The sequence below is a fragment of the Drosophila tropicalis genome, unplaced genomic scaffold (genome assembly GCF_018151085.1).
Source record: "Drosophila tropicalis isolate 14030-0801.00 unplaced genomic scaffold, ASM1815108v1 contig_845, whole genome shotgun sequence".
Taxonomy (NCBI): Eukaryota; Metazoa; Arthropoda; class Insecta; order Diptera; family Drosophilidae; genus Drosophila; species Drosophila tropicalis.
In genome coordinates, this window is record NW_027173338.1 from 2436438 (window position 1) to 2719413 (window position 282976).

Consider the following 282976-nt stretch of genomic DNA (forward strand, 5'->3'; position numbering starts at 1 on the left):
AATCAAAAATCAATACATAATTCTTTTGACATGCCAATCGCACATTTGTGGCATGCAACCAGCCTAACCAGCAACAACAACAACAACAACGACGAAAACAACATGTTTGCCTCGACTCATTGAGATAAAAATGTTGGCAAGAAGCATAGGATGAGGCAACAAACAAAACGACGACAAGGCAACCGTTGCACAAGGCTGCACCTTTAAAAAATAAAACAGAAATGCTGGAGAAGCAAAAAAAAAACTTGACATGCCAACTTTGAGCTTGGGCAGCAAAAAGGAAAAAGTGAAATCGGCTAGAATTGATCTTATGGGGAGTCGAAGTCATCGTTGTCTGTCCTGGTCTTGGGGGCAACCCAAAACCGAAAACTGGTTTAAGCACATCTGGAGAGAGGAAGTAACCGCCACCACCACCAGCGGCATCACCACCACCACCAGCACCACCGCCACCACTACCAAAGCAAAACAGCAGCGCTATACCAAAAGGCACAGTGGCTATGCTTTGAGAAATATGGCTAAGACATCAGGAAATATACCGTTAAAAAGTGAATGAAACAAGTTTAGAATAAGGCTTGGATACGCTTTAAGTAAGACTTGAATATATGTTGAATGAGTCCTGAATAAAACTCAAATAAATCTTCAATATATCTCGAATGAGTCTTGAATAACTCTTGAACAGATCTCTGAGTATAACTTCTAATACAACAACAATACAGAGAATACTATTAATAACCTTCATTAAAAATAGTTTAGAAACTGCTTTCTAAATGCATTAATCCAATCAGAAAAAGGCTCAAGGGGAAACGGAGAAAAATACTTGATGCCTACATGATTATATAGCTTGAAGGCAAATCGGCTCATAAGTTCTATTACCAGCTTAACAGTAGTTAATCCACAGTGGTTTTAGACCAAAAAGAAACCACTCACTCTCACAGCCGAGAGTCATCGTGCAGCGGTTCCTGTGGAACTCAGGCTTCAGTGCTATGGCCATGTCTCAGCCAGAGCCTTTCATTCGCTGTCAGCATCAATTGAGGCAGCTTTCCTCCTACTTCTTTTGCCTTTTGGTCTTACCCTTTGTGGCAGGCAAAAATCCATTCAGAGAGACAAAAAGATATATGAGCCAGTGCTATGTTGTGACTGCTGCCCGCTGTGCACCTGTGAAGATGAGGATGAGCTGACTGCCGACTGCCCGTTTGCTTGGTGCTGGAGCTGACTTGCTGCCAGGCGAAATGGATTTTTAAATGTTGCCATTTGTTGCGTGAAAACGCAACCAGTAGCCAAAAAAAAGAAGAACAAGACGAACTCATTCAGTTGAAGATATTTTTGTTGTTTTTTGGGTAGAATGGCTATTAGGAAATGTTCGTTATCGCTTGCCTTTTGCATGCCCAGCGGTGATCATTAATGCCAACGGTTTCTGGCTCTCTCTCTGTCTCACTGTCTGTCTTATTTTTTGGTCTTTTTATTTTTCTTGTTTGCGGCGCTTTGAAACAACATTTTTACAACTTCTGCCGAAAAGTCGCAGCCAACACACACACACAAAAAGGTCAGCGCTACCGTCAGCATTTAAAAACAAACATATAAAAAAAAACACACACTCAGGAAAGAATCACATACATATAAAAGGAGAGGAGAAGGTTGGAGTACCTCACTAGCTGTCGTTGTCTCTGTCTCTGTCTGGGGCCATTCCAGGAAACCCAGCAACTTTTTTTTCTTTTTTTTTTTTTTTAGAACAACTACAACTACAACATGACAAAGTGACAAGGCACTTGTATGAGAAATCTTTCGGATCGGACTATGGTCAACCTAATAAAAATGGCAAAAAGTATGAGACAAGAACGGAAGAGATTCATTTAGGGGGTCTCGAGCAACAATTAAATTAACCTGAAATAATGATGTAAGACATTAGATATGTATGTATGTATGTTGCCATATATTCACACACACACATCCACCTGAATCCACCTTTCACACCTCACATAATTATATGGAATGGAATCCATGAATAGGAATTATGTTTAAAGATTGTAGAAATGGATGAACTTAGAAAAACTTCCATCAAAAAAGCATTACAAATTGTTACAACTCATTCCAAATATCCCAATGAACAATGAATTCCACATGGTATTGAAATAAAAAACCTGTTAAAAAGGCAAACAAACGATATTCATTTATAAAATGTGTGGAATAAAAATTGAAAAAAACGTTTCTATTCTAAATGACCATTGAAATGAATTGAAATTAGAGTCTTCTAAAATATAATTTACAATCGATAAGTCATTTGCTTTGTTGAACTAACTAACAAGAGATACTTAGAACACAATCTTTTATTCATTACTTAAAAATTCAAGTAAAATTTTAAAGATTTCAAAATAACAAAACAAATCCTTTGTGTGTGTGTGTGTGTGACCTCCCATCTATGCACATTTCTGAAGATTCTAGTAAAAATCATGGTTGCAAATTTAAGAGGCACTCTCGAAATGTTAACTTTTGACTTAGCCAAGTGGCTTTTTTTTGCGTATTTTGCTGGCTGCTAAGTTGACTTGACCCGTTGGCAATTATCACAACCTGTCAGGTGGCAGAGGGAAGCTGAGAGTCTCACTTGTTGCCAGTTCTGGCGTGTTGCAGTTGTTGTCTGTTATACGTAACTGACTGCAATTAGACATGCGCAACTGCCACCAACAGAGACGGAGACAGGGACTGAGAGACAGAGCCAGTGACTGGGAGTAAAGGGACTGCTGACAGGGGAAGGGGGAGACCAAGGAGAGCACTTAGAGGTCAACAGACCTGACTGCCCTGATGGATTGCCAAGAGACTTGAGAGACTCAAACTGAAGTCTCTCTCGTATTCTCTCTCCATCTCTACTCTGGTCTCATTCTCTATCTTCCTGTCACTCTCATCCTCTCGCTCTGTCTCTGCCTCTCTTTGGTAGCTTGGGCACATCACACAAATCACGCACTTTTTGTTTTTCCTTCTTGGAGTTTTTTTTTTTTTTTTTTTTTTTTTTTTTTGTAGTAGTTTTTGTTATTTGCCAGAGCGGATGAGGCGGCCTTTTAAGGCTGCATCATGAGTTTGCAAATTGTTGTGCTCGGGCCGACTTTACTCTGACTGGGACTCCAACGCCGCGCCGTTGCCGCTGATGCCGCTCAGAGGCCTGACTCTGACTCGGGCTCTGGCCAGGCTTGGTTTCCTGCTGCAACTTTATGGCCATGCCAGTTGGTTGTTGGTGGTGGCGATAGCTCTGGGTCATTTTCTGTGAGAGAGGAAGAAGTCAAGGCAAATGCAACATGAAACCTTGCGAGCAGAAAGGAGCCAAAGGTGTCCACAACATACGAGCTGAAAGAGCAATACTTGGCCAATAGTCGACCAGAAGATACTCTAAGCAAATTCTACAAGGAATTTTTTTATAAGACGACAAATAATATTTCCTGCTTCTGTACAAATGCAGAGGATTAAACAAAAACCTAAAAATAATGATGAACAAAGCAAATGGAAACAATTTGTAGGTTCTAGTTAAGTCAGATAGATATCTGCAAGATTTAGATGTATCAAGGATCACCCCAAATAAAACTAATCTACAAAAATTTATGAAATTTCCTTTATGAATTGAAATTATTTTAAAGTGCTATTAGTTAATCAACATAATCTACCCCATTAAGAGAAAAGGTTAAGGGAAAAACATATGTATATAGATTAGATCTTGTCAAATAAGACATCAAAGTGAACCAAAAACTCTATATACCCCAATTGGATACCTCAAATAAGTAACGATTATAAAATAAAACAAAAAAAAAAAAAAGGAAAAAAGGAAACCAGTTACTGTTGCTCACTGCTTACTTACTGCTCCTGTGGCATGCTGTAATTGATATTGCAACTGTATGTGTTGAGCCCAACTGAAAGACCTTTAGGAACTGTGGAACAAAGTCTCCTTCTGTCATCCGCTCCTCTTACTTACTTACTTACTACTCACACGTGTTACTAATGAGACATAACTCAAACATCAAGATCAGCCTCAGCCTCAGCCACAGTTTCAGCCACCAACCACAATCTTGGCCGGTTCAGTCAGTCACCATGAAACGCGGCTTTAACTGAATTTTGGTTCACAGCTTCTCTCTGATAACCTAATAAAGTCATAGCAATTATAAAGCTCTCACAGAGACTGACTGACTCTGTGGCACTCGGTGTGTGTGTACCACCAACTTGTTTAGCCAAAAAATGAACAACAAAATTCAAGTAAAATAAACAAAATAAAATAAAAACGAAATGATGTCACTCGATGCCTTCTCAACCAACTCGCAATTATGGCACTGAGCACTATAGACTTTTTTGCCTTTTATTATACCAATGATTTTTTTTTTTTTTTTTTTTTTTTTTGGGTTTCTTCATAAAGATTTGAGATTTCGAGAGTGCTTTTGTAATATTAAGGCTGTGTTACCTTTTGTGTGGGCATTCCATTTTTTCTCTTTTGAAAAATCATTATTTTAATCGTTTATTGACTTGTTTAAAGCGCCGCTAAATGTTTTCCATCGATCTCGAACAAATTATGAGAAATGATTGAGCAGAATAGTCGGGGAATAGGCGGGAATTTTGTTTCTATCTCTGACTTTTTGTTGTATTTTTTTGGTGGGAGGAGAAGTTTCAGACAGTTGACTTATGACTAAATATTAGTTTGCAGCCTAACTATAGGATGGATAGCAGTAAAGCAGCTTTCTATATCTATGTCTAGCCAACAAAAACCGATTTTTGTTTCAGATTAATAATCTGTTTTTCTTGTAAAATTAATGAGATAATTTTTAAGAAGCATTCATCAGATGGAAAAGGAGGTAGGGAGATTCAACTTTGTTAAACCCTTTTCTGATTGGGCTTAAAGTAAAAGTAAGACAAATATTTTTTGATATATCTGTAGACATAGATATTCTTACTAGAAAAATGTATTTCAACAACCATTTGCTATGACTCTTATTTGTTTCTTATTAGAAGTATTAGATCATTACAGAATTTGGTCAAAATTACTAAAAGAACATCAATCACAAATAAGAAAAGAACCAAACTAATAATATAATTTTTCCAACCACCTTCTCATTCATAGTAAAAGTTCGGTAATAATCGGAATCTTTTGGATTTCATCAGACAGAACTGACTTCTCTCTTTTATCTATATAATTTTATATTTTGCCTATGGATAGATTTATTGTGCAAAACTATGCTCTATGATAAGCAGATAGCAAGAATTCTAAATCAAACTATATATTTTGTATATATTTCCTCAATAATCACTTGAAGGAAGCAAAAAAAAGAATGATTATTTGTTGATAATTTCCATTGGATTGAAGTGTTCAACATTTTGTTTCTCCTACTCCCTTCTATTCTTATCAAATTTCGAAAATGTGATTTATTTTAGGCCTAGATAATAGCTTAAAGAGTCTATTTTTTGGTGATGTGAAATTCCAACGATGTACATACAAAATCGTGATGATGATGATGAATGATGATGATCTTTCCAGTCTGATGACCAGATCAATTAGTTTTCAATTAAAATTTTTGTTCTTCTTTCTCGGTGGGGCACCAAGACAAAAAAAATATATATATTTCCCCATAGATTTTCTTTGGGCTTTGGTCTTTAAAATGGAAATTATAAGAACTAATTGTTTTTTTCTTCTTTTTTTTTTTACATTTTTTTGTTGAAGCCAAATTGTGATTAATGATATATGATGATCGTAAAACTGAAACTTATTGTCTAAGAGGTTTTATGTCTATCTGTCTGTCCGTCTGTCTGTGTGTGTGTGTGTGTGTCTGTGTGAACTCACCTGCCCTTTTTTAGAGGCCAAGGACATGACAGCGTCATGGCAACGCATCAACGTTTTGTAGTTAAATAATTTAACGATCTTATATCTTTTAGGGTCGTCTCTGTCTGGGGATCGACATACTGCATCGATAGATATGACTATTTGCAATTTGCAATAAGTTAGCCACGCTAATTTCTATGGCTAGTCGTCGTCGTTGTTGTTGTTTTGTCTACGTTTTTGTTTTATTTGTTCGTTTTTGTAGATTTTCCATTTTTTTTATTTATTTATTTTTTTTTTTTTCAAAATTTGCAAGTGCTTACTAATAGAACGTTTTGAGTTGTGTTAATGAATACAAGAGTTTTATTGACACTTTGCCGTTGTTTTTTAGTTTGAGGTTTCTTTAACTTTTTTTTTTGTTTTTCCATTTGCGCCACGTTTGTGTGTGCTGAGAGAGTTAGAGAGAGTTAGAGAGAGAGAGACTCTGAGTGATATTTCTATTATCAGTTTATCTAACACTTTGGGTTTTTTTTAAATATTTTTTTTTGTCGTTGTTTTGCCGTGTAGTTATTTATGTTGGTCGTTGGTTTCAGCTAATAGCTGAGAGTAGGTCTAAACAGACCGCTGGCTGACAAAGCACTGATCGGATCGTCCCCAAACGTGGCCAACACGACAGGTAAAACGTATACAAAAAAAGCGCCTTCTGTAGAGTTAGTTCTCTTGGATTTTTTTCTATTTTTTCAATGAGTTCTTCTTTTTTTATATTTTCTTTAGGGTTTGCAATATCAACCGCACACCGTTCGTGTTTGACTTCCACTTTGCGACTTGCCAGCATTCAACGTTGACACGGGGTTTTTGTAACCTCGACTCTCCAAAGTTGTTGGCATCCGGTTGTCTCTTTCTGTCACTTGGCAACGCTCAGTGAAGCGTATTAGCACAGGTGTAATTACCTGTTCCCTGGCCACAACAGCTAGTCGACTCTTTCTATGCTGCTCTCTCTTTGATCGCCCTCTCACTTGCTCACTGTCTCACTGGCTCGCTCCCTCTCCCTGTCTCACCGTGTCTCTCTTTGGTGTGTTGTCTCTCACTCAAAGAGTTTTCTGCTCTTAGCCTTATTCGGTTGGTTAATGATCATTAAACCCTTTTTTCTGATCATATTGCTTAAACTTCTGCCGAAATTTTCTTGTATTTCTTTTTTTTATTTTTTGTTTTTCATATTTTCCGTCTTGTGATCACTTGCTGACACTTTGTACTTCCGGTTTCAGTCTGCTAATTTTCATTGGTAATTTTGTTTAATCAGTTATGTTATAGATTACGCAAAAGCATTTAAAGGCAATCTTCTTGAACGGGGCAACTTCTCATTAACCGGAACTTGCTTCCTTTTTCAGTAGTTAGTTGTAGAGTTGCCTATGAAATTCCAAGCAATTTGCCATCGGAAGCACGAGACACCATGATCACCCTTTAATTGATCGACATTATCGTTAGTATCGAAAGGTTCTGTCACATCTTATCATAATTTCATCCTTCCGTTTTTGCCATATGAATTACTATTTGATTTTGCATTTTCCACTACTGTTAGTGTCTATGTGTGTGTGTTTTTTTAGTGAGTGCTAGTAGGCACATTTTATTCTTAGTCAAGGTGATGCATTATGTGCCATGATATCTTTGGAAAGGAAAGAAAAGAAAGCAAACAAATAAATAAAAAAAAAAAAAGGCCATTGTATATGTATGTTTGTTGTATATTCATTCTGTCGCTTAACGGAAGCAACCGTTAGGCCAGCAAAGCAGCTCCAACTAAACGCAATTAGTTGCAGCAACAAACTGCAGCTGCCACTGCCACCAATGCAGTTAGATGAGGCATCCTCTCTGCTTTCCATTTGGTTAAGCAGCTCTAAGAAGAGCCTGAAGATGGACTGCAAACGATCTCTTGATCTCTTGGCAAAATACAATAAAGGAAGTCAAAAGAAATGCTTTAGTTTATTACAATAAATACAAGCCGAACCCAATCTCTAATGATGTAAACATAAACCAAACCACACACCAATTACATATCGATACAAATTCTTTAAAGTATAGGAACATAGGCAACAAAATATCTTCTCAATTCTCATTTAAGATTAAAGTCTTAAGGTTTAATAATTAGGTGTTAAAGTTCTTTAACCTTCAGAGAAATTTCACAGATCGTCCTGATTGTTGGTGTTTTAAATTTGTTAAGCTTCCTTAACTAATAGAAGTCAAGTTGATTTAAAGCCCAAAACTAGTTTTAATAAAGGTAAAGATATTGCAGATTAATATTTTTCATAAAATTTCAAAGCTTTACAGATTTTTTAAGTAATTTCTAGAGCAATAAAGAGAAAACAACAATTAAAAAATTGGAATAGACAATTTTTGAATTTCGATTAAAATCGACAGTTATAAAAATATATTCTCAATATAAATTTTTCGTGAAAAAAAGGTGGCTAAAAGCTGGTTGGAAAATTAAGTACAGATTCGTGTTTTTGGCTTCGCTTTCAAAAATACAAAACCTGACTTAATGATTTTATATGCAGCAGTCTTTCTTACCTTATTACAAAAATCAACATTAGATCAGTTCTAAAACAAATATTTTTTATAAGCGATTAAAATGATAAATAATATCACACACTTTAATCAATTGCATTTGATTAAATTCATATTTTTTATAAAGGGAATCTATTAAGTCCTTAAATCAAATTAAATTCGAAGACCTTTTCTAACTTGAAGTCTCGCTTTAATTACTGATTTTGGCTAAAAATCGGTCAGTTTCTGGTATATTGTTTGATGGGTTAATGGATTCCTTCATCCAACCCAGAAAATAATGAAAACTGGATCAGCGACTTACATGGATCTTGAAAAGGGTACAAACCTTTAAGATCCGCTAATGAAATAAGTACTAAATTCATTAAATTGAAATGTTAATACAGCTAAGCTATTAAATTAAAAAAAATATTAAATTAAATTAAATAGTTAACAAAACCATTAGAAACTCTTTGTTCTACCATTTCAAGTTCTCACCAAAGAAATGAAATTAAAATGAAGTCGGAAAAATAACAATTGAAAAATTAGACGCTTTAGAAAAAATGTAGTAAATTGTTAAATTTAAATCAAATTAATTAGAATAATTTTGTGTTTTTATTTATCGACCTAAAGTGGGCATTCAACAGGATAGATGAAAATCAAAAAGGTCTTAAAATTGTTTTACCCTTTAGTAAATTTTTAACAAGAACAAAAAGTTTTCGTCTATTAAAGGATCAATAGTCTTTAACTTTGTGTACTAGGTGATAAAAAATAATAATAATATTAATATTTCTTATGAGGATATTTAGTTTCTGATTTGTCCAAAAGATTGAAATAAATATTGTCTTACAATTAGCAGATTACGTTGTTAAAGTTCAAAGAATTTAATTATCTTTAAAAAAAACATGTAAAATTAACTTTGAATATTTTTTTTCTTTTAATACATACAATTATTTCTATTTTAATATATTCATTGTTCTGTTTAACTGGAATACTATAAGCAACGAATCTATCTAAATGTTCTGTTCAATTTTGCTTAAACAAGGCAATATAATAATGGCCAACTCATGTGTTTCATGCATTTACTATGTACAATATATACATATATATATATATCTAGTTTGAGTTTTTATTTTTTGTGTCTATGTGTTTTCCACATTGTCATCGAACCGTGACGGCGCGTTTGTTGTTGGGATGTACCTGTACCTGTACCTCTAGCTATATGTATACTATATGCTTTTAACCCCCGCTGGAGGCACACACGATGATCTAAGTGTAGAACATGCGATAATGTTTATGGCTTGGTTTTGTTTCTGTAAATTTTTTTTTTTATTTTACTCGTTTTGTACAATTTTTTATTTTATAGGGGTGCACGAAAATACTCCGCCTGCATGACAACTGTATGGACAGATAGAAATAGAGAGAAAGAGTGAGGGTGAGCACACGGTAGCCACCAGGAAGGGATAATTAATTATGCTGTTGGTGCCGTGGTGACATTTTCCACCTTTCTTCTCAAATTCTCTCGATATCATTCGATAAGGAAATGACGCAGCGCAATTCGTGAAAAAAAAAATAAAACTAAAGTTCATCTGCGGAAGTTCTTAGTTTTGAATGAAGTATACAAAATGTGATCAAATTCTAAAGATTCCCTATATCAACTAGGGGCGTATCACCTGTGCTACATAGGCGGGACTCTTTTTTCCAGGACTCTCTTGGCTAAGAGCTAACCTCTTAGTCTCTGTAAGAATTTATCAACTATCACTTTTCAGCTGTAATGTCCTCGCCTTGATCAACCTATATTCACCCTCACCCTCCCACATATAGGGTATTCTCACGAAACAAGAACAAAAGGTTATGCTTAGAGTAGCATTTGTTGCTTCATATGCTTCTTTTCTTTCATTCCAGTGACTCAGAATGGCTTTTGGGGCATCAGCACCACAAACAGCGATTTGTTTTGGCAAATTGTGCAATTTCGTGTTGCTGTTTCGTTATTTGGCGCATTAGTTGCAATTATTGGCCAAGACAATTGCGAATTACATTTTGAGAAAGCGTCGTTTTATTGTCGAATTTTATTTCTTTGTGAAAGTTTCGCCATATGGAGCAAATTTGAGTGTTGCAACTACATTGGGAACCTAAAACTGGGAGGTTCTAGTCAGATGCAATTAAACGTTTAACAAACTTTCACCAAGGAAAACCAAAAACAAAACAAAAAATACATTAAAAATAGACGAAGAAGCAAAAAAATCAAATTCAAGTAAAACCAACAGAACCAGGAAAAATCATTTCCAAATCTTTTCGGAAAAAGTAACTAACGGATGTGCAAAGTACACTCAAAGTGGGAAGTCTCTGCCATTCTCTTGCGGTCCCTCTTTCTCTCTTTCTCTCACTTAATGGTACATAGGTCAAAAGCAATTGACCGCCCAGCAAGCTGAAGCAACAGAAAACTGAAAACTGAAAAAAAGGGCCTAAAAGCCTAATGTTGCCCCAACATGACAACAACACCAGAAGCTTCACTTACGGGAACTGGGAACAACAGCAACAACCCAAAACACAAAATAAAATAAATAAAAATAAAATAAAATGAGAACACAGCAAATCCCAAATGTCTCAACATTTTGTTAATAGAGTATGAACCAATTTGATACCCTTTCGAAAGGAAAAAGTCAAAAATATACAAACAAATTTATAAAACTTCTTCAAAGTAAAAAGAGAATGTAATTGACCTTAAAAATATACATACATATATGTAATTTATATTTATATTACCTTAATTTTATCCACACTTCAATGTGAAAGTTTTTTATTTGATAATTTCTAGATATCTTCTATAGTTTTTAGGAAATTTCCATTATTAACATTAAGTGAATGTGTTCATTAAAAGTTTTATGATATTTGCTAAAACAAATATTAAATTGCCCACAAAAATTCTAATCGATTTTACTTATTTTTTTAGTTTTTAGATAAAGCATTAATACTAAACCTCAATATTTGTTACAAGGCTTTAGATTTTTTTAGAAAATAAGCTTTATTTTCGAATACAAAAATACCTTTAAAAAACTCAACCAAAAAATGAATCAGTCCTAAGATCTGAAAAAAAAAAAAAAAAAAGTCAAATATGTTTCAGAAATAACCGATAAATATAATCTTACACTTTAAACTGTAAATGTTTTATATTATTTTATACATTTTTGAATTAATACTAAAAGGACTTTATAGAGACATAAAAACATCTATTGTCCGAGAAATAACTTTTTATCATTTCAAATACAAATTTATTAAACTCAAAAAACATGTAAGCTTTTAAATATTTACAATTTACAAACAAAGTCAGATTTTGGCTATCACCTATCAAAACATTTTCCTAAATTGCTATAAGTTTGTTTATTTTAAAATCATTTGTGCTTCCTTTCCCCAAACATAACTTGACAATATCATGTATTACTGGTACAAAGTACAAAACCTTAAAGAGGGTCCTGGTCCTAGTAGACTATCCTATGAATATGACCATTTCATTATATATATTTTTAGGTAGGTATTTATATTCATTTTACAAGACTCTTGCTGTTTGTTTTACGAAAGGAAGTGAACATCAGAGTTGTCATTCATAGTTTTTATCGATAACAAGTTAAGCGTCAGTGATATCGATCAAGATGACATTCATTATTTGAGGGTTGTTATAAGAGTTATTATAAATCAATCATATTTTATAGTTAGATTTTCTTATATTAGGTCTACATTTAGTATGTATCTAACACATTTTTCAAAAAATTTAATTGAAACGTTTGAATTTTTCATGTATAAACTCTTTAGAAAATTATAAAAACAAATTACGTACAATTTTAGTGTAATAAAAAACTAAATTTAGCTTTTTTAAGTTATCTGTTTTATATTTAATGGTTAATAATTGTGTAAAACGCCATGTAAATAGAAATGATTATATGATGAATTGCTACTATTAATGTTAATAATAATTTTTTAAATTTATACTAGAAATCAGTTTGAAAATTATTCATGATATAAGTACTCGAAACACAAGGCATAATTCTTATATTTTATTTAGAGGTTTGAATTGTCTCAAACTTTTAAAAGTTCCCTCTATATGTATAAGCCTTTCCATACCCTTGGTTTTTTTTTTTTTTTTTTTTTATATTGTAGCGGGTATCAACATTTTGTACTGAAATACTAGAAATAATAATAATAATAACCCACATGTATGACCATTTGACTTTAAGTGAAGTCATCAAAAAAACACAAACCGGCATTCGAGCGACAAAAACAAATTCTGTGAAACTTTTGAAAAGAAAGAGATGGCAAGAGCGGGCAACGGATATAAAAATACAAAACCCAATTCTGGCGCACCGAAAGAGGATTTCTTAATTACTTCAGTACAAAATTGTAGTACTTTTTTTTTTAGGGTCGTTTCTTGTATTGGCCTCATCATAATTACAGGGCAAGTTCTTTGCTGCCGTCTTCCATAAGTCAAACGGGGCAATGGATACATGGTCTTTCTGTATGTGTCGCGCTCTATTGCCAGCTCCCAGACAATTATTTTACGACCTAACTGAAAATTCAACTAAACTAAAATAAAAGAGACAAAAAAAAAAACAACAACAACAAATGGAATATAAAACATTTTTGGGTTCTCTTGGTTAGGTTTTATGACAAATTCTGGTTACGGGCGGTTGCCTTTTGACAGATCTGTGATAGCAAAAATAAAAAAAAAAAAAATTTATATATGTATGTATATAAAACAACAATTGTATCTTTTTTTAAATGCTGCTCATGCTTAGTCAAATAAAGAAAACTAAGAAATTAACCTGTGGGGTGCCATGGCACTTTTCCTAAAACCAAAAGTCATTACAATTTTCCACTACTTTCCAGTCAACAGAGACAGAGACGGAGACAGCGAAAAGTGTAGCCCATATGTCTATGTACAGTTGCCTCCAATAAAGAGGAGGTTGCAAAAATAAAAACACAAAGTTTTCATGCAACATACATATAAAAACCAACGGAGCAGAAAATCAAAAATGTAACTACTAAGGCAGAAACGAGACAAACCATCCACAACATCAACAGGTTGCTCTGCCGCACAAGACCCTAAACACACACGCACACACATGCAACACCAAGGTATGATAATAATTTAGACTCTTATCTCGCTTTTGGCTTCAAGTGGCAGAAGAGATGGGGCCCGTGGTCTAAACATGCAATATTGGATGCCTGGTCTTTTGGACACGGGCTTTTGGCCGTGCTCTTTTGCATTACTTTCCACTCGTTGCAAATATTTTTCCGCTGCGGTAGAATAAATGGTAAATATAATGTGTATGTGTCTGTTTGGTGGTGGTATGGGCAAAGGGGGAGACTAAAAATGATGTGCTAAACACGCAGCCCGCAGCATTTGATGCCTGGCATCAACACTCGGCCTAAGCGGTACAGTTAAGTCAAAATGTAATGCACATTCCTGGCTAATACTTTCCATGCCACAAAAGCAAATTCATGACAGTTAACGAGGTGCACCAGCATTTGTAATTCTCTATAAACCAACCAGTACTTATATAAACGACTAAAAGCATTCCTTAACATTTCAAAATACATACTTATTAGTGTATTACAGAAAAATGTGTTTAAGCAACTGATAAATCTAGAATCTAAATCTGTAGAAATGGAAACAGGCAACAAAGGGAGGGAATCTGGTGGAGTAAACCCCGAAATATCAATATCTTTAATTCCTTTTTGGTGGTCTTAAGTCCTTATATCAAACTAAATTTTTCACTCACCCTAAAAAGAAGTTTTCTGGCTAATAGAGACATTCCTAGACATAATCGTAATTAAAGAAAGGTTCCTACTTTGAAAAGGAATTAAATGTCAAAAATTATTACCATGAATCAACTCCGTTCAAGAGAGTCACTAAAAGACTTAATCCCAACTAAATAAGAAATTCCCAACAGCTTACCTTTTTATCCTTTTGAGAAGATAGACCACACAAATTGATAAAAGACAAAGAAGTTTTGTCAGAGTTAAAACACTTTTAATTTAAATAGTACCTACTTATAATCAAAGTGATCTGATGGATGATTCTAAATTAAAATCAATTCTAAAGCCTTCGATGTTTCTTTCTTTTCTTTAGTTCAATACTTTGTTGTATAGTGTACGACCATCATCTAGTTTGGATTGTGGTCTGGCGCTTTTTCAGTCACTGTAGTTCAATTAAAAAGCAATAACAACTCTATTATTGGCCAATATGTAGTGGATGTTGTTGTTAGTGTGTGTGTGTATCAATAAACGTCATCCAACTCAGATGACGTGAGATATGAAGCGCGTTCTACAAAACAATAAAAACATCTGAAAATCAATTTCCAGCCGGCTGGGCCAGTTGTCCGATTGGCCGAATGGCCATAGAGTAGGCCAGAGTTTGCTGGCATCTGCTGCCGATCGTTACAATCTTTGCCGCTGTGATGCAGTGATGCGTAAACGTGTTGAAGATGCAGCTAGCTACTGGCCAGGTTGCAGGTTGCAGGTTTGGGTTCAGGTTCAGATTCCCGACAGAAAGGCTCACACCTTAAATGGTGGACAAGCTCGAGTAACTCGAGAGTCTGTGATTATTGAGAAAGAAATATTTATGAACTGATGGCCACAATCATTGATGAAGATGAAGATGATGATGGCTATGGGTATGGCCTGTGAATGGCTAAAAGTTTATATTTAAGGTTAAAGTAGAAATAGAGGTGGTTATTTTTTTGTTTCCTTTTTGGTTTTCTTGTTGTAGCCCTAGGCCACTAAATGTGGCAGCAGGAAGCACGCTTCAAAGAAATTTCTCTAGCTGGAAGGGGGGTTGAGGCCTGCTTCTTGCTCCATTTTATGCTCAACAGGTGTAATAATTGAAATCTGTTTTCATAACAAAAACTCTAATCACGGTGAGTGAACGCGCGGGCCAAAAGATGGACTCTAGATAGGGAGATTGTATCAATATTTTCTTTTGCTTCGGTTTTGTGGTTTACGTGCTTCCTGGCCACTCAGTTTAATGGCAGCTGTAAAAAATATAGTTCTGCCACAACCAACAAGATCCTTGCGGAAAATCCTTTCCCACGCTCTTCCCCGACCTGCCTTAATTAGCAGTCAGCCAACCATGGCCATTTGTCGCACCCAAATGGTGATCAAGTAGTTGTTTCCCGTTTTCGGGATGGCCTCGGATGACTTACGCATTTCAAATGCGAACCAAAATGAAAATTTACATATCAATCCTCCGCCACCCCTCAAAATGCATCTTCATTCCGCTCATGTGCTGATAATTATCTCACCCAACTACGAGGCAAATACTCTTTCTCACTCACTCTCTCTCACTATCTCTCCCTTTCTCTTGATGCAAGCTGAGTTTTGAGTTTGTATGTGTGTCGGCCAGTAATTGAATTGGAGTGCAGCCGCGAAAAGGTCACAGACACTGCACATTGCAAGTGCAAGTCAGCAAAAAAAAATATATATATGTATACAAAATAAAAATTATACTTAACACTAAGCAACACACCTTTAAATTACACAAATTCTTAACAATTTTGGATATTAAATTAAAATCGATACCCTTACTTTTCGTAAATAGATAAGAGTTAAAAAAATTGACTTCAAAACTTAATGCAAATATTTTGCCAATCAAAAAGTACAAACACAATAAATTTCTTGTGGTCTTAAGTCTTTTGACAATAATTCAATAGTTCAATCGAAAAACCCAGTCAGAACAAAAAGAAAATTGTAGATACTTAAGATTGTCGAAAGAAAATTAGAAATCAGAGAAACTTGCTCATAAAAGAATGCAGTTTAGGAACTCGCTTTTTGAAACATATAAAAAAAAATGTCTTTTAGACAACTTTTAAGTTCAAGGCATACGAAACGTTATAAATTTGGGGAAAATAATGAATTCTTTTCTAGCCTACTGCATACTTTAAGGGGCAACGTTCCCCACTTTCACATCTTATATTAGTCTGAGCACTACATTTTTCTGTAGTCAAAAACTTTACAACTTCTTTCCAAACTTAAAAACTTTGTTTTCTTTTTTCGGGATTTTCACAAATTTCCAAAAAGCTTATCCGAAAAATAAAGATGATCCTCGTCCTGCGACGATGTATTGAACATTAATAATAAAACATCCATTGCTCTATAGAGCAATAAATGACTGTGTTTCATTTTTTATGAATCGTAATCCTAATCAAACTTCTCCTATTTTACTTTTTTTAGAGTCCTTGGAAGTAAGCGTAATTGTTTTCGTTTTCAAACGTAAATCGGTTTCATTTCGAAATGGTTCGAATCTGTATTAAATGTTATGTAGGATCTCCCTTCGCCTTAGTGACAAATTTTGCTTTTGGAATAACAAATGATATTCGATATGATAACACTTCTAGCCCAAAGAATTTTCTTCTGTGTAGTGTAATTAAAGCGAGTGCTCAACGCGTGAGATCAGCAACCGAATGGGGCAGAACCCCATTGGTATAACCAAACTCATAGCCATAGCCATAGCCAAAGCCAGCGCCATGGTCTTTGCTTGGTCTAAGCCACCTGCGAGGAAAGAAATAATGCAAATTATCAGCTAGAAATTGCACGAATCGTCGTCAGGTGGTGCATGGTGGCAAAAGAAACGCCGCGCTTCTCATAATTGAGTTGCAAAATGCAAAAGAAGAAACCAAAAGCAACACCAAGTCTTCTGTCTACACTTTGGGTGCCCCTTCTTCTTCGATTCATTTCGTATGTGCCTTTTTCGTATGGTTCCCAGGCCACAAAGCTTGGTGGCGGCTTCTGAAACACTTTCAACGCAAATGTAATTGTGCGGACAAAATAATTTTTAATTTTTAAATACACCGTTTCATAGATAATCATCATAATTATTATCTAAGCAACGATAAATAAAATATCTAAGCAAATTACAACAATTAGGCAGACTTTTCAGCTCACAGTTGGACAACACCCAAAAAAAAAATATATGTATAACAAAAAGTCTAAAGGGAAAGCCCAATAATGGTCAAACTGACTGCCTCCATATCCATGTGTGTGTGTGTATGCCCATGAATTGTATTGTTTATATGTATGTATTTAAGTCTTTGTATTAACCCTATACAACATACAATACAATGGTTTTTGGGCGGCCGCATAATAAACATAATTTTCACACGCATTTCATTTTTTTTTTTTTTTTTTTTTTTTAAGGGGCGCTCACACAAATTAGGCAGAAAAATACTCACAATTCCGAGGTGGTGGAGGAGGAGGAAAAACCAAAAAATAAAACTGAAAGCAAGAGAGAAAAAATGCGAGTAAATGCTCAAGCCACAGCGGGTGGGTGATAGGGGACAAGTGATGGTTACTTTCAGATAATCGGATATACATATATTTAAATAGGAACTACAGGAATTAGATTCACAGCAGTTCGAAATGTGCTTCTGCATGAGCTTACAAACTTCAGTGGATAAAATGATGTGAATTGAAATTATTTTCAAATTTTCTAAAATCTATTTATTTTTTTGTGTCTCACTTGGGAGATTTTTACACAATGTTTCTCAAAATGGTTTTAGAACTCGATCTCAGATCACAGATTTCTCATGATTTAGAAATAATCTTGCATTAACCAATTCTAAACTATTTTTTAACAATTTCACTACTTACGAATTAGGTTTTTTTTTTTAAACCTTCGACATCTTCTTTGTAAAGCTTCCTGAGTTAGACTAGTCAGCCCTAAATCCAAATCATCGACTTGCACACACACATGCAAACCCTATTTGAAATTTAACTACGTAACTGCTAGACCTACCTACTTTGAAACAAAAATTTACTTGATATGCTTAAGTATATTTATTGTTTATAGTTATAAATTTGAGTTCTAATGGACACAGTGTCACACATGTATCCATAAAGTATCCAATTTGCAGTGAATACTTTCGGTATTGAATAAGTTTGTTAATATGCAAGTGTCACAAGGAAATTTACTAATCAGAGAGTAAAAGGTTGAAATTTTGGATAAACTATGTATATTTTACTATATACATCACAATATTTTGCAAAAATTGGAAAAAAAAAAAATTTGATTCTCTAGATTTGAATCCAGATTGAAAGACATTACTCTAAGTTGAAAATACAGACATGCACTTTTCAAATACTAATAAAATTGACTAAATTAAAGCTTCATGAAGTTAAGGAACAAATTGCTGTTCAATGACATTTTTGTCTCTTAATTCCATATTATCATTAAAATGCAATATCACCTTAAAAAATCGACAAATATTTGGAAAAGCTACAGATTCGCAAAATAGAGAGTTTTAAAAAGATTTCAAAAATTTTTAAATTTTTTGCCTAACATTGATAAAAAGACAGTTCTTATGATAAAAGCTTTAAGAGACAGAAAGAGAGATAAATTGAGACACAATGATAATTTACAGTCTAACAATATTTAAGATTTAGTATGTAAACTTTGCAGGTTTACAGATAAAAACTTTCAAAACTCACACATATCAAAGCGCTGACTTCATTAAATGACAAGATTTTATGTGTTGAACACATTTGTCCTTTTACTTAAACATAAGCCTTAACGAAAGTTATTTATTACTGAACTTATAGATTAAGCACCTGTTTAAGAAAAAATAAATAAAAATAACTTCGTGCCATATCATATTTTAAAAGTTAAGATATCAATAGATTATATAGATTTAATAATAGTGTAATTTACTAAAGCTAGTCGAATGACTTTTGACTGTGAAAGTCATAAGAAATATATTGGTAGATATATATTTACATACATATGTATGTATATGTATGTAAGTATGTATATAATCATATTTAATAGCTATTTACTTTCGAGCTAACTCAATTTGCTTATACGAGAATAATAAAAAAAGTGCTTCACATTAATCACTTGCTTCTTAGTTTGAGAGAAGTGATTGCTTTTAGCCAAAACTACTACATAAATAGTCATTGTCACTCGGTTGGTTAGTGTGAAATGCATAGATTGTTAGAGGAAGGAAACATTTACAGCCACATATGTATAAAAGCAAGCCATAAAATAAATTTTAGTAGAGCTTTCATTCGTACTGGCGAATAATTGGCATGAAGTAAGACAAATCAATTTGAAATCCAAATGATTCGACTGCAAATTAGGGATCACCTTTAAGATTTAAATTCCCCATTCCGCTCTATACTTAAACTAGTTGAGAATTACAACGGAATGAAGCGGAAAAGCTTAAGCGAAACTCAAACGGTTAAGCAGAGATTAAGATCCATGAGCATTATGTTTCAATTCTTTTGTGGTCCATCTGTGATGTAGACAAATATGTTTTGCCATATAAACATATGTATAAATAGGTATAAATGTATGTATGTATATAAATTGCTATTTGAGCAAACAATTGCTGGTGTTCATTTTGGGCCGACAACGACTAAGCCCATGTGCCTATGTACCACAAAAAGCGGAAACTCATTGGCAACGCTTCGTTGCGTAAATTTCTCGACGCGACTTTTCGACCAACAGGTTAGCAAAAACAAAAACAAAAAAGAAGTAGAAAGAAACCTAAACAAAAAAAAAAAAAAGGGAAAAAAAAACAAATCTGACGTTAAAACCACCAACAAAATGGCTGACTAACAACAGAAAACAAAATAGCAGCAACAAGAAAGACAAAAAAAAACAACAACAAAAAATGGTTTTAATATTTCAGTTACGCTTCGACGATCCAAAACATCGCGATAGAGCCCCAGCCCTCTCTGGACTTCTTGAAAACTAACGAGCTTATATACCATTAGGGGGGAAGCCACAACTCGAAAAGGGTAAATCACAGAGAGATGCCAGATCTCGTGCCAAGTAACCGCAAGTCAGAAGTTTTTTTTTTTTCCTTTCGAACACCTGAGCATTTCTTTATGGATCTTGAGCAGAAAACCTATCGCGGCGTAACGTCATTAAAAATTTTAAAGTTAAGATATATTATGCTATATGGGGGAGGAGGTTTTTATAAACAAAGATCGGCTGTACATATGTATGTATGTATGTACACACAACACATAATTTGGCACGCAAGAAGTCACGATGATCACGCCGTATCGGTTCTAGTCGGGTTAAAGTCGGGTTCTTTTATTCTGCATTTTTGTTTTTTCTATTTATTTATATTTTTTTCTTTTTTTATATGTACATATGTGGTTACGCTTCGTTGTTAGGTTCAAGATGGCGTTGATTTTTGGGGAGATATATGGCTATTATTATTTACAAAAACCACTGAGAAAAATAAATCAAAGCCCTTTCATCATGTTTTTGAAGAAGAATGTTTTATTTTTTCCATAAATCCAATGTGTCTTAAGCAGGCGAGTTCTGTTTATGGAACACAATTTAACTTACTTACTCTTAATAAAAGAATATCATTCGTCAAACATCATTAAATGACCATCGAATTATTATTGTTTAAATTACGAATGTGAAAAATGAGCATGGTAAGAATTTGAATCAAACTTGATCTGCGTACATAATGCATCAGGCTACAAACAAAATTTGGTGATTGTAGCTTTTATAGTCACCAAGATCTAAGAGTTGATACAGACGGACAATATTTACTTGACTTTTCACGATGATTAAGAGGCTTTTGCCTCTTAGAAACATTTTCGCAATATTAATCTTCCGTTTCACCTTAATAATAACGGTCAGATAGTACAATCATTAATGAAATCGCATAAAATATTAAACCTTCTAAGCTGTAACTAGCATGATAGTTTTGCAAACAACTTACTAAACATCATTCAGATCATACTTTGACCACTTTGATTATGTTCATAAATTTGATTGATCATTAGCCCATAACGCCCATTGTAGCTCAAGCAGTTTTATATAAACTTTTTTTTTGTTTGTTTTGGCAGATCTGTCGATTACTTTTGTCAAGTGTATACATATATTTAGGTATTTCTATGTGGGAATGGGCAATATAAAACTACGCCAGGTAAGGTAATTAGACTCAACAACAACAAAAGTCATAATTACCCTCAGCTGCTACTTACTTGTAACTAGAAATTATAAAAATATCATCATATAAAAAAAAATGAGAAAAAAAAAATGAGAAATCTAGACTATAGCCCACCCAAAGAACGCACACACAAAGATCATGCCGAGAGCCATCACCTGAGACCTTTAATGACTTTTTTGTCTTCTTCTGTGAATATCTCTCTCATGGCATTAGAAGATTTCCCATAATTGTCCCCATCTATCTCTTTGGGTCATTCCTAATCTTCACTTTGATTATCTCTGTGTAATAAAAACTAAGTCAATGGTTATGACTTGAGAAAATATTATTGACATCGCGAGAAAAGAATTCCGTGCCTAAAGGTGATAATGTTTGACTCTCACTTGTGCCCTCTATCAGCCCATTAGTACTGAAAAATGCGTTACTGATCAACATAAATTAAGGAAATCCATATATCTGCTGATATTAAGAGCTCTATTTAAGCTCTTAGAATATTTACAATATGAATCCATCGCAACTTTGATTAAACACATATTAAAATCAATTTCCAGTGATAACTGAAACACAAATAAAAAAAAAAAAAAATTATTAAACTAAGTGCAATTAAATAGATTAAGCAACAATTTGCCATACCGTGTTCTTCAAACTTTCAACAGATTATGAACTTATCACCATCGTTTCTTATCAATTGTCAAGTAACTGCAGCAATTGGCGAAAGCCACTTGAATCAGCGACTATAATCAATTGTTTGTTTCAGTATATTCTTGACATTTGAACGAAAAACATGTTGATTTTCATTTGGTTGGCAGTGGGACTAGTTCTGCTCGGAAATTTCTCAAGAGCTGAAACTCCGGAAGCGTATCTTCTACAAACCCATAGGCAAGTTAAGGTGAAAAACAAAATTATTTTAAATTCAAGTTTAAAAGAAGTGAAATCATTAAAATATTTGCACTATCCAATGGAATTGTCTAAATCCCTCAAAGGGGGATTCGGTAAACAGAAAGCGGTTGTATATACATACATAGGTCGTGGAAAGCTTTATATTTTTTGCAGATAAGAAAAATCTTATTTTATGTATTTGACTCATTTTCGAGAAAAAAACTTAACTGATTATCGATATTTCAAATCAAAAGATCCAAAAGATCCTTATACATTAATTTAAAAAATGTTTAACTTTAAACAATATTTTACAGCCTTCCATCTGACCTAAATTTTATGCCCACTTTGGGTAATGGTCATCTGGGTTATACGGTTTTCGGCGATGCCATTTTCATGAATGGAGTCTACAATGGAGCTGGGGGCAATAGCAAAAGAGGTCGAATACCCAATTGGCTCAATATAAGTGCAGAAGTCTGCGATAGATTCGGATGTGCAACGGATGATGATGACTTATCTACAACGAATGATACCATTTATGAGATGGATCTGCGAGATGGTTATTTTCGTTATCGCAAAGACTACAAGAACCTGGGAATTACTCTTGAACAGCGATCATATCCACATAAGTATTTTAATCGTGCTCTTGTCTATGAAGTGGTGGCCACTAGACATGCAACCACAGCTAGATCAAATTGTAAGTTGATGTGATGTAGAATTTTGTGAAAAATTGCAACATTTTCTCTTCGTTTCCGCAGCTCCTCAGTTTCTTAAGTTGAGTCAACATCCTGGCAATGCTAGTGATGCCTTTGAATTTGCCATCCTCAACAATGGCAGCAATTCCAAAGGAGATTATCGTCAAATTCGTGGTCGTACTCAGGTCTTAGAATTCGAAAGATTCCAACCACAACCACATGAAATTTATATTCTATTCAGTCAATCTTTAGAGGAACCGTTACAAATTGAATGGCCCACATGGCAGATGGAAATAACTCATCGTATCATAATCTGCATAGATCGAGAGAAAAGTGTTGCGTTGAAGGATCTGCAAGATGCACTTCAATTGAGCTTCCAGGACCTGCATCAAAAACATATCGAGAGATGGCATGACTTCTGGGACAATGATTTTTCCATTAGAATTGCTGGCAATGCTCTGGAATTGTGGCAAATAGCGAATGCAGGAATATTCTATTTGGCCAGCTCATTGCCATCTTTGACCACAAATCAAAAAAATGAACCCTTCGATGGTCTAAGTCCAACTGGCCTGGGACGTGGCAATCTTGAAGCAGACTATCAGGGTCATAGTTTTTGGGATACAGAGATCTGGATGCTGCCGGTAGTTACCCAATTCGGCTATGACTATGCTAAAGAGGTTTTGGAGTATCGAAGCCGTAAATTAGAGGCAGCCAAATATAATGCCTATGCTAAGGGTTACAAGGGAGCGAGGTGAGTTATAGATCGGGGTTATTTTGCAGCCTTTTATACTACTTAATTACTTGTATTAGATATCCCTGGGAAAGCGCCTATACAGGTACAGAGGTTACCAATCCCTGCTGTCCGGAAGTAGCCCAACAGGAAATCCATATATCTGCTGATATTTCATTTGCCCTGCAAAAATTCTTTGCACAATCGGCGGATTTTGATTGGACATGTGAAAAAGCCTGGCCAATAGCTGCCGAAGTAGCTGAATTTCTGGTTAGCCGTGCCGCCTGTGAGGAACTGAAACAAGTGTGCCATTTCCTCAATGTCATGGGTCCCGACGAGGATCATCCCAACGTCGATGACAATGTCTATACGAATGCCATGGCAAAGATTGCTTTAGAATTCGCCGCATGGGCTGGTGGAATGTGCGGTAACTCAAGCACTGAACTCTTTGAAAAATGGCAACAAGTTAGCAATCGGTTATTAATCCTACGTGATGTCGACCTGGATTATCATCCGCAGCATGAGGGCTATAAACTGAATACGGAGATAAAGCAAGCTGATACAATTCTATTAGGGTATCCATTGCGATTCGACAAAAGGTTAGACCGAAGATTCCATCAGACCTGACAATTATTCAAACTCAAATTTCCATTGCAGCTCTACACATCTGAACGATCTAAAGTATTATGCCAATGCCACACGTGAATCCGGACCAGCCATGACTTGGTCCATGTTTGCGGCCAACTATTTACGTACATCGGAGGATTGGCGTGCAGATGAATACTTTGAGCGTGGCTACAAGAGCTATGTACGTCCCGAGTTCAAGGTATGGAGTGAAACGCCCATTGGCTATGAGGGCTCAGCCAATTTCTTAACCGGCATCGGTGGATTTTTACAAGCTCTAATCTTTGGCTATGGTGGATTAGATTTCTATCGTAGTGGGAATAAAACAACAATGGAAAATTCAGGTGTATTAATGCCACCCAATGTTGAAGAAGTGGAGATTAATTATATACGTTATGGAACGAGCAAATGTCGTTGGATATATAAATCACATTCATCTTTTATGGATTGTGGTTATAAGAAATCTGGCAAAAGATTCGAATTACTCCAGGGTGACAAAAGAACTTTGTTGGCCACAAATTTCAATGGTAGGTACATCTAGGAAATTATTTTGTTTAGCTACAACACTTAATTGTATTTTCTTAATTTTTTTATAGTCACTCATCGCAAAGACGATCCTCCCATCTATATAAATTTGCTGAACTAGTTTTCACATTTGTATTTGAATTAAAAATAATCAGGATTACATATTTTCAATTAGTTTTTTTTTTCTTTTGCATTTGGTTTGAGATGGTGCATTGTATTTTGTGGGATTCTGGGAAGTTACTATTGCATTTGGTTATGGTATAAATTATCCTGTTATGGTTTGCTTTTCTTTCTTTTTTTTTTTTAATAGAAAGTCATACTACTTAAACTTGGCTATCGATGAGCCACTGACACCAGATGTAGTTTTATTGCTGCCACTGAGGACCACATAAGCGGTTTTAGTTTCCTTTTGCTTCTGCTGTAGCATAGTCAGAGTACCCAATGGAGTGTCTGTTGAACTCATGGTCTTCATTAACTGTGAGAGAATTATTTAATTTAGATATTAGGCAATTTATTTTTACGTACATCTCTTGCCAACTTACCCCATCTTGTTCCATTTTCTTGAGACGCTTCTCAATCTTATTTTTGCCTGGACCCTTGCCATGGAATTTGTGCGACAGATAGCGGAAGGCCTCTTTAAGATTCAATATACGGCCATTGTCATCAATGTAATCCAGTTTGACATTAGGTTTAAAGGTCTCCTTGTCTTTGAAGTCCATAATTGGACCAGAATGAAAACGATCTCGACGACCAACTTTTTCCTCTTCCCTAAAAACGAGAATATTTGGAATTAATAATTAAAAAATTTAGTATACTTTACTTGATTAACTTACCCAGCTGCCTTGTCTTCAATGGAATAATTCTTGGCCTGCAGATGAGCCATTTTAGTATTACTTGGCCTGTTTTTCTCCTCCTTTTCGAGGTAGCCCTTCGATAGGGCCAGCCTCAAAGCATTTGCCACACCAGCGCCCACATCTGGCTCTTCATCTAATATGGCACGATCTTCCAAATCGTCACCCAGATTATCAAAATCAGCTGGTTGCATTACTTCATCTGGATTAACAGAATTCCATGTTCCATGGCCATGCCCACTGACTGACGCCTCATCCCCATGACCATCCAAATGCTCATCCATCTGCTGTTCATTATTATCAAAGTCCATCATATCGTTGGAGTCTTCATTACGATTACCAGCCATACCATACGTGGGTATATCACCCAAAGTACGGCAAAATTCAGCCGTAGCGTTTAATACAATATTATTATCTGCACCACTTAAAATGATGCCCGATGTGGCCGTGTTACCTTCTTGTACGGGTTCTGGCTTAATATCTCTTTGGATAGAGGCCACATCAATGGGCAATGATTTCTTAATAATATTCTCTTTTTGTTTTAGCTTACGTGCTTTGGATAAAACACGCTCCAGATCATCATCGTCATCGAGTTCCAACTTAATTTGCGTGGATTTTGTTTCTTGTTTCTCTTCTATCATTTCTATATCGTCAGCATCACGATAACGTCCATGACGACTGCCAAAATCTGAAGAACCAGATGTAGATGGCTCTGCCAATTGTTCTAGATCTTCCGCTTTGAGCTTTTGGCGCAATTTCTTTACCTTTTTCTTGGGTTTCTTAAACCTAAACAAACAAATGATTTACAGAATTGTTTTGATTTTATTATTTTTCAATACTTACGTAGCCAACTCCGCCGTGCTGTATGTATCTGATGCCAGTTGTAAATTCGTGTCCTCTAACGTTTCCAAACGTTTGCCAGCCAATTTGGTTTTTATCTCCAGAAGTTTGCGTCGTTGATCTCGCTGCTCTTCTACATTTTCACCAATTACAAAATTCTTGCGCTTCTTAGGCTTTCCATCGATATCATCATCATATTTCTCCAATATGGAACGCTCTATGGGATTACCCAGTTCATCGTATTGCTCTTCATAGACATCATAGCCGTAACTCAGAGGATTTTGTTTCTTGTTGGCCACATTTTTCTTATAACGTTCATCGTCAAGCATATTAACATTAACCAGGGTGTCGCCATCCTCTTCGTTGAGTACATCCTGATCCTTAAGGGTTAATATAACAGTGCGTCCTTCACCGAAATCATCCATATCATGGTCAACGCGCAAACCTTTTAAACTACCATCACCATAGGCACGCTGGCGAGCTTTTTGCTTCTCCTCTTCAACCATTTCGGCTACACCAAATGCCTCGTCTAGCTCCTCTAGCTCTTTGGCCTTCGAAAATTATAAAATATTAAAGTTAATGAAATGAATATTTTTTTTCGCGCTATATGCTCTTACCTTTCGCTTTGCCTCTTCCCGTTCATTAACAACTCGCTTATTACGGTCGACCCATTTGGATGTGTTATCGGTTTCTTCGTCAGATTCACCCAACGTTTTAATCCGGGCTAATCTCTCTTCGAGAAAACGTTTTTCCTTACGCTGGTTTAGTTTTTCTCTAAGCTTTTCTGCCTGTTTCTTTTCCTTAATATTATCGGCAGGTTTATGCAAAAATTCACCCCATTCATCCTTGTAGGAGGAGAGATCTTTTTCGCCCGAAGATTTGGCATGTGATTCACCATGACTAGAAGCCGCAGAAGATGATTTAGTTGGTCCACTATCCACTTCAAGTGGTTTCAGACCTAGCTTGGCACGAAGTTTATTTGTCTCCTCAATGGACAGAACATCACCAGCTCCATTGTCGGGTATGGGCGAGTAGGATCGTGAAGATGATGATGATATGGTTGGTGGTGGAGGTGCCGCGTCACGCCTTCGTGAAGTTGACGGCGGTGGAGGGGATTGGCTGCGGGATCTTTCTCTAGGACGTTCCTTTTCACGTAGCATCCGCTTACGAGACTCTCGCTCACGATCCGACTCACGCTCACGACGACGCTCGTAGTCCAAATGTTTGGATATCTGCGGAGGTGGAGGAGCAGAGACTTCTGTGTCACGATCCCTCTCACGGTCTCTTACCCTATCTCTAATTGTAGGAGGTGGTGGTGGCTCCCTCTCTCTTACTCTAGTTTTCGCAAGCTCTATGGGCACTTCAACGCAATCTGAGCTATCGGAATCTGATTCCTCCAGAGATATGACTTCACTGGCACGGCCTGCACTGGCACTCTCACCTCCTTCCCTCTCCCTGTGCCTGTGATGCTTGTGACGATGCTCCTTGTGCTTCTTGTGTCTATGGTGCCTGTCTAGAATTTGCACGTCATCCTCCTCGACACCTGAACGGCGCTCCAGGGAACGCGAACGATGCCTGTGCTTCTTGTCCTTTTTGTGCTTTTTTCCTGCAGACGAGGACCCCATTTTCTAGTCTAATTATTTTTTCTCTGCCTTTTTAGAAAAAAATATTATAAACGTTGTGTTTGCTAGTGATGTCGATATTCTACACCGATAAATATCGAAACAAAATAATTGAAAATAGCTATTTTTAATCATTTTAAAATCTAGCCGTAGAAACTAGATTTTTATCGCTTGGTATTTCGCCAAATTGCCGCTAAATAAACAGAACTGTTGTGTCAGCATTTATTTATCTCAGCTAAAACTCATAGGCGCTAAATACAATTTTCGCCTAGCGACATAAAGGATATTAGATAGAAACGATATGAGTTTTGAAGAAATTGTTGCTCTTGTGAAAAGCCATCCCATTGCGACGTTACTTACTATCGGTGTAGCATCCGAAATTATTTGGAGAACATATATTTACGTACGCAAAAATGCATTGACATCGAAACGAAAAGTACACGAGGTTCTTTTTTTCAATGAAAAGGGAGGAAGTTGTTTAGCGAAGCATCTACAAAACACCCATAAGATGCCCAGGCCCACAATATTTCCAGATTCTCAATGCCGCAATGAATTCTGCACCTCAAAACACACTCACCGCATTGCTTATGAGATGGATCAAGCGCAGTATTCCTTAGATTTGGCCATTTACACTTTAACTTCAGTCACCCTAATAGACGCAATAAATCGGTCACTGGAACGAGGTGTCATCGTTAGACTTATCAGCGACCACGAAATGGTGGACTCGTCGGGTTCACAGATTCGCAGCATGGTCGGTGCCCGTGTCCCAGTGCGCTGTCCTGATAGCAACAGCATGATGCATCACAAGTTCTGTGTCATTGATGGAGAAGCACGTGTTAATGAAATTTTAGAACTAAAAAAGCGAAAATCTGTTCGTCCGTATAACAGCATTCTGATAAGTGGATCGGTTAACTGGACCAGACAGGGACTCGGAGGCAATTGGGAGAACTGCATCATTACCTCAGATAAAGTGTTGACCAAATCGTTTCAAGCGGAGTTTCGTCGCATGTGGAATGCATTTAAATCGACAGCTAATACGGTATCTGCACACAAAAAGAAATGAATAAACTAACTCAAACTGAACCACTTACTTATTTAATGTTCTATAATAAAATTGATGCAATTTATTTAGCTTGTTGTTTTAATTTCTCTACACGTCTTGTAAAGTGATCCTTGAGACCATTTAGTCGTTCAATTTCTGCTCTTAAATCCATATATTCCAAATAGGATAAACCTTTCATGATAATTTCATTTTTTAAATTTAAAACTCGTGCGACTTCCTTTTGTTTCTTTTGCAGTGCGGCCAGTTTTAGTGTTTGACTGGAATCTTTGGGTGTTTTTGACTTTTTGGATTTTTTGGGTTTCTGATGATTAAGAACGAGACTTATTTGAGTTTAACAAATTAAATTTTATTTGAAATTACCTTAACTACATCCATTGTTGTTTATTTTTGTTTTGCTATCCGCGTGTTGTTAATATTAGCAGTAAACGATGCTGACGACTTGGCGTTTTTTCTGCGGCTTAGCTAGGAAAGCTTTTAATTAATTTCTATATTTTATTATTGATCTACTATGTTAATATACGACAACTAGGACATTATAAACGGAATAAAAAATGCATTTTGTTTTTAATGATATTAAAGAACATTTAATATCGATTATATTTGAGTTATAGCTAGATAAGCGGCTTTTTTCAAATCAACAGCATTGAGTACAAAATGGAGATTAGAGATGAGACATCGTTCGACTGCACCCGATTGACAACAACAAGAAACATCAAATTGAAATCAGTGTTTGTTTTGTGTAAGTACAATTAAATTTTTTAAATGGACAGCCTTTCGGCCACGGTTTCATCTACGGAGATAAAAAATTTGATCGAGACTCGTAACCATGAACTAAAGCGTGTGCTGAAATTAAAACTTTTGCTGGAGTTAGTCCGCACTTTGGATTTGGGCCCAAACCCGAGTCCTGAGATTAAGCGAGCTCTAAAACTAGTTTCCATAGGCGAATATATACGCCCGGGCGAAGGTGAAGAAGTCAATCAAGAGAATTTGGCAGGTATAAACCAAATGTTTAACCAGTAAAGATATGTTTCACATAAATGTCTTATTTAGGAACAGATCTCAATTACGCTGATCGCAAGGCGTTGATGTCAAAATTTTCTGCTCATCTGCGCACAACACTTACACCAATAGCTGATGAAGGCCGTAAACTACGTTCCGAATTTCCCGACACATTTATCAATGACTGTGAGCTTAGTACAGGACAAAAAGAAATTATACGACTAGAAAAAGAACATCGCGCTTGCTTAGAAAAGTTGGTGGAAAAGCTGAGCCGTAAATGTAAACTACTTCAGACAGCAGCAGACCTCAAAATGGGTCCACATTTGGCTAACGAATTGAAGCTTCAACAGGCGCAGGCGCATCTGATGCAAACGAAAGCAGAATTATTGCGCAGCTTCCTTACAAACGAGATTGCGACCAAAACAGAGCACAGTGTTAAGGCTCACAGAGAGGTTGAACAATATTTAGATGAACTATTGAGCTTAAAAAGTAATCGCCGTTGAGCAGAAATCCAATAGTAATATCTTGATTTAACAGTTTAGAATAATAAATAAGTAATAAAAAGTAATTTTTAAGGTTTTCGAGCGAATCAACCTTAAGGTGATTTTTAGCCTTAAGGAAGCTAAACAGTCAGCTCCCACGACGGTCAGACGCAGTGGTGGCATCGATATATTATTGGTTTCGTCCACCTCTAGTGGCGGCGGTGTCGATTAAGTTTGGGTAAGAAAAAAGCGTTCAGCGCAATCTTTTAAGATGACTGAAACTTTTGACAGTCAACACGAGTCACAAATTGAAGAGCTTTCTCCTTTGGAAGATCAAATTTTGCATGATTTGGAAGAGCATGAGACCACAAGATCGAAATCTTCCTTAGAACTGGATCGCGATGAGACGGCAAGTGTGTTTAGCACAACAACAACAACTACTCGTAGTAAATCACCAAATACGCGAAAACTAAATCGGCTTTGTCGGCGGGCAAAAGCACCGAAAATCGTTCAACCGCTTTACAAATACAGGTAGGAGAAACTAGCAAAAGGGTCAGGGATGTACAGATGGTGATGTTCTCAAATGTCCTTTAAAGCTATCATGTCCGCGAGGATCACAACCATCAAATCTTTGGAGTGCAATTTAATCCATTTCTGGATAGAAACCAATTAGTCTTTGCCACGGTGGGCAAGGATCGAGTGTCCATTTATGAGTGTGTTAAGCAGAATGCGACACATAATTCTGATGATGAAGAGGATCAGCCAGACCATGGAATACGTCTGCTGCAGGTCTATGCGGATCCAGATGTAAGAAATCAAACAAGTCATTTGATCTCTGTTTTAAGATTGTGTTCTTTCCTTAGACAGACGAAAGTTTTTATACTTGCGCCTGGTCTTATGACACCGTTTCTGGGGATCCAGTGCTGGCCGCTGCCGGTTACCGTGGTGTGATCCGCATTTTTAATCCGCTAAAGCATCAGTGTAGCAAAAATTATGTTGGTCATGGTCATGCCATTAATGAGCTGAAATTTCATCCAATCTTACCCCAATTGCTGCTTTCTGGCAGCAAGGATCATTCGCTGCGTCTGTGGAACATTCAAACGGATGTTTGTGTTGCCGTATTTGGTGGCGTCGAAGGACATCGCGATGAGGTATTGTCCATTGATTTCGACTTACGTGGGGATCGAATTATGTCCAGCGGAATGGATCACTCTTTAAAGTTATGGCGCCTGGATAAACCAGAGATCAAAGAAGCCATCCAGCTTAGCTTCAATTTTAATCCAACTAAAATGACCGGCCCATTTCCAACCATCAAAGAACACTTTCCAGATTTTTCAACTCGCGATATACACCGGAATTATGTGGATTGTGTTCAATGGTTCGGTGACTTTATCTTTTCAAAATCCTGCGAGAACTCCATAGTCTGCTGGAAGCCTGGTAAACTAATGCATGAGATTAAACCGCAGGATTCCACCACAACAACAACTGTCTTGCATCATTTCGATTACAAGATGTGCGAAATTTGGTTTGTTCGCTTTGCCTTCAATGCCTGGCAAAAGGTTTTGGCTTTGGGCAATCAATTGGGCACTACATTTGTGTGGGACCTCGACTGTAACGATCCGAATCTAACTAAATGCAGTCATTTGATTCATCCAAAATGCAATTCGACCATACGGCAAACATCTTTCTCCAAGGATGGCTCAATTCTCATTTGTGTTTGTGATGACAGCACTGTGTGGCGTTGGGATCGTGTAAATTGAAAATTTTAAAAAGGAAACAAGATCTGAGATCATGGACAACTGCAGTATATATGTACATACATACATATGTACATGCATACATATAACAATAAGAATGTATTTAATATACATATGTATATTTATTTTTTTTTAAAAGGCTCAACCAACAGCTGATGATAGTCAGTGATGATAGAAAAAGTAATTTCTATCGCTTACACTGGCTACCAATCGAAATTTAGCTGTAGGGTTAAATAGGTCGAAATGCTGATTAAAAACGAAAGAAAATTATTCTAAGGCTTAAACTAATGACGTACTTCTAAAATATTTGAATTATAGTTACCCTATTTATATTTGTTAAATACAACAAATAAATTTATACTTTAACGTCTCTACCAAAACCGCTAAATGTATATAACTATAGCCTAAGTGTCAGCACTGGGACTTGCAAGTGATTGCATTTGAAAATTGTTGTGACAAATTTTTGCTAGCAAAACATGGGAGTTTGCAGATTTTTTCAAACTGGTAGCTGCCGCTATGGAACTAAATGTCATAATGAGCACTTTGACATTAAGTGAGTCAACTAATTACAATAAAATTTACGATCCAATATTTAAAACAATAATTTTCTTAGGGAATATCTGAAAGCTGATGTAGAATCTGCTTTTAATGGCAAAATGTGGCCATTTTCGGTTTACGGCCCGTTTAAGGATAAAACTAATTTTCCCAATTTTATTGAGGATCAATCCTTTGAAGAAGTTCGTCTGATGTGCTATGATGCCAAACGGAATAATCAATTCGATCAATTCCATATACAATTCAACAGAGAAGTAATGGAGGCCACAAATAAAATGAAGAATTTACTACAAACGACGCCGCAAATAATTGATGTAATGATCAAGATCTATAATGCACCTGACGGATCAGCACCACCAGTGGCAAGCAATAGTTTTGGCTCGACCGGATTAACCAATCAAACGACATCAATCTTCAGCAAACCGACACTTACTGCTGGTAATATTTTTGGTGGTAATACTGCCGCCGGTGTTGGTGGTGTTACTACAAATAGTATCTTTGGTGGAGCTACCCAGAATCAAAATGCCAATAGCATCTTTGGTGGAGCAGCTGCAGCAACGCAGAATATATTTGGCCAGCAGCCGCAACAACAACAACAGGCTTCTATATTTGGCAATCACCAAGCACCTACAACTAACATCTTTGGGCAGCAACCTCAAGCCCAGGCTCAGGCTCAACCATCGATATTTGCGCAAAACGTGCAACAACAGCAACCAAATCCATTTACTCAAGCAAATACTGGAGGTGAAAATATCTTTGTCAATGCACAGCAAGCGAATCCTTTTGCACAAGCAAATGCAGGTGGCCAAAATGCATTTGGTTTCGGCCAACAAAATCATTTTGCCAATCAAGCACAGCCAACATTTACCGGATTTCAACAACAACAACAACCGACGCAACAACAGCCACAGATGCCAGGATTTGCTGCTCCTCAAGCCCAGCAGCCACCAAGTGGCATTTTTAGTCAGGCATCAGCCGTGTATGCGCCTCAACAGCATGCCTTGCAGCAGCCTATACAAACACAATCCGGTCTTGGCGTATACAGTCAGCTAAAGGATTTAACGGCGGAACAATTAGAAGCTTACAAAGCTGAATTCTTTGCTCAAGGAATGGTGCCATTTGATCCGCCGCCACGTGAATTTTGTTAATACTCGTTTTAAATAGTCAATAGTGTAAATTAAAACAATTATCGATATATGTATGTATTGGTATACATATATTGGTATACAATTTTCCAAAAAGAAATGTTTGTTTTTTGTTCCTTATTTTGATAATTAAATATATATACATATATAATTAAAATCGTACTTAAATATTAATGCATCATCATATTGAGACGTTCCATATTGATGGAATAGACAGCATGGGAGCCTATAAGATTGCGGTCACGAAAAGCTTGTTGGCAATCCTTAAGAGTGATCACTGTGCGCTCACTGGGCTCACTGCGAAAAATATTGACAATTAAATGTATAAAAATACATGGTAAGCCATTTTATTCTTACACTTCCTCACAGGCAGATAGAAAAACTATATCATCATTTTGTCTTCTCATGAAATTCGCCGTATTTAGCTCCTTGTCCAACTCCAGAGGTGTATCATCCACCTTTTGCCTTGTGACAGTATTCCTTAGCGATGGATCCCGCAATGGAGCACCCACATCATAGTAGAAATTACCTTCACCGCTTGTCTTGTAATGTTTTCTTTTCCGTATAATCGATGCCAAGAGATCTTTAAGCAGCACCTGAACAGCCATGGCCACATATTCAGCGACATTATCATCGACAGCAACGAGACCAATCTCCCAGGCACCAATTAAAAAGCGGCCCATTATAAATCCCGCATCGGGCAGGAAGAGTTCATGTGCACAGTAACGTTGATTGGGCAATTGTTGTTGCATTCCATCTACTGTAGTTGCTGCTGATCCAATTGCAGCTGGTGGTCGTATCACCTGCATATTATCCTCGGGCACAAATTCCAAAACATCGGATAGTTCAAAATTCAAACGATCAGCAAATGTACGAGAATTTCTTTTACGTTTTCGACTGCTGCTACTGCCGCTGGTACTGGCGCTGCTTCTTTGGGTATTGCTTTGCACTTGGTAATTAGTGAAGGTCTGCTCCAGCGGAGCAAATGCATCGATTTTGTTGAGCAGCGCCAGAAGGAATTGATTGTGCAAATGCAATTGCGTGGGATTCATTACTTTGCGCGATTCGGCATCAAACTCTTCTTTTGTCCAACGATTTCGAAACCAATTCTTCATGTTGGCCCTGTAGCGCTCCCAATTCTCACCCAAAGCCGTGGCCAAGGCATCCTTGGTGACTAGCACTTTATCAGTTAACATGATTTTACAATTATTTGTATACTATCCCAAACCCAAGAGATGTTTATTTTTTGACTTATAGGAGAGAATTTCCTAATAAAATAAACAAGTATAAGATCTATTCAACGCCACAGCACATTAATGAAATGAAAATATAATATTAACAGATTTAATTGTTAAATATTGTAAAAAAGAATCACACGGTCCACACAGTAAATAAACAACATCGAATTCGCTCAAATTTTGCCAGTGTTCGCTGAGGATTACGAATAAATTCGCCGAATCTTAAGTTGCACTTCGATAACGATATATTTTGTGGTATATTTAGTATTTTTTAAGTCCAAGAAAATCGGTATAATTATTAACCGTTTCGCGTTCAAATTATTTACATTTAGTTATTTGAACAGATTTAATAGAAAGAAAAATGTAGATTTAAAAGAAAGAAAATACAAAATTTTGTAACCAAACAAAAAATTGTAACAAAGTTTAAAATAAGGGGAAACACACCCAAAACCTTACAAAGTGTTATGTTAAAATTGATCATTACGGATTTATTTATGCACAACTAAATAAATAAACTAAATTTACATAGAATATGTAATTTTTAGCAAAAACTAAAAACATTTTAAAAATCTCGTTTTTGGACTTAACGAAATTTAGTTATTAGCTAAAATCGATTAATTTATTGTAAGCATTTCATCTGAAATAGTTGTCGGTTTTTCTTTTATTTTTAATTTTCATAATTTGTTTTGCATTGTTTTCTTGCTTTGCATAGACACAAAGATCATGAGTAGGTTATTAATTAAAATTTGACTTTGTTATACTTAAAACTTTCTTTTTTTTACATTCAAACTTAAGTGATCTACAGAGAATTACAGATACAATATATATATATATATATATAATTAGCAGCTGAAAAAGATATTAATAAATGAAAGATGAGGGACGAGAATTGTAGGGAAAATCATTCATCCAACTGTTCGTTGAGTTGTGCCAGAAGAGCTGCCCGTTTTGATTCCAATTCGCCATCGCTTAATGTCAATTCCTCCTGCCGAGATACAGGCGATTCTGGTGGAGATTGGGCAGGACTGTGACGATGTCGTTTACTACTATCCTTGTCTTTTTTTGCTTTCTTTTCCTTTTTCTTTTTCTTGGCTGGTGAAGGGGAATTAGAATCGTTTTGATGTAGGCCTGTTGTAGGTGACAGATTATCACCAGCATTAATTGCACTCTCCGATTCACAAGAAGACTATGAATTGTAATATTTAATTATTTGTTAAAGTTTTCTTTTAATATTATTATTAATTACTTACACCTCGAAACTTGTTTTTACGCTTCTTTTTCTTCTTTAACAATTTTTCGCTTTCTCTGCTGTTTATTGAGCTAAGTGAGTGCTATAAAACCCGAAAGAAAAACTCAACGATTATAAAATATGAACTTAAAAACGTTAATCAACTACTAACCGATCTTGATTTGGAGCGTTTGGAACGTTTGGCTTTTTCCACCTCGGCCAATTCATTCTCAATATCTGATCGTGATGTGGAGCGCACACGCTTTTTATGTTTCTTATTCTTTTTCGATTTACGCGATCTAGAATGATGATGACTGCACGCATCTTCGCTTTCTTTAATGAAATCTTCCCAGATTTTCTCGACACCAATTTCCTTTTCATACAGAGCAAAGGCTTCGAGATGTTCGACCAGTTTTTTGGCACTATCGTAGGATTCGGCCACAGAAACATTGGCTTCCAGCCAAGCGTTCTTTACCTCATTCTCCATTTTCCGTAATCGACGAACTTCTTCTTTTAGGCGTTCCTTCTCAATGGCCTCGGCCTAAATTGTATAAGAGATTTTCAATCCTTTTAGACTAAATTTAAAGTATTTTATAATACAATTATTTACCTTTTCTAAGAGTGAATTGTAGGTAAGTTTTACATTGCCCGCATCAAGGCTAGCGGAACGCTTATCCTCACACACCACAGTGGCGAAATCTTCGAATGAAGTTTTCGCTTGGACGAGAAATGCCTTTTCCTTGAGTATTTCACGTATGATTTTCTTTTCATCATGAAATCTAGCTTTCAAATTTTCCACATAAAACTTAAATAGATCCAGCGGTGTGGATCCACTTTGGCCGAGCATGGCCGAGAAGCGTAAATCCGCTGATATAATCGGATAGAGCTCCACCCATAGTGACATGGAGGTAAGTTTACCTTCTTCGTGCAGGGAATCGAGTAAAGCAAGAAATGAATCGCGATTTTTACGTTGTTGCCGCTTTACTCGCTTCTTTTCCCTTTCACGTTCTTCATCCTCTTCCTTTTCCAGAGTGCGTATATGCTCTTCAAATACAATTAAGGCATCTTCTTTATCCATGCCAAGCAGGTTCACATCATTCTTAAAGTCGGTGTTGTCCAATAGCATTACCTGGGCCTCCGACCAGGTGGTGGCATAGTTAATAGATGTCATCGATTCTAGTAACTCACCCAAAACTTTCATATTTCGCTTTTTCAGGACACGCGCTTCTTCCTTTTCACGTTTGGCCAAATTAAACATACAATCTTCGTAGATATCTCGTCGATCTGGTTCCGGCACTGTCGTCCACAGACGATTACTGGCGAAGACCTCCTCACAGCGGAAATACTTCATTTGTGAATTCATTTTGTCGCTGGACATAAGGAATTGCTCCAAATCCTCTTTGGCCTTTTTGGCCCTAAGCCGAGACTCCTCTCGCTCGTCTTTCAGCTTTTGCGTTTTATAGGCATTGAAGGTTTGCTTGCGTTCATTGAGGGTTTTAAATGAGCTATAGCGCGGATCTTTCGATATAATTTTAACACATTGATCCCAATTGGCATTGGATGGAACATTTCTTTCACGTAAAAGCTCTTTGAAAGCCTCAATCGCTTCTCGCTTATCCTTAAAAGTGACTGGAGCAGAAGCCGGCGTTTTATCATTTTTCTTAGCTGTCCAGAGAAATAAAAATCAAATGAGGCAGAGAGTTCTTCGGAATATTCGGCATATTACCATTCGTTTGAGGCACCTCAATGGCAGCTAGTGTAGCTGCCATAGCTTGATCCAAAGCCGAGGATGAATTCTCATTACTACTGGGCGTTAAAGGCGAATGAATCTCTGGTGTGGGTATCCTTGGAGCTGGCGGCAGTGCTGTTGGCAATATACTAGCCAGAGCAGCATGTGGCACCATGCCCGCTAGGCTAGAAGACGTCATGGCTGCAACCGCCTTCGCAGCAGCGGCGGCTCTGTAAATGGAGAAACATTTTTGAATATATGACATATTCAAAAAGATACTCATTGATACTCACTCCTCTGCTTTAGCTTTGACTTTCATATCCACATACTCGGGGGGCGGTTCCCAACATGTTTCCTTAGTGGCCACATTGTGATAGTATACCTTGCCGGCATCTGAATGATACTCTTTCCATGGACATTGATTGTGCAACAATTCGGCCGGGGTCATCAATGCTTCTGGCTTCTCCCACGAACTTTGCTTGGTATTTTGATTGTAGTAGTACGCCCGACCATCGGGGGCCTTGTGCTCGGTCCATTCCGTATGTGGTCCCAAAACTCCGAAGGCAGCTGCTAACTCTGGCGGCGGATGGGGGGCAGCAAAACCGGGCGGTGGAAATTGTGGTACCATTCCGGGGGCAGCAGCCGGTGGCGGATGCGTGTATCCACCAATACCGACACCTCCTCCTCCACCACCAACGACAGTTCCATTGCCAGCGCTAGGAGGAACATTCATTTCACTATTTTGCTATATTTGTAAACAAAATTCAACGTTGCTACGTCTACCGGATGTTTGCGTCTACGTTGCAGCGCCAGCCAATTCGTTGCTTTCCCAATAGTGTCAATTTAATACAGAAATCATAAAATGAAAACTCTGCCAATGCCGCATTTGAGGGCACCACAACTTCGCTTCGATAACCAGGGTTGCCCATGAAAGGCATATCGACTGTTAACGGAACCTGCCAACTCTTGTATGAATATTTGATGGCAAGGGTATCTCCCTTGTAATCATTCTTCAAATACTTAAAAAATATACATACTAATAAAATGAAAGCCCATTTTAATAAAGACATAAATACATTTTAATGTAGGTACATAGTTAACAAATTCTACCGGCGAATTCAAAAGTTATAAACCAGTACCAAAAGCCGAACCGGAACCAGTAGCCCTTGGAGTAAATAGAGTGCAACAAACAAAAAAAACAAATACATAGTTGCTGAACACATTTGTTGTTATCATGAAAAAGATCATTTCGACTTAATGAGTAAGAATGCCAAAAGGTTGGCCATAATTGTCACGTCGAAATGTTTCTACGACTGCCCATGATTTTGGCGCGCTTCCTGAACAATGGACGTTTGCGAATATTACTCCTGTTTCTGATCGTTCTGCTGGTTCTGGGCATTTGCATCACTTACAACAATTGGCCAACAGATGCTGAACTTTGCTTTAGGGACGTGACACCAGCAATATCTAAGTTAGATGCAGATGAACATATTGCTTTGGAAGATGTACTCCTGGGCCAGCCCAAACCCACAGCCGGTCGAAGCATATTCTTCCATGAGACCAGTTGCCATCAGTTAACCAAGGAGGAGCGAAAGCAGGGCAAGAAGAAAGAGTACAAATTACTGCAACTAACACCTCGACAGGCCTGTGCCATTGAGTCCGCCGCTCTCCATAATCCGAATTTCGACATTTTTGTCTTATTTGCCGATCCCACCTATAGAGTGGCTAAATGGCGAAACGGCAGCCTAGAGCAGTCGCCATTAATCGAAGCCATATTGGGTTACAATAATGTACATTTAAGAAGCTTGAATCTCTGGACCTACTCAGAAGGCACACCTATCGAGGCGTGGTTTAAGGACGGCCAACTATTTCAATCCAGGTTAACTATCGACAAATGGTTCATTTATCTATTAACTAATTTATCTCTGTATACAGATATTTATTCTCTCATTTATCGGATTTTCTACGATATCTCACTTTGTATCGCTATGGTGGCCTTTATTTGGATATGGATGTAGTAGTGCTTCGCAGCATGGAAGACCTTCCACCCAATTACACAGGCGCCGAATCTCATAGCTCTTTAGCTGCTGGTGTCATGAATTTTGCAGCACAGGGCTTTGGTCACGAAATCGCCGAATCGTGTCTACGGGATTTTCAGCAAAATTTCGATGGCAGCGATTGGGGTCAAAACGGTCCTGGAGTGATAACTCGGGTAGCACAAAAGATTTGCGGAACTCAGGATATATCGTTGATGATTGAGGATAGCAAACGTTGCCTTGGTTTTAAAGTATATTCGCGTGGCGCCTTCTATGCCATCCCCTGGAAGCAATGGCGAGATTTCTTTGAACCTCTCAAACTGGAGATGACCCTGGCCCGTGCCAAAGACTCGTATGTGATTCATGTGTGGAATAAGCACTCGAGTCAATTGAAAATTCGTTATGGTACTAAGTCCGCCTATGCACAATACGCCGAATTGAATTGTCCACGTGCTCTGGCAGCAGCCGGGGAATATTTCTAGGTAACAAAAACTAGTTCAAATGCTTTTCTGTTGTTGTTTTAGGATTAGGCTAAAAACGCCCACATACCAAAAATATGTATAATCTTGTGAGAGCATCCAGCTTTCCTATGGTTGCTTAGTTATAATAATTTGTTTTTAATTTAAGTTAGCCAGATTTATTTCAACCAACATTACCAAAACATAACATAACGAACAAAATAATTTACTCCCAGCTTGAAAACAAAAATCAAAAAAAAAAAAAAAAAAAAAAAAATATTTTCACAATTTATGATTTCAGTTTAACATTTCCTTGAAGTGAATAAGCAATATCAAAAAATGTATACTATATAATAGTAACAATTAAGGCAGAGCAGAAATTAATGCATATGCAAAATCTATATTTTTCTATATGTTTATATAATTTAATTTTATTGTTTAAGTGGGGAAAAAATGAATTTTTGAAGGTAATCTCTGTAACAAATAATCGAACAAATATTACGTATATATAACTACTAACTCTAATTGTGAAATTTTTTAATCTCATTTGAGATAGATATTCTATTAAGTGTATACAATTTTAATACAGTATTTGAAATACAAAAATAAATGCATTAACTAACTTTATGAGGTTTGAGCGAATTCTTCGACTGGTTTTTGAAACCTGATTGTTCCCTAGAACTGGAAACAGAAAAACAGATATTTTTTATATATTTTAAAGCATTCTCAAGGCGTTCAGGTTCGTATACAGTCCGTCTTTCGTCTAAAGGGCAAGATTTCAAGGGAGTGGCATCTTTTCAAACGCCTGGTCTGAATGCTGGTGTCCAGCTGGCTTGTCATCAGTTTCCAGCCTAGAATGTACCAAACCCTCGGATCCCGCACTTGACTAAAATGATATTAAGATATTTGTAGATGACTGAGTTACGCGAAAAGGTGCTTTAACACTTCAGCTTGCTCTGGAATCGGTACTGAATTTCTATGTTTCTGTTTGACGGATGAAAAATGTATACACTAGCCTAGGACTCAAACCGCGATCCTCGTTGTTCAGTTTTCCAATTGACTGACTTAGACAACTGAGACCATTTGTGATCAAAAATTTCATAAAATGCTTGTTGGGTAGGCCAAGTCGAGTTAACTTCTAAATAAAGTAAGCATGTCAAGTTGTTTTTGTTTTTTAATAATTAAAATAAACCGTGTTGGATTAAAAATTAGTGGCATATATACCAGAATTGCTGAACACATTTGTTGCTATCTTGAAATTATGATTTCGACAATGTTTCTACGACTGTCCATGATTTTGGCGCGCTTCCTGAACAATAGACGTTTGCGAATATTATTCCTCTTTCTGATCGTTCTGCTGGTTCTGGGCATTTGCATCACTTGCAACAATTGGCCAACAGATGCTGAACTTTGCTTTAGGGACGTGACACCAGCAATATCTAAGTTAGATGCAGATGAACATATTGCTTTGGAAGATGTACTCCTGGGCCAGCCCAAACCCACAGCCGGTCGAAGCATATTCTTCCATGAGACCAGTTGCCATCAGTTAACCAAGGAGGAGCGAAAGCAGGGCAAGAAGAAAGAGTACAAATTACTGCAACTAACACCTCGACAGGCCTGTGCCATTGAGTCCGCCGCTCTCCATAATCCGAATTTCGACATTTTTGTCTTATTTGCCGATCCCACCTATAGAGTGGCTAAATGGCGAAACGGCAGCCTAGAGCAGTCGCCATTAATCGAAGCCATATTGGGTTACAATAATGTACATTTAAGAAGCTTGAATCTCTGGACCTACTCAGAAGGCACACCTATCGAGGCGTGGTTTAAGGGCGGCAAACTATTTCAATCCAGGTTAACTATCGACAAATGGTTCATTTATCTATTAACTAATTTATCTCTGTATACAGATATTTATTCTCTCATTTATCGGATTTTCTGCGATATCTCACTTTATATCGCTATGGTGGCCTTTATTTGGATATGGATGTAGTAGTACTTCGCAGCATGGAGGACCTTCCACCCAATTACACAGGCGCCGAATCTGATATCAGTTTAAATAGTGCCGTGTTAAATTTTGCTGCACACGGCGTTGGTCACGAAATCGCCGAATCCTGTCTACGGGATTTTCAGCAAAATTTCGATGGCAGCGATTGGGGTCAAAACGGTCCTGGAGTGATAACTCGGGTAGCACAAAAGATTTGCGGAACTCAGGATATATCGTTGATGATTGAGGATAGCAAACGTTGCCTTGGTTTTAAAGTATATTCGCATGGCCCCTTCTATGCCATCCCCTGGAAGCAATGGCGAGATTTCTTTGAACCTCTCAAACTGGAGATGACTCTGGCCCGTGCCAAAGACTCGTATCTGATTCATGTGTGGAATAAGCACTCGAGTCAATTGAAAATTCGTTATGGTACTAAGTCCGCCTATGCTTATTACGCCGAATTGAATTGTCCACGTGCTCTGGCAGCAGCCGGGGAATATTTCTAGGTAACATAAACTAGTTCAAATGCTTTAAGGAATAGGCTAACACCGCCCACATACCAACATTGATGGTTATGATGAGTTAACTTCTAAATTAACTAAGCATGTCAAGTTGTTTTTGTTTTTTAATAATTAAAATAAACCGTTTTGGATAAAAAATTAGTGGCATATATCCCTGATGATTGAGAATAGCAAAAGTTGCCTTGGCGTCATTAAACCAGAAGCCTTTTAAGCCATAGGTTGGTTAAAGTATAAAATATAAAAATCAAGTATGATTCATTTATGGAACTTGCATTGGTTGAATCTGAATTATATTTTCCATTAACTTTGGGGAAAATTTTTCAAAATCAAAATCAACTTCTTTGTTCTAGTTACTCAGCGGTGATTCTAAAATTTTAAAAAACGGATCAATCATAAAATGTTGAAATTCTTTATTAATTTGTATTTACATATTTCTAAAATAATTTATGTAATATTGTGGATACCTTTAACAATTGTGCTGAAGTGAGAATTATTAAGATTTTTGATTAAATTTTTTTTTAGTATTGAATTGTGTAAAGAAGCCTTTGTCACTATCAACGATAATATACCAACTAGATCTACAATAAATAATGTTATTAACTTAATGAAAGGATATTTTTAAGAAGATTCAAGTTTTTAAGTTTCGCTATTATTCTGAATGTTTTTATATTTAATATTAATTTTAGGTTATATCCGATTTGTGATCAAATTTTATTAATTTTGCGGATTTGTTTTCTAATGCAAATTATTTAGCCTGTTGCAATTCTTTTGTAAACTATACACTGACCCACAATTATTTTGGACATTCATCTTCACATGCACTGAACCTGAGAATAACGCAGACATGCTCCGATATTATCCTCTGGACTTCCTTTGCCCGTCGCAGTGCCATCACCAAAATGCACTCCTATATAAAATGGCGTCACGGTGCTCTCAATCCGGCATGGCCAGACACCGGTTGAACAAAATTGGGCGCCACAATGGACAGGCTCACAGCCAGGCAACGGTCCGAGACCAGTACCAATGAAATCCTCAATGATACACGGCATAGTTATACGATCCGTACAAGTGCTAAAGAATTGCCTGGCCTGGCGACTGGTTCGTCGACGACGACGTAAACGTAAATCAAAGGCATTACGCAGAAAACCAATAAGATCGAAGCCACCACTAGAAGAGCCGCCGCCGCCAACAGGCCTTGGACGTCGGGAGACACCGGGTTGGGCGGTTGTCGGTGGACTACGAAAGAAACTAAAGGTACCATCATCATCGTCATCTGTGTTGCCACCAGAACCCTCGACATCATCATTGGCTGGTGCCGGGGTGGATGAGGAGGGGGGCGAGGAAGTGGTGGCTGCCATTGTACTAGATCGCTGGGGCATTGGCGTTGTGCTGGACATGCTAGCTGCATTTGAAGATGATGACGAAGACGAGGCAACTAAAGGATCATCGGCAGCTGGGGCAGATGAACTGGCATTTAAGTTCATCATTTGCATTAACGATGTTACCGAGGAGGAGTTGGTCATATTATTTAAAGCTGTTGTCGCAGTATTGCTGCTAGACACGGCTGATGTTGCTGGTGCAACGGTTGAAGCAGTTACACCACCATTTCCCGTAGAGGCTGGAGCAGCATTATCTGCTGGATTTCCGACACCCATCATTCCAATTCCTGTTCCTCCTCCTGCTCCTCCGCCTCCACCTTCATTTCCATTAACATTACTGACTGTTCTAAGCCCTCCACCTCCAATTCTAAACGATTGCTCATCACAAGGCTGATACATTATCGAGCACATTTCAGTTTCCTGTCTCACGCATATACGATAATGTTGATTGGCCAAATGACGTCCATTTTCGGCATAGTTAAAGGTCTGCATAACGCCCTCAGTTCCTGTGTGATATTGCAGGCAACCAGCTGGAGCTCTTTGACTAAATGGTATCTGGGCCACACGTATTTCCCACAATCGAATGGGCAGGAAGCGATTCGAGAGATTTAGATTAATGTCAATTAGCTGATCTGCAGCCGGTACACTCGTTACATTATTGACATTATTGGGGGCTAAAGTAGGACGTAGACTGCCATATAAAGTCGCGGATTGTCGAGGCAAGGCTCGTGCTCCCACATCATAGTACACTGCATGAAAATTTCAGATGTATCTCAAGGCAAACTCTTGTTTCTCATACTTACAATGCTGACCACTGTTCTGACCACATATGGAAAATTCACCACTCGGTCCTCCATTTATGCTAAATGCATCGCCATCGCACACGCCAGTCCGACGGTTCGGTTGCCCTAGTGAAAAATGATAGAAATCGATCCTTAATTGACTGATTTCCTCGCCCATCATTTTCACCTTTAGATTACACCCACTGAAATTGCTGGGCATAAAACTGGGAAAATTCGGTGACACAATGTAAGTGATATTATTTGTTATGGTCGCATTGCAATTGGCCACAAATACACAGCAGACTCCAAATCCCATGGCGCATTCTCCTTTGGCCTGCCAAAACACAATAAATTATATATAAATTCAATCGATTTCAGTTATTATCAGTAATTATCTTTACCTGGCCACCCTTTTGCCGGCATTCATAGGCATTGAAACAATTACCCAATCGACGACCATCATCCGATAAGCATTCACCATCCACAGGAACTGGAAACAGATGAATGACTGGAAAACAAAAGGAAATCGCAAAATGAACAAGTAATCCCAATGAATGACTTATCCAACTAGTAGGAAAATATTTATCTGGATTTTATTTGATTTTCGTGTAAAACTTAGAGTGAAAGACAAAAAAAAAAATAATCCAGAATCTATTGGCAAAAATTTAAAAACCATTTTTCGAACTATTTGGAACCTAGAACTGAGAAAATCAAAACTTTAATAAAATACAAAAAGACGAGCAAATCACTAAAAAAAAATCCTGATGATCTTTTAAATTTAGAAAATAAACAACAAAAATTCATATTAAAAACTTTTGGCTACCAAAAAAGTTAATCCGATCATTGGTAGAAATTACTTAAGCTGATTAATAAAAAATTAGTTTTGTTATTTATTTACTATATGCACGTATCAAAATATTATTTTTTTCCCACACAATTCAATTCTTCACTCAAATTCAACTTTAAATCAGATCAAGTCTACATATTTAAAAATTCATTTATTTTACATGTACCTCGATTCATTTAGCTAAAAATAACGTATACGCGTGGTGTGCCGGTCAATCGATTAGTATTAAAAGTAACATACGGCTGATAAATATCATAATGTAAATGAATACAGAAAACTAGCAATGTGTTTTTTCTTCCTTTAAGGGAAAAGTGTCATAAACTTTCGAAAGAAAACTAAAAAATCAATGATTTCAGATTTTTCATTATTAATCTTTTCCATAAGCTCTTTAAAATAGAACTGAAAAATCTTATTTAATTTGTGGTGAAACCTTTAACTGAACTCTTTGTGTATGTTTTAGCTTACCCTTGCTGCGTCTGTTCTGGCCATTATTATGGGCCTCCATTAGAGTCTGATTGAGTGTCTCTTCCAGCTTGATGCTGTATGAATCGTTTAGTTGTTCTCCAAGCGATTGATCCTCTATGGTTGACTCTAGTTCAGAGTCCATATCCATAAACATTTGCATTTCCTCTTTAGACTGATCTTCCTTCTGTTCGCTGAGCTCGTTGAATTTGTCGCTCCAAATATCGTAATGACGCATGGGTGGCCAGGCTATTTCATTGGCCAATGATGCGGATTCTGATGCTGATGCTGATGATGGGGCTGCTTGAACTGGCCACAATGTCAATATGCAAAGAGTAGTAATAACAAGAACAACATATGGTTGGAGCAGGTTGCCATTACCACAGCAATGGTAATGGCAATGGCAACAACAACCGGCTCCAGTTCCAGTCATAACTTTCTTTTTTCTTCCTCCACAACAAGTTGGCCGCCGCCAACGGAATCGTAATCTCACATTTATATTGCATTTGAATTTGGACTTTGACTTGATGGCAGCATTTTGGTTTAGCGACAACATTTTTATGGCTTCCATGTGCCCAAGTGTTCCAAAAAACCCAAACTGTGACTTTCAGTCTCCTGACTCCTGCTTACACTCTTCTCTTTTACCGATTTTTGTTTGCTTTTTCTTGGCTTAACTTTGCTGGTTTTTATTTATATATTTTTTTTTATTTTGCGCGCGTGCGTTTCGCTGCGATGTTGAATGAAAAGTGCGCCAGATCTCCAGCTGTCCATTGGCTTTGCTTTGGATGCTGTGCCCGAGAATCGTGATTCCGAGGCGCAAGACTCTCATACTGCTGACTGACTGCTTTTCTCCCGCTTTTCTCGCTATTGCGGTCTCTAATCTCTGTGCTATTTTCGGCGGTGTAACTGAAGCCAAATGCTGCTCCACTTATGTACTTAAACATATTTCTTTTCCATTTCTTTTATTTATTTTTACAGCTCTTCTTCTTAACTAAAGTTTCTTGAACTGTGTCAACCACATTTCAGCTGATAGGAGGAGTAACTTTGAACGAATATTTTGTACTCTTTATTCAATTAGTTAGTGTATTACCCCCCTCCTAGTCATCATTTTGTTTTTTATTTTGACTTTCATTTGCATACGTATATTTCACACGCCTCTCAACTTATCCCTTTTGCATATTTAATGGCCGTAAATTTAAACTCACATGTTCACACTTTTGGCGCTTTGCCGGACTGGCAGGCCAACTGGAACAACTGGACAATGCTTGAATTAGCCAGAAATTGGGTTGGCTTGCACATTTTTCTTGCTGCATCATCCTTACCCCCCCTGCCCTCCCCTGACCACCATCAAGTGCCAAACATTTCTGAATGAATCTGATACCTGGGGTAAATTGGCCAAGTCAGTGTAGACAGAGAAAGAGAATATATAAGTATACAAAACAAAAAATCAGGTTAAACAGCTCTGTTGGTAATTTACGTTTGTCTCTCTACCATCTTGTTGTTGTTGAGCAGTGTCCAGCTAAGCATAGAAAGCAACCGCAACGAGGCGAGGAGCCTCCATTATCATCATCATCATCATCATCATCATCTAGATGCATGTATATACATACATATGTACATATGTAACTCGATTAGATTTATTGCAAGTGTTTTTCGAATACAATCTATTACCATGCAGACCCCAATGCAGATTTTTAAGTGAATTACAAGAGCAATTTGCATAATTCAGAAAATATTTTGTTGCATTGTATTTGTAAGTTTTGTAGAAAAATAATATATAATAGTTTTACATCTCTCAGCAAAATACAAAATACACAGAATAACAGTCAAAGACTAAAATAGTACACAAAAAAATTAAATGTATCTCATCAGCAAATAGTTAAAACAAAAATAGAAACAATAAACAAAGAGTTGACCTTCCAACATAATTGGATTCTTGCTGGAAATATTTAGGCTAATTGCAAAATCATAATAACAAAAAGAAGTAGTTCATAACTTAAAAAAGTCTTTCAATTGAATTTTTCATTTCGAATTCCATTTTTACATGAACCTCAAATGAAATGAACTTTTCGTTTAAAATTGATTCGGCTTCAAGCTGACTAATTTTAAGACCAGTTAAAATATAGTTTTGAGCCGTTTCATTTCGACAAGTGAACGGAGATAAAAAGTGAGATTTTAAAAGGAAGAAACTGGAAAAATATTTAATGACATATTTTTTAATTAATATAGCCATAAATATTAAAGAAAATGAATTTTGACTTCTAGGGGTTAAAAAGATGAAATGCTCGATGAGAATGCACTTAATATTTTGAGTTGAGTATTTTAAGTTTCTTATTTTTTTCTTAAACTTAGGTCATAGTTTTGTTGTTGTTGTTGAACTTTGTACAATGTGTTTGTGTCGGGTTAAATATTAGGGCATAAATTAGCATTAAACATTAGATTCTAGAGTGTTAGCCAAGTGTTAAGGAGAAGTAGGTTTTGTGTGTGTGTGTTGATGATGCCTATAGATGCTTAGAGCGGCTCTAGGGCTGCCGGACCATGCGGACTTCCTTCCAGTTTACGCCAGACTACATTACACATCTCACGGACCAATGCCTTTTCGCCATCATCCATCTGATCGATGGCACTGCCAGCTAAATTGCCCAAGCGATCGCGTTCCAATTGCTCGCGAACCTCCAATACTTGCAATGCCCGGACAACAGCCTCCGGACGTCCAGGCAATTGTACTGAAGCAGCGGCAGCTGCAGCTGCTGCCACAGCCGCTGCCGCTGCTGCTGCTGCTGCTGCTGATGCTTGGTTATTGGTTTCCTGCGGATGCGGATGTGGATGCGGTGATGGTGCTGTTTTGGGTGGTGCTGGTGTGGGAGTGGTCGATTGTGGTGTAGATTGCTGCTGTTGCTGCTGTTGTTGGCTAATTGTTGGGGTACTTCGTTCCTCTTCCAGCTGTTGTATGCGCCTCTCCAGTGAGCGAACATACTGAAGCGTCTGATCGTTTAAGGTATGAGCATGACGCAAATCCTGATTGAGAGAGTTTAAAATTAGTCTCATTGATTGGGTATTTCTTTAGGATTTTTGTTGCATTTACCTGCGGCAGTTGTCTCTGTTCCGCATAGTTACGCAAAGCTGTTATGGTCTCATCCGCATTTGTGCTCGAACTGGAGCCATCGCCATCGTCGCGTAAGGCATTTCTAGTGGCTGCACCGCAACCAGTACATAATGCATTGGCCGCCACATGGGCACGCTCTTCATCCAGATAAAGACAAAGTTCTTTCAATTCTAGATTATCGGTTATTAGCTCCTGTTGTTTGTCGTCCAATTGACGGAGTTTATTCTGTAAAAAGTATTAACATTATTATTAAAATTCTTAAGGAGAGGGTCATGGGTAATTTCTACCTGATAGGCTGCCACTTCCTGACGCATTACACTGGCCGTATAACGACCAAATCTTTGCCATTCTCTTGCCAATTTTCGACCCTTTTGTCGATCATCGTCCAAGAAGCAACATAAGTCCCTTAGCTCTTGATTATCATCCAAAAGACGTTGATTTTGTTCTTTCAATGCCCTCAGCTCGTTGACCAACGATTGCAATTGACGATTCTGTTCGATGGTCAAGCGTCCAGTGCCATTGGCAGTTGGTATTCCAGTGGCTGAGTGACCCACCACACTGGATGAGGTGACCGAGGCATTCGGGGATGGATGCTCTTGTTCTGGTTTGCGTACAAATTTCAGCATATCCTGTGCTGCCTTGGAGGATTGTTGATGTTGGTGTTGCTGTTGCTTGATGGAATCTGGTATATAAATGGCAGAAAGTTGTGGTATATCCGGTGGATATTTGATGGGTAAATGTGGTTTCAAGATGCCACTGCTACCACCGTTACCACTGCTTGGCTGTGGTGGTGGCTGATATCGCGGTGGTATAGAATGGGCGGGTGCTGGTGCCTTAAGATTGGTTGTACGTAAGCTTGGATGTTGCAATTGATAGAAACTGCGGCGGGTGGTTGATTGTTGTTGTTGCTGATGCTGTTGTTGTTGTTGCTGTGGCTGATGATGATGATGTTGCTGATGTATGGGTAGACGAGATGTGGCCGATGTTGTTGTTATAGATTGTTGTTGCTGCTGCTGCTGCTGTTGTTGCTGTTGTTGAAGGTGTTGGTGTTGCTGCGTTGAATGTTGCTGATGTATTGTGGCCACAGTCTGAAGTTGATGTACTGCTGCGGCTGCTGCTGTTGAGCACTGTGCTGCTGCTGGCGTCACGCTTTGTTGTTGCGTTGATATTGTTGTTGTTGCTGTTGGTGGCAACAAAGAGCGTCTTTGTAGTATTTGATGATGTTGTTGCTGGTGTTTATTGTTAATTGCCTGCGCTGCTGCTGTTGTTTTATTTGCAATTTTGTCACCGCTATTTATTTTGATCAAATTATTAACCAAACTTGTTCCACCGTTTGTTGTTGCTGTTGTTGCTGTTGTTGTTGCTGTTGTCGTTGTTGTAGCTAATGTCTTCTGTTGTAGTTGTCTCTGTTGCTGTTGTTGCTGCTGCTGCTGTTGATTGCCGGACATTTTTAAAAATATATTCCTTATTTTGCTTTTGCCTTGTGTTTTATGTATTTCGTCTATGTAATAATGTCTATGACCTCAAAGCCATAATGCCAAGTCACTGCAAAAACAAAAATAAAAAACAAACACATACATAAACATAAAATCAAAATGGGCGAGGCACAAATGAAAATAAAACGAAAATAAAAGGTAAAAATCGTCTAATGTAATTTATGCGACAGTTGAGGGTTTTGCACCATAATTAAACTGCCATTAGGCTCGGCAACGACTTGCAGACGTTGATAGAAAGTGAAATGAGCATTTATCGCACCACTGAAGCCATGACACACAACACACACACACACACACACACACACACACACTTAGAGACACACACATATACATATGTATATATCTTTGAGTCTAGTAAATGCATCGAAGCGTCGCATTAAGTCGCAAAAACTCACTGAAAAGCCCTTGTATCCCCATGCATATAACAAAATTCCTCTAAATGCTGGCTTCCGCTTCTGGTTTAAAAACTGAAAGCCAAAACATAATGCAGAAAATCGGTTAGAAAAAAAAACTTATCGCAACATTTGTATCTTAAAAGTGAAAATCGTTCATGGTTTCATGACTAACCACAGAAAGGCAGACAGACAGACATACAGCACATAAATGCACTCGCAGAGATGAGGGCAGACAAATTGAATTGTTAGGGTCGTCAGCCATGACATAATGATGACAACAATAGTGATGGAGACCAGAAATTGGGAAGTGATAGTTTTACTGCTTCAGGAAAGCGTAGATTTAGTACATCTTTTGAGGGAGGATTGTAAGGCCAAGATAGGATATCCTTTAATTCTGAAGAGTTCGACAAATGTGAACAATGATTTTCTATTCATTTGATTGATCGAATGAACCAGTTAGTCCACTTTATCAGTCATGGACAAATCTAGGGAGGAATCCTCGATGGGCTTGGTCAAAATACCCAACCTCGAAAATAGTTGAATTTCCTGAGCCAAAAATCTTCATTTTCTAGTTGCACAGTGTTTAGATCCCTTTATGACCTCAGCATTTCTATTCATTTATTTCAGTTCTCGGTCTCATAAGAAACTGAATGTCTCAAATATCTATTTGAAAATTGAACAAACTATAAAATACTTTTGAATATTAAGTTGATATCACAGAACTCTGGGTTTTGTTTAGATAGGAACACGAAGATTATAAGGAACTTTTGTTTTGTACCCAAAGGAAAATTTGAATTTCATGTATAAAGGAAATGTTCTTAATCATAAAATTTATGCGAAATGCTTATATTAATGTTAATGGTTGATGACATCAACATGATCTTGTTTTGTATTAAGATTAATTTGTCTTTTATTATCCCATTTAGGTAGTATATAATTTTTATGTCAAGCCATGAAAGATACATTGAATACATAAGTAAACTTTAGGATATATGTATTTGTGTTGCTTCTTTATAAAACCAATTTAATTAGATTGAATGTATATTTTCAAATTTTTCTGTATTGTTATATCATTCCAGCCAAAGTTTAACCATAAATATGTTTTAGTAATCACCTTTCAAATTGATACTGATTAGAGAAATAAATCATCAAAAATGATATTTTAAATAAAATATGTATATATAAGTATACATTAAACAAAGAAATCTAGCTTTTTGCAAACAGTTTTTGAAAGAGGCATTATGGAATTGCTTTTTATTAATAAAAACTGAGAAAATGCACCTACATTTTTAATATGAAAAGGAAAAACATTTTGTTGATCATAAAAACCTTTGTTTCCCTGTAATTTGACGAAGAGTACTTAATGCTTTTTTAAGGTGTCTTTTCAAAAGGGTTCTTGAATTCAAACCCTGGCACACGCTATGAGAAATCGCGCGAATTTGCAGCTGATGGGGTTACCATACGGTATATTTACATTTACACTCTTACGTATATGAATTACACTCGTAAGTTTTGAGCTATTTAAGCTGTCAACTTGCCAGTCTAGATATATCAGACCAAGTGGTCATCTTCCCTCTTGCAATTAGCTTACCACCCTAGCACAAAAAAAAAGAAGAAGAGCAAACAGCAGCTGCTCCTCTATGCATGAAATGCCAACAGGTGTGAATTGTAAGTTAGTCGCGATATTTGGCCAAGGGTTCAGAAGAAAAGAAAGGAAGAAAAAGAACCTACCCAAAGCCCTCGAGGAGCGTCATCGCCAATCGTCTGACTGGGCACAGACAAATATACAATAATAATAAAAAAAAGGAGTCCAAAAGAAAAAACCACTTCCTCCCTCTCCTATCCACTCAGTGAAAAACAAAAGAAGAGAATTACAGAAATAAGCAACAACAAAAAAAGAGAGAATTGCGAAAAATAACAAAAGAATGTGGTAAGGCAAGGGCCAGGCTTGGCCCTTTGTTTTTGGGTTTGTAATATTGTTGTTGCTGCTGCAGTTGTGACTCTTGCCACACAGAGTGTGGCATTCTGAAAAGAAAACTTACAAAACACAGCAACAGTTGTAAATCATCGAATTACCTCAAAATAATAGCAATCGCTCTCTGGCTTTGGGGGCTCTCGAGACTACGTTTTGCATTTTTTTCTTTCTGTTTTTTGGCCAGAAAATGAAATTGCCTAAAAGCACAGCAAAACAATGCAAGAAGTCAGCCAACTTCTCACTCGTAAAGTTGTAAGAGGCAAATAAAGGATGATGATGATGATGTTGGTGGAGGGAGAGTGCATAGAAGGCGGAACAGAAGAGGAATACCTTGACTCACAGAATCCAAACTCATTTTTTTCTTCCTCTGCTTTTTTGGCGACTTGCAAAATGAAGAAACCCTCCAAAAAAAACGACAAAAAAACAAAATACAACACAACAAAACTTCGTGTGTCAGTTACGCTTAATGAGCACAAATATTGCTCTCATTGTTGTTGTTGTTGTTGAAGATTTTTTGCTTTTGATTGCCCTGCCGTGCTTAAGTTGAAGGGGCAAGTCTTAGGGGGCAAGAGAATCAGCTCAAAAGTTGAAGACTGGAACCAAAAAAACAGACAAAAACTGAACTGAACTGAACCAAACTCAACTGACTCTCAACTGAGCTCGATTTCAATGAAAATGAAGATGAGTCGCCGTTGCCGTTGCCATTGGTCGATCCAGTCGGAAATGCCAATACTTAAGTCGCCTCCCCTTGAACCCTTGCCCACCTACAAACCTCACCCTACCTCAGCCTCAAGTCATGAGAAATCACACACAAGGGGGAAACGTAATGAAAAGCTTTTGGCAAAAGGAAAAAAAAAGCATCTCACTTAAACTTCATTATAAAGAAGTTCAAATACTCTAATGAAAGGAATCACGAATGACAAAAAGGCTTCAATTGCTATGATTATCATTGATTTGATTGGGGTTCTCATTAATAATTTACTTTCAAATCCTATAAATTAATTCTAATTTAAGTAAATGTCTTGTTTTAGTTTCTCTGTGACTCCTTTGAAGTGAAAAGCAAACCCTTAATGAGCCGTTTCGTTTACAAAATACTCTAAACTCTAATGCTTTCTATTTATTTTTGAAATTCATTAATAGCTTTGGGACTGCCCAAGCTAGAGTATTTAAATGAGAGGTCTGACATACATATGTAGGCATTCATATTGCGACTTAACCTTTCCCTGTTGTCTATACAAATTCTCCAGCAAATAGCAAATCATCACCTGGAGTTGGAGATCGAATTGGATTCGGGAAGAGAAGCTGGTAGAGGAGGAGAAGCGGAGGAAGGGTAAGAAAAAGTTCAAAAATTTATTTAAATATGCGTACATATGACTGACTACGAGTATGTATGGCCTTCGGCGCCGTCGTCGTCGTTGGACGCACTTAATGCTTATTTCACTTAATTTTGATTGGGATTTATTTTTGCTTTTTGAATACCCTGCCTAAAAGAAAGTATATAATGTCTAATAAAATCTCATTCAAAACGTATATTTTAAAGGTTGAATAAAAGTGAATCTTGTTACATTTATTTATACTAATCTCGAATACTTTTACTATATGGACTTAGTATTGCTTAGGCAGATTTAGTTAATTAAGTTGCTGAGATCTTTGGTAACGTAATGGCGTCAATTTAATGGCCAATAACTATGGAGTAGCCCTAACTAAATCATTCAAGCCCCTTGATTGTGTAGGGCATTTGAGAACTTAATATTCCGTATTCTTTTCTGCCTACTTATGCGTAAGGTAACGCCCTCCTCTCCCACTTCACCATCAACCGAACACTACTTGAACAGAGTCTTGTTTATGACTTGGCATGTGTCTTGACCAAAAAAAAAAAATAAACATAATTCTCTCTGGTTATATTTCCCTTTTTTTTATTGTTCGCACTCAACGAAAACACGACCAAAAAAAAAAAAAAGGAATGAAATCAAAAATAGGCAACTACGTGGCAAACTTTTTGAACTTGCTAATGGTTTTCATTGTCTTTTTCTCATATCTCGTTTTTTGGAGGGCGGAGGCGTTGGCTTCAGTTTTCTTTTACAAATAACAAATTGGTATAATTAGTGGCATTTAAATGCGAACTAACAAGAAGTTGAGTGAAGCCTTCGAGGCATTGTTCGGCATAGATGATATGGATGGAAGGTAACTAGTTGGCATCAGCAATTGGTACAGAAGGTGTTGGACTGCAAAATGATGAAAAACTACAAGTAAAATTCCCATGCTTTGTGGGTGGCTCCATGGGAATTCTATTTATGGCATTAACTTGACAATGAGACAATAAAACAATAGCAGAACTAGCCCTCCAGCAGAAGAGAGTGGCAAAAAAAAAAAAAAAAAATGATAGTAATAACTTTTTAATGTGCTGGACAAGGAAGAAGTTTTAATTTATTTGATGTGGGTTCTAGCAAGTAAGATTACTCGTCAAAGATAGAGAGATGTCAAAAATTATACATAATTTCTATGACTATTTTGAGAATCTCATTTAAAACAAGGCAAACAGATATTTTTAGCAATTACAACAATTAAAGATAATTTGTATTAAACTTTTCATAATATAAGTCATATAATTCATACAAAAACCTTTTTTTTTTTTTTTAGTTTTTTATATCCCGAAATTGGAAAAAGCTGAAAATAGTACTTAAAACTAAATGATTCAGTTGGGCACCAAAAAAAAAAAAAAGATTTAATTCTAGCTCCCACGGCAATAATTCATATTATATTTAGTTTTAAAATCACTTAATTATTCGCCAATTAAATGGAAATTAAGGTTTAAGAAACTTAAAAATGCATAGGTATTTAAAAACAAACTTATCTAATTTGCGATACACCAAAAATAAAGATTTTGAACTTAATAAGACTAATATATGCTTCTTATATGTGTAGAATCCCAACTGTATTAAGTAAAACAAATTAATTTCTTTAATTTAAATCCACTAAAAACCATTTTGCAGCAAGAAAAAATGGCATAGAAATTAAAAAATAAATAATTGATCTGACGATGATGAAGTTCCCTTAATTATAATCAATTTTCAATCAATCTCCTCTGCATAATACTTTTTGGCAATTTTTTCTTTTTATTATTTATGGACATTAATTAGCCAACTCACCAAATGTGCTTAATCAGCTTAAAATCAAACGTGTCTCTTTTTATGGCAAAATTTTCAGATACGTTTTTTTCAATTTGATTATTTTTTTTATTACCCTATATTTAAAGAGCAGTTAAAGCATATTATTATAGCTTATACATATATGGCCAAAGATGACATGAGTAAATCATGTAAACAGCATAAAATTTTAATCTACAACTGGAAATGAATTTTTTTAAAATTTTCTTTTGCAAATTTTTAGCTTAAGTCAATTTGAATGAATGCCACGCCTTGTTTCTTTAATATATAAATTACGTATTGTTTTTTAAATTAATGGTAAGCCAAATCGTTAAAGAGTATTAAAAAGTCTTTTCATCAAGCTGATCGTAGTTAATTTTATGTCATATTTTTTTTCTTATTATTTTTGGCAGTCGGCATATTTTTTTTATAATTTTTTATTTTGGTTTTATTTATTTTACATTTTAAGCATTGCCCAACAGACCATGAAACAAGTGTGTTTAATTAAGGAAATAGCCACGCACAGCTATCCAACAACAGCAATTTAATAAACCCACCGAAAATAATAGCAAAACGAAAAATGTGAAAAAATTGGTTAATAAATAAAGCAATGGATAAACAAGAAAAACAAAGAAAAGAAATAAAATGCTCAAAGTCACTCAAGGTTAAGAAATCTCTTTAGCAAGACAAGAGCACCAGCAGACAGACGGACAGACAGACAGACAGACACGCATGTCTTTTGGCCAACAGAGGAGATCTCTTCTCCTCCACTGGCAATGACAGCTTTTTGGTGGTAAGTGATGACAGCAGCAGCAGCTCCACCGCCACCACCAACAATGGCAGGCTACGAACGAGCACAAAAACCACAAGTCATGTGGGTTAAGTACACTTACTTAACAACAATTCACAAAAACACAAAAAAAAAAAAAGAAAAGAAAAACCAAAAAAAAACGAAAACAAAAAATAATAATAACAGGGAAGGGAAGAGAGAAATATACTGACCGTGCGTACAGACAATAAAATTCGTAATGAAAGGCAAAAAAAAAAAAAAAAAAGCTCAGCTCATAAAGGAAAATAGGATAAACCAGGGCTGAGAAATGCAATTGGTTAACGATTGTATGACTTTTTAATATTTCACATAAATTGCGATGATTAGGCAATCGATTTTCTAATATATATTGCTAATATTTAGCCGATTGGGCTAAATTCGAAACGAATTTCTAGTCTTAACTGTGTGAAAATGCAATGCAATTGGATATTGAGTTATAGATCTAAGTATGCTTACTATACTAAACACATATATATATTTCTATACTTAAAAATAGTTACTATTCCAGAAACTATTATTATATGTGTGACATAATGACTTTCAGTAAGAGTTGTGAGATTTATAAGAGCAATTTTTGGAAAATTTCATGGTTAAGATATGAGGGAAACAGTTGGCATTAATTTATTTGAAAATGGATTTTTAATTTTGTCATCTGTCAGACATCAAGTTCGGTACATATTAGAAAAATAGTTTCTTATAAAGTTTCTGGAAAACTTTTGACCTAATAGAATTTATTTTGATATTAGAAATATCGCTTAAGTAGCCTATCAAACCGAGGGGGATAGATACGTCTCCTGGGAATGTTCAAATATTATTAATTATTAAAAGATAAAAATTCTTTTCAAAAGACAAACACAATCACCAAAAGCTATCAAACTGAAAGCATACATAATTACATAAATTGCGAAATGTTGTCAATTAAAGTAAGATTTTCAACTTTCTAAAACTGAGAGTTTTGAATGCAAGCTTTTAAATTCTTTGGAGCAATAGATTGCATTTCCCATTCCCTTCTCTTACCAAATAGACGGCGAATTTCGTTTGATATCTAAGAATTATTTGTAGAGTTGGCTTTCAGTTTGAAAAGAAATCTATGAACTGGAACTGTATTGGTAATATCTTCCGTTCAGCCCTGATCTAAACTTACTTCACTTCATTTCACCCGTCAATGGCACCCAGACTATACAATTACATACATTTCCAGATTTGCGACGCTGCGGCGGTGGAAAATGTAACAAGAAAACCCCGCACAACACCCACACCCAAAGCGAGAGAGAGAGACCTCACTCCACGGTCCATTGGATTTGCATTGCACGCACCAAAAAACGCGTGGCTTATACATATGTGTATGTATACTTAATGTCCATGGATCACCATCTTCTGCCATCCTATATATCGTTTTTCAAACGTATTCACAACATACATATAACGCCTTCATTGCTTGTATCGAATGACAAACGACAAATGTCGCAAACAATCGCTAAAGCGCAAACAGACAGATGAACGTATCTGTCGACTCCAAAAGACTGCCATGTCTTTCTTTATTTTTTCATGAATGGAGCATACAAAAGGATACCAAAAAGAAACAACAACAACAAAAGCTTACGCCTCCATAAGTCCAAACAAAATGTGTGTGTGTGTGTATTTGTTGAGAGAGGGGAGAAGATCGTCATCGTTCCATTAATCAAATTGGAAACACGCTCTGAGGCATTCATAAGACGATTAAATTGCACGTGACTTTCCGAGTTCTTGGTTTTCTGGAGCTGAAGAAGAAGAAAAGAATATCAAGCGCCAAAAAGATTTATCAATCAACTGGAAAAGAATTCTACAAAATTCTCCTAGTAAACTTGATAGTCTTAAAAATGTTTTCAATATAAATTTTAATATGAAACCCAAATCTCTATTTAAAGACAGCCTGGACCACCCAAGTTTAACTACATTAAATATGTAAAACAAAAACAAAAACAAAAAAAACTATAAACATAACAAACCATAATAAAGGCATGTGTAGCACAGTAGTAGGTAAGACAGACTAATATACCGAAAGGCAAGACACGAAATACATACATACATATATTTTTGTTTTTCGTTTTTCTTTTCTTATTTACAACAATGCAAAAGCGAATAATAAGCAAAAAAAAAAAAAAAAACAACCCGGCTAAAGAATTATAAACTCAAAAGAGGTTAAGCGTTAAGTCAAGCTTTGCTTGCGGTGAGAATGTGAGAAATCGAGTCGAGAAGAGGAAGAAGAAGGAGGAGGTGGAGATTGAAAGCGGCTTTTGGCTAATGAAAAGCTTTGATGTATAGAAGGTCAAGATTTTTCATTAAGCCACAAAATTGCCGGGGTGGGAATAATTGCCATAAACTTATATGTATACACTTTCCAAAAAAGAAAAAGAAGAAAGCTCAATGACAATATAATTAGATACTTAAAATTACTGTATGCTAATTTCTGGTGCTCAATACTTAACGCTAACGACCAATCTACCAAGCGAAGATGGTAAAGTTAATATTGAGGTCCTAGGTGTCTGCAAAAAGTTGCCCATGGGCAGAACATTTTTCTAAAAGGCTTGATTGAGGTAACAACAACAAGATAAGCAGAGCTAGCAAAAGGTAAGGTAATGATTGCCAGTAACAGTTTAAGACTTGGTATTCTCAACCCCCAGTGAGAACAGCTTTTAGATCCATTTTTAAACTCTTCTTGACATTACTTAATTTGCAATTTTTTCTTTAAGTATAAGGCCCGAAATAAAATTCAAAGAAGCTTAAGGCGATTTCATCCGATCAACAAACCAAAGTGATTAAACTAAATTGACATATCTCTCTATGCATAATAAATTAGTTGATCATTCTTGGAGTGAAATAAGATTTCCAAAGACAAGCTTATTACCAATGCATGGAACAAAGTGGAAAGGGGATTGGTTTGAAATGCCATTAAAGAGACGGAAAATATATTTCGATTTGTATATAAATTCTGCACCAATCCCAAATTCTTCAATCTGCATTTCTTTGGCTTAAACCTATGTATGGCTTATGGTTTATGAGTAGTCATTTACGTCAAGTCTGGGTTTGAATGTGAGTTTGTTAGAATTGAAATTGGAGTCTCTGTTTGAATTTGAGTTGGAGGTTATACGATGGTAAGAAGGAGAGAGAGAGAGACAGAGAGAGGGGGCAAGGGAGATCAGACCAGACCAAACCAGACCGCCCGTCGATTGCCATAAACTTATTCATTTCATGCGCAAATTATTTATGCATGTAAATTAGCAAACAACAGCAACAACAAATGTACATAAAAAACAAATATAAGATACTAAAAACTAGCATCTTAAAAAAAAAAAAAAACATTTTAGTTTGTAACTTTCGAATTTATCGCCAGAACCCCATCATCATTATCATTACCACGCCCTCGAAAACAAAAAAAAAAACAACAACCACAACAAAATGGACAATATTATGGGTTTACTGTTACAACAAATAAATTGTTGAAATATGCAAATTGTCTGAACAAAAAACTAAAACATTAATCTTAATGCCAGCATCAAGAGATGTAAACAAATTCTTTGCCAAAAGCAAAAAAAAAAAAAAATAAAGAAGAAAACACAACTAAAACTCTGTTTAAAAGTTTTTAACAAATGTGTTAATGTGTGTGTATGTGTGTGTTGTACTGTGGCCTGCTAACCCACTAAAGTTCATTTGTACAAATATTTAATTATCTCTGTTCTTTTTTTTTTGTTACAACAACTGTTTATTTTTTGTATTTGTTAGGTGTTAAATTTTTGATATTTTTGTGTAATCATGCTCAAAGTTTATTTATGCTAATGTTCAGTTTCTTTCATTATGATATTTTTTTGTTGTTGGTTCTTTTTTTGTCTGGTCAGTGGGGCTTTTCATTTGACCATGTCTACTTTCGATTTTAGTTCTTTTGTTTGTTGCCTTATTAGAATACCACAATGAACCGCTTTTGGCCCTATTATGGTCCTCTATAAGACACTCGACTGACTCGACGTGGGCCGAGCACATTCGAGTTGAAATTCTTTAATAATATTTTCACAGTTGTGTGTGTTGTGGGTGGCATTGAGTGGACAACTTCAGATCTATGTACATAGACTAATCAAAAATTGTGGAGGTTTCTGTTTTTCCATACTTGTATGTCTAAGTTTTAGAATTCATTAATATTACCAAGTTTAATTTGTTAAATGAGTGGGTAATCCAAACAATTAAGCTAAACAAATAACTTTGATATCTATTGATACAAGAAGAGAGAAGGAATTTTTATAGAGCTTGAAATAAATTAAACTAAAATGGTTTGACATGAAAAGAGAGATTTTTTTTTGAATTTATTTTCCATATTTTCCCTTAAGCTCAAATTGCAAACATTTGTTTCACTAAAGTGGTAAAAGAAGTGTACATTTAATACTAGATAACAACTTTTCTTGAAATTATTACAAGCTATTACATAAACCTCAAAATCTTATTAACAGACTTTGATAAAGTCTACCCTTGAGATATACCTATAATATATAGCAAACTAGTCATCCATTTTCAAAATCATATTCATACCAAAGTCGGAAAAACAATAAGAACTCAGAAATGTTAGACAAACAAGGCTATATAAATATGTACATACATATGTGCATTTTAAAAAATTCTTTTAATTTATAAGGTTTTTTCCGAATATACTTAAATTATCGTATTACATATACATATGTAGTCATAAATAAGCTTGTTCTCTAATCATATGTGACTTCTTTGTCGTGAAAGAACTTGACTCGACTTTAACTTTTTCTTTGAATCAGTTTTGACTTCTTTTCGAACCGTGTCTTAAGTCATAATTGACTAGTTTTAACGTCAAATCTAACCCTTTTTTAAAAATCTTACTTGTTATCATCCGAGAATGATTCAATCTAGAGCAACATTTTGAATCATGCCCTCAGAGTGATTCTTTATCATGACGTATTTTAATCATGTAAGAAAAACAATCTATTCAACACTCTTCCAAATGCTTTATGCTAAAAGAAACTTATTTATAATTGGAATTCCTTTCAACGACTTCATAGTAATTAAGTATTTTGTATGTACATACAACTAATAAAATGTAAATACATTTTGTTTTCTTGTTTGCTTTTTTTTTAGTGATAAATAAATTATTGTTATTTTCAACTATTACTGACATTTATTTGTAAGGAGGTATGTTATGGTGGGTTATGAAATCTAGTTAAAGCTGCTTACAATTATATGGTTAAATATTTTTTAGTGTGAATAGTGATATTAAAAAAGCATATAGATAGATATTTAATATTCAAAGGCTTTAAGATGATTTATGATTGTCTTATGTGTTCATGGCCATTTCTAAGCTTTAACTTTGCCCATCTCACGTACTTGCGGGCCAAAGACGACGTGAAAGAATCACGACAAACAAAAAACACGCACACACACACACACCATAAAAAACAAACCTATAAAAATAGAAGAAAAAAAAAAAACAAACAACAAGAAAAAGCATTATGTAAGCATTAGCACGCTTTAACCTCCATTTCTCCCGCACTTCCCCTGTCAGTCACTTCCCTCTCGCTCTCTTTCTCTCTATTGACTAGAAGTCAAAGCGTGAACAAACCATAAAACAACACAACGGCAATAACAATTAGTGACAGTTGCCTCCCGATAGCCAACTTGCCACCTTGCCACCGCTGCGCATGCGCAATAAATGCCATCAATACCAAATGCAGATCCAATTAATTTTCTATTAACAATTTTTATATGATTTATTGTTGTTGTTGTTGTTGTTGCTGGTATTGCTGTTGATTATAAAAAGCGGAAACCATTAAAATGATTGAAAGAATCGAGAAACAAATTCTATTTCCTTTCTGGGACAAAAGCCGCTTAAAGAAAGAAAATACCTTTTGTGACGCTACAAAACTTCCGGATTGTAAAGAGATCTAATAAAGGAAAACACAGTGAGAGAGAGAGGGGACAAAAACGAAATTGAGTTTGGGGCAAAGTGAGAAGGAAATCAATGTAGGTATATACTTACTATATATATGTATATATATGTGTAGTAGTATATAAAACTCGGGCGCAAAGAAACTGCGCAAAAGGCGAAATAATTTATGAACTAATTAAAAGGCGCAGTTCGTTGTGATCGGTCGTTGTTATGGGGTAAAAAAAGTATGTAAGGGTAACCCAATACTAAAGGCATCAGATGATGTGATGCGATGCTCGAATGCCCAGATTCATATGCTGGGATGCTGGGTTGGCTGGCTGCTTGGTTGCTTGTTGCTCTTGTTTATAAATCAAGTCACATTAAGTGTAATAATAAACGCCAGATTGAAGCAGAGCGGTACTAACCTGTTTTTTTTTTTTCTTTCTTTTTTTCGTATGTGGCAAATTGAATAAGTCATAAAAAGAACGCGCAACCCAAGGCGAAGGGAAAAAAGTATGTAAAAAAATTAATAAAGTGGCCAAGTTCTTTAGGTGGATAATTATGGAGAGCAATAATAAACTGTACTTTATGCCAAAAGACAAGGACTTCAAGTTACCCTGCAACTAGGCTCAACTTTTATAAATTGACGCCAAGTGATCTAGTTTTATGCGAAGCCTATTTTTATATCGGAGACATATAGTTAGGTTAAACTAGAGTTGTAAGGAGAATATTCTGTTAGAATTTGGTTGAAAATTTGGAGACGGTTGCCTTCCAACAGAATCCAAACTAATTAAATAAAATACCTAAGGCGACTTTCCTAGTGCTGTGGCCAGGAGTGTGTTTACGGTGAAACACCTTTGGCGTGGAGTAGCGGATCTTGGTGCAGCTCTCCAGCAGTTTCAGGCAGGAATCTTTTAACTCTTCCTAGGATCCGCAACTTCAACGCAAAGAAGTTGCGATCTCTTCAGTTTAGCTGTCTCCAAAGAGCATATGTTCTATGTATTTAGGTTTAGCTGACACTAAAGAACAATTTGCCGGATTCACTGTTCAAATACACCTCCCTATGGCCTAATGGCTACAGGGTATTTGAAAAGAAACAAAAAAACAACAACAAACTCTGAAGAGTTGGAGAAATGTCAAAAACTTACGCTTCATTGCCAGTTCAAGTCTCAGTCACTGGCTAACGATAACGACAACAACAAAATGCTGATGGCACAAATTATAGTCAAGCTGAAGACCGGCAGTAGAAAGCTGCTGCGGCTGCGGCTGCTGCGTTGTCTCGAGCCCCACAATTTCCGCCATTTATGACAGTCACAAATCGAGTTATACTCACACACATACCAAAAACCATACCATACCATACCAAACCACACCGCACCAAACCATGCCACAAAACCATTTCATACCACATCAGTCGCAGCCTTTCCTCAACAAAGTCTCTCAGAGTCTCTTTGGCTGCTGCTGTAGCAGAGAGTCCGCGTACTTTCTAATTTCTAAGCGTACTTTGTTTTTTCGTAAACTCCCTCCTGCTGCCGTTTTTTTCTGTTTTTGATGGTTAAAATACTCTTCTCAGGCTTGTAGATGTTGGCTATGTTATCAAGTTTGCTATGAAGCCGAAGAATACTTAACTCCTTCCTCCTCCGCCCACTCATAACCATTTAGTTAATACATATATGTGAGGTCTGTTCATTTATGATCCTATAAAAGGAGTGGGCTCAATACAGAATCAGTTTTATATTTTGACTCCTGATTTGAGTTAAATTTTCACACAATATTCTTGAAATGCTGTAAACATTACTGCTTTAAGAATCCTCGTATTTCGCAACGAGAAAGGAGCAAATAGCGAATTTTTCAGAATAAAAGGATACTGAATCATTAAAATAACAAGAAATGTTTTTACTTTGAATGATTTGCAATTTTATATAATAATATTTCAGTTTATTGTGTTACAAGAAAATACATCTCCAATCGGTAACCAAAAGCCAGCCCTATATGTATAAACGACTCTCTCTCCAAAAAGCGTTTCTTGATTGTCATTCGATTTGTTTAACTAATTTTAGACTCATTTAAATGCTATTTAACAATCTTTTTAAGAGGAATGTTACTTTTACAACAAATCTATTTAATTATATGATTATAATCAGAGATCTTTTGAGAGTTAAACGTTAATTTAGAGTATTTTCATGTCGTGGTTTTAGAAGAAATAAAAATAAATATTTGTACAGTTTATTTTTATTTTTCATGTCATTATTGGTACAAACAAGTTTGAAGTTTTTTTTTTTTCTAACTCTCTCTCTCTCTCTCTCTCTATCTATCTGTCTATCTCTATCTCACTCGTGTATCCATTAGATTGTTTCATTTTTGTCGGCAACAAAGTGTTAATGTTAATTTGTGCATGCAATAGAAAATTTTGTTGCTGTTGTTGTTGTTGTTGCCGTCGAGGTCATATACGCGTTTAACCACTGAACAACCGAATAGGCGGTAACATTTTGCAGATTTCTTTGATGGTAGCCTAAGTGATGGGAGGAGGTCAAATCAGTTACAGTTAACGTGTTGTGCCGTTGTTCTCTTTTGGGTGGCATGGCAAGGAGAAACTAACACCACTCAGAATAGACAGAATTGAGGCGTCGTTTTCGTATTTTTACCAGAGCAAAAGGAAAGTGGATATGTACGGAACGGGATGAAATGGATATGTATGTATGTATGGACATACAGGCAGGTTTGTTTTTTTTGTGCCTCTTTTACTTAACTAGTTTGTTTGGCTAATGAACTTGAAATTGGGTTTCGCTGTAGGCTTGAGGTTAAATATGTTACCATGTACCAACATTTACACATATTCTACTCGTTTGTTGTTGTGTTACATGGCTAAAAGTTTTCTAGAACAGAACAAGAAGTTTTGTAATTGCCTTTCTACCATTTATTAAAGTTAACTTGTTGCCATTTATATTCAAGTTAGTGAGATCTCCACTTTATTCGAAATCCTTAACTTTCAGGGTAAGTCGCAGGTTATAAACTTAATTTCATATTTAAAACTAAAAATTCAGATTTCTTTTCTTTTATTGTGTATCCCTAATAGAGAAAAAACTGTAGAAAATTAAGGTATACGATTCATCTTTAAAGACCGTTTCCCAAAGAGTGTAAAGTCTCAAACTTCGGGAAGGAACATGCAGGATCATCACTTCGTATCCCCACTAGCCTGACGAAAATCTTGTAGTAGGTTGGTGGAATGAATTTCAGAATTTTGGAAACCCTTTTGTTAAAGTGGCTTTGTATTGTTCAATGACTTAACTAAAGGCTAATTTATTCTACTTGAATACAGTCTTTAGAAATATATTGGACTTGTGTCTCATTGCGAATTATATGCTATTGCTCTTTTACAACAATCTATTCAGAAGTTTGTTTCGGTTTTTGAAATAGTTATCAATTATTAAGAAATTTCTTTCAGTTATTTACGTTGAAACGCCTTCAAGCATCCTCTGGCACTTAAGCATCTCAACTTCGTGGTCTCTAGTTGTCATTTCCAAAGGCGCGCCACCAATTGCCATCCTCCCTTTCTCCTCCCTACTTCGGCTGGCAATTTGTGTGTGAGAAAATGTGGCAAAACGGTGCATGCAACGCTTAATGGTAAGGGGGAGCAGTTCATGCTGAGGATGGCATGGTGAACGGGAGGAGCCCCAACGGGAGGCCACATAACTGAGAGCCTAAAGGAAAAAAAAAGCATGTGCAATGCATTGCAATGCGGTGGCTTAACTCAAGTCAACTCTGGACAGGAAACTTAAACTAGTTCTAGTAGCAACTAGCCAACTTAACTGACTTCTAAGTTGCTGGCCATAAACTGGGACACTTGTTGCAGCAAAAACACCAGGGGCAAACAACAGGAACAACAACAACAACATTCGCTCAATTGGTAGGAAATCAAAGATCGTTTCAAAAATATCTGAAACTTCCCACGCAAAAAAAAAAAAAAAAATAAAGAAAAAAATTGAAAGAAACAGCCCAACCCAGGGAAAATATAAAAAAAGAGAAGCCAACCTAAATTGCCTTAATGGACCATGAAGACTTGAGATACCCACATACCCCATGCCCATAGCCGGCTTTGGCAGCAGGCGCGTAAAACTAAACACAACAATAAAAATACCGCCCAATTAAAAAAAAAAAAAAATTTATATAAAGCGACACAGAAAAAAACAGAGCAGAGCCCAGTCAAGATAAAAAGAGGGGTTTGATGTGTAGGGGAAACGAGATGTCGATGCTGCGTGGATAAGCCCAAAAGGAAAAGAAAGTTTTCTTCTTATCCCCCTTTCCCCCCACTATGGTCGCGGTCTCTTATTTCTTTCCAGCCAGCGATTTCATTGACAAAAATATTTTACTTTGCCGACGTCTTTTTTATTTTTCTTCTTTTGCCTCTTAGCCGCGTGCAACGAACTTTGCATGAGAAGGTCCAAACCAAAAATGGGCTTAACCCTGAAAAGCCCCCTAGGGTATTTAACAAAAAATTCCTATGAACTGTGCAAATTCATCAAGAACTTTCGTTGAGAATTTACGATTCATGTATAGTAAAGCCAAGATCCTCGAGATCTTGTTAATCAGTTGAACAAGATAACAAGACAAGACAAGAACATTAACGATTTGAAATCCATGAATCACAGAGCTATGAAAAAGCCCCTATAGGTATGCAATTTATATAAACAAACTTTAAACTAACGATTGTCATATGGATATTACCATTGAATAAAACAATTTGAACGTGGAATTTTGAATATTTTAAAAGTACCTACTAACTTTAAGTTACCTACCTATTTCACATATAATGCTGTTCCCAGTTTTCAAAAATATTTTGTAGCCACTGTGGCCCTAAAGACATTTTCGTCAACGTGGTATATAAATAAATTCGAATTTGTTACCTTTTAGTAATGTTTTTACCATCTTTAATCTCTAAATTAGAACCATTTCAGATAGGATTTCCTGCCGTAACGTAACGAAATGAAACGATATTGATGACCAAACCAGAACCCATTAACCATGGCTTCTTATGTTTTAAGGAACCGGTACTATAAACTTTGCAGTGATTGCATTTACTCACTTTAAAATCGTTCCTCTCCCTAGTATCGATATATGTATGTATGCATGTATGTACATAAATTTGTAAGACATTGTCTTCTTACTTTAAGTGTGACTTTTACATCACTTGGAAGTTCTTAATCTGTTCAAGTAGAAACTACAATAAATACTTTTAAATACAACACGTTAATCCCAACAGTTTAATAGTCTGAAATCGATACTAAATGGGTACTTAGACATTTATGTGTGGAAAGACTGCAGGATAAAAGTTCTTTAGTCTAGGACTTTAGAATATTTTTTTTTTAAATGTTGTATCAACATTTTTGTAAAGTTAATGAATATCATTTGCTTTAACATATATAAATTTTGAAATTTAATGAATGGATACTTAAGTTCGAGTTCTCAAAAATAATATGTAAACTCACCCCCCAAAATAAAATTTGTAAAAATTGAATTTAAAGTGGAGAAAATGCAGGTAGGTTTTTTTTTATTTTTGATTTGGCTTTTAATGGGTTAATGGGTTAAGGTGGCTATTGGCATTAGTTACAGTTTGATCTTCTTCTTTTTTTAATGTTGTTGTTGTAGTTAAGTTTTCGATACATGAAATTGACTTTACATATTTCAGGCAGCAGTCGCAGTCGATGTAACAGGTTGTTGTTGGCTCTCTCACTCACACTCTCTCTGCACACACACAGACACACACACACACACAACATATCAGATAGCTTGCTGCTTTTACCTGTTGCAGCAAACAAGAAGAAGAAATATCTTGGTCGGGAGGCTGCTGGTTTTTGTTTGATCTTGTGTCTTATTGTTGAGCGTTGTCATGCATCTTTCTGCTTGTTATTTGTTGGTTTTTCTTTAACTATCTTCCTCTCTCCCTCTCTGCATCTACCTTGCTGGTTTCTTTCTCTTGTTTCACTGTGATATTTATTGGCGCATATAAATGCCTCAAAATTGATGTTATTGTCATTGAACCCCCCCCAACTCTCCCCTTCCGATCACCTTGCCCGCTTGAAGACATTCTTTCTTGTCCTGTTTGTTTTGAAAATTGATTTTCCTCTCTTGAATTTTTGTTTTCTCTTTTTTTTATTGTTTAAATATAAGTTGGTCTGGTATGGGGGTGGGGGGAGGTTGAGGGAAATAAATGAAATCGGTAAAGAGTGGGCGTAACTGTTCACATAAAAAGTGGGCGTACAGGCAAGAATCAAAAAAGAAGGAGGAGATGAAAAGGGCAAGAGGAAGGGAATAGAGCAATTTCTTTTTCTATTTGGGATAAGGCAAATGAGTTAATTTTTTTTTTTTTTTTTTTTTGAGTGGGCTCTCCCGAGGGGTGTGTGGTGTGGGTTGTTGGCTGCCATAGAAGTGTGCGGCAAGAGGGGATTAAGGCATGTGGGCTTTTTCGTGGGTTGCTGCTGGAAAAGGAAAATTAGCTAGGCTAGTCAACTTACCTTATATGACGATAAATGTATGCATATGATTGCCGCATATGTATAAATGTATGAATGTATTCCAAATGGTAGAATGAAGTAGAATTTCCTTTGCGCAAAATCACAAATATTTGCGCATGCGCAACTGCCGCATTCCAGGGATACACACACACACACGCGCGCACGAAAAGGAGTGAGGGACACAAACACAAACACCGATATACAAATGCAAACGGTTAGCCGCCGTTTTGCGGCAAATTGTTTAAGCAGACAAAACACACACAACAAATAATTTATCAATCTTTTAACACTATAGTTTAATTTGTTTACTCACTCAACACACATACATACATACATATACGCATGTGTGTATCTGCGCACGCAATTTTCGCGTTTTTATTTTTGTATGTATCTTTTATTGGCTTGAATTTTCCTTTTGCCCTTTTCAAGTCAACAAACAACAAAAAGAAAAAACAGACGCCGTCTTTTTTTTCGCAATTGATCGACAAGACCAGCCCAGTTAGGCCGAATTTGTACTTTGTATCTTTACATTGCCCTTTTGTGTAGTGGGTTAGCTCGATTCAATCCGTTTATATTAGAAAATTCACAAAATTCCAAATCTCCAGTTTAAGTCAGAGGCGCGCAACAATATTGTATTCAAACATTATCGAATATGTGCTTTAGTTCAATGGAATTAAAAAAAAAACCGAATACAAGCGACCGCACAACCGCTCACTTGGAAAACAGAAACAGAAACTGAGCATAAAATAGTGAACAACTTCTTTTTTTCGTAAATTCGCATAGCAAATGGATAAATTCAAAAGAAACCAGTTTTGTTAAGTAACAGAGCTATGTTAATCTAACAGAGTTATGTTAATGGTGTTACACTGAAAGAAATCTTCTGGACTTTTGAATGCAACAATCTTTATGTGAGACGATGCATGGTTTAATGCTGGTATAAATAATAATTACTAGCAAACTATTCAAATTAAAAACAAGTGGGTTTTTAACTGAAACAATATAGCTTATATACCTTAGATATATTTACGGTAATAAAACGATGGCATATCCCAGCACACATTTTGTTTATTACAATTCCATATAAAACAACTTCTTTAAAAATATAAAATATCTTCTCCGATATTGTTTTAATTCTTTGTACAAATTTTTGCTAGCCTTTATGAACGTATTATTATTATCGCAACATTGAAAATTAATCACAAATTCTAAATGCATACAAGAAGTTATTGCTGTATAAAAAATTGAAATTGAATTGAAAATTGAAATTAAAGATCAATCACAAATTTGGAATGTTTTTATTCATATATGTATCTTTATTATATACATTATTTTACTAATTTTAGCTAGTGTAAATGAGCGTAATGACAATCGGGTGTATGTATGAAAAGTTGAGGTAACGATTCAGTTTCCCTACACAATGCAAAACAAATATGAAATAACTTAGAAATAAATAAAAAAAAAATTAATTAAATATTTAAATGAATTAAATATTTAAGTTCAAGCATTTTCATAGCGTTGTTTCATCATTTTCTTGATGTAAGTTTTGTAATCATTGCCAGGTGCGAATTGGCCAGCCTTATTGCCCAAGCCAACATTGGTAGAGCGTGCCTCGGCCTAGGGAGAGAATCAATGCTATTAAATTGTTTGTAAAATCGCTCCATTTGGTATTTGTCACCTCAATGATCTGAGTACGTCCTTGGTTCTTGCGTCCCAGACCTTGACCCTCAGACCAGCCCATCTTCTGCAAAAGACGACTGCCCACATTACTAGAACTGATGGGCATGGCAGGAGCTGGATTATTATCCTTCTGACGTGTCTGCATTTGCTTCATTTCGATTTCAAAGCGCTCACGACTTCGATTTGGTGGTGGAGGATCACTTTCACCATACTTTAGTCGACGTTCTTTGGCACGATCACGATAGCTGCAAACAATATAAAATAACAATAAATTAAGTCTAATACATATATAACCCTTTTATAAAACTTACGATAAGCCTCCTCCAGCTGCATCATCTCCACTGCCCGCTGAGTTCTGATTCAACTTGGCAAGGTTCTCTTTGTGCAAATTTGACATTTTTAAATGCTTCTGGAGTATGTCCAGAGATTGGAAAGCACGTTTGCATAATAGACAAGTAAGTTTTTTGAAGTCCACATAATCCATTTCATCAACTGGTCCATTTGCCCCTCCCCCCAACCGAAGTGGGCTGATTTGCTGACGAATTATCCTCCTCCGAGTCTGAACCCCCTCCATAGGCATTGACCAATTTATTTATTCCACCTGGAGCAGTTGGCGTCACAAAATCACTCAATTTAGCTCTTTCTTTCTTCTCCAAAATAGAGAAGCCTACATCGGCATAGCCACCAGTACTATGGGCGGCTGCACGTGAAGTACTAGGTCCATCAGTTGGTGTCGATGTACCCAAAATGGGTTGTGGTGTAGCCACCGCCGTATAGTCCTTTTTTTGATTTAATTGTTTTGCCCATTTTTCCATGTCTTTGACGATTTTCTTTGCTACCTTCACCTTATCATGCTTGAAATTCGTTTCCTTGTCCTTGGATTTTTCCTTCTTTGCATTGGTTTCATCCTCTCGAGCCTCGGGCTGTGGCTCTTGGGCTAGGACCTCTTTCAGAGCTGCCTGTGTGGAGGCAGGTGTGGCTAATATATAAGTACTTCGACGCTGATCCCAATATAAATAAGCTCCAGTCTCGTTATTGTAATAATATTGAGAATGTGCATCATAATACAGTCCAGTACTTGGATCATAATAATAGCCCGAAGTCTCATCATACTGATAACGTGAAACATCCGGAGTGGCTATAAAAAAATTTAAAAAATATAATAATAAATACAAATAAAAAGGGGATAGTTCTACTAACGATAAATCTTGCCATCGTTGCCTTTGGGTGTATTCAGATTTGCTGCGGTGGTGGTGGCACCAAATGAAACTTTTGCCGCCCCTGCCGCCTGGGCTGCAGCTGAAGCTGCTGATGTGGCCGTTGTCTCAATACTGTTAAGCTTCTTTTGTTGCCGTTGTATGGCCGACAAGGCCACAGCTGCTCCCGAATTAGCCTCTGTTAATTGGGAATCGCCCATATTGCCTTTGGCAATTTCAGATGTATAGTAATCTCTGTAGTACTGCACATAATGGGCTTGCTCTGCAGGATTAGAAGCATACAAAGAGGCACTGTACTCGGCCAGACGAGGCACATCAGCTAGAGTGTATGTGCCTCCAGCTCCTGACGGTGGAACCGCTGACAAATCTACGTTACCAGTAGTTGGCAAATTCCCCGAACTAGCAACAGTCGCCACATCCTTGGGTCCAATCTGACGATTCTCAAAGTCAATGCTATATGTAATGCCAACTACAAAGAAAAGAAAATCAGGAAACTAAGATTTGCAAGGATTTTAATTCATACCATTTCTCTCATCTATGGTTAATGGTGGATCCAGGGCAGTCAAACCATTGTACACATTCATTGAATCGATGAGTGTCTCAAAGTGAAGATAACAAATGCCACGCGATGCTTGAGTCAATGTATCCCGACTGATGAGCACTTTACTGACAGTTTTAGCCAACTGTGGCACGAATTTCTGCAGAGCAGTCAGCACGCCCTCCTCATTGGTCAAGGCATCCAGATTGCGTAACATAATCTCTGCATTTAGAAATTGCCAATTAAATAGTGAATACCTTTTTTGTGATTCAAGTATCAAGATTTTTGGTTTTTTGCTAAGTATTTGATTGTGGTTGGTTTACTTTTTGTTAATATATGGCTTATCTCATCAGCACCCTCGCCAACGCCTTCGCTTTCCGTACGTGACGAGCTGCACATGAAGCAGTAGAAGCGTCGCTTGAAATTGCAGGCACCACACTAATAATAAAGTACGAGAAGTTAAATTATTTCAATTCCGACTTAAATTCATTTTTCTCACCTTAACACAATTCCAATCGGTTCCCCGCTTGTGGCTATATTGTAAGGAGACTCGCTGATCGCCCAATTGTAGTGAGCCCTGTGCCAAGAAATGAAAAGAGAACAGAAATGGGTTTTGGCATTAATTAAACATGTTTCAAGTAAACCAAATATCACAGACTACACAGTCACCAGGTTGCTCCTGCTGTGTGTGTAGTTTTTTTTTTTTTTGTATTCGTAAATGCGCAGTTCTGGTTGCCGTTGAGATCGTTTTAATGTTGAATTTCTGATGATGATCTTGTTGATGCTGTTGACGACGTATGTATTCTTTGTATCCATTAACACAACTTGATTTACCGTAGCACTTGGAATACCAAATGGCTATGTAATGTACCTAAGTCGTTTTACTTTAAATTCAGTTCCGTTCCGGTATAAATATTTCGAAACTAGGGAATTGATTTAATTGATAGTGTAAAATTAACATTGTGATTTGAGAAATGAATCATTAGGGGAAATACATTTTTAAATAGAGAAGCTAAGAAAAGTGTAAAAAATAAGTTCGAATAATAAAACTACTAATAGTATTTTTCCAAGAATAATTTTTAGAATAGTTTTTACCAGATCAAAGCAGACGGACATTATTTTTAACTTAAGATTGTAGTTCAACTCAAATTTTTAATTGATATCCAAGATTAATAAACATGAGCCTGGCTTAGCATATCCTTTCACATGAGCATCTATTTATGTAAGGACTATTTGCTATAATTAAATCATTCATTGCGAAACTGAACTTAAGGCACAAAATTTCGTAACTATTAATTCCTTTTGTCTTATACAAATCACAATATATAATATACGTATTATATTTATAATCCGAGATGATTATGTTTTGATTTTTTTTTTTTAATTTGTTGTCTTATCATTTGGTTTTGGTTTGTAGTTGATGTTATTGTTGTGATACCTGAGTTATTTCCATCCAATGTCTGGCTTCCTCAACGGTATTAAACTCGACAAATGCGAAACCGCGTGATGCACCTAAATTTTAGATAGAAGCAGATACAAAATGGTTTTTGTCAAAAAATGTTGTTGTTTGTTTCAATAGTTTTTTTTTGGTATTTGTTTTTGGGAAATTATTTTGTTTATTTTTTTTTTTTGTTGTTCTTGTCGGTAAAGCCAGGTGTATCAAAAAATTTGTTTGGTTCCTTATCATTTAACATTTTTATTGGATGAACCCACAAATACTTACTGTCAAATTTGTGTTTCGTGAAACATAGACTAAATTTAAGAGTTAAAATTAACCGTTCATATATAACCCACCTGTTGGTTGTTTCCTAATAACACGTATACATGCCGGCTCCATATTCACTTGTATTAAAGCAGCCCAAAGCTGGTTGAGGATGAAAAGATAAATATAACAAATAAATATTTTTCGTCTTTTAATAATAGTACTTACATCCGCTTCCGTAACATGTTTCTTTAGTCCAAATATAATTATAATGTTGAGGGCCTCATTGCTGGTCCTGGTATGTTTACGACGATATTGACTATCGTCGCTCATATAGCTATCTTCATCCGAGGAATAGCGCCGGGAATCACGACGTTCTCGATTGTTGCCATTGCCATTGTTCTGATTGTTGTTATTCATGTTATTGCTACCACCGCTGCGACTGTGTAATAATAAATTAAAAGGATATGTATATATAAAAAATCTTATTGTAAATCCAAGAGCCTTACCTTCCACGATCGTTTCCTCTGTCATAGTCCATATTACGTTCTCTATGCTCACGGTCATAGTTTTTCCAACGTTGATCGCGTTCATTGTCATAATTATCATCACGTCGATCATAATTATCATGACGACGATCATAATTATCATCACGACGATCATAATTATCGTCCCGGCGATGTTGGCGATGATCATAATTGTTGCTCCGCGAATTATAATTGCCTTCCTTTTTATAGTCATCATCAATTAGATCTCTATATAAATCCTGTTCTGTGCTACCATCACGTCTATAGTGCGAGAATCTTTCACGACTGCGGGAACGAGATTGACGACGCCTGTAACCAGCATGTTCACGACTGCGTTCACTGTAAGCAAGTGGGGGAGGAGGGAAAAAACGTTTTAACCAAGTTTATTTTGCTAGACCTCTAATGGACTTACCGGGATCTTGAACGGGAACGACTGTAGCGTCTGTATTGATTGCTATTATTACTGCTACCCCCTGAAAAGCTCCGTCCATAGCGGGAGTCCATGTTACGCGGCGTATGCGTATCTAATGCAAATGCAAATTGAATTGACTTTTTCCACTTAGCTGGAATGTGTGCAACCAGCAACAATTTAAGAAAATTTACTCATGGGGGTGTTTATAGATCAAACTGAGACGTTTCTAGAGCGGTTTCCCTTGTTTTCAGCTTATTTAAATTCAATTGTCTACAAAATAAGAGCAAATGAAAAAATTTCTATGCCTCCACCTTTTGTTTCGGTCTGTGCAAGAGCTGGCACTTTGATCATATCGATGGTTTTTGTCTTTTTGCAACTATCGATTGTTTTTGATAAACATCGATAGTTTTGCCATTCCGTTTTAACAGCGAAAAATTTTAAGATATTTTTTTAAATTACCCTTTACTAGTTTCATCTGTAAACCCCCTGAATTAATTTTGTTTTTTTGTTTGTGGTAAGATTTTGCTTCTGTATTAAAAATTTTTTTTAGGCCATTTTTATGGAAAATATTTTATTGTTTATTTCTTTTCCTCGACTAAAACTTGAACTCCTTGTACTTCTTTGTGGATTTGGCCGGATCCGTTTGTTGCCGCTTGCGTTTGGATTTCTGACGTGCCACATGCTCGGCCAACATATCAGAAAGATCCTCTTTTTGCAAATGATTTTGCTGTTCGCGCATTTGTTGTTCATATCGTTGAGCCATTGCGTCATTATCCATGTCCAATTCGCTTGGATCCAAAGCCAACTCAACTATACCCTCACGATCTGTGGTCGTGTTGGCTGTGGAGCGAACCGGTGGTGGTTTAGTAGCACCAGCTCCAGCCCCGGTTCCGCTTATATCATAGACATGTGTTGATGCCATCATCGAAGCACCAATGCGATCTGTGCGCTTCTCCGGCAACACTTGATAAAGCACGGGGGTTTCATTACTAAAGGAAAAAATAAGTAAATTAGGAACCGTCTATAATAAGGCAAGCAATAAACATACTCTTCCATTTCGGCTTCGATCTTCTTTTTACGTAGCTCAATATTTTCGGGTGTTTCCATGCCGGCTGGTACACTGGTCAGACCCGATGGGGTAACCAAACCTTCAACAGGCGTCACCAGACCGGTTTCATCCTGTTGATCGCCTAGATCTTCGCCATCCTCTTCTTCCTCCTCGGAAGATTCTTCAGATTCGGATTCCAGTTCACCCCATTGATTACGTTCAATGTCGGCCTCATCGATGCCATTCTAAATTGGAAATAAATAATAATTGTAATTGATAAAAATATCGTTTCAACTCACGTCAAGATCCAACAAATTGGTTCCAAACACATCTCCGTACAAGGGTTTGCCATTCTCATCGACCGGCGGTTTACCCCAGCCTCCTGCATGATAACCAAACGCTGTGCCCTCTGGAATGGGAGCATTCAGACCTGGTATTTTTAGGTTTGGATACGAAGGTGGCGGCCCATAACGCTGCTGGGCTATCAGCCATGGAGGCGGAATCTTATGCGATTGTGGACCAACTGGCATACCAAGGGCGATTCGTAGCTCTTCGGATAAATCACCCGGTTTCTTCTCTTTTAGACGTGTCTCGAATTCTTTGCCCTCGTAATAGAGATCACCGTGAATGGTCATACGTGGCTTGGTCTGCCATTTAAAGAAGGCATCGTGCAGTTTCTGATAGTCGATGTCAATTTTACCCATCTTGGGGCGCACCCTCTCTCGCATTTTGGCCTTGAGGGTTTTGGCATCCTCTCGTTCTTGCAGCGATTCACGCATTTCCATGATGCCCGTTTTCTTAATGAATGCTGGCAAATCGAATGGCGGCTTCTCTATACCACGCTTGCCCTGCAAATACTTTCGCTTGAAACACCAATGTCTGGGCACTTGAACTGTATTCCTATAGGCCTTCAATTGAACTAATAATTTGGGATCTCGTGCAGTCACATCATGCATTTCAACCACATCTGGGCGGGAGACCAATTGCTTTAGCTCGGCCACACTGAGCCGTGTTAATTTCTTGAGTTTTCTTTTCGATAACTTTTCTTTATCTGCCTTCTGTGCATCCTCATCATCGTCGGCATCATCATCATCATCCTCACCATGCAGCTTATCAGTGGATTTTCTATCCTTAGCCAAAGCTTCGCCATCCAACGTACCCTTGTCCTTTTCGGCTGGCTTGGGTTTATTCTCTAATTTAAAGATTTCAAAGACACGATAAAATTGTCTGTACATGGGTGCCAGATCTGCTATAGTTATCTTTTCGGGCACATATCTGAAAGAGAAAAAGATTGAATATTAAGCATTTTTTAACTAGTATATTGACGGTGTGCTTACTCAATTGTCACTTCATCTTCACTTGTCTCAGCTGTTTTTTTTTTCTTTGGATTTTTCCTCAACGCGTTCTTTCTTTTTTCTGCTCGAACTTGAGCGATGTTCCTTGTGTCTTCCCTTTTTATCCTTCTCATAATGCTCATCGTCACTGCCTGTTGCCTTCTTCTCTTGCTCAGCTTTGGCTTCATTTTCATCGGAATTATCCTTTTCCTGGACCTGCCGGCTCTCAGTGGTGGCCAATTGATTTTGCCTCTCAACTTCCAATTTTTGTCGCAATTTCTTATTTAGCTTCTTACGTCGTTTTTTCTTTTTATTTTTCTCCGCCTTGCTCTGTTTGGCAGATTTGCTGATGCCACTACCATTCACTTGATTTTCGGCTTCATCATCGCTCTCCTCACCCACATCGGCAATGTCGCCGCCTTCTTGGGTGCCACTGCCACCTTGGGAGTCACCATCGATAGTAAACTCGGCCACACGTTGGTCCTTAAGAGCTAGAACATCTTCTAGAGCTTTCGGTAAAACTAAATCAGCAGCATCTGAAGGATCTTCTCTTTCGCCACCTTCCGTATAGTCCGATTCATCAATAGCAGCATTGCCGGCTGCGTTAGCGTTGCCATTTTCACTTCCATTGGTCGGGGCCAATGCCGTTGCCGCCGCGTTTTCCGACAATTGCTGTTGCGGATCGAAGCGTATGGACATCAATGACGCTGGCTGGACGCCCTATTTAATGAAGTAATTGATTATTGCGAAATTCTAATTGACAATAAATAAACTTACATCGTTGTTTAATTGGTCGTCCATAGAAATTTTTTGAGAAGTATAAAAAAACACAAATTTCCGCAAGGTCGCAATGAAAATAAAATCGATAAATGTAAAATCGATAGGTTTGGAAAACCAAAAAAAACTTTTCAGCACTGATAAGCGATAACGATAACATATTTCCAAAAAGTGTGCTTCAACACCTGTTAGGAATTCCCGAAGTAAACAATAAATAAATAACACTAAAACTATAAATTACCCGGTTATTTTGTACATATTCTATCTATTGCAATTTGTAATTCGTACTGGTTCCTAAACCGCTTCAACAGTTAAGAAATATAACAACAGGAAAAGGGTGCCCTAAAGATTTCAAAAATGTTTAAATTCAACTTCCATGTGGATGCTGAAACTTCAGATACGGCTTTTGATCTCCCAAAAGAGGATAAAACTCCCGAAAATGAACGAGAAACAAAAGAGGAAGTTATCTGGTATCAATCCGAGCAAGTTAAGCCCACTGAAGCTCTATTAACAAATATAGATTTATACGAACTTAATGCCAAAGACCTTAAAGTTGGTAATATAGAATTGCGTCATCTTATAGCCGGTTTCGTCCTTGAAGATATAAAAACGCATCAAGATGGAGACAGCACGGATATTAAGAAATCAGAAGATGAATTCTCAGATTTAATTACAGGAGTCTACGAAGGTGGAGCTAAAATGTGGGAGGGTACAGATGATATATTATTGTATTTAGCAGAAAACTTTAAGGACTCCTTTTGGAAAGACAAACATGTACTCGATCTGGGCTGTGGTTCTGGACTCTTGGGCATATACGCCGTAAAATGTGGAGCTCAAGTGGATTTTCAAGATTATGTAAATTATAGAATACCTTTAAATGATCCGTTTAATGTTATATTTCTTCTTAACAGAACAAAGATGTCCTAGAAAACATTACTCAACCAAATGTCGTACTAAATCTAAAAGATGCTTTTAAAGATGATGAAAAGCTGAAATTTTTGGAGGAGAATACAAAGTTCTTTGCTGGAGATTGGTCACATTTTTCCTTATTGACCAAGGATTTAAATAAATATGATATAATTCTTACCGCCGAGACCATTTATAATATAGAAAATCAACAGAAACTTATAGATACTTTTAGTAGTCGACTAAAATCCGATGGACTAGTGTTAGTTGCTGCCAAATCACACTATTTCGGTGTGGGTGGCGGTTTAGAACAATTTATAGAAGTAATAAGGAAGAACGAAATATTCGAGAGTAAAAATGTTTGGCATACAGACGAAAATTTAAAGCGAGGCATTTTAGAACTAAAATTTAAATAAAGTTTATGAATATAAATTAATATTTTGCATTCCTTTTTATGAATGAATGGCCAGCGATAACAGCTTAGTAATTTTTTATTTGCTGGTTAAAAATAATGAAAAATTATTTGTTATTTAAAGATATTGGGAATCAGATATTATAATTTATTTATTAATTATTTTTTGACCGAAAAAAAGCTAAAATGGCTAAGTTTTCGAATTTGCTCCACCCTTATTTATATTTGCTGATTAACAGCTGATCTGTGGTCGGCGATTGCAAAACGAACTGGGTTTTGTTTTATTTTTTTGTATTCTGTGTAGAGATTGTGAGGGTAAATTTCTAAACGAAAACCAAATACTTAAATAATTAAACATTTTCTTTGAGATTAGAAAAATCATATTTGTAATATGGCGATGAATTAACATTTCGTTTCGTGTGTTTATGCTGCTTGAACTCGGGACTACATTGGAATTGCCGGCATAATCGATATTAAATATTATTTTTTTGCCTATGGATTACTTTAAAGCAGCCTCAAAGACGGAAGAGATCCAGGGCCAGCTTTGTTGCTGTGAATATATTGGATCAGATAGAAAACCATTCCATATTCTAGGATGTTGTTGTAATTGCGAGGACTTTGATTTGGTATGCACGCGGTAGGGCAGTTAATTATTTCACCTAATCGAATGAATGTGAATACTAAAAATTAAATTGAAATAACGATTTTTATTTTAGATTGGTAACTTGTCAGAAGATTGAACGGAAGAATCTGAACGGCATGCTGATTGCTTTCCAGGATCGTCTACGTTTGCCATGGCGAGGCGGAGCGAAGCGTATTTCACCCGCTGCTCTGGCACCGGGTTTGATGATACCCCTAATGATGGGTTTGGCAGCTCTGAATGGCAAAACGGCATTGATTCTGATGCTTACCCTTATGGGATTCACTGTATGGGGTTTACAGCTGGCGGAACGAACAGCTACTCGGACGAATTTCTTTCTCAGTTGGATTGTCTTCTCGGTGTTCTACATGATATTGGTATTTGAATGTGAGGTACCACTTTTAGAACTGTTGCCCGAGGAAAACTACGCCCTCATCATTTTATCAGCAGCGGCAATTTATTGCTTATATCGCACAAAGAAATTATCTGCGCTCAATTTGGTCACAGCACAATATGGAAAAACGCCAAAGGATGAGCTGCCTGGCATAGCAGAAGCTTCTAGTGGCGAGGAGCAAGCCGAGGCCCAGACAACTTTGCAAATGGAAAATGTTTTGAATAGCGTTGACGATGACGACGATGACAATGATGTAGTCATGGATATTGACGGACCACCACCAGAGCGATCTGGTTTGTTGCATGGCCAACCGAATATTTGTGAGATTTGTCGTAAGGTCACACCAAGGCGTGCCTACCACTGCCCCATCTGTGGCTCTTGTGTCAAACGGCGTTCGCATCATAGTTTTTGGCTCAATTGCTGTATTGGCGAGCGAAACTATCGCTGGTATATATGGGGACTGCTTTTCTCCGAACTTGCCCTGCTCTTGGGCTCCAATCTTACATTGACGTCTATATGTCATCCCTTTTTGGTATTCCGTATGCTGGGAGTTCCAGTCCTTTTGCCAGACGATTGCAGTGAAGTTTTTGAAGACTTCGAGTGAGTCCCAAAAGTTATTTTGTTTGGGAATCTAATATTATTTAGTTGTCTCTTCGCAGATTGGGCATATCTTTTGTGGTAGCAGCCTATGCCATGCTTATATCCTGCTACATAGCCTTTCTTTTATTGCGTCAGATTTATGTGACCTGGCTGGGATCCACATTGCATGAGTATAAACGTGCACCGCCCTCCAGCAGAAATCGCATTTGGAGCAATTGGCGAGCCATTATTTCAAAATAGGTTACAGGGCAAGCACAAACTATATGATAACAGCAAAATGCTTAATCTAGTACTAGTAGTTCTTATTAAATATAAGCTTAAAGTTTATTATAATGCTAGCTATCTCGATATATGTATGTATGTGTAACTTAAACTGTAGTGTATTATCTTGAGTTTAATGCTTATGTCTAGTTTACAAAAATGCAATTTTCAAAACTCAAATTTATTCACAACTCTCAAATACAGTAATCTAAGTAATCAACTGAACTTGTTTGAATATGAAATACAAGAAAACAAATTAAACAAACCAAATTAACTAAAAAACAATAACTTAATAAGTATAAATAATTAAAAATTATAAATTTAACTACCAGAGACTATCTTCCCGAGGCTTGTAATCGGGTAAAAGTTCCCAAATTTTCATACGCCAACGTTGACGGCGTTCTTCTGTTTCCTTTTCAATTTTTAAGATTTGCGGCAAACGTCGCCAACAATCCAGGACCTTCCATTTTAAATGCCTGCAACATAAGATACAGTAATAATATATTTGTAATCAAATTTTTCCAAAAATTTTAAGCCATTCTGGTAAATGTTTTCGAAAATAGGCTTCACTTTGCAAGTTATTATCTTATTATCTTAAGAATTAATCTTGTTTCTTCTCGGTGTTGAAATCTAAGTTTTTGTTGTGAGAAATCTTACTCTACTAAAAAAATCCTTTTTGGAAACGCTTTCTACCAACTTGTAAGCTATAGATACTGGAACTTACCATTCATGATGTGAGATAGCCTGCTTCATTTTGGTATCTTCCAACAATCTGTTGTGAGTCGTATATTTCTGCCAACGATCGAACCAATGTTCCATGGCATGAAGAGCATGCCAATCGATAGCCACTAACATTTTGCCTCTCTCATCGTGCAAATAGGTGATCCATGCGAATAGGACACGCCTTTTGAGGGCGCGATTATGGCATTGGTCGGCGCGAACAATTTTCTGGCGTTGTCTGAAGGCGGCATAGCCCCGCCAGGCAAGAAAGGCATTCTTCTTGTATAAACGTCGCCGGAACTCTTCACATTTCACGAGATTTTCGCGCTTGCGTTGTAAGAGACGCTTGAAACCCTCCATGCCAATGCGACTGAGGATCAGGCGACGACCGAATTCTACAGCCTTCTTTTGGTTTTCCAAGAAACGTTGACGTTCACGTTCTTTGAGGATTTTGGCCATTTTCTCTTGGCGGCGTTTCTCTTTGAGAACCTCTATTCTCAGACGTTTGGCCTCTTCATCTTCTTGCCGCTTGGCTTCCTCCAGGGCCATTTTCGCTGCCTCACGCTCCGCCTCAGCCTGAGCTCGCCGCTGGCGTGCCTGTTCATGACGCACACTTCGCTCCATGGCTCTCTCTTGCATGTGCTGCAGGAATCGTGGTTGGAGCAAGGCTTTACCCTGCAATCTGGCCACTTCCTCGTCTTCGGCATCACGTAAACTGCCGATAAGTTGAAGGCACTTGGCTTTAGCCTTTGCCTTGGGATCACCGCAACGTATGACGGTTTTTAGCTCCTGCTTAAGATCTTCACGTGCCTCCTTGGCCTCGTCGCTGAGTTTACTAAGCTTCAGCTGCATTATCAAACGTTCCTGACGTTCCAGTTTTATGCGCTGCAAATCTATAATGTCCTGTTGGACTTTTAGCCTGTAAACCAGAGTATTACTTGGATGAAATTATGTGAAGAAATATTACTTACTTATTTTTAAACTGCTTAGCCAACTTGATGGACTCTTCTCGCTGTTCTAATGACTTTTGTGTCCCCTTTTCCACATCACTTGAAGTAATCTTGGTTTGCTTTATGGTCCTTTGTCTTTGCTTCTCCTGCCTCACTTTGTCCAGGAAGGCATTAATTTTCTGCACACGATTAGCAGCTGTCTTACCATATCGACATCCTTGCTGATCACTCTCAATCTTTTCTAGAGTTGTATAGTGTATCCATCTTAGGAAATATTTACGCAACAAAACCAAGTCGGTTTCGGCTCTGGCCTGGAAGAGTTGATCAATAATGCGATGCTTCTCATGGGCTGGCTCTAGCATAGCTTCTGCTTCATCATCATCATCACTGGAGGGTGGAGCCAATTCTGGTTCTTTTAGCTTTACCACCACTTTGGGTACATCTATGCGGCGTATAAGCAAAGGTTCCGGATCGTTTTCTACATGAGATTTCTCTTCCGGTTTGGTTATGGCTATGGGTGTGGGTGTCTTCTTTGCTGGCAACTGAAACTGGACATGTTTTGTGACTATATCCTTGTCTACTTGTTCTTTTTGCTCTTCAGCCGCCTCCATTTGGAGTTCATACAAGGCCTCTTCGGCTAGATCTGATATAACCGAATCTATGCCATCGCTGGTATTGGAGCATGTTGAAGACTCTCTTTGTAATTGTGGTGTAGATGAGTCCCTTTGTAGTTGCTGTTGCTCCTGCATCTCTTCCTCATGGCGTATGGTGCGCATGTGAAGCATTTGACGCTCGGCAGCGGCTCGCATAGGCCTAAAGAACTCCTCAGTGGGGGTCAATGGGCTTGGTGTGCGACATAGCTCCAATTTGGCCTTATTCTCATCCACTTGCAATTGCTTGCTAAACTTACGATACTCCAACAAATCCAAATCCAAATTTAAACATTGAATTTCCTCGTCCCTGAATTCATCAGCAATTTCCTTTACTTCAGCCACTTGGTCCTCGTGAACCATCCAACTATTTTCCATATCTGCCTCCTGTTCAGCTTGTTCCAAATGCCTCAGCAGACTTATCGTAGCCACCTGCTTGGATGTGGAACATATTTTTGATACTTGACCCAAAGCCACAACTGGAGTGCTATAGAAATCATCAATGTGCTGGGCTGCTGAAGCTAAACTCTGGACCAGAGGAGCATTATTTAAATTAAAGTCTGGTTTAGTTGGACGCACTTGTATTCCTTTTTTATCCTTGGGATGCTGTCGGGCCAGTTGTTGACGAAATTTTTCCAATTGATTGTCAATATAACGCTTCTCCACCTCCAAATTATGAGCCTTTGTCGTTTCCAGACTATTGCCATGTGCCATGGTGGCCAATGGCAACTTATGGGGTATTTGCTGAAACTATATACACAAAAAAATTCTCTAAAAGATTGCTTTATCTTCACCACTAAAAAACTCTCACCATTTTATGCCGCATATCCATTATAACACTAGGATTCAGATGCTTGGGCCTATCACCTTCAATAAGGCGACGTTCCTCATGTTTTCCCACACAGTCCAATTCAATAAAACGACGTACTGCATCCGTCTTGAGAGCCAAAGGATTGGCATTCAAATAACGTTTTCGTATGCGATCCCATCGTGTATCTTTATTGCATTTCTCACGACGTTTCTGATGCGACATTGTTGAAATTTATATAGTTTTTTTTTTTTTTAATTTTTTATTTTACTCTTCTATAATGACAGTTTCAAGAAAATTCGTTAGAAGGCTAGAAGGGATGATGGAAAGTAAATAAATGTTGAATGTGTTGCCCAGACAACCAGGTTGCCGGCTATTAAAACGTTAAAAGGAACTTCGCAACGAAGGACCCACTGATTAGAGACATTGAAATAAGAGTATATCTGACATAATATATTATAATTGTTTAACTGTGTATATTATAGCTGTAAATATAATTTTCGAAGTAAAACAACAATAGAAATCACAGATTAACAAATATTTTATTCTTGTAGCAAGTGATAAAAGAAATTATATAATTCACAAACATTAAGATCATAAATTGATCTAGAAAATGTTCTCAGCCATTTTGCTAGATTAAGAATTTATAAAATTCCACTAGTTTGGAATATAAAAGAGATAAAACAAGTTAAAAATTCATCATTCGGGGAGTCTTCCTCTTTAACTCTTTTATGATTGAGATACTTCAGATTTCTAAAAATAATTCTCTTATGTGAGGTCGAATCCTAAGAAACTTGAAGGGTCTTTCCCACTTTTTTGATCGATCGTTTCTATGACACCAGATGCAAAAATCTTTAAATTTAAGAAATAGCTTAACTCAGAATCTTCCAGATTGCCTTCAAGAAATGGGAGAATGAGGGTATTTTAATTATTTTTTTTCTTTCTAGTTTTCTACGAATAAGTTTTAAAACTTTCTGTGTGTATTTATGTGGAAGAGAAATATAAAGATTAAAGCTTTCTTCAAATATAATTTAGTGATTTGAAATTACTTTTTAATCCAATATTTCCTTATAGAAATTGTATAGTTTTTCCCAAATCGGTTTAATTTAAGAAAAATAAAGATTTCAAATTGTTTATACCAGTTAATTTATAGAAATTTTTGAAACCAATCTCTCTGGATCTCTGGATTTTAAATACATTTTCCAGTTTTATACTTTAAAATCCAATCTAGACTAAGGGCAAGTATTTGAAATCCAAACCTAATTTTGAGTGGAAACTCAGATTAAACGGGGAGATGCAAAAAATACGCCTCCTACCACAATCTCATAAATGACCTCGGTCATCTGTGATATCCTTGTCCTTTAAAAAAATAACATTTATAAATAAGAAATAAATTAAACGTATTTCCTTTAGTTGTTCTTGTTTGTTGAAGCGCAGCTTTTTTTAATTAAATTTTTAAAAAAGAATATGTGTTTTTATATAAATGCCATAGAAATATTTGTTTTTGAGTCATTTTGATAAGTTAACATTATTAAGAGAACATCGCAAGCTTAATTAAGCATTCATTCTAGACTATAAGGAATTTAAGCAGCTGCTGGATCCTTTTTGCCTTTGTCCTTTTTGCCCTTTTGTTTTTCAGCTGCTGCCGCCAGCTCGAGATCAATAGGAGCTGGCTTAACGAATGGAATCTCATCTTGATACTTGGCCGGCATGTATTTCTTTAGGGGTTCCGGGACTTTGATACCCGTTTCTGTTTGATGTGTCTCCAGGATGGCACAAATCACACGAGTGGCTGCACATAAAGTAGCATTCAACATGTGAACATAGTCGACGGATGCATTCATCTTTTTGGTTTGGCCATAGCGCACAAGGAGACGACGTGCTTGGTAGTCTAGACAATTGGAGCAGGAGACAAGTTCACGATAGGCAGCGCTGCCACCGAACCAGGCTTCCAAATCAAGTTTCTTGGATGCAGCATGATTGAGGGCACCAGAGACAATGTTCACCACACGATATGGAATGCCCAGAGATTGACAAAATTGCTCGGCATTGCCAATCATCTCATCCATCATTTCCCAGGATTTGTTGTCATGCGGTGATGTCAACACAAACTGTTCCACTTTTTCAAACTGATGGACACGGAAAATGCCGCGTGTATCGCGTCCATGAGAACCAACCTCTTGCCGGAAGCATGTGGACAAACCGGCATATTTAATGGGTAGCGAAGCCTCTGGCAGCCATTCATCCCTATGATAGGCGGCAATCGGTTGCTCTGAGGTGGCAATCAAATATTTCTCATCAGTGCCAGCCTCCTCAGCTTTTTCGCTACCCTTGCCCACCACTTTGTAGAGTTCTTCATCGAATTGCGACAGTTGAGCTACCTCTTGCATCACTTCTTTGCGCATAAAGAACGGCGTGTACAGGGGTACATAGTCCTTGGCATAGAGCAAATGGAGGGAATGCTGTATTAACGCCTGTTCAAGAAACACAGCTGGTCCTGTCAAGAAATATCCACGTCCCCCAGATACCACAGCTCCCTTCTCACTGTTCATGCCATCGATCATAACAATCAGATCTACATGAGAGTATTTGCCTCGTTTCTCGCAATCTCCATAGGTGCGTTCCACTTTATTTTCATCTTCATCATTCGAAACAGGGACCGATTCATGCAGGTGATTTCCCACCTCCCGTAGAGCTGTATTCCTGGTCTGCTCTGCCACTTCCAAGGATTTTTGATTATCCACCATGGCATTATCGATGACGATGCGCAGCTGTTTAATCTGACTCACGGTCAGAGGTTGCAATGTTTCGGCAACAATTTCCGTAAGATTTTCGCATAGAGCAGCTGGCAACTCTTCGCTCATGGCTCCCACTGGTTCCTTTTTCTTCATCTTTTCCCCAATAACCTTGCTGCAGACATTTTTCACCTTATTAAGATTGTCGGCACGATGGCGACATTGTCGCCATTCCGAATCTTTCGAGATGACCGTCTCCACGAGAGCGACATCTTTGAAACGTTTCTTTTGATTATCACGTACAGCATCGGGATTAAATCCCTTGTCGCTGCGAAATAGATCCAAATCCAATACCATTTTTAGCTAGTTAATTGGGTGGTCCTTCAATTTAGTCGGCGTTTTACACAACGTGGCGAAGGTTTTGCGTCAGTCGAGTGTTTTCTAGTGTTGCCAAGGTACTGAAAATAACAATAGCAATGAAAGTCATTTTTGGCATTTTTTTAGCCATTAAATTATTGAAAAAGTCACATTTCTGATAGCAAACATGTATAAAACAAGCAAAGGGAAAATATTATGCCACTTTATTTTCCACTTGAAGAATGTTGGTTGTTGCTGGGTTTTATTGGAGTTAAGATAGTTTAAATTAAGCCAGCAAGCTAGCTTTATTAAGTTAATTATTTAATAATGGTGACAACTCTGTTAACTCCACAGCTGTTTAAAAATATTTCCAATTGGCATTAAATTTAAAAAACTTGCAAAAATTGCCAAACACCGGTTTTCTATTATTTCGCCTGTCATGGGCTTTATAGAGCAAGAAATCACCGATTTTCGGGACAAGTGCGAACAACAAATCCCGCACACAAAAATTATTGCCTGTTCCCCCTCCCTTTTAAGAGTCGACATCTATCCAGAGAGGCAAAATCGGTCCATGACCGTTTGCCTACGTTTTCCGGAAAACTATCCGGAAACTTCTACAATTCTTGTGGAGCTGAAGAGCCGTGTGTACTCCGATAAATTATTGACAGAGCTAACACGACTAATTGATGAATATTTGAAGGAGCATATGGGCAAGCAACAATCTTTTTTGGTTCTTGCCTTCACCCAACAATATCTAACAGACAATCCTTTGTGTGTGTGCCTGGATGAGATAAAACAATTACGTATGGATATTAAGGCACAAGAAACCCTTTCGAAGTCACCGCAGCAGCACACTGAGAGCAGTCAACTAAAATTAAGGCAAAAGAATAGCAGTGTCGAACTTACGGCACGAGGTGGCGCCTATATATACCGGATCATAGCCACTGTGCGCGATGATTATCCCATGCAAAGTGTGGAATTAAAATGTCAAGACTCCAATTTACCGGTCACACTAGTGCGCTATTTAAACGGGCAATCACGGGAGATAGCACGCAAATGTGTAGAGCCACCGCTGCGTCTCACCAAAGATGAGTTGGCCAATTTTCGTCCCATTAGATCATTGCATCGCTCATTGAAATTTTGCCTAGAAGCCACTCATGATTTTCATTTAGAACTATGCCCCATTTGTGATAATCCTGTTTTACCTAAAGATCCCAAAGATATGGTTACGGATGATAACTCCGATGCATATATAGAGCGCGTGTATTGTGGCCATTTGTTTCATCAGGCCTGCCTGAAGCTATATCTATCGGAGCCGCCATTTCCCAAAGGTGGCAAATTGTGTCCGGCCAAACGACGACATCCACGCTCCGATGCTCAGTCTTATATGGGCAAGAAGAAGGAAACAACAGCAGGAGCAGCAGGCACATCTGCCAAATTGTTGGATAATCAAAATGTTTGTGGCATTAAATTGACCCACGATCGTTGGGTAATCAGTGTCAAGACAGCCGAAGCACGCTGGGCACAGAAACAGGCTCGTCAACGTGAACTGGAAGAAGTTATCGACTTTTTACAATAGACAAAAAAATGTAATTCGTCATATAAATATATTTTTATACTTTTGTGATGTTTATGCGAATAAGTAAGAAATAAATCAATTGTTTAAATGCCTAAAGGAAAAACTATATATGTAAATGAAATAAATAAATAATGAATTAAAAAAATTAATGATTTCATTGCCAACCACTTAAAGTTGCGCAACATTCAATTTGTTTCTTAAATGAATAAATATGAGTATAAATTTTGGTAGGACTAGGTTAGACTTTTCGATTTGTTCAAAAATGCAATAAATTAAACTCGGCAGAGTCTTTGTTGCAGTGCAAGAGTATTGAACCTTAATCTTACTTGTATGGAACAAGGATAGAACTACATCCTTTGAAATTCATTAGTTCGACATTCTTAATTTGGTCTTGGGATAGCTGACTTAAAGCTACTAACTAATTAAATCTCTATTTGTATATACTAATCTGACATTCTCACTCTCAATGGAAGCCAAGGTTATGCCAACCTTCAAAAATCTGTGACTATTTCATCATCCTCATACCGTTTAATAGGATCCCCTTTAATCAGCGATGTAATGAGACTGAAAAGCAAAGGATTTTCTTTAAATGAAGCAAAAGCAAACCAAGGGTAATTTCTCTAACTTACCAATACAATCCTACAAAGAACATAATGAAATAGTAACCCAAATAAATCATACAATTTCTTAAATGAACTTTCAATAGACCACGGCTATGTATATCCACGGGATCATAGACACCAAGGCTATCTCTACGCTGACGATGTAGCTCATAGTAGAGCCACAAAACCATGGGCAAATTGAGCAGGAACATTATCCAATGGCCCCCTAAAAGTAGAAGCACACATAGCAAAGCATGTGAGCCAAATTTAGGTATAACCCAAAAATTCAAGCGACGACAGCATTCCTGAGCATTTAAATAGTCACACTCTAGATCGGCGAGGGTTAAAACCTATGAAAACAACAACTCAAGTTAATTAAATGTCTCAGCTACTACCAAATAGAACTTACATAGTAAATTAATAATAGCAAAATAGCTCCATATATCAGCAATGTGATACAGAAGGTGGCAGTTTCGGGTAAAAACATTATTGCACTTCAGCGTGTTAAATTCAAAAGCTTTACTAATACTTTAAAATTGGACTGTTATTTACAACATTTTGCAAATTGTTTTTAATTGAATACAAAGTGTTGCCACCTTTTATCATATAATGATGCTTCGTTTAGCTAGTGTTAAAACTATTTTGGCTATCTATCTAGCTTGTATATTAAAATCCCACTGAAAATTATCTTATTTATTTAAATAATAAAAAAAACATCAGTTTTGAACTATTTTTTTTTATCAAACAAAGCATAAAAAATATTTAAAGCATTAAAGTATAAAATAGTTAGCTAACTATTTAAAAAAGCTAAATGCAACCCGTTACAAGTAACGATTACCATCAAAACTTGCACATCTCTAATCCCAACGTTGTTTATATTTGTTATTTTTTAGCTTCATAAAGAATGGGTGGCAAAAGCTATTTTTGTGATTATTGTTGTTGTTTTATGAAAAATGATATTAATGTGCGTAAATTGCACAACGCTGGCATGCTGCATACAGCAGCCAAGGTGACCTACATGCGAAGATTTGAAAGTAAGGGACTTCCCACAAATCAAATGCATATATGTACATATGTATGTATGTACATACATTAAACATTTCTTAATCTTCCAGATCCCGCACAAATTTTAAAAAAGGAACACCTTAAGAAGCCCTGCAGACGATTTTTTAGTGGCTATTGCCAATTTCAGTTATTCTGTAATTATGGACATTATAGTCCTGAAGACATAAAGCGACTGGAAAAAATAGGCAAGTTGGAAAATGATTATAAGAACAATTTCCAAATTTATTGTTTATATCGTTACAGTGGGTCAGCAAAAAAAAGGTCGTCGTGAAAAGAAAGGTAACAAACGATCTAAAAAAGGTCAAAATAGGAAAACACCTCCCTCAATGCAGCCCATCGATATAAACAAGTTAAAAGGATTCAATAAAAATTTGGATTGGGGTTAAATCAACAATCAAAAAAAGTATATTTTATTTACAAATTAAATATTATTAAAAATTCCTAGACAATTACGATTCCCACCAAATATTCAATTGTTTAACAAAACAAAACTTTTGCAATCTAACATATGGAGGAATACCCTAACTACTTGATGGATGAGCATTATTTAAAATGTTTGTAACTTTATCCATAATGCGCCCAATTTTCAGACTGATACGCAAACTCCGTGTGTATTCATAGTGAAATGATTTTGGTGAATTACCGCTTAAATTCTCCTCTTCGGGATCAGCCAAATGCGCGAGCAGGAAATAGCAAAGATGCTCTATAAAAGAAAAATCGTTTATTAAAAGCGTTATTATGATAATATATATTCAAAAACCTACCAAATTCCCCTTCGATTGCATAGAAAAGTGGAGGATTACCCGCCCGAGATTCGCTGGCATTGACTACCTCTCTTTTTAAGCGACTACGTTTTAGTTTCTCCTGATACAATTCCAAACGATCGCAGGCATTTTCATAGTATTTTGAAAACATTTTCAACTCATTCTGACTTTCATTTATTTCCTCAGTCGGCCTATCATACACAACATTCGATTCTCTTCTGTCGATGCTATCCAAGATGACTTCAGCAACTTTATATTGATTATGCCGTACAGCAATATGAAATGCCGTGTAGCCATCATCATTTACTTGCAGCAATAGATTCAAGTCAATTTTCTCCATTAACGCTTTCAGTGATTTCAATTGTATATTATTAATTACGGCCAAATGAAGAGCCGTATTTGAATTTTCATATATGTGATTGGCCAAAATACCAGCATTTAAAATAATTTCCATTATTTTTGGATCACTATCGCTTTGTATGGCCAATTGCAGGCAATCTTCATCGTCGTCAGTAAGTAATTGATTTAAATCTGTGTTCTTAAATTTTAACCAGACATATGCCTGACGTCTAACGATCTGAATATCATTCAATATAATGGCATCGTGTATGGGTCTGAAAAAAAATAAAAAACAAAAACAATTAGCAAAACAACCTTGATTATGTTTACCAAAGAGTTTTATCTTTAAAATCAGCAAATAATGTTTATCGCAGATAAAATTTATTACGCTCTACACTAAAAAGGTTTCATGATCGGGTAAATCCGAAATGTTCTTTTTTGTCGAAATAATGAAAATGAAAGCTACTGAAAGTGATAAAGGGGAAAAACAGAAAATGTGAAAATTGTGTAACTTACAACAATCCTTCTTCGGATTTAGTTGCAGCTTTTAAATATTCCTTGGCCATAGTTTGTAGTATATTCATAGTTGTGTCTGTTTGAATATAATTATCAACAACATTTGACAAACTATTTAAATTAATATTCTCAAACGACAAGTCCGGACTAGACGAGCAGCTGCTAGTCACAGGTTTTCTTAAAATCTGTGAAAATAATTAAAAATAAATATCATTGCCTATGGAATACAAGAAATATTAATATTTACAGGGGAAGGTGTGGTATTTAATTTCTTCCTTTTTGTCACGGGCGTCAATTGCTTATCTTCACGCTCCTGTAATGCCATTTCAGCAGAGGATCTTTTGACTACTTTGGGAACGCATGTATTGCGTTTTCTTCCACGTTTTTTTGGAATCTTTCCTGTTGCCGTTGTGGCGGAAACTTTGTTAGGAGACGTCTGTGCTTGCGCCATCCCGCTGTCACTCGATATGGATGATTTTCTCAAGGTTGTTTCAGTTTTAAGTTCAATATTAACTGGAAACTCAGTTTTATTGGATACTGGTGGTAAATTGCTGGTAACGGGTTCTGTTTTGGGAAATTCTGTGTAATCCGTTTGTGTTGACACATTTACTTTCACTGCAGCTGTTGTTGTTGATGACGACGGCGAACCACAGGAACACGACTTATTTTGATTAGAGATAACGTTTGTCTTATCAGCACCATTACTCGCACTACTAGACACTCCCACACTGTTGATCGCGTCAATTACTCGCTGATGTAGTTGCTTGTCAGGTATTAGCATTAAACTTTTAAAAATGTCCTCGAAAACAGCTTGATAGCATTTACGTTGCGTATACGTATTTGTCACGACCGATGTACTATTGGTCTTTGATATCACTCGAACAACAGGCACGGTCACAACCTTTTTGACATTATTACGCTTGTATTTCTTGTATCACCTCCCCCACCACAAACATTGTTGGCAGTACTGCTATTCACAACAACACTTCCCCTAATAGACGTTGGTAAACGTTCTATTTGCTGGGTTTTATTTAATAATACTTTTTTCATGGTTGTCAAGCACTTTAATAACGATCCCAAAATTTAAGGGGAAGTTCTCTTTTTATTTTGTCTACACATTGGCAAAAAATGGTTATTCCCCAACACGCTGATGTATAGTGGGCAAATATCAGAGGTGTGTGCCTAATCTATCGTTATCAACAGCGCTGCCAGATGTCAAATCGACTTTTTCGATATTCTGAAGGTGACCAAAAAAAAAAAAAGCTAAAAATATACCAACAGCTAAAAATCTAAGAATTCAAATAATTTAAAACATAAACAATAAAATTTAAAATAAAGAATTTCACATTTTGAAGTCTGAAGTTTTAATTCACTTTGTGATTTACAAAACTAAAACTTACATGAATATTAAGGTAACATTAATAATGATTATAATATAAATAGAAGTTGTTTGCAAATGCCAGACATTTCTTTGGTGGATAATAGAATTTCTGTGCATAGCGATTGCAGTTACATGACATTATTTATTTTTAATTAATTTAATAAGCAAATACATATCTGTAGATGTTTTCATATTCAAATTTATAAATTTTTGTATTTGATTAATTAGGGAAAGTTAAATTCAATTTGATGCTGCTCATGTTGTAATGTCATCTAAGGGTAATCGAATAAGTGTTTCTGAGAATGATGCCACTACCAGCTGTTTTTTTATCTGGCCACTTCGTTTACTTAGCAGGCCAGGATTTGGTATTGTTTATGTCAACTTCTTCACAAAGTTAGTAGTAAGAGAAAAAAAAACGAATATTTTTAAATTTGTAAATATCAGAAGGGTTTTGAAATTCTTTGCTTTTCCACAGAACGTCTAAGATGGACTTCCGGTATGGACGTAGCTATTCAGGCAGCAGCAGCAACAACAGTCAATATCGACGCTATAGTCGCTCCCGTTCACGTTCCCGGTAAGTAACCGGTATGACTAGAATTAATTAGTAACTTAATGGCCAATTCTTTATTTGTGCGTAGTGAACGCAATCGGCGTCGTCATTCGCGTTCCCCATTGCATTTTCGACACGATGTCGGCTCAGATCAGGACTTGTATCGAGATCTGAATGATGATGATTACAAGAGGGAAGGTAGCTATAATTCGCGCAATCACTATGAGCATCGGCAACATCGTCGGGACGATAATTATAATCGTCGGGACGATAATTCAAATCGCCGTGAAGATAATTCAAATCGCCGTGAAGATATTCATGAGAATGAGCGCGATTCACGTTTCAAAAACTATGACCGGCAGGCACGTGAACGAAATATGGATAATGACAGATGCAATGATCGCAGCAGGTAATGTAAAGGTGTCATGCTACGGTATATTCCATACTTAGTTCTTATCCTTTTTAGTCGCAGCGGGGAAAACACAATGAATAACAACAAATTCGATCGACGTGAGGATCGCAATGATCGAAAGGTTCAAAATCATAATGCGGATCGGGAAAATGAACGAGGATACCAACAGAATAGAAAACGTCGTTTTTCTGAAGAGGCCACCAGTAACACAATTGTAATATTTGATTTGTCTCCAGACTGTACAAAGGAATTGGCAAGTAACAAACACTCCCAGCATAACAAGATTAATTTCCTAAAGTAATATATATTTATTGTTTCTTTTTTAGCTTTCGGATAGGATACGGCAAGTGAATTTGGAGCCAATTCATATAAGTAGAAAAAAAATTGCAGGTGTGTTTTAATGAATGTTATTTGATATTAGCAAACACAAAAAACCTTATTTCTATTTATGATTCACCAAGGTTCATCACGGGAAATCGCATTCATTGACTTTAGTCTTCTTGAGGAAGCCAAACAATGGATGGATATAAACCAGGTATCTTAAGTTGAACCAAATTTGAAGTAAAAATTTAAGCTTAAGACTTTTTATTGACCTTATTTCTATGTCATTAGGGGAGATTTCAAGTTGGTGAACATCGTTATATCATGGATTATGGACACAAAAGAAATACAGATTGGCGTTGTATAAAGGTTGGTAAATGACAACGCCGTGGCAAGAAATTGTAATCGAAATGTAACGAAATTATGTTGCCTAAAATGCTAAGGAACTATTTTCCTATTGTCTATACCATGAATAGTTAAATTTAATATTAATTAAGTTGATGGTTCAATGGTATCATCGGCTAACAAACGAGTCAATTTCGGTGCATTTTTCTGCCATAAAACTATATTTAATTGCTTTATTAACAAATTAAAATTTTTCAGTGTGGTGGAAATAATTTCAAAAGTCGTATCAATTGTTACATGTGCAAGGCTCCACGTATTGAATCTGAAAATGGGGCAAATGATGGTCTTGATGAAGTCACCTACATTATATCGAAAAGTATATACAAAAAACAAAAACTAACAACAACTCACAACAATTCTTGCTGTGTATTGTGTTTTGTTTTGTGTGTGTGTGTGTGTGTTTGTGTGTATTGAGAAAAACAAAATTTTCTGATTGAGACGCTTTCCCCATCCCCTCAATCACCAGAGATAATGCTACGCAATTTGGATGCTTTGACCAATGAGGAAGGAGTTCTGACAGCCCTGCAGCATGCGATACCTGATTTGGCCAAGACTGTTAGCAAACTGGAGATTAGTCGTGATAAACTGACCCAAACATCACGTGGCATATGTTATCTTCACTTTGAGACTTTGATCGAGTCCATGAATGTGCATAATGGACTGACAGCACTAGATCCGCCCCTGACTATAGATGAAAAAGCCGGTGAGTGGAAGTGGTGGCGGATTGACTGAAGGATTGTGTATTCGGATGTTTACCAAGAGAACGATGAGCATTGGACAATTTGCAGATTGCTTTAACTTTAATTATGATTTTCCCCTTAGTTACTATTAACTATTGTATGGAACCAGAGGATCGTCCAGTTGTTTCCAAGGATAATAGATCTAATTTTAGATCTCAAATGGGAGTACCCACATCGGTTAATGGTGGCACGCATACTCTGGCTGATGTACCCCAATTGGCGGAATACAGTGCCTCTCTATATGCCTCAAATCCGGAGGAAAAAGTGCAATATCTACAATATTATACAGATTACTATACCGCGGAGATAACTAAAGGCATTCGCCTTGGCTCACAGTTGACGGAGGCCAATTCGGGAGCCGCTGTGGCCTTGGAAGCCATACAACGTAAGCAACAAAAGACATTGGGAGCACCCAAGGGCAATGACGGCAAGACGTATCGTAAGTGTTTTTGATTTTGGTCCTGGAAATGAGTATTCATAACAAATTTTTTTATTTGATAGCTCCCCCGAATATTGCCTGCTATCAGTATGATGAAACATCGGGTTATTATTATGATCCAAGTACAGGACTATACTACGATGCCCATTCCCAATATTATTATAACAATGAGACGGGAGCTTATTTATATTGGGATCAGAGTCGTAGTACATATTTGTTGGCTGCTCCTAACGCCACAGGGACAGGCCAGGTGCCAACTCAACCAGAGGCTAAGGAGGAAACTAGTAAATCTGAGAAAGAAGCCAATGGTAAACCCGATAAGGTTAAAGTTGCCAAAATGATAGTGAAAGATATGGAAAAATGGGCAAAACATTTGAATCAAAAAAAGGATTACACTGTGGTGGCTACCCCACAGCCTATATTAAGTGGCTCATCAGCTAAAGTCGAAGTGCCCAGCACATCCCGTGTAATGGCATCACAAAGTAGTAATAGTAGTATTGCCTATGCCGATGTCGGTTTCTCTATAATGGAGAAAAAGGAACGAGTTCCTAGCAGCAGCTTCACTGCCATAAATAAGCTGGTCAATAATTATGGAAATGGTTCAGAGTCGGAGGAGGATCAAGGAGCAGTAAGTCAATCTGCATCAGTGGATGCAAACGACAAGGCCAGTGGTGGTTCTGATGAAAAGGACTTGGTGGACTTTGAGAAACTAACCTGCCTGCTTTGCAAACGTGCCTTTCTGTCCTTGGAGACTCTTCAAAAGCATTTAAAATTATCGAATTTACACAAAGATAATTTAGCGAAAATTAAACAGAACTCTGAAGCTGAAGACGGTTCAAATGGCGGTCAATCGTAAGTGGTTTTTACTTAAAAATTTTAGAATTCTAGTTGAATTTATGTTCTTTAGTTATCGTGATCGCGCCAAGGAGCGACGTCTCAAATATGGAGAGAGTGATCCACCGCCTTCTAATCGCAATCGTGAGATTTTCCAACGCGAAATGACAAATCTACAAAATAAGCGAAAAGAAAAGGAGGCGGAACCGGAAACGGCAATTGCATCCAGTAATGTGGGAAGTCGACTGTTGCAGAAAATGGGTTGGTCTGAGGGTCAGGGTTTAGGTCGTAAGAATCAAGGACGCACACATATTGTTGAGGTAATTTGGAGACGGTGAACTAAAATGAATTTAATCTAATGAATTTTGTTTACAGGCTTCAGACAGAAGATCTGAGAATTTGGGTCTAGGCAATAAAGTGAGCGGCTTGCGACGAGATGACGATTACAATACTTATGTGAAACGTATGATGAAGCAACGTTACAAGAATGCTTAAGGATCTTTGCTTTACTTTTTTATTGAATTTAACTTTCATTTGTTTTTTAAGATCATGGAAATGCTTACCTCAAGAGCTCAATTAAACTAGGGACAATTAATTTACAAAATGTATAAAATAAAACTCATTATAGAATGCCAGTGTAACCATTATTAAAAGTTTTGTTTCTGAAAGTAAAATAATTCAAATTAGCGGCAAATTCAAAATGTATCGATTTCACAAAACATCGATACTAAATGCTATCGAAAATTTGCATGGCGCAATGTGGAAAACCTCGCGATTCACAACACTGGCAAAAACGTGCAGGCCGGCAAAATTAATTTATCAAATGAGTCCTAGTAATTTACCCCCTTTGACTTATAAAGTGGTCGCCGAATGTTCTGTGACAAAGGCCAGAGCTGGCCTTATGAGCCTGAGGTAAGACAGTGTAATTTTTTTATTTATTCTTTCACCAACTTCACGCGTTTGCACCTCAGGCACAGCGATGTCAACACACCTGTGTTTATGCCTGTGGGTACACAGGGAACTATGAAGGGTTTGCTGCCGGATCAATTGATTGAGTTGAACTGCCAAATACTCCTAGGGAACACATACCATTTGGGTTTAAGGCCTGGCATTGAGACTCTTCGTAAGGCTGGTGGCCTACATAAATTCATGGGCTGGCCCCGTGCGATATTGACAGATTCAGGAGGCTTTCAAATGGTCTCTCTACTGCAGTTAGCCGAAATTGATGAGAAGGGTGTGAATTTTAGATCACCTTTCGATAATAGTGAGTGCATGCTGACACCAGAGCATTCTATTCAAATACAGAATGCCATCGGAGCGGATATCATGATGCAATTGGATGACGTGGTGAAGACAACAACAACTGGACCCCGTGTCGAGGAGGCTATGGAGCGTACTATTCGTTGGGTGGATCGTTGTATTGAAGCCCATGCTCGCGATGATGACCAGTCGCTATTTCCCATTGTTCAAGGTGGTCTGGATATTCCGCTGCGACATCGTTGCGTATCCGCTCTAATGGAACGTAATGTTCGAGGATTTGCCGTGGGCGGCTTAAGTGGTGGAGAGAGTAAACATGATTTCTGGCGCATGGTTCATGTCTGTACAGATCGTTTGCCACGCGACAAGCCCCGGTATCTAATGGGTGTTGGCTTTGCCGCCGATTTGGTGGTCTGTGTTGCCTTGGGCATTGACATGTTTGATTGCGTCTTTCCCACACGAACTGCCAGATTTGGTTGTGCCCTTGTCGACAGTGGTCAATTGAATTTAAAGCAACAAAAGTATAAAAACGATATGGAAGTGATTGATAAAGATTGCGTTTGCAGTACCTGCAAACGATATTCCAGATCTTATCTACATCATATTGCCACCAATGAGTGTGTGTCCAGTTCCTTACTTAGCATTCATAATGTAGCCTATCAGCTGCGCCTAATGAAAACAATGCGAGAAGCAATACAACGCGACGAATTTCCAGAATTTGTGAAAGATTTTATGGCCCGACATTTCCAAACAGAACCGATTCCAGAATGGATACGTGAAGCTCTAGCGGCTGTTAAAATTGAATTGCCCAAAGATGATGCAACAGATGCTACAAAAGAAGCCAAAAAACGAACAACCACTAGCTAACAGACCAAATTGGACTTCAAAGAGAGCTACATTTTCATACCTTAATCGTATTTGTACTTAACTTCAATATAAATTAATTTTTAAAACTATATGAATCGGACTTTATTCCAAAATGTAAATTCACGGCATTAAATTATATTCACACATAAGTTTCAAAAAATTGCTTAAAAGACCTGTAAAAGAAATTTTATTAACGATATATAAACTACATATATCTGACATAGACTTTTTAAACAATTTTTTAATGGAAACTAATATCGCTGCTTATTGATTAGAATATTATCTTTTCGTTTGTTTTCTGTTAATCTATACTGGTTCATTATAACTCACAGACTACATTGCTGGATTGCATTATACAAGAAATAAATCACTTTACCGGAAGCTGTTGAAATTTTTAAAATTTATGACCTAGTCGGACATACAATGGATTGATAAAGGTCCACGTAAAATTTCCATTCCTTTCGTGACTTTAACATTTGCAAAGAATATACTTTTTGTATAATATGTAGCCGAAAAAAACAATCCAAGTTCTTATATGGTCTAAATTATTAACGAGCATAAACATTTCTTAAGTAACTTTTTCAAGTCCATCAATACAATAATATTTATTTGTAGCTGATTTAAATTGTTTGAATTTAATTTTTGTTTCATAAGGCCGATTTATTAACAAATTTTTATTCCATAATTGGGACAACATGTCGTATGAGTAATATGTATGGAAATTTTTGGGCTAAAACTTATGTAATGTAAAAAAAATTAGAATGTATACTGAAATTTTAGGTATTCTCCATGGTAAGGAAATAAATACACTTGGACTTATGTCTATATCTCATTATTTAAAAAGTTCTACAAAAATGTATTAATTTTTTATGCTGGGGTTCCCCCCAATATGGGTTTTATGTCTTTTAACAATTTGAATGGGGCATTTTTTTTTTTTTGAGTATTGCCGATAATATCCTTAGAATTTCATAATATTTTATAATAGTAATATATCATGCAGACTATCAATATTTCCTAGTTTTTTTTTTATAGTTTTATTGTTTAGTTTTCAAATTGCAACAAATCGCATATACCCCACACTATATACTATGACTACAGGATAACCAACAAAATAAAAAAAAAGCTCCTTTTGCTCACCTATGGGAAAAAGCTCTCTGAATGTTGTATGACGCATATGGCGAATCGATGGCGATCGCCTCGAATTCGGATCAATACATTGAATCGTTTGCAAGTTTTTACTTAATTTTTGTTGTTGTTGCTGTAAATGGGGAGAGCACGAGGTGTGTAGACTACAACAGCTGGTGTATGGTGGGGGGATTGCAAGACATGAAAAGAAAAGAACAAAAACTACTTACTTACAAAAGCCTCTCTCATTTTCTCTTGCCGCTCTCCCACTCCCACTCTGTGCCGATCTGTAGCCTCTCTGTGTAGCAAATTTGCGTTCGCTCGCACTCTACCTTGCTCTATCTCTCTCTGTCTGTCTCTTTGGTTGAATGCGTCAGAGTTTTGATCAGGCAAAATGACAGACAAGTCTCCGGGTCTCTGCTTTGCTGTTTGGTTTTGGGGTATTTTGGGGGCGCCTTTGGTGGGGCCGTTTTCAGTGAGTCTCAAAGCGTCGTCGTAGTTGTCCGACGGTTTCGGTTGTCTAGCGAATTTTTAACGTAACGTCTAAATAAATTGGCAGCCAAAAAAAACTCGCGCTAATACTAATAATAAAAGGAATATAAGAAATCTGAAATTCGTGATCCAAAATATATATACAAATATATGTATGTATTTAAAGAGTGAGAAGATACATACACAAAAAGAGAGAGAGAGAGCAAGAGAGAGAGAGAGAAATAAATCAACAATTACTAGCAATTGTAAGAATAAAAAACCAAAAAAAAAAAAAAATATGATTTAATTGTTTTGTAATATTGTTTATAACAAAAACAACTAGCAAAAAAAAAAAACAAAAACAAAATAAGCAAAACTTGCAGTGCGTGAGTGTGTGTCTGTGTGAGTGGAGTGTTGGACTGGTGTGTTTATGTGTGTGTGCGAGTGTGAGTGTTGGGGCTTAACGTGCTCTGGTCTACGTTTCGTTTCACCAAATGTGGTCAAAGCAAAATAATAAAAATTATATACACACTTATACATACATATATTTAAATAGATATACACACACACACACACATACATACATATACATTTTATATGTTGTAAAGTGCTTTTTATGGTATGAAACAAAGAAAAAAACAAACAAATCTGTCAAATTTCTAATAATAATTCATTTCTATGTTAACGGTATTCTGATGTTTTGCTTAAACCAAACTGAAAGAGTTTTCCAAATTTCATATATCTACAAATTAGGCAAAGCTGCCAAAAATTAGTATACCCCGTCCCCGTCCCCCTTTCCCACCCAGCCCCACTATCTCTTCTATCCCATCATTCCCTCCTATGTATTTTCACGGTTCTTTTTCAATTTTTCACAATTTTTCCTGTGTGCTTTATTATTTATATTTATAATTTCGTATATTTTTTTTTTCATTCGCATTTTACCATCGGTTTTGCTCTGCCTTTCGATGTTATTTGAAAATTTTTCATGGTTTCATTTCTTTAAATAAGTTCTATTTTTAGTATATTTAGTTATTTTTGTGTATATTTTTTTTTTTCTCACCAAATTTTCGATTTTGCCGTTTTTCTTTGGAATATACACACTTTGGGGTTATTTTGTGAAAAGCATTGGCAAGAAGGGAATATTTGTATTTGACCAGATATAAGTATGAACCGATTTCGCTATACATATGTACATTAGTATATGTATGTATTTGTCTTTCTCTGTGGATCAGTTGGTAGATCGCAAAATGGATTAGTATTGGTTAATCGGGGTGTGAAATGTTCTCCCCAAACACGATATTTCAACTATATCCAATCCGATTTTCTTTTCGAAATCAAAACCTAAATTCCCCAGTAATACTAACTAGTCCAGAAATTAGTTTTTATCCTGTAACTTGGTGTTTTCGAAAACATTTGCTATCCAAATCATTAAATTAATAGATCTGTGAGTTTCAAAATAATGACAAATTCAAAATTTATGCAACTTTTGGATTAAAAACTGGTTTTAATATAAGCAAAGTTGTTCATTTTCTAATTTATTTCAACCAGTTTATGGATATTGAAATGTTTCATAACAGAATTCTTCTATGAATAAGGTATTACCCTTTTGGTAGGGTAACTAACCTTCCGAGACCTCACTAAAGCTTATTGAGAAATTGAAAGGCTCTGGCCTTTCTTAAAGAAAATATTTGAATTTGGTATTATTATTTCTTATTTTAGATGCCCATTTGTTGGTATATTTCCATGATCTCAGTGGCTTTTTAATTAAATAAACAAATTTGTAAGACAATTAATTAAACACAAGGTTCAATAAATTGCCAGAGGGTGTGTGTGTGTGTTTGAGTGTGTGTGTGGGAGAGTGGGAGAGCGGTGGATGGATACTTGTTGCTGACCTCCAAATTAAACAAAAAAGCAAACCGAAAACCATTTTTCACTCTCTTGAGATCAAAAGCTTGTTGGCTAATCATAATTACGTATAAAGAAGAGACAATTAATCCCTAAGAATATAATTGTCAGCATTTATCGTTAATGCTTGTCAGTTAATTATTGTTCTTCTTGTTATTTGTCTATTTCCTGTTCCTCCTAGGATTAGTTTTCTTGTGTCTTCATACTTTTTCTTTACGGGTTTTCTTCTTAACCACTTGAAATATATGCAGATCGGTTATAAATACCAATTTCAGAGCTTTCTTTCATCTTCATTTTGAACTAGTTATTTCTTTGAAATTTTCTTGATCTCTTATCTTATCTTATCTTTGATTTTCTTATTAAATCCTATTTATCTAATTATATTTTTTATATCATGGATCTTTTCTAAGATCTTTTAGTTAAACATCTTCTTGTATTAGTTCTTAGTTCAGCTTCCTATTGAACTAGTTCTTTGTTCCTCACATTTAAGTTGTCTTTATCTTTTATTTTCCCTTTTTTCCTGCTTTCTTAGGCCTTTTATTGTTAATTGTTTATTGTATATTTACTTCTTTTTTCTGTTTTGTTATTAACTTTTTCATTATATTTCTTGTATTTCTCTTCTTCGTCTTATTTATCCACCAATTAATCTTTAACTGATTCTTCTTTTAATTCTTGTTATTCGTTTAGATTGTCTTCTTCTTGCTCTTCTCCTTTGTATTTTTAAATTATGACACACTTGGAGAGGAAAAGGCCTTTCACTCTCTGTTTCTCACACTCACGCTTCTTGGTCTCTCTCTTTTGTGCTGTCAAAACAGCTGCTGAGTGGGCGTCGTGTAGGCGGCTCATTTGAAAGGCATGGTCACATTTAATATATAAACTTGTATAAGAATGAGAGAGCAGCGCAGCAACATAGCTTGGTGATTAAAAAAAAAAAACAAAAAAAACAACAAACGAAAAAGAGAATAAACACCATAAGGAAATACATTTCGCGATTTTGTTTTTGTAATTGATTAATTATAATTACTGACTTTTTTTTGTATACTTTCATTTTGTCACAATGCGAGATAAAAATATATGTTTTTTTTTTTTAATTTATCAATGGAGAGTTGCTTAGTGTACATAAAACAAAAATATTATATTTGTTTTATCTTTTAATTGAATTTTAATACGAAGAAAACATTTTATTGTCACTTCTTTACACTGCCTTGTCAACCAGTCGTATGAGTGATAAAAATGTGTCAAAGTAAGCTTTTTGTGAAATATTTTCTTTCCTTTGCTTTAATTTTCTCTTTTTTAATGGGATTTCCATTGTTTTTCATACACGTTCATGTTTTCGCAACAAAATTTAATTTTCTACTTGATTGAATTATTTATTTATCAATTTTCAATCATAATCTACCATTTTAGTAAAAATTTTCATTTTATTTTTGCTTCTTTTGGATTTTTTCTTAATGCCATTAAGAGCTTTATATTTATTATACCTATTTAATTTAATTCTGTCTCAATCAATATTTAAAACAAAATCATTTTCACAGAATTAAATCAAGTTTTCTGTGCATAAAAAATTCAAATTTCGTTTATACATAGTGAAAAATCTACACATATGTTTATTTATTTATTTTTTAATAGTTATTCTATGCAAATTTTGGAAGAAAAAAAAACAAATGTTGTGGCTAAAATAAACGGAAATGGAATGGAATTTTTGCATACATTTCATAGAAATATTTATATAGTTTTGTCTTTGTTTTTAGTGGAAGTATTAAATTACATAGTATAGCAAAAATGTTTTAATTACTTGCCAAGATGAATAATTGCATAGACAATTCTGTTTTTTTTTTTTTTTTTTTGTTTTTCTTTGCCTGGCAACTTTCTTATTATGATTCATGGACCAAAATAATCGAAATTGTTGCGTAGATTTCTCCAAAATAGTGTAAGCATGTGCGTGTGTGGGAGGTCTTACTGTACCAACAGGTAAACGTCAGATCCAAATCATTTTCGTCTTAGTCATGGTGGTTATTTTTGTTGCGGATTTGTAGCTCAGAGACACCCACTTATACCATTGATATTTGCTAAATGGTCACACAAAAATGTCTTAAGGTATCTTTGTTAAGTTGTGAAGTTGACTTTGAGATACGCTTTTGAAATATTGTTAATGAAGTTGGCTTTAAGTTGTTGAATTCTTTTCACTTGTCATTTATGTGTCCAACTAGCGGCTAGAGTGACATTCCTTCATCAAGTACAAACAAGTTATTGAAGTATCAAGTCTAAAACACACGCATTATTACCATTTATAATGAAATTATTTTAAATTTTTATACTTAAATCTAAGATTAACTTATTTCTTACCAACTTTATCATATAACCCTTTCCCAATACTCTTTCGGCCATCTGAACTGAGCTTGAGATCTATTTTTCTTTGAGTTTCCTTTCTTGGGTCGTCTTTTGGGTAACAGTCTTGCCTTTCCTCTATGCATTCAGGTGTGTCTATTGCATTTTATACCTCATGAACATATTTGATTCATAGCATAATTTTAATGTAAATACAATAATGTACATACATCATATACATCACATACATCATTGGGTCAAGCTAAGCAACAGCTAAAAACCAGAAAGTTCAGTTTTTGCCGCTCATTTATGGTGGTAAAGTTTTTACTTAAGGCTTTTGCCTTAAGGTTGATCTAAATGTAAAATATATTTAGTCAGAATATGGAATAAAGGAGAATTATAACAAGTATTATTTAAATTGCCAAGATCTATTTGCTTATTATTAATCAAGAAAACTAAGATTATCTGCACCTAACTACAAACATCTTAGGAAAGTGTATAAAATTTATTTTTAAACGTTTCACGAAATATCAGTTAAGATATTTTGTGCTGACTACTTGTTATACCTTTATAGCAGATTCTCGGCTAAAGTGTGGGTGAATAAACTTTTTGGTGCTTTAACGTTTTTTTTTTTTTGTTTTCTGCTTGGTTTCTTTTTTTGCCATTTTTATTATTTTAGCAAAATCCAAAAAAAAAAAAAAAACATGGTTGACACTGAATGAAATCTGTTGTTGACTTTGAGACAAACAAACAGGCAGACAAACAATACATACATACATACATACTGTGAGCACATAATAAATTAATGTATACCTATGAATGTATGTACATATGTACATACATACATCATGAGTATTGTATGTATGTATGTAGGTTGGTTTGTGTGGAGAGCGAGAGTGATTGAAAGAGCTTGAATGAGAGTTGTGCCATATGAAATGAAGTTGTTTAAATGACCTTGACAATATAGGAAACGACGCACAGTCATTCAATGTTCATTGGTTTAGTTGAATAAAGCGCTAAAGTTGGTCAAATTTCAATACATCATTCATATTAAGCAATAAAAAAAAGAGACTATAAATACTTGACTTTTCTACACTAGTGATTGTCTTTTTGTTCAATTAATATTACTGACCTTATACAACTTATGCTTAATCTTAAATATTGTATAAAGATATAAGCATTTGTTACACTTTATATATAGATTTTATTACTAATCGAAATGAAATTCTTCTTTTGTGAAGATCCTTCAAAGTATTGGAAAGAAGTGCACGACGACTTCTTGAGAGGGAAGTGCCTAAATCTCTCTCATACAGACTCTCTCATATAGCTCTTTATTTTAGATTGGCGAGCTCTAATTCTTTATAATTTAGTCGTAAGATCGGTTGGATTACTATACCCTTTGCACAAGGGTACACAAAGACACCTAATGCTATAGAAATTTACTAATCGCTTCTCAATAGCAAAAGTTTGCTTAAATCATAACCAATTCAAATGATTTTGAAAAAATGTTTCCATTTGGGTGATAAATTAATATTCAAATATTAATACCCTACATAAATCAAAAACCAATTCACAATAATTTATTATTTCTTTAGAGAAAAAAAGAAACATACAAAGTTTAAAGAAACAAAGCTGAGAACGTGAAATAAGAGGGATGGGCAATAGTAGTGAAATATATGAGAAAAATTGGATTATAAATCAAGTTCAATTCAATTAAGTGGAGCAACCAATTGGTGGGGACACACTATAATAACAAACAAACGACAAAAGTGCCTCATCTCTGGGTGGTGGCCTCTCATAACCTACGACAATTTATAATTTTTTTTTTTACTTTGCCAGACAGCGAGTAGAGAAAAGAAATTCAAATTGCATTCTATGTAGTATAAAAAGCAAATTCCCTAATAAAAATGCACAACAAATAAATATGTTTATATAGTATGTATGTACAATGTACATATGCATATGAAATTGCCATAAATTGTTAAACAAATGCTATATTGTAATCAATAAATGAGTCGGTTCCTGCCTGCCCATAAATTATTTATGCGGAAGATATTCGAATTCGCTATACAACCACTTTGGCCCCCTCCCACGCAAAACATGTTGTAAATGTCAATGGGTGGGCCGACGGTGGGGGCGGGCATAGGGAAAAGTGTTTGTAAAAACACACATACACCCAATAACAATTTCAATTCGAGCATGAATTTATTTACCACCTTAAACTCATAATTTCGCACGAACAATGCAAATGTGGTTAATAATTCAATGAAAAACCATAAAAAAACAAGAGAAGCGACATCAAAAAAAAAAAAAAAAAATAAATAAATAAATAAAAAACAAAACGTGAGCGAAAAATTTCATTTAATTTCAAGAAGAGAACTTTTTGCTACCAATTTATATATCTACAGAAATAAAAGAATGAAATAAGTATAGAAAATACACATATTTAAAATAATCACCTTGCATAATATAATTTTGTTTCAGTTGATAAATATACATATATAGTATATCTGTATATCCATAGACCATCCAAAAGAAAGCGAGATATGTTTAATAAGAAGGGCAGGACTAACAACTATAAAGAGATTCTTGTCCTTTATGCTTGTTAAACTTTTTCAAATTCAATAAATAAAAAATCTGTGAAATGACAAATTAATATTTTTAAAATTTAGTAGACATTTCTTCACCGATAAGAATGATTATAATCCATTTTTTTAAACCCTCTTGAAAATTTTCCGTAACTCTAGTACCTTACAGATAATAATCAATTGATATCAATTGTTTTTTTCATGTGCGAAAACTTCTCTGAAATATATATTTTATATATTGTTAAGTTTTTTTTTTCAGTTTTATTACTAAATAATTATGAATTACAGCAATTATAATAACCTATTCTAGGTGTACTGATAGGTCTTAATAAACTTTACTACTTATACGGTGTACTGTAAATTAGACCTTATAAACCGAAACAATCGAATTATGCTATTGATCCTTTAAGTTTCATAAGTTTCATTACGTTGATCAGGTCAATTTGGTATTTTCTATCTTTTTAAATAGTTCAGTTGAAATCATTTCACTTCTTATAAGTAGGTACTATTAAAATGTATTATAAATAGGGGATTAATTCTAGATCTTTGCATTCTTTTCTTACCTTTCTATCTATATAGATATAAATGCATTGTTATAGCATAGGGTAATTACAAAGATAAGTATTGGATTGGGGAGATATATTGTTTAGGAACAAGACTAAACTTCATGCTTGGCTTATAAAAAAGACAAGTTAACCCAATGATACATAAGTGAAACATGGGTATAACTTATATAAAATGACAGTTCCAACGATAACCAAGGAATCAGCAAAATTGTATTGTTGTAAACCATAATCGTATGAGTAACCTAGGTACAAAACTGATGTTAAGTTGAAAACAAAATATGCATAATGGAAGTGTATAATTTTTATTGAAAATTGATTGGTAAAGTTTGTTGGACTAAGACTACAGAATATGAATATCTTAGTTATTCTTATATTATGATTTTTAGCATTATAAATTAAACTATTTATCTTTCATCTGACTTGAAGTGGCACGAGTGTTAATTTAGCAAGCAAGATAAGAGGAAACCCTTATTTACTTTGAAATTAAGTTGAATAAATAATAAAATCTTTAGTTTTGAAGTTCTCTACGTATGTGACCGCACCCTCTATATATTCTAATCTTTATCTTGTATAAGCCAAATGTAAACAATTGCTCGTAATATGGCTATCAACAAAAGACTGCTTTCTCTTTAATCACACCTCGCCTTTCTATATATATACACACACACACACACACACACTTTGTGGTTATATATATATAAATTTTTCCGAATGAAAAGAATTTTTGAAATAAAAATTTTGCATGCTTGACCTTGTCTCTCATGCTCAATCTGGCACACATTTTGGCACAATCCTATAAAATAACAATTATATGCATATTGATTCTGTTGGTTTGCTGTTGATCGCATCAATCGATCAAATTGTTTCTATATATGTATATGGAATCGATAGATTGTATATATTGACAGCCAGTCCAGGCTAGACCCCCAGAGAATTCAAAATTCAAGGCAGCAGACGATAATTCGCAACAATTGTTGTTGAAATTGTCAAAGCAACAACTTTATTTGCAAAAAAATAATAATAAATAGAAAATCGTATTCCAAGATGAAATCAGTTAATCTCAAGGCTAACAAATTGTATTGAGTGGATGAATGGATCGATTGTCATATGTGTTGACATGCTGAATATTAATGATTTCTATGTATGTATATATATCTGGTAGAATCGGCGGGAAATGTAAAGGAGTTTAATGGATCAGTATCAGAAATATTTATTGTAAAACTTAGCCAAATTGAATTTTGTGTTGAGACAGGAAACATAATAATTAAATTTCTTTCAGTATTTCAATTACTTGGAAAATAATTCTCATGCATCTTAATTTGAGGTATTTTCTATATACATAAACTAAATTTGATCCAAGTTTATATTAAATTGCGGCTTTATTATTGTGGTTCAAAATTCAATTCATTATCAAATCTCAGATTGATTATCTATTTACATTGAAATGTCTTATTTTTATTGATAATTTTAATATAGAAACCACAAGAAAATCACTGCAATAATTGACAGATTTTTTCATAATTTTGTGCTAAGTAATTGAATATTATGAATAACTTCCGCCGCCAAGATCAATTGACTAAGAACACCTTAAAGACGGAAGAAAATTAATGCTGATATTTAGTTGCAGTTTTATTTAAAGAGTTATAATACTAGAAGGCAGTTAAGTTTAGAACATAAGTCGAGTAAACAGAAAGACAAACGATTTAAAAGTGCATTAAGTGAACCAGTTCATGGAATAACTAATAATATTGCATATATATATGTCGGATAGTGTTGGTTAAGTCAAAGCCTTCTAGTTAGTTCCAATTAATTGACAAGTGTGTCAGTTGTAACCCTGGTTGAGCATCTAAGCAACCTTAGCAACTAATGTTGAGAGCTGTCTTCAGGTCAGGTCCTATATAAAGGGGGGGCCTTGGGCTAGAGAGCCCAGTGTGTGTCTACAACCTCCCCGGGAACTACAGTTCAAAATACAAGTAACCAAGTGAAAGTAGTGCAAAGTACAAAAAAACAGTAAAAAGACAATGAGTGATTTAAATAAAACAGGCTACGCCCCGACATATACAAGTCTTGAAATTTGTCCCTACGTTTTTGGCCTCAGCTTTTAGAATTACATTAAATAGGAAGAGTTTCTTATATTTCCCTAAACGTCAGAATAATGGTGGATATCGAAAATTAATCAATGATCATGTTGATGTTGTTTTTTTTTTGTTCTTTTGTCAGTGTCAATTTTCTTAATAGAAACATTCACATAAACGTCATCATCAATTTGAATTCTATTTGAGCAATTTACAAACACAATTGGGCATTCAGCTCTTTGAAAATGAAAATGTTAAGGTCAATGTAAATTGGCTACCGAAACAATTCTCGTACGCTGTATGATAATTTTCAATTTTTGTTAAATTTTCAAGACAAATATTCAATATTCATATGCCGAATATACATATGTATGTTTAGATATGTATATTTTTTTGATATACTATATAGATAGATATGGCAGAAGTACGAATGTTGTGAGTGTGTGAAAAAAAAAAACGTATAAGCATTTCTCGCCTAGTCTAAATTTAGTTAAAAATCGTGGGTGGGGTGAGGCAGTTCAACATTGAACATGACCAGGGTCTCTGTATGATGGCTATGGGGCGGCTTCTGTGACGTGTCTATCATAAATACTTATAGTTGACTTTATGATCTGAGAGAAAACGCTAAATGAAACTTTTCTATTTCATGTTCTATTCACATTCACATTTTTCGTTTCAGAATTTTTGCCGAGCTGCCAATAAAAAACAAGAAACACGAAGGAAACAACTAAAATCAAATCAAGCAAACAAAATGCATGTGCCATTTTAAGTACTACAGAAATTCATTTTCTAAGCAGTATCAACTAGTAACTAAGAAATTCAAAAAAAGAAACAAGTGGAAAACCATCTGGACAACGTATACATATGTACATATTTATATACTTGTGAGTAGGCCTTAAATCAGCAATTGCATTTATCAAGTATCTAACTTATATGATATAGTAGATCGTAGACAACAGCGCCATTGAGATTTGCACAAGCTCACACACACACAATCACACACACAAACACATATACACAAATCAAACACCTAAAAATGGGCAAAGATTATTATAAAACATTAGGCCTGCCAAAAACTGCCACCGATGATGAGATCAAAAAGGCCTACAGAAAATTGGCATTGCGCTATCATCCCGATAAAAACAAAGCCGCCAATGCCGAAGAGAAATTCAAAGAAGTCGCCGAGGCCTATGAGGTACTATCGGACAAAAGCAAACGAGAGGTGTACGATAAATATGGGGCGGATGGACTTAAAAGTAATGGTAAGTAATAATTCATTTACAATTGAAGATATTAAATTTATATTTTGGATTTAGGCTGTAAAATGGGAAAACTATTTCCCTTAATGTATGCAATAGACCAGAAAAGTATTGATTGCTGTCAACAAATTCATAACTTTAATATGTTTCTCTTTTTTGCTTGTCTCTCTACCAGGTACTCGAAATGGTGGCAGTTCGAATAATACATTTACATATCAGTTCCATGGTGATCCACGAGCCACATTTGCCCAATTCTTTGGCAATAGTAATCCATTTGCCTCATTCTTTGATATGGGCGATAATCTGTTTGATAAGAATGTATTTGACTTGGATACGGAACCAGATTTCTTTTCATCACCATTTGGCGGAATTGGTTCACGGCATGGCCTAGGCAGTGCCTTCAGGTTGGTCAACCACTTGAATGTTCACCATGTTGTTGGCTAATCTTTCGTAGGCCCTCTTTCAGATCACACTCCTTCAATGTGCACACACCATTTAAGAAGGAACAGAAACAGGATCCACCCGTCGAACATGATCTCTATGTCACACTGGAGGAAATCTATCATGGCTGTGTTAAGAAAATGAAAATCTCACGACGTGTTGTCCAGCCAGATGGCAGCTCCAAGAAGGAAGATAAAGTTCTACAGATATCAATTAAGCCCGGTTGGAAATCTGGCACCAAAGTCACCTTCCAAAAGGAAGGTGATCAGGCACCCGGTAAAATACCAGCGGATATTGTGTTCATCATAAGAGATAAACCGCATGCCATGTTCAAGCGTGAGGGCAGCGATTTACGCTATACGGCGAGACTGACACTAAAGCAGGTGAGTGAGCATCGAGTGGAGAAGTGGAGGGGTAATCAAAGGGAATTTCACATCGTTTGTCGATCGCGTTAAAGATATCTGCCTTTCAATCGGCTGTTTTGGCTGTTCTCACAGTATGGCGCCCAATTAAAGCCCCGGCCAGCGCCTAAATCAAATTGTAATCAAAATCAAGCATTATGGTTATGGCAAATTTACCATATACGCCAAGCTGACCAGACAACCAGCCTGCCTGCCTACCAATTTGGTCAACATGGTCAAGTTTCAATTAACAACCAACAGAGAGTGAACAGAGTTCAGTTTGCTTGCTTCATCTCAGATTTCGCATGGCTCCTCAGAGGTGTTAAATTTTTCACAGCCAAATCGCGCAAAACTTCGCACAAACTTTACGCTCCAAAATTTGGGGGCGGTGGCTATTGGCGGGGAGGAAAATCATTAAATATTTTTGGAGAACTCCAAAAATAAGTAAAGTATGAAACATTTTAGCCAGTTTGTAGTCATGTTAAAATTGTTAATTGCATTAAGTAGATTAAATAGTTGCTCAAAGCTTCTGTTCAGTTTCAGTGACATTTTTAACATTTTATTGCTTGTTAGTGCGACAAATTTAGTAAATATTTTTCCGATTCTCGATCTCTCTCATATGCCGGTTATGGGATATTTTTGCGAAATATTTTTCTTAGTTCGTTGCTTTGTTTGTGCTTTTCTTGACAAAATATGAATAGAATTTTGGTTTCAAGTGTCATGTTGCTGTTGTTTCTATATAGAAATATTTGACACGGTTTTTGATTTTTAATTAAAGACTTTGACTGAAGCACAATTCAATTGAAATTTATAATGAAAATGTATCAATGCGCCAATTTAGTTATGGTCAAAGTAAAGGTGTCAAAAAGGTGTCTTAGAACTCTAACTATTGATCCAATTGTTTAAATTTGTACACCTTAAACCTTAAATCACAATTTAAAAACATTTAATAAGATTTCTTTATACATTTTGGCTTGTTTGGAGTGTGTTTTCCTCGTAAAGTTTATCTAGCATGCCCCATAAAATATTTTGATATCTTTTACTATATTCTGATACGATGCTTAAGAGGTTTCAGTTATATCTATATGCCAGTATGGCGCCAAAATTTTTATAGTTTTATTTTTTGTTGTTTTTTATTGTGCCGTTAATAACTTTTGTAGTACATTGCGATCTAAACCTAATTTTGGATATGCCGCAATTCAGATATCGCTTTTTTCTAATTTTGTAGGTAGTGTTAATAGATTTAGATAGGAATTTAGGATAAATGACTTTTATAAACTATACTACTAAAAGATATTATATTTTTATGAGGTTTTTCTAGATATACATATGTACATACAATATATGAATCTGAAAGTCTTATTTACTTATCAAATTGCATCGTCGATTGAATAAACATGCTGAAAAATTTCTGTTTTGAACAATACTCGAACAATAAAACAAATAATAATGGCACTTGAAATTATAAAGTTGATAATATGTTCATATTTAATATGCATTCAAAGTTTTGACTTTAAAGTTCTCAAGTTTGTTTATCCAGTTTGAAAACAAAATGTTTTCTCTAATTTTGCCTAAATAAGGAGTGTATTAAAAAGAATTCTGAAAGGGAAGAATAGATACATTAATATAATATATAATTCAAGTCGTTTTATTGTTAATAGCTTGACACAAAAAAATTCAAATGACGTACTTGATTGGATCTTATCTATATTGATATACGACTTAATGATTTTTACGTCTTGCGATTACGATTTCACATGTGATTTCACTCTCAGCATAAAGATAGACAAATTTCAGTCACATTAAAGAATTGTTCTCAGCATGAAATAATTTTGAAATACATAAAAAAAAAAAAACATAAAACAATAAGAAAATTGCGACAAAATCAAAGTGCACACCATATGAATATTTAAACATATGATCGAACAGTTCGTCGGTTGTCGATTTTAAACCGATGACAACATATATGTATAAACTGATGACGACAACCAGAAAGAAATAAATGAAAACCACGACTATAACCTGTCCCAATGATGACGACACTGTCATGATGGTAGGGAACAGCATCAGCATCGATATATGCGATATATATACACTGAAACTGTAACGCTTAAATGCTTGGTTGCCTTTTACGGCTACTGAAACATAAAACCTAAAAAAAAGATGAAACACAGAGGGGTTACGGGGGGTAGGGAGGGAGAATAGGAGAATCTAAAAACAGAAAATGAAAACCAGTTCGACATGTGAAAAATATGCGAGGAATCTGGGATAGTCAATTAAAGTGATATACCATAGCAGATAAATTTTAATGTCAACTTCAGCAAACATAAATCGCTTTTACACTCCCTTTGCCCCCTTATGGCCAACTTGGGCTTAAATAGTGTGCAAAAACCAAAAATCGACAATATTCAATCGCATGTCATAAAGCATTATTTTATTTCTCCATTTTTTATTTTTGTTTGCCTGGATTGGTAAAGTCCTCAAACTCTATCGACAACATCGACTGACGACGACTGTCATCAAAATGCAAACGAAGTTTTTAGCCAGAGGGTTTGGGGAATCAAAAAAAAAAAAAAAAAGCTTTTGTATTGAGAGTTTTCATTTCTATGCAAGTCTGAATAGTGAAAAAAATCCAAAAAGAAACACAGCGATTTTTCAATGACGACTGGCCAATACTTTGTAAAGAATTAAAGCGAGTGTAAAAGTCAAACAATTTATTTTTAGTTCCAATTATTAATTACAGAATTGCGATTCAAGCAATAAGCAAACATTAAGTAGTATCTAGAATCTATTTTAAAGCTATCAAACCAATGCATTCAGTACTTAAGTAATTGTTTTACTTTTAGGCTTGTTTTTAAATCATTTTAAAATTATTTTGAATTTCAAGAACATTTTGTGCATATTTGGAACTGATAACAGATTGATTTCACTTTGTTAGATATCCTTCTTTCTCGTAGTCTCCTAAAAATAGGTCCTTTAGATTATTGGTTTGACATAAAATACAATTCTGATCTTTGACTAAACTGACTTGAAATTCTTCAGCTCTTTCTTTAGAACTCAGAATCTTTATACATACATAAGTCTGTCTCGTTAAATGTAATATTTCTTCATCATTTAAATGTGCCGAATCGAAATTTGACATGGATTTCAAAGCAGAACATATCTCAGTTACAATTGTGTGAAATATAATCCATAACGAATGAATTAATCACCTTAAAGTTGCTCCAAAGAAAGAGTTTTCAAATATACTTTCTGAAATTCTACAAAATTCTACAGGATTGTCGATAAGCAAGGCGGTTTTTCACAAAGGATCTTTATAAAATTCAGGACTTACCTTGGAATTATAAAAGTTCTACAGATCTTTCTTTAGTCCTTTGAATGTCACTTTAACAAACATTAACCAAATAGCTGTAGACCAAATATTCTGCCCATCTATTCAGTAATACATAAAACACCCCGTTACAGTACTCTACATATTACAGGGTATTTGAAACTGAAAATGAAAATTCCGAATGGTCAGAAAGAGAGAGAGAGAGAGGGAATGAGAGAGACATTGAACAACAATTGCGGCGTCTGGCCGTCAGTTACAAAACACAACAAACAAAACAATACATAGCGTTTCCCCCAGGTCCCCAGGACAAAGACCAGTTCGCAACCATATTCTTGAATTGTCCATCAATTTTTAGTTTACTCTGCAGATACTTGAACAAAAATTGATTTGATTTTCATTCCTCTGAATCTCGATCTGTAGTTTTACATTTTCATGCATTTAAATCAATATTCCACAAATTATCTGATACTCATTGTAAATGATGATGTAATTTATGATATATATTAAATTTAATTGGTTAAAAAATGGCTCAACATCAAAACGAATAAAAAAAAAAGTGAAATCACATAAACAATTTTTTCTTGTTGCCTGTAAGCAATTATGGGATGAACATATATGGCAATGCAATTGCTTTAAAGGCAAAAAATCATATCAAATTGCTCCAAAAATGCTGAGAGCAATTTATCAAGAGTAATCATATGAATATTAACGATTATTCTCGGTCGATCGAAAATTTGAGCATGCAAAATAAATATACATATAGAGGAAAAGTGGAAATGAATTTTTATTTATTTTGCGACCTAAATTGGTGCCTGTTGAAATTGTTTTAGTTTAGTTTCGGTGCTAAAAGTATTTTCTTTGGATAGATAGTAGTATCCTTGTTGAACGGATTTTCAAGGACATCTTATTTCGAAAATATGTAGAAGCAAACTTATGTTTCAATCTCCATTTAACGTTCAGTATTTTCAGATCTTTATAAACTGTCTCTTTTTTAGGCAAGTCATCCCAAAAACTAGACTACTTGAAAGAATCATTTTAATACATTTTAACATCTAAGTAATCAACCAAAATTTTACACATTATCTTAAAAAATCAATATTTATTATCAAAAATTAGGAAAATTTCAATCCATTACTTATTCATTAAAGTGTTTTCATATGCCTAGCTTTGCCTACTATGGAATCAACTCGAAAAAACAACAACATTCTTCACAGTTCTGCGTATTTATAACTATCTGAAAATAGTTAGTCACGTGTATTTGTATAAAGCTTCTAGTACTAACTAACAGCTGTTAATAATGTTTTACAGAAGGAATCAATAAGCAATTGTTGCATTGATTAGATAAGTTGATAAGTGACAAAGTTTTACAAAAATTAAATGATTAGATAAAACTTGACCGTTGGGCAACTATTAATAGATTAATTACTAATTTTCCATAGAAATTGTAATGCTGCTATCACTATTAGATTTTTCCAAGAAAACCAATTTAATAGCTTTAACTTATTTTTTTTTTTGATTTTGGTTCGCTTCACTAATTAAAGCAGCAGTTCAGTGATATCTTCTTTAGTTTGTCCACTTTGGGGATTTGCTGCATGATTGATGTATATCTTTTTAGTAGGCCAATTAAACAAAATCGTATGTCAATCGCAAAAGAGAAAGGAAATCGAACAAGCCAGGATAGAGTGCTTTTGGGGGAAAGATGGTCGAATCATGTCAACAACATGTTTAAACACGTATCAAAAAGGATTTATAAATGTTATGTTCGATACAAAAGGCAAACAACGCATTCGGGGCTAAGAACATAAACAGGATTACCCCCAATAGCAATATAGAAAAAGATTGATAGATTTCGGTCATGCCTAGTGTGGAATACATATAGGTATGTGGGTACATGTGGGTGGGTGGAGGTTTGTTTGGTTGTGCCTACAATAGATTGAGTTGCTTTTACCAATATTTGATGGATAAATCAAAATAACAATTTCATTCAAGTTTTTCGATGTTTTCTTCTTTTCCATTTGTTTTTTAGGCTCTTTGCGGTGTTGTCTTTCAAGTTCCTACAATGTCCGGCGATAAATTACGCATTAGCACCATGCAGGAGATCATCAAACCGAATACTGTGAAACGTATTCAGGGCTATGGTTTACCCTTCCCAAAGGATACGACACGTAAAGGTGATCTGCTTGTGGCCTTTGATATACAATTTCCGGAGAAATTGACTGCCGCACAAAAGGAAGTGCTCAGGGATATGTTATGAAGGATGATGAGCTGAGACCTTGAGGAAAGCACACACCCACAACCATACACTCACCAAACACACACACACACACACCAATACACTCATCTATACATCCTACTAAAACAGATTTTCATTCATTCAGGGTTTTCCATACTATTTTTGTTTTTACTTTTTTTTTTTTTTTTTTGATTTTATTGTTTGTGTTCAAAACTTGTCTGCAATTTCAATATGACATTTCTTCTATTTAATTCATGAACCTTTTGATATATCTAAACAGTTGCAATAATACATTTACGGATACTTCTGTTGACCAATAGCTATTATATCATTAATTCTTAATTTATTTGTCTAAATTAAAGCTACATTTAATAAACCAAACTCAACGAAAAATAACTCTTTTCAAATACAACAAAATGCCTTAAAATTTAGTTTATTTCTTCTATTCGTATTTGTTTTAGAAAATCAAACTCTTAATGGAATACATTTTTAGTGTCTTGAAAAAGTAATTCCCAGTTGAAGTTTGTGTGAAAAGGAAAAGTGAAAATTTGTGTGGAAGTTGCGTTGCGTTTTCCTAATTAGCTTCTGCTTTTCGCATTCGCATTTTCTTTTTTGTCACAACCGGAATGTAGCTCGTTAAGTCATTAAAATTGCATGAAGTCAAAACTTTATGGTCTGCAAAGTTTGCGTCAAAGCAGAACTAAATCCAAAATAAAGAAGTGGAAAAACCCAAAAAAATTCTCCAAAAGAAACCGAAACCGAAAGCACGAGAACATCAAAGCTGGTAAATGGTAATTCGTTTAAGAAGTAAAAAAAAAAACACAAAATAAAGAAGAGTCGAAATCCAAGGATGGGTACATAGACGACGCAGCATTTCATTTGCAGACAATAAACAAGGACAACAGTAACAACAACAACAACGAGCAAAGTAAATAAATTAAATTTTGAACAACTCTTTGCATACAAAATAGACACAAATCCGTAAAGGGTCCAAGAGACTCACACAAACCCACACACAGAGAGAGTGAGTGAGAGAGAGGGTCCTAAAAGGCAGCCTCAAATTTCAAACACATGCCACATTGAAGGCCAAGGAGTTGGAGTTGCAATGGATATGACCAGAGTTCGATATGCACGTGCCTGAAACACTCTCTCGATGCCTCAAGCCACCTTCATCCTTCCCCTTTGTGCCTCTGACATTGTAACAATTCGTTGCGATTTTCCACTTATTTTAAAAACGAGTCTAACGAAAACCTCAGAATGGTTAGGCAGGCAGGCAAAGAGCCAGTCAACAGAATGAGCCAGCAAGTTTTCATCTAAGCATTCCGGGGGCAAAGTCAAAATCACAGAAAATCATCGACAACTGGCAAATGTGTGAATTGAATTTCCAAACAATTTTTGCCCTCAGTGCAATGCCAGCAAGTGCACTGCAAAAAAATCTATATTACATCAAGAAACCTAAGAAGACCTTTATAAAGTTTGCTTGTTTTTAAGTCTTTGCTCAATAAACGATATTTTTTGTGTCTTTAAAATTGAAAAAATGTTAGTTGCATTCTAATGTTAGGGTTACAACCCCATAGCTGAAGAGTAAGCCAAGTTTGAAACGGTCAATGACTTAAAGCAGAATAATCTATAATAATTTCTTTTTGGCCCTCTTTTATTTGTTTATATTAGAATATAATAACATACTCCAGATATAAGACTTCACTTAAAATCAATTTTAAATACATTTTTTTTCCCAGTGTATTCCCAATGCGGTTTCTTTTCAATTCTTCTGCTTCTCCTGCTCTCATCGCCTGACTTGGATTTTGCACAAGAAACGTGCATGATTTGAGATTTGATTTGGACCCGATGCTGCTTTTTGGGTCTGTGGCTAACGCTTTTTTGGCTACATTACAAAGTCACCGCCCACCGCGAGAAGCGGTGGATGATTTCAACTGTTCGTTTTGTGTCCTGTTTGTTTTTTTTTTTTTTTTACGTTTTTGTTCTTTTGAAGCGGATGCTTTCTTGTTGTTGGTTTTGTTTTTGTTTTTAAATGTGGCTCACGTTTCGGTTGTTTTGTGCCATTAGCGTTTAAGTTGCCATACAAAATGCGTCTTGTAAATAAGCTAATGGTTTTTGGTTTTAACTTTAAGGCATAATGTCTGTTCGGTAATGGTAGGATTGAAACAGGTGTCATGGCTAATTGCTAAGGGTGATTAAAGTCACTATTTTTATCCACAATTTATTCCAAAGCTTTATGTGAATGCTAGCCCAACTGCTGTCTGATATTTATTGCATATCAAAGGGGGCAGATTTACGTAGTATGTTGGCCCGAAACTACTCTAAACAAATCCGACACTGTCTATTCTGTTTAATATTTTTTCACTACTTTTTCGCAAACAGCCCAAAAGCATGCTATATATTTGGCTAAACTTTTTTGGTGCCCATAAGTAGGTAAAATAACTTGGTCAATTTAATCTTAAAAATATTCACATTGGCAAAGGCATGAGGAACTGCAATGGACATCGCAAGAAGATAGCTCTTCATTCTGATCACTAAAATGATCTATTTGGTCTTGATCGGAGTGCACGATTTGCCTGCCATGCCCATTGTTGATCACATGTGACTCTTGCTCTAATTTCTTTTGTGCCGCCTCATGCAGTCTACGTATACGATTGCGGTACGATTGATTCCCTTTGGTCCTGCCAATCCGTTCTGATTGTTGCTCAAACTCATACATGTCGTTGGTCCAAGCAACATTTTCTGGCATATCCATGTCCAGTTGATGGAGAGTTGATGCTGGAGTAGCAGAACCAGAGGAAGAATATGGCGTCGCTATCTTCTGAGTGATGGATTTGTCTAGTTTCTTTGGCTGTACGTTGCTTTTGCGCTTTCTATATTTCTTTTTGCGACTACCTTGAGGGGCCCTGGAGATCTTAGTGCAGGCGTATAGAGTCGGCAACTTGGCTAAGGGAGCTGTAATGGCCGCCTGTATTTCCGCTTCATAAGAGTGCTGTCGCTTGGAGGCCAACCTCTTAAAGGCCGATACCAATTTGTAACGATGATTAATATCATCGATGGTCTTCAGTGTTCGCTCAAAAGCCACTTCCACCTGCTCAACTGCCTGCAAGGTGTCCCACAATAAATTCTTTTTCATCATTTTCACACAGATAAATTTTGTTTAATAATAATGCGAACAGAAAAAAGTTTGATTTGAAATACAAAGAATATCGAATGCTTTAGCTCCCATATGTTTTTGCTTTAGTGTGGGTGATGACCAGGCTGATGTCCTGGTGGATGTTTGGGATCCACATGTCCAGTTGGATGATGAGGATCCTGTGGCTTGTGTGGCTCTGGGTGATGTGGGCCTGGTCCTGGCATTTTGCTTTATGTATTACTTGATTGTACACTGAATATTTTCACAGCCCTAGGAATCTATTTATATGAAAATTTTTGTGGGAATTTTCCCGTACAATCGAAAGATAAGATTCATTTGTTTTAGCCTTTTGAATTTGGTCAAATAAGTTGTAAAAGTTCTAGATAACTGACTATGAGTGATTTCTGTTATGGGTTTCTCCAATTATATTAGTCAAAATAGATAACAAGTAAACATGACGACATCGAGTTGGATATTTGGTATTACCAAAATTGGTTAGCTTAATAAATAAAAGTCAATTTTACAAAACTGTAAATTTTATTTTATTCTGATCTTAAATATAGAAAACACATTTTACAATTTTACAAAAGAATAATAATAACAGGTCATTGATATCTCAGCTCAAGACTGACCTTTAGTTCTTGTTAAAATATATTATCTGACATTGAATTGATCATTCCCTGGACTTTAATATTAAAATCTGTATTTTCTGAGCAAAAGAGTGATTAAATCTTAGTGTACTATAGAACCTGATAATGCCAATCAATATAAGTCAATAAAGACTGAAATCTGGCCAAACAGAATGTTGGCGCTGAAAAATCACTTTATTTTGATTTTCAAAAGACAATCTAATAAAAATACATCAAAATCATTATCCTTGTCACTTTGTTCCTTATTGTATTTTCTGTGAATTTCTCCTTAACCACTTTACTTAAGTTATGCCCTTATCATTCTACTGGAACTATATCTATTGGAAAATCCCATCTGAGTGTGTTAGGGCCTGGTACTAGAATTATTTTTGTTTTGTTAACCTTATCAAATAGAATGCTGATAAAACATTCGTGAGCTCATAAACATTCACATATTTGACTTGTGTTCTGTTATATAAATAAGAGTTAAAATTGTGTTTTGTATTCAGTATTCGTTTGTTATTGATATAGACAGGATGTCACCACCCCGCACCATGGACCTCCACACCATCATCATGGACCTCCCATGCATCCGCGTTAACTGGATAAAATAACAAAATTTTAGACTTAGGAAAAAATTAAATTATTTTTTTATGCAATTTTTCTACCACAACAAAAAACAAAACCATACATTTTCAATAAGAACCTGCACAAAAATATTCTACATACTTGGTAAAAGATTGTTTTTATTTAAAAGTGTGATTGAAACAATTTGATCATAGCAAGTTGTAAACTGAAGGTCTTTTGATTAGACTTTTATTGGTGGTTATAAATTAATATTTGATCAGCGTTCTTTTTTGATCAAATCAAACAATAATTAAATGAGTCACTAAAAGAGAATCAAGAGAGAGAGGAACGAAACACACAGTAGTTCTGTAAATTTCGCGTTGTTGTTTTTAACTAAGCGAGTGATTTCTTTGATATTTTGAAGAAGGACAATCCGTTTGTTTTATATCCCCTAAACGGAACAATAGGCATAATAATGATAATAATAACGATCAGAATTTATTGATCTACGCGGCGTATGATTAATTTTTTATTTAGTAAAAGTTGGCTGGCTATTAAAGTTAAGATTTTTGATAACATTTTGATAAAAATTGCACATTTAAAAATATAAACAGGAAAATTTGCGTACAATTTGAAAACATTTAACAAGTAATCAGCTTTTGGTTCAAATTCAAGTACTTGCCAACATGCTTTAGCAGACCACTTAAAAATGTTAGTAAACACTTTTAATCATTTTCAATGGCAGCTTCATTTTTTTGTTAATGTTAATAGCGCCTAATAAACAATTCAAATTCTAACAACTTATAAAAATAAATAGATCTCAATTCTTACCCTGAACTCAGAATGGGTCTAATGGGTTAAAATTCCCCAATAACTTCCCTTTTACGCTATTGATTCCTGTATAAACAGTTTTAGTTTAGTTTAGTACTAGAAGATTCTTCAACTTATACTATGTGTGAAATGCAAATTCTTTTAGTTCAGATATTCTATTAAATTTGTGCTGCAAATTCACATGAAACCGATAACAACTTAAATTTAAACATTTGATTTCACTTTTTAAAAGTAATTCGAGAATATTTAGACTTTATTTTCTGCTAGATTAAGTGTTTCATTGTTTAATTTTGAAAGGAGCATCGAAACTTTTCTTAAAGGTTGACAATCGACATATATTTTGTTTTTTTGGCTGCCATCAATCATAGAATAAGCCAAAGTTATCTTATCATTTTGTTTGTTGAACAATTTGACACTTTGGCTATTCATTTATTTATTGTGATGGATCAGTTATTTTGTTAATGATGTCATAATTCTAATGTCAGAAAACGAATTACTTAAACTTGGTTAGATTTCTTAGGTGTGCTTATATAGTTTCTATATAATAGCTTTACAAAACAGAAAGAAAAAATAGCAATAAGTAATTTTTAAAAACTTTTTTATTCCAAATTTTTCACCAAAACCATTTAAATTTCTTTGTTATAATAAGATTTTCCTTTCCAAATGTTTTTAATATATAAATAAATAATTTGCATCTTTTATCCAAAAGTTAATTGATAAGTCCTTTTCGATCCAAGTCTGTATCCTTCTTAACGAGGATGCATTGGTGGTCCGTGGTGGGGATCATGATGCGGTGGGTGGTGCGGCGGATGGTGCGGCGGGTGGTGGGGATCGTGGTGTGGGGGCCCGTGATGCGGAGGACCGTGATGTGGTGGTCCGTGATGTGGAGGACCGTGATGGGGAGGACCGTGATGGGGAGGACCGTGATGATGATGTGGTGGCGGTGGTGGCGACATCTTTGCAATAGAAAACGTTATTGAGTACTGAACTAACTCCCACCATTGCTCACAATTTATATGTGAAAAAATATATTTTAATCTAACTGAAGTCCGTTATCAGCTGAGCAGATAGCATTTGTAGCACTCAATAAAAAACTCTTTGTAAACAGCTCGGAATTCCCCCCCAAACAGAATCACATAAAGATAATCGAGTAAACCTAGCCCATGAAGCAGTCATTGAAAGGAGAGGATGTGATTCACAAATATATGAAACGCGAAACTATAAAAATAACACAAAAACGACTTTTCTGTGTGACAGCATTTTCTACATGGTATAGCTTTGCTCAACTAAGCAAAACATAATATTAGAAATGCTAAAAACATTTTTTTTTATACTCACAACTTATTTTCAACATCCAAAACGACACAATGAGAGAAAAGTGGCATCTATCAGATCTTACAAAGAAGAATCCTGCATATTACTTGTTGAAAGATATAAAGATTTTGAGTTCATAGACAAACAAGAACTTAGAATCATGAACCTTAGGTAATAAAAATTTAAATTGCAGGTATTATTTAAAGGGGTTTTGAATCGAAATTGGTTTGAATATAAAGCAGTAATCCATGCTTAGACCTTTCCACTATTCAGCCTCGCATTTTTCCATCATCATATTATTCATAGCCTACAAATAATAATAACGCTCCCCTCTATTGCGAAAGCGTCAAAATATTACGTATATTACTTATTTTTGTCATATTATCAATGAATGTTTTATGGCAAGTGGTTGATAAGAATTAACTCAACATTATCTTATCAAACTAACACGTATTAGCAAATTGACGCTTAGTAATATTGCTCATACTTGTTTATTAGCATATTTAAGGAATTTTCTGTGAGTCCCAAAACAATTGAATTTAGGGGATTCACCTTAGGAGCGAAACACTAGAATGAATAAAAATTTTGGGCCTATCAAAATCTTAGTAAAAACTTTATTTAATTCTTATTTTCAAGCCCACTAGACAGTAGATAGCAGAAGTAGTACATATTTTTCTATCTAATCTTTCAACTGCTTAATAACCATTGACTGCATTTTCTGGTCGATAAAAGAAAAGGGGTGAAACCTGAAAGGGTGGGTCAAAGAAAAAAATCACAAGCAAATAAAATTTATAACAAATCTAACACGCATACATCATTTTGATATGCCCGCCACGGACACGTACATCCTGAATATATGTAGAAGTAGATGTTTGCTTAAGGGTTCCTTTTCGTTTCAATGTGCAGTGCAGCAGCAGCAGAATGAGGAAAAACAGTGGACAGAGAAGGATCTCCGGGATAGACACATTAATTTTGTGCTCGCTTTTCTAACCGCATGCAATTTTTCTTTACTTTCTCACTCTACATCTGCAGCTGCACGGCTATCGCCTTTCAATGGCTGGGTATATTGAAGCGATACTTGAGGGGACGTGGAGGTAAGGTTAGGTAAGGGAGTGAGATTGTGGGTGGTTTTTGGAGGACACACATCCTTCAGTCAGTCAGTTAGTCAAGAGCAGGCAGGGCAGATAAGTGCGGTTTATGTGCAGCACGTAGACCAACTCAATACAGTCGATAAATTGCGGCAAAGTTGGCTAGCTGCTTAGAGGGCAATGTGAATGTGAATGTGGATGGGTAGACTGGGTTAAGTGGATGGAGGATGGGGCATCAGTTAACTGACCACAACTGCCGTTGAAATGGATGAAGGCCAAAAAAACAAGGGAACCAGTTAAAAAATTTTTCTTGTTGCTTTCTTTCTTTCTATCTGTCTCGCTCAAATGAAATGTCTCAAGTTAATTGGTCTAGCTTTAATGAGGAGCACTTGATTAAAATATCCTATTGCCCTCCGGCCACTGCAGTTCCCTCGCATATTAAGGACCTTGGCAAGAACTTGAAATTCCAAAATCAAAATATTTCATGCTTACGAAATTCCAATGCAAATTCACTCATATTAAAAGCTCATTAAAAGGCACAGAAATTCCTCATTCCCGTCATTGCATAGCAACAACATTCCGCATATAGAGTCCTGAAGAAGAAAACTCATGGCGGAAAATATGTTATTAATTCAAATTAATATAATCCCATTTTTTCTGCTTTCCCGCTCTTGGCTCTATTCCTCCCTCTGCCTCTCTCTGTCTCTGCTTATAGCTTCCAATCTTTTAGAGAGCCAAGAGGAAATGGAAACTACTTTCTCATCGTGGGTGGTGGGGAAAAACTGACGTTGTCAGGTCGCGCATTAGGGAAAGATGTTTTCCTTTTCCGTTAAATCGAGGGCAGGGTACGAGCATAGGATGGTTTGGGTTGGAAAGAGTTTATGATATATGCATAGACATTGTCGTATCTGGGTTGGTCTTAGTTCCGAGACATAGGTTGGGTGCGGTTTTTGCAGTTTGTTTCGTGACTCCGTTTAGTGTATAGTGTGTGGGGTCGTGGGATTCGGAGTGGGTGTTAAAATGGAGCAAACATGGCAGCATTTAAATTTGCACATATTTGTCTTAGTTTTAATGTACAGTTGTTTTTTATTTTGCTTTTATTTAACTGAGTTGACATTTCGATAGATTTAGAGAAGGGAAAAATTGTTACCTATGATTTTTTATATATTTATATTATATCAAACAACTATAAGATTTTTTAAGTCGGATGAACATGAGTTAAAGTGAAATTCACAGTGAGTATATAGAAAAATGGATTATGTTCTGATAAAGCAAACTAAAAGAAAAGGCATTGATTTTCTAACCTTCTAATACAAAGATATTTTGAAATGTCTCGATATTCTTGATATTGGGTTTAGAATAAGTGATAAAACGTTTTTAATTCATCTCTAATAAAAACACGAAATACAAAAAATTCCTTTCAATATTTGATTTTATTCAAATTGAATTTCTAAGTGAATTTCCCTTAACCACATGGTAAATTGATGAAATCCCAACACATTTTGTGTTTAATACAGTTTTTACACATATGAAATATTCAAAATAAACAAGGAATGGAAAATTTTTTACAAAAAATTGGAACGAGTAAAGTGAATGTGAAGCGGAAAGGAATTCCCTTAAATGTAGCTGGTGATGTTGACGAAGATGATGCTGATGGCTCCTTTTCAGCCACTTAGCTCAGCGTCGAGAGCGCAAGGACTCATTCTGCTTGAGTATCTCCTGAAGGCGTCGTCTTTCATTGATAGTTAAAACCTGACACAGAAAATGAACAAGTGTTGAAAATTTTTCAAATTCTTTTCTTATTTCACAGCTTAGAGACCTGCTCAAGTGTCTCCAGTGTTGCGTTGATTTCACGTTTCGAATGCAAGGGCAACCAGAGAGTGGTAATGGCAAAGGTTCTGAAAGAGGAAAATTTTCGCAACATTAATTGCCAAGAGTAAGGGACAAAAGTGGGAGGAGAACATACCTGTGCACTCGCATTGCATCGATGGCACAGCGTTGCATCTCCTCGTGTTTGGCCATTTCATGACGGAAACGTTCGTTATATTGACGAAATGCGGCGGCATAACGCTTCTGGCAAACATCGGCACTGTGTAAAACGGAGGAAACGGTTGTAAAATGTATTAAATCAACAGGAAATTGCAATTTTCACACAATTTGATCTCATCTTGTTGTGCCTTGTGCTTACTATGTTGGCTCCCTATCATCCTTGGGCGGCCGTTGACCGAATCCCACACGTCTTGCCAAGAGAACACGATACCATTGCTTTTGCAATGTATTCATTGGCCGCTTGAAGGGATTCTCCACACCAACAGAAGAAGCAGCAGCCATCATCTTTTTCGTATTGTTGGCTTTTAGTTTTTCCATTTCCACACTCACAACAACACAGAGACTAACTCACTTAGATGGTTTACAAGTTTTCCGTTTTATGCCCAAGGATTTAAGAGTGTAGAGATTTCCTTTTCGCTTCACCGTTGGGCATTTGACGTTGAACTAAAAACCCGCAGCTGGGATTATTTGTTAGCTACGGGTTGCTGGGCCAGGCGCAGCTAAAAAAAAAAAAAAAAAAAAAAAACAAACAAACAGCCAGCACCATGACGAGAGTTTATCGAACCAACAAGAAGCCAACCAACAATGCCATGAGATACACAAACTGTTGCATAGGGATATGTGCATGTCCATGTTGTTTGCCAGAGCAATTCACAATGAAGTTGTCTGTTTGTTCGTCAATATGCCAAGAGAAATTGTGCACTTTTATTATAAATGGAACTCTGAATCATGAGCATGTAACTGCTATTTTTGTTGAAGCACAACGCAAACTTCAAAAGGCTTTTTGCCCTGGGTATTTTTCCTACTTTCCAATAGAAATTTTTTCCTAACAAACTGTTTATATATACTTTGGTTGAAAAATAAACAAACAAACTTTTAAAATGGTTCTAAGACAAAGTATTGTAAAACCTTGCAATATGCTACAAATTCCATGGAAGGAACCTAATTATTCTAATTGAACCCTTAACTCAAAACCTAATATAAACCCAATAGAACTCTAGGCAGATACTATTTAAGTTAAATCTATAGTTTGCTTAAGAGGAATCAATTTTCAGCAAATAATCGACACTAAAAACTGCAGCCCTGAGCAAAGATTATCTATATCTCTAAAACCCTCACATAATTCATAAATCAGACAGGAAGGCACAACCAAAAAAAAAAAGGGCATAAACCTATTGAAGAGGAGTGGGAGCTGGCTAAGTCAACTTAAGGCTTTAACCCACTCACATATCTCGATGACATTTGTTGCCAGCAAAAGGGTTCTTCAGCCAAAGAAATAGGCCAAACAGCAGAATAGGGCTCAACAGCAAACAACAAACAACAGTCTGGCAACAATAACAACTGAACAACTGAGACAAACAACAAAGGGGAGGAAGCCTTTTCCTCCTCCTTACCCTCTCCCTCTCCCTCTCCCTCTCTCATGGAGTTGTCGCAGCTGTTTGGCATTTTGCCTAGTAGACAACAGCAAAACTATTGAACAAAAGTGGCGCCCCGAAAGGCAATCATAGAAATGTGCTCTAATTTAAAGCCATATCAACTAGAATAGCAAAAACAAAAAGAAAGACAAACAAGGAAAGGAAAAAAAAAAAACGAACACCAGCTGCCAAGAAAGAGGAAGACATGAAGTTTGCTGCCAAAATGCAGTTTGGCAGAAAAGCAAGGAGAAAAAAACCAAGAAAAAATGATTTTTATATTTTTATGTCTGTTTGAGTTGTTCTGGCCATGTTGGTGGGGGTCTTGGGCTATGGGGTCGAGCCAATATCAACATTAGTTCAGGGTAATGTCATGAACTTTTCTACTCCTTATGACTTGTCTTTGGCCTCAGCTGCTTTGGCATTGGCTTTGTCAGCGTTTATTGATGGCATCTAAATGTTTTTCAATTTATTTTATTTTTCTTCTGTTTCTTCTTTAGTAGCAAAAACAATTTATTGGCCACGTTGTGGGCCTGGTCTATTGTTTTTTTTTTTTTTTTTGTTTTGGTTCTCCTCGTCCTGGCCATCTGCGCGTTGCGTATGAGTAATATGATTGATGTGCCAACAAAATTTTTGTAGCATAATTTTAGGCTGCCACTTGATGGAAACTGTTCGAGCGAGACAACTAGCTGACACGTAGGAGCAGTTAAGTTTCAAATGAAGCAGGTTTTAGAAATTTATATATTTTCATTTGAGGGACTTAAAATCCATAAATAAATTCAAGCATGTGCCATATAAACACACATCGAACGCCTAAGTCTTTAAACTTTTTAACCAGAAATAAACTTTTAGTATTTGAAAGACAATTGACACGAATGATATCTGTGGCTGTGAGCGATATCCAGATGGTTGCAATATTCATTCCCTTAGCTAGTGAGTTGGTGTTTCTTTAATCTCTTTGGAATGAAATAGACAATGGTTTAGCTGCTTTTAAGCAATTGAAAATATATTTTTGAAGAGATACCCACAAAAAAAAAAAAAACAACCAAAATAAGAAGGAAACACAAACAACAATTATTATAAAAAGAAAACCTCTGCAATGATTGGAAGAAGCCTAATTGTTCAAACCGCCAAGCCATTTGGAACCGCTTAATTCTATTGACTTTAAATGGAACAGTCGCCGCCAAACTGCCAAATTGGCGAATGTCAAAAAGTCAAAGTAAAGTCAGTCCGATTGTTAGCTGAAATGTGAATCTACCCTATAAGTATATTCATACAGTAGTCAGGGCTCACAATGAGTTGATAATCCCAAAGGCAAACACAGAGGATAGGAGATAGTCGGTCGGTAACTACGTCCGTGGCCCCCATCCGTCTGTCATCGTACATATATCTACATATATGCAAAGCCATAAAGCAACAATAATAAACGCACATCATCATCAGCATCAACAACGACGGCGGCTTCTGCTTCTGCTCCTGCTCCTGCTCCTTCGGCTGCTTGTGTCAGCAGAAATAAAAAAAAAAGTATGAAATATCATCTAAAATAGGAAATGCGTAAATGTGAAATCCTACAGAACGGAAACTCAACTGAAAGCGATGATGATTTCCATCCAAACTCCTTTCCCCTCATTCAGCCACCTAACCGAAACCATGTGATGTCCTCTCTTTCTCTTGGTTTCTGTATGAAAGTCAATTTTTCATTTAGATAACTTTGACATACGCAAACGTCATGGGATGAGCTTGGTTGAATGGGGAAGGCACAGTGGTCCAGTCGTATAAAAGATTAAAAATTAAGAAGAAATATGGTGATGAAGTTCTTTATATATAACTTGTATAACTTTTTATTCAAACTCATATTTAAGGATAAAGATGCAAAGATGAAAAGAATGAAAACTTTTAAGTAAGTGCATCTTCCCAATAGAACTGTTCTATAGATAAGTAGTTGATACTAGACCCTTAATTAATCGCTGTTCTCTGCTTTAAGTGTTAAGTGTACACTAAGTGTATAAATCTTTTTGTCAAAACGTATCCGTTGGTGATAATGTAAACCAATGTGAATTTTGAGTAGATGACTAAACATCTTTATCAAATAGAACATTGTCATGATATTCACAAGCATTTTGCATGTATTTGATCACACTGTGCTATATGAACCCCCATCACTTTGCATCTGGATGGATGTTCGTTTCGTTTTGTATGTCTGTCTGCATATAACGATTTAGATTTTGGGTTCAACTTCTGTTTCTGCTGGCGCCAGTCAGTTTTATCCTGTGGGAGTTTCATCGCGGAAATGCGGGCAGCGTTTTGATAAATGAATTTTCACTGCTTTTTCTCACACACACACACACACATCACAGCCACAGCACACACACACACCCATTCAGTACACACAGCATTTATGTGTGCGCGGCTTAAATGAAATGTTAACAATTAAACGCAGCAAGAACGACAACACGAAAAGACTATCAACATGCATGAAGAGTCAAGTTGGGGTCGTGCCTAATACATGGCGTATGCTTAATAACATAAATAATATCCAAAGTTTGCTTAGGGTTGTTTTAATATTTCTCATGTTGTTGGTTTGGTTTAGTTTTTGGGTCCCATTTGCCTGCTTGGCTGGGTGGGTGGCTGTTTAGTGTTAACTTAACAAAACATAAAATGATGCCAAAGCTTTACACAAGTGGCAAAAGGGATAAGCGCCCACTCCAGCACCACCACAACAAAAGAAGAAGAAAAAAATCAAAAAGGACTTTCATTAAATTCAGCGGGGTGTGCTCTGGCACTCGAAATGAACAGAGAAAACAAGTTGTTGTTTTGTATTTACAAAACAGCAGCAGATACTTACACATTGTTATAAACATAAAAAGTATTAAAAAGTAACAAGAAGAAGTTACGTTTTGTTGGATGCGAGACCTGGGACAGGTGTGGGCCATTTTGTAGTTGATTGCCCATTTTTCGAAAGCTACACTTGTTTACCTACTTGAGAGAGCCAGAGATGCTGCCAGGACGAATGGTGGTGGTTGTGGGCTGAGTGAAGAAGTGAAGAGCTGGCATATTGTCTGAATCTGGCCGCGGCTTAGGTACAAAATTTGCGCTTACGTTAGCGTGAAATGATGTTCGGGTAATAAAGCGAAGCGTGCGGTTGGTTTGAAGTGGCGCACAGGTGCGCTATAGTGCAAAGGAGTCCTTTGCCCAAAACCAAGAAAGGCAATAATAATATTAGCATTAAACAGTTAAATTTTAAGGTAAGATCCTTAATTTATGTTTGTTCTAGGACAAAATGCTTGAACGAATCGTAAAATACACAAATTGGTTTCATAAATGAATTAATATTTATAGTTCAAAATATTTTTTTAAAGTAGAAGCTTCTAAATTTGTTAAAATTTCATGATGAAGCAGACGTTTTCTAAGCAAAAAACATTTCAGGCAAAGTTTTAAATACCTAATACACAGCTTCAAGTAATCAAAAGGCTAAACGTGATATTTTTATCAAGCCATAAACTTTACAATTCTATTTTTTAAAGCCTCAATATCCTTATGGATGGTATTTGAAGCGTCATCGACATGCAGAAGAGCCATATGAATGTCGAGTTGGTTTTCAATAAAATCCCATTTTTGCTATTCATTTCTCCAACTACAAACTATTTAATTCAAAATTTTTAACTGTGTATAACGTATATGCCCAACAATTTCACCTGTACCGCATCACAATCATATTTCACGCTTTGCTTCATCCAAACAGACAGCCCCCTAAAACGGAAAAGCTGGCAAAGCTTATGGCATACATATAAAATTTTATATGCGTTCCGTAATGCGAGCACTACGCCAAGGAATTATACATAAAAAAACCCAAAAAAACACAACACACATTGTAAATTTTAATGAAATATTTTTAAAGTGCAATAGGAAATCGTAAATATAACTTAATCATAAATATATGAGCTATATGATTTTGAGTATGCAATACAGCTGAGGAAATTCGCATGATATTTTATTAAAGCTCAGAAAGAACTTAACCTTCAATGTGGGGGTCTCATAAAGAGAGGTCCCTTTTTCCTTTCCATTTCCTTTAAGGGATCCTTTTTTTGGCTTTGGATGCTGGTGGTCACAGGTGTTGGGTACGTGGTCGAAAAGGCGCCAAACAAAGATGCAGACTACGACTGGGAGACGCGTTTGTTAGCTAGGTAGGTACTTGGAAGCCACAAAAGCAAAAAGAAGCAAAAAAAAACTAGCTGGTTGGTGTTGCTTTTTTGAGTCTGGACTATGTATACCTTAAAAATACTTGGGACACACACACACACACACACACGCATACATATACATTCATTTTATTTTCGTTGGCAAAAGTCTCCGTTGTAGTCGATGCATACCTTTTTGGCACTTTACTGAATTTATCGCATAAGCTTTTCGCATACTTCCGTGTAATTGGCAACACCATGTTCTACACCTTTTCAGCTCAGTATATACGTGAAAGGTGTAGGTGTGTGTGTGTGTGTTTGCGTTCGGCATTTAAAGGCGTTAAGGTGCAAATTTATTTCTATCGAAACCTTTTTGCTCCCATTCGTCCTTTTCTAGTAATGAGCACACACACACTTACACTTCTAATGTGTGTGTGTGTGTGTGTGTGTGTGCGTAATATTTCTTTTCCTTGACATATGTATGGGGACCCGGATCCGTACCCGGATACGTACAGGGAAGCGGTCTCCTTTCAAGACCTCGCCATTCTCGTTAAAGGAACGTCTGGAGTGGCTTTCTTTTCGGGTAGAAGGAGTGAAACATTTTTGCACTTGTGGTTTGGACATTATTGTTCAAAAATTGTTAAGCACATTTAAGCTTGATTTAGTTGCATATTTATTGTATTTCTTGGGCGGAACCTTGGCCTCTCCATTTTAATGAGTTATGTAAACTGTTTCCCCCTGGTCTAATCTCAGAGGTGGTAAAGAGCAATGAGATGCTTACCGCATTCAGACAGGCTAACGAGTTCGAGTTTTCGGGAGGGGGTAAAAAGTGTTTTTAGGAGCCAGAAAGTTTATTTACTCTGAAATAAATTTTAAACAAAAATATGAATTGTTTAAATGTGTTGGAAATGATGAAGAACAACATTTGTTTCATTATTTTCTTACACAAAACTAGATCTTTGAGGGTTTTTAATATTTACACAATTAATTGACTTTTAGATTTGATTGTTAATAAAACTAACTAGAATAGTTATAGAGATTTGTTTAATTCAATTAAGTCAGTTATCCAGATTTCTAAATCACTTCATGAATGACTAGCTAACTTATGAGGAATTTGTTTTCTAATATTTGAAATTGAAATTTAAAAGTAGATAAAATATTTCAGGAACTCTGGATAAATTGTTTAAGACTTCATACAAAAATTCTACCCAATCCAAGTTCTATTGAACTTTGGACTTTTATAGCTATATTATATAATGTTTCAAGTATGTTGGTTAAGGAATTTAATAGATATAGTAACAATTCATCAATGCTTGAGAATGATGAACGCCAGGTTAATGTCAGTTACTTATTCTCAACTTAATTCAATGTGTTGCAAAATTTTAATGAACTTAAATGATTCGCTTAACTTATTTATACCTTAATCAAGTCTTAATAAATTAGCGAAAACCAGAAAAAGTTCCAAGTTTTTACAACAGAATATTATTTTTAATCTAGAAAGAGTTTACAATCTGCTGCCATGTTCGAAGTCTGTAAAAGTTTAACATATTCATAAGTATAAACTTTATTCGTAATATTTTTTATAGCCCCAGAAAAAAATCAGTGCGGTTTCTATGATATTTATTATACTTAGACTTGCCTAGCCCCCTCTCCACCCAACATACCTAGGCACTTTATTTGCCATAAAAACCTCCGCAAACTACCTTCATAAACTAGAAACGACAGGCGCCAAACAAAAGGACAAGTATGGAAAAATGGGAAAGGAAAGCAAGAAAAAAAACTACGTGGTCTTTCTTATCATAATCATTTCCAGACAGCTGAGTTGACTTTCGTTTATACCCCAAACACACACACAGTCCAACGATTTCCCCCTTCTTTTAAGAAAACTCCAATGCGACCCTTTTTCAATGTAGTCAGTCAGTCAGATCAGAAGGAGGATGATGATGATGATGATGATGATGGAAAACCCCGATTCCATTTTGCCTCCGCATTGCTTTATGACCATAAATATTTCATTATGAATTTTCTTCGACGTGGACTGCGACGCATTTCGACATGCTATCTATAAATAATTTTTGCCTAGGCCCTTTAGCCCAGTCCTACGAAAACTTTGGCCGAAATAAATAATAAAAAATGCAATCCGTTGCCGCTTCAATAAACCTTTTGCCTCCAGTCCTAACTGAAAGGGAACCAAGTTAGCATTTTTAGCCATCCATCTTGTTTTGTTTTTACGCGTCAAAATGCGTGCCTCGGTAGGGTTAAGGATGAGGTTGGCCATGTTTGGTTGTTGAGTAGGTGGGGTTGCAGCTACTGATTAAGAGTAGGGGAAAGGTTTTTGTGTTCGTGACATCTGCAAGTCGCATTAATAATTAAATCAAGCAATAAAAATTCAGCACGAGTGGCAGTGCCATGCCAAACTCAGGCCAGATCAGTCAGGCGAAAGTTCTTCATTTCGATGAGGCTCAAAATTATGAATGAGAACTGAACTGAGAGAAAATGTTGTCTCTCAAAATGGTTTAATTCAAAAAATACCCTAGCAAGTTGAATTAAGACAGAAATCGACTTATTACACTATTAGCAAATTCTATATCATCTTAATAGTCTTATTTGCATCTCTTTTATTTCCTTGTTCCATATATCACAAGCTACACCGAAAATATATGAACCAACCATTTACTATGAAAGCTGGTTAAGTAGAATAAATAAAACTCGATTCGAATTGCTCTGAAAATGTTGAGTTTTAAAGCTAATATATTCAACAATATTTCTATAGGATAATCCAGGGCTGTAAATTGAAAAAGTACCTATTAATTATGTCTTACAAATGATATCGAGGACTTTTTCTTTTACCTAAAGGACAACAATTTTCTTGATGCAAGATGCAAGATGTCATCAATCAGCGAACATTATAATGTATTGATATACCTAAATTGTTCAAATAGTTTTTCTAGATAAAATTAAAAACTTTTGTTTTTTTTTTTTTAATAGATAGACAAAGTTTTTTTCTATTTCTAAAAAAAAAAAAAAAATTTTTTTGTTGAAGAATTGATTCTGATAATATTAATATTGGAATTTTTTTCTAAAATATTTTTTATCTATACAATTATGTTTATTTTTGCTACACTTGAATATTTACATTTTTCAGCGGAATACATAAATCATTTATTTATTTTTTTTTTTTGCTATTTTGTTTGCCCCGCCACCCAAGCCCCAAAAAGTATGCTATGTAAAAGTTCAATTGACATTTTCGTTTGTTTTTATTTAGCAAATTTCATGTAATTTTGTTCTTGTTGTTGTTTTACCAAAAATTTTTGCACACGAATTGCTAAATTCATAATAAATGAACATTTGGCTAACGGGAAACTGGGAAAACTGAAAACTGAAAATTGAAAATGCCGCCTGCAACATTCTTACGCACGAACAATTCCGTAATGAAAAGCGACTCAGTGGCAGCAGCAATAGCAACAGCGGCAACATTGTTGTTAGTACCTATATATAAAATATATATTTCTGCTCTCAACTCTCTGGGCGCGTAAATGCGATTAAAATTGTTAGAGCAAATTACGGCAAGAGATTTTATTCCCCTCCACTTTCTCCATCTTTCTCCATTTTTCTCCATCTTACAGCATGCTTACAAAACAATTTTTTGTGTTGTTTTGTGTATATTTTTTAATCTAATAAAAATAGTTTCCGCTTCGCTGTTGCTGATGCTGCTACTGCCGCTGCTCATAAATTTGCAGATAGAAATTCCAACAGCGTAAAGGAAATTACAACAAAATTAAGAAAGTTAGCAGAAAGAAGAAAGCGCGACGGGCGGCCCTTGAGGCTGCTGCCAACTTCAAGTTTAATCAATAAAAGCCGCAGGGTATGAGCGAAACTGGATGAGGGTAACCTTTTCAACTTACTTATGGACACACACACACATACACATACACATGTTTGTATATATGTATGTATGAGTTATTGTTTGTGATTTTGGGCTAACCCGCTGGGCTATCCCAAGATTCTTCATATCTTGGCTCGCACTTTTAGTGCAACTTCGGTGAGAGCCCTTTGTGACACCATTTGCGTATCTAGTTACTTGAGTAAAATATTGCACTTTTATTGAACAACTTGAGAAGTAAATTTTAAAAACACCTCTTTATAAACTAGTTTCTCAAGTTTTCAAGTTGATCACCTTTTTAACCTGTCTTGACTCAGTTATCTTTACCTAAAAAGCTAACCCAATCTAAGTCCAGAAACCACCATCATTTACATACCTAACCAAAAAGTTGAGGCCACAGCAGAAAAAAAAAAAAAATGAAAAGAAAAAATCCTAACCCAAAAGTGACTTTTGCCTTAAGTTTCAATGGCAAATGGATAAAGCAAAAACCAAAATCCAAAAACTTTTTCAAAGCAATTAGATAAAGGTTTTTGCCAACTGATTTTAAAGTTTCAAGCTGCTGCTTCTCGTTCGGTTGGTCAAAAATAAAGAGAACGCCGAGGAAAATGGACAGCAAAATCTTTGCATGAGGAGTGAACTCCTCGTATAACATTTAATCAGTTGAAACTTTTTTTCTGTGTGTAAGCTGAACACTCACACACACACACACACACAAAAGTTGTAAAGTCAGAAGCTAGAGCAGAGGAACAGCCAACAGATGTAGGCAAAGATGATCTAAATACCTGAAATAAAAGCAGGCAGCAGGCAGGCAGATGTGGGCAGGTACGGTCAGGATTTTCCTTTTTTGGAAAATCTCATTAAACAGAATGCCAAAACAGTAAAGTAAAAGCAAAAACAAAACAAAACAAAACAACGAGTTCTATTTAGCTTAAATAATATTTAGGCAAGCGTAAAACGGAAATGGCCACTAACTTGAGTGTTTTCCTGGACCAAAGAAGAACAAAGAAGAAAAATATTTAAGCACTTAAGTGGCGAAAGGCTTCCCCCACGCCTCTTCCCCTCAATAGCCATCTTTGCCGGCCGTGTCCAGAGGATGCGTGCAAGTCCAGTCAGAAATTAGTTCTAAGATGAATGGCCAAAGTCGCAAAGTTTTGCAGCTTTTTCTAGGGATTTACTGGCCAGTCTGTAACTGGCTTTAGCTTTTGCTTATGGCCATGGATGGCTATGGCCTCTTTCGGTTTGTTTTTTTTTCTCCTTTTTTTTTATTTGTAGTTTTTATTTAAAGCAAAAACTTTTTTAATGAATGCTCTTAGTTGTGCACATATTTTTAATGCATAGTTCATTAAAAAGCAACTTAAGTTTGGCCAAATCTTTTAGATATTTCTTTGCTTTTAACTGCCGTTTAATGCCGTTTGAGCCTTTAGGGAAGTGGTAGGCAAATGGTCTTAATTGAAAGTCTTCAACTATTAGGCAAAACTGACGAGACTGAATAGTGAAGGGTCCTTAATGGTTCATAATGGTTCTGAAAATTGACTTCCCTAACAATAATTAATGCAGATGGGAATACTTGTAATAAAAAATGTTATAAAACGCTTGGATATTACTAATTAATCAACATCTGATTCATTTCAAAGACATTTCTAGGTCGAATATTTCTATTATACATCGACGTATTAAATTTTGTTTTAGTTTTTAATTCCTTACAGAATAAATAAGGTATCTAGTTGCATGAGATCGCGAAAATTTCTGTTTCTGATTTTCAACGGATCCTTTAATGAGATGAACTGGTGCCAAATTGCCCTTTTAGGTATGCAATTGACAGTGAAAGAATGCATTTTCGTATAGCTATAAAAAACTTTACAAATCCTATAACTATTTAGGTCAATAAACAATTTTGACAGACATTTTAAAACTTCTTCATAATTCTGTAAAAGGGAAAGTAGAAGAGTTTCTCCTATTTAATATCCAAGTTTTAACTGTTCTTATATGTTTGATATTTGGTAGACTGTATATGTTGTTTATCGTGCAGCATACCAAGATGACTTTGCATAGACCCAAAGATACCAGTTTTAGTTTACTCTCTCTTAAATGTCAAAATCTTATGACAAGATTTATCGCTACTTTAAGATATATACGTATGTTATCTGATGTCAATATTGAAATTGAGAAGTTTTCATGACTATTACATTCTGTAGAGAAGAAATCATGAAATATGGAAACACAAATCATAAATTGTTCCTTTTTTTGAATGGGTATAATGAAAAATTTGACCATTCTCTAAACTTAAAGTCTAAGGTAAACCTTAAGACTCTAAAAGTGTGTAAGAGTTGGTGAAAAGAAGTTCAATATTTTAGAAAAGAAAGATTTATTAAAAATATAAAGAATTATCCAATCTTCATCGATCGAACTTTCGAAATTCAGAGATATAGCTCTAGCTTTGCCCACAGTGGGAAATTCAAAGGTTTTTTCGAAAAAAAAAAGGTTTCGCATTTTCATATGATTTCCTGTTGTTATTCAGATCACGTAGAATGAAACAGAAGCAGCCAATGTAAAGCTGATACACCGTATATAATGGGATTTGTTTATTGGTATCATTTGCGCCAAGTTTTACTTTTTGTCTGACTTTTGAGGGTTGAGAAGCAAGCTCCCTTAAAGGTTGTGAGGCAGTGCAATAATCCCCAAGCAAGGAAAAAAAAAAACAAAAACGAAAAACAAGTTTCATGTTGCGTTTTTGGAGAGTGCACACAATATAAGTAAGTAGCTAAAGTGGGCGAGGGGTGAGAAAAAAAAGGTGGAAAAGTGTACGCATAGCTAATCCTAGAGAGAGATGGGGATGTGGAGCCGCCCTTTTGGCGTCATCAACATCATCACACAGCTGGGTCTGCTGAGGTTCACTTCAGGTGGGCCACCAATGAAAGGCCATCCACGTGATGTTATAACGCAATATTGACACTTTCAACGACTTTCAACACCGCCGCCAAAAAGTCATAAAGGGAGTGGCAAAAACTTTCTGAAGCTCAGATTGCACTCAATGAGTTTTTAGGTTTGAGTTGAAGTTGAAGTTCGTTCTGGGTTTTATTTGTGGTGGGGGGATTGGGGCTTCTGGGAGAGGGGTGTGTGTGTGTGTGTGTGTGCATAAAAGTAAATCCATGGATTTTTCGTTGTTGCCACTTAAACTTTTTCACACCCAGACACCAAAAAACGCTCTCGCCCTGCTAGACTTTAAGTGCCTTGGACGTCTGGGTTATTGGATGCTTTTGGGGGCACGGGGGGTCTGCTGCGTGTGCCGGGCATTATTTTCATTGTCGCATTTTTCATCATCACACTCGTCCCCACTTGGAAGTTTTTATGGCTCGCTGTGCTTGGCTGGTTTCTCTCTCTTAGCTTTCTCTCTGTGCCTTTCGGCTTAAACCTGCACCTGTGCGTCGCTTAGGACCGAGACCGGAAGCTGCACATCAGCGCCAACGTTTGCCATGTGCGTGGGATTGGGTTCTGGGAGCGGACAGACGGGAACGAACTGTCTGTCTAGTTTCTACGTCGCCTTCATGGTTGTCGTCACGACTTTTGAGGCACAGTGGTTAAAACAAAATTTTAGTAAAAAATCAAGATATCTCTTCATAAACTGAACTCATTTGGGGTGAAAGAGAAGTTAGTTCTAACAAGCCATTCTACGTCTTGTATTCACTCTAAAACGTCGAAAAACTCAGCCTTTTGTTTGATCTATTTCTACAAGAAAACTATAACGATTATAACTATTTTTGATTAATGACAGACTTGCAATATAAATAAGTAAAAATACCTGAAATGGATACTGAGAACGGATTAGAATCTATTATGTAACCAAGATGCTTATCCACATTAAGTCAGCACCACTGTGCATCATTTTCGCCGTTTTCATTCTGGGCAATTGCCACTTTTAGCCTCTGCATTGCATCGTCGTCTTCATTGTCTCCGTGTTCTCTTCGACTTTTTGCTCCCTTTTTCTCTAGTTTTTCTTGTTTCGGTCTTGGTTTTGCGTGTTTTTTTTTTTTTTTTTTTTGGGTGGGCAAATCTCTTTTGAATTATTACTGTAATTACCGTTGAGTTTCGCCTGGCAATGGCTTCGTTGTCGTCTCGAACGTTGCCAACATGGTCTCGTCTCTGTTGGCAAAGGAGATTCTGTTGTGACACCGCTGATGACTGTGTTGATCCGACGATTATGATTTTTATTACGTTTTCGTGTAGTTGTGCTTTGTTTCCTTAATTTCACAGCCATCCAGTGCTCCAATCCTCTCCAGCTTGCCTGTGGTGTGAATTATGGCTCTCTATTTGGTTACTGCCCTCTGGACTCACCTCATCTCCCACAAAACACAAAATAAAAGATGTAGGAAAAAACTGCCACTTGCTTTTCTTTTTGTGGATTTCATTCTGCTCGAAACAATCAAAATTAATCGCTTGTAATGAAGCGACCATAATGGTTGAGAGATGAGAGACGAGGTACCGCTATCCAGGAATCAAGAGATGTGTCAGTGTGTGTGTGTGTGTGTGATAAACGATGTCCTGGCACCAGGACAAACTGTCGCGATGAGCGGCGTATTTAATTGTGATTGCCCTCGAGGGCAAAATGCCTCCAAATGGGTCTCAGTATGCTAAGCTATTTTATGTTAGCCAAAGATTTTTCCTACGCCCAGAATAAATCAAAATTGATTGCTAGACATTAATTGTGTTCTCTGTAGGTGGATTTGTCTTAGAGATTACAAATGATGAATACTGACAAAAAAGATGCTGAAATGTTTAATTTATGCGAAATATCCGAAAAATCAAATCCACAGCGACAAAGGTGAATCTCAAATACTAAGTTAACATATTGTTGACTGTAAGATTTAGCTCTAAGTTTATAAGTTAACTTTTTCGAATAGTCGCATTATCTACTATATTTAGTTATATAGTTGATGCCAAAAAGAAGAATAGAAGAAGGAAAAAGAATAGAATGGAGAAAGAAAATATCAGTGAGTGTGAAAACGTACCACAGTCAGCACTCCAACCCATTAAATAGAAAGCACTCAATGACTTCTCCCTTAGTCTTTTTGAGCTGGCTAAAGAAACCGTAATCACCAAGAGTCACCAGATTGTCTATGGGCTTGATAGAAACAATATTCATAAAACTTTAAGATTGTCTAACGGCTAAATTTAATTCAGTTGTGATGTGATGGTGGTATTAATATAAAATGGTATTATTTTCTTGACATATATTAAAAAAGAAGAACGATGACTTTTAATTCTAAGGCCGTTGAAAGCCTAGAAAAGTCTTTTGCTTAAATTTAAATTCAAACATTTTTGGTTACATAGCCCTGGTAAATGTTTAATAATTCATTCGTCATATATCATTACGTTTGCACACTATTTCGCACCTTGTTTCGCACCTTTTGGCAAGGAAAAAATTCATTTCATCTGTCATAATTCATAGTCAACAGGAACTCAATGCCAAACACCAGGAGCAAAAGTCAGCTGCCAGTGCCATTGTTTCAACACTGTAACTCCACCAAACGCCATCCCCTTGGAAGTTGCTTTCCCAATTTTGTCTGTAAATTTCAAGTATGTAGACAGAAAGCAGAAAAGCGAAACATCTGCCTTTTCTAAAATATTAAATAAAGCAATCAAATAAATCTTCCAACATGCCTCATTTATTGCAGATTACCAAGAGCCAAGTCAGTTTGGAGCTGGAGCTAAGAATGGAGCTGATGTTGCACACACAGATAGAGAGGGAGACAGAATGAAGGGACTTCCCCCATTCGTGAAATGCACCCCCATCTACTTGCTCCTGGCTAACGCACGTACATAACAATCTGGATTCGGGTGGGGATGTGACACACTATCATTACATCCCCTTGAAAAACCCCCCAAAAAACTCATTGCGCTCCTCTTGCTCTATATATGGGGGGAGCCTGGTAATCAAGCTGAGGCTTGTCTGTAAGTGAACCTTCAATTACGTAAAATAACGACTAAGGGCGTAGATTATCTCATTAAGGGCGGCATTTTTTAAAATTCAGCTCACACCTAAAGCCAACCGAGCGGAGCGGTTAGATAAACTTTAAAAAAAGAGAAGAGAATAGAGAATATGTTGCATGCCCGGAAGAGTTTTCTATTTTCCTTCTTTTTTTTTGTAGTTGCCCATGTCCTTGAATAGAAAGCTATTGCAAAGTGTAGACATAGAGAAAGTAAAACTCGCGACTCGATGCGCGACACATTTTTCGCCCCAAAATCCTCTTACTCTCATCCTTTTTTTTTTTGGTTCTGCTCCCTCTCATCTCTCCCCACGACAACTTCCAGTCTCTTTCTCTCTCTTTCTGTCTCCGCACTTTCACTGTCGTCTTGTGTTTCTGGTCTATAAATTTATATGGCCAAGGAATGCGTGTTTAATGGCCAACAATGTAAGTGTGTTTGTATGTGTGCGAGGCGACTTTAAGCACGTGTGTGTGAATAGAGAAAGTATGAGCATGGGAGTGAAAGTTCTTTCAAGCATAGACCCATTTATTATGGTTCAAAAATTCCCTCTTTTTTCCCGGTGAATTTTATGCCATTTTAGAAGATGTTTTATGTTTGTGTTGACATTTTTATTGCGGCAACATGTGTCGAAATTCACTCTCATCCTCCACCAAATTCCCACTCCCGACCAATACTATTAAGACTAGATCTCTGAATCTGTAAGCTGTAAATTTAACTCCTTGTAGTTGTTGTTGTTATTCGAAAATTGCGGATTGTGGAATTGTGCGAAATGCTTTACAAATGTACTTACCAAACGCATCGGCTTGGAGCTCAGGCTCAGACAAAATCTATGGTTTGTGGCTAAAGAGATTTTAGTGCGAATTTCTCAAGGGACATTCTCAAAGAGAAAGTTAATATTGAACTTTAATGATTGAAATTTAACACTGTAAGAATAATAATAAAGAAGATAAAACTCTTATGAAATTTTTTTAGTAGAGGACACCCCATTCAGAGGAGCATTGCACGAGTCGTTGTTGACCTTTACTGATTTGGTATAAGATTTGTTTATATACCACATTGAAATTTATTTAATTCACATAAAGGGTGAAGATGAGCCAAATGTAGGCCTTTATTTATAAAAAAAAAATAAAGAAACAATAGTTAACAGGCAACGTCATAGCAATAAATAGGTTTCAATTTAAGCATACAACATTAATTAAATAAATATCTCATATCACGTATACGCTCTGTTGGCTTTTGACCCTTTTTGTTGAGTTGTCCCCTGTCACTCTATCTATATGTATATATGTCGCTACGGTTGCGGGAGCTGTGCAAACTCCACAAATCATATGCCACAACAATTACCCTTTAGCATCGGATATAGGGAGCAAAAGGACAGCCCATTGAACATCACGTATGGAGCCACGCCCTCGACTTTTTTGTTGTCCCATCATCTATCGGAGCTGAAACATCTATGCATAGCTAAACGTGCAGCAACTAACAACTAAATTTCATTAAACCTCATGGTACAAATTGAACTACAACAGAGTCAGAGGTGGACAACAAAAACAACGACAAGAGCAACGGATAAACTGCCGCTGGAGAGAATTTAAGTGCCTTGGCGACCAAACGAACCAATTTTCCCTCAACTAAACGAAAAAAGGAGAAAAATTTATACATACTACCACAACAAAAAAAAGGGCCAACAAAATGAAGCGGCATGAAGTTAATGCTAGGGCCAGCCATGTGCTCTATGAAGCGGATGCCAAAAAAGGCGACCAACAGTAACAGGAGGAATAGCGCCAGCAACAAGAACCACACCAATGGACAACAACTCGTGCATGAAGCTGGAGCCAGGAGAATGGTCGGAGGACGTACCAAAAATCACGCAACGGACCATGACAAGCAAACGCAACGTAGCGCATCCTGGTTGCCGTCTGCTCTAGCTACAGCTCCATCACCATCTCCATGACTGACTCCAGCTTCTGGGTAACTTCAAAAATGCTGCAGCTGTTCTATTGCTGGGCTCATAAGTGGGGAGGGGGTTTTACCCCCTGCCCTTTCCTATTTTCACTCACCCGCTCTAGTTCGGTGTGATAATAAAATGGAAACTTTGAACGGCCAAAAGGAATAGATGAACACTGAAAGAAACGTAAACTGGTATAATCATTTTATTCAGGTAAAATGTTGTCTTGATTGTCGTACGTAAAAACCAAATCTTTATTGAATTTAATATATTTTATATTTCTATCTGTTGTCGAATGAACAAAAGTATAAAAATTGAATCTTGAACATTTTGCTGACCATACTTCACCTGTTAAGTAGTTAAAGGTAGAATATTTTGTTCAGTGTATTTAGAGTTTTAGCCTAACACGGGCCTCTCTTTTGGCTTTCTCTCTCGCTCTCTGGCGACCAATGGCGCACCGCATGTCTGGCATATTTAATTTATTTATTTTATGCAAATTTTGGATAATGTATCTGCGGCCGCAGGATACAATAACAAGAGAGCAACAAAAACAAAAACAACAGGAGCCACGAGTAGCTGTAACAACATCAAGGGGTTTTGCAAGGTTCTAAACAACAAAAACAACAACAACAACAATACCAGCAACTACACAAAAACAAAAACCCACACCACGAAAACGAACCAAAAAAAAAAATTTCTATAATGAAAGCAATTGTTGCCAAACCGCGCGGTACACAAAATTATGCTAGAGTGGAAGGGAAAACCAACAGGACGAAAGGACAACAGGACGACAGGAATATAGTTGGAGCTAAAGCAACGGCTGGATGCGGTTGCCAGCGTGATATTTAGCATTACACGCTTCATTGTCTAAAGTGGCGCCCGGGGAGGCAATTGCTCCCTCTGCGTCATCACTGCCCCCACTCCCCCCCTTCTCCCATCTTCTTTATACCCATCCACCTTATTGTATTTATTCAAAAGTTAGACACAGCCGCCTGCTTGCACTAACTACTAATGTGCGGTCCTCTTCCTGTGTGTGTGTGTGTGTGCGGGTGGGCGTGGCATTTGAAGGCAAGTTGTATCTAGCGCCATTTGCTTTTTATTGTCAAAACTGCTGAAAAGTTTTACCATAATTTTCGTACACTTCCTCTCAGTTTTTTTTAAACTGCATAAAAAAAAACTAAGGAATGCAAACAACAGAAACTAAAACTTATTTGCTGATGAACTTTGACATACCCTAAGACATATTAGTTTTGTTATCAGATATCAAGCATCAAGAGAGGTTGTTTCTAAATTCTTAAACTTTTAAACTTTTTTGACTTATAAGAAATACTTTCTATGAATTCTAGTCACTTGTTGTAGACTCTTATTTCCAAAGTAAAAAACTGATATATTTTTAATCAGATAAGTATATTTATATTTACTTGGAATTCCACAATTTGTGAGGATACAAAGAAAATGGTGTTCTAATTATAATCAGTATCTTACAATAGTTATTAAAGAATGCTTTTACCTTATAACGAACCAGTTTTTGTTTTGAGGACTTCTGTACCGAATCAGCATTCCTATAAAAACCCTTTCAGTGTAAGATATGCCATGTCCGATCAGCTTACTCTTCAATGGAATCTGCCAAAAGTATTTGGCACTGTCTATGTACACACAAATTTCCCACAAGGAGGAGTTGAGGGAATTTTCACTAATTAAAATGATGATTTCCGCTGTTGGTCTTTGGGCGGAGACCAATATTACATTGGATTGCAACTGCACAGAATGAAAAAAGGAGAAAATTAAATATAAATACATTATATGTATCTGCAGCTCATAAATAAGTGTCCTCCCATTTTGCCTTACATCCATATGAGCTGAGCTCATAAATTAGCATTAAAAATGCTTGGGGCGTGGATTTTTGTAAATTTTTTTTTGCTTTTATTCCGGCTGCACCTCATTTCCGGCTCTCTCTGGTTTTCCGGAACTCTCGTTTTTTATTCTTCTTTGTTGCTACTTTTTTTGGCAACTCTCACGTGCAGCTAATAAATTTACTCAAGGGGCATTTAAAAGGATTACGGATCATCGAAGAAAATGCCTGTCAGAGGGAAAAGTGATTAAGTCTGACCACGACGAGGGCCAAAGGACCAAAACTTTTTTTTTTCACTCGTCTGTATATTCAATGGATTTTCATTCGCTCTTTGTGCAATTGTATGTGAAACCCTTTATTTTTTATGTATTTCTTTTTTCCTTCGTTTTTCTTTTTTTATTTTGGGGTCTCGAACTGTCGCTTGCAGTCCATTTACCTGCACAATTGAATGATTTTCTAAGCCCCAAACGTTTTGTTGGGCCAAATGGCAAATACTTTAGTCTGCCATCAAGATATGGACTAAGGTTTTTACGATTTGCATTGCTAAAGAGCTTTACTTCTGCGTCGATTGAATGATGAAATGGCAGCTGAAAATCCAAATGGGTTTGAAATATTATTAGAATAAATGTATTCGTTTGCTTTATTGGCTAACGAAAAGAACATAAAACATTTGAATTCAAAATAATGTATCCTTTAAAAATTGAAAATCTATTTTGGTTAAGAAACTTTTTAAACTTTGAAACTAATTTTCCTGTAAAATTGAGATTAAATATTTAGTCTATTTATCTGTTGATTGATTTCATGCTAAAGCTATTGCAGACCAATTAAAAGAGTCTCTTGAACTTTAGACATCTAGAAAGAATTCATAAATTTATTCTTTATTTTATTGATTTATTCTGCCCAAAAACCATTAACCTTTAGATTCATTAAATACTTTCTAGGAACGTACTGAGAGAATCTGGAAATAATGTCTTTAGAAAGAAAAATCGAAACTCAATGGCCAGAAAACGTTCTTAAGCTCTTAAATATTATGCATGAATTTCTGTAATAAAGCAATATAATAATGTTCAAAATTTTGTAATTTATGTAAGGGTTTTTTAATCACTCTGTAATCACTCTTAATCACTCTTCTGTACATAAGATATGTACAGTAGCTGTGTAGTGTTGGCTTTCAAAAAAAAAACTGACACCATGATATTACGATCTTACAGCGGATCGGGACCCTAATTTGTAACCGTAGCTCTTCCGGGTGGGATGGGTTGTTGCTGCAGTTTTCGAAACATCTCGCTACATATAATTTATTATAGAGTCCCTATGAAACTAAAAGAGAGAATTGCATTCTCCAAAAAAAACGAACAAACGTATGGATTTTTAATGTCGCAAATAACAGGACAAAAAAAAATACCACTAAGTTAATCAACTAGCTATCTAACGCGAACTCCTCCCAATGTATGATGTCTAGCTCTAGTATGGCTTAGATGTTGGCTGCCATTATGCATCTATACCCTCCCGTCCATGGCCAATAACAAAAGACAAAAATTATGATATGTTAAAGGACCCCAAATGCACATTCTATTTCATCATTTTTATATAATCATGTTGTGGGAACTTAGACTTCTATTCAAAATACATTTTTCTTATTTACTTATTCTTCAAAAACAATTTCATTCGCAAAGGCATTTTCTTCTATTCACCGTATATAAATTCTCCCACTACTTCACTTAAATCTACGCTTCATTATTAACTATTGTATTACATGTTTTTGTTGTTTGCTTTAAATTTTTTTGTTTTTTTGTTATGATTATTGTAAACTATATAAACGAACAGATTTTACTCTGCATTTAGACTGATGCAATATAATATAAAAATTTTTTTTCAAAGTTATTCAAAAAAATTGATTGCGACACCGAATGATTGATAGCACTTATATCTTTTAATACTTTTAATTCAATTAATTCAAAATTTCATGATTTTTAGTGTAGTTTGTATGTGTGATAAAGTCAAATAAAATTTAGAATGCATAAGACAAATAAAAGAAAACAATAATAGCGAGTGAGCAGCATAAAATAGGTACATGTGGTTGTCAAACCTTTTTTCTTCTTTTGCAATTTACTTTTAATCACCATATGTTATGCGCTCTTGCGGTAAAAAAGGTAAAAGAGATAAAAAGAATACACTTACATTTTGGAAAGTCCACCGATGAAGGCCTTCAGCAGCTGGATCGTGTGTTGATTTTTGATGTTTTTAAATATATTTTTTTATGGTTTTGTTTTAAAGAATTATACGATTCAATTAGTGTTTTAAATGCTTAATACCGACACACAAACTCACAATAAAAAAATTGACTCTAACATAGGTGCGCTGAAAAAGGGTATCTTTCTATTCGTTATCGAATTGACACTTTTAATTTCCATAAAAATTTTCGTTTCTTTTGCAAATATAATTTTTTTTTTTTTGTTTACAACCCCGACAACTAAAATTAATATTCTTTTTTTTTTTTTTTTTTTTACTAATAATTTTTGTAACTGATTATGTTCTGTTTGTTCATTTACAAACAAAAATTTTCTGTATGATCACTTTATAATTTTCTCTCCTTTTTGCACACAACTTTTCGCCTTGTGACAGCTAACATTCCAACTGGCAAAACTATGACGTCACTGTTGACTAATGTTTAAAACCAGCGATTTAATTTTCTCCTTCTGTAGAGTTTGGTTGAATTGTCGTCTTGGCCATGTGGCGTTGGTGATAGGCCTATGACGATTTATGCCAAAATTTATGTAAATTTTTCCTAGATCGAATAATATGATTTTAGACGAATGTCAAAAAAAAATTTTTCTAGTCGACATACCTTATGAAATGAATATAATGACCTATGAATAACCTATGGTTATAGGGTTCACCACGAGGTCTTTAGGTTAGGCTTACGCCTCCTATGCCTCTAGGTCGAGATTTTGTATCCAAAAATTTAATTATTCCAGCTGCCTTTTTTCTTTTGGCTTGTTGCTGGCTTACGAATATTTTATTTAACCCGAGTGAATTTATTTATTTGGTGATTTTCACCAGAAAAAAATTTAACTGTTCACTTTATTTTTCGGGGAACGAAAGCAATTCGTTGTTAAGCCAGAATAATGAAAAGAGGTGGAAGTGTGGGTGGAAGGTTCTTATATACCCTTTCCTTCTATTCTCAAAGCCCTCCCTTTATGAAGTTAGCTGCGCTTACGCTGCAAAGCTTCTGCAGAGATGCATTATTACTATAAACGGTTATGAATTCGCCGTATATTTTTGATCGCACTCGATAGTTTGCGATAAACTTAAATATGCGTCGGATAATTAGTATTTAAATTTACATGCAACCATTACAGATAATATGAATGTTTCTTAAGAATACGTTTGCCAAATTGAAATATCTAAATTACAGAAATTACAAATACTTAATTGATCATTTTTGAATTTTAAAAATTTTCTAAAAGACTTTACACAATATAAAACAAGTCTAAAAAAATAGTGGTTTAGGAGACTCTGTAATGCTAAATGTATTCAAATTTCAAAATATATGATGAAAAAATTTGGAAAATCTTCTAATATTTTATGAGCCACTTTGATAATGATCCTCCATAAAATGACGCTCAGGCTAACCCTTTTGGTCAGTGCCCCTCAAAGCTATAGTTCCTCATTTAGATTTATAAACAAAGAAAGAATGAGATGAGAAATAAAAAAATTAAAGAGTTTTTCCTTTTCTTGCTTATTCTTTATCACCGGAAAGCATAAATATTCACTAACTGAAGACTCATTAGTTAGCCAGTCAGCAGGACAATGACCAAATATTACAATTTTCGTGACCATTTATTTTTTGCTTTCCCGTTTTGTGCTCCTGCTGCTGTTCTCCCAAGCATTCTGTGTGGTTACTGGTTACTTGGTTGGTGCCTTGGCAGGCAATTTGCTGCTTTACAATAAGTGCCAGGGACATAAAAATAATAATTATGCTTGTACCTTTTATGATTATGGTGTGAAAACAGCAATTGTTGTTGTCCAGACAGCGCAAAACGGACGGTAGGACAGAAAAACACATCCTCGTTCTTTTCGTGGCAGGATTCTGCGATATTTACGAGCCATGTAGGCGAACAAATTATTAAAACAACAACGCAAAAAAAAAAAACAAAACAAAATATAACACCAACGAGCGAACGAAGAACAACTCAATGTTAATGGCCAAGTGGTGTGAGATTTGGTTTCGAGTGTTGGTGGTTGAATGGGCGTGGCTTGGCTGGATTTTACTACAGCACCTTGGCCTTAACATTAAGCTTTCAACACAATAAACAAAAAGTAATTTTCACAAATTTGCCAACTTGTAAGCCGGGACCAGAATTGTGGGCGAAAATACACAGCAAGCACCATTGGAATTTATGTGGCGTGCAGTTTCCCATACATACTTACTAGGTTGAGAGATGTCTAAGGGTCTGAGAGTGGACGCAGGTGCTTCCTCCTGCCTGCCTTCATTCAACTCATAGAAGAGAGCGAGAGAGAGTGAGAGAGAAGAGGCTAGGTCCTTGTGGCATTTCTTAACGCCGGATATATACGAACTTTTCGTTGTTAAAAGGAAACTGTCGCGACGCCATTTATTATACCATGTCTGAGGCGATGTCCGTTGTCTTTTAGGTTTAGGTTATCACTACACTTTCTCCTCACCAGCTCTTTTTTGGTTCCATGGGAAGGGGGATACGGCTAATGTGTCTGTGAGCGAGTATCGGTATGTGTGTCTGTGTGAAGTGTTTCGAATTTGCAACATGTGAGCCCCTGCTTAGCATTAGATTGCCACCCCAAAGTTAAAGTGCCATTCACTTAGCTAATACTTAAAGCAAAAAAAATATTGGCAGGCTAAAAATTTTCAATGCATTGCAAACTTCACTCAAAATATCTAGAATTTTTTGTAGTGTCTTTTTTAGTCTGATTGATTTATTCTAAAATGAAAAGATCTCATTTTAACAAAATAAAAATATAAATGTATTTAGTTCAAGGAATATGTTCTGAACATCTACACATATAACTTCACAGATTCCAAAGTCAATGTATTGAAGGACTTAAATAGGAATAATTGAATAATTTGGAAGGTTTTTTCCTTTTAATTGCTTAGATGATCATTCAGAATGTATTATTTCAAAGGACTTGACTGGAATAAAATAAATAAGGAAGATGACCTGGCTTGTCAATCTTATATACGCACTGCTTGCTATATTTATAAATGGTGAAACTCCATATTATTTATTAAGAACTGATTCTAAAGTCTTTGGTAACAATATTGATAATAATCTAATGCGTTAACTTCGCATTCTTAAAATTAAAATCATTCTACCTAAAGCCTGACAGCCCTAGTTTAGTTGCTGATAAAATCTCTTACTTACTTTCATCCCTTTATCTTAGATATTATTTTTCTTTTTTGGACTAATTCAATCAGCTGTGGCAAATTAAACTTACATTTTTCTAGCCTTCTTCTGCTCTTATGGTCTGTGAAAAAGAAAGGCGTCGAGGCATTTGTAATAAAGGGAAACGAAGAAATTTCTTATCAGTTCACCCTTGTTGGCCCAGGGTCAAAGTTCAATCCCCAAGCCATGCTTAGCATATGCGCATAAATCACAAGGCCGCAACCAGAAAAGGGGTGGCCTGAATAGTCAGGATATGGGAGTTTTTGGACACTGGCAGGACAATAAAATTGCTAAACGCTACAATGACAATTCAAGCATGTAAATGAAAGCAGACATAGTACCAAAATGGAGGGGAGAAAAGCACCCAACAAGAAAACCATTGAGAGAAGGAAACACATAGAACACAAACAAAAAAAAAAAAAAAAAAACGGACTAAAAGAAGCAAGACAAATCGTATCCTTGAAGCAGAAGTAGAGACGTAGTAGAGTGAAGTGGAGGCCGCGCAAATGAAATTAAAGGCGAGCAAACAAGTTACGGTCAGACAATCAGCACTAGCCAATGGTCCAAGCTGAGGGACCCATTTCTGATCCTGGCCCTGTCTGGTCGCTGCATTGTGCGTTTCCACTGCCTTTCTTTGTGCCTCCCGCTGTCGCTTTGGACTTAATCAATTTTGGCTGGGGAACGCCTTTACTTTGTCCCTTTTTTCTTTTTTTTTTTTTTTTTTGGTTTGTTGGGGAGTTTAGTGCAAGAATCTGCCTTTTGGGTGCCTTTTCCGCCTCTACTGTGCATCATGCTGAGATTGATTCGTGCTGGTCCTGATGTCGTCCTCTTTGTCCTTGTTTGCCCTTTGATTAAATTAAATTTTATGGTACATATGGGTCCTTTCGTTTGCTTTGGTTGGCCTGCTTTTTCTTTTTTTTGTATTTCGCTGTGGTTGGGCTTAAAAAGAAAAAGTGTAGAAAAATTGCGCGTAATTTCCCTGTAAATCCTTCGTGTAATTTGTTTGTCAACAAATTGAGATTGGTCTTTGGGCCATTCAGTGTGTAAATGTTGGACATTTAACATTGGGTTTTGCTTCTTTTTTTTTTTTTTTTTTTTGGGTGACATTGTCTAATGAGTTAATTAGATAGGTTATACGGGTAGGTGAAGATGTATTCAGCATCAATCAGCATGAGCATCTATTTCCTTGGGGCTGTCTAGCTGGGTCAGTGTACCTAATGATTGGGTCAATGGAGATGGATAATAAACGAAAGCAAAAACCTCTCATTTGTGATGGCAAAGATAAAGATATGGTAAATGGTGCCTTTAAAAGCAATTCACTACGGATTAGGATAAGGGCAATTATCTCATCTAAGATGACCTAATAGTATATCGAAAGTTTGCAGAGCTTTTGAAAATATGTACACTTGATTTTGAACATTTCCAAAGATAGAAGGAAGTTGGGTTTTTATTCTACTTTGGGATTAATTTCATTTCAGAATTAGTCAGAAACTTGTTTAATTATAACTATTTAACTAATGTAAAAAGATTTAGTTGAGATCTTAACTGACTGACTTCAAACAAAGTTGATAAAAAACAGAAAAACTTAAATTGTAATTGTTTATGCATATTATTTTATTATATAATTAAACGATTCACATATAAAAAGCCTCATTTGGATCGCTTTGCTATCATGTAATAACCCTATCCGCAAAGCCTTTTATTCTCGTTCCATATACATATGTACATAAGTAGTTTCTTTTTGTATATATATTTTGTGTATAATTATCGAAACTATCCTTTTACCTAAACTAAAAATTTGTTCATCTAATTGAAATAAGAAGGGTTTCTTAGACATCAAGTAGAAAATGCATTTCAATTTAATTGAAAAATTTCATGAGCCGAAAGTCACGTTTATCAATGTTGTAAGCAGCTTAATGGAATCGACCGCAAGTCCTAATGCGATAATTCCTCAAAACTGTCTCCCCGACACACTTAGTACCCATTAATGTTTAATGTTCGCCAGGCAAATGGTTGTGGGTTTCGGGCTGGGTCTGCGTCTGCTTCTCGTTCTGGACTGTGGCCGTATCCGTTGTTCTTTGGTGGTTCGATGGACCAGAATAAACCGCAATAATTTGTATGGCAACATTTATTTTAGTTTTGTGCTTAGGCAACTAGCCACAAAAGAGAGCTGAAGTGGAAGACAACTGTGGCAACTTGAAGGCCTGTCAATGGCACAAGGACATGGCAAAAACAAAGATAAGGAGACCAACAGAAAAAAACACACACACATTGAGAATAAACAAAGTAAAATTGAAATGAATGTATAGGGCCAAAAGTTTTCAAAAACAAGGATAAGGAAGTGTAGTGTACTCACCGACACACCCACACACACAAACAAATGACAAAACCAATAACATAATCCTTTTTGCCTTTGGTTTACATCTGTTTGTGTCTGTGCGTTTTCTTCGTCCTTTGCATGCTAGACCGAAAAACTTTTGCGGTTCAATTTGAAAAGGAACTACTGGACGGCAGACAAATAAAATTTTAATTAAACTAATGAAAATGTACAGGCAAAAGGACATAACTTTCGGTTTAATACAGGCCACAAAGGAAGCAGAAGCAGCAGCCGAGGTGGCAGCGGCATCGGTAAGTATCAGGAAATGTTTTTGGCTTCAATTGTTTTCCCTTAATTCAGATGATTTTTCCGTTTTGCTGGATGTTTTTCTTCTTGTTTTTTTTTTTGGAGCGGAACATTAAAAATTAACTGGCGGAATAATCGAAACTGTTAAAACGTTAATTTAACACTTAAACAAGCTAAACCACAGGACAACTCGCAATGGTAAAGTGTGTAACGGGAACTGTCAGTTCGCTTTATCTGTATGTACGTGTATGTGTGTGTGTGAGTGTATCTGTGTGGCATTCCAATTGGCAGCTTTCTCTGTGTGTCACATTTAATGCAAGAACGGAATTCCATTAAACGACAACCGCAGCGCTGCTGACGTCGCTGCCACAAAACCAAACCAAACTGTATCCACCCGCAGCAGCACCGCGACAGCACTCATCCACCCACTCACCCATCCAACCATCTCAGCCTGGCACCCACAAAAGAGGAAACGCATTTGTGGTGCCAAATAAACACGAACATATAGACAACTGAAATATTATAGAGATGATATCGTGTTCACGAATAACTATTCCATATATACATAGATAAATATACTTTGATGCACATACATACATACATGAAGAGATTTACATATATTTCCTTTAAGACATTTCTATATACTATATACTTTTTCTTAATTCTAAGAACAAACAAAAGTTCATCTAAGGGTTTGTCCAATTGTCCAATTTATCATTAATAGGTACATACAAGTTTTAAATTTAAAATTCCAATCTAAGACAAACGAAATTTTCTTCCCAGATTTCCAAATTAAAGATCAAGGAAAATTTATACGACAAATTTCAAAATGTCCATAAAAAGATGGAACCTGCAGTTGAATGCTTTGTCGTTTTTTTTTCGTCTCATGAAGTTTGAATGCCCAACTAACTCAGGATTCTTTAGCAAAGTCTGCTGTTGGTGGTCCCTGAAATAGTTATATAGACAATCTGCTTACCTTTTGTGCAGCCTTTGGCTTAACATCTTATAAATTAGTAAGATTTAATGACCTCTATGAAAAATGGAACAAGAAAAATGAAATTCTAAGAAAAGGTTCTAGAAGTATTGTCTTAAAATATAAGATGACTTCCAAGTAACATTTAATATGGACGACAAAAGTTTAGTTAAGTGTTTTTGGATACTCAACCACAGATTATATTATTATCTAATTTTCAAAAAAACCATAAAACATCTGCCGAAAGTGGGTCAAAGAGGGAAAGTTTCTTAGTCAGCAAATTAACTTTTTGTTGAAAAGATTATGATATAAAGTGAAAATATTGTTGGAACACATTTTTGCTAATGTAAGTGCATCAAATTCCATATTTGTCGTGTCACGATCTCAGCCCTAGAGGCTGGTCTCACTTGCTCACACCATCACTTGACTGCAGTGTGATCCCCGAAACATTTCTCTCATTTCAACCAACCTCATTCCGCCACCCGGAACACGCAGCATATTGCAGATGTTTAAACACAAAGCCGTCTCTCGTCTAAGGGTTGTGGAAAGGTAGGGGGAGTTAAAGAATCACAACGACTTCCACACCACCCAAATTCTCCGCCCACTCCTCCTCCTCAAAGCAAATACATACATGTGGCTTACACATGTATATATGTACATATGTAGGTGAGCGTGTGTGTGTGTGTGAATGTGTGTAGAGTGGGCGCACATAAATTGCAATCGGAATATCAAATTGGCAGTTTGGAGCAGGAGCTGGAAACAGGAGCAGCAAGGAGCAAGGACCAGAAATCGCAGGACATACAACGCGAGCGCCCTTCTGCTTTCTGCCTCCTCCTGTGCGTTGTGATTTTATCAATTCAATAAAAACCAAATAAAATCAGTACAAATGCAAATACCATTAATGTATTGGGTTTAACTTTGTTTTGTTTTGTTGTATATTGTTTTCCTTTTACGATGGCCATGTGCGATGGAGCTATAGGATGAAGGACAAGCGCGGACTGGTCGACAGTCGACTATGAAATATTTTCATATTTATTTATTATTATTTTCTGTTTCTTTTTTTTTTTTTTTTGCTCTCCTCTTTTTTTATGTATATTATTCACGCTCTTATGCGTTTTTATAGTTGACTGGGGACGAAAATATGCGAATTGAGGGTAGGAATACATTTTAAACATTTTATTGGTCAGCAAAAAAAGAGAAGCGGAAAATTGTAATCATTATGTTTTGGAATAAGTTTCAAGGTATAACGAAAATTGTAAAAATAGTAAGGATATCGTCCCTTGTAGGTAAAGAGTTTTATTCTAATTAATAATTATAATTATTAGTCTAATATTTTGTTAAAATACACAAAACTTTAGGTATTTATGGACTAATTCTAAAAGAAAGTGTCATTTCAAATAAGAGACATTCTGAGGTTCGGTTATACCTAAACTAAAGTCCTTTCCTCTTAGGCTTAGAGTATAGGAGATTGATTTGTTCCTCTTTGTTAAACATAAATACAAATTAATATAAATAAAGAGGATTAACTAATATAATTGATTATTTTCCCTCTCTCCATTAATTTTGTCAGCTGTTTTGTTAGTTAATCTCTACCCCCAACTCCTAATGCAATCACAAGGATTTGCTTATACTATTAAATACTAATCTAGCGAACTAATTTCGATTAGAAGTGTGTTCTTTCATTCTCCGTCTCTGTCTTTGCTTTCTGTCTCTTTCTTAATGAACACTTGGCGTGTCTACATTGCTAAAAACAATAAAGAAACGAAAATATCTTTCACTGCTGTTGCTCACCTTTCAACACAAATGCCAAGAGCATATACACAATTCAATTATTATTTTATAATTAATATTTTGCACATCAAAATCGCATCAGCAGCAGGAGCAGCTGCGGAAGCTGCCACTAATTTTCCACGCAACGCCTTCTCCTTCTTCTTGGGAAAATCATGGGCTTGGCTCACGCAACTCACTAAGACACAGAAGGACAGAGAGAGAGAGAGAGGATGACAGAGAGAAAGTAGCTCGAAAAAATCCGTAGCATATTGCGTGTGGCAGGAAAACGAGAAACAAAGCACCCCTAGACCAATAGAGAAAGAAAGAAAAGAAAAAATAAAGATAAATTAGGCTAAAAAGAAATGTATTAGTTGAAAAATATGAACGATGGTGATGTAATTAATAAAAGCAGCTGATGAAAAACTTCTGATTGGAATAGATGACTTAAGGAAATGAAAAGAAAATCCTTCAAAGTTAAAAAAATGAAATTAAGCACTTGATGTGCTGACAAATATAATTAAACTAATGCTTGCATTAAAAAAATTAAACTTTTGGTTGGTCAACCAATGAAAAAACGTGCAAAGATATGTACTTATAAATATATTAATTAAAAATATTAAAATCTATTCTCAAATTGAAATTTTTCTGTTGCCTTTAGCTAGCAATGAATACTTAAGAATATTTATATTTTGAGCAAGTTTAACATTACTTCGAATGAAAATTAAATGTTTCAGTTCTGATATTGAATTAACCTTTTGAGTTAGTTAATTAAGTTTGAGTTAGTAGTTACATTGAAAATATAAGTGCAAGGCGAAACGGAATGACTTCTTTTATAGTCATTAGCATTTCTTGCATTCATTTCATTTCAAACATAATTAAGTAATTGAAATATTTACAGATGGTATAAGTAATCTATGCAAATTTGGCTAAAACTTGTTTTTCTATGAGCTTGTAAATATTTGGTTTTGAAACTTTATAAACCAAATTTGCTTCACATTGTGTTCATTTCAAATTTCCTCCTGTGTATTTGGTATCCACAAAATCAAATTAAAACTCAATCTTGCTTGTAATAATTATTTTTGGTAGCTAGTTTCTCCCTTCCGCTCTGCATAAATGTATCTATTATGGACATGGTCATATTCAGACATTCTCCTCGTCAGCTTGGACTGGAATGTATGTTTGTTTATGTTACTCCTAGATAGGTCTATCAACTTTTATGCAAATTTAAACTCAATTAAAAGCAAAATATTTACTCGATAGCCCTTAAGATTAATAAGTTTTTAAAGACTTCTCTCTGCTGTCAGTTGAGGGAATAAATTGTAAGAGAGATAGAAAAAGCCAGAGAAAGGGACAGATAGAGAAAGTGAGTGAGAGCGTAGACTGAGAGTGTAGCAGAAAAAGATTAATCTCGTTAAATGCTGAGGCGTGCCTGGCCAAGTGGCAAGCCGGATCTGGTGGGAGCTGTGTAAACTTTGCGTGCTTCAAAAGTGTTGCATGCCTCATTCTTAGCCCTATCCTGCACATCCACATCCACATACATACATATATAATTATTCCTTCCTTTAGCTCTGCTGCTCTGTTCTAGCGGCGACAACTCCCAGAAGTATACTTAATTATATTGTCGTAACTTTAAATGTCATTTTGCCATTGTCTACGACACATGAGAGTTTATTTTACACAAAGAGAAAACGAATATTTACAGACATGCTGTTAGACATTATATGAAAGAAATATTTTAAGTTTTCATCATCTCAGAGAAACTTAAATCTAACATAGTTATAGAAAATGTCTTAATTTAAGGATACAAAATCGTTAACATTTCAAACCATTCTTACAGTGTATTGCGAACGGTACAGTGCATAATATTCTCACAGTGTATTTTTGGCTAGCTGGAGACAAATCAGCTGCCCGTACGTGGTCTCTCGTTCTCTTTCTAAACAACAAACATTGAGATTCATGTGGCACAGTCATACAGTTAGCCAGCGCGTGCCATACCGTCCTCCTGCGTTCCTTTCTACCCTCTTATTGCCTAATCCGAATCCCTAATGTTTGATACAGGCTATGTCTCTCTCTCTTGGTGTGCGGGAGGGGTCAAGAAACTTAAAATCACAACATGCGTTTGCTTCATGATATTTGCCAGCTTCCGTTTCCGTTTCACTCCCCACTGCACTACTTCTTTGGCTTTGGCCTTATGTTCCTCTTAGCTGAAAATATGCTGAGGAATATAATTCATCTGGGCAAAGATAATGTGGTTCCTCTTGCCCAGCTGCTGTAAAATATGACATTACGGACTCGTACATACATATATGATGTAGCTCTTTTCTCTGTCTCTATCTCTCTCTCCCTCTGTCTCTCTCTGTCTCACTCTCTGTGAAGATACAAAACGACTTGAAATTCTCATTATTATTTCGCTCATGCAATTTTGAATTTCAACTCACAAGTTTGTAACAATGCCAATGTGGGAAAAACCAAACTGACCAGTTTTACAATTACTTATAAGTAGCTTTATAATACCAAAAGCTGATTGCTGTTGTTTGAGAAGATGTCAGATTCGTAAAGTAGTAATAATCCATCAGTAAATTCAATTGACAGGCAATCTAATGAGCATTTAGATAAATATACAAAACAAATTTAAAAGTCATCAAGCTAATTATAAAAGTCTTATTTAAGTTACAATAATTTGATTTAAACTCCACAAGTTAACACATGTCCGTTTAAATAGTTTTATATATAATTTAAGTTTTTCAATTAATACTAAATTTGTTTAAATTTTAATCTCAACTGAATAAAAGGTCAACGCGACAAATTGTTTAACTTTCATTGACTTGGTAGTGTGACGTATATATAAATTGCACTTTAAGCCAAATTGCCATAACAAGTTTTTGTTATATTACTCATCTTCGTTTTGAAAGAGCATTGATCATTTACTAATTTAAATGTAGGAACCAGTTCTAAGAAGACATCTTAGTCTGTATTAGCAATTCAGACACGATTGATATCTTTAAATGCGCTAATGTGTAAATCCAAGATAAAATATAACAAAATAATGATTTCAGAAAGTCTATACTTAGAATTGAATTAAATATTATTGCTCTTTTACTATAGTAACTAGTAATTACTGAACAACTAAATACCTACTTAATTATTAAACTTAATAAGCGGCTACAGTTTTACTGAATATTAGTGAATTCTAGACTTGAAATGTGTTTTCCAAAATATTTGGATCTTGGATCACTTTTAGAACCTTACGTGGTCAAAATTGGATACAAAACGTTCATTAAAAAAGGTTTGGTTGAAATATATACTTATACACTTTTTTGATAGACACTCCTTTGTAAGGTTGGCTGTATTAAGAAACTTAAAACTTTATGGTTATAGTTTGAAAAATTTATTCTAGTCAATAATCAAAAGTGTCGAAAAAAAAAATGGATATACATATAAACCGCGAACTAGAATAGTTATAATCTAACAGAGAGAAGTCTAGAAGATAATACCCAAAGAAAAAAGCAATAAGAAAAATAATACCACTGTCTAAATTAGTTAGAGTATTTATTCCGAGAACTAGTGAACTTAACTTTAAACTCAAGAGCCATATCTGAGAGTGAATTTCAATTGTCCGGCATAATTGCAAAATACGTGATTAGAATGTTTGAGCAACAAAAGCTCAGTTGAAACAAACATAGTCTTATCCGACTCACAATGAGTAAAATTTATTTAATTTCGTTTTGCTATTTATCAAGAAATAAAAAAGTGTGTTGTTGTTGTTGTTGTTTTTGTTGTATCAGTTTGTAGTTTATCGCCAAGTTGAGCAAAGTAAGCGGCCTTTCTCGTGAGCCAGTGTCGAATCTCTCTCTTGATTCAGTTGCATGTTGACAATCGGAGTGAAACGAAATGTGCACAGCGTCGAAGCGGAACAATTGGTTTCAATGGATGATTGTGCTGTTGCTGCTATTGGCGGTGACCTTGAAACCGAGTCACTCTCAGCCAGGGGAGGAGGACGACAAGTCGGAACATCGTCGAGTCAAGCGTATAGTGGGTGGAAGAACTGCCAAGGCACCGCCAGTCGATGATCCCGTGGTATTTGCACGTCTATTTAATCGCGATGCCCGTGTCGAAGGTTTTCGTAATAGCCGGACGGGAGTTTACAGTTTCTTGGGCATACATTATGCAGAGGCTCCTGTGGGGGACTTGCGTTATGCCCGTCCAGTTTATCGACGTCTTGCCGGTGACATGAATGCCACTAGGTATGGACCGCCTTGTATTCAGCCACATCCGCAGCAACCTCAACGCATTATTGGCAGTGAAGATTGTCTTCTCCTTAATGTGTATACACCGCAAATGCCGGATGAATCAACGGGCTTGCCCGTGTTTGTGTGGATTCACCCGGGTGGTTATCGTTATGGTTCTGCTGCTCAATACGATGCCACTCCAATGGCTCAAAACGGAGCAATTGTGGTGACTCCTCAATATCGTTTGGGATCTCTGGGTATAATGGGAGATGGCACCAAGGAATTCGATGGTAATCTCGCCATGTTTGACTTGGCAGCAGCTCTGCGATGGGTCACCGACTATATATCCTATTTCGGTGGTAATCCAAAGAACGTTCAGGCCATTGGTCACGGCTCAGGAGCGGCCAGTGCCATGTATTTATCCATGTCGAAGACAGCAAGAAGTGCTGGGAATGTACACGGCGTGGTGGCCATGTCCGGAACAGCTTTATCTCAATACGCCACTGATAAGGAGCCCGTGCAGAGTGTTCAGGAAGTGGCCAAGATCAATGGTTGTCCAGCTGGCAATGAACTGGAAATCGTTCAGTGCATGAGAAAGGTGAGAAAAATAAGTTTAAGTAACCCTATGAGTTTATATTTAAAAGTTATTATTTCAGAAATCCGCTGAGGAGATTATCAAGAATGATGATAAGGTGCAAACGGAACGCTTGTTCGGACGTGCTTTGATCAAGGGTCTTACGGGTAATGTGGGTTTCCAGCCGCATATCGAGGGAGAAGACGATGGACGTGCTTTACCCAGCTTGTTGGTGGGCGACCCCGAACAGCAGCTTCGAAGTGGCAATTACTCTGGCATTCCATTGCTAACCGGAGTAACCAAACATGAGACTGCCAATTCGGTGACTGTGGAAACCCTCGATAAAGTTTTTGGTTCAGCTGAAAAGTTTTTGGGTTCCCTCAATGACGCCCTGCACAAGTTGACGGGTTTTCTGCGCATAGATCAAGTGACTGGCGAAATATTGAAACCTGAGTTGCCTGGTCTGACAAGCCTATTGACCCCAACGCTGCAGGATGTGTGGAAAGTGCCACAAACCTTGAATGTCGATCAAGTGTTGTCCAAAGTTGTGGAGTCGACCACAGATGTGCTCTTCAATCTGCCAGCTGTTCTTACCACTCAAGTCTGGTCGCAGTTGGCTCCAGCTTTTATGTACAGCTTTGAATATAACGGCACCAAGTCCAAGGGAATCAATTTCTTACGTGGTCTACCCATAGTCTCACAAACGGCTCAGGATAAACCAGAGACTGTCGGCCATGGCGATGAATTGGGCTACATGTTTGATGCAAATGATATTTTTGGTACTCCTTTGGAGGACACACGACTCACCAGCTCTGAAGACCTAAAAGTGCGGCAAAATCTTATCAATATGTTGGTCCAATTTGCCAAGCAGGGGAAAGAGGATAGCAAATCGACAGGCGTTTCGAAACTTTTCCAGAGTGTCACGGGGAAGGCCACACCTTTTATTAAAATCGACACCAAACTGGAAACTTCCAATGATTTTCGTTTCTGTGAACTATCTGTGTTGGGTGCTTCACTTTCACCTCTAAGTTCGACAAGTTGCGAGGCCTTTGGCAATCTTCTGGGTCAATTGGGTGGAGGACTTGGCAAGACACTTGGCGGAGTTGGCAATACACTTGGATTGGGCGGTCTCGGAGGTGGCGGCGGTGGTGGTAAAAGACGTGCCGGTGGTACACTTGGCCTGGGTATTCTCTAATATGTATCTAAGTTTAATGTTTATGCGACAGCAAATAATTGTGATTAATTAAAAATTTAGTCATTGAAATGAAATTTTTGTTGTACTTTCTGCCTTAACAGATATTTTCCTGTCCGTATAATCACTTCAATGGGAAAATAATTTGTCCTGTTGCATATTGAATAAAGCTGCTTTGCTCTCTATTGATTTAAGCCGTCGCCATGACCCGAAACCCAGCACCCGTCGCTCAATTAGCACAACTCTGTGTGTCGGCTCAATGCTTGCCACACTAATCTCTCTATTGACTTTGGTCTGTCCACAAACCAGCTACTCCCCAGCCTGCTCCTCCTCCTGCACCTCCCACTATGAAACGGCAGCCGCAACTGAAACGCGGCGATAAGCAAATTTCCGGCGCGCAAAATTTAAACAAAAGAGAGAAAATTTGCATGGCTATGGCGTGGGGGGCAAAACTTGTGGGCAGATCTTAGCCTGGCAGCAGTTTTATATACATTTTTGGATAATGTTGATGTTGGTTGGCACTGGCAACAGTCTGAGCAAACAATGAGCATAAGCTGCTGCTCCTGCTACTGTAGATGATGTGGGCTTGATTCTGGTCGACGGGCTTGAGTTGGGGATTGAGATTTAACTGGAGGGTCTTGGTGTTGCCTTGACGCCTTTTGTACAAATTCCTTGCACGCGTTCAACTATTGAGCAAGAAGCCAAAAAGTTGAAACTAAAGCCGGCTTATGTTGTTGCTGTTGTTGCTTCAAGTGATGATATTAATATTATTAAAACTAATTTCATGAATTGAAATGCTCCTCCGGGTAATATTCTTAAGCCAACTCAAGCTTTAAATATTTTCATGATGTTACATTGAGTAACTTAAAAATAAGTTATATTGATTATTGAAATGGTATTTAAAATGTCAATTTCTAATATATGTATTAGGCAAAGGAGCCAGAGAGCTTCTCTAATAAAATAAAACTAAAGAGACATTTGAGTTTGTCCTTTACGAATAAGAAAAAATAACACGAAAATGTCAATGATTTCATTATTTTATACCCTTGCAGAGTATATTATAGAATTTGTCAGATATTTGTGATACACAAATGCAGAAAAAGATTCTTCCGACATTATAATGATGTCTCTTTTACTATCTGTTGAAAGATAAGATGGGAAAGTTAACTGCTTCGCACTATAACTTTTTACATATAGTGTTATGGGAACGATCGGTCGGTATGTTGGCGGATCTCTAGCAATTGACCTACTTGATGTACATTTCAAAAAGGTAAATCGTAATCTATAAAATTTATTTTAAAAACAGAAAACTGAAATATTACATCACTTACTTGCATTAAAAACTAATAGATAAGTTGTCTGTTTTAAGTTTAGCATTTAAAAAGTTGATGACTATGACTACCATTGATTGTTTTACTCAAATGTGTTCATATTCTTCAATACTTTACATTTAACTTTTAAGAAAAAAAGTGAAGAAATGGCATTATAAAGTTTATAAATTGAAAGGAAAACAATCTACTTTTTCAAAATGTAATCTCTACTTAAATTTGTTAGTGAATATTCTCCTTCGCCTTAAGAGGAAATATGAGCAGAGTCCTTTCTGCTCTTTTATGCAATTACAATTGGAAAACTTTGATGTATTAATCATTTGTTGCCTTAGCAAATGGCGACATCTGTGACAATATTAATGGGGCAAGAAAGATTTCCAAGTAAATGCAAAGAGAAAACTTTACAATTAATTAGGCCCCTAGCATCTATGTAACAGATGATAAACGATGATTATAGTGCATAGTTGCCGACTTTGAGCCATAAATAGAAGATGTCTCCATTGTTTTTAATGATGGGCAATAAAAATTACCAATGCGAAACGTATAATAAATGATTTCATTGGAAAGCCAAGTGAGACAGAGAAATAGAGGTAAGATAAAAGCGAGCGGGGAGAAACAAAGTTTAATCACAGCCAGCTGTTAACCCTAGCTCTTTGAAGTTACATCGTGATAATCCCCCTTCAATCCTCACTAACCCAGACATCGTGTAGTTCATTATCAAGCTGTTTACCTGGCCAAAAAACTTCAATTGGCATAAATCACAGACAGTTTTATGGGCTAAAGTGTCGTTCAATTTCCCAAAGTTTTTGCGGTAGTACCCGTAATTGTAGCAGTTTCCTAGTTGTTGCCCCCCTACCAACAAACTCACAATCATTCCCTTCCCTTACCTCATGCAATTTTTCTTCATTAATGTGTAGTTACGCAATTTCCGTACACAACAAAAAAAAAAAACTTTTGCTCCACGTTGCGTTAATTTTGGCCAATTCAAATGGGTGAAATTGCAACCATCATCATCATCCCTCTCCATTCTCATCTCCCTTTTAGTCTCCCATTCAGCTTCAGTCTCCATGCTCCCTCATTCTGCTCATCCTCCCTTCACATCATACAGTGTATAGTCATCATTTCGCTTTTGTGGCCAGCCTATTTCGAGTCTTTTGGCAAATTAGTTCCGCCCCTCGATTTATATTGTCATTTCGTGCGTTTCGATTGTGTAAAGCAATTTCCTAGGCAGTCAGCCGGTAGTTGGTAGTTCTAGTTTGGACCAGCTCCAGCTCCTGCTCCTGCTCTTCATCCTCCTTCTCCTTATAGCTATTTCATCAATTTTGGTACAGAAGTTACGGCATTGCGGCGTGTTTACTGGTGAATAGGAATTTAGACTTCTTCCTCTTCTCATTTCGATGTCTCCCCTCTGTCGTGGTCATGAGAGGGGGTGTCTACTAAGGTGCATAAATTAGGCTAGTCATTTACTGTTAATGGTAGTTGGGGGCAAACAGCTGTGCTTACTTTGGGGTGTGTCTGTATATGTGTGTGTGTATATCTAGTACATTGAGATGTTGTGTACTCTTTAAATTACTTTACAAGCCTTTTGTGGAAAGAGATGAGAACGAGAGATAAGGTTAAACAAAAATTGGGCTTAAATCCAGTCTCGTTAATGGCAAATTGAAAATTCCAATTAAACAACAAAAATGACCCAATGGCCATGTTAAGCCATAAAAATGTCTAAATGATTCATAGTATCAATTCTTACATTTGTAATGCTAGCACATGTGACCCCAGTAGGTCCAGTTGTAGATATAAAACTGAAAATCTGAAATTTTACTTGCTGGAAGTAAATGCATACGTCGAAAATTCAACAAACTTATAACCAGAGATATCAGATCTTCAATAGTGCTGAAAGTGATGAGGTAGTAGATATTGATGTAAGCTAGATGATGTCGTATGAGTAAACAAATTATGAGTATTTTATCAGTTTAGAAAAAAAAACCTTCGCAAATGAAAGCAAATTGCTATAGTTAAACTAGAACAAAATACTTTCAATATGCATATAATAAGGATAAGGATTTTGAGAACTTTTTAAAGCTTCAGTTTGTTGATATATTAAGAGTATGCCCAAAAAAAAATCTACAAAAAAGATGATGGCATATAAAATAGGCATCCCAGTTGGCTAGATAATGCAATATGATTTTAGACAAAATAAATAAACTAAATTTATTCAATAAGTAAAGCTTCTGCTGTACTCAGAAGCAGAATTTTCCTTTAAATAAGAAATGGCATTATTTAAGAGGTACTCAAAACTCGATTGTCATTGCATAATTCGTAAAATGCCTCATGCAGTATGCAGTCTGGCCATGCCATCCAGAGGCAACAATTGGTCTAATCCAAATAATGGAATTTTGATGCCAATGCCTATGCTATTGGCAGGTTCAGTTCTATGCGGCACACGGCCTGTCTATCAGTTTGTCTATCGATGAGAAACCCATAAAAGACTAGGCAGGAGACGTGTGCATATTGTGTGCGGGCGGTGGGTGGGTCGATTGGTCGGTTGGTCGGTCGGTCGAGCCTGTCATCCTCAATTTGGGCAAGCCACTTTCGACCATTGTTCACAATTTGACATAAGCAAAAATCCAATCCCTTTTGAGTGGCTTTTGAGTGTGCGGGACAGGCGAACTTCATGTCTTTGTTCCATTGCTTTGACAACAAATAACTGCATCGGCTTACCCTTTACGTTTTTAAGCCCATCATGCTCTAATTAAAATTGATTACCATAATTAGTATTGATTGAACTGAAACACGCACATTGACCAATACGTCGCACATTGGTTATGAACTATGCATTGCATTCTCTATTTGTTATCTGCCTGACAATGTGTGGTTTTTATAGTTTAGATATGATAATTTTAAGTATTTATAAAATTATTGCAACAATCGTTGTAATCTTGATGTACATATGTTTTGGATAACCACCCAAATCATTTGTTGTCTTCATTTGTTTGAATAAGATACAATTAGTCTATAACTTTTTACGATGAATGCCCTTTCATTAATTAAACGATAGGTTAACCTTATCTTCAAGTCTAGATACATAAGTACCAGGATGTTGGACTAACTTTAAGTACTTTTCTTCACTTTAAGTGGTGATGGTATTTAACCTTATCTTTATTACCTTGTCAATAACGTTTTAACTACAATTTTTAAGTATTCGGAATGAATCTAAATTTATACACTTAACGGTCATAGTTCGAAACGGATCTACCTTACATTTATATCTCTTAAGCTTAAACTTTATGCCCAATATTAAATGTCTTGAATTGGCCTTAATTCTGACACTTAATTGTCCTTATCTTTATTCCTAATGGTTATAATTTTAGCCCAGCAATGATATAGATCTAACCTTATTTCTAATGTTAACAGTTTTGATGTGTTATAAAAGTTTTGTTAACCAAAGTAGAAAAACCACCTCCAGCTCTATGTTTTTTATCGATTCCCCATGGACTCGTGGAGTTCGTGTTTCTTAATTTCAAATGTTAACAGTTTTGACCTGGGGCTACGATGGTATTAACCAATGTATTGAGCATAACACCTTTTTGTTGGCCGCTACCACTTGATAATTATCTGCACGCAATTGGTCTAGCTTATTGATTACCCCAGAAGTTTTCCCATTCGTCCTTTTTCCTAGTTTTGGCGTGGCGCACTGCCATCGACCTGATGGCCGATGCCATGAATTATTTATGCCGTTGATTGTTTTTGACATCTGCTGTAATTGACACTTTTCGCATGCTTCCCTTAATGGAGGAAGACTTGTCGCTGTATCTATCTTTAGATGTATGTATATGCATGTAGAAACCGCAAAACCCACACTCGCCGCTGCCACAAACAACTGACTTAGCCTAATGGCTTTGGATGGATGGAAGTGACATCAATTTCAGGACATATGAGTACAATCTATATTTGCAAAATATCCAATTACATGGCATTTAATCAAATGATGAAATATATCCACAAGTATTTACATTTATGTATATGATATCAATTTGCAACATTTAACTAATAACTAAACATATAAAGTTACAAATTCAATGTTATATAAGAGAAGATAAATGTAATCCCATTCCAAATGGAAGGGATTCATCTCATCTCGAAATCAACGATGAATGCAAGTTGGTTTTACAAGCCCTGCGGGTGCCCTGACAACATTTTCCAGCATGATGGCTCCTCCTTAAAGCCCCCAACTCAGAAATCCAACCCTATTCGAAGTTATATGGCAGCTGGGGTGCCAAGTGCATTGGAATGTGTGGCAGCTGCAATTGTGCGGCAATAAATTATTGTGCAACACGCAGACATGATAGAGAGGGATGCAGACTCATTCTCGCTGAGCCCCGAGTACTGAGCTCTGAGTCCTGAGTGAGTGGCAGTGAGCAGAGTCGAGTTGTCGGCATGGTAATGAATGCTACGAAAGCTTTTTGGTTTTGGTCTGGTTTTTTTTTTCTTTTTTACTTTATTTTTAACAATTTTTTAACTTAAAAATTACGACTACGCTGACAATTTGCCATAAAAAAAGCGACAGACTGAAATTGCGGAGACTGTGCAGACTGGCTTGCCCTCGGCTGACTTTTGTGCTGACTTGACTGTGATGGCAAGTGGCGAGGGTATGAAAGAAGGTCGTGCCTGTGGACTCAAAACTCTTTTATGCTTCTAGAGATGAACTAACTAGAAACTATGCTTCTTTGCTGGATGTAGGTTCTGACTTTAAAATTTTGTCAAACTTTATACAAAGGGATCAATAAGATGGTTTTATGTGCTTATACAGCATAGGCCGAAATACTAGGTACAAATTCATTCATTAATTATAAATTTGTTTCAACCTTTGTAAATAATATCAAAACATTATTAATATGAGCCCTGTGACATGAAGCATATATGAAGCATTCTTTTACATTACTTGTTACATCATTTTTGGGACAATGCTTTGCCTTACTTCTCTTAAGCTATTTCATTGTTTCAATGATCTATTTTTATAGACCTGTACTAACTTCTGATTTGGATTTATCAGAAATATCCTACTTGTACAATTGATATCTAGTTATTATCATATTAGATCGAGTTTAGCGCCTAATACACTATTAGTTATAATCTCACGCTGTCATCTCTAACGATGAATTTCCTTCACACTGCTGACTGTTGGATTTTTGCAGTGCTTTTGTTATATGTACATACATACCCCTTTGATGTACCTTGAAATTCGCATGTGAGTGCAATATTTTACTTTCCCAAACGGTTGGGTTGGTTAAGGCTCATTTGTCAAATGTCATGACTTGATGATGCAATTGTTGTTGTTGTTGTTGCTGATGTGGATGTGGATGCGAATGCTGTGAATGTTGATGTTGTTGGAGTCTTCATTTAGTTTGCACACAGATTTACGAGTCTTTGTTCCATTGGAAAATTATTTAAATTTTCCCTTTTGTCTTTCGTAATGTGGAGTTTCCTTTCTCCATTCATGGCTTATTTACGCATTTTTTGTTTGCAAAACAAAAACTCTGTCAACTGTCAGTCAAAAAGCTTTTTACCTGTTACTGTAACTTAAGTAAACATATCGTATTACTGCCTTTCTCGACCTCCTGCTCCCTCTCCCCTTGAAGAAAATAAGGGTTAGTTGTCAAAGAATAATAACACTTAAAGTTAAGAAAAACAGCTAGACACACCCCCCACACATCAAAGATGTGTCTTTGAAACCACCCTCATCTAGGAAAACTTCCCACTTCCATTCCTCTCCCCACCATCAGCCATTTGGCTATGACAATTTATGCGTTTTTAAAGACTTTTACCATTCGCCGTGTTTATCTATTCTTTTTTTCCAAGTCTAGTTGATTTTTTCTTTCTTTCGTTCGTCTGTTAACGCTCGCTTGCATTTTACCCTAAGAAAATATTATTCTTTAATTTCTGCTTTACTGCATTTTTCTACCTTTCACGTTGTATTTCTGTTTTTTCTTGCAGCTTTTTTTGAGATTCGTCAGGCAGCCAAAAGGCATAAATACACAATGCATACCGATATGAGGAGTCACCTTTCTCGTTATTTCGTTTTCATCTTTTTTTTTCTTTGTGGGGTAAAAGTTTTCAATTGGTTTTCCTTTGCTTCTTATTGCAACGCTTACAAAAATCGTTGCATAAGTTTTGGGGTGCAACCATTCACACACACACACACATACATGTGGGTATGTATACATACATATTCGTGGTAAAAGTTTTGTGCTCTGCAATCTGCAGAATTGCAGATGTCTTTTTATATCTTCTCCTTCTCAAGCTGGTTAATTGTCAGGCAAAAATTTCTTGCTTCATTGAATTCAAAGTAAAGTTTGTATCCAAAACGACATAAAAGTAGATAATACAGAAAGAAAAACTTTTTGCTTTTACCATTTTGAGTAAAATTTATAGCCAAATGGTACATGAATAAGGCAAAAAGGAAGAGTCTAGAAGAAAAACTAAAAAAGTTGGTGCAAATTGTGTTCCTTATGTTGGGAAAATGCATTGTTTATTGTGCTTCGATTGAATTCAGTTTACCTCAATATCGTTTAGCTAAGAGCTGTAGTCGGAATATCTAAAGTTTATCCAAATTTAATAATTGAAAGACAAATTATAAGACTAATGGTCTTCGTAGAAGTCCTGATTAACTGGTATTTTTATCAATCTCATCTGTACCTGTTCAATCTAACAAATGCTTGCAAAACGTTTTTTAAAACGACTTCAAAATGAATTAGATGTTATTATCAGAGATTAAGATTCAGCGGTGTTTAAAAACATATTAAAATTAAGCAATTCTTATGTCTAGAAAAAAGACCAAACAATTTTAATTAAAACTCCTTCTCAATCCATCCATCAAAGTGAAGTAGAAATTCAAAATCAGAACCAACCACCCAACATTACCACACAGCATGGCAGCAGCATGGAGTCGACTAGTTAAGTCCTCTAAATCCTACACGTTGATAGCCTTGTGTAAGGAAAGTATGAAGAAGAAAGTGGAAGCTCCATATATGTACATAGTTAAATGCGAATACGAGTATATATACATACCTATACATATACATATAGGTACGTGTAAATATTTTGTGTGGGGCAAAATCTGACTGTGGGCACGGGGAAGAGCATTAATCATATTAAACAGCGTCGCAGACAACGGCGGGGATTTCATTTTTGTGTGTTCGTCACACAGTGCGTATGATTATTACCACTATTATTAATATTATCATGTGCTTGGCTTGACTTGGCGCCTGGAGCTTGTTTTTGTCGACAATGAGGACAACGACAAGGATGCGAATGTGTATCCGAACAAGGATGAGAACGAGCACAAGGCTGTGGATGGCAAAGTCATCGTCATTGCAATTATTTACAAAATCAAAGCACGTTCTCGCTGTGCTTTTATGCGTTTACGTGTGTGTCTGTATTTGCAAATGTGTGTGTGTGTGTGTGTATTTTGCACTAAAATACTTTGAGCCGACTTTGCTTATTACGGCATACACAGAGCGAGAAATGTAAAAGAGAGAGAGAGAGAGAGAGATAGAGAGAACCGTACACAATCCTCAATTGTTGACAGAGACCAAGTCTCATTTATACTTTAGCCAAAAGGATAAAGCCTTTAAGCCAAGAAGCGGATATTTTTACTATCACATTTTTATATTTTTTTTCCTATAACATTTTAGTTCTATTGGGTTATAGGTTCAGATTTTTATGGTTAAAGATAAAAGTACAATTTGCTTAGAAACAAAATGACAATTTTACATGGTTTGGTTTGGAAATCTGTTCAAAATAATTGTTAAATATAGAAAAAAAACTCCTGTCCAAGCCAAAATTGTTTGTTGGCTTTTATTTTCTGTATGCTTTGTATGCATTTTAAGGACTTTCAATGGATTTTGGATCTATCGCAAACCCTTAGAAACTATCTAAAAGTAATCTATAAAAATCTTAAGCTATGATCGCTTGAAACGCTTTATTTGCGTTACTTTTGCTCCGAGTTGCTTAAAATTCTAAAGACATAAGATGAAAAGGAGATAATTTTATGTCTCTCCTATAAAATATAAGCTGCAGTTGGGTCTAAGTTAACATTCTATATTAATTGTACCCCAAATAAACAATTTTGGACAATTTCTTGACCGTCTATTGTTAGGAATAAATTTGTATTCGGAGACTTTATGTAAATATAAAAATTTTGAAGTCTTAAGAAATTGCTTTTAAACTTTTCTTTTCTTATTATTTGAAAAGTTTTAAAATGTGCTGCATAGACTTTTCTCTACTTTTACCCCATTGTGAACCACTTTGCTTAATGACAGGATACTTTGGAAAATTCTCAGCAGCCTCAACTTTTAATTTCCCAGTTTGCCCATCTAGCTGAGTTAACCATTTCCATTAGCATATATATATACATACATATACTTCAGCTCATCAGTCGAAATGCAGTCATAAACAACAAAACTTTTGTTTGTTAATCCACGCATGCAGCCGCCTTTCACCTCATCCCCATCTTCGCATCCATTCTGGGCCCCATCTTGGGGTTGTCTATAAAGTCAGCCTTCTCTGCCATTTGCCCTGCAACTTCTGAGTCCAATGCTGTGTTCGTTTTCATTTCCTTCTCCTTTTTTTATTTTTAATTTAAATTGACAACATCAAGCAGTTAAGTACTTGCAGCGACATTTTAATAGCTTGTAAGCCCCACGAGTAACCAAAAAACTTCCCCTCGTCTCCAAAAAAAAAAAAAAGAGACGACTCCACATCAACCTAAAGAAAATAAATACAACGGACGCTTATTTGCATATTCCCAAACGTAAATACGCGCCATTTTTATTTGCTTCACTGTGTATTTTTTCTTCTATTTTTTTTAATTTTGATACACTTTTTTTTTAAAACCAGAGGGCCGGGGCTAACTTCGACCGCGTCAAAGTTTGTATACCCTTGCAACTTTTTTGGTAACTCTATCCTTACCTATTAGCCATCAATGTGGAAGAACGTTTTATCTAAAAAGGCTTAAGCTTGAGAAAGAAAGGCCTACAATCATAGGAAATAACGAAGATATTGATCAAAGTCACTGTTTTCCACCGATCGTTCCTATGGGAGCTATATGATATAGTCACCCGATCTTTATCAAATTCGGCACAGTCATTAACATATATATTAAATTAAGAAATGTTTAATTTAAAAGCAATCGCGTTAAAAGTAACGAAGTTATTTACAAAAGTCACTGTTTTCGACCAATCGTTCCTATGGGAGCTATATGATATAGTCACCCGATCTTGATCAAATTTGGCATAGTCGCTTATAGGCATAGTAAACTCACTAATATTAAGTTTCACGACAATAGCTCAGAAAATAACGAAGTTATTGAGAAAGTCACTGTTCGTGACTTGGCCGTTTGTATGGGAGCTATATGATATAGTCACCCGATCTTGATCAAATTTGGCATAGTTGCTTATACGCGTAGTAAACTCTCTAATATTAAGTTTCACGATAATAGCATAGAAAATAACGAAGTTATTGAGAAAAGTCACTGTTCGTGACTTTGGGGTTTGTATGGGAGCTATATGATATAGTGGTCCGATCCGGCTGAATCCGAGATATACAACGCCTGCAGTAAATACAAGCCTACGTGCAAAATTTCAGCTCTGTAGCTCTTACGGTCTAGGAGGAGTTTGCGTTGATCCAGACGGACGGACGGACGGACGGACGGACGGACGGACGGACGGACGGACGGACGGACGGACATGGCTAGTTGAACTCGTCTCGTCGTGCTGATCAAGAATATATATACTTTGTATGGTCGGAGATGCTTCGTTCTATGCGTTGCACACTTCTGACCAAAATTAATATACCCTTTTTGCAAGGGTATAAATATATATGTGTGTATATTTGGGCACTCAACGAATCCTGGTTGCGTTTTAATACCTCATGGTTAAGCAAGAAGAATAGGGTATATTAGACCAAGGAAGAAGAATAAAAAATCTTCAAGAAAGATACCCATTAAAAGGTTTACCTTAAAAGAAATTGATATTAGAAGCTCTAACTTAGCCTTCTAGATGATTACCTCTAATCATTTAATTTTATCTTTACAGGTAACTCAGCAAGTCGACACTTTCAGAGTGTTGACATAAAATTTTGCCCTTTTGCTTTTCATTTTTAAAGGGACCAAATTTGCATAAAGTGAAAACAAGCATTTTAATTTCTCTCGACGTAGCAAAAATAAAATGTGCGACAGCATATACGATGAGGTAGTAAACGTTAGCATTTACCGGTAGTGGCTCCACAGCTGATTCTCTCCGCCTGGTCGCCTGCTGCACTTACCCAGCCCATTTCAATCCAGGCGGACGCAACGCATCCATCGCAACTCCCCCGAGCGTTAAAAACTTTCGCAAAGAGAGAGAGAAAGAGAGTCCTTCACAGAATAAAAAAAAAGTGGTGAATGGTGGCAAGAAACGGAGGACAGTCGTAATTGTTGGGGAACTGGGGAGTAAAAAGCGCAAATGCCCACAGACAAAACAAACCAATTTAAATTAGACTGCCTGCTGGGTTGATCTTGCCCAGTACTCCAGTATTTACGTTCTGGGGCTAATATTTCGACGGTTAAAATAATAAAAAACGTAAGAGAACTACAAAAACCAAGGGGAAACTTTTGAGCTTTCAACTTTTGACATTTGCCTTGCACTAAATGAAAATGGGAAATTGCAAGTGGGGTATTTCGGATTGTGTTTTTATGGGGATTGGTTCAATGATAAATGTGCATTTTGTGTGTTGTTTGTTGTGTTTTTGAAACAGTTAACCGCAATGAGAAATTTACGTTACATCAACAAACGCACTGGAGTAACGTTTACGTTAACAAGAAGTGGGGAAATATTTTGGAATAGGAATAAATACTTGCCACGCCTGGCAGTTTAATATAATTTAAACCCATCAACATTCCAACATAGATACATTTCACTGTCTGAATTCGTTATGTGGTGACGTTGAAGAAGTTGGTGGTTTGAGTGGTGTCCTTTTGTTGCCGGCTGTCAAGTAGCCCCACCGTTTCGTCGTAGTCGTCGTCTGCCTTTTGACGCTTAGCCCCATAAATTAACAGGGCACTTGGCAGGGCATCTTCAAACATTCCGGTTTAGTCATTTGCCTGGATACACAAACAAAACTATTAAGTGGGCATATAATACTGGATATGTGAGAATACATAAAATTAAAGGACCTTTTCAAGTGGGAAAAGGAGTCAAGTTGGCATTTGCTTAAACATATTTGAATGTCTGTCTGCCAGTTTATTTTTATTTCTCGTGTGGGTTGTTGTTTTCTGAAATAAATAGAAAATGCTAAATGCTAAGCATACGGAAATTTTTGTTTCCTTAAGAAAATTGGAGTTTATAATTGTAATTCTGAAATTTTTAATATTTAAGCAAAACTATTCAGAGCATTAGGATAAGAGGTTTTCAAATTTGCTTACTTGAAATTTGATATGCGTTTTTTCGAAGAGTTTTTCAATGAATTTAAATCACCTGAAGCAAAGTATTATCTTTCCATTCGATTTTCGTCAACATTCTGAAGAACGTGAACGTTTTCCTGCTCTTCAATCATGTTTTTTGTGCTACTGTCATAATCAAAGGAGGAAAATCGCTTAGCATAGTCGCATAAATGCATAACTGAAAATGCAAATATGTATATTTCCGCTACCGACATTGTGCTTTTTGGTTTTGAAGGGGTGAGGAGGTAAAAAGTGTTTAACTTTCAGTGTGATTGATTGCAGGAGAATTGTAATTGAATGCCTGCAAGTTCAAATATGGTGAAAGTTTTCACTTTTGCTCAATGCCAACGCGAACGCAGAAAGCGTAAACTTGCCTTTCTCTCTTTCTCTGCATTTTATGTCCAGACAGAGAGTAGACATTCGTGCAGACAGACGGAAGAGAAAGCTGTCATTTCGTTTCTTTCCTTTCGCCAACTTACTATACACAAAGCGAATGCAAATGCGAAATCAATCTTCATTTTAGATGGGGATGGAATCGGTCATAAAGCAGAGACAATGCTGTGTGTATAGGAATCATAAAAATCTAAATTGCCAGACATAAAATGGATATCCATACTCTTAAAATATTTATATGTAATCGGGGTGAAGTTTTGTGCTCCTGGCTTAACTGCAACAAATCGTCAAATAAGTGGAAAATATTGCAGGCCACAAAATTGCCATGATTTGCTCTGAGCTGGCGCATCTTATCTTATGCTCTCCATCTTGGTCCCAGTTTTCGTTGCCTGTGTGTGTGTGTGTGTGTGTGGGTCGCAGACAATTGTCAGATTTCGTAGAAACCAATTCGATGGCCTCTTTAAATATTAATACGCGTGTTGTGATTGCACTGGGAATTGTGATTGACTTTTTAGACCTGCCGTCGACGACCCTTAAACATGCAGTCGCTCGCCCTCTGACATCTGAGCTCTTGGTCTCTGCTATACTCCCCTCTCAGTTAAATGCAGCCCCGGACCCTTTTACCAATTACACACACACCTACCCTGTTTTGTCCACATTAAATTCAGACGTAGAGGAAGACGACGACCACTCAAGCAATGCCTTTGCTGGGGTCCCCAAGGCATTTTGCTAAAGGAAAAACTTTGCACTTGAAAATGTCTTTGGTAACAGCTAAAGAAATGAGGGGAAACGGTGGCAACGGTGGCAACAAACGGCAGAACAAAAAAAGTTTCAAAAGGTGCCACAAACTTTTTCATGCCACTCTGTGTCTTTTTTTTTTTCTTCTGCCGCTTCTTTTTCATTTTGTTCTTTAGAAGCAAATATATTTTATTGATTTGACAGCTTTTTTTTTTTTTTGCTCTACCTTTTCCCATCTCTCGGTGACTTTTTCTCGTTCTAGCCATTTGGCATCCAATTAAAAATTTGGCTCACACGTGACTCGATAGCACATGCAAAACCTGTTGGCCATGTTCAACTCATTTTGTTTTGTCAATTAAGCCAATAAATTTCTGTGGCCACAACTACCAAACCCCAACAAAAAAAAAAATGTATATATGACAAAAAACACGAGTCAAGCAATTAAATTTAAATTTATTGAAATCAATGCAAAATTAGTTGCTTATAAATTGCTTTTCATTTACATATGTAATTGTGGCTTTAAGAGAAACTGTTGCATATTTAAGTGGGCTGCATTAAGTTCAAAGAAAATACTTGTAAAAAGAGATCAGAATACAGAAGTGGTACAATTCAGTTGGGCTGATATTAGTGAATGAAGTGCCAGAAAGAAGGAAAAACTAAGTCTGCAAATTGAAGACTGAAGAGTTTCTTAACTTAAATCGAAATGTTTATGCACTTGTTAGTTGTATTATTAAGACTTAACAATAATTAGATTGCTTCCCATTGCCTGATTTACCATAAGTTCTACTTGTCAATAGAAAACAATATTGTCGAATGAAAAGATTCATCTTGGCATTTTTCTAAACGTTTTTCTTATGTTAGCCCTTTCAAAGTGCATTAAAATTGTTTCTTTCCACACTGCAACAACAACTTTATTGTTTAAAGTTTGTTGAGTTGAATTCTGAGGGGGAGAAATTCCTGTACCAACATATCAAAATCTATTTTAAATGTGCTCCGAACTGTGATTAGTTTGTGGGTCATGAACAGGTTTTTATATATGTATGTTATTGCTTTTACTAGTGATCAGATATTAATATTATTAAAAATATATTTTCTACTTTAGCTGCAATTAGCCAATCTTTAGCTATGTCTATTGCATTGCCTATTTATTTTTTATTAAGCAAAATAATTTTGCAATTGCTGTTGACTCAATTTGAATGTCTTTAAAGACGCCAAAACAAAAGAAATTCATAATTTTTACGAGTTGTTAGTTCTAACATTTTCGATTCCCTCATCTGTATTCTAAATGTTTTTTTTTTTTAGATTTAAAAGATTGAATATTACGATACAGCAAATGAATTAACACTTTTCAAGTCCGTGCGCTCCCAGCATCTATTTCGGAAAGTCAACGTGTGGCTATATAAATCCTAGAAAAGTTACGCGTTGAATGGGGGAACCAGTCGAGGCACACAAACAGGAACTTCCGTGCAGTGCTCAAGTTCTGGTTGCTTGCTTCTGAAGCAAATATTTCTTTTCTTTTTATTTTTATTTTCGTTGTGCAGCAGCCGCTAGCTCACTCCTTAGCCCCTCAGCTTGACTTGTGGTATACATAGTATCATGAAGGCGTGGCAAAATATATTTGTATTGTTTGTGCTGTGTTTTCTGGCGCGCCAAAGAGCAAACAATGTGAGAGCTCGAAAAACCGCAGCCACTAAATGCATTAAGCGTGGGGTGGAAACTGAAGATTCGTAGAGAGAGACAGAGAAGGAGGGTGCGTGGGGAAGAGGATGGCGGAGTTCCTGTCACCCTCTGTGGTAATATTGTAACGGCTTTTGTCTGTGTCTCGCTGTGCAAGTTTTGAGTTTGGCATTGTTTTCCTGCACGGATATCCTTAATGAGTGAGAAACTGGGCTACCGCTTGAGAGACTCGAAATACAACACAGTAGCTTGCCGCACAGCTGCCGCCCACAAGCGGCAACAACGGCATCATAATTACCCCAACCCTCTAGTCAACACCCTCAGCCATCACCCAACCACCTACTTCCCATTCCTTCACCGTTCTCGAACTGACAAACACACTCGAGGAATTTCCCGTTGTCCCCACAAACACTCAAGGAGCTGCTGCTGCTTCAGCTACTGCCTCTTATCTCTGACCACATGGGCACATAAATCTTCTGGGAGTTGGCGTCTCCTCCCATTCTCGGACCGTGATGGACACCTTCTCACAGTGGTTTCAAATGTGACAACTTCGTGTAGATTAACTTTCGCCTATTGCAAACAGGGTTAAGCGCATAATACTTTTGATACTCATATATATATTTTTTTTTCATTATTTAAGTTATTCATTTCTTTCCTTAAAATAATAACACAATTTTTCAGTGCAATCGAAATTCAAATGTGGTTGATCTCTTTATAATATTAAAACTTGTAAGTCTTGTTTGAAAATTTGTTGTTTCTAGAAAATTTTAACTAATATTTAACTGTTTTTTTTAAGAAAATTATTTAATCGATAAAAATTTTGTAAGTTTTTAAGTAACGGTTTTTGAATTTTTTGTTGTTAAAATAAAAGTTTTTTAAATTTTCTTTCTCTACTACATTTCTAAATTAATTCCACGGACCACTGTATATTTCCCCTACTGTGATATGCTTGTGTAATTATCATCATGATCACTTTTCAACATGACCAGAGCGGGGAAAACTTTTATATTAAAAGTAAACTTATGACAAACGAGAGTAGAAAAAGTCCTGGCCCCTGTTAAAGCCACTCACACATAAGCAGAGACAAACACACACACACACACAAATACACGCACGTTTGCCTGGGCCCATTGTCAAGTGTAATTTATCATTCAGTCAACGTCCTTCGATTGCAGTTTATCTTGCGAACCGTCTACGAACTTACTTTACTGGGTCGTCAGTGTAATTTTTCTCTTTCTCTTTCGATTACTTACTACACACCAAGCGACTACCCAACCACCCACACACCCCCTCTTGCCGACTACACTTCAGTCTCTATTCTCTATTCTCCTCTTCTGTCGAGCTAGTAAAAGGAAAATCAAAAGCAAACTGTATTAGGACCAACAGCAAGGATATACTTTAGTTCTTGTTGTTGTTGTTGTTGTTGGCGATGTTGATGTTGTTGCCACTGTAAAATGAATAGAAAATCAGTTTCGCTCTGACCTCAGGTTGTTATTTCTTCCTGCAAGCATGATTTCCTTGTATTTTCTTGTTATTTCGTTTCATCTTCTTATGGGAGCAAAATAGCAATTAACATGGATTTTGAAGCAACTTTCCTGCTCTACAATAATCGGAAATAATTGAAGAGATGTGGAGAGAAAAAATAAGAAGAAAAGTATTACTTTGCACTGCATAAATGCATAGGGGAGGCAGATCCCCGGGATAAATGGGGGGTAAATCTTTGAAGAATGTTGATTTTGTACGTGTAATTTGTAACGTTTTAATTGTTGTTTATGTGGCTTCAAGCCAAGGGACGTAAAACGAAGCATAGAGGAAGAGCAAAGACCACAAGCCACTGAGCTAATTTTGATTGTGGTGTATGGGTAAGGCATAAGGCAAATGACGTTAGTTTCTAATTAACTGTGCCAATGATGTTTGGTTGGTTTGCCATTCACCTAACTACCTGTCTACCTATATAACATACATACATATAAATGTAACATATGTATATGTACATGCCAAAAACTCTTTCTAATTCATCAAACGACTGTGAACTTTAGAAGGGTAGATAAAAAGTTTTCAAAAGCACCAAATGTGGTTAGGTCACAGAAATTGCGGTGACTATAGTCTGTTATCTATGAATGTCAGGAAATGTTTTTGTTGCTTACATGTGCAAACTAAATCTAACTAAATAGTATAAATTACTTAAATAATGAAATGGCCATCGTTATTTGGCCTAATTTCTAACTCTTTGTATAATGTTTATTTATTGACTTTTCTTTTTTTCAAATTGTTTCGAAATAAAAGAATAAAAGCTCATCTTGCATACTTGTGTATGAACAAAAGTTTTGAAATTTAGGTGATCCTTTTTAATTTTTAGTAATTCTTTATTCTTGTGTGTTATCTGCATTTATTTACTTCATAAAACCTTTTGATATGGTCAGCTCAAGGTGCAAAACAAGGAAAATATAGATAGCGAGATGAAAGAATTGTAAATAATACAAATAAGTAGGTATGTATTTTATGTCACCCACTTGATCTGCCATTTAGAAAGTTTAAATCAATTTCAGAGTACTAATTCTATCCGTTGATTAGCTTTTCTTTTTTAGTAGAGAGCAAGGATAAGACTATAGAATAATCATAAGCATACACAATATTATTTAATTTTCAGGATATGCAAACAGTTGCTTAAGCGCATTGCGTCTATCACTATTTCTCATGGCATTGCAAAGGTATTTAACGGTCTTTTCTTTTTGCCCCTTTTTGAAAGCTACTCGTTACTTTTAGCCAGGCTATCCAAATGTTTATACTCTTTTTACTCTCCAACTCTCTTTCTCTCTTCTATTTGTGACTCAGCAACGCATTTTGAGATGAGAGCGTGGGAATTTCAATCTAACTCCGAAACTTCTAGTGCGCAGACTCAACAATTTAGCCGGCAGGATTCAGCAACAAATGTTTATGCTAGCCAAAATGATAATAAACAAAACATGTTATAGGCAAATAAGAAGTAAGTCAAATTAAAATTCTAAGAAAAATGTAAAAATTAAAAAAAAAATAATGAAAATTATTAAAGTCAAAATAAATATAAAAACTAACTAGAAAATTATTCGAAATTTGCTAATATGAGATTAGGCGTTTATTTGGTTGCCTCCAAGCATTTATTCAGTTTTTATTTTCTTAAAAGTTATAAATTCTTTGGATCACTTTTGTTTGTGTTATAAACTAAGTTACAAGGCAAATGTGTGAACAGCTGATTGTGTAGCGTCTCCCTGCTGGAATTTGGCTAGAACTCCGAAATTTGGTCTAATGCCAATTCGGATTCTATACAGCCCGACAGATAATACAACGACCGCCCAGACACGAAGCCCTTTATTTGTGTTTTTTTTTTTTTTTTTTTGGGAGAAAGGAAACTCACCACTTGCCTTTACCATGGACTCAGGCATATGAATGGATGTGCTTGGTGTTTGGGCTTAACTTTCAGTTTGCTTTCAGTTGAGTTTTGGTTACTGCCGCCAACGGTTAACAAAAAAGTTCCCACGGTTGAAAGGTTGAGGTCATACTGAAGTTTTAAGCCAACATCGTGTTTGCTTAAGACAACATAAACAAACTTTGAAAATTAAAAGGAAAAAATTCAAAAGAAAACATTTAGATAAAATCGGTTTTCGACATTAGCAACTAAATAAAATATATGGTTAATATGTGAGTTAACTTTAAAAAGGGCTTAAACCAGGCGCAGGCCTTGGCAATAAAAATTTTTGGCACAATGTGCAAAATTTACTATAGCAATGAAATGGTCAATGGGCAATGTGAAAGTGGCAAAGTGTATGTTTTGGTAAAGAAGAATCACATTGTATGCAACTAAACAACTACAATTCGAAAGTCGGCGTGTGTGTGTGTGTCCGTGTGTGCGTTGCACCGTCGGTGTGTGTGTGTGTGCGCGAGTGTCTGAGGCAAATAAATGCTTTTGCAACGCTTTTTTAGCCATTTTATCTTAAGGCGAAATACTGTAAAAAATTGTAAAATGGATTTACGTTTCGTATTCATCGTTTTCCTTCTAAAGTGGACGTATGCACAAGGTAAGTAAGGAGAGAGGAAACAAGACTCCAAAGCGGGGGAAGACAAGGATACAAAAAAAAAAAAAAATGGAAAGGAGAAACTCATAGTGGTCCTGGTGGTCCAGAGTCCTTGTGTGTTTGCTTGGCATTCTATTTGTGCAGCTGCAACTGCTGCTGTTGCTGCTTCAAGTGCAATTTCTCTCTCTAGCATTTTGTTCAAGTGACGCGTTTCCCCCTTCTGCAATTGCAATCATTCCATAGAAAATTGTTCCGAGAGTGTGCTCTATATATATTTCATATACACACACATACATACACATATACTTATATACATATATATGAAATTCTATGGCTCTGTGGTCTAGTAATGAGTTGCATTTAGCTGAGGCAACAGACCAACTTGGAGTGTTCTATTTGTATGCGGATTGTGTGTGCATGTGTGTGTAAAAGGTGTTGAATACCAACAAAAACAACTTTTTCTGGAGCAACTGTTTGTGTTTTTTTCTTTATTTTTTCTCCTTCCATTTTGGCTTTATAAGAAGATCTAGAGAATTACATGTAGATGAGTGTAGCTCTGGTTGACTGGTTTCAAATGTGACTGCTTTATTGATACTGTTTGAGATGACAGGTATCTTTCATGATGATATCAATGAAGTGTGAAAAGTTTTGCAATTTTATTTAAAGCTATGCCTTTTCAGAATAATATATTACAAGGGATATACAAAAATTTTCCTTTTGGGAGTATATAGTCCTTGCTTATCTCTATGAAGACCAGACATAAGTATTTCTTTATACCTTTTACTTATCAAAGAATAGTCACAAGGATCCAGAAATGCTTTTGGATATAGTAATCAGGATCGACATTCATATCTATTTGTATCTTTAGCTTACTTGCTTGGCTTGTTGGTAGAGATATTTAAGAAATCTTAGTTAATCTCGGTTAAATCCACTTTTAAACTTTAATTTTTTCAATTTTGTTGTTTAAATTAGAACTATTTGTTGCTAAAATCTCATAATTTCCTAATCAAACCCATCAATATATCCAAATGACAAATTACTTTGTTATGTACAAGTTAGATATAACTTTCTCTAATAAAACATTTCTTGTAATTGACTGTTCAATATATTAACTAAAGTTTACATAGCCCTAAATGACTTCAAGGCATTTGGAAATCTTAGCTAAGAATTATATTTTGAGTAAGCAATGCATTGATTACTTGGTTCCCTTTTGCAAAAGTTGGCAAGAATAACTCATATAACTCTTACTTATCTCTCATTTACTCGTCTCCATATCCTTTCTGCCACATCCTCTGGCATAAACTTATGAGTTTGGATTTCATATGAAAAGTTTTGCCAGCCGCAAAACAATTTCCTTTTGCTGATGCCATACCCCTTCCTCCTTCCTTCTCCTACAGCTCCCTTTATGGTCTCCAATCAAGCAGCCAGCAAGCAAAACTGGCGGAACCAAACAAATTAGTCGAAAATGTTGGCAAAGCACACAAAAAGCCTCGAGGGGGCAAGCAAGCAGACAAGTAGAACTAACCAGAAATGAGTATGAATATGAGTGTATAAATACGAGTACTCATGGCATGTCCATAAAATATGCGCATTTAATAAGGCTCTGCAAAATGAATATGTAAATGCTGCTTCCTCCCCCGTAAGAACCTCGCAGACTTTTTCCTACTCAGGCAGACGGACAGACAGACAGACAGATAGACGGAAAACAAAAGCGTTTGCCCCGGTCTGAATGATACAAAAGAATATTTCATGTTGTTGGCTTGGCTGCTGCTCAATTTGCGTTATTTATTTTTTGTTCCTTTATAGAACCATATATATGTACATACATATGTACATATACATATACAAATACAAATACATGTACATTCATTTTTTGCCTTCTTTTTGGTTAAGGGCATTTTTATTATGTAGTTCATGCATGTAAACGAATTCAATTGAATAATATCCTGTCATTTTGTGTTCCTTCTTCGACATTTCCTCCATCTCCATTCGCCTCGTTTGGCATGTCAAAATTTTTATCAGCGCACAAAAATCCGCCATGCCAGCAGGATATGTGTGTATGATGCATATATGTAAAGAGGATATAGAGGCGGAGGTGAAGCAGTAAATAAATAAATCCCGACAACACGCGTTGCAACGTGTCCTGTGTGAGCGCGCGCTCAAAAGTATGCCATGTATTTCTTTTTTGGTGGCTTGCAGAAAATTTATTTGCATTTTAGTGGGCAACAAATTAAATACTTTTTCCTGTATAAAGTTTTATATATTTTGTTTCGCTCATTGTTGTAGTTGTTGTTTTATTTTCGCATTTAAGTTTGGCCATCTTCTGGCACTTAATTTATAAATTATTCATGCTTTTGCGTTCAACTCCATTGGGGCAATTATCATTTTCATAGGCAAAAGTTTTGCCTTGCATTTTTTTCTGCTTCTTGTTTTTCTTAAGGCTCGCCCAAAAAGTAGGCTACAACAAATTAATTTCTGGCTGTTTCTGCTCCTATGTGTATTTTGGCGTGTGTGTGAATGTGTTTGTGTAGGGCATGTGCGTGTGCTTATTTATTTTTGTTTTGGGAACTCTCTTTCTCTCCCTCTCTCTCTATCTCTGTTATTCTCTGGCACTGTGTCTAACAGTCTCTTTTAGTCTCTTGTTGTCTATTTCAGTCTCAGTATCATGCCAAAGGCAAGGGGCATAAATTTATTTGGCAAAAACTTTTGCAGACCAGAATATTAATGAGTATTTAACCTAAATTGTTGCCTTTGATAAGTGGCATGAAATATTCTACTTCTACTTTTTCTACTCCTTCTGTTTCTATCACATTTTCTTCTACTTTTGCCCTGCAGGTATCAATGCCAGCCACACATATACCTTTATCTATATATATTCCTAACCCAAATTCTCTATTCACTGGGGCATTAAATTACTTTAAATACCAAACAAAAAAAAAAAAAAAAAAAGGGAAGCAAAAAAATAAAGGGTAAAATCATCTTATATGCCAAGGTTTTTGCCATTTTGCCTTTTAATACACAAAAGGGGTTTGGGGTTCCTTTGCTCTTTTCTTGCTCGTTTATACAACAAAAAGTAAAAGCCTAAGTAAGTAGCCGGGCATGCATTCCAGTAAACGCTTTTGTCTTCTAGTTAATTGAAACAAAAGAGCGTAAGATATTTATTTCTCCAAAAAGGTATTTCTACTGCTGTTGGCTTTAATGAATTTTCCTCTTGGCCATTTTTTGGGTTAATAAAGTAATATGGAATTAATTTTGAGTGTATTACATAAAATATTTCAAATATTGACTGCTTATTTCCCAGAAATACAAAATGAACATAGATTACAATGAAAACACAAGTTAATTTATATACCTAGGAAGCAATTGAACCAAGTATGATTCATTTATTTAATTAGAGTTGAAATTTATATCTTCATATTACATATAAAAGATTCTATACTCTTTCAAATTGACATTGTCTTTAGGCATTGTCATAAAAATTGAAGCAACTTAAATGGATAATGAATATAAATTCAACTTTTCCCATTGATTAAAACTATAAATTGCTTACTTTATGTCCTTAGAAATGAAATCTTTTGTTTAAAACTGCTTAAAAGTTAAATCATTTTCCTAATAAGGACAAATAAATTCGATTTATTTATTAATATATGAAGTATTTTTCTTTGTTTACTTTGAATGATAAAAATTGGAAAATCATTAGAGATTTCTCTCGCTTTGATGGATAATTTGCTGTAATTGAAAAGAGAAGTGAATAAAAGGAAATTGCTAGTTTTTCCATTCAACAAGAATAACTGGAGAAATTGTAATTTATTGCAGCTTGAAGGCAACTCAACTAAATAGACAGACGGACACACACACACACAAGAATAACTTGCCAAGTAATGTACACAAATATAGATATAGAGATAGTGTGTGTGAGTGTAATGGAGTGGGTTTAGGGGGTGAGGGAAAATTTTAATTAATTTCTGCATCAAATGGGCGACTGTCATAATACAAATAAGAGATACAAAATTGTAATAGACAAACACATACATATTTATACATTTCTATGTACGCATCCGACAATACGTCTATTTATTTATTTATCCAGCGCACTAAGCAAACAATGTGCCAATAGGACAATAAGGACATGCAGCTGTGCAGGACATGCCTGCAGCGATATGATGGAGTCAAAGGCATACATAATGGCTATATTTTGATTAAGTTAATTAAGTGGATTTCTCGTTTTGTGCAAAACAAAATGTACACAGACACACACAATGCCTATCAACAGGCAGCGGTTCCCGCTCCTCTTAATTTTGTTCCGCTCTCTCTGCTCTTACAGTACTTTGGCTATGACATGATTACCCGCTGAGTCTTTGTGTTTAAGGCGAATCATGTTTGCCATATGAAAACATATTTCATTTCATTATGCCAGCAAAACTAGGTTAAAACAGCGTGATATCGCAACAACAAGAACAACACCAGTAACAGCAAACAAACACGAACAACAAAGCAACAAAAGAATCACAAAAAAAAAAATGAAAAAACAACAAATAAGCAAGCAAGCAATTGCCACTAATGAATTGCACTAGTAAAATTTGTTGAAGGAGAGCACCAACTCAACAATTGAGGCTATCAAAACTTTAAAGTGCTTGAGGGAAAAGCAAATAAAAGCAACTTCATAAACATAAACTGAAAGTAAAAAAACATATTTTCAACATTATGGTTAGAAAGTATGAAATTTCTACTTCTAAATATAATCATTTTTGCAATATTTTTCAATCAAAAATCATATAGTATATTACAAAAGTTCTTTTAAAAACTGAACAACCAAAACCTTTACTTTAGTTTTAAATAAAATATGATAGTTTTAAAATGTTTGGTTTTTTGAAAACAAAAGAGAAATAGTTGATAGCCATCTTAATTCTAATTTAGCTTATTCTATTTCTTGATATTCAAATCATTAAATTTCTTTCATTATTCATTCTAATCAAAGTCTATATTCATTTTAATTTTGAATCTTTTTTTTTTAATTTCTTTCTTTAGTTTATGCACATTTTCATGTCCTAAATCTATTCTCAGATTTGTGAAAGATTTGATTTTTAAACCAAATTTGAAGTATACTCTTGCCATCTTGATTTTGGAGTAGGGTATTTGACAGTCCTTTGCAAACTGGTGACATAAACAAGTGTTGAGCATATTTTTTATGACAAGTAAGGTTTTTTTTCCCACTTTGGTGAGTTTTACTTACTTTGGCGCCGTCCACCAATCATAAAGCATAGGGAATGACCGACGGGCGGGAGAGTGGACTGAGCCATCAAATGACAGGATGGTGAAGCGAAAAAGGGATTCCAATGTCTGGAGAAGCAGCCGCTGTCGTGGTTGTCGTCACTTGTTCGCATTCTTTCTTGCGCGCATTTTTCAAATGTTTACCCTTTTTTTCGACCCTGGGTCGGTACTGCAACTCCAACTCCAATTTGCCCCCTCGTCACCCACAAGTGTCATTGACATTTTAATGTGCTAATGAAGATGAGGGCAATGGGGGGAGAAAAAATAAATGTTTTAAAAAACTGAAGGAAATGCTGAAAATATAATAAAATTGTTATAAAAATAGTCAAGGATCGTCGCCTTTGACTCGTTTACCCCAAGTTGGGTTCATTATGCGGTTTCTTTTTCCTCTCTCGCTGGTTGGGTTTCCACGTCTTCCGCCCCTTACCATTAAGCCACATTCTTTGCCAACGCTTTTAAGCTCTCTCTCTTTCAAGGACTTGGTCTGCGGTGTTTATGAGTTGTTGCGATTTCAATTTTCCTTCTCTTTTCTGCTGCTGGTGGTTGCTTCTTTTTATTCCATTTTTTGCTCTGAATTTTCTTTTGCCTTGCAGTCAATTATGTCAAAGTTGTCAATTCAAAAACAAAAATTGCTGGGCGTTAGCGTAAGCAGCAAAAAAAGTAACGAGAATAATGTTAAATGTAGGTTATAATTTTGAGTGCAGTAAATGGAAAAATGTTGCAAGGGCTGCCAATGAAAGGGTGAGTCAGATGCAGAGTGCAAAAAGGAAATACAAAAATGTAATGCAGCAAAATAACATTCAAGGAACAGGACAAGAGAAAAGTTTCGTTTGAAATTTGAATAGTTCTTGACGGCAAAAATCTTAATCAAGAATGCAAATGATTTGTACAAATTGTTAAAGGCAATGGAAATCACATTTACAGCATCCTTATTTTGAAATATTAGAAAAGTTAATCAAGAGAGTTTGATATAAATTTCATTATAACGCAAACATTTAGGAATTCCAGCATTATATTCATGGGGTCAGTTACAAATTTGTTTGAAATAGAAGAACTAATTCATTTAATATTTCATTTTTATCTATTATTGGAAAAGGTATTGAAGAATTAGGTTTAAGTAGATTAAAACAAATCTTTCAAATAAAGTCCATAAAGGACAAATTAAAAAAAAAAACTATTGAAATAGGTAGAGAATATATTGAAGTTCAAACACTCATCAGGAGTGGAGAGTTGGAATAGGTAATTGTATTCTTTTTGGTTTTCAACATCTTCAATTGTTACTAAAAATTATTTGATTTCTAATTTAAACTGTAGTTAAAGGTCGAAGAGCCAAAAGGTGCCCGACCCTGACAAAATTCCCCTTTGGATGCTCAATAAAAATTGCAAAAACTTTAGCTAGGAAATGATTCTGATGTAGATTTTCAGAGTAATCTATCAAATAGAATATTGATACAACATTAGCAAGTCACTCAGTCGTGACTTGCCTTGCCAATGTCTCTGTAGGGCAACTTTAATATTTCATTTCACAACTGTTCCATGCCAATGACTTTAAGACAACTTCCTTAAAGGGTTCTCGCTCACTTATTCCCAAGTCCTTTTCCTGCCTGGGCTTATTCCACACTCAATCCTTGACTGAACTTCATCTGGGGCACTTAAATTTTAAATGCCTAGCAGACCCAGTCAAGCATTTTGTAAATTCTTCCTCTGCTCCTTTTTCTGTGAGTGTGGGTGTTATTTTTTTTTATGACTTACGCCAAACAGTCATAATTTTTGCCAACTCATTGCCTTTTTGGGCAGGGGGTCAGAAATCTCGGCAAGGCCGAACTGAAGCTGAAGCCTGGGTATGGTCTTCGCCAAGAGCCGCAAAACCTGCGCCTAACACTTTTTGTTTGCCTGCCTTTTGCCATTTGTTGCTTTCGTGCTGGAACTCTGCATAATTTATCAATGTCAGGACTAGCCAACCAGCCAGCTAGCTGCTGATGATGAACGCTATGCATGAAAGTGCTAGGCCAGCAGATTGTAACCTCCTGGTATCAGTTCTGCTCAAAGCCAGGAGGCTTGGCTTGCTTTTAGTATCCTTTTTTGGAAGCTCAAATCGATAGACTTACTTGTTGGACTTCTTCTTTGCTGATTTTTCTTTTCTTAGACAGTGCGGGAGGAGGACAGGGGAATTGCCATAAAATTTGAGCTTTATAACAAGCAAATCGAATGAAAAGAAGACGATGACGACAACGACAAGGATATTGTTGATATGTATAAAAAGGAAAAGGACATGCTTGCTGACCCAAAAGTCCAGCAGCAGGCTGCTTATCAATGGCCTAAGCATTTCTTTTGTTGACTTGCCTTACCTTTTCTCTTTTTGGCCTTTTCATTCATTCTCTGGCAAAAGGACATTTTATATTTATTAAAAAGAAACAGGCAGTGAGTAGTAAGATTCTCTCCCCTTTCCACAGCCACTCCCTCTCTCTTACTCGCCGTCTCCCTCTTATCTGGCTTTGCTTCTGCTTTTTCGGTAATAGGCATCCGGTCATAAAAACATGAATTGTGGCTCTTAGCAGCAAATCCAATTGGGCATAAATCGGCTTTGTCCTCGGTGTCGCCCGACACACGAAAAAGAGAGGGCATGAGTTGGGATGGATGGAGAGATCCATCCAGGTCGTGTCTCGTTTTATGGCTTTCCTCTGTTGCCATCTTCATTGTAGGCTTTATTTTATGTGCATTTAAGCACAATGCGCTTATTGACTTAATGACAAATGTTGTTAGGCAACAAAATCTTGAGTCTGATAAGATTCTTCATCAGGCCTAAAACTGAAATTGACTTGGACTTGAGACTTTGAATGGGAATCGAAGATGCAAATAGTTTTTAACGATTGCAAATGGCACTTTCTATTCATTCATTTCTTTTCAACTGCATTTTCCCTTCGGATACTTCAAGTATCCGATATAATAAAAGACTTACTCAAATTGCATTACAGCCAGCATCCTGGCACTTGTCACTGACATCCTAGTTACACGCAGTTTTCTCTCGCCTCTGGCTGTTTTTTCAAGGATGTTTACAAATTTACAAACGCGAAAGTGAATTTTCTTTCAATTTCTGTTGCGTTTCTCCAACGAAACGATACCGCCGACCCCAATTCCACCTTCTTTTCTCTTGTGACTTATACCAAAAGATGTCAGTGGCAGCAGCAGCAGGAGGAGGACTACTGAGTTGTTGTTGTTGCCTTACAGGCAGGATGAACGCCTAAGTAGTTTTTGTATAATTGCACTCGTCATTGTCATCGTCGACGACATCCTTGTTGTCTGCTCCTGCTCCGGCAGCTCCTTGAGGCAATGGCAACAACAGCAATTAAGGTATGTTAACAAGCGAACTTTTCAACTCTGCTCGCGGCTGTTGCACTTCAAAGGTGTGTGTTTGTGTATATATGCTTGTATGTGTGTGCTGTGGCCACGCCCATCTCCTCTTAATCATTCTATGCTTTTACCCCAACCAATTGTCTTACTTTTGTGGCTGAATTGAACAGATTCTCTTGAATCAAATTGCCATACCCTTTGAATACAGTTGTCTAACGAGAGTATTCGTTGTGATAGTTTCAAAGTCGTCTTTAAAAGTTTATTACAAACAACTGAATACTTTACAATGGTTTAAACAAAACCACATCACAATACATAGAATAAGAAGAGGACTTTGAAAGTTTTTCTACAAATGAAACTACAAAATTCAATGTCCATATCGCTGATAATCATTCTAGTTCATCAATTCCTATACCTAACGTAAATGATCAATTATTCAGAAACGTTCACCCACTGCTCCAATCAGTGGCGGATCTACGGGGGGTGAAATAGGGGAAATTTCCCCCCAAAACTCCGAGTCGGATAGAATATCAGATTTTGGTTGACAAATTCAACTACTTGTTTGTGCGTGGATTGCGAGACTTTTTGTGAATATATTAAGTTCATATGATATATGTATGTATTGACTTATTTTTACAATATACAGTTAAAAAACAGACCAAAACATTCTAGATAGCCAGTTGAGAGCTTGATGGGTGCTAAATTGCTATCACGCGTGTTAATCACGCGTGATGTCACTGAAGCACATGGCAAAATCGATAGTCGTATGCGCGCTAATGTATTGATTAATCGATCATCGTTTTAACTCAGCTGTGCGTACACTGCCAGATTTCTCCACAAGTTAGATCACATCAAAGTAAAGGAGCTTTTGTTTTTCGAGTTCATTTCAATTTATATTTAAACTAATTGTAAGTACTGTGCAATCGATTTATGCAATAGTATAGCTATTGTTTGTCGCTACTGAGTGCTGAAGCGTTCAATGTATGGAATGCCCTTCTTGGCACATGAAACGTTCTAGAAAATGGTGAGTATAAACATATGCGTTTTTCTGGGATGGCCATAGTGGCTCTGAAAAATTATCCCTAATGAGTGATTAGAAAAAATGTTCATAGAGTTGATTAATTTCAGTCTCGCCAGCAGCCTTCGATTGCCACTTTTTTCCAACCTCTCAAAAAAAAAGTTAGAAGACGTCGCTTCAGATGAAACGTATCATGTTGACGAAGATCAAGTTTCGGATACTACTTCCGAAAATAATACTACATTGACACAAGGAACTCAGAATTTGTCGAGAATTAGTTCACTAGGCGCTTGTTCATCGTTTATGACAGACACAAATGATAACCTAGCTTCTATGGTTATGCCAGAATTCTCCAGCGACATAGGTCATTTTATCGGCAAGAAGATAAGCGATAGGGTTAAAGGAGAACTTTTGGAAAACCCTTGGATACCATCGAAGAATTATATATTTCCTTTCTCCAGCAGAAATGTTTGCGGAAAAGAGATTAGGCATTATGTATCACATAAACATTTAGTTGATCACAACGAATGGTTGGTTTTTTCTGATGTCAAAAAAGGCCTCTATTGCAAATACTGTCCATGGTTCACAACAAACAATTTAGGAGGTTACCAAAAAAATACTCCTTTAGGTATACTAGTCACGCAACCGTTGGTTAACTTCAAGAATCTAGCCGGCAAGTTAGGAGATCTAGAAAGCCATTCTCAACACCTTTACCACAAGAATGCAGTTGTTGCAGGCAAAGATTTTCTGAAGAATTACCACAATCCACAATTCGGCGTCCACAATATCATAAATGAAGAACATCTGTCTCAAAGCCAAGAAAATAGAAAATTTCTAAGGTCTATTGTAAGAGCAGTTATTTTCCTCGGACGACAAAACATGCCATTTCGTGGGCATAGAGATGATGGTGAAGTTTCAACAGAATCAGTTCCTGCACGAAATGAAGGAAATTTTCGGGCACTGCTGAAATATCAAATGGAGTCAGGAGATATAACACTAGAAGACCGTCTGAAAAAAGCTTCAACAGTCGCAACTTACATCAGTAAGACAAGTCAAAATAAACTTATCGACTGCTGCAGAGTTGACATTCAAGAAAAAATCATACGACGTGTAGCTGACGCTGAATTCTACTCTATAGAATTCGACGAAACTTCCGATTTATCGGGAAAAGCACAGGTAACTAATTTTTTATATATTGCTGACTTTAAATGACGTGTCTAGTACACTGAGGAAAAGGATTTTTCATAGTTAGAACTGTCTTCATTTATAGTCAATAACTATTTGTTATCCATATTTCAATTTCAATTAAAAAGAACTTAGTATGTTATCAACAAATCGAGTTGAAGTCCAATTAAGAGGTATTTAATTATATCCAAAACAAGCAATTTGTTAACATTTAACAAATTTTGATTAATTTGTATAAAAACAGCACATATCGAGTGTAAATGATGTATTTTACGCAAAGTTTCGGCTCAAATCATCGTGATCGTCAATCCAAATCGTGAGCGAAAACGTTGCGAATCATTTACACTGGACATTTGCTGTTCTTATACAAATTAATTCAAACGTGTCATTTTAACCCAAATTTTGAATAATACAAATGAACCATCCTTTACGTTCACTGAAACAGCGACATTGGAAACAAATTAGTAATTTTATAGTTATCAATTTCTTTTTTGTCTAGATAAGTCTCATACTTCGGTACATGGATTTTTCTTCTGGTAAACCACATATCAGAGAAGACATCGTGGATTTCATAGACGCTTTTGGCGAACTTTGTAAAGAAGAGGGAAATTATGTTTATGAGGGGACTAAAGACGATGAAGATAACGATGAAAATGATGAAGATTCGGAAAACGACGTAGAATTATCACTGACCGGAGTTTCTCTAGGCAGGATCGTTTTAAAAGCAATGAAGAAACTAAATTTGAATTTAGAAAACTGTATCTCCATTGGGGCTGATGCGTGTGCTGTTAACATTTCAGAAAAATGTGGAGCTGTGAATGAAATCAGAAAAGAAGCGAATAACGCTACTATGGTTCCATGCTTCTCTCACAAACTTAACAGCAGTCTCATGAAATCTTCTAATATTCAGTCAATTCAAAAAGTTTCCGACGTCATACGAGAGGTGACAAAATTCTTCCAGAATGCACATCCAAAACGTTGTACAGCATTATCAAAATTACTTGGACACAAGCTGAAAAGTTTATGCGATACAAGATGGGTCGAACGACATGATTCTGTTCTCCAGTTTGTAGTGGATTTGCCGAAAATTTTTAAGGCGTTGACCAAAGTGAGTAAATGGAACAACAGAGAAACAGCGGGTAAAGCAACATTACTTATTGCTGCTCTTAGCTCTTTCGACTTCATCATTGCGCTGTTTTCTTTGAGTGATGTTTTATCCTTGACACGACCCTTGAGTGTAATTCTTCAAAAAGAAGACATGGATTTGGCGAAAGCTTCCCAAAAAATTAAATGTCTAGTTGAAGTTTTAGCGAATCAAAGGCAAGAGGCCGACGAGAAGTTCAAACAAATATACACAGATGCAGAAAAATTGGCTAAGGAATTGAATATAGAAGTAAAGAAACCAAGAACAGCAGGTAGACAAACGAAACGTGAAAATCACGACACGTCTAACTGTGAAGATTACTTCCGAGTCTCCATGTATATTCCACTTCTGGAAAATATTATTGAAGATTTAAAAATTCGATTTTCTCAAGAAGTTCTAGATGGCTTCAAATTATGTTCATTGCTTCCAACAAATGTTAAGGATATGACATCAAACGAAAATACAGATTTAATCAACTGTTTAATTCAACGATTCGGCATTCTACTTAAGGAACCAGAAAAACTTTTGCACCTGAGACTCAAAGGAGAAATGACCCACTGGCAGTACTTTTGGAAAAATAAAATAACTCAGATTTCTCCGAAAAACTCTGCGATACCAGTTAGTGCTTTGGAAACATTGGAACTTTGCGACAAAGATGTCTATCCTACAATTCACGCTTTGCTCAGAATTTTATGTACACTGTGCGTCACAAATGCAAGCGCCGAGCGGTCCTTTTCAACCTTGCGACGTATGAAAACATGGCTAAGAACAACCATGCTACAGAATAGATTGGTAGGCCTAGCACTGCTGAATATTCATTATGACATTGAAGTAAGACCAGAAGATATCATTCAACGGTTTGCAAATCTAGGAGCACACCGAATGGTTTTGTAATTTATGTTTGAGACAGCAACTTATTTGTGTTATTAATCTCATTAACGTATATTCTTTGATGAATTGTAGATTTCTCATCTACGCGTAATATAATATACCAAAAATCCAGTTTGAAAACACTTCTATGTATGTATGTATATATTATTTTTGACTTAGTGTAATAAAATGAAATTTTTTCCATACTTGGTCTACAAAAATTTTTGTCTTCGATTTCCCCCAAAATCGAATGCACGGTCCGCCACTGGCTCCAATTGCATTCTTAATTATGAGTTTATTTACAGTAAACGCGTTCGAGTTATCGGAGAATGGGTAAGAAATTCCCACACTTAAAAATCAATTTGTAATATGTGTCAAGACAGACATTTCAATCTCTTGCTCATACTCCAACCATTTTTCTAATGTCTATATATGTAAGCGTAATTAAACAAATCTGAAAATAATTGAAAGTTTTCCATCATAAATCCCAGACATAAACAAACCCAAACCCATAAACCAACTTGCTCCCTTTCTGTGTATCGGCCAACTACTAGGACTGCCCGAAACTATTCTGAAAACAAAGTATGAAAAAAAAAACTTTAAAATTCCCATGTTGACAATTAAGTTCACAACAAACCAACAGGCCCAGACAGACCAACAACACAGCACAACAACAACAATAACAATAACAGAAGCAGCGGCAAAAATGCGTCAAAGGCACGCAACCCTTACAAAAGGGAGCAGCCAGAGCCAACCCTTACCCCGACCCCCAATCTCAACCCCGACCACAGCAGCAAAGGACCAAAAGCACGTTGACAAGGCAGTCAAAAACTGGTTCTGGCTATGCTTCTGGTTTCGTTTGCTGGTTACTAGCAACCCTAATTTACTTTTAATAACTTCATAGGCAAAAAAAGCAAAAAAAGCTTACACAGGGAAGCATTAAAAGTGTCCTTTTTCACATGGACAAGGATACTAGCTAGCTAGCTGGCTAAATGAAAGGTGGTAGATGGGGGAGTAGCGCGGACTAAATACATAAAGCGTTAATTTCGATTTTGCTTAACGAGGGTTAAATGTGTGCTGCTCCTGGAAAACAGTTTAACGCTAAAGTTTGTCATCAGCCAGCCAACTGGTCGTATGAGCGATATCGATAACGATAATTACACATGCAGACAAGGTTTGGTTTGCCAAGCAAGCAAGCAAGAGAGTGTGAGTGAACTCATTCAGGTGTACAAATTCAATTTCGCAGCCATAAGATAGGCCCAGAAGCATGTCTAAGTACTCGATTGGATGGGAGAAAGTTTTTTGTTTCCTCCACTTCAGTGGGGGAGAGAAGATATCAAGTATGCGTGTTCGTGTGAGTTTGTGTGGCTGCATGACTGAATGACTTTTATGTCAGAACATAGATTTCAGTTGCATGAGCAAGCCAAAAGATGAAAAAAAAATCACGGGCCCAAAATCCAAGCAAGAAGTTGACAGAAGACAGCCTCAAGTGGGTCCCTTTAGTCAGGGATGCGAGTGCCACGAAATATACCACAAGAGGCCTAAGAATTTTTATTTTGTATTTTAATATTATTGAAGGTTATAGAAATGTAGAACTTCTTGAATTTTTAAAAATAATAATAATTAATATAAATAGTTTTAGTAATTTATTTATATTTATATAACAGATAAACTTTCTAAACGTATAAGGAGGTTATCAAACCCTTGTTTGTACTACTAACGCTCACAAGTCCTTTATGATATTTGTTGCTCATCTCTAGATGACTTCAATGCGGCAGAGGGACGACATATCATGCCAATGGTAGAAGCGAGAAATCGAAAAGACACAGATTGGGTCTGAGGCTGAGACTGCAAACTGAAGGCAGAGTGCGAGCATTGGGAAGATGTAGACGGACTCTTTGTATGCCAGATTTTGTGATGCCATGTGAATGGTGTCTGGTGGTGATGCTGACACTACCATCACGAAACCAGGACGAATGTCTATGCCAATGCCACATTGCCTGCTTTTGACAGTCGTTTTGCAAACATGTCGAAGCCATTAAGACAATCATGCGTCCCATACCGCAGCTCTGTGTCTCCCTCTTTCCCAATCTCTCTCGCTCTCTTTGTGTTCATTTTTTACATCAAGTGCTTTCTTCTCGCACTTTTACAATTCTCGTTTGGGTTTTCTCCGATTTTATTTTTTTTGCTTTGTTTTTTGAGTTCTCTGTTGCATGTTTTGTTTTTTGAAAAATGGCTGTCGCGTCACTTCTATTGTGTTTTTGAGTGTTTGTCCTCATCTCCTCCTATCCCCCCCTTAGCTACCGCTTTGCCTTTTTGTCTCTCTCTCAATGTGTGTGTCTATTCCACTTTGGTCTGCTTGCCACAAAGATTTATGTGCTGCAATTTACACACACGCAAAAAAAAAAAAAACACAAAAAAATGTGTCCACCCAAAAAAAAAATATAGAGAAAAAAATGTTTGTTTGTCGCTTAGATTGAGTGGAAGTCGCTTTTGTTGGGTGTCATGTGTAGCTAGGTAGGTGTTGAAGTTGGTTGGCCAGTGTAGAGGCAAAAAGGGAAGGGTTTTTTTTCAAGTGCTTTGGATATGGGGATGGCCAATGCCAATGTTTTGACTAAAGAGTATGTACATTGCGTATTTAACAGGGTGTTAAATTCCACTAAGTGACAGCTTTTTGGGGTATGACGGATAGCCGTGTACATAAATAGACATGATGGATGTTAGCAAATTGGAACTTGCTTCACATTCGGTGGCAAATACTTTAAACTTGACTTGCAAGAAGGGTTTAATATGACTCAGGAATAAATATCAAAAAAATTGCTGTTCAAAATTTATTGTTACCAATGTATCAACCTGTTTTGTGGTAATAAAAATGCTGTTTATGGATCTTCGTCAACTTTGGGTCTATTCTTTAAAACAGTTCTAAGAACATTTTAGAGAAATTAAAACAATTATCTATTATCAAGTCCAGCAAACTTTGCTAAATGATATCCTTAAATGCTAATATCAAATAGTAATTATCCGTAAATTAAGCAAATGATTATATGGGCTTAAGTAGCTTTAAAAATTAACCGTACTTCTAGTCAGTTCTACAGCAGATGCATTTTTGACTTTTTTTTCAAAATTAATGCATGGTATAAATTTCAGAAATATTAAATTTCAGTTTATTGTAATTTCTTTTGTTGGTTGTTTATATTTAATATTAATCAATTATTAAAATCATTTTATAACATTTGCTTCGATTCCCTCATTATGTATGCATTTTAATCAAAAACCGAAAAAAACAAATGCATAAATTGCTGAATTATGAGATATTTTAACGAGTTTCACGCCCATACCCAATACCACCCCCAAATACCCTTCTAGGCTAAATATGAAAAAAAAGAAAGAGAAGCATAAAAAACAGCAATACACAAACAACAAAAGCCAGAAAACTATAAAGCTCGAAGGGTCCTAATGAAGGACCAGAAATGAGACAAAGGCAAATAGATGGAGATACAAAGAGAATGAGAGAGAACGCAAACAGTTAAAAAGGATCACCAAGAACTGTCATGACTATATAACGACAGATTGAACCCTTCGCTTTTAATGCAATTAAGTTTAATTGAAAATTTTCACTCCAAATTATGAGCCGAACGTGTTGTTATGGGTGCCTTTTGGGTTGACAGACAAAAAGGGACTGAAAACGCACAGAGAAATAGAGATAGATAGATAGAGACAGAGAGGGAGACAACCCCAGCAATCAGGCAGATAGAAATTAACATGAACACACCACATAGAACGGGCTGGGTGGGGTTGATGGTGGTAGATATTGGAGTGGAGGATTGGAAAAGTGTCCTGGTGCTTTGCACGTACGTCCTGAGTGAAAGCAATCAAGCGTTCAAATCACTAGCCCCCAAAAAATGATGGCAGCTTAGCAAAAGTTTGCTTTGATGCGAGCCGCAACGTGGCAAGAGGATTCTGTATATGTGTGTTGGTGTGTGTGTGTGTGTGTGTGTGCTCAACAGGACTTTATTACAAAACAAACAAGCAGGAACCTGCTGCTGTTGCTGCTTTCCGCCCGCCTGCCCTCTTATCACCAATTTGGCATTTAACTTATCTTTTATCTTGATTGCTGTTGACGATGACAGGGATAATGATGATGACGACGACGATGGCAACAACAACATCAACGATGGTCATGGCGATTGGTAGTCACCGTCTCGTTTTTAGTTTACCTGCCACTCCCACCCTCTCGTTCTCTCTCTCTCTACTTTTTTAGCGCCACTCAACGTGATTCCTGTTTAAACAAGCGAATGCCGCTTGATTTTAATTAGCATTTGACACAGCAGCTTGACACGGGATACAAGAATCTATCCAGCAGAAAGACCTGTGATATTAAGAGAAGGACCAGCTGGCAAAGAAGGTGGAACCGTTGATGCTTAATGAGCCATCAACCAACTGGAATTTCAAATGTCCCCATGTGCAAATAAAAATATATCCTTGTGGCTCCAACAACAAGAGAAAAAGAAAAGAAAAAGAAATACCAAAATGTTATACGTTGGTTCTAACATTTCACGCTTCACAAACTTCTGATGTCAGCTCCAAAAAAACACAAACGGAAGACATTATATCTAACATTGCAAATACTCTTTCCTCAGATTTCCTTTCCAAAGATAGAGATTATCATTGGATATCAAAACCAGAAATTTCACAAATATTTTAGTTTAAAATTTGTCAATATAAATAGTTTGCATTTGATGGGTGGTCCTTTCTTACCCTGGCATATAAAAGGAACATAAATGAATTAAAAACATATTAATCCAATACATAAGAGGAAACGTATATCTAACCCAATCGATATACCCTTAGTTACTCTTACGTAAATTGTAGTTAGGATAACTGACACTGTCATAGTCAAGCTTACATACATTTCCTTTTTACCCGCTCTACTGAAAAGCATCTAAGGTTTTGTCACTCGATGCGCTGCGCTGGAAAATTCAATGTGAAAACTTTACATTCGTCTGTGGGTGACGGTGTGTATATTTGTGTGGGAATGGCATATAGATGGGTGGGTGGCAAGGAGTTGAAATGGCTGGCTGGAGACTAAGCTACCGTTAAGGCTCAAGTTTTTCGGCCATATCCAAATGCAATTGCATATGTACATATGTATATTGGACACATGTATTTTTCCGGCCAGTGGGCTGAAGGTGGCAATTTAACTATAGAATGTAGAGCAGCAGTGCAGAAATATACATATCGTACATAGGTAGGTAAGTAGGTTTGGCAATGATTCTCAGTAGACAAACTAACCCACATGTGGGTCGGAAAAAGCATACATAGACACAGCTAGATAGATAGATAGCTGGAAGTATTTGCACATATTTTGGGTGGCTCTTTTCTTTTTTCTTGTAGTGGGTGGTGGGCATTTTAGCATTTTTGCATTTCACTTCTAGCATTGTGGTGCACTTACCAGGGCCTCACACTGGGTGTGGGTGAAGGAGTTTTTCAAGTGTGTCAATGCAATTGTGTGGGTGTCTTTTTCTCTCTCTCTCTGTGGATGTGTGTGTATCTACTTCTTCTCTCTAGTGTGTTTTGAATTATTTATATTATTTGCACTTTATATGCAGAGGAAAAGTTGCCTGGGCAAAACATTTGCAGCTGACAGCTTGATGGCAAATGCATTTAGACCACAAAAATCTTGACTTTTGACGTGTTTACAATACGTACAAGACAGTTCAAATATACTAAGAGTATTTTTGTGTATACATGTGTGTGTGCAATTAGAAAAAGTGTCAAAAAAACACATTCACTCGTTTTCCACAATAAAACATCTGAGTCATTTCCCTGTCAACCCAATTCCAACCCCGAGACCAAAAAAAAAAAAAGTGAGAACAAAATTTTGTCAAAATTTATAGCCTTGTCCGTTGGTTGTTATAGCAGACTGGGTGTGCGTTGTCGTTATGATTCATAACTAAATAACAACAACAACAACATAAAGAATAGAAGAAAAAAAGTTTGTCAAACATATACACACCCAGACGTACACTCGCACAACATCCCCGGAAACAATTTGCAGCACACGAAACGTTTACAAAAGTTTAATTTGACTCATTTTTGGGCATTGTATGAAAGTGTTTTGGAAAAAAAAAAAAGGAAATTGTTGTTGTTAACTTAATATTAGGGGGTGTGAAAAGGTTCAGCAAGAAATCCAACCATATTCCAACTTTATTTTAGGTTAAAGTTTAACGCAATAGACCGAAAAACTAACCATTTTTGCTTTAAAAAGCCATTTAAACTATTGCATACCTCAGGGGATCAATGACAAAATTGATTCTATTGAAAATTTATACATTTATTTCAATTAAATGAGCAAAATTGATGACAAATTGCGCAATTTTTTGCAGTTGTTAACTCTTTTTATTGTTTTAGATTTATGTTTGTAGACTATGGGCTATCTAAATTGCCCCCTAGTTTAAATTATTACTGTATTTGGAAAATTATAGCTCAATCATCTATCCTTTTAAATATTAATACTTTAATGACCCAAACAATTCGGGAGCTTATGAAAAAAAAGGAAATGTCCTTAAAGGCATTTCAGAAAAGTTTCACTATTAAATTTGCCATATTTTGCCAAGTTAGTAATCAAGTCAAAAAAGGAAAATTTCTTTGCTTTTACTGACAGGACTTTTGGGACACAATTTTAGCTTGAAATTGCAACAGCTGTTGCTGTTACTGAGAGTTGACTTCACGTAAATTATGGCAAAAATTTAATTATGGCAAAACTGGACGCGTGGCACAATTCTTAGGGATAGATTCCTTCCTTTCTCTCTCTCCCTTTCGGTGCAAGAAGGATATCCAACTAACATAGTTTTCAAAGCGAAAAATGTATATGCTCTGGAAAGTATGCTACTAAAACAATTAGCCAGAGCCAAAGAGCCATAATTAAAACAACAACAACAATTACAGCTAAAAAGCAACAGCCAACTAGTCGACTGCCTGGCCTGGCCTGGCCTGCCTTTGATTGATGATGCAAACGGAAGAACGTTGAAAGTTTTCGTAAGAAAGGGCCAAGCGCCTTAAAGTATGCAATTTGCCGAAGGCGTTGAGAGGCAACAAACTATGCATGCAGAGAAAAGCAGCAACAACAACAACAACAACAACAGTCACATACACACTCACACACACACACTCACATACATACATATGCAAATGCCTGACATAGAACAAAAAGAAAATGTTTAAGGAAATTGCAGCAAATATTTTGCTTGTTAAGTGAAACCCAGTTGCCGAAACGTTTTTCTCTAGCAATTTCTTGAGGCATTTGCACAACATCTTGGTCTTGGTCTTGGCTTTGGTCGACTCGAGATCTAGCTCGTCGTACTCGTTCTCGGTCTTGTTCTCGTTGTTGTTGTTGTTTTCCCTTTTATGCATTTTGCATAAGCGCTTTGGAAAATGCCTTTGCCTTTGCTTTTATGCAAATTTTCGTGCATTTTCCATGTCGTTACATTCTTGCCTTTTATGTTTATACTCATATAATAAATGGATGAGGACGAAGTAAAAAGCAGAGCACAAGAAATTGTTGGCATGCAATTAAAACTAAATTAGTAGGCCTCTAGGCCACTAAGAACAACTACAACAGCAGTAACAACAACAACTAAAAACTTTCTACAACACAAGTTGGTTTAATTTCTCTGGTTTCTGTGTTGACTAATTGAATTATTTAGTTGCAAGTTGATTAAAAATGTTTCTCATTTTTGTTGTTTGTTTTTTTTTTTTATGTTTCGTTACTTTTTCTAGCGTAATCAAAGTCAAACATATTTCTTCACCCCCTTTCATATGTATGCACATATACGTCCTTTTCCAAAATCAACCTTTTTTGGGAGGTGTTGAACATTACCACAGGGCACAAACCACAAGCCAACTTGGTCCACCTCCTGGCCCCGGCCTGGTAAGCAAAGATATGCACAAACAACAGAGCAAATAAAAACAAAAAACTCCCTCGCACCAAAAAGCCAAAAAACATGAAAAAACGAGAAGGAAAAACTGTCCACGGTCCAGCAACTTTTGCTTGTCCACCACGCCCATCGATGTCCAGCTCAAGTCCGAGACTGGGTCCTCACCAGGCAGCGGCAACTCTCCCACATGCGACATTTAACCCTCGAATTGTGCACAAAGGGCACATTGAATATTTCTCGTTCTCTACCCTTTTGTTTTTTATTTTCGTTGTGAAGTGGAAATTGTACGATATTAAGCAACATTCCAAGTTACTCACACAACATGTTTACCTTTAAATTCAGACAAATTACTTAAACCGACCTGAAAGAGTTGAATTAAATTTTGTGTGTTTAAAGAAAATTCCATAGATTGTAAACAAAAATGTTTAAACAGACTTGGAAAAGTCAACTATTTGTTAGATCATCCCTTAATAACTAATTTCGTTAATAGGTCGAAAAACCTTATTAAAATTGCCTTAAGGATGTAAAATGGTTTTTGCTTTACCTCCTTAAGTATGCTAGGACACCAAGTAGTCTAATATGGAGTGGAGTCTGCTAAGATTGGTTAAGATACTTTGAGTTCAGGTTAATCTGTTATGCCAGCCAAAATGGATTTTAGATTGACGAGCCAACTCTGTTTGTATTCAATGATACTCAATTCAAATCAGTAAAAAAACAATTTTCGCATGAGAAATGTTTTCATTTCTTCGTCAAAGAATGTCTAGGGCCTTATAGGGTATACACAAATCGATGCAGTAAAAAGTAATCCCATTCCTTCTGGCATTTAGTTACTGTTGGTTGTTATATTGTTTTTTTCTTTCTTTCTTTAGTGTTTTTTGTGTTATTTTCCTCGCATGTTGATTTTTGGACTGGTTTACCTCCCCGTACCATTCCTTTTCGCCCTGTTCGCTGTCCGTGTACAGAGCACTTGAATAGTTGTTTTATTTTCATTTTCATTGTTGAAATAACATTGACATGCGTCTTTTGCCTGCTGAACCCTAGAACATGCTCCAATGTTTCCCTCTTTTGCACCACCCTCCGTGTTATATATGACACCCTCAACTCCCACCCATATAACAGGTATCTCTGTCCCTTTCACTCGCATATAGTTCAGAGAAGCAACTCTAGTAAGTTCCCTTGAAATTCGATTTCCCAGCTTTCGACTTCGTGTAGCGTCTGCTGCATGACATGCAACTTTTGCCGCGAGCTGTTTTCATGTTGCAATCAACAACAAAATGCAATAATAACAACAACACCGAAAGTTGGATTTTTATTAAATAACGTTTCAATATTCCAACATTTTCTGACATATCAATTTTCACTCTGCCAGTCTGGTTATAGATATACATACATAAAAATATATCTATACATACGTATATATATAGATTCATGCTGTGATATGAATAAAAGTTTTGCGTCTTGTTTGCGTGTGTGTGTGTATGACAGCAAATTGTTTAGATATGGCATGAAAATTGAAATTTATGTCTTTGCCACTGACAGATTGCTTGTAGCAAATACAAGAGTTGTTCATAGGTTGAATGTTGGTTGGCAAATAGAACATAAAGATTATGGGGATAACAACCACACATACATTTATCGAGTATGTGCTTGTGTGCGTGTGTGTACCACAAAGGGGTGTTAACGGTTGAACTAACTAACCAAGCAACTTTGGCAACAAGTTAGGCCAACAAAACATGTTGAATGGAAACATTGAACAACAATCAAACTAAGTTCACACATTTTGTGATATTTTCAATTTTTGCTTTGATCTAAATTATATCAAAATATATTATATATAGATATTCAGTATTTAATATTATAAAATAGTTAGCCAAAAATCCTAGTTCAGGTTAAATGAAACAAACGAATGCCAGTGATTGTGGCAAGAAATCTAACTAAGTAATTTGTCTAGTGATAGGAGAACGAACTGCCAGTTAAAAAGGAATTGTAAGTTGATTTCCATAAACTTCAAACGACGTTTGTGTTTCAAGAAATGTTGAAAATCTTGAATTGACTTTGAAGGAAATCATTGGCAAGACTATGCTAATAATCCCTGGCTTATCATGGCTATCAAGCATGTCAGTTGTATTTGGCCCTCTTGGTACCCACTTGCCTTGAATGCATTTTAGCTCTGCTAGCCGCAGGTTAATTTTCCACATTTCACATTATGCAAAACAAAAAACTACTTAACTGTTAAGCTGCCAACGTACTTTGCCGCCATATGCAAATCTAAACAAATTAATTCCAAAGCGAAACCTTTGAGCTGGCTTCCAACTGCAACTTCATTTGCAACGTCAACGGCAATGCGCATTAACATTGTTTTCATTTTGCCAGCGAGCGTTTCCTTTTCGCATAGTAGAGACCCTGCAAACGATGTGGCACAATGATGATGACGATGATGATGATGACGCAGCGGAAAAGGCATCCAACCAGCCCCAAACCGCTGACCCCGAATCCTTTGCAATTTACTTTATATATATGTATATATGTATGAAAAAAGCATTTTTTGCAAGTCCCTTCTGATTCTCTTTTATTTTATTTTGTCTCCCTTTCGTTTTGCAGGTTCACATCCGCCGCGAATAGTCGAGCATCCCATAGATACGACAGTGCCACGCCATGAGCCAGCCACGCTTAATTGCAAAGCGGAGGGCAGTCCCACGCCCACCATTCAATGGTATAAAGACGGTGTACCATTGAAGATACTGCCTGGATCACATCGCATCACCCTGCCGGCAGGTGGATTGTTTTTCCTCAAGGTAAGCATATGCATAATGATTTTCTATTCTATGGCAATATGGAAAATTATGCGTTGCATTATTTACTACAAATCACATAAGAAAATTAACAAAACGAAATTTAAAGAGAGTTTAGAGATAGGCTTAACGAATATTGAAAACTATTTATATTTAATCCGATACTGATAAAGGAAAGAAAGGGAAAAATGCAAAAAATTTCATGGAAATGTAAAATTAAAGATTTTATTAAACGGTTGTCTTTTTCTGACTATAGAAAACGGCTGGAAAATTGTTGTTTAATTGAATTAATTGCTTAAACAGATTGGTTCTAACGTTTAATTTTGTAAGTTTTAAAAGGCGATTTTTATACCATCAACTATATGTATATATTCTCGTTCTGCGTCATCCATACAGCCCTGATTTATAAGGCCACTGAAATTAAACTTATTATGTGATAGAACTCAGCTTTCAAAGATATAAGCAGGGCTTACTGAATTTAGCCAGTAACTAATTGAAGACTCTAAACTGTTTTGTAGCCGAAATTAGTTAAAATTACATAGAGAAAAGGGAAAGGAAAATATATATCAAATAGATTATCTACCCATCTGAAAATATGATATATTTCATAGTATTCAAAATTTAAGAACCCTTTTTCTTTTAAAAGTACTTCATCTTGATGTTCAACTCCTTGATACTTTTTTTTCGTTATCTTCAATACAGATGTCGGTACTTAAATGAGTCTTGTGGCATATTTGCATTATTTTCACTGGCTTGCATTTTCTTTTCATTCTGTTTTTTGCCTCCTCCTTTTGTGTTTTATCTGCATGCATAATTATTATTTTTTTGTTTTTCTTTTTGTGTTGTTTGTTTCTTTATTCATAATGAGTAAGGAAAGGAGTAAACTGGGAAGATGTTTTAAAAAAAAATTCCCATCTGTTGAGTGATGAACAAACTAATTGCTTTTATTTTATACATTCTTTTTTATTTTTGAGTCTTGACTCTTGGCTCTGTATCTTTTGCAAAAATATTTTTGCAAGCATTTTCATTTGGCGGCCAGGGCCAGGGCCGGAGCCAAAAAGTGAGAGAGAGAGCAGAGAAGCACAACTTCATTAACGCAAGGTAAACAAACATTAAGCGAGGCAAGTGGGGCAAAAGAAAGCAATGGGAAGCGAATTCTCTGACAGGGAGACAGACAGACAAATAATAAAGACGAAACGGAAGCAACGCCAGCAAAAGTCAGACAGTTGTCTGATGAGAAGCTACCAATGTGTGCAGGACTGCCAACTATGACTGCCCCACCACCATCATCAAACGCCACCCAACACCACCAATTCAAGCGACTCCAACTCTGACTCCGGAGCACTCAGCAATTTACGACGCAAAAAGCCAACGGCGCGCGTTGATTATGCTGATGATGCAGTTGGCAATGTGGGGAATGGCAGCTCAGGGAGAAAGAGTGCCATAGCTGGTTTTTAAGCGGAACGGGAGCTTGCCACTTTTCACACTCGATCTGCCTGCCATCTGCAACTCCTTTAGACTACTTTCGTATTAGTATATATATATATGTGTGTGTGTGTGTGTGTGAATATTTGCGTTGAATGTCAGTGTATTTGTTTATCACTTAAGTGGAAAAAAAGGATTCCGGGATTTTGCAGACTTCAGTTTCCGCTTTTGCTTTTGCTCGTATAAAAATTGTTTCTTTTTGCCCATCTAACGAGTTTTAAATGAATTAATTTCATGGCATGAGAAGTCCTCAGTACTTCTATTTGTCCTTTGCCAGTAGTGTTTTTTTCCTTTAGCCTGTGGCCACATAAATATTTCAAGCTTAATAAAAGAATACCAAGGCAAACACACATACAAAGTTAACAGATATAAATGTTGCATATTTCTGTCTTTTATTTTGCTCTTTCTTTTATCTCACTTACTATTTCAAAGATATTTCATAAAAGAGAAGTTTTTGTTCTTTCTCTTTATTCTTATGTTTCGTTTTGTTTAATATCATTCTTCTTTCATTTTTTTCCACCACATAATTTACATTCTAATTTTAGCCCAGCATTTCATTTAGCCACATACAGAAACTTCCCCCGACCCCTTAAAAAAAAGAAAACAATTCATCTTACTTATAAATGCCAAGCAGACGAAGCAACCACTTCAAATGGCCTAAAAGTATGCAACACTATCAAATTTTTTTCATCTCTGCCAGACAACTTTAACAAAGACCAAAGAAAATAAGAAAATAAAAGAGAACTTTGTCTTTAAGTGCTCGAAAAGAAGACGGACTAAAATATATGTACAAGCAAAATGGAGGGGAATATGCAATAAAACACAATAGCACATATGTATGTATGTATGTGTTTGTGTGGGAGAGCTTCACAGGAAAAAAAGACTCCCAAAAAAATAACAGCTTCAAGCGTATAGTGAAAAGTGACATGGAGGAGCGAGCTTTTTGGAAAGACAGACTATAATTTACGTAACTGAAGGGAGCGAAATACGAAAGCAGACAAGTTAGTCACACTCACCCACACACACACACCCACACACACACACACACACCCACATGCATGATTTGTAGCAACTATACATATGTGGAGGCTGTGTGTGTACAAGTGTGGAGCACTTCAGCAGAAGCAGCGAAAAAAAACTAATCTCTTGAAGAGTGGAAATTAGAGATGCGATAGCAATTCATAATAACGCAAGACAAAATTTGTTCTGGTTATAGTTGATTAAGTTAAAGGTAAACTAAATAATGTCAATTGAATTTATAAATATATATACTATGTGTTTACCCAAGAGCTAAAATTCGATTTGAAATCAACATTTTCGCTCGAGCAAAATGTGTTGTTTTACCTACTTAAGTTCAACATATTTTCAATTAATTAAGCAAAATGAATTATCTAGAAAAGGAACTCTTAAAATATTTGAAAGACCTTTAAAACAATCTTAATATTCTGCTAAGATTGAGTTTTATGGTTTCTCATTAGTTTTATAGAAGAAAATAAGATAAATAGACGGAAAAGGAAAGTCCTTTATGTAATAGATGCTGAGGTTAACTTTAAAACGTTATGGTTTCTTAATATGGTTTATGGTTTCTCCAAATTGATTTCAATTACTCTTGAGCAGTCTTCAGGCAAAATTGAAACATGTATTTTATTTCAAACTGATTGCAAAGTCGTGGCAATCGTTTGAAAGCTTTATCGCTAACGATTCAACTTACTTGGCATCTCTATTTGGTATTCATCATCGTTCTTAACATCCTTGACTAAAGTTGCTAAAGCTTTCTATGTTTGCTCTGTCTGACTCTGAAGTGCTGGCAAGTAATGCATTTCTCTCAACCTCTACTCAATCCTCTTTTAATATCTCTTTAACTCCCTTTGCTGCATTTGGTAATGTTTGTTTAAATGGCTCATCACAGTTGGTATTAGTTTTTTTCGTTTTAGTTTTTGGTCAACTTTAAGAATGCAGCTTCCATTTAATGCAATGGCAAATGAATCAAAAGAGTTGTGAATTGCTTTTTCGGTTCCTTAATAGCTTCACCATCTTAATTAAAAACAGCTGGAGAGCACTTAAACGGAGCCTCACTGTGTCTGCAAAGACTGAGTGGGGCACAAAAAAAAAAGAAGTTAATGCCAGTTACTTGTTTCTGCCGGAGTCTGGCTCAACTTCCTTCCTCCTCTCCTAGTCTCCCTATCTCTCTCCCCTGGAGAACATAACTTTTTCACTGCATGTACAACGAGTACATTTTAATGAGTTTACAAACGCTTGACACATTCGCGGCTCCATAAAAAAATATATATAAGTATACTACATACATATATATACCCACATAAATATATAAATAAGTAAAACCCACAGACGAGATTAAGTAGAGTGTAGAGTAGAGTTGAGGACAACATTGCGTATGAGTTATGGGTTTATATTTTTCTATTTACCAACTTAAGGTGTTGGCCAGAATGGAAAATGCCTTTGAGCGAATATGAGCGAAAATTAATACATTAAAAAAGAAGAATGAAAAGGGGATAACTTGCTGATTGGTTGCTATGTGCACTAAGCAAAGCTTTTTTATGTAAGCATAATCATACTGTTGCTACTTTTTATTGAATATTAGAAGCGAAGTACATGGCTATGGCTAGAAAGAGCAATAAGGTGATAAAGATATAAAGATTCAAAAACAATATAAGAAACAATAATAGCAATTTCTTTACGTTTTAATATAAAAGAAACGTTTCTTACCATATATAGAACATTTACATTTCCCTTTTTAAGAGATAAAATATCTTATAACAAAAAGAATATATACATCCACTTTATTTGAAAATTATATTGCATATTTTGCGGCGGACCTCAGACTTAATTTCCTTTATAAATTTATAGCGAATTGTGATGTCCCATATATGACCATCTAGATCTGACTTATTTTTAACAGATTATTCTGACAGATGAACTCGCACTTAATATTTGATTTACTTTAGTATATATTCCTTTATTTTGATGAAACCTTACCATTTGCCATCTATTTGAGGAAAAATAATTCATATTTATTATTATATTGCTTTTGTTTAAGCTCTTATATATACATAAATCTTCTTTACTTTCACATCAAAATTATAATTCATTCCATTTACTGACCTACTCTACTATTTTATTTTAGTAGCTTTCGAATATCAAGTATACGCCATGTTTCGCTTCAGTCATCTACTGCATAAGAGATAAGCAGACAGAACAAAACAAAAAAAAAAAAACTAAGCTCATTTGCTAGGCACAAAGCAGCTGCTGCTGCTGATGTTAAAAATTGAAATGAAAGTACTTACTATCCATTCAGTCACTCACAACATAGAGAGTTTCGTGTTCTGGCTATCCTTTCTCATAAAAAGCGACAACGTTGCAATGGCAACCATTGAGAAATAAAATGAAAATAAAATACCTAAAAAATAATATCCACCATAAAGAGAAAGAAGAGCAACAAGAAGAAGAAAAAGAGCTGTAAGCCAGACAATGTAGTAAGCTGGTTTTCTACTTTTTTTTTTGTGTGTTTCGACATCTTTTTACCACCCCAAAAAATAAGGAAGGAAAAAATTTAATTTTGTTTGTGAGCTAAAGAGAGAAGCAAACAGCTAAGAATACGGGGCACAGAACAAACATGGCCAAAAGTCACATAAATTTATTTATATCTTTAATGACTTGAGCCACGCGAATTGTTGCGAATTGGTTGCGCTCCAAGGATTTGTTGCCGTTGTTGTTGTTGTTGTTGTTGTTATTGCTGCTGTTGCTCCTGTGCGTGCTGCCTCTGGACGGTGGCAGCAGCAACACGGAAACTGATTTGACAACAAAAAACATTCACCGTGTGCTACGTGCATCTTTTGACTTTCGCTGTGTCGAGAAGGAGGGGACGGAAGAAGGCAGCCAACTGACTTGCCTGGAAACTGTGTGGCTATAAAATATATTGACTGTGCTTGTATTAGTAGCTTGTTGTATCACTCTGTGGGTGTGTGTATGCGTGTGCGTGTGCATCTGTATGTGTTTGTATCCGTATCTGTGTGTAGTCGCGCGTTGAAAACACGCTTCCGTTTTAATTTAAAATACCCATAAATTTTCAAACATTTCATTTGGGAGCCATTTCGTTTTTCATGTTGTTACACTTTGTAATTGTCTGAGTCGAAAAGAGATAGACATACAGAGTATATGCCTCTCTCTCTCTCTCTCTCGGTCTGTGTTTCTCTTGAGTGTTTTATAATTTGGTTTAAAATTTAAAGTCTGTAAAATGTGACGTGTAAATGCTTTTAATTGAGCTTGAAAACGTGCCAAATGGAAATGAAATTAGGTAAATCTATGCGAGAAATTCAATTGCATATGTGAATGTATCTGAGTGTGTGTGTGTGTGTGTGAAAAAACATGTGAAAATAGGTAAAAATAGATGTTCAGACAGGTGAAACAGAAGCAACAGGCAGACACATAATTGAAAGGCAATGCATAAACAAAATATCCTTGGTAGGAATTTTTAAAATTCCAGCAAAGTTGTAAAAAGATTAATATTCAATATTATTTGTAGGCAGGCAAATCAGAAGAACATTTAGTTTAAATCAAAACTTAAAAATGGACTTTCTGAGCTAACATTTAATGACCAAATTTTCGGAAAAAAAAAAAAAAAGGCACAAGTAAGCCATTAAAGGGAAGAGTCAACAATTTGTTTTTATCTCCTTAACTTGTTTGAAAGTTATATTGATAGACGTGGCATATATCAATAGCGATTAGATTAATAATTTTTGTTACAATCTTTTAGGTCAACTTTGAAGTAAGTTTAATTAAACTGCATAAAAAAGCAACAAAAACAACACAAAAGCAAATAATAATCAACTCAAGAAAAGAGTTGCTTGCATCTATACATAGATACGTCGAAAGTAATCTCTTTGAGATGCTGTTGTTTCATGTATTTGTATTGGTATGTACACATACAACTATAGTTGTTTGTGTGAGTATCTATATGTGTAAGTAAGTGTCTGTGTGAGTGTGTGTGTACTTATGTGGAGAAGTATGACAATCGAGACGCCTCAAGCGCACCAACTTATTTGTTTTATAAAGCACACCCGCGGCACAGTACACTCAAAAACATACACATATACACTCACTCACCCACACACACACACACACACCACATACTTCGGAAGGAAGATTAAATGAAAGAATAATACAGCTGAAGAACCCTTTTGTCATCTTCACTTAGCGCAACACTTAATTTCACTTGGATGAGAAGGAAGACAGAGGCACAGAAGTTGTGTAAATTGTGCGAACTTCTTCTTCTACCTACTCTTGTCTTCAGACAAATATGGCCAACACACACTCACACTCATACACGCACACACACATACAACTTAGTTTGACATTTAATTTTAAGCGCATGTTAGGGAATTCTTTTGTGCAAGAAAGAAAACACAACAACAAACTCAAATAAACAAACAACGAAGGGAAGGCAGAAGGACCGACTTTCCCTTGCCTTTATCCACCCCTCTCAAACCCCAAAAATCACACTACCTCTCCCTTTCTAACACTCGGGATTCCATGTAGTAACTATAAAGTTGCTCGAGAGACATTTTATGATTTGAGCACTTGAAAGCAGCCAGCAGACGAGCAACAGACAACAGATTGCTGACTGTTTTATGGCCCACAAAAGATCCGAATGGGCCAACACGACAGAGAAAGAGAGGAAGAGATAGCAGAGAAGAGAAGGTGGAGGAGGAGTCGTAGAAGAAGGAAGGAAACCAGTGAAAAGGACTCTGCAAATCAACGTCTTAACAATTTGTCTTGCTGTACTTTTGTAGCTCACTTGTCAATGTTTTTGTTGTAACCATTTGTGAAATTACAACAATTGAACAAATAGTTCCCATACAAAAAGCAACGAATCGTATTTACCCTTATAAACCGAAAGCAAAAGTTAAGTTTATTAAAAAAACAATCTTAATTTCATTTCTATTATTATTATTTAAAAATTATAATTTGAATGCAACAGAATGCTGATAGGTAAATGAATGAAAACTAGAGGTAAAATAAATGCAATTACCCATTTGCTACACTAGAATACTAGAAACAGAAAAATAAAATAAATGAAATCTATAAATACAAGCAATTAAAACTAATTTGAGCTTTTAAATCGATGAGAAACCAGCAAATCGACGAACCAAAAATCAAATGAACTTGATAAAGCGAATTCAATTCAATTCAATGGCCATTGGAAATGTAAATTTTTCGCTGGGCTGCCAATTATGTAACAAAGAGAAAAGAGAGAGATATAGAGAGAAAGAAGACTGACTGGATGTGGAAATGTTGCAATAGGAGCAGCTGCAGGCCAAAATTTGAAACATGCCAATGCCACAAAATTTTGTACAAATTTTAGGCTGCAAAAAAAAACAACAATTTTTAGCGATGAAATTAAAACCCTTCTAGCTATTTGGGAATGTTTAATAATTTCGCATGTAATACAAAAGAGAAGGCAAAATTTTTACTAACAATAAGCAAACATTTTTGCAATGACAACTAAATAAACTCTGGCTAAAATGGACACAGAGAGAGAGAGATACGGTTAAAAGGGGGAAAACAAAGAGTTGGGTAAAGTAAAAACCCAATACAAATATAGGTACTCAACTGACATTGGACCATACGAAATCCTGTACAAAAATCAAACTGACAACAAATCCGAATGACAAAATCAAGCAATAGAAATCGATATGCCATCCCTCCATCCATACCCCATGCCATGTAGTAAATGGTCATGTTTCGGTCTACTAGAGGTGGAGATTGAAATGGGCGCATCGAGGGTGAGCTACTACCATCCTGTCGAAATGTCAATGCAATTGTCATTGTCTCCGGGTTGTTGTACTTGCTGTTCCCTGTATGTTTGCCGTATGCATCATCAATTTGGTCTATCCAGTGGCAATGGATGGAGTAGCAAATGACAAGAGCTGATGGCCATTGCTGCCTCTTTCCACTGGGCAACTAAAAAGCTGAAATGCAATAAGCGTTTAACTATTAAGAAATTAAAATATAAAATGAGTGTATGCCCAAGCTGTCATAAAAAAAAAACTTTCATAAGTTGTTGAAAAACTAACTTAAATCATTTTGGTTAAATTGTTTGGTTTCGGTTCTTAATCACGACTTAAGGATGGATAACTTATTTGATAAAATTAATAGGCCATGTTTAATATTTAATTTATCTTTAGGTTTTTTGAAATTAATTTGACCTTTTATACATATAAAATCGAATAAATTAAGAATAATCTAAATTAGAATTCGGTTTGCGATTTGAATTTTTTATTTTTAGTCCTTGAGTTGTAAAAAAATTCTACAAAAATTTAGTGACTTTGTTTGACAAAAAAAACCTATTTTAAGTTCTTAAGTTTTTCACCATCCGACTCCCAAGTGGTCCGAGACTCGTAATACTGTATGACCATTTGAGGTATTTTCGTGTTTGCCACTTTAGCTGGGATCAGTTCCGGTTCGGCACCACCTTCAAATCTTATCAGGTACATAAGACCTGTATTATTACGGGCGAGGCCACAGATTTCTAAAGCTTCAAGTCCACGCTGAAATCCATTGCCCATGCCAGTCTGCCCATCCAAAGCTAGAAAGAAAATGCAATTAATGATCTAGTATATCTTACTATAGACTTTGCTTTTGATATTTACAGGTTCCGCCATCTGAATTTGAAGCCTTGGATGCAGCTTTTTTAGGAGCCTATAGAATGTGACCAAAATAAAATATTGAGAAGCACAAATTAAGATTTTGAGTAGTTTTACCTTTTCTATGCGATTCAGCTGAAATTGCTCTATTACATTTGCAAAGGCTAATGGGTCCAACTCCTTCCAGGAGTTCTTCGACTTGCAATGGCCTTTCCATTTTATATAATACTCGACCTGTTAGAATATTGGAAAATGGTTTACTGTAAAATCTTATACATATGTTGTATGTATGTATGTGTAAGTTGTCCATTCCATCTACCTTATCATTGCGAAGACGCTGATCCAAGATTTTCTCAATGACAAACTCCTGGGATCCAGGATCTTTTGATTTGTTGTTGTCCTTTATCTCGCTCATTCTTTAGGATAAATCTCATTAACCAATTTCGCTGTGAATTTTTGTATTACTCAGCTTAATAAAATGATTTCCTTTCTTTTCGTTGACTTTTTTCCAATTGATTCACGTGTTTGGTTTTCGATAAGCATGTGATTTCCAAAGCGAGTTAACCAACACTGTGCAGCGACTTTCAAAACAGATGATCTCATCATCTGATTCAACAAATACAGGGCTGGGCGAACATTTATTCGCCACGGTTTAACTTCAAATTTGTGTTGACACAGTGTCGGAAATTAAGTTATGGTCACACTTACACTCTAGGCTTAAGGTTTATCAACACTGTCTGCCGAACTTGTTAAACTTATAACTTTTTATTTCTTCTTTAATTGTCGTACTCAAAAGCAAACAAGCTTCACTTTTCATTTCCATTCTCAATATGAAATAGATTATATTTATTTGAGTGTTCTGAGTTTGAGTTTTTTATTTTGGGTTGGACAGAGAGAAAGTAAAAATTTTGAAATCAATTTAGACAAATTTTGTTCTTTCTCAATATTTGAAGCCAACAGCAGCAGCAGCACCACCGCCACTATCACCACCGAGCACCAAGCCTGGGGACAGGCCCACTTAAGTCCGCGCTCTGCCATATTGAAAGTTTGTAAACAGGGACAAATAACATAAAAATAAGATAATTTCAATACAACAACAAAATGCAAATTTGAAATATGTGAACTCCCTTTATCAATGAATTCTCAAATATATTTCAATGGACATCTTCTCATCTAAATAATAAACTTTTGATTTAACACTCATGGAAGGATCAAATTCAACTACAAAATAATCATACACAAAAAATTACACTACGTCTGTCTTGTTCATTTCAATTAGAAAGACACACACCCACATATAACTGCTGACCCTTCCCCAGCACCAGCACCCTCATCTTCACCACCAACAACCACACTTTCTCCGTCTGTTAATGCTCATTGTTTTTTAACCCACCAACTGTTTCTTGGTCTTTTTGCAGGTTGTCAATTCGCGACGCGAAACAGATGCCGGAATTTACTGGTGTGAGGCGAAGAACGAATTGGGCGTGGCACGCAGTCGTAATGCCACACTGCAAGTTGCTGGTAAGTCAAATCGAATAAACCCTTAAAACCCCCATCCCCATTTTTTCTTCTCCTACATGTTAGTGTGTGTGTCTGCGTTTTTAATATTCTAAATTGATGTTGATTTTTGTTGGGCCACCACAGAGAGACGGGATAGCGTTGCTCTCTGTCTTTCTACAGCTCAGCCTTTTTTACAGTCCGCCCACTCGTACACACACTAGAACACCCGCCCGACCCGGTCCGCCCACTTAACTAACTAGCTGCTAGCTGCGTTTACAAGTTTTCCGCTTGAACGCACCCACTTGTCTTGTCAGAAGGTCTCCTCCTCCTGCGCCTCATCCTTGATCTGGATGGCTGCTCCATCTCTGCCAGTCTAGTCCCTGCTCTATTGCTGCCTCTATTAACCCGTTTTCATTTCTGGTTTTTCTTTTTTTCGGACGATTTTTCGTCTTTGTTGTTGTTGCTGGTTTGTGTTTTTTTTTTTTTTGCCTTTCTATTTTTTGCTTTGCTATTTTTTGACTCTTGAAGCCCTTTTAGCTTGGTTAGTTGGTTGATGGGTTCAGATGAAAGCTACATATATGCTTCATAAGTGTGCGTGTGTGTGTGATTTATTGGGGCAGGATTTGGTTTTAGGTAGCATGCGAAGCTGAGATGGCGTTGAGTTAGGTCTGTTGCTCTTTTTCCCTTTTTGGAAATAACAACAAGAGACACTTACTTTTGTAAGGATAATCTGATGTGGGTTGAATTTATGATTTGAATTTCTTTATTGAATCATAATTTTTTAATTTGAGTTAAAATTAGTTACTAAATATCACTAAAATGTTAAGATGCATATTTACGGATCCTTTGTAACTAAATTTAACTGACTGGCTTACCAAAACTCTAAAAGGAAAGCAACTTTAGATCGTGGGACCTAATCTACATAAACTTATAAAAATTATATTGAAAAATAAGTATTTCTCAAGATTCTATATCCCGAATAAGTTGAATACCTTGAGATCATCCGATTCCATCTACTACTCCATAGACCAGACATGCCGTTATATTCAAAACCTTTTGGAGCTGCTCCCTTGCTCCTTGTATTGACGTTTACTTTCCCCCAGTTTTGCCACTTTGTCTTTTGTTGGCTAATATTTCTTTTATTTGCCATGCCTTTTCACATTCCGTGTATTCCGCCCACATGAAAATCGATATTGCTCTGTGGCCTCAGCACTTTGGAGTTTATATATTCTTTTTTTTCATGTGCTGTCTTCATGCCATATTTTTTTTCCCTCTTCTATATATATATATATATGTATGTATGTATATATATTTAGCCTTAGTCAGTTGTTGGTTTGCTTTTTGCGGTATCCTTGGGGAATATTTTTCAATATTTGCATGTAAATCACGAAAAGCACGTCAAATTTGTTTGCTTGGTTAAAACGTCGTTATTGTGGCTGTGGTTCTGGTTGGAGTTGGATCAGCAACTTGGCAAAGGCGAAAGGCGTTCGCATTGATTGGGTTAGGCAATAAAAAAAAGGAGCCCGGAAAAGAAAAGCGTACAGGACAGCAACAAATATAAGAGAAAAGTAGGAGGGGAAATTGTAAAGGCGGGTTCACTTGGCTAAAGAGAGTGACTTGTGGTTGGGAATGGAGAGTGGGGGAGAGGGTTTGTCAATAATAAACATAAGTTGCATATACAATATTTGATGTTGTCAGCGTAATTTCGCTTTGAGCAGAGTCAACATTACCCATACGCAACGTATGACCTGACATAGAATGAGAAAAGCTTAGCCTAAAGCATATGCTAAGTAACATACATACTTTAAGCACTGAAACAAAATTAAAAAATTTGTACTGGTTCACATATTCTTCAGCGAAAATTTAAGTACTGTAGCACGTACCTACTTATAGAAATTAAAAGAAGGGAAACAAGTTTCATGAATTTATATATAAAAAGGAAGGATTGAACTAAATCAAAAACTTTAACCTTATGTCTAATAAAGACTAAAAGTAAAACTTTCTTATGAGATTTTTGGAAAACACACTACATACTAAGCAAAATGAATCTGTGAAATCTACTAATTAGAAGCAAATTTACGGTTCATTTAATTAACCACGTAGAAAACACAACTAAGACATTAGGACTTAACCTCTTACTTTTTCAAAGCAAAATCTTCTCCGACATAAATTATTTCCACCATCTTAACTGGGTCCCTTAATTAGGTAAAGCGAAAACCTTTTCTTCTAACTTTGCTACAACTAAATAATCTTTCATCACGTTCCAAGCAACTTGAAGTAGTTATCATCTTTCCATAAATCTCACATGATAAACATAGATTAAGACTCATTTATTAACTCATTATCAGTGGTTTGGTTTGGGCATTTTGCACCTTTTCAGCAAGCTTTTTCCGCTTGACTAGACCCCGGGCCATGGGCCATGACCTCAAAAAAATAAATACATTGGCAGGCCTATAGAACAACAACAAGAGCAAGAGCAAGAACATCAACAGCAACGGCAACGGCAACTTTCGCCCAGTGGCACTGAACCTGACACTGATTATGACTTTGATTAATTTATTGATGGTTGGCGTGTTTCCTGCTGAGTTGGTACCCAGCACGAGGATGGTGAAAGAAGGAAGCGAAACTTGCCTGGCTATTAAAAGTTTGCTTGATTTTTAATACCCTATAAAGTAAGGGTATATTTAGCTGGGCTTAATTTGGACCCAAGTTTTGAAAGAAAGTGTGTGGAGTGTGGCTAAAGAACTTTACTAAGCCATGAACGACTAAAATGATAAAGCGGCAGGGTAGAAACTAATAGTTTATTATTTAAGATCATTTGAGGCAAGAACCTTAAGTAATTAAGAAACCCGTATCATTTCTAAAAAGTCTGTAAAGAGAAGAAGAAAAACAGTCTCAAATTATTTTCATTCACTTATAGATAACGATAACTTTGCCTACTCCAGGGTATCTTAAGAGCGACACTTGCCAATTTGTTTACAAGATTTTCGTCCTGTCGTTTTTTTTTGTTTCGTTTTTTTTTTTTTTTTTGGAAGTTTGCCTTTAAAGTGACTGGAATGAATATTTGCTGTGAATGTGAATGTGAGAGCGTTGAAATTTTCTTTGATTTATGTTGATTTATTATGCTTCAACTTTAAATTTAATATAAAAGTCATGGTTTAGCATTCTTTTGCATAACCAAAAAAAAAAAAATGAGGAAACTAACAAAAACGAAGAAAACCAAAAAAACCAACAAGTAAAAGAAAAATGTATAAAAGAAATGCGCTTATTCACTTTGTAGATTAAAAAAGCGAAATTTAATTTAGGTAAAAGCTGTTTTCGCTATGGATTTATATATGTATATATATATTTTTATATATACATATTTGTATAGTACTTTTTTGAATGAGATAAACAGAGAGATAGAGAGGGATAGAGAGAGCTTCGGAGAGTGCACAAAGGTTACTGCTGCTTTTCATGGTAAAAAATTTACTTTAGCTCTGCTTTTCAAGTGCTTGAAAGTTACTTGATTTATTATACCACCAACAACCACTTCTTGCACACTTTTACCTCTACCCTGGTGGCCCCTCTCTGTCTCTTTTACCTTCATTCTATTCGTACTTTACTCTTTGCTGTCCTGTGATATGCACCAGAGGACAAATATTCGCCTAGCAAATTTATAACCGAACAAATCGAGCTATGTCAGAGGCAACCAGCCAGCCAGCCAGCCATCTGTGTGGGGACTCCGTGGAGAGAATCGTGTGCAAATTACAGGTTTCCATTTTGACCACAAAAGCACCAGCAGCAGGCAAAATGAAGATGATAAAAAAGAATCTGAAAGATGCAAAAAAAAGCCAAAGAAAAAAAGGATAAAGCAAAATGCTGAGCAAAATAAATGCTGGCAGCTGAATTACTGCTTTTACTCGGCGCAGAAATGTTGATAATAGTCTGATTTACCACGCAATCTGAGAGCATAGGAGAGAGGGGATCAAAGTGGAAATCCTTAGAATTGCATTTCAAAATGTCAGACTCTGGAACAAAGTGAGAAATGTGCTTAATTTGACTTAAATCCGCAAATGAACGGGGTCACCGCATCAGCTTTGCAAACATTGCATAGAATATCCTGTAACAATAATCGCTGGAGGTTTGAAATTAGTTAAAATAGAGTTGAATAAAGATTATAATGTAAAATTAAATTGGAATACTGTAAGGTACTTAATTGGTAGAAAATCTTGACCAAAACAAAAGTGAACTACATGCATTAAGACATTACTTAATAAAATAGAATGACTTGGAAAGGGGATTGCACCTAAGAGACCCATTATGTCTGACACTATTAATTGACACTGATTAACTAGTTGCAATAGTTCACTCGAATTTCTGGGATTTCGAAATGTCATTTAGTCCGAAATGAAATGAAATGGAATTAAATTACATAAAAAGCCTCTCGTATGGACAATTTTTCTTTACAAATGTGAAGCTGTCTATGGGTAAATGTACATGCATTGAATGTATATGTAAGTGTATGTATGTATATAGGTGGATGATGATGGTATGACTGTACGGGCGTATAAAAATCACATTTATGCCATTTACCAACAATTTATCTTTGCTGTCAGGCCGCAAACACCCGCACATACACACACACCCACAGGTTAAGGCAGGACAGGGACAGCAAGGGCATTTATCATGCAAAAACCAAGATAATTTATAACCCACCCATTGCCATCCCAAACCAACAGAGCAGAGCAGCAACTGAAAATGGACAGGGGCCAAGCCACGTGAAATACACGCACATTTTGCAGTGGCGTAACTGCTGCCGGTTAACATTGTTTGATGGCAAAAGAAATCCTCTATAATGACGCCTCTGGCTAGCCACGTATCCCCCAAAACACATTGCTCATCTTCTGCTTCCTTTTTTCTCTCTCTTTCTACATATAGTCCTACGCGATGAGTTTCGCCTGGAGCCGCAAAACACACGCATTGCCCAAGGTGAAACGGCACTTCTGGAGTGCGCCGCACCGCGTGGCATACCTGAGCCGACGGTGACATGGAAAAAGGGTGGCCAGAAATTGGATTTGGAGGGCTCGAAGCGTATACGCATCGTTGATGGTGGCAATTTGGCCATACAGGATGCACGTCAGACTGACGAGGGTCAATACCAGTGCATTGCCAAGAATCCAGTTGGTGTTCGCGAGTCCTCGTTGGCCACTCTGAAAGTACATGGTAAGTTCTCCAAAATCCTCCTCCCAAATGATGGGGGTGGATGGCACCTCAAATCAATGTGTCATGTTCAATTTGCTGGAATGTGACTTGGGTTGAGCTAAACATTCACATTATTGTAACGCTTTTCAGTTAAGCCCTACATCATACGAGGACCACATGATCAAACGGTTCTAGAGGGGACATCAGTAACATTTCCCTGCCGTGTGGGAGGAGATCCCATGCCGGATGTTCTGTGGCTACGCACAGCCTCGGGCGGCAATATGCCCTTGGGTAAGAAAGAGTCCACTAAAGCCCTTCAGGTAATTGAAAAATATCTCCTTACCTTTTGTAACTTTAGATCGCGTTAGTGTTCTGGAGGATCGCAGTTTGCGTCTGGAACGTGTCACCATAGCCGACGAAGGTGAATATAGCTGTGAGGCGGACAATGTTGTTGGTGCCATTACCGCCATGGGTACACTTACAGTCTATGGTGAGTATGGAACAGAATTATTATAGTTCAGCGCTAGCGCCTTTAGTTACACACTTAGCTAACTAGTTTATCCCTATGATCCATTCAACACCTTTGCACACTGTAGCTCCCCCGAAATTCATTCAACGTCCAGCAAGTAAATCTGTGGAACTTGGAGCTGATACCTCATTTGAGTGTAGAGCCAGTGGTAATCCCAAGCCCACTATGTTCTGGACAATTAAGAATAACAGCACATTGATATTCCCCGGTGCCCCGCCTCTGGATCGTTTTCATAGCCTTAATACCGAAGAAGGACATTCCATACTGACCTTAACGAGATTTCAGCGAGCTGACAAAGATCTGGTGATCTTGTGTAATGCCATGAACGAGGTGGCAAGCATAACGTCGAGAGTGCAACTGAGTTTGGACTCGCAGGAAGATCGTCCGCCGCCCATAATCATAGCTGGACCTGTAAATCAAACTCTGCCCATTAAATCCCTGGCCACGCTGCAATGCAAGGCCATTGGATTACCGAATCCAACTATATCCTGGTATCGTGACGGCATACCAGTGCAACCGAGCAACAAATTGAATATCACCACAGCAGGAGATTTGATTATATCCGATTTGGATCGTCAACAGGATCAGGGACTTTATACTTGTGTGGCCAGTTCGCGGGCAGGAAAGTCCACTTGGAGTGGTTTCCTACGCATTGAATTGCCCACCAATCCAAATATTAAATTCTATCGAGCACCCGAACAAAGTAAATGTCCCACAGCTCCAGGACAACCCAAGATACTGAATGCCACGGCCTCTGCCCTGACCATAGTGTGGCCTACAAGTGATAAGGCTGGAGCCTCATCCTTTCTCGGTTATAGTGTGGAAATGTATTGCACAAATCAGAGCAAAACTTGGATACCAATCGCAGCGAGATTAAATGAGCCCATTTTCACGGTGGAAAGTCTGACCCAAGGAGCCGCCTATATGTTTATAGTGAGAGCTGAGAATGCATTGGGATTCTCACCACCGTCACCCATCTCGGAACCCATTACGGCTGGCAAACTTGTGGGTGTAAGAGATGCCATGGATAATATGGGCACAGCCAATTCCCAGTTACTGCTCAGCGATGTGGAGACTCTGCTGCAGGCCAATGATGTTGTGGAACTTCTTGAGGCAAATGCCAGTGATTCAACAAGTGTACGCTTGGGCTGGGACATCGATAGTGGCCAGTATATTGAAGGCTTCTATTTGTATGCCCGCGAACTACATTCACCCGAATACAAGATGCTGACACTGCTAAACAAGGGCCAAGGTCTCAGCTCCTGCACTGTGCCGGGCCTTGCCAAGGCTTCTACGTATGAGTTTTTTCTTGTGCCATTTTACAAGAGCATCGTAGGCAAACCCTCCAATTCGCGCCAAGTTCGCACTCTGGAAGATGGTAAGAACTCCATTTAGATGGCTCTCCTAAATTTAAAGACCACCTAGAGCCAGCTTAGTTCTTATTAAATTGTTTGTCGTTTACTAAATTGACTGTGTGTGTGGTCTTTTTGCTTGCAGTGCCGGAGGCTCCACCATATGGCATGGAGGCCATACAATTCAATCGAACTTCAGTCTTTTTGAAGTGGTTGCCACCGCAACCAAATCGGACGCGTAATGGTATGTACAATAGGAGAAAGAGCATCAACAGTTCGTTAGTCTGTATGTTTCTCTTTTTTTCTTTGTTTCTATGCCTCTTTTGTGTGTTTACATTTAATTTCATTTTCCCTCACACACAAATTTTCATGTTAGGCGTACTCACCAGCTACAATGTGGTGGTTAAAGGACTGGACGTGCACAATACAACGCGAATATTCAAAAATATGACCATAGATGCGGCGACGCCAACCTTACTGTTGGCCAACCTCACCACAGGAGTCACCTACTATATAGCCGTGGCTGCTGCCACACGGGTGGGCGTCGGACCCTTCAGTAAGCCGGCCATATTGCGCATCGATGCACGCACCCAATCACTGGACACAGGCTATACACGGTGAGTGTGTCAAGGAGGAGAAGGATGTGGAGGACAAATGGCTGGCCATGCCATTGTCATTGTGCCACAAGCTCATTTGACTGGCCCCCGCCCAATGAAGCTGGGAACTAGTAGCAAGAGCACATTCACATCAATCCATTAATGGCAAACGATGACAATGGCAGGCGCCAACACCAAATGACAACGACAACGAACGGGAATGACTGCGACTACGATGGCGGACGACTTTGTGACCATTAAACTAAGCCTCGCCCAGGACACGTACTTCCTGAACTCATTCCGCTTTTCGTTTTCTTTCTTTTCTCTTTCTCTGCCTCTGTCTCTTTCCATTTTGTCTTTTGTCTAATGCAGATATCCCATCAGTCGTGATATTGCCGATGACTTTTTAACACAGACCTGGTTTATTGTCCTGCTGGGCTCCATCATTGCCATAATTGTGTTTCTATTGGGCGCATTGATTCTATTCAAGCGCTATCAATTTATCAAGCAGACCTCGCTGTGCAGTTTACATGGTGAGTGTGAAGGGCGATTTCCTATTGTAATTTAAATATAAATTTATTTATTTATTTTCTTTTTTACCCCACATCCTTTGTGTCTGTGGATTAAGTTTTGGTGGCACATTATTTGCATGGCTTAGTTTCGGGTTTCAGTCACTTTTTTCTTTCTTGTGTGTTTCCCTGCCTGGGAAAGGTCTCTCAGTCGAGAGGTAATTGCGTGTTTGGTAATTTACGAGAAGGACGAAAGCAAACAATGAACCAATTTAAAGCTGATAAAGGAGGTGATTTGTATTCATTATTAGAAGAGTAGCTAAAAGTTCTTGCATACATTATAGACAGACAACATAAAGTCTAAGATAATTAGACTTATTTCAAATCCAAATATGTTTTAGATTGCGTAAAGAATCTTTAAATGTTTGCAGCCTAATTTAAAGTGAATTTCAGACACTGCAAAAGGCCTCAGATCATAATAGTTAGTCTAAGAAAAGGTCTTAAAGACAAAACTACAAAAAGAAAAAGGACTTCAAATTCTTTATTTAATACCATGATTAACAATTATACAGTTAGGAATTCATAAGTTTAAAATTGAGTTCTCTTTACTATAAATGAAAGCTTAAAACTTTCATGAAATTAAATGTGGACTTTAAGATTCTTCTTCAATTTGGAAATCTAGTTACATATGTATATTCATCAATAAATTGATGCTTCCTTTGGCCAACAAAGAAACTAAACTCTAACAATCAAAGTCCAAATATTTTGGCCTTGTTTATCTTTAGACCATCTGCCTGTAGTTTCTGTAGTATCTATGCAGTGGCAGCCACCACTTGGTCATATAATCTATGATTTATGACCAACTACGTTTATGGCCTGGTCTCAATTAGGCTACCATTTTGTTTAGCCACAAAAGTACAGACACTGAAACGCACGCACTCATAACATTATATACACTTGGACTTGCCAGTGGCAATAATCTTTGCCAGTGGAGTCAGCCACAAGGCAGCGCCAAGGTTAAAGCGACTATAAAACCAGAGGGCCGGGGCTAACTTCGACCGCGTCAAAGTTTGTATACCCTTGCAACTTTTTTGGTAACTCTATCCTTACCTATTAGCCATCAATGTGGAAGAACGTTTTATCTAAAAAGGCTTATGTTTGCGAAAGAATGGCCTACAATCATAGGAAATAACGAAGATATTGATCAAAGTCACTGTTTTCCACCGGTCGTTCCTATGGGAGCTATATGATATAGTCACCCGATCTTTATCAAATTCGACACAGTCATTAACAAAAATATTAAATTAAGAAATGTTTAATTTGAAAACAATCACGTTAAAAGTAACGAAGTTATTTACAAAAGTCACTGTTTGCGACCGATCGTTTCTATGGGAGCTATATGATATAGTCACCCGATCTTTATCAAATTCGACACAGTCATTAACAGATATATTAAATTAAGAAATGTTTAATTTGAAAGCAATCACGTTAAAAGTAACGAAGTTATTCATAAAAGTCACTGTTTTCGACCGATCGTTCCTATGGGAGCTATATGATATAGTCATCCGATCTTGATCAAATTTGGCACAGTCGTTTATAAGCGTAATAAACTCTCTAATATAGTTTCATGGTAATAACATAGAAAATAACGAAGTTATTGAGAAAAGTCACTGTTCGTGACTTTGGGGTTTGTATGGGAGCTATATGATATAGTGGTCCGATCCGGCTGAATCCGAGATATACAACGCCTGCAGTATATACAAGCCTACGTGCCAAATTTCAGCTCTGTAGCTCTTACGGTCTAGGAGGAGTTTGCGTTGATCCAGACGGACGGACGGACATGGCTAGTTGAACTCGTCTCGTCGTGCTGATCAAGAATATATGTATATACTTTGTATGGTCGGAGATGCTTCGTTCTATGCGTTGCACACTTCTGACCAAAATTAATATACCCTTTTTGCAAGGGTATAAAGATAAACAAGCAAAACGATAACTAGCAGCAGGAGCAATAGGGAAGGAGAATGGTAAAAGATTTAGGGGAAATTGAAGTTTGGTAAAGTTATAAAAAAAAAAAAAACGGCAACAAAATAAAAACACACACATACATGTAGAGAAAACCTTACCAATTGAATATAAAAAGTAATTTCCGTCTTTTATTATTTGCAAAGTAAAAGCCAGTTACTAGTTTTAACTAACGAGCCGTAATCATTGCTGGAAAGCCATTATGATATTCATTCACTGACTTTCTTCTTTCTCTTCGCTGTCGTCGTGCTTTTTCTTCTCTTTTTTCTGTGGTTTTTATTTCAGGTAATCACGCAATCGGAACTGTGCGAAAGTTTCCCACATTGCCACTAAACGGCGGAGGCGGCGTTGGCAGCGGCGGTGGCATCAACGGACCAAATGGCAACACGACAACGGGTCCCAATGGTTTGTGGATCGATCCAAGTGGCGGTGTTTGGCGACATCCAAGTGGTGTTGGTGGTGGTGTTGGTGCAGCCACAAAGGAGCAACTTCCGGGCTACGCACAAGCAACAGCCCAACATCAACACCAACAACAACAACGGCAACAACAAGGACAACCTTCACTCCTACCCGATTATGAGAGGTGAGTTCAGAATGAAGAAGGGTTGATGATTGTTGGTTTGTTTATCTCACACGGAAGTTTCTTGAATATCCTGTCTACGCTTCGCTGATTGTTTAATTACACAAAAATTGCAAACAGAAAAACGGAAAAACAACAAATGAGTATCACCCGCAATTCCTTAAATGATTTTAACCATTGCAAACTCCGTCCACTATTCCTCTGTATTTACGACTTTGGTTGGCTCATAAAAAACCAAATTGTGTGGACCAAACCCAACCATCGACCCCATCCTCTGGCCAGATCTGCCATCCTCCACTTTCCCAAAACCAAACAAGCGCCATTAAATTGTTACACTTGAACGGGTTTTACTTTGGGCCATGTTGTTACCCCTCAATGGAGGGTAGCTTCTTGTTTACTGCGCGGGTGTTTGTTTCCTTCCATTTCATTTTCATTTCGAGTTTTTCTTTCTTTCATTTTCCACTGCGGGCATTTACAATAGCCACCGTTATTTAATTTCCATACACTCGCGATACATACGACGCACATGAATTTCATATTTCGTGCTCAGCTTTTCATATCTGTTTTGCTTTTACCCTCCACACTTGTTATTTTGGATGTTCTGTACTTTTATGTTTTATTTTTCCGGCATGCACTTTAACTACAACAATGTAGCAGCAACTTCAAACCGGGGGGAGAGGTTCGGAAAATATAAGAAGGCCGTGGAGGTTAAATGAAAAGTATTCAAGAAAGCAAACATATTTTGATATACAAAACTCACCTTGGTAACCAGTTCGCATAAAAATTAAAGTCGCATCCAGTTATTTTTTATTATGCCTCAAATAATGAGGAAAATTTGGATTATGCAGCTCAAATTTAGCGGCTAGAATAGATAACTTAGGACTGTCATCTTCATAAAACAGAATACAGGCCGTAAAATTGAAATTTAATTCATTTTATACCCATCAGATAAATAACTTTTACTTGACAGTCAAAAGAAAGTTTAGAAAATCTTAATAATAAAAGAAATGACAAATTAATTCCAAAATCTATCAAAAGTAACTTTTCATTTAAAGGAAAATCATTCAGTCAATTGTTAAATTTTCTTTTAACTTTCTTTGCATTTTTATTACATTTCCCAAGAATTGCTAGTCAATTTATTTATTTTGAATCAATTATTTGCTTAGCTTTTGTCACTTTTTATTTACCTTATTCCCCTCCACGATATCCTTATCGCAAATATTTTTCCAAAAATATTTTTAATCCCTTTTGGCTAACAATAAGCCAAATTCACTCTTCGCTTAGCCTCCTCCCAGCTCGTTTTTGTTTTTACATCTTTCTTCGTGCTCTTTGCCAAAAAACAAAGTTTCCTTAAAGCTTAATGTACCGTTGTGACAACAATAAGAAAATAATAAAAGAAACAAAAAAAAAATGCCAAACAAGGCGCAATAAAAGAACTCAACTGCTGGCGACATATTGCTCTCCTCCAGCTTCAGATATTTTATTTTTGCTTTGTAGAAACTTGCGCGTATTTATTTGCGGCATTTTACGCATTTATTTGTTTTGACTTTTAATACCCTTCCTTAAAGGTATCACATATGTTGGACAGGTGTTGACAGTCTATAAAAACTGTCATGAACTTTAACTTTAAGTAAATGTTTTAGTTATTTGTTTATTGATTGATTAACTTTATTAAAGTATGATAACTTAATAGATTGTTTATAGTACTATAGTTATTCATTTGTTTCTCCTTTTTCCTAAAATAATCCGTATCTATTTAAGTTGCAAATGTTTTTTAGTGATATTTTGATAATAAAACTTATCTTAAATGTCAATAGATACATCTTAAGGCATACGAATATTATTTGAATCAATTATTTATCAACTCTATAATAATACATATTTGGTTTCCTTTGGAAAATTTTAAGAAAACTGTTTAATATGGTAAACAAAAGCATTTATTTACATTAACTGTTTCAAATTAAGCATATTTTATGAAACAATTGTGAAATATCTTCATGTTCTTTAAAATTCTCTATATAAATCTTAGAATAGAAAATACATTTCTATTCTATACAATTCTATTTCTCATTTCATTTCATTTATTAAGAATTGTTGAAGTAATCGCTTAAGTAGGCTCACTTGATACACACTGAATATAGACTTCTAACCTGTGACTTTTAAATTCGATTTTATGCTAAAAAGATTACCTTTGCAATAACATTATTGGATTGTTAGAAATAAATAAAAGGTATAATGGAATATCGTTCTTTATTTACTATAGCCAATTTAAATCAAATATTAGATCTATGTACTTCAAAATACTTAACCGACATTTAATTAGATTTCAAAAATAATGATTTCTAACTCGACAAAAAAGTGTAATATGCCATTGAAATCTTTATATAGATTGTGTGGACATAATTGCCTAAAAAGAGCTAGGGTATACAATTGTTAGTACACTAAAGTTTTTTTTTTTTTTTTTTTTCTTCGAACAATACGAGTATCTGTTGTCTCCACTTCAATTTGGAAACATTTCCTTTTTGCCCCCAACCATCTACCATCTTAGCTTGAGTCACCTACATTCCTCTAATGCTGTTGCCACTTCCTTTACGCGATTTTCATTATTTCCGTTTCAATTTTTCTGTTGTATAACTTTGGGGAACTTTTTTCTCCCCTTGTTTGGACGAAGATGCTGTTCTTTTTTCTGTTTGTTGTTGCTCTTGTGCATTTTAACAACGTTGTAAAATCGTAAAAAGTATAACATAAGCAAAACATTGCTGGAGTTTTTCGTTTTTTGTGTTTGTGTTTACATAAACACTCCCTTTGTGTGGGACACGCGCGTTTAGAACTTGCGTCATTAAAAATTTCCAATTAAAATATTTAATTTCTTTTTTCGGGTTGTCTGATTTGAGAAATCATCCACCCTCAAGTTGCATACACACACACACACACACACCACCTACTCGGTTTGTTTAGTCTAAACGCAATTTTCACCGCTAAATTAACAATTAAAAATTGATAGCCCTCAGGGAGAGCATTGCGCTGCTTAGATCCGGCACTGCCTTCCCCACCCGTTATTCCGCCACAACACTCGAAGGCATTGGAAAAAATGAAAATGAATGAAAACTTTTACGCCATTGGCATATGCAAATGCCGGAAAAGACGAACAGCGACAATATTCCCCTGCGTTTGCGTCGACAGAGCTTAATTGCTGGAAAATTTCAAATTCCGTTGCATATTTTCAGGCGTCTTTAAACAAACGCGAGAGATTGGGTTAAATGGGCCAAATGGTTGACATTAAAGCAGTTAATTCTCCCAGATATTATTTAATTGCTTAGGTAATTGCATTTCCCGCAATTCTTGATATGAAAAAGGCAATTAATTAATCTTTTCTTAATGCGTTGACCATTAGAAAATAACTTTATTCATTTATTAGGTTCAAATCGACATTTGAGACATTTAGTTTTAAATTTAATCGACTGCCTAAGGCATAAAACATAAATTGAATAAATACAAATGGTTAGACGACTACAAAGACATTGAACGAAATGAATACTAGAGTACAATGTTCATTCTATTAGTTTAATGCTTAACTGAATTGACTATGTAGCGAACAGAATTAAATAGATACATTTAAACTAACACCAGCTTTGGCTATATAAATACAAAAACGAAATTCTTATAAAGTCAGTAATTTATATTCAAGTTCTTTCCAAGAACTAACCCCCATTCATTTAAAAGACGAAATAAATAGCATTCCAAAATTACTTAGTTTTATGAAAGTTCAGAATACTACAACAAAGACCTCTGTTTGAGTTCTTAAAGTGATCTCATAAATCTTTCACAAGAGGTGACTTAAAACTACACTCCAAACACACTACAATTCTTCTATACTAGCATATGACTATTTATTGTGAACTCAGAGTGGGAAATTTCGAATCCATTACAAACTAACACAATATATTATAAGAAGAGCTTAAAGAGAAACCTCTTAGGGATAAACAAGAGTATTAAATCTGGATTTTTTAATCTCTTTGCTTTCTTGTAAATATTCCCATCAATAATTTCTAAATTTATTTGTTACAAATTCGACAGGATCTAACTGGCAAAACTATTCGCATAAAAAGTTATGCTTACACATTCACACATGGATTTTTATTCGTTTGAATAAATTTTACGGGAAATCATCGAGACGAAGTAAAACTGCCATAGATAAGCATTATCTCATTAGCTTAATTAGTGCACAAAAATTTGCGCAATAAAAAAGTTTTGGCAACAAGCACAGAAAAAAAAAAACTGGGAGAGAAAGAAAAAAATCGGGAACGAAAAACATGGAGGAAAAAAAAAGTTAGCAAACGATTTTCCGCCCCACCACCAACGCCCACTAATTAGAAAGTTTGAATGCTAATGGTTGGGTGGAACACACCCATTGAAATCCCCCCCCATAATACCCATTCCATTTGCCCAATTGGGGCACTACAACCGATATTTAACTAAAATTGGAATTGAGAGTTCGAGAAACGAGTACGAAACAGAAAACCAATTTTTAATGAGAAGGTAGCAGAGTACAGAGTAATTTCCGGAGAAGCTACATTAATGCATGGCCTAACAAAAGCAATTTCCTCCAACAACTGATTTATGAACACTCACACACACACACACACACACCCACACACAAAGAGTATGCATCAGCAGTATGTGAGATATTAACAAGGTTTTTGTGTCCCTTCCCTTACAGACTCTCCCCATTGAATATGCCCGATTATGCGGAAGTTGCATGTTCAACATTCAAAAGTGGACTGGGCATGATTGTCGGAAATGCGCAGCAAACTTCCGGTACTGCTGCTACTACTACTACTACTGGCGGCGGAACATCGTCCTCATCATCATTATATGATAGCTGTGGAGCCTATGCTACCACCAATGTTGTGGCCAATGTGAAACTCTATCAAAATCGCTATACCAAGCAACAACCGCAGCCCAACAATAATAATGGAATCATCTCGAATGATTATCAGGCCACGGGCATGTATTCAGCACCGCCAAGTGCTCATTACGGTTGCCTTGACCAACAGCAGCAGCAACTGCATAATCAATCGAATCCCATGACTACATCAACTGCTTCGACGGCCATTTTGACGGCATCGCCAGCGAAACTGAAAAAGATCAACATAACGGAGAATAAAATGGAACAGGCCATTGATGGCAAACCGGAACGTATGAATCCCTTTAATCAGCAGCAGCAATTGCTTTTAGCCAGCAATGCCCTAAAACAGGGTCTTGGGGCCTATGCCAACACAACGTTGGCCGCCCAGATGGCCAATGGTGGTGGCGTTGGTACCCTTCGTCGTCAGCGCCAACCGAAGGCTCTCTATAAGAGTGAAAACAATATACTTGGCAAATCGGCAATGTCAATGTCGCCGGCTTCAATGCGTCATAATCCCACCAACAATTCAACAACAACAGCATCAACAACCAATGGCAATTTGGACTTCTTGACTGGTGGTCCACCGGCCTGTGACAATCTTGAGATTGGAGATTTTCCAACTCTCTCGAACTCTACCAATCAATTGCTCAATGATTGGGCCTCATCAGCATCGATAGCTGGCACCGGAGATTATCATTTTGGCAGCAAGCAGCCAAGCAAACAACATCTCTATGTAAAGGCCAAGGATGGCACTTGGTCCGCTGTCAGTTCGGAGGCATATCAATCATTTAAACAACAGCAGCAGCATCAATTGCAGCAATTCCATGCTGGTTCAGGTGATCCACACAAATCTTTAGCCCTAGCCCCCAATGCCAATCCATCCTCGCTTAGTGTGAATAGTTTGGCTGGTGATAGCAAGTTTCTAAGTAGTTTCAGTGCCACTGCAAATGTCTAAATAGAAATAAACGAGAGTGTTTACAACGGAAGCTATGCAAAAAAGGGATAATTGCTCAATAGACTAAGTGAAAATAATAAACAAAGAAAATGTTGTGACATCTTTTTGGGTAGGAAACGTATTGGATGGTGGAAGTTTAGCTAGTGCGATTGGAAAGTCAACAGAAGTCAGCAAGAATAAACCAATTCTTGGGGTATGATTACAATATTTATTTCTATACTTTTTAAAGTAAGACATAGATGGATATGTAGTCGTATACATAAATAGGCTAATAATTGATCCACTAAATGGGTTACTTACTAAATCAAGGTTGTTCAGAAAGTTGAACGGAAAAGGAAGTAAAAAATTAACTGTTTTACATCTCGCGAAAAAGAGTTGCTAAAGAAAAGTTAAGGAATGGGGTAGAGCAACAAAATATTTTTATTTGATCAGACAATTTGTTTACTTCAAGTGAAAATGTAAGTTTAGTTTAGGTTTGCCTTTCTGTAACTCCCCTCTTCTTCTTGAAACTTAAAACTACGTGATCTAACATAGAGATGAAATATCGAAAGGCTCGGCCTAAGTCGTAGTAGTTTGTTAAATTAGAGCAACCTAGTGAATAACCTTTTAGCGATTCCCACAACTAGTTTAGACTTCCACTTAAATTTAGCAATTTCTACCCCAAAGATATCAAAAAAAGAAAAACTCCCACACTTTTCCCCTCCGCCAGAGAAATTTGTAACAACGAAAAACCCCAAACAAAGTTATTGGCTTGTAAATAAATTAAAGTACATCCTTGATATGAAAATTATTGCATTTCCGAGCAAGCAAAAAAGTTTAACTGAAAAAAAACCCTACTCAAAAACAGAGCACACAATACACCACACACACACACCCACACATACAGCCACAGATTGTAGTTAAAAGTAAGTGACAAAACATAAATTAATAATTTATAGTAGAGTTCGAACAACAACAAAAAAATAACACACAGTAACAACAAATGAAAATTTAAGCCAAAACAAAAATCGATTGTGAGAAACCCTAACGAAAAAATCCCACACCAGAAATATATAAAAGAAAAATAAAATTTCACAAATGAAAGAAAATAGCATTAGAAAATAAAAATAAAAAAAAACTCCGCACAGCATTTAAACAACAAAAGAAATTAATTATTTAGTTTTTTGTGTAATAATCCCCCGCAGAATGCTAATAATAATAAGGCTGTTAAATGTAAAATATCATAAATAATTTAATGCTAACCCAAAAACCAAAAAAGAAAACTCTACAAAATTAAACTGTGTAATTAAAGCATTAAACTGTAATTAACTGACAACTAGATTTAGTTTAAATAGCTAAAAAAAAAAGAAGAAAAACTACCGCAAAACGATTACAGCAAATATTAAAATATAGCTGAAAAAAAAAACAACAACAAAAAAAATTGTGTGTAAGTAATCAATTAATTGATAAAATATGCAACAAATTAAAGCCTAAAAATAAAATAAAAAAACTAAACTACAACAAAATAAATTCAAAGAATCTCACAACTTTTTGGGTTAATGAAATTTATTTGCTCTAATTGGCCAAATTTCATCTCATTTCATTTGCAGCCTCAACTATTTGGCGTCGCCATAGCTCTTCCTACATGGTCCTGGACAATTCCATGGATTTTGTGATTTGAATTCCTCTGGTGGTGGTCAATGGTCGATACGGTGGTCAGGTAAACCCAATTTAGTCGCGGCTATGCGCCCCCTTGCCACAATCCAAACCAAATTCACTATTCTCTCTTTCGATGGGCTAGATATATTAATTATGCACTTTGACCAAACCAAAATATCCCAAACCCAATTTGTTCTACCAAAATCATTAATATGTAGGCCCAAATGAGGCATTGTTTGTGTTCCCATCCTCTTTCCCTCCATTTCCCCTTCCCATGTTTCTTGATATTCTTGTCTCTCTACTTTCCGTTGCAATTGTAATTGGAAATTCATGATTTCCTCTCGGCCTTCATTTGGAACTGAAACTGTGTTTTTCGTATTTGGCGCAAAACAATTTTACAAATTGCTATTGACAATTTATGTATCTGTTTGTGTGTTTATGTGTGTGTGTGTCTGTTTGTGTTGTTATTTTTTTATTGTTTTTAATTATGACCATCGGATGCCGCCATTTGAATATGCATTAAATTGTTACAAAAGCAAAAAAACAAAAATAGCGACAGGAAAATAAAAATCAATTTTTTCAAATGAAGCATAATAATGTTTTGTTTTTTTCCCCCCTTTTTGTGCATTAATAAGTTTTACTGTTATTAAAATTGTGGAAAAAGTATGAAAAGTCATTAAATAATAACATCAATGAGCATTCAAATAAATAAGTCTCTTAATTGTGGTCGCAAAATATGCAAAATGTTTCCTAAGCGAAAGTTATTGATATATTTATTTATCATGTGATATTTGTTAAACTAACTTTCCATAAACGAAAACTGATATCTTTTGAAATTATTTTTGATTGACTTCCTTTTAAATGTCGATCTCTTATAGCTTTAAAACTGGTTTAGAGATATGTCTGTATGTTTTTGTTACAGGCCAAACCAAAGCAAATCATTAACATTTAAATTTTTCATAAACTTGCTTTCGGCTGAATACATGAAATTTCCATTTCCTTTCGGTTGTAGCAAATCGAGCTCATATTTCCCTTGGCTGAACTTTAAGCTTTTCGCTTCAGCAAACACCAGCTGGCCGGGGCCAAACCTAATGTATCAGTTGACCAGCCCACACCATTAGCTTCGACACCCTCTCGCCCCCCACCGACCTTCTTCAGTCGTTGTAGTAGCCTAATTCTCTGCCCCAAAGCAACCCCAAAATGCCCCCTGCCCCTATCTACCACGAAGACCATTACAAAGCGGCCAAAGTCTAACTACAAATAGCCTTAGTGTCCGAAACACACTCTCTCCATGTATGATCTGGGTGTGCAAGTGTAAGCTGTGTATATAGTATGTCTGTGTGTGCCATGTTCTCTATACCATTTGCCACTGGGCCAGGGCCGATAAATAAACCCAAATTTATCATGGACATGAGGCCAACACACACACAAATACTCCTGTAGTAGTAGTAGTAGTATAACCATATATCGTGGCTATAATAGGCAATGCCAAAGTCGACGCCAACAGCGCTCATAATTTTTGGCACAAAATTTGTCGATAGGCGTTGAAGCGTTCAATTGAATGTCGTCTGGCCCTAACCCAGTTGCCCTCAGCACAAGTTCCTGTCTGTGTTTCCCTCCTCTTCCGCCTTCTCCCTAAAATCTAGCTATCCCTCACCCTCTCATGAACTATTGTATAATCAAAACTAATGGTCTATAAAGAATCAATTCTCAATTTGTTTGGCCAGCTGCTGCTGCTGCTGCTGATGCTGCTGTTGATGCTTTTAATGCTCCTGCTACTGGACAGGACAATGACCAGGCTAATGCTGCAACAAAAACCATTTTCAACTTTGCAACACATGTGACAAATAAAACTTAAATGCATTTTGTAAATAAATAATTTAATAATAAATGCAAAGCGGAAAAACGAAAGAAAACTCAAATTGTTGTTTTGGCATTTTGCAATTGTTTCGCTTATATTAGGGATATTCACATAAATTAGTTGGCAAATTTGTATCGTAAAAATTTGGTATCCTGCAGGCGATGTCTGGAATTTTTGATTTTATGGCATTTAGACCAACAAGAAGAGGGGAGGAGTAAAAAAACACACTGATTCAGCAAGTTTGCCATAAAGTTTAATCAGCAGCTTTTTTTCTCGTAAATATGCTCAGCAGGAGCAGAAGCAGAAAGGACAGTGTATATTGACAGAGACGAAGTGGAGACAGGACATGAGAGGACCGAATTTTATGCGCATTTGAGTGACCATAAAAATTGTCCATGACCATATGAAGTCTCCGCCAAATCTCCAGTTGCCTGCTGTGTATGGTAAGACATATGTGTGTGTGTGTGTGCACAAAGGATGTTATCCTTCTGAAACAGGAAGGAAACTTTGTGGCCTGACGACCAGCCGATGCCTGTTGATAAGCAAAAATCGTCCAAAGCAATTTGATGAGATAACCTCCTGCCAAAGAAATAGAAAATAAAACCTCGAATGTAGGCCAAAAATTATCATTATAATTTATTGAGCGGGGTCTGTACAGTTCATTGATTAAAAAGTTGAACTGATTTAACTCAAGTGAGTATCTAGATATATAAAAGACATTCGTTCCCTAAAGTATGCAACAGATAGCGTAAGTATTCCCTCTTTAATATGTTTAAAGAACTTTCAGAATGTCCTTTGAATAACTTTGTAAGAAAACATCCGCAAATTCACATACTTAGAACCGTTTTGGCTAAGTTTACTGTTTAAGCCGTAAAAGCAATCTTCAGGTAATTATAATGTTTGTTTTTATATTTAAATAAATTTGACAAAAACGTTTGAGATTAATTTTATGATATTTCAACTCTTTAGAATTATGTAAAATTTACAAAAACATGCTATTAAAATTAAGAAAATTTGCTTATCCAATTCATTTGCTCACTAAAAAAACTGAAATGGAAAATATGTGTGTTGAGACAATTCTTTTTATTTGTCTTCATAAGTTTGACTTTTCCCCTACACACTTTTAAATTGCCCTTTTGACCTCTCTCTATCTCTGTGCGATAACCGAAAACCAATTTAATTTAAACTCCTTTCCCCCCTCTGAGCACCAAATGAAAGTACAGACAACAAAAAATGTAAATTGCGGGGCAAACAAAGTCGGAAAAATGTTAAGGGAATGTCCATATAAAACAAACCAAAATGGGAAAACCGGATAAAATGAAATTGTTAAGAAAAAAAGAAGAGTATGAAAAAATGTAGTGGGGAATTTTTGGAGCATTCGCCAACATTTTAATTTAGGCATTATGCTATTTTTTGATTTTTCGACTTTTGCCAGGGATTTTTGCCCACGACCATTCAGAGGGAGAGAGAGAGAGAGAGAGAAGCTTAATTGAAAATGGTCAGCCAGCCATGAGTCTCAAGGGTTGATTACACATGATGGTTCTTCTTCTACAACTACATTGCCTCATTCTGCCAACCCACCTGGTTGTGGGGGGGGGCTTCTCAGTTTCACACACCCACACACACACACACTTATACACAGACTAATTAAATGCCTGAAACAATTTTGGCTAGTAAATGAAATGTTAGCCATGGTTTTCCCTCTTTAAATGGCTAAACTTACACATGAAGTTAGTCAAAAAGTTGAATTTGCTTTCGGTATGTGCATTCGGTGGGAGGATACTTGGATGAGAAGGGTCTTTAGCTTGTTTTTCGGTGAGTAATTAGTAAAATGCATTAAAATAAATGAGCTTGGCAAATGGTTGGGGTGTTGTTTGGGCTAAAGTTTGAGTTTAAGTAATGTTTTAACTTCAAATTATGCTTTAAGCAAAAGGTATCTGCATTTTGAACCCTTTGACTTTTTAATTGCTTTCATTAGAAGTGGTAGATTTAAAATATGGAAACAAAGCTGCAGATCTAAAAATATGCAAGGAACTAGAGCTTGTTCTATTAACTGTATTAACTTTAACAATTAAATACTAAATTAACATATATCTGTATACTTAAGTGCAATTCTACAGTATTGAATTAATTCTTCCTTAACATAAGTATTTATATTGGTTTTGATTATTTTGTAACCGTTTTATCAATATCTTAAGTATTCAGTAGGAGTTTAAAGGTTTATTAATAAATTTATTGAATGACAAGTTCATATTAAGTTGTTAAGTTAAACTTAACAAATATTTTCTTTTGAATTAATTACAAATGATTTTTCTGCTTGACTTTACTTCGATTGAAAAATACTTTTAATCTATCGTACGCCTTTGGACATTTTCAATTCTATTTAAGTTTTGTCCCCATTTCAAGGTAATTTTTATCTGCCATAAAACTGTCTTTCTTTGGGGCTTTTTATAGACAATTCACGGTGAGGGAAGGGGCTGAAAACGCGAGACATTTAAACAGGCCATAAAATACATTTTGGACGCCATCATCGTTGTCGCCTTTTGCCTTTTGTTTGGGCCCAAGCCATTTTGGCCCTCGGCATTCGGCGTTGTAATTTCTTGAATGTGTCAGCTAGCTTCCCCCCATCCCTAGTTATCTGTGTGTCACTGTCTCTCTCTCTATCTCTCTTTCTTTGTCTATCTCCACCTACTTCTGGCCTATCCTAATTCTAATTGCAAAATATGGCGACAATTTCAAAGAAGTTAAGGACATTGATGACACCCTCCATGGAGCTAGCAGATATTCGTGGCACTGACTTGGCCAAGGATAATACAATTTCAAAATGACAATTTTCGGTGTGAAGAAAATGTAATAAATATTCTACAGTGTTGAGCAATGTGAACAAGAGGAGGGCGTGGTATAAGGGAGGTTGGGTGAGTTGGGCTTTCAAGAACCTCGTTATGTAATGGATACTTAGTGACCGTAAAGGAGAAACTAGACGCAGACGACTACAAAAATGCAAACAAAACTATTAAACGTACATAAAAAAAGAGAAAAGACGAAGCGAAAACTGTAACTGAAGCCAAGAGTGAAATCCTCTTAGGGTCTATGAATGTATGTATGTGTGTGTGTGTGTGTGTGTGTGTGCGATAGTGTGAGTGTGTGGTTCACTTTATGAAACGTTTTATTATACTAATTTGTAGGATGGCTATGGTCGAAATGGTCACCAGTTACGGTTACATCGAATGGCCAACTAAAAATGGCAATTTGCCATTGCATGAAATGAGCATGGAGTAAATCGCTCCACACCAAACAGACGAGTAGGAGAAGGGAAATGAAAATGACCAAGTGAAGTTAAGGGGTAAGTTCACTTCAGTCAAGTCTCTATGAGTAGACAAAACTCTTGAGCGGGCCAGAGAGTAAAGGACTGTCTGATTTTTCGAGTTTGACTCAACAGAATTCTACTTCTCTGTCTCTGAAGTTTCTCTGAAACATATGAAAGAGGTAGTTGGACACGATTCTTATACAGTATGTGGGGTATGCTAGATAGTGAGCTGATGTGGATAAGAGAAATGTTCATTATTTAAATACTTTCAAACATTTATATTGAATTAATGGATTCGTTTTTGTGATCTTTTATGGACTTTTCATTAATTTAAAAGTTTGAAACATTGATAAAAACTGGGTAACACTTTGTCGTATTCCCAAATGAAATGTCTTTTCAATCGTTTAAAATGTGCGCATGAAAATTGTTAAAATTTGTATGTGTACAAGTGTGTGTGAATAAGTAAGTGAGTGAATGTGTCTGGGTGTGTGTGTGTGTGTGTCTAAAGGGATTTTCGCCTGAATTTTATTAAAATGGCGTTTGCTTGGCATTGTCTATCAGGACCAAACGCCAACTGGACATCGTCTCTCTACGCACAACTCCCAACTCCATGTGCAGCACCTGCACCGCATCCCTCTAGAATATGGAGTGAAAGCAAGGATTTTGGGGACCAAGGACAAACACTCGTTTGGTGGATCGTTAGTGTACGTTCTCGCTTCTTCTCTCTGTCTATCTATCTATCCCATTCACTCGCCATGCATTCGAAATGCATTTTGTGGGAAGAGACTTGCCAAGTTTTAACGACTTTGTTTCCGTTACGTCTAATTTAATGAAATTCGTTTTGCTTTTTGGTTTTGGTTCCTCCCTTGCCCACCGCCTTTAACAAGACTGTTCTGCATAAAATTTTCAAAAAGAGAATTCTAATGACTTGGGAGTTTGTCCGTAGAGATACATACATATGTATGTAGATATATTGTATATGTACATATATGGTAGATATAGTTGGGTCCAAGTCTGGTCTAGTGTCTATGCTGGCCTGGCCTCACAGACATTGTGCAGAACATTTCTTGGTTCCTTCTATAATATTTTGTTTTGGTTTTTCTAATTTAATGTTGGTGGCTTGTCTGTCTGTTGTTGGTTAAAGGAAATGAAGACATTGGCTATAATTATATGGTCTATGGGCAATCGAGTGGGCGTTTCGTTGCAATTGAAAAGGCAAGTTTACTAATGATAGTTTTAATTATTTAAATTACATGGTCATATTAATAATAGGTTCTGTTAAAAGAGTTAACTTTGGACATCTTCAATTTTAATATTTTGCCTAAATAAATTATAAGGTGGTAGCAGGAACATAATTATTTTTCCGTTATAATTCTCTTCAAGTCTCTTGAACTTTAGCACCTCAGCAATTTGTTATTTCTAGATCGAAAGCATAAGGTAACTATTATTTCAATTAGGAAATATCAACCAGAATTGAAGTGGGGAAATATTATCAACAATTTCAAGGGGCGTCGGTGGTGTAATGGTCAGCATAGTTGCCTTCCAAGCAGTTGATCCGGTTTCGATTCCCGGCCGACGCAGAAGTAACTTTTTTTATCATATTGTTTTTGTTGTTCTCATCTGGATTATGCTCTATGCAATTTTCCGAGCAAGCTTTAGATTTGGATTACCCAATTAAATAAAGACCTTAAATTGTAGTCATTATCTCTCGGTTAACAAGCAAAAACCTTTGCGAATGTTAAAGGTAAATGAACCATGACAAAACCCCCTATCACTAACTGTCCCTTGCTTCTTTCGTCTAACTTAACTGGTGTCTCCACTCATATGTATGTATGTATTGTCTACCATTTCAATTGCATGTTTTCAAGTGCAAAATGTCCATACACGGGGTGACATTTTTAATGGTGTTGCATTGAGTTTGGAGAGACAGCAAGGAAGAGGGGGAGATAGAGGTGTGTAAAGCAATGCCAAAGTGTATGTTGACATCGTCATCATATGTATACAACATATACATACATATACTTATATATGGTAGTGTCAGCAGCATATGACAAAGTTTAAGTGCTTGCTAAATCCCATAGATTTCATGCTGGCAGCCGACAAACATGGCCACACATTGTGCGAGACAAGCAACAACAAGAACAACAGCAAGTGCAAAACCAAACACAGAGGTGTTGGTAATGTACAACAACAACAACAGTAGTAGTAGTAGCAACAATTGTGCAACAATAGTATCGCATTTCAATGTTTTTACTGTGGCATAAAAACAAAAGGCAAAAGCCGCATTCAAACAGCGTACTAACAACAACAACACCAACAGCAACAGTAACTACAACTGCAACTACAACAATACTCATTTTGCCAGACTGCAAAAAGTTTTTATGCCTGGCTGTTACCCCTGTAGACCCAAACACCGTGCACACCTCTCGGCCCTCCGCACGGATCCCTTAACAGCCATGCTCCTTCATTGATGGCTGCACGTAATTTTGTTTTGTCGCGACGACGTAAATATGTTCCCCATGACAGAGAGACACCCACCCTCCCTTCAGTCCCGTCTACATCCACTCTATGCCTGGCTGCTGCCATTCTACCAAACGACCAACCGAAACACCGCCCGCCCTCACCATCTTCGATGTCCTTGGCTTTGCTACCTTAACATTATGCAAGGCGCCACATCATCGCACTTGTCACTTTAACCTTGCACGGCCTGTCAGTAAGAACGCCGCTTTAGCCCATCATCCTCCCCCCTTCCACACCTCTCCACACACAGCCCTTGCCCACCTCACGCTAAAAATTTGCGCAAGAGCAGCATGGAAAATGAAAAGAAAAGCCATAAAACCAAAGACGACGCGCAAAGCCAAAACAGAAAAGTGAGGATGAGCAAAATACAGTGAACCTTAATAAAATCAATCTCAGACGAATTTTGATTACCCTTAAATATTTTAAATGTACTCAATAATTGATTTATATGTATATTTGTTTACTTAGAATGAATTTAAAGAAGATAAATCCTCCACTTTAATTACACAGGCCGACATGACATTTGCTGACGTTAACTTGAGAGGTGTTCTTAACTAATTCGGGTACGCTGATTCTAACTGCATACTTGGTTTTTGTCCATCACGTATAGATTTTGTGAAATCTGGAGATCTGGGGTTGAAAAATAGGCACCCAAAAGTATACTATAGAAAGTTTGAAACAAAAATTTTCAACTTTTTTTACGGATTTTAGAATATTTTGTGTAAGAAAATTAGTTTTTGTTTGCACATATAACTAATATACAATTTGTAAGACGCAGCAAATTCCCACAATTCTTTAAAATTTAAAAGCAGACAATTCTTGAAATCTCTATAGCATACTTTTTGGTTGAAATTTTACTCATTATAGAACTATATCCGGAGTGTAAGATATTATCCATTATAACAAAGAAATAACTCTTTGATATTTTGTAAATTCATTTTCAATCAAGCCTAATATATTAATAGGATAAAATAATAATGTTTTTAGTACAATATTATGCTTATATCATGGAAAAATATATTGCAAATTAGGTCATTTTGAATAATTTTTTTCGAAATCCTGACGTGTTGGAGAAAAACTAAGTACAGGGCCGTGATTAGCAGCCCCCAATTACTATAGGAGACCTATTGAACTTCAAACACTTTTTCATGACCTCAAAAATGTCGGCCTGTGTTATCTTGGCGCTTGAATCCATATATCAAATCGGGATCCCATCTTAAAATTTATATTCTAAAGATTAAAATGTAGGTTTTTTGTTCATGAAAATTATTTTAAACTAATTGGCTAGGATATCTTAAGTTGTTCATTCCAATTAGTTATAAGTCTTGTAAGCTTAGTATCTTCCCCAAAAAAAAAACCTGATCATTAATAACCTTTAGCCCCCAAAAGTGTGCTAAATAAATCTCATAATGGCTAGTGATTCCACATTTGATCATTTGATGAGATTACTTGGGATCACAGGTCTTACTTATTGTTATTATGTATAATGAAGTCGAAGTTTTAGAATTTAAGTTTAGCTTTTTCGAAGAAATAAAACAAGTTATGTTTAGGATTAAATTAAATTTACTATATGTACTTTAAATTAAAAGATAGCAATATATAATTCCAGACAAATAAGATGCCTGAAATTAGTGCATTACCCATTTGTTTATAGAGTAGAAAGAAAAAACAGAAACGAGCGTAAATAAGCCTGTCATCATTTTGACATCAGCATCCTTCTGTCCCTCTCACTCTCTGGCTCAGTCTGTGTGATGTTGTCTTCGGGTCTGAAGATCTTAGGACAGTAGTATGGGTAGTTTTCGAGCATGCCATTACCATAACTATAATGCATATTTCAGCATCGACTCACAGAGAGGCAGGCGCAGAAGACAGAGGACGACCACCCTGTCATCATCATCATCATTGTAAGAAGCAAAAATGACGAGCAGAAATGTTGCTGCTTTTCGCTGTCTTTTCGTTTTTGTCTCGCCTGCCTTGCCAAGTAAATCCCCTGTATCACTTTCGCTTATGCCCTGTTGACAATCTCGGTTTCAATGTGTGTCCACATCCATCCACCCACCCACCAGGACACACTGGCCTCCCATCTCCCGCCCTCCTTCATAACCGGAGATACATGCTTGGGCATATTTATGCCTGCTTTTGTGTTGCTTCATTCTGATGTCTCGGGCCTTAAATGACAACAAGGTTTTAGCATAAAAGTTTATTGAACTAACGTTAACTGCATACTGGTATCAAAGACATTTTCCTTGGTTTTCCTTTTCATTTTCTATTTATCAACTGTTTAAAACATTTATCAATGCCCATTTGATGGAATTTCCATTTACTGTGATTTAATTAGTCTACTTGATTCCATTTTTTTGTTGTTTTTTTATTAACACAAAAAGCCACACGAAATTTTTCATATATTTTTCTTTTTACCGTTCTCTAGCATAATTAAAAAATTAATAAAATTAATTAAATGTCAGCTTAAGCGACATATCAGTGCGGCATTAATAAATTAACAACAAAATAAAAGGGGTTAAATAAATAAACAGTAAAAACAGCCACAGAGACAGCAACAACAATCGGTATAACTATACTGAAGGCAATAAACAACAAACTAATTAAACATGCAACAAAAGAGAACCCTCAATACAAAAAAAAAATGAAAATGTTAACGATTCTTCTTAAACTAAAACATCGACATTGAAATATCCTATAATTATGAATTTAAGGATCAAACTTTGTCTCAACATACTTCACTTTCGCTCTTAAAGTCTTAAAGAGTTTGCCAATTTCTCTTCATCTTCACTTATTTTCAATCTTCAGAACAAAATTTGTAAAAAGGGCAAAAATAGACTGAATAGTCCAATAAGTCAGAAAAAATGTGCATAGAATTCTTTAGATTCATATTAGCTTGAAAAGATTCTGCAAAGCAAACACGGATAACAAGATAGATCGTTGAATGGAGCTTTGTTTTGAGATCAGCAACCATAGACCGCTTTATACATATATCTTAGGTGGGATCTCCTGCCTATGATGTGATAAAAGTTTCAAAGAATATAATAAGCCCCATCTTTGGGCTCCATTTCACTTGATATTGTAGCGAATTTCTGCTTCTAGAATCTGTGCATTCTTATCAACTGATAGTGTATAGAAACTTCACCATAATGAAAATATTTGCTTTCGCTTTCCAGTAATAAATTCTTTTACAATTTTTCCGCCACTTTGGCAAATTAAATTGTCAATTATTGGCAAACAAAACAACAGCAGGCTGCAGCCATTATGTTAGCAAGCGAAAGTCAGACCCATAAAGTAATCCAGGGCCACCACCACCAAATTCCCACCGTTCCACTACCTTGGCCATCTTCAATATGGGCGCAAACCGCCCGCCTACCCAATCGCATTTACCGCATAGAGCAAAAACCACAAGCAAGGCGAATTCGTTTGGCGGTTAGACCATTCCATTTATTTGCACGGAAAAATATGCAAGCTGCAACCGCAGTTTTAACCAACACCCGACGCATTTGTCATTCTTTTGGCCAGGACATACCACATCACACACACACACACACACACAGGCATACACGCATGCAAACAGGACACAGCAGTCGGCAAGCAAGCAGACAAACAAACAGAAAATGCTCGAGTCCTGTTGCCGTTTGCCAATATTCAAATAGCAAAAAGTCAGACATATTCTCATTAACATAAAACATAAATATTTACTTTTGCCAAACACTCGCACACACACACACATACATACACACACACACACTTACGATGGACATTTCTATTTTGAAGGGATTCGGAAGTTTTGCAGTCAGGACATTTATATTTTCCTTTTGCATTTTTACGCCATTACGTGTTGTCTGCAGCAAGGGTAAGGAAAAGTACTTGATGGCGGAAAGGGGTATAGAGGGGATACAGAATCGGGGGCGAGGCAGGAATGGAGGTGGAAAGCTTTATGTGTGCTAAAATGCCATTTCCATAAATGCAAATCAGTTTGTTTATTTCGACCCGTCTTGCAAATAGTTTATAACTTATAAGGCAAAATAACTTATCATTTTCTTTTTCTTCTTTTCTTTTATGTGGTTATTGTTGCAATTTTTTTGGGGGGGCAACTTTATAGCTTTTTTGGGGCGTAGCAAAAGTGCAACATGCAACAAAATTGATTTTACAGTGAACAGTTATGGGGCGGAATAATTTACGTTTCCGAAGTTCAAATTAAATTTTTGTGGTGGAAAATAAATGTTTCATTTACATTTGGAAATCAAGTAATTGGAATGCATTCAGAGATAAGTATTTTAAGACAATTTTCGTTCGTACATAAAAGTACTTATCGAACAATAAGTTCAAGTCGAAATAGCCCTCGAGTACCGTAATCGGGCTGATGATTTACTTCATTGCTTTTCCTAAGTTATGATTTGGAATGAACGAAATTATCAACATTTCTGAAATCAAAATTTCAGAACTCAAAATCTACCGGAAACAAGTGTTCAGCTGTTTGCTTTAAATTCTTGATAAGGTTAAAAAGCTAAGCCTACATTTCCAACTATGGCGTTCACAGTAATTTGACTTGAACTACGCAAGATAAGGATTTATACATACATACATATGTATAATGTTAATGTTTCTATATTAGCATTTTTTAATGTACTTCGGTTGTGAATTCTTTCGGATAAATACAAGTTCAAGTTAAGCGATCAGTTCAGTAGACTTTAACATCTGCACGTATTGAAACTTAATTATCGAAATGTCGACAAAAAAAGTTTCCATTTTTATAGTAATTTTTTTCATTTTTACGGCCTTTTTGACTTTGTTGTGGATATTCTTGGGTCGAGGTGAATATACTCCAGAGATACCAGAGAATTACTGTGCAGAATATATTGAGAGACTACGACAAAATAATTATAACATCACGGGTGAAGAAAAATGTGTGAAAACTCTCGATACCATAAAAACGGATAATTACCATATGTCTATCAACAATTCACTATTAACAATTCATATTTTGGAGGCTGACTTTAAATTGGATTTTCTCGTACCTCTGGACTCGTTGAGTAACACAATGAAAGAAGTTATGATTTATAACCCTCTTAACACCAGCGACTGGAAAACAGGGATAGACTATCTTCATCGTCTAGGTTTTGCCGGAATCAAGAGTTTCACGAATTGTTTTCCCACTGATTCAACGCGATTAAAACATAACTATTTTCTTGAATATTCTGTTGATATAAACGCAAACGGACCGGAAAATGTAGCCATATCGTTGGTAGGAGAGCAGAATTTGTACAATGAACTTTTGAATGATTACTTTGCAAAACTTGGAGACAATTTGAAAATAGCCTTAATTACTGGTAAAGGTGGCCCATTATATCTTTCTGAAGGATTTTTGAAGCATAAAGTGAATTTACGTGTGATGGCTTTTGTTTCACTTCAAATGGAAGACTTTCGCCCAAAAATGTTTGAAGACTTGAAAAATTTAGAATCTTTGAACTTTGAAAATGTGACTGCCTTGACACAAACATTTCAAAGGTAAGTTTTCAAATACATATATTCCCGTGCACTACCCATAACTAATAAAGTATTATATATTTTTTTAGATTTGTCACACTTCAAAAGTTTTTCTATGCTCCCAACGATTACATACACCTTTTTAAATGTGAACATGAGAAAAATAATACCATTTATTGTAAAAAGTTTGCTCGTGACAGTAATACAATTTTGGATAAATGTAAATGGACAAATAATGGTTCAATTATTGATGCCTCGATGGACTTAAAAGCTCAATTGCACGGGTGCTAGATTGGAAAAGCTGCCGTTCTAACTTTCCAAATGAAATATTTAAAGTTCATGTAAAAAGAAATAACCTTGAAATCAAAATCAAATTGAACTAGTAACTTTAATACTTAATCCGTATCTGATTTTAGAACAGAACAGAATAAGCGAATAAATTAAACAACTATTGCAGGAAGTATTAATCAAATTTTCAACACCTAACAGATCAGTCCAAAAGGGCTACTCATTCAAAAAATTACTCTATTTTTTTGTAACAAACTTTGAAAAAATACCTGAGGCATAATATATTAAACTTATATAAACATATTCAGTTCTAACAATTATAGCCATTCAATGATAGTAAGCACTCTATATTACGTTTAAATTCGATTATAAATGTTTTGTAAAAAACTAATCTAACCACCTTTATACGATCAACTTGTTTTTTTAATTATCTGCCCTAGCAACAACATACATTTTCCATCAACAATACTGATACATACCAGAAGTACTTACATACATATATACATAAGTATATAAGTACCTTTCAATAATAAAGGATGAAAACCTCAATGTTAGCTTAAGTCGTGTATTACCTAATTAAATAGCCTAGAAAAGATATTTGTGTCAAGAAAAAAGTTAAATTCAATTACTTTTCAGTGCATAGGTCAGGACATACTTTGGTTTAATCGTCTCCAAAAGGGAGCAACTGAATACATTGGCATGTACTTATGGCTCAACAGCCAACGGCCAGACCAGTCTAAGGCCTAAGCAGTTCACTTAGTCGAACATGTCATGAGATTTGAGCAATTTACTTGCCTGAATGGGCTAGATATGGCCTGATCCATCAGGATGCAGTATTATTTCAATCCATTCATTTGAAATCCTATTTGAACAAGATCGGCAGACTTTTATACTTTTGTAATAGGTAGGAAAAGCGCACTACAAAAACCTGCAAGGATATTGGGAGATCATTACGGACATAAATTTGTTAACTCAGTATAATTTTATACCAATTGGAGAAAGCAGTGAAAGGGCTTTTCAGTTGAGAACTTGTTTGTATTTGTCATTTACATTCGGTTAAAACATCTTTGGAGAAAGACTGCTAAGATAAATCAAGGTATAGATCTATATAAAATGTTTAACATAGATCTAGCTTCGTTATCAATTTCATTTTCAATCTATATTTTCTTTTTCTTTTTCCAATTTTATGTATGCTAGCATATCAATAAGTCTCTGAGGACTTTCATCAAAGGGAGAAACGGAAATCGTTCACTTTGTTAGCAGTTGACCATCATCAAATTGCCCCAACTACTTTTCTTAGTTCCATGATATCACAATTTAAGTAAGAGTTTCTGGCCAATTTCAAAGAACAAGAGCAGAAAAAAATACAAAATATTTGGCATGAGTGTTGCGTGTTTTGAGTGTTTGGGTTGTTGCCTCGTAATCCACGTGGATTATGTCAAAATTGGTATATCATAAAAACGTCGCGTACGTGAGACGAATGATAAAGCGTTCAGATGAAATCCTGAAAAGTCCCCTTTTCGATATGGAAAGCCAACATTAACTTGGCTGCTGCGCGAACAAACCTTTGTGTGTTTGGCCGAAATGATTAATTTGTATGCGCCAGGCGGTGACTTTTGCGGTCTTTGGCACAAAGGCCAAAAGTGTTTGGCATGTTACGGAAATGCGCGACCAGCAACCGAAAGGACAACCAACACATTGTCCACAGAGAGACACCAAAGGAGATAGAAAGAAAGCGATAAAGAGAGAGAGAGAGAGGGCTTTGAATATGCAACGGGCAAATAAACTTTTTCTGACTTACGGATTTTTCTTCTTAAGGCCAAGTTTTGCCACCATATAAAGTGCTTGGCTTTGGGCCAACAACTTGTATGGAAAAAAGAAGAGAAAACCCTAAAGCAAAAAGACTCATCGTTCTCTTTCTAATTTTTTGTTCTTTACAACTTGTAAAGAGCAAAATAAAATTCATTGCTTGACGATTGTTGAGGGAAAGTTATACCCTTTCATTCTTCTATCATCTTCTTGGCCATTTTGTTCGTGCTTAGATTTCCTTAAAAATCAGACAACACTCGCTCAATTTATGTTGAATGGAAATGCTGGAATTTGCCTCATTAATTGAGTCGCTCTATTAGTCAAATAGCCAAAACAAATGTCCAAGACCCGTAAAATGTATAGCGAAATTTACATACTCTTTACTAGACTTAAAATTATAAAAGGCTGAAATTCATCTTTAATTTTCTTTTTTTACTATCCATTGACCAATCAAATATGATACTAGATGGCAAATAAATAATAAAATCCAGTTAATTTTTGTATGTTTTTCTCTAACCATAATATTCCATCATCAGCTAGCTGAGTTTCCTTTTGAAGGGGGAAGGGAAGAGCTTCCTATTTCAATTTCGTATATCAGCAATTTGAAAATGAACTTTACACTTGCCTGCCTTGGAGTCATCGGTATGGCAATGAAAAGGAGGACGTAGTCTTGTCTGGATCTGTATCTGTATCCTTTTCTTTTTATTGTATTACCGCGAGTGTTATGCTAATTTCCGGCAACCCGAACTCATGCCATACCATAACCCCCCCCAGCCGAGTAACCTCCATGTCCTTTTGGCGGATTTTGCTACATCGTCAATGGCGTCGTCGTTTCTTTTCAGGCAGCAAGTCCTGGGTGCTAAGGAAATGAAATTTAACTGAATTTGCATTGGAATTCGATTAAATCGTTTATGCAAACATTTCGTTTCATTTCATTTGCGGGTTTTTCGCTTTCTCGGCTGGATGGCTGACTGCCTCGACTTGAGCCTCGTTTTGGGCCACGTTCTGGGCCTCCTGCAAATAGTCATACCCATATACATACATATGTATACACAAGTGTGTGTGTGTGTGTGTGTGTGGGAATCCTTTTTTGCTTGGCAAATTGTGGAAAATGTCTCAGCATCCTCATCACATCTTACCCCTCATTTCATTCATCCTTTGCCCTTGCATGGAGTAGAAATTACATTGAAAAGACCCAAGTTGATTTTAGCGTTTACCCAATTTGCATAATTCTCATGTGTAAAATGTTTCTGAATTGGTTTGGTTTGCTTTGTTTGTTTGTTTGTTGCGAATTTATGTTATGCCTTCTTCTCCTTATATATGAATTAATATTATTCATCTTAAAAATGCACATCAAGGTAATTGTGTAGACCAAGTTTCAAAAACAACGTAAAAGAAATTAACATAAAAATTATGAAGAAAACGAAAGAAAATTTTCCTCCTGCTAGACTGAAGAGTCGGTAACATTTTGGATTATTTTAACAGCTGTTGAATTTTCTTGAAATTTTCTCCAGGATGGTTTAGCTGAAATTTTTCACCAAAAAATTGCTAAAGTTGAGGTAAATATAATTTGATGTGTGCATATAAGAACTTGTTCACTTTGGATACAATTTCCCCACTGCTCATTTGAACTTATCTATTGGATCTAACAATAAGTCAAAGCACATTTTACAGCGGAATCATTAAATTTTTTGCAAGTTGAGGCCGTTTCGACTGGAGTTGACAGTTAAAGGTTTTATTACATAATGCAGGAAGCTGAAAGTGATCCCATAGATCTAATCATATCCGACCCAAGGAGGACCAACAAAATCGACACTTGAAATTCCCTTTATCTGAAGTACAAATGGTTAACTTGTTTAATTGATGAAACTTTTGCTGAGTTACAACAGGACTAGAGAAACAATGGTTTGTTCAACAAAATATTCGATTTATCCTTGTTACTTTGGATTGTAAAATTCTGTTCTATTTGAGCTACTTCACCTAACTTTAAGGTGTTTTCTAGGGCTCCAGTAATGTTATTGAGGCTGACTAACCATTCTGGAGATAACTACAGATACGCAATAATTATTTGCCTTTTCTAGGGGCCCCTTCGAGTGTACCTAATACATATATCAATGAATAACCAATGATTTGGGGGATGAGGTGGATGGTTTACCTATAATCCTTTACTTCATTTTCACATTAACCCCAAAACAAATGGCATTTGGGTTACCATCCCCCGCTAATGGGTAAGTGCACGATATTGCTTTTGCCGAGTGTTGAGAGTGGGCGTATTTGACAACACCCTCCACCTCCGCCTCCACTTCCTTCCAGCCGGAGTCCGTTGGCGTCGACGTCGTCGAAAATTATAAATAGCGGTTATTATGAAGCCATAATTTATGCAAATGAACGAAGGGCGGGTACATAGTAAGTCAACGAAAAGAGAACGCTTGGAAACTTAACCAGGTCTAATTGTTTGATTAATGGTTTGGTTTAGAAACTGTGAAAGCAGCCAAGGCACGTGCTGCCGGCAAAAGTAAACGTTAATATGAGTGGGTTATACTTATGTATATACATACATACGGTTTGCTTGAGCTCGAAGATACTTTACGTACATACGGAACCCACTTATCCCACCTGAAAACCTTCAAAAACACACTCATCCACCCACTAAAACATTCGACTCCCAGCCGCAGCGACTTGTTCATGTAAAGCGCAAATATTGTTTCAATGCAGAGGAGAAAAAAACAAGTTGGCTTGCGGGTGGCATATATACACATATAGCGGCAAAAGTATCTGCAAGATACTCTCACGTATCTTTGCCGTTGCACTTGGCAAATGCAAATATTTCAACCTGGCCAACATCTACTATATCATAGCTCCCCCCTCAAACCCCCTTAAGCACTTTTTTTGTGTTTGTATTTTATGCATAACCCGGCCAAGGTTTCCTTCACAAGCTTCCTTATTTTACTTTCCTGAGTTTTTCCTTATTTTCTTTCTTACCATTTCCCTTAGATGTTTTCTTCTTTTTGCTTTTGGTTCCCACCCACCCTTTCACCTTTTTTCTCTTGTGTCAGTTCCTCTATTTTGTATTTTTGCAAGTTTGTTTGCTGTTTTTCATGTTTTTTCCATGTTTATGGAAAGAAACTTTTTCCCTCAGCTACAGATCGCGACGCGCCTTGAGGCATATTTCGGTTGAGTCTTCTCTCCAGTCCCTGTGAGAAAGAGAGAAAAAAACTTGGCAAAAAAAGGAAAACTGTGAGTCGGTAGTCTAGTGGGAAATTGCATTGTTTGCCTTTTGGCTTGGCTGGCTAGATGGCTGTTTGGCTGGCATTTTTGTTGTTTGCATTCTGGTTTATGCAATTTTTATGTTTCCATTGGCCATATTAAAAGATTTTACATAGTTAAGCTCTTACAATTGCAAGCTAATGGCCTCATATATTTTTTCGTTGCTTAAAGCTTAGAAACATAAATTCCAACAAATTTATTTTAGCTTTTGCTAGTTTATATTGCAATGAAAACCCATTTCACTCCATTCATTTCCTAAGACGAAAATCGTCAATTTTTTATTCCAAGAAGGAGAAGATGTTGCATCCGCATCAGACGATAAAGTTTTCATATTTTATGCTCTATTCATTTTGCGGTAGGGTCACAAAAAACGATAAGATAAAGTTCGAACACAAGAAAACGAAATAATAGAAAAGACAGGACAGGAGACAGAGCAAAGAAATCGAAGAAAAGATAAAGTGTGCAGCAAATTGAAAACCCAATTGAAAGTTATTGAAATTGCACAATAATTTCTTGAATTGCATGCCCTATTGAATATCTATTCAAACTTTTTTTGTTATTATCCCTCTCTGTCGTTCTCTCCCTTCAATTCGATTGAGTATCCTCAATAGACCAGATGAAGGGGGCGTGTCAAATGCATTTCCATTCCATTGTGAGCCATGTAATTATGAGACAATAGTTTTCCATTTTTAAGGCATCTTCAATGAAGATAAAAACTAATTTCAAGTTGACAATCTTAAATTTCAATTGAACTACATAGTTTATGGAATGAGCTAAGCTAGCTAATGGTAAAAATCCAATTTTACTTGCCATTTAGCCAAATTTCAATGGACTGCCATCGCTGACAGAGGCAAAGGTAATCGTAACTGTCCTACAAAACGCTATGGCCATTCAAATTAAAAGCTAACTCTGAACGGCAATTATCGCAATCGTGTGTCCTGGTCCCATCGCCCGTGCTCTGTGTGGTGCCAGGGATGCATAACAATAACAATTAAAATGTACGACAACTGCAAATTGAAGATGTTTGCCAATATGGCGTCGAGCCTATTCATGGACCATATTCTGGAATCCCAGCCTCAGTTTTGAGGCAGGCAAACAAGCCCATAGAGCGTCAAGTGACACCTATAAACGTAACAGAGAACGGAGGGTATGGTACGTAGCTAAAAAGCATAAATAATGGGGCTGCATTTGAACAAGGCTGCTCCTGGACCAAGCCTGGCGATGTCGTCTAGTCCCCATGATGGCATGGTATGGTATCTTTTCTATAGTAAATGAATGGCAAACGGCAGCGTCCAAACAACGCCAATGCCAATGACGTCAATGCCAACGCCATCATTGTCAGAGACCAGAGAAAGCACAGGAGGCACACACACACACCACTAGGGCCCAGAGACAATGTTAAGTGCAGGCAGGCAGCTACCTGATGACAACTGAAGAAGCTGCTGGCAAGTGGAGTATGAGATCCAGTTCAACACTTGGAGAAATTTTTGTAAAATTAATTGAAAACATTTGCAAAAACCTTTAAAGACCAAACAAATATCACTTATGAAATCGTTTCGAAATTGGCCAAATTATTTATGAGATACTAGTTTTCCATTTTAAATTTTGAAACCATTTTTAAAGTCACGATTCCTATATCAATTAACTTATTTAAAGAGTTTAATAAAGCCTTAACTTTCCGAATCTTAAAGTTGCCAATATTTTGACCCATCTTATATGTATGTATAGTGGAAATTTTAGGATTCCTGATATTTCGTTACATTTTATTTCTGTCAATTCAAAATATTTTGAATTTGGTATTTTATATTCAATTGACTGAGTGTTTCATTTCAATCTATTACGTTTAATGGAGTTTTTTTTTCAGTGTATTATCAGAATTATTGCCCGCTGTCTACATGACCAAGACACGGGGAGTTTAGAAGACAGGCAAATGGGTTTTGTCCTGACACGCTGAACTCTCAACGCAAAATGAGAAAAATCCTCACATGGACGACGACACCGGAAACTGGGACAAGAGCACAGAAAGCGAGTTTTGTGGATGGATGGATGCAAGGGAGGTCTGGGGGAGACAGACACAACCGCCCACCTGCAACCCCCATATCAAACAAAACAGCATGAGCATGAGGTGGGGCATCAAAAAGCAATGGCTTAAGTGCCCTGGCATTGTGAGTCTGACAGGAGCAGAATGCACTGATGAAGAGACATCGAGAGAAAGGGAGAGTGAGGAATGTTAAAGAACGGGGCGGATGGCGGTCTCTGCCTGGGACTGCAATGGAGCCCAGAGCCAAAACGTGAGCCTTAGCCCGTGCCTCAGAGCCCAGGAGTGTCGACATTGCCCCATTGTTCTTTTCACTCTTTTCGTTTGGTTTTTTTTGTATTTGTCCATACCGAGTTTTTGTGCAAATGAAAAAGGTGGCCTGATGCCACCGACGAGCCCCTGTTGAAGGTGTTCGACAAACGGCAGCGGACAACGAGTTGATTATGGCAGAGCGCGGACTTAAGTGGGCCTGTCCCCAGGCTTGGTGCTCAGTGGTGGTGGTGCTGCTGCTGTTGGTGGTGGTGTTGTTCCTGCTGCCACTGATGAAGCACCTTTTGTTGTAATGAGTTTCGAGTGCGATTTTTGAAATTCCCAACGCATCCGCCCAAAAGATTTCATTTTCTCTCTCTGGTCTCTGGTTATTTTTTTTTTGTGTTGTTGCTGCCGAATGATTTTAAGCGGCTTATGTTGGGCGTCTGGTTGCCATGGCCATTCTGCCACAAATTTTGGAATTTATTTTCATTTTCGTTTTCATTGCAGGTATTAAAACTGGTCATGGACTCTACATAAATACATACATATTACTTTTACCACATTACCACGCCTATTTTGCAGATAGTCCTGTATTACAGATATTTTTATATCTTTTCATTTGAGCGTATCTAAGGATAAAACATAATCGCTTCAAATATTGTGAAAGAACAAAATTTGTCTAAATTGAGTTCAAAATTTTTACTTTCTCTCTGTCCAACCCAAAATAAAAAACTCAAACTCAGAACACTCAAATAAATATAATCTATCTCATATTGAGAATGGAAATGAAAAGTGAAGCTTGTTTGCTTTTGAGTACGACAATTAAAGAAGAAATAAAAAGTTATAAGTTTAACAAGTTCGGCAGACAGTGTTGATAAACCTTAAGCCTAGAGTGTAAATGTGACCATAACTTAATTTCCGACACTGTGTCAACACGAATTTGAAATTAAACCGTGGCGAATAAATGTTCGCCCAGCCCTGTATTTATCGAATCAGATGATGAGATCATCTGTTTTGAAAGTCGCTGCACAGTGCTGGTTAACTCGCTTTGGGAATCACATGCTTATCGAAAACCAAACACGTGAATCAATTGGAAAAAAGTCAACGAAAAGAAAGGAAATCATTTTATTAAGCTGAGTGATACAAAAATTCACAGCGAAATTGGTTAATGAGATTTATCCTAAAGAATGAGCGAGATGAAGGACAACAACAAATCAAAAGATCCTGGATCCCAGGAGTTTGTCATTGAGAAAATCTTGGATCAGCGTCTTCGCAATGATAAGGTAGATGGAATGGACAACTTACACATACATACATATGTATAAGATTTTACAGTAAACCATTTTCCAATATTCTAACAGGTCGAGTATTATATAAAATGGAAAAGCCATTGCAAGTCGAAGAACTCCTGGAAGGAGTTGGACCCATTAGCCTTTGCCAATGTGATAGAGCAATTTCAGCTGAAACGCATAGAAAAGGTAAAACTACTCAAAATCTTAATTTGTGCTTCTCAATATTTTATTTTGGTCACATTCTATAGGCTCCTAAAAAAGCTGCATCCAAGGCTTCAAATTCAGATGGCGGAAACTGTAAATATCAAAAGCAAAGTCTATAGTAATGATATACTACATCATTAATTGCATTTTCTTTTTAGCTTTGGATGGGCAGACTGGCATGGGCAATGGTTTTCAGCGTGGACTTGAAGCTTTAGAAATCTGTGGCGTCGCCTATAATAATACAGGTCTTATGTACCTGATAAGATTTGAAGGTGGTGCCGAACCGGAACTGATCCCAGCTAAAGTGGCAAAAACGAAAATACCTCAAATGGTCATACAGTATTACGAGTCTCGGACCACTTGGGAGTCGGATGGTGAAAAACTTAAGAACTTAAAATAGGTTTTTTTTTTTCAAACAAAGTCACTAAATTTTTGTAGAAATTGTTTACAACTCTAGGACTAAAAATAAAAAATTAAAATCGCAAACCGAATTCTAATTTAGATTATTCTTAATTTATTCGATTTTATATGTATAAAAGGTCAAATTAATTTCAAAAAACCTAAAGATAAATTAAATATTAAACATGGCCTATTAATTTTATCAAATAAGTTATCCATCCTTAAGTCGTGATTAAGAACCGAAACCAAACAATTTAACCAAAATGATTTAAGTTAGTTTTTCAACAACTTATGAAAGTTTTTTTTTTATGACAGCTTGGGCATACACTCATTTTATATTTTAATTTCTTAATAGTTAAACGCTTATTGCATTTCAGCTTTTTAGTTGCCCAGTGGAAAGAGGCAGCAATGGCCATCAGCTCTTGTCATTTGCTACTCCATCCATTGCCACTGGATAGACCAAATTGATGATGCATACGGCAAACATACAGGGAACAGCAAGTACAACAACCCGGAGACAATGACAATTGCATTGACATTTCGACAGGATGGACAACCGACCAACTAACCATTCCCATCACCAGTAGTAGCTCACCCTCGATGCGCCCATCTCAATCTCCACCTCTAGTAGACCGAAACATGACCATTTACTACATGGCATGGGGTATGGATGGAGGGATGGCATATCGATTTCTATTGCTTGATTTTGTCATTCGGATTTGTTGTCAGTTTAATTTTTGTACAGGATTTCGTATGGTCCAATGTCAGTTGAGTACCTATGTATATTTGTATTGGGTTTTTACTTTACCCAACTCTTTGTTTTCCCCCTTTTAACCGTATCTCTATCTCTCTGTGTCCATTTTAGCCAGAGTTTATTTAGTTGTCATTGCAAAAATGTTTGCTTATTGTAAGTAAAAATTTTGCCTTCTCTTTGTATTACATGCGAAATTATTAAACATTCCCAAATAGCTAGAAGGGTTTTAATTTCATCGCTAAAAATTGTTGTTTTTTTTTGCAGCCTAAAATTTGTACAAAATTTTGTGGCATTGGCATGTTTCAAATTTTGGCCTGCAGCTGCTCCTATTGCAACATTTCCACATCCAGTCAGTCTTCTCTCTCTCTCTCTCTCTCTCTTTTTCTCTATCTCTTTTCTCTTTGTTACATAATTGGCAGCCCAGCGAAAAATTTGCATTTCCAATGGCCATTGAATTGAATTGAATTCGCTTTATCAAGTTCATTTGATTTTTGGTTCGTCGATTTGCTGGTTTCTCATCGATTTAAAAGCTCAAATTAGTTTTAATTGCGTGTATTTATAGATTTCGTTTATTTTATTTTTCTGTTTCTAGTATTCTAGTGTAGCAAATGGGTAATTGCATTTATTTTACCTCTAGTTTTCTTTCATTTACCTATCAGCATTTTGTTGCATTCAAATTATAATTTTTAAATAATAATAATAGAAATGAAAACTGATTGAACCTGTGACTGTGAATGGCCAAAATGTCTGTGTTTGTAATTGAATTGAAAAATTGACAGCGAATCAAATTTGCTAAATTGAAATTTATCACCAGAAAGAGAAAGACAGAGAGAGACAGTAAAAAATTAGGACAATCGGAAATTAATGTTGCTTTAGGGCGATTTTTATTACAAATCAACATTTACCATACCAAGGCAATTAATAATTTATAAAAATTTAATCAAATATTTTATTTTTAAACCTAATTCATGTTGTTTTGCTCTATCTGAAAACATCTTACTCTAGTCTAGTTAGGAAATAAATCTGAGTTAAGCCAACATTACCTTAAGCTATTCTAAATTGAGTCGTTTTATCCCCAACTAACCCATTAATTATATTTCAAGTGTTCATACATATATAGGTAAAAGTATTCTTCTATAATATTTGCCACTTTTGTCTTTCGTTTTATTCAGTTTAAATATTTTTCTCTCAATTGGCAACTTTAAATCAACTTGAGCACGTTTCACTGTTGGACACGTTTCGGTCGGTCTCCAATAGAAAGCAAACAGTCAGAGTTTAAGTACTTCTATTTTTCGGGGGTCGTCTTGTTGATTGTCGGCTTATCATTAGTTTAAACAGCTTCCTTTTGCATCTTTAATTGGTATTAAATGATATTTCTTGTCCGGTTTTTTTTCTCTTCCACTGAATAATTGAATTGGCGCTTGGAACCGAGGAGTAAACGTTATCTGTCTTATTCCTGTAGCTTATCTATCAATTTCAATTATATAATAATCATTTTCGTCTGACATCACGGTAAAAATTTGTCTGTCAATCATAAAAATAAGACTGGAATCACACTGGGAGAAATTTTTCAACTTAATAAAGATAAGAGAACAATTTTAACAATGTAACCAACTTGCATCAAACAAGTCTTGAATTTAATCCTTTAAAGAATTGAGTTTTCAATCTAAAATGAATTTTCTTCGACTGAAAAATTTGCTGAAATTTTCTTGCAACTTCAGGCCAATTAAGACTAATCAAATTATTTATAAATGCTTAACCTAATTTCTGGGCTAGGATCCAGTCCTAGCATCCAGTGATGCAGTCCTACTTCTACTTTTCAAACAATAACTCAATAAAAATTTCGCTTCAACACTTTCGCTACTTGATGCCAATGCCGATGCCCGTCTCACGCCTTTCGCCTTTTTGGCGAACTTTTGCAATAACCACTTAAAATTCACTCAGCTGTGAATTATGCTCATGTCGATGACGACGACGACGACGACGACGATGATGATGATGATGATGACGATGATGATGATGGAAGTGTTGTTCTTGTTTCAAGCATGACGAACTGAAGCAAATGGAGGCCATGAATGGACGCATGTGGCGTTGATGTTGGCCTCGTTATTATTTTTTTTTTGTACGGAAAGGCGCAGAAAAAAACATGAAAAAAGGCAATGTCGATATTAATTTGTGCAGGCGAAGCCCCGGAATTTCAAGTGTTATGTGGCTTACTTTTGATCCTTGGAATGGGCGTGAAATTTAAAGCAACAATTGCACAATTGGCTTGGGTGATAGTGAACCAAGTGCAACGAAATAAAAGCTCATGAAGTGTATTTGGGAGCTTAATTTGTCTTGAGTAAAAAATCATTCATTATTGTAATTTATTTACAACAGATGAAATGCCAAATATTTGTTTAATTTTACAGTATTCTTCCATTTATTTGTGGCAGCAAAACAATTCAAACAAAAATCTCACAATCAGACATTTGCCTCTACCCTCAACTCTGTCCTCTCTCTCTGTCCTCCCCCTCCACCCAGTTGAGTGACATTTGGCAAGGCATATCGATTGCGATTAGTAAGAAAATTTTCAATTTTCTCTCACTGAAATGTCAGAACAAAAGCGCCTCGAACTGAAAGCGAGGAAAAAAACCGAATCACAAGCAAACAAACTTTGGGTCTGCATTTCAGGATGGAGTAGGGGGAGCCTTTGGCAATGTTGACACCCGGATGGCAGGCAGCCACAGCGGCACTCTCCATTCTCGCAGATCCACTTCAATTTGCCTTCTTGGTGTAACCGCTGTGAAAATATAGCTGAGAATTATCGGCATATCGCACAGTGGTTTAGAAAGATGATTGATAAAATTAAAACGAAATCAGTTATGAAATAGCCATTTTGAAATAACCTCAGCCATTGTTGAACATTTTACCAAACAACCATCCACAGAGTGTTGATCAATTTTGCATTTTCATCATATCGGTATACCGTTATCGATAAGTGAATGGCACTTATCAAGTGAAGAGTCCATGGGATAACAAAATTGGAAATGTAACTGAAATTTGTTACACGTTGCAGAGACGGAGAAGGCTCCAACCACTGTGTGGATGTATTTCGGTTACAATGGCAACGCCAGCTTCTGTCTGGGATTTTGTGTTGTTGTTGTTGTCCCCACTCTAGTCCTGGTCGTTTCACCGAGGGCAGGGCAGACGTTAGTAAAGGGAACAGGGCTAGGCCTGGCACATTCTTCATCTCATTCTGGTCGCGCTTTTCCATTTGAAAACCATTTTGTTTGCCTTATGGATTTGTGTGGGGCTTAAAGTGGCTTCGTTGCTGCTTCGTTTGCTTCATTTTGCTATTGTTGAAATTTTGAAGTTACTCACACCCTTGGCCCAATGCTACCCACCCCGCTCATTCGCTTCGCTAGTCGCTCAAATGTTTTTGTTTTATTTTCCCATGTTGACTATTGGCTTAGAGTTATGGTCTAGAGGGCAAACTGTTTACAAGCAAAGGCGATGGTGGCTTTTGTGCGTTAAGACTTTAATTGGAGGGCGCTAATTTTGAGTGCGAATGGGTAAACTTTGTTCACTTTTTTTTTGGCCCAAGTCTGGGGTAAGTCTGTCGCTTAAGCAACAAGTTATTGATCAAATCTAGGAAGCAGAAAACGAAAATTCAAATTCTATTAATCATATGCAGTTAATTGTCTTGCTTTAAGCTCACATTTCATGTAGTAGATTATATAATTTACTCATTAAATCCATTACACGCAATAGATGTGTGTGTTTATATGTGTGTGAGTGTGATTGTGTGTATGTAAAATATTGGCATTGTACAACATGCTCATTAATTATGCTGCATATCGCAGTTTATCAACACAATCGTCTACTTTGAAGGGTCTTCTCCTATACATATGTATATACATACACTTGTATATGTAACTCCTGGGTCGCCTCTCTCACTCTCCCCTTGTCTTATGGCCACGACTTGGTATTTAATTTATAACCCCCGAAAACCCAAAGTTATACATTTTAACAGGATATGAATAAAGTTGAAGACAATAAAAGCAAATAAAACAGACAGACAACAACTCAACTCAGTGATAGAGAAAGATTCATTATCTAGCACAACATTTATAAGTTTGTGCTTATGTGTGTGTATGTGCTTATGTGTGTTGTGTGTGTGTGAAAATGATGAGATATGTGTGTAAAATACATATGATATGTCAGAGATGTAGTTTTCGTAACTTTATCAAGGGTTTTAACTTTAAACTAATCTGTTTAGTCAATTTTCAAGAATGTCCCAAAAAAGTAGGCAATGAAAATTTCAACTATCGTTATTATCATTCTAGTAACATTTAAATTTTAAAATCTTAGTCAATTAGTAATCTCATGATTATTATTTCTTGATTTTGCTCTGCTTAAATCAATTATATTGAATTTTTTAACGGAATCAGCATGCAAAGGTGGATAAAAGAGAATCACATTAGAATATGGAAATTGAATACAAAAGTATTTGAAAAAGTTTTGGCAGTTTCATATAGACCGCACATATATATTTGAAGATGATTGCCCCCCTCTTGGCTACTTCCCTGAGAAAATGCCTTCACTTCATTTTGGCCCTATGTGTATGCGTATTTAATGAGCAGACGTGCGTGCAAATTTCAGACTAAGCATCCAGATGGTATCTCTTCTGCTTATGTCCTTACAGAAATTTATCCAGCAAGCTTGTTTTGATGTGTGTGTGTGTGTGTATGAGTAGGTGGATGTGTAGATATGCTTGCCAAAATACGTGAAATGCCAAAATTAAACCAAGAAAAAAAAAAAAAAAAAAAAAACTTTTCATGCTCGATCGCAGGGCAGCAGGCAGCAACAACAAACAAACTGCCAGCCAGCAAGAACCAAGAGAAACGTGCATTTTTGGCTACTTAGAGACGTAAGAAAAACTACGTGGCAAAAGTTTTCCATTTCCGCTTTGGCAAACATTAAAGCTGCCAGAACGAATTTTACAATGGGAACACGCACGAAGAGCAAAAGAGAAAGAGATAATCAAAGACGAAAACGGAAATGAGCCATGCGTATAAATCAAATGCAAAGGAAACAAAAATGAAAATACCTAACGAAATGAAACAAATATTACAAAGTTGCCGTAGCTTTTAAAAGTAAAAGACATCTGCAACTATTTTCCATGAAGTTGTCTTTAAGGGATTATATTCATTTGAGCCAATTTCAATGACTTTTTGCAATCTTTTGTTCAATAGTTTCTTGCTTTCCTTTTCATGTTCCATTAGATTTTCCAGTCAACTGCTTATGTGTTCTATCAGGGAGGACGTTTCATTATCAAATTAAAATGCCATGTTCTGCTTATTAACGTGAAATGCCATGGATTCTCCGCATTGAAAAGGATCTGCTCCTGCGTCCGAACGGAAGCATATGTGCAATTTAAGCATATTAGGTTTTGGAGGATGGAAAAAAAGAGCAAAAATCAAATCAATTTTAATTTACAAAACAAGCAAAAAGGAAGAAGAAAACACCAAGTGGAAAATGCCAAGACAAGCGAAAACCGTAGAAAGAAAAGGGCAGCAGACAGCCCAGATAGTCTAGCAGGGCTTGGACAAGGACAGACAGCCAAGAGTCAACAAGAAGCACAAAACGTAGAATAAGGACAACCCCTTGGACCTGGGCATATCCTGGGCAACCCCCAAATAAGGCTTGTGCTTAGCATATGCGCATAAATCTCAGTCCAGTCCAGTATAAGATGGTTGAGGGGAGAGAGAGAGCACTGATGGGGCCCAAAGTAAACTGGGGCGATTTCTTACAAGACGACAGAGCAATCCAATAAAATGGCTAAACGCTTCAATGACAATTCGAGCATGTAAAGTATATACCCCAGATATATGTATGCACAATATAAATAGGGAAAAGCACACATATATAAATCGAAACGAAGGCAAGTGGAGAGGACCAACTGAGGGAGTTGGGGGTAAGTTAAATACATGTTGCATGTGAATGCGAAGCTTAGCCGTGTCGTACAAGCGCCATCAGCTGGCATCGCCCTCTGAAAAGTAGGCAATAATCGTAAGTGAAACTGCCAAAAGGGAAGGGTAGGTAAGTAAAATAGCAACAGAAGGAACAGAGGCAGAAGCAGCAGAACGAGGAGGAGGAGAAGTAAGCAGAATGTGGCATGCTATAAGGTTTGGGGTCTGACCCTTATAGCCGACAGAGTTTTGTATTGAAATGCGCTTTAAGTTGTGGCGTTCGATAATTGAATTAAATAGGATTTCAATATGCGGGCTCATGCTTCAATGGCATTAACTCTCTTGCGGAGGTAGGTGGGGTTATCCGCAGACTGGAATGGGGTATCGGGGGTCAGAGATTAAACGGCAAAATGAAAATCCCAGCATAAATAGTTAAATTTCTTCCTCTCACTCTCTCTCATCTCTTTTATTCAGTTTCATTTGGCTAAACTCTTTTGGAACTTCTTTTAATTCCCTTAATTAACTCTTGCCGTGTTATTTGTTAGCCTCTTTCGAGTCATCAATAATTATCGGTCATTCTATTGGTCGTTTTCAACAGAAAATTCAATAAAAACTGCTTACCAACAAAATAAAACGAATAAAACTGCAAAAACTTTTTAAGAAGTAAGTAAAAACCTGCCGTGAAAAAGAAGCAAAAACCGTTGACTTTTCAACTTTTTCATTAGCGAAAATGGCAAAATGACAAAAGAAAACAGCGCAACGACCCAATCAGGACATAAAAGCAATCCAGCAAAGCTATCTATAATAATAGACAGAGGCAGTTGATACCCTTCCTGAACAAACAAGTGCAGGTGTAATCAAATGTATTTGACGAATCTATTTAATACTTTATCACAGAGTATCTCTTAAATGTACGGTGTTTTGTCATAGAATAAAGGTAATCTTCAATTAATTTGCCAGCAACTATTCCCTCCAAAGATAGAGTATAAACAATGTAACCACTTGAAGAAGTCAAGTCAAGTGAAGTGAAAGACACTGGCTGGAAATCAATACCAACAAGAGAAGAAAACGATAAAATCAAGTTCATTTACTAAACCTAAAGAGGCGACCACTACTAGACTGACTTCGCGGCCAACGAGACAAAAACAACAGCAAGAAACAGGTGAAGCCAGGAGACAAAAGCTTACCTTAGACAAAAAGAGCAGAGAAAAGAAAGTGAGACTAAAAATGGGTGTGGGTATATAAGACGAGGGGAGGGTGTAGAAAGGTTCTATGCCACACACTTGGATAGTTTTGGTTGCCTGGGCATTAAAGTTAATAGAAAAAGTTGCTTCCACTGTTGGCCAAGATTCAATCATGCGATATAAATAAGCACACACACACACACACACACACACACACCCACACAGCTTGAGGAGAGTTCCAAAGGGGGTTCAGAAGTAACCTCCAGGTAAATAAAACAATGGCCAACCAAAAACAGAAAGCAAAAAACCTCAAGACAAAAACCTACAAAATAAAACAAAGTAACGAAAATAAAACGATAAGAAGTCACAAAAAGTTTTTATATACATATATATATCTTGTTTTTTGCTGGTCCTCAACTTGAAAAATTACACAATGCGGGACAGTTTGGTCAGCTAAGTTTTTGGTCTTACTTTGTGGTTAGTCTTTCGGTATGCCACTGACCAAGGTTAAGGGAGGGCGGCTGACTTTGCAGAGGAGAGTTGTTTATATTTGCTAGTGTTGATTGGAGTTTGCATGTTGGCAACCAGCAACGAGCAAATAAAACAACAAAATCTTCAAAGTTCTGTGAAACTTGTGAAAGGTAAAACTGTCCCGAAACTGCAACGAAATCAAACAAACAGAACTGAAACCAAGCTGTAAAGTGAATGATTCGAAATATACCCTAATATATATCTTTTAATAAGAAAACAATACCTAAAATAACTCTCAGAATGCTGATTGCCCAAGTTGAATAAGGAATTTGTGTAAATTTTTTAGAAAAATCTCATTTCTCTCCCTGCTCACATGGCGGCATTTTATTGGAAATATTTTTTTAATGAAGTGCCTGCTAAAATCACACTGGGATTTGACGCGCAAGCGAAATTAATATGAAATGGAAGAATCATTTACCGTTTGCTTATCGCTGGCAAAATGACAGGCAGGCTGGGAGCCAGTCATCCAGTCAGCCAGGCATTTGGTACTCCACCGACAAACGCTGACAGGGCGTATGCTTAATGTTAAGGGAGTTTCCGACAATTTGGTGGAGCGGGAAGGGTCGCTTTTGGAAAAAGTAGCTTATTTAAATTATCAACACGTTCATTTTTACTGGGGGGTTGGCATTATATTCTACGTACACTCTTGCCCATATGTTTGGTCCATTAAGATAAGCGTCAATCGAACGAAACAAAAGCCAAAGGAGGATTCATTTTGCCTCCATTCTTTTCTTTTTGCGATTTTCCGATTTTTCTGGCAAACAAAACTGTAAATCCGGCAAATGTGTGAAATTTGTAGGCACGTTTTAAAATTACCATCAATAATGCAGGCAAGAAAACATTTCACCTCAACCTCACGTAAGGGTGGGATGTTTGGCTCTGCCATGAGGATTTGAATCGAAATCTGTGTGCTATTTGGTGGTGTCACTGACATTTGGCCCCTTGTGCCTTCAGCCTGTTGACTTTTGGCTTGGACGAGTCTGCGGGACTCGTTTGCCAGTTTGATGGCTTGATAGAAATCTCGATTTTCTCTCATCTCCCTCAACTCCAATGTGTGTCGATATACAGGAGGGTTGGGTTGGACGGGTTGCAGTTTGGCTGGCTCAGTGATTTTTCTTGACATTTTATTGTCTCCGGCTCGTTTGGTATTTATTGAAAATGTATTTTTCAATGATTTTGCCATAAAGGTAAGCAAGAGTACATTCACTTTTAAAAGCATTTCGGATTAGACCTTAAAAATGTTTTTCATTGCCATAAAAAGATTATCAAAAGCTTGTTGCCATTCATTAAGCATTAGATATGTTATTAAGTTCTTAGAAATATCATATTAAAAGGTTTAAGCCCTTTGAGAAAACTTTTCCCAGAATAATCTGATAAATATGTTTGACTTTTTTCTATGTTATTTTATTGCAGATACCAATTTTCAGCAGTTAAACTCTTTAAACTTTCCATCAAATGAGCCGCTTATAGGTCGACTTAAATTAGAAGTTATTAAAACGTTTTTGTACCCTTAAAGGTATTAAGCTGTCGATGCTCTTTCTGTTTCTCTACCAGTCATTTAGCTTAAACATTTGGCAGTTTGTTCTGTACTTTTTGTGAAGTGTACTCTTTGCTACCCAAAGCCGCTTTTCGCAGTATTTTAAGCTTTAATCCGTGCAACTGTAGTCAAACCGTTGTGAAACTCCATTTTGGCCATTGCCAATGCCAGGTCGGACTTCTGTAGTTCTAGACCGTGCTCATGGTTCCTGTCAATATTCATGCCGCAGGTAAATGGAGTGACCCAAGCCAAAACGACAGGCATTGGTAGCGGATTCCAAAGTTCTTGCAATTCAATAAAAATTCTACCAGAGTTGCGTTTTGGGGCGTTTTTCTATTCGCGTTTGGCCAATTTGTTTTGCTTGCCTCGGCCAACTTTTGCATTAATCACTTTTGCAAGCTTTCCGCACACACACACATTGAAATAAAGGAAAAAAAAAAATACGAAAATCCCTACGCAAAAGCATAATAAATGGGAGAGAGTTGAAACCCCGACGAGACCCTTTAATCCGCTGTGCAAATGAGCGGAGTGAGCAACAACCCAGGCAGAGTTCAAAATTTATGGTGCTTCGAATCCCGTATTTTTTCCATCCTTTTGATGTTTCTTTTTTTTTGAGTCTGCTACTTTTTTTAACTTTCGAAATTGGCAAAAATATTTCGAACTACAGTTTAAATATGGTGGGTAAATTCGATATCATCTAGTGCAAACGGAAATCTCCCAACAGGTCTCAATAGATTTCAATTGGTTTTCCCAATTGGGGAGAGAATGTGATAATGGCATTTCTAAGCCTTTTCCTCTCTTTTCAGTATTACTCACTGAATATATTGGAAATCAAAGCCCAATGCAGGGTCAATAAACCATTTTTTCACCATCCTTCTATTTACTTCCATGGCATCGCTATGGTTTCCCTTGTCTTTGCATTGTCTACTCGTCTCGCACCTTCTCCCTAGAGCTCAACTTCAACTTAGTTTGCTGCGTTATCTAGTTACTTTTACAAGTTTTTCCCAAGGATTACAACCAGCATTGAGTCTGGCAGTTTTCTATTCATGAAACTTTATCGTTCTTGCTGGACTAATTTGCGTGACCTTTTGTAGAGTGGCCCAGGTGGTCGAGTTGGTGCGGCGGGGATCGGGGATTGGGGATCGGGGATGTGCCGCCCATTATCCGAAACAGCAGCAGCATCTAACCAGGTAACCAACTAACCAGACAACAGCCAAGCGGACTAAAGAGCATTTTGAATGGCATTTCATTTGCGACGCCTTTCAACGTTAATGCCATGGAAAATGCATAAATTGTGGCAACCAAGTGCCCAAGTGAACTTGCAGCAAAAACAATGTGATGCCATAGAGAAGGGTTTCGCATTCAAGTTGGCCAAAAGATGGAGGAAGGGGATAGAGATATCTCTACACTTGGCTAATTTTCATGCTCTTGCCTCTTATATTCTACACTAAGCAACAAATTAACAATTTATGTGTAATAACTATCTGCATTTTGGCAACTATATATTTCTAGATATACACAATTTGTGGGATAATAAATTATAATGCTCAGCTTGTCCATTGCTTAATTTTGTGTTAATTAGTGTATTCAATGCCCAAAAATAAGAAATGGATTATGTCTTTCACTTTTAGAAGAACTTAAATATATTTTTTAAGCTTTTTTTTACATATCTCGAATAAGCAGATCGCAGTTATTCATTATTGCAACCTTTCTGTAGTTTATCACTCCTTATGGGTTATAAAGCTTAGGGTTCGTTTTAGGCATCTTTGTGAACGCTCAAAGGACTAAATCGGGTTCAATACATGATCATTGAATCTGTAGATTTGAAGTTCTGTAAGAATTTATCTCTTAATACATGGCAAGACATAATTTTATTTATTAGGAAAGTTTAGCAAACTTTTGACTACTTTTGACTCCTCGTTAAGTTCTGATAGCATTCATATACATATACATACATAAATGTATGTAGATACAGAACTTTTATCGTTGAATTGAAATCTCGTTGCTTTTTCTATTTGGTTTTGTTTTTTAGCATACGCAATGTAAAAATTAAATACAATTTGCTGCAAAACATTTTCACAAAAAGTTTTTGTGCAAGTCTGGGTAACAACAATCTGCCACGCCCATTGGCAATCCTAATGCGCCCACACACACACACACACACACACACCCAGAGAGAAATAGGAGCAAGAAGAGGAAATGCCATTTGGCAATTTCATTGTTGTATCCTTTGGCAAACACCAACGCACACACGCACACACGCACACACACATGTATGTACATACTCATGCAGACTCGCAGGACTAAAGCGCTTGATATATCCATTTCGCTTTTGGAGGATTCTTCGCGTGCCTTGTTAAGAGCTGCAACAACAACTACTACAACGGGAACGGCAACTGTAACAAAAGCCCCTTTATTGTGTATTACATGCGTGTGAACCAAAAACTCAGGCAAAGAGCATTTCACAATCCGCACACAATCACCCAAAATGGAATTGTTCATTTCCCTTCTTCCTCCCCACACACACACACACACACACACACACACATTCCCTCCTCTTCCCTTGAAAAACAAACTTTTCGCAAGGAAGGGAAACGGAGGCCCGCTTCCCCCGCAGTTTTTGTGTTTATTTATTTAAGTGTTATTTCGTTTTATTTTTACAAAATTGAGTTATAAACAAGTTTTTGGCAAAAATTGTTTAAATGGAAAAAACAGATTGAATTGAATACATATCTCCTAACGCACCACATTCAAATATATATAGGGAATACGAGCAGGATATGTTGGCTAAGGATATAGGGAAGGGCATAAAAAGGAGGAAACGGGATGGTTAGCCACTTGAGCACATGTCAAGTGGAAAATGGTTTTGTTGTTGCTACATGCGGGCGGCGGACTATGAATATGTTTTTGATCAACTTTATTTATATATGCAAATCGGATAATATGCAAAAGTATGTGGTGGATGCCGGAGAGAGGGTGGTTAAAGGGGTTTACATGAATTTATTTATACCCTGGTAAATTTCAAATTAAATTTAAAGTCTGATTTTGCCAACTTTTCTTTTTTCCCCCCTCCTCTAATGGTTTACTCCCAGCTTATCCAAGTTTTCCACTTGAATGGCAATTTTTTGCTTGACATTTTTGTTTGAATGAGCTAAACATATCGAAGTATCTTAATATGACTGATACTTTCATATCTATTTGTCTCCCCTCGTTCAGTTTCTTCAGTTTTATTTTTGATATTCATATCTGCTATTGACATTTTATGCATGAGAGTCTTGCGGTTTTTTTTTTTTTTTTTTGCTTTCGTTGGTTTCACCCTTAACCCATGTCAAGCCAAGGGCGAAAAACATAAAAAAACTGAGCAAATGACGACGCATGACAAGAAAAAGTCAACTTAATTCGAATGCAAGTTACCCTATGGGAAGTTTGTCTAATTTAAGAGACAGTGAGATCCAATAAGATCAACTATTTGTCAGGTTGCGGAAGAGAAAAATATTGTATGAAAAGTCATATGTCTAAAGGCACCCGTTAATTCAAATACACTCTTCTTTTTCTGCAATTAGTACAGGGTGTAGTCAAAGAATTTGTTGTCCTGAAAATGACAACCAGTTGTCAACGTGAATTAAAATAATTGATTTATTTTAACACAAGTTAAGCGAGAGAAAGAAAACAAAAAACAAAAAAAAAAAACGTATCAAACGACAGCGAAAAGGCCAGTCAATTGGCCAATTGAAGTTGTCAGTTGCAGATACTTTGTTGTGTATTTTTTTCTCGTTTCCCCTTCTTTTTAAAAAAAAGAAAACCATAAATAAGCAATTAAAAAGTGAAACCGGTTACTTGAACCAACTAATTATGAAAGAGGTTTTCGTTTCTCTTATCTTTGCCTCTGTGCCATTTGGCTGAATGTTGTGTAAATTGTCAAAATTATTAATTGCTCTCAATTATTCTTCGAGTTGTTTCTATAAACATAAGTAAATGAAGCCTCTACACACACACAAACACAAGCACATATAGCCTAAAGGGGTGGCTCCATCATTTCGTTTCATGCCTCCTTCTACGGATTTCCACCCACTTTAATTGGCCAATAAATGCTTCACTGTGAATGAGAATTAATGCCGCCTGTTAACCGTAAGCGATTTGTTATCGTTAAAAAAAGAAACAGAATTTCTGAACTGTTCAGTTATCTGGGTTAATCGGTTTTTCGCCTGCCTGTAGCAGATACTTTTATCCATCATCTTTCTTATTAATATACCTATATAAATATGTACATATGTATATACAACATTTTTATAGTATTTGCTTGGGCAAAGTTTCTTCTCGGTTGCGGCTCGTTAATTGAGTTATAAATTGCAAAACCAACGAGGGGCAGTTTTATCGATGTGACAGGTTCTTCGTGACGAGCGTATACAAACATTGATTGCAATTTTATTAACTGAAGTTAAATATTAAAGAGGGTCAACAAATACCAAAGCTGGAAATCGTCAATAAATGTAAGAGTATCACATAATTTAGACAATTTCTCGGAATTCTCATTGGTCTGAACTCCAAATTAGTTTTTTTTTTAGATAGTCTGGAATATAAACTGATAAATATCAATTTCAAAAGATTTTGAACAAATACAAAATTATCTACTGTAGTTTTAGAGAAAATGGAAAACTATTTCTGGAAGTCTTGGCTCATAATCTTGAACTTTAGATGTTAGTGTCTATAACTGAAATGTTTAATTTTATGCTATATAAATGATTTTACTTTTTGTTTAATTAGAAGTAATATACACACATTAAAAATTAGGTTACACAGAAGTAAAAGCAATAATATTAACATAACAATTTTAGAGGTTGATTAAAAAAAATTTGTTTTATAAAAATTTCGATTAAAAATTCATTCACATGAAATATTCGAATAGTAAAGTTTAATTTGGGAAATTTGTATTACCTGAGAATTGCCTTAATAAGTTTTTATGAGCCCCAAATAGATAAATTTAAACATTTAGAAACAAACATACCAAAAGAACTTTTCTACAATTGCCATTAAGTTAAAGAGTTTTGCGAGTGATTTTGATTTTAATTTGCATAAAATATATTTAGCTCATTTAACTCGAATTGCCTTTCTGGTAAATTGGACAATCGAAAGTGTCTGCTGCGGAAATACTTTAACTGAAGTTAAGGAATTTTTTCACTTCTCTTTTTTTTGTTTCGCTTAACCGAGAAATTTCAACTGGAAATTGAATATTCATTCGTTCATTCGTTTTCAGTTCGCCTGAGGCCATTTGCGAGTTTGGCATCGTGTAAATTGCCAAATTAATGTTAAATTTGTTGTAAAATTTTCTTGAGAAAAACTTTGATAATGGCCAAGTTTTATCTGTCTGTTTGTCTGGTCTGATTTCCAAGCGCCATTATGAAATTTTCATTATTTATTAAATGGAAAAGTTCTCACTTTTCTCCCCCACACCCACACACACATACACGCATACCCCATTTTCCTTTTTAGTTGGTAGCCTGCAGTTAGTTTGATACACTTTTCGCGTTAATAGAATTTGGCGAATTGAGCTTAAATATTTATGACAATTTTATTTGACTGAAATGAAACTATGCTGAGATATTTTTAAATTTTTCTTGAATTGAAAAATATGAAGAAAAACCAAATTTTGTGGTAATGCAATTTCTGTTTTGCCACAGAAATACATTTTTGCCTGACATAAATAGGTTTACATACCTAACCAGAATGACTGAAGAAGGATGCGTTTTCATTCACAGATACGCACACACACACACACACTCAAACCCATGTGTGTTTATTTATGAACTGTTTCATAAACCGCAATAAAACAGACATTTCGCTTGACTCTTCTGCTCCATTTTTGGCTCATTGTGGCAAAATTGTGCAAACATACATAAGTATGGGTGTCTGGGCGAGGCAAGATGGCAAAACGGTTGACGCGGTGGTTTGAGGGGGGTTTCTGGTGGTTGGAGTGAAGACAAAGTATGGCCGCATTGGGTTACGATGGCATACTATAAACTCGTCCTTCGTATCCTTATGTGACTCTTGCGGTTTGCATTTGAATGCCATTTGCCGGGGCTAAGATAAAAACTGTGGCACTAAGGCAAGAGCTTAAACAAGAAGCCAAAAGGAGCAGCAGTTGAAACGCTTCGAGCATATAATAGCCAAGTAAATACTGCAGGAATGATAAATAAAACGATGGCAAAGCTTTAAACAAAATCTATGCGACGACGTGAATGAAATGTTTCCTGGAATGGTATTTTGTATTTAAATCTTATTTTTATTAGACATATCTTATCTTAAAGTTTTCTTAGTTTTCCATCGATTTAGTGTTCAATTATTAACCAGACTCTTAAAGATAATAATTTACGATTTATTTAGGGTATTAATTTATTACAGATTGGATTAAAACTTCGAGTCATTAGTTGAAAAGGATTAAGTGCAAAGCCTTAATACAAATGCCAATAAAATAAGCCATATATAAACCATTAAAACTTACCAACTTAGTATTCATCCTGTTTCCACTTAGCTCAAAAAACACCACAGAAACTTTCTTTAGTAAATTATGTCGAATAATAATTATAATGAACGTATAATTATCAAGGATAGGTTAACTAATTGGTCTTGACTTTGTGCCAAAGTCAAAAGTTGAAAGAAATAATCATCATAATGATTTTATATATTTCTTTTAGGGGGGATTATATAACAGTCACTTGGCATAAATGCATTTACATGGCAATTATAAAATATTCCAAGTGCTTTACATAATTTTCTTAACTCCTTGCTCATTTCGTTCAGCCTTTGCGTATCGTTTTGAAGGAGTAAAGGCAAAATATGGGGGAAAAAAAACAAATAAGCACTAAAAATTAACTCAAGAAGAGAAGAAGTAGCTTGGCAACATGTGCTTCTAATGTGCCCACATTAGCAACACAAATGCAGTGCGGAGAGGTAGAATAGAGAGACGATGAAGCGAAGACTGGAGACGGAGAAAAACAGTAGAAACAGGACTAGCCCTAGAGCAGAGGAGGAGCCTTCAAGCCAGGCAAACGCCACTCAAGCAAACGAACGCACTTAATTTATGCAATTTGGTTAACAACGTTAAAATTGTAGACGAGCAACCAAGCAACCATGGGAGGACCAGGACTATGCCCAAGGATGCCAGACATAAATCAAAATGGAAACAATAACCATCCAGAGTACGGGCTCTGAGTTGGGGTTTTCGGGGGGAGGAGCGAGCAGTGGTTAGTGTGAGCTATGAGGCACTAGAAAGGAGTAATATGGATAATGAAGCGGCAGACTCTGCGGCATGAGCACGATAATGATGGCATTTGAATGAAGAACATGTGTGGGATTGTTGTATGGCAACAGCTTCAAAATTTAGCCAGCTTTAGATCCTTCACCCCTTTAAATATTCCTGGCATTGACATTGTAATTTCCCGGCGCCACTGGTTTTCATTTTCTTAATACTTCAGCAGAATATTGGCTCATTATTTGTCCTGATTATATATTAATTTGCTTATTAATTGTTTTTCTAGGTAGCTTTGGGCTTAGGTGTTTGTGTATATTTGTATGTGTGGCTTGGATTTTGTGTTGTGTGTGTGTGACATGTGGCCAAAAGTTTTCCCAAGTTATTAATATTCAACAATTAATTGCTAAAGGAAAATTTTGTGAGTCAAATGTTTTGACATGTGGCAGGAAATCGATTGCATATACGAATTAATATATAAATATCTAATCTTCGTTTCTAATAAGAAAATCATTGACAGAACTAACTTTGTCTTTGCCAAGTAAACCTTAGAAAAGATATTGTTTGATATTTTAAAGTGTTAGCTTTGAATAATATTTTTTAGATTTTCTAAAATGAAATCAGTACAAAAACATATAACAGCATGCTCAAGCGCATTCAATATTAGTCTGCAAAGTTTTTGATTATTAAATTTTAAATTTCATATGATAGATCAATGCTTACCCTTTAGAGCTTAAGTCAGTGGCTTACCTACAAATTCTCGTGACCTTTTGGATATTAAAGTTTGCTCCAATCAGAAGTTCTTCAATTCGCCGCTATCTATGATTGAGTTGCTACATTTAAAAGCAAAAACTGAAGCTAATCCCTCGACAACAACATTAAAAGCATTCAATCTATATCATTTGCACTTGCACAAAAGTCACTTAAACTTTGCAATCATGATAAGACGTAATGTTGGATTTCCATTTATATATATATCGTATTTCCCTGCCCATTTCCGACCCCATCTATGGGGGGTCGCCACCTAAACAAGTGTTAAAGGTGCAACGCAGCAAAGGCAACTTGCCAACTTCCTTCTTTGCCATCTTTGGGTAGAAGGGCCATGGAAGATGTAAAGGAAGTTGAAATGGAAACTGAATGGGGGGAAATGGGTACGGGACTGTGGGAAGTCGAATAGTAACTAAACGCAGCGAGAAAACCCAAGCGGCACAAAGCGTTTTGTGGGCAATGGCAAATAACCTTAAGGTTAAGATTACAAGGTAATTTGATTCAATTCTACTGATAGGCGTGCCAAGGCAACAACAAACAGCTGGAGCAAATAGAACTGAAAGAGCTTGAGGCATCAGCAACTGTCGAGCCAATTTCCCGGCTCCACTTTGAGTCTGAGATGACAATGTCAAGATAGCAATTGTATCCAAAAAAAACAACAACAAAAAAATAAGCAAGAAAAGATTCTTCTATTCTCTTTTGCTTTTTTTCTTCTTCCTTGCGCTGTTTTATATTATTTTGTTTATCAGTTTGTGTATAAATTTGCCTTTATTTTGACATATTTAGTGAGATCTTTTTTTTTTTCCTCGGCTAGACACAAAAACCAAGACAATTGTCTTGATAAGGAAAGCCGAAATGCGAGCAAGTCTATTAAAAGGACATATAAACACATAAGTGACCACAATTGTTACCTAAGGGTAGTCTACTCCAAAGATATAGCTTAAGATATACAAACATATAAACGTACATATGTGGTATACTGAGCTGACTCTTCGTGACGATAATTTCTCAACCCCCCACCATATAAGTGTAGCAAATGTATATCAATTATCTATTCAAATTGCCTTGGGGTCATCAATTGGCGAAAATAACAATATTGTAAATATTTATAAAAGAAATTATAGTTAATTGCCTAATTATATATTTATTTGCAAAATTTTTTGCTATTATATTTGTGTATATATATGGATAATGAGAGGTACTTTGGGTCATTTAGTTACTGAGTTTACCATGCACATTTCGTTAGCAATTTTATTGTTCAGTCTTCTGCTATTTGCCTCATCAAGTAGTCAGCAGCAAGAGGATAATGAGTTGAATGTACGCCGCATTATGAAGGATATGGCCATTATACCGGATATTCTAAAGGAACCACCTAAACAGTTGCTAAAGGTAAGACCAAAGTAGAAAAAATTCAATTTACTTATTAGCTCTTCTCTACTGCAGATGATGTATGAAAATTCGCTAGATATAGCCGAGGGTAAGACCTATACGCCCACTGAATTAAAATTCCAACCCAAACTAGAATGGGATGCTGATGGGGAAACTTTCTATACCATTGTCATGGTCAGTCCCGATGCTCCATCTCGCGAGAATCCTATGTACCGTTCCTGGCTACACTGGCTGGTCGTGAATGTGCCCGGCAAGGATGTTATGAGAGGACAAACCATATCCGAATATTATGGCCCTTTGCCGCCCAAAGACAGCGGTCTTTTGCGCTATATCTGTTTGGTCTATCAGCAATCGGATAAATTGGATTTCGAGGAGAAGAGAATCGAATTGAATAATGCCGAAGGCCATAGCAATTTCGATGTGGAGAAATTCATAGATAAATATGATATGGAGCAGATGCCAGTGGCTGGAAATATCTTTGAGGCCAAATGGGATGAATTTGTTCCCGAATTGATGAAAACCCTCTACAATGTGAGTGAGTAAGATCAAAGCGGAAGTCCCAAACATATAAAAAATCTATATTTTGAAATCTATTATTGCACTTTAAATATTTTTAAATTACCCGCAATAAAACTTAGTTAGATGACTGCATTCCATTTGATGTGTTTCATTGAAAGGAATAAAAGCTAATAACAAATATCTGCTAAATTGAATATCAAGCAAACAACAATTTGTTGGCCTTTGCAAATTTGCTTCACAATTTAAATTTGAATTTGGTTTTTGTTATGTATTTAGATTTCGTGATATAGTCGACCCGTGTCATCCAACTCTCACATGATTCAATTTGCTTAAACTTAGTTTAACAAATTTCCCGCACATCGTCTTCAAGTGCTTAGCTCTAATTTCATGCTCGCCTGGCCACACTATTATGTGAATCCTTTGGCAGCTTTGTATTAGATGCTGCACTTGGCAGTTGCACTCTGTCGTCTCACATGGCGTATGAGTAATCTGCCCAAGGTCTGTGGCAAATCCCATTGGTCCTCCCCGACCCCACACACCGCCTGTCCCGTTCTGTTCTCTGTTAGTCCTTGCAGTTCCCTTCACGGTTGGCCCCTGGCACTTTTTCGAGCAGAAAGTTTTTGCCAAGTTTCTTCTTATTATTTATCCCATGTGACAAATTTGGTGCAGCAGATTTTTGCCTCGCATAATAAATTATGCGTTGCACACAGAGACAAAAAAAAAAAACCATAAAAAAAAAGGAAAGAAGGAGCAAAAAAAGAAGAGAACATAAAAAGAAATAAAAAAAAACTTTTCTTCTCTGACTGGGAGAAGTTTCTTGTACGTTTTAATTTAATAATCGGTTCGTCGGAAAAAGTTTTCGTTTTACACTCATCTACTACTATTTGGTTTTGCAATTTGCACTTAATCGCCGTCTAGTTGAGAAGGCGTTTTTAATTGAAGCCTGTCCTGGTGATCGACTTGCATAAATCATGTAATAAATAAACAAGTTAGGTCACTTGCTGCCGCATGCATTATTTATGGTGCGAAATCAATAACTATGACACTTTTGCCTGCATTTCGAATCGAATTGAACATTTCAAATGCATGACTGTGGGGTTTTATTTACGATATAATTATAGTCTAGGGGGTTTACATGATAATACGACTTCATAGAGATTACACTATGCTAAATGACAATCGACGTTTGGCTCGGCTCAACTTTGGCGTCCGTCTATGACGCTTCGACTTTTTACGCCCGACTTTGGCGATCGACTTTTAGTGTCCGACATTGACACACGACTTATAGCACCCGTCTAATGGTACTCGACTTTTAGTGTCCGGCCTTGACACTCGACTTATAGTACCCGTCTATGGTACTCGACTTGACCTTGCATCCGACTATGACGCAAGACCTCAAAACACGTCCGTCTTATTCAACGCGCAAAAACCAACTCTCTCGTCGTCATCCCTCTTGATCGTCTCTTCTTACACGCTCACGTTCTCTCTTTGATCGTCGTCTCGTCTCTCGTCTTCGTGTACAGTGGGATTGATGCACATCGCAAATCCACATCCCACATTCGGCCATTCTGATTACGCATTCGACCCGAATGCTGGGTCATCTTCCTCGTCGTCTCGGTTTAGGCTCCAGGGCTTCATGTACTCTGCACATGTTGACGTCACTTTAGGCCCTTCGCACTTGCCAACTTTTTCGACATCGTATGCGTTGTTGTGCTTCACCTTTTTAATCTGGTAGGGTCCAAAATATTTCGGTTTTAATTTAAGACCACTCCCAAATTGCGTCCTCTTAATTGCAACCAGGTCGCCAACATCATAAGATCGAGCTTGCTTACGACGTAGGTTGTAGTACTTCTTATTTTCGTCTTGGATCTTGGAGATGTGTGCCTTCGCCTTGGCACGGAGCTCGCTTCTATCGTCTGTAAATATTGCCTTCGTCTCTTGGTTGATAAGATCTCTCAGTTTATGGTCATCGTTGGTCCTCATCTTTACGCCAGTTAGTAACTCAAATGGAGAAGTGTCAATACTTCTGGTGTACGTCGAATTGATAGCCTGCTGAACTTTGCTAACATGTCGATACCACTTCGTCGGATCATCAACGCTTAACTTCGACAGAACAGGAATGATAATCGCATTTAAACGTTCGACTTGGCCATTTACTCTCGGAAGTGCTGTAGTCGTCTTAACGTGTTTGATACCTTCGTTGTCGCAGTACTTCAGAAAATCTTGGGATGTAAAGGCGGAACCCCGATCCGAGATAATAAACGTAGGGTTGCCAAAAATCGTGCTTTGCATCGTCAGCTTCGTAATAACTTCATTGCTAGTCGTCGATTTGGTTGGGTATAACCAGCAGAACTTCGTAAATGCATCTATGACCGCCAGGATATGCTTATAGTCCTTGTGAGTAGACTCGAGAGGACCTTCATGCTTGCCAACTTCACGGCTACTGATAATACAGGGAATACAGCTTTTAATAAAAGAATCTTTGTAAATCAGCTCTTTCGTCTGTGTTGCCCAGAAATGTCCTTTGTTATGGGCCTGACCAATAATCTGATCCTTTTCTGCGTTGGGGACATCCTTCTTTACAAGTACCACCGGACCTGTGTACTCGGACGATGATTCTTTAATTATGCCATCAGCCAACCATTCTTCGACTTTCTCGTTCACGCACTCTGCCACTTCTTCATTGGTCGTCTTAGTTGCTACCAGTTGACAATTAGATATCAAATCGAATACCTCTTTTTTAGCACTTGTGCTTGCCGTTTCGTCTTTATCAAGTTCATCTTTATTATTCGCGACATCAATTTTTAGAATTTTTATTTCATCACTTTCTTTTTCGAATTTTTCTACTCTTACACCATTTCGACTAAATATAATGTCAGCTTGCAAACATAATTCCTCGCCTATGATCATTTCGACATCTAACAATCTAATCGGAACTACATAAAAATCTAACACGAACGTATGGTCGTCAATCAAAACAGAATTCACGAAATGTCCAATTGGTCTTATCTTATTTG

At 36.3% G+C, this 282976-nt stretch overlaps 33 protein-coding genes, 1 long non-coding RNA gene and 1 other non-coding gene across 44 annotated transcripts; 19 read left to right on the top strand and 16 right to left on the bottom strand.

The window, feature by feature from the left end:
* Nucleotides 1-22055: 22055 nt before the first annotated feature.
* On the top strand, nt 22056-24893 carry LOC137580906 (protein-glucosylgalactosylhydroxylysine glucosidase). Its single transcript, XM_068295054.1, has 6 exons — nt 22056-22158; nt 22473-22852; nt 22914-23601; nt 23661-24179; nt 24238-24731; nt 24801-24893. Exons 1-6 carry the CDS (start codon nt 22064-22066, stop codon nt 24848-24850), a joined length of 2226 nt encoding a protein of 741 aa, XP_068151155.1. The 5' UTR covers nt 22056-22063; the 3' UTR covers nt 24851-24893.
* Nucleotides 24848-28128, bottom strand: LOC137580905 (U4/U6.U5 tri-snRNP-associated protein 1). Its single transcript, XM_068295052.1, has 5 exons — nt 27038-28128; nt 26424-26971; nt 25563-26366; nt 25272-25497; nt 24848-25204 (listed from the first exon to the last, which is right to left on the bottom strand). The coding sequence occupies exons 1-5, from the start codon at nt 28043-28045 to the stop codon at nt 25049-25051; spliced, it is 2742 nt and encodes a 913-aa protein (XP_068151153.1). The 5' UTR covers nt 28046-28128; the 3' UTR covers nt 24848-25048.
* Nucleotides 28129-28252: 124 nt separating this feature from the next.
* zuc (Mitochondrial cardiolipin hydrolase zuc) lies at nt 28253-29169 on the top strand. Its single transcript, XM_068294219.1, has one exon. The coding sequence runs from the start codon at nt 28344-28346 to the stop codon at nt 29103-29105; it is 762 nt and encodes a 253-aa protein (XP_068150320.1). The 5' UTR covers nt 28253-28343; the 3' UTR covers nt 29106-29169.
* On the bottom strand, nt 29134-29694 carry LOC137580274 (uncharacterized). The gene is made up of 2 exons (XM_068294221.1): nt 29466-29694; nt 29134-29406 (listed from the first exon to the last, which is right to left on the bottom strand). Exons 1-2 carry the CDS (start codon nt 29478-29480, stop codon nt 29167-29169), a joined length of 255 nt encoding a protein of 84 aa, XP_068150322.1. The 5' UTR covers nt 29481-29694; the 3' UTR covers nt 29134-29166.
* A 106-nt stretch (nt 29695-29800) lies between these two features.
* Nucleotides 29801-30672, top strand: dgt2 (dim gamma-tubulin 2). The gene is made up of 2 exons (XM_068294220.1): nt 29801-30099; nt 30156-30672. The coding sequence occupies exons 1-2, from the start codon at nt 29868-29870 to the stop codon at nt 30605-30607; spliced, it is 684 nt and encodes a 227-aa protein (XP_068150321.1). The 5' UTR covers nt 29801-29867; the 3' UTR covers nt 30608-30672.
* A 124-nt stretch (nt 30673-30796) lies between these two features.
* Nucleotides 30797-32723, top strand: escl. Its single transcript, XM_068294216.1, has 3 exons — nt 30797-31117; nt 31183-31393; nt 31450-32723. The coding sequence occupies exons 1-3, from the start codon at nt 30858-30860 to the stop codon at nt 32344-32346; spliced, it is 1368 nt and encodes a 455-aa protein (XP_068150317.1). The 5' UTR covers nt 30797-30857; the 3' UTR covers nt 32347-32723.
* On the top strand, nt 32691-34200 carry LOC137580269 (uncharacterized). Its single transcript, XM_068294217.1, has 2 exons — nt 32691-32896; nt 32957-34200. Exons 1-2 carry the CDS (start codon nt 32820-32822, stop codon nt 34044-34046), a joined length of 1167 nt encoding a protein of 388 aa, XP_068150318.1. The 5' UTR covers nt 32691-32819; the 3' UTR covers nt 34047-34200.
* LOC137580270 (transcriptional adapter 1-like) lies at nt 34094-35445 on the bottom strand. The gene is made up of 2 exons (XM_068294218.1): nt 34401-35445; nt 34094-34340 (listed from the first exon to the last, which is right to left on the bottom strand). The coding sequence occupies exons 1-2, from the start codon at nt 35237-35239 to the stop codon at nt 34214-34216; spliced, it is 966 nt and encodes a 321-aa protein (XP_068150319.1). The 5' UTR covers nt 35240-35445; the 3' UTR covers nt 34094-34213.
* A 482-nt stretch (nt 35446-35927) lies between these two features.
* On the bottom strand, nt 35928-39152 carry Prp40 (pre-mRNA processing factor 40). The gene is made up of 6 exons (XM_068294342.1): nt 38532-39152; nt 38236-38468; nt 37120-38174; nt 36682-37050; nt 36532-36612; nt 35928-36467 (listed from the first exon to the last, which is right to left on the bottom strand). The coding sequence occupies exons 1-6, from the start codon at nt 38969-38971 to the stop codon at nt 36183-36185; spliced, it is 2463 nt and encodes an 820-aa protein (XP_068150443.1). The 5' UTR covers nt 38972-39152; the 3' UTR covers nt 35928-36182.
* A 232-nt stretch (nt 39153-39384) lies between these two features.
* alpha4GT1 (alpha1,4-galactosyltransferase 1) lies at nt 39385-41354 on the top strand. The gene is made up of 2 exons (XM_068294480.1): nt 39385-40117; nt 40174-41354. The coding sequence occupies exons 1-2, from the start codon at nt 39540-39542 to the stop codon at nt 40754-40756; spliced, it is 1161 nt and encodes a 386-aa protein (XP_068150581.1). The 5' UTR covers nt 39385-39539; the 3' UTR covers nt 40757-41354.
* A 526-nt stretch (nt 41355-41880) lies between these two features.
* On the top strand, nt 41881-43384 carry LOC137580919 (lactosylceramide 4-alpha-galactosyltransferase-like). The gene is made up of 2 exons (XM_068295068.1): nt 41881-42583; nt 42640-43384. The coding sequence occupies exons 1-2, from the start codon at nt 41886-41888 to the stop codon at nt 43220-43222; spliced, it is 1281 nt and encodes a 426-aa protein (XP_068151169.1). The 5' UTR covers nt 41881-41885; the 3' UTR covers nt 43223-43384.
* A 665-nt stretch (nt 43385-44049) lies between these two features.
* On the bottom strand, nt 44050-47278 carry LOC137580699 (uncharacterized). The gene is made up of 6 exons (XM_068294816.1): nt 47185-47278; nt 46711-47016; nt 45800-45906; nt 45420-45732; nt 44955-45365; nt 44050-44912 (listed from the first exon to the last, which is right to left on the bottom strand). The coding sequence occupies exons 1-6, from the start codon at nt 47276-47278 to the stop codon at nt 44050-44052; spliced, it is 2094 nt and encodes a 697-aa protein (XP_068150917.1).
* Nucleotides 47279-48865: 1587 nt separating this feature from the next.
* Nucleotides 48866-70442, bottom strand: Ccdc85 (coiled-coil domain-containing protein 85). Its single transcript, XM_068295155.1, has 4 exons — nt 70084-70442; nt 50101-51358; nt 49793-50038; nt 48866-49725 (listed from the first exon to the last, which is right to left on the bottom strand). The coding sequence occupies exons 2-4, from the start codon at nt 51259-51261 to the stop codon at nt 49219-49221; spliced, it is 1914 nt and encodes a 637-aa protein (XP_068151256.1). The 5' UTR covers nt 51262-51358; nt 70084-70442; the 3' UTR covers nt 48866-49218.
* Nucleotides 70443-71373: 931 nt separating this feature from the next.
* LOC137581151 (RNA-binding protein 5-A-like) lies at nt 71374-76503 on the bottom strand. The gene is given in 13 exon segments (XM_068295331.1): nt 71374-71697; nt 71759-72005; nt 72072-72278; nt 72280-72898; nt 72961-73446; nt 73501-73737; nt 73839-73953; nt 74015-74092; nt 74954-75027; nt 75310-75379; nt 75446-75659; nt 75727-76083; nt 76157-76503. Coding segments are annotated over 13 exon segments (2913 nt in total). The 5' UTR covers nt 76249-76503; the 3' UTR covers nt 71374-71580.
* Nucleotides 76504-76710: 207 nt separating this feature from the next.
* Nucleotides 76711-79394, bottom strand: Sf3b2 (splicing factor 3b subunit 2). The gene is given in 6 exon segments (XM_068295396.1): nt 76711-77145; nt 77205-77449; nt 77504-78479; nt 78542-78582; nt 78584-79258; nt 79316-79394. Coding segments are annotated over 6 exon segments (2355 nt in total). The 5' UTR covers nt 79340-79394; the 3' UTR covers nt 76711-76751.
* Nucleotides 79395-79489: 95 nt separating this feature from the next.
* On the top strand, nt 79490-80657 carry LOC137581076 (histidine protein methyltransferase 1 homolog). The gene is made up of 2 exons (XM_068295241.1): nt 79490-80170; nt 80227-80657. Exons 1-2 carry the CDS (start codon nt 79673-79675, stop codon nt 80635-80637), a joined length of 909 nt encoding a protein of 302 aa, XP_068151342.1. The 5' UTR covers nt 79490-79672; the 3' UTR covers nt 80638-80657.
* Nucleotides 80658-80869: 212 nt separating this feature from the next.
* On the top strand, nt 80870-82816 carry GABPI (zinc finger DHHC-type palmitoyltransferase GABPI). Of its 4 annotated transcripts, none has more exons than XM_068294646.1 (4): nt 80870-80948; nt 81007-81270; nt 81350-82267; nt 82327-82816. In XM_068294646.1, the coding sequence occupies exons 2-4, from the start codon at nt 81128-81130 to the stop codon at nt 82505-82507; spliced, it is 1242 nt and encodes a 413-aa protein (XP_068150747.1). In that variant the 5' UTR covers nt 80870-80948; nt 81007-81127; the 3' UTR covers nt 82508-82816. The 4 variants fall into 4 exon arrangements, with proteins under 4 accessions (XP_068150747.1, XP_068150751.1, XP_068150748.1 ...); XM_068294650.1 differs by having other exon boundaries at nt 80878-80948; nt 81147-81270; XM_068294647.1 differs by having other exon boundaries at nt 80878-81270; nt 82313-82545.
* A 37-nt stretch (nt 82817-82853) lies between these two features.
* LOC137581075 (calponin homology domain-containing protein DDB_G0272472) lies at nt 82854-85921 on the bottom strand. Its single transcript, XM_068295240.1, has 4 exons — nt 85660-85921; nt 84220-85598; nt 83253-84167; nt 82854-83004 (listed from the first exon to the last, which is right to left on the bottom strand). The coding sequence occupies exons 1-4, from the start codon at nt 85879-85881 to the stop codon at nt 82854-82856; spliced, it is 2667 nt and encodes an 888-aa protein (XP_068151341.1). The 5' UTR covers nt 85882-85921.
* Nucleotides 85922-87059: 1138 nt separating this feature from the next.
* On the bottom strand, nt 87060-88831 carry SerRS (Seryl-tRNA synthetase). Its single transcript, XM_068294393.1, has one exon. It carries the CDS (start codon nt 88746-88748, stop codon nt 87240-87242), a length of 1509 nt encoding a protein of 502 aa, XP_068150494.1. The 5' UTR covers nt 88749-88831; the 3' UTR covers nt 87060-87239.
* A 230-nt stretch (nt 88832-89061) lies between these two features.
* Nucleotides 89062-90476, top strand: LOC137580381 (uncharacterized). The gene has a single exon (XM_068294394.1). The coding sequence runs from the start codon at nt 89188-89190 to the stop codon at nt 90325-90327; it is 1140 nt and encodes a 379-aa protein (XP_068150495.1). The 5' UTR covers nt 89062-89187; the 3' UTR covers nt 90328-90476.
* On the bottom strand, nt 90342-91512 carry cnir (cornichon-like protein). The gene is made up of 3 exons (XM_068294395.1): nt 91339-91512; nt 90957-91279; nt 90342-90891 (listed from the first exon to the last, which is right to left on the bottom strand). Exons 1-3 carry the CDS (start codon nt 91414-91416, stop codon nt 90819-90821), a joined length of 474 nt encoding a protein of 157 aa, XP_068150496.1. The 5' UTR covers nt 91417-91512; the 3' UTR covers nt 90342-90818.
* Nucleotides 91283-92460, top strand: LOC137580383 (zinc finger matrin-type protein 5). Of its 2 annotated transcripts, XM_068294396.1 has the most exons (4): nt 91283-91310; nt 91823-91963; nt 92045-92179; nt 92238-92460. In XM_068294396.1, exons 2-4 carry the CDS (start codon nt 91834-91836, stop codon nt 92378-92380), a joined length of 408 nt encoding a protein of 135 aa, XP_068150497.1. In that variant the 5' UTR covers nt 91283-91310; nt 91823-91833; the 3' UTR covers nt 92381-92460. The 2 variants fall into 2 exon arrangements, with proteins under 2 accessions (XP_068150497.1, XP_068150498.1); XM_068294397.1 differs by lacking the exon at nt 91283-91310 and having other exon boundaries at nt 91795-91963.
* Charon (charon) lies at nt 92371-94789 on the bottom strand. Its single transcript, XM_068294392.1, has 4 exons — nt 93861-94789; nt 93614-93798; nt 92759-93372; nt 92371-92697 (listed from the first exon to the last, which is right to left on the bottom strand). Exons 1-4 carry the CDS (start codon nt 94392-94394, stop codon nt 92516-92518), a joined length of 1515 nt encoding a protein of 504 aa, XP_068150493.1. The 5' UTR covers nt 94395-94789; the 3' UTR covers nt 92371-92515.
* Nucleotides 94790-95207: 418 nt separating this feature from the next.
* LOC137580414 (RNA-binding protein 5-A-like) lies at nt 95208-99336 on the top strand. Of its 2 annotated transcripts, none has more exons than XM_068294436.1 (13): nt 95208-95387; nt 95470-95568; nt 95633-95953; nt 96017-96209; nt 96283-96346; nt 96418-96491; nt 96569-96646; nt 96881-96998; nt 97149-97385; nt 97505-97861; nt 97924-98713; nt 98769-99015; nt 99071-99336. In XM_068294436.1, the coding sequence occupies exons 1-13, from the start codon at nt 95260-95262 to the stop codon at nt 99188-99190; spliced, it is 2826 nt and encodes a 941-aa protein (XP_068150537.1). In that variant the 5' UTR covers nt 95208-95259; the 3' UTR covers nt 99191-99336. The 2 variants fall into 2 exon arrangements, with proteins under 2 accessions (XP_068150537.1, XP_068150536.1); XM_068294435.1 differs by having other exon boundaries at nt 95217-95387; nt 96011-96209.
* Nucleotides 99337-99460: 124 nt separating this feature from the next.
* Tgt (tRNA-guanine transglycosylase) lies at nt 99461-101638 on the top strand. Its single transcript, XM_068294606.1, has 2 exons — nt 99461-99607; nt 99667-101638. The coding sequence occupies exons 1-2, from the start codon at nt 99519-99521 to the stop codon at nt 100817-100819; spliced, it is 1242 nt and encodes a 413-aa protein (XP_068150707.1). The 5' UTR covers nt 99461-99518; the 3' UTR covers nt 100820-101638.
* A 783-nt stretch (nt 101639-102421) lies between these two features.
* LOC137580828 (dnaJ protein homolog 1) lies at nt 102422-119959 on the top strand. 4 transcript variants are annotated; one of them, XM_068294955.1, is made up of 6 exons: nt 102422-102681; nt 112557-112761; nt 112820-113139; nt 113312-113540; nt 113591-113960; nt 119336-119959. In XM_068294955.1, the coding sequence occupies exons 3-6, from the start codon at nt 112914-112916 to the stop codon at nt 119561-119563; spliced, it is 1053 nt and encodes a 350-aa protein (XP_068151056.1). In that variant the 5' UTR covers nt 102422-102681; nt 112557-112761; nt 112820-112913; the 3' UTR covers nt 119564-119959. The 4 variants fall into 4 exon arrangements, with proteins under 4 accessions (XP_068151056.1, XP_068151059.1, XP_068151058.1 ...); XM_068294958.1 differs by having other exon boundaries at nt 113603-113960; XM_068294957.1 differs by having other exon boundaries at nt 112823-113139.
* A 2041-nt stretch (nt 119960-122000) lies between these two features.
* Nucleotides 122001-122681, bottom strand: LOC137580700 (uncharacterized). The gene has a single exon (XM_068294817.1). It carries the CDS (start codon nt 122679-122681, stop codon nt 122001-122003), a length of 681 nt encoding a protein of 226 aa, XP_068150918.1.
* Nucleotides 122682-128733: 6052 nt separating this feature from the next.
* Nucleotides 128734-129576, bottom strand: LOC137581412 (uncharacterized). The gene is made up of 4 exons (XM_068295638.1): nt 129296-129576; nt 129074-129196; nt 128927-129005; nt 128734-128859 (listed from the first exon to the last, which is right to left on the bottom strand). Exons 1-4 carry the CDS (start codon nt 129472-129474, stop codon nt 128785-128787), a joined length of 456 nt encoding a protein of 151 aa, XP_068151739.1. The 5' UTR covers nt 129475-129576; the 3' UTR covers nt 128734-128784.
* Nucleotides 129577-151005: 21429 nt separating this feature from the next.
* LOC137581403 (uncharacterized) lies at nt 151006-151394 on the bottom strand. The gene is made up of 2 exons (XR_011033136.1): nt 151260-151394; nt 151006-151199 (listed from the first exon to the last, which is right to left on the bottom strand). It is a non-coding gene; the product is annotated as an uncharacterized lncRNA (long non-coding RNA).
* An 11652-nt stretch (nt 151395-163046) lies between these two features.
* Nucleotides 163047-165269, top strand: LOC137580311 (carboxylesterase 1F). The gene is made up of 2 exons (XM_068294288.1): nt 163047-164024; nt 164083-165269. Exons 1-2 carry the CDS (start codon nt 163089-163091, stop codon nt 165193-165195), a joined length of 2049 nt encoding a protein of 682 aa, XP_068150389.1. The 5' UTR covers nt 163047-163088; the 3' UTR covers nt 165196-165269.
* An 18913-nt stretch (nt 165270-184182) lies between these two features.
* Nucleotides 184183-237610, top strand: robo3 (roundabout 3). 2 transcript variants are annotated; one of them, XM_068295466.1, is made up of 13 exons: nt 184183-184859; nt 208234-208427; nt 218992-219094; nt 223994-224278; nt 224408-224548; nt 224616-224747; nt 224854-226164; nt 226284-226382; nt 226515-226755; nt 227107-227267; nt 229551-229848; nt 234566-235590; nt 237299-237610. In XM_068295466.1, exons 1-13 carry the CDS (start codon nt 184742-184744, stop codon nt 237367-237369), a joined length of 4179 nt encoding a protein of 1392 aa, XP_068151567.1. In that variant the 5' UTR covers nt 184183-184741; the 3' UTR covers nt 237370-237610. The 2 variants fall into 2 exon arrangements, with proteins under 2 accessions (XP_068151567.1, XP_068151566.1); XM_068295465.1 differs by lacking the exon at nt 237299-237610 and having other exon boundaries at nt 184184-184859; nt 234566-237148.
* Nucleotides 217184-218103, bottom strand: LOC137581262 (heterochromatin protein 1-like). Its single transcript, XM_068295467.1, has 4 exons — nt 217893-218103; nt 217691-217807; nt 217580-217628; nt 217184-217515 (listed from the first exon to the last, which is right to left on the bottom strand). The coding sequence occupies exons 1-4, from the start codon at nt 217986-217988 to the stop codon at nt 217274-217276; spliced, it is 504 nt and encodes a 167-aa protein (XP_068151568.1). The 5' UTR covers nt 217989-218103; the 3' UTR covers nt 217184-217273.
* A 6413-nt stretch (nt 237611-244023) lies between the features above and the next one.
* On the top strand, nt 244024-244095 carry TRNAG-UCC (transfer RNA glycine (anticodon UCC)). Its single transcript has one exon. It is a non-coding gene; the product is annotated as a tRNA-Gly (tRNA).
* A 15195-nt stretch (nt 244096-259290) lies between these two features.
* LOC137581419 (heterochromatin protein 1-like) lies at nt 259291-260169 on the top strand. Its single transcript, XM_068295642.1, has 4 exons — nt 259291-259465; nt 259544-259660; nt 259723-259771; nt 259837-260169. Exons 1-4 carry the CDS (start codon nt 259370-259372, stop codon nt 260076-260078), a joined length of 504 nt encoding a protein of 167 aa, XP_068151743.1. The 5' UTR covers nt 259291-259369; the 3' UTR covers nt 260079-260169.
* A 19099-nt stretch (nt 260170-279268) lies between these two features.
* a5 (antennal protein 5) lies at nt 279269-280096 on the top strand. Its single transcript, XM_068295420.1, has 2 exons — nt 279269-279440; nt 279495-280096. Exons 1-2 carry the CDS (start codon nt 279282-279284, stop codon nt 279981-279983), a joined length of 648 nt encoding a protein of 215 aa, XP_068151521.1. The 5' UTR covers nt 279269-279281; the 3' UTR covers nt 279984-280096.
* The last annotated feature ends 2880 nt before the right edge of the window (nt 280097-282976 follow it).

Bases quoted from the DNA above. Each gene is read 5' to 3' on its own strand.
- LOC137580906 (XM_068295054.1), top strand. From the start codon at position 22,064: ATGTTGATTTTCATTTGGTTGGCAGTGGGACTAGTTCTGCTCGGAAAT. The intron at 22,159-22,472 runs GCAAGTTAAGGT...AATATTTTACAG, and splicing joins TATCTTCTACAAACCCATAG to CCTTCCATCTGACCTAAATT. The intron at 24,180-24,237 runs GTTAGACCGAAG...TTTCCATTGCAG, and splicing joins CCATTGCGATTCGACAAAAG to CTCTACACATCTGAACGATC.
- LOC137580905 (XM_068295052.1), bottom strand. From the start codon at position 28,045: ATGGGGTCCTCGTCTGCAGGAAAAAAGCACAAAAAGGACAAGAAGCAC. The intron at 26,367-26,423 runs GTAAGTATTGAA...TTGTTTGTTTAG, and splicing joins AGCACGGCGGAGTTGGCTAC to GTTTAAGAAACCCAAGAAAA. The intron at 25,498-25,562 runs GTAAGTTAATCA...TCTCGTTTTTAG, and splicing joins ATTGAAGACAAGGCAGCTGG to GGAAGAGGAAAAAGTTGGTC.
- zuc (XM_068294219.1), top strand. From the start codon at position 28,344: ATGAGTTTTGAAGAAATTGTTGCTCTTGTGAAAAGCCATCCCATTGCG.
- dgt2 (XM_068294220.1), top strand. From the start codon at position 29,868: ATGGACAGCCTTTCGGCCACGGTTTCATCTACGGAGATAAAAAATTTG. The intron at 30,100-30,155 runs GTATAAACCAAA...TGTCTTATTTAG, and splicing joins CAATCAAGAGAATTTGGCAG to GAACAGATCTCAATTACGCT.
- escl (XM_068294216.1), top strand. From the start codon at position 30,858: ATGACTGAAACTTTTGACAGTCAACACGAGTCACAAATTGAAGAGCTT. The intron at 31,118-31,182 runs GTAGGAGAAACT...TGTCCTTTAAAG, and splicing joins CAACCGCTTTACAAATACAG to CTATCATGTCCGCGAGGATC. The intron at 31,394-31,449 runs GTAAGAAATCAA...TTCTTTCCTTAG, and splicing joins AGGTCTATGCGGATCCAGAT to ACAGACGAAAGTTTTTATAC.
- LOC137580269 (XM_068294217.1), top strand. From the start codon at position 32,820: ATGGGAGTTTGCAGATTTTTTCAAACTGGTAGCTGCCGCTATGGAACT. The intron at 32,897-32,956 runs GTGAGTCAACTA...TAATTTTCTTAG, and splicing joins AATGAGCACTTTGACATTAA to GGAATATCTGAAAGCTGATG.
- LOC137580270 (XM_068294218.1), bottom strand. From the start codon at position 35,239: ATGTTAACTGATAAAGTGCTAGTCACCAAGGATGCCTTGGCCACGGCT. The intron at 34,341-34,400 runs GTAAGAATAAAA...TATTTTTCGCAG, and splicing joins CTATCTGCCTGTGAGGAAGT to TGAGCCCAGTGAGCGCACAG.
- Prp40 (XM_068294342.1), bottom strand. From the start codon at position 38,971: ATGAATGTTCCTCCTAGCGCTGGCAATGGAACTGTCGTTGGTGGTGGA. The intron at 36,613-36,681 runs GTTAGTAGTTGA...CGGGTTTTATAG, and splicing joins AACGCTCCAAATCAAGATCG to CACTCACTTAGCTCAATAAA. The intron at 36,468-36,531 runs GTAAGTAATTAA...TACAATTCATAG, and splicing joins GTAAAAACAAGTTTCGAGGT to TCTTCTTGTGAATCGGAGAG.
- alpha4GT1 (XM_068294480.1), top strand. From the start codon at position 39,540: ATGTTTCTACGACTGCCCATGATTTTGGCGCGCTTCCTGAACAATGGA. The intron at 40,118-40,173 runs GTTAACTATCGA...CTCTGTATACAG, and splicing joins GGCCAACTATTTCAATCCAG to ATATTTATTCTCTCATTTAT.
- LOC137580919 (XM_068295068.1), top strand. From the start codon at position 41,886: ATGTCAAGTTGTTTTTGTTTTTTAATAATTAAAATAAACCGTGTTGGA. The intron at 42,584-42,639 runs GTTAACTATCGA...CTCTGTATACAG, and splicing joins GGCAAACTATTTCAATCCAG to ATATTTATTCTCTCATTTAT.
- LOC137580699 (XM_068294816.1), bottom strand. From the start codon at position 47,278: ATGGAAGCCATAAAAATGTTGTCGCTAAACCAAAATGCTGCCATCAAG. The intron at 45,907-46,710 runs GTAAGCTAAAAC...TTTGTTTTCCAG, and splicing joins CCAGAACAGACGCAGCAAGG to TCATTCATCTGTTTCCAGTT. The intron at 45,366-45,419 runs GTAAGTATGAGA...ATTTTCATGCAG, and splicing joins TCAGAACAGTGGTCAGCATT to TGTACTATGATGTGGGAGCA.
- Ccdc85 (XM_068295155.1), bottom strand. From the start codon at position 51,261: ATGTCCGGCAATCAACAGCAGCAGCAGCAACAACAGCAACAGAGACAA. The intron at 50,039-50,100 runs GTAGAAATTACC...TACTTTTTACAG, and splicing joins AGGAAGTGGCAGCCTATCAG to AATAAACTCCGTCAATTGGA. The intron at 49,726-49,792 runs GTAAATGCAACA...TCTCTCAATCAG, and splicing joins AACAGAGACAACTGCCGCAG to GATTTGCGTCATGCTCATAC.
- LOC137581076 (XM_068295241.1), top strand. From the start codon at position 79,673: ATGTTTAAATTCAACTTCCATGTGGATGCTGAAACTTCAGATACGGCT. The intron at 80,171-80,226 runs GTAAATTATAGA...TCTTCTTAACAG, and splicing joins AAGTGGATTTTCAAGATTAT to AACAAAGATGTCCTAGAAAA.
- GABPI (XM_068294646.1), top strand. From the start codon at position 81,128: ATGGATTACTTTAAAGCAGCCTCAAAGACGGAAGAGATCCAGGGCCAG. The intron at 81,271-81,349 runs GTAGGGCAGTTA...TTTTTATTTTAG, and splicing joins TTTGATTTGGTATGCACGCG to ATTGGTAACTTGTCAGAAGA. The intron at 82,268-82,326 runs GTGAGTCCCAAA...GTCTCTTCGCAG, and splicing joins GAAGTTTTTGAAGACTTCGA to ATTGGGCATATCTTTTGTGG.
- LOC137581075 (XM_068295240.1), bottom strand. From the start codon at position 85,881: ATGTCGCATCAGAAACGTCGTGAGAAATGCAATAAAGATACACGATGG. The intron at 84,168-84,219 runs GTAAGTAATATT...TCTGGTTTACAG, and splicing joins GCTAAGCAGTTTAAAAATAA to GCTAAAAGTCCAACAGGACA. The intron at 83,005-83,252 runs GTAAGTTCCAGT...CTTATGTTGCAG, and splicing joins GCTATCTCACATCATGAATG to GCATTTAAAATGGAAGGTCC.
- SerRS (XM_068294393.1), bottom strand. From the start codon at position 88,748: ATGGTATTGGATTTGGATCTATTTCGCAGCGACAAGGGATTTAATCCC.
- LOC137580381 (XM_068294394.1), top strand. From the start codon at position 89,188: ATGGGCTTTATAGAGCAAGAAATCACCGATTTTCGGGACAAGTGCGAA.
- cnir (XM_068294395.1), bottom strand. From the start codon at position 91,416: ATGTTTTTACCCGAAACTGCCACCTTCTGTATCACATTGCTGATATAT. The intron at 91,280-91,338 runs GTAAGTTCTATT...TTGTTTTCATAG, and splicing joins TGCTATTATTAATTTACTAT to GTTTTAACCCTCGCCGATCT. The intron at 90,892-90,956 runs GTAAGTTAGAGA...TTTGCTTTTCAG, and splicing joins TTCTTTGTAGGATTGTATTG to TCTCATTACATCGCTGATTA.
- LOC137580383 (XM_068294396.1), top strand. From the start codon at position 91,834: ATGGGTGGCAAAAGCTATTTTTGTGATTATTGTTGTTGTTTTATGAAA. The intron at 91,964-92,044 runs GTAAGGGACTTC...TTAATCTTCCAG, and splicing joins CTACATGCGAAGATTTGAAA to ATCCCGCACAAATTTTAAAA. The intron at 92,180-92,237 runs GCAAGTTGGAAA...ATATCGTTACAG, and splicing joins AAAGCGACTGGAAAAAATAG to TGGGTCAGCAAAAAAAAGGT.
- Charon (XM_068294392.1), bottom strand. From the start codon at position 94,394: ATGCTAATACCTGACAAGCAACTACATCAGCGAGTAATTGACGCGATC. The intron at 93,373-93,613 runs GTAAGTTACACA...ATTTTTTTTCAG, and splicing joins AAATCCGAAGAAGGATTGTT to ACCCATACACGATGCCATTA. The intron at 92,698-92,758 runs GTAGGTTTTTGA...TTTCTTTTATAG, and splicing joins TGCAATCGAAGGGGAATTTG to AGCATCTTTGCTATTTCCTG.
- LOC137580414 (XM_068294435.1), top strand. From the start codon at position 95,260: ATGTCATCTAAGGGTAATCGAATAAGTGTTTCTGAGAATGATGCCACT. The intron at 97,386-97,504 runs GTGAGTGGAAGT...TTTTCCCCTTAG, and splicing joins GACTATAGATGAAAAAGCCG to TTACTATTAACTATTGTATG. The intron at 97,862-97,923 runs GTAAGTGTTTTT...TTTATTTGATAG, and splicing joins CAATGACGGCAAGACGTATC to CTCCCCCGAATATTGCCTGC.
- Tgt (XM_068294606.1), top strand. From the start codon at position 99,519: ATGAGTCCTAGTAATTTACCCCCTTTGACTTATAAAGTGGTCGCCGAA. The intron at 99,608-99,666 runs GTAAGACAGTGT...TTTGCACCTCAG, and splicing joins GCTGGCCTTATGAGCCTGAG to GCACAGCGATGTCAACACAC.
- LOC137580828 (XM_068294955.1), top strand. From the start codon at position 112,914: ATGGGCAAAGATTATTATAAAACATTAGGCCTGCCAAAAACTGCCACC. The intron at 113,140-113,311 runs GTAAGTAATAAT...TCTCTCTACCAG, and splicing joins GGATGGACTTAAAAGTAATG to GTACTCGAAATGGTGGCAGT. The intron at 113,541-113,590 runs GTTGGTCAACCA...AATCTTTCGTAG, and splicing joins GGCCTAGGCAGTGCCTTCAG to GCCCTCTTTCAGATCACACT.
- LOC137580700 (XM_068294817.1), bottom strand. From the start codon at position 122,681: ATGATGAAAAAGAATTTATTGTGGGACACCTTGCAGGCAGTTGAGCAG.
- LOC137581412 (XM_068295638.1), bottom strand. From the start codon at position 129,474: ATGGAAAAACTAAAAGCCAACAATACGAAAAAGATGATGGCTGCTGCT. The intron at 129,197-129,295 runs GTAAGCACAAGG...CGTTTTACACAG, and splicing joins GATGATAGGGAGCCAACATA to TGCCGATGTTTGCCAGAAGC. The intron at 128,860-128,926 runs GTCTCTAAGCTG...TTTCTGTGTCAG, and splicing joins CACTGGAGACACTTGAGCAG to GTTTTAACTATCAATGAAAG.
- LOC137580311 (XM_068294288.1), top strand. From the start codon at position 163,089: ATGTGCACAGCGTCGAAGCGGAACAATTGGTTTCAATGGATGATTGTG. The intron at 164,025-164,082 runs GTGAGAAAAATA...TTATTATTTCAG, and splicing joins TCGTTCAGTGCATGAGAAAG to AAATCCGCTGAGGAGATTAT.
- robo3 (XM_068295465.1), top strand. From the start codon at position 184,742: ATGCTTTTGCAACGCTTTTTTAGCCATTTTATCTTAAGGCGAAATACT. The intron at 224,549-224,615 runs GTAAGAAAGAGT...TTGTAACTTTAG, and splicing joins GGGCGGCAATATGCCCTTGG to ATCGCGTTAGTGTTCTGGAG. The intron at 226,756-227,106 runs GTGAGTGTGTCA...TGTCTAATGCAG, and splicing joins CTGGACACAGGCTATACACG to ATATCCCATCAGTCGTGATA.
- LOC137581262 (XM_068295467.1), bottom strand. From the start codon at position 217,988: ATGAGCGAGATAAAGGACAACAACAAATCAAAAGATCCTGGATCCCAG. The intron at 217,808-217,892 runs GTAGATGGAATG...ATATTCTAACAG, and splicing joins AGCGTCTTCGCAATGATAAG to GTCGAGTATTATATAAAATG. The intron at 217,516-217,579 runs GTAAATATCAAA...TTTTCTTTCTAG, and splicing joins AAATTCAGATGGCGGAACCT to CTTTGGATGGGCAGACTGGC.
- LOC137581419 (XM_068295642.1), top strand. From the start codon at position 259,370: ATGAGCGAGATGAAGGACAACAACAAATCAAAAGATCCTGGATCCCAG. The intron at 259,466-259,543 runs GTAGATGGAATG...ATATTCTAACAG, and splicing joins AGCGTCTTCGCAATGATAAG to GTCGAGTATTATATAAAATG. The intron at 259,661-259,722 runs GTAAAACTACTC...CACATTCTATAG, and splicing joins AGCTGAAACGCATAGAAAAG to GCTCCTAAAAAAGCTGCATC.
- a5 (XM_068295420.1), top strand. From the start codon at position 279,282: ATGCACATTTCGTTAGCAATTTTATTGTTCAGTCTTCTGCTATTTGCC. The intron at 279,441-279,494 runs GTAAGACCAAAG...TCTCTACTGCAG, and splicing joins CACCTAAACAGTTGCTAAAG to ATGATGTATGAAAATTCGCT.